This window comes from Syngnathus scovelli, chromosome 6 (genome assembly GCF_024217435.2).
Source record: "Syngnathus scovelli strain Florida chromosome 6, RoL_Ssco_1.2, whole genome shotgun sequence".
NCBI lineage: Eukaryota > Metazoa > Chordata > Actinopteri > Syngnathiformes > Syngnathidae > Syngnathus > Syngnathus scovelli.
In genome coordinates, this window is record NC_090852.1 from 11,248,507 (window position 1) to 11,480,285 (window position 231,779).

Consider the following 231,779-nt stretch of genomic DNA (forward strand, 5'->3'; position numbering starts at 1 on the left):
CACAAATAGTTTTAAGTACTGTCTGAAGTTATTTGTCACAACATGAACAACATGGAACAAATGTGTCACTGTCTCAACATGAAAGAATCTCTGAGTTGTTTGACAGTAGGAAACACTCCCCAAAGTTGGGTTGAACCTGTTCTTTAAGGTTGCACTTAATGAAAGGAGACATTGCTTCTTCATTCTGCTAAATTGCGCATGACTTGACTTGTCAATATGTACTTGACTGTAAAATGTATTTATTATTTTGTCATCCAACACAGCTGATATTCTTGTACTGTATTTATTTCATGGCCTGGAACATTTTGAATGGAAATCAATTAGAAGCTGGTTGTTTCAGACGTTCTTGGTAAATAATTTTAAAGTGTGTTTGTGAGCGTGCGTGTATGTGTTTTAGTTTGTGCTTTTCTTCCTGCATTACATCATTAGTATTTGTGCACCGGTAAGTTGGCAAGAATGCTGAATAGGAGGAAATGGATATTTTCCCCATAGGCGGGACTAAAGTGACAACTTGAGATGAATGCTTGATAAGAGACTGCGTGACGCTACAAATCTCAGTCTGTGACAAGCACCGCTTGTGAAGCAACATGGGTCTCTTCGTTTTTCTCCAAATTTCACTTTTGTTCCTGCTTCATCAGGGGAACAGTGAGGAGTCAGAACCTACGATCAGAGCAGTCGGCGCCACCGTTGAGTTGGGCTATTGTTTTGGAGTAGACTATATCGTCGTTTATAGACGTGGTCCGGAAGGAGACCAGCTGCTTGCCAACTCTTCAGATGACAGTGAGCCCTTCGCCCCTCCTGCTCACCTCCGGGGTCGCATCCACATCAACGATCATCATAACCTGCTCGGACTGCAGATCCGTCAGCTCACGCACTTGGACTCTGGGATTTATAGAAGGGAGTGCTGGGAGAACCGAACGCGGGTCAGCCACCACTTCCAGCTGCTGGTCGTCTGTGATGATGAGATTGAAGCTGAAAAGGTCATCGCGGATGAAAGAGGTGGCCAGACTGAGCTGCTGTGCAACGGTACTTCCAGAGTCACGGAGGGAATGTCTGTGCGCTGGTATTATGACATACAGCATCCGTACAGACTCCAGCTCTTCTTAGACACAAGTATGTCACTAGACCCACTGGTGAGTGAGCTGCGGGATACTGTGACGGTCAGAGACAATGGGACATTGCTCCTCCTGGACAAGACCTTGATGAAGGAAAAACAGCAATTTTACTGCGTGGTGAGCGATGGAACTCAATGTCGCAATTTTCAGAATATGTACCAACCTGTCCACAGTGAGAGGAGAACAATCTTTGCCTCAGTGGGGGACAAAGTGGAACTGACGTGCCCCTTTGAAAGTAGCAGCCAGTTATGGGAGACACCACTGGGGAACATAAACGTTAGCGGCGTGAGGAGCAATCAAATGTACATATCAGATAAATTGAAAGACTACTCACTGGTGATTCCCATCGTTTCACACCAGCACAGCGGCGAGTATTCATGCGTCGCAGCTACACTTGACCTGCAGTACTCGCTATCTCTTTGTCCTCAAAGGCAAGCCAAAGAAAAACTGTGTACTGAAGGTACTAACATCTTGCTGGAATGTGAAGTTGACCAAGAGGATCCCAAGAGGGTGCTCTGGTTCCGCCAAGACTCAGCAGGTGACCATAAGCTGATACTCGACTCCAATGACAAGACTATAGAAGTCCCGGAAGATCTGAGAGGCAGGATGTCTCTGTCAGAAGGCAAATTTTCACTGAAGCTGTCTAATGTTCGTGTGACAGATGGAATTTTTTACTGGTGTGTTGCATTAGGCGAAACGAACTCTATGGCCTATGATTACATAGATGAATATGATGACGAAAACATTGACTATGGCGATGGACAATACTGGTATGAAACACCTCGATGTATCTTCAAACAGGAAAACAAATTGATTTTGTCAGGAAAACAATCCGGCACTTCTGAGCTTGTTATTGTTGCAGTAGCAATGGGGCTCGTGGTGGTTGGATTGGTTGCTGCTGTGATTGTAATGAAGAGGGCAAAAAACATACGGAGGAGAAAGCAAGTACCTTCACGCTCCAGACAGAAAACAAACAAGGAGGTCAAATTGAACGTCGATTCTGAGTGTACTGAAAAGTTGAATCCTGCTTAAAGTCCTCTTTTGTATGATATTTTTTATTTAAGTAAACACTTGATTTTGAAATGGAACACCAGCAAATGCTCAGTTTTTTTTATTCCACGTAATTGCTCGCATTTTTCCTTTTTACTTTGGGAGAGGGGATATTGAGCTTATGACTCGGCAGCATGACTCTGGTAGAGTGGTCATCTCCTGGCCTCACAAGTTGGGGGTTACATGTCAAAGTGTCCTTGAGCAAGATACCGAACCCTCATCAGTTGGTATATGAGGTGGGAGTGTGAAGCACTTGAAATAACCAAGGTAGAAAAACACTGTGGAAGTGACAGCCCATTTACCGAAATATTTTTTTTCCTTTCTTTCATCATATAGGCCCATCACCACGATTACATACAACATATTCAAATTTTCAAAACGAAAAATTGGAATAAAAACATTTAAAGGTCATACTGCACTCTACTATGCTAAAAAAGGTATGTGCCGTAAACACCTAACAGTATAATGATACTTATCCAAGGCCTAATGACTTGTAAGAAACCGGTTAGACTTCTTTTTGTCGATGGGTTCAGTGTGATTAAATATAACCTTTTCAGAAAGAAGGCACTTACACACCACAAAGAGAGAAAAGGGACACTACGTATTATAGCGTCTGAAAAGCTTTTTGGGTACACTTGATTTCAAAGTGTCATCAATTAGCTAGGCATGTTTGCACCATTTAGTATTCATCACTACATATGTATTAGTGGAATACTTAATCTGTCTGGAGAATATATGCACATGAAATTTGACATTAAAGTTAATATTGCTCAATGATGTGTGTGAGTATTTTCACATTTCTGATGATGCAGTGATCATGCCTGGTGAGGCGCTAATATTCAAATTTACAACATTATGAGCCAAACATAGTGGTGTATTCACAATTAAATTGGCAGTCAGACAAAAATTTTATTTTGTATATATAAAATAAAATTTTATATACATATATATATATATATATATATATATATATATATATATACGTATATATACTACACGTAAAGTCCTAGGAAATAATATCAATAAAAGAGAAGGAATCCTGCTTCTGTTTTTTAATCTTTCAAATTTGTTTGTCTTCAAATGTTGTATTATAAATGTTATTCTGAACCTATGTGAAGCACATTGGGTTACCTTGTGCTTCACCACAGTTAATTCCTGAATGTAATGTGCCGTATAATTATTGCCTTGCCTTGCCTTGCCTTGATGTGTCGGGGCAACAAAAAACCCTTCAATTGCTTGGCAGCCTTGAGTTAAAAAAGAGCCTGTGGCGGTTATCTAGGGAGTCAGATAGCTGCTATAAAGATTTTTGTGTGTAGTACATAAATCTGTGTTGGTTGGCGAGACATATATTAAGGTAATATACGACATACTAATCTGTGTTTTTCATAAAGAGCATTTACAGCCGAATTTACAATTTCTGTAAAAGTGTAATGGCTACCTATAGCTAGATGGATGACTTTGTGAAAGAGATCAACATTTGGGATTTGACTGAGAATGGAACCCTTATTTCGAAGCTATATACCGTAATTTCCGGACTATAAGTCGCGCTTTTTTTCATAGTTTGGGTGGGGGGGCGACTTATAGTCAGGAGCGACTTATATATGTTTTATTTCACAAATTTTTACTTGAGCATTAAGACATCACTTACTTACAAGTATAGTTGACCACTTCCCATGTTATTTTTAGTATAGTTGATCACTTCACATGCTTTTATATCTTTATCTTGAACATATTCAAAACATAAAAAATAGAGAAAACATCAAATAAAGCAATTAACACTTTAAAGCACCATATCCAAGTCCACTGTCTGCTGTATGTACACTTGCTCTATTTTTGCTCCTCTTATATTTATTATTATTATTTATTATTATTTGGCCCGTTCTCAGCTCTTTGTTTGTGTTTGTCACGTTAGCATACCTATCGTTTAGCCTGTTGTTGCTATTTAATGAATTGGAGTGACACCGATGGTTTTATAAACATGTTATTCATGTAATAGTTGTCCTTAATCACTCTATATGTTACGTCAGGCCCGTTCTCAGCTCTTTGTTTGTATTTGTCACGTTAGCATACCTATCGTTTAGCCTGTTGTTGCTATTGTTTAGCCTGTTGTTGCTCGTTCATGACTGTTTTTGGTGTGGGATTTTGTCGAATAAATTGCCCCCCAAAATGCGACTTATACTCCGGAGCGACTTATATATGTTTTTTTCACTTTTTGGGGCATTTTATGGCTGGTGCGACTTATACTCCGGAGCGACTTATAGTCCGGAAAATACGGTAGTATATCATTGAACTCACAATCAAACTGACACAGATACACTGGTGAGTCAGTTGGCTACAACAGAGACCACGTTTATTTATTTATTTATTTATTTATTTATTTATTTATTTATTCATTCATTCATTCATTCATTCATTCATTCATTCATTCTGCCCATCCGCCAGCCAGCCAGCCAGCCAGCCAGCCAGCCAGTCCGTCCATTTATTTATTTATTTATTTATTTATTTATTTATTAGAGAGAAAAAAAGTTCTGTGTGTGTAGGGGGAGTGCGTGCGTGCGTGCATGTGTATGTGTGTGCGCGCGTGCGTGCGTGTATCTTCCTTTCTGTTTATTTTATGAAGCGGGGTTCATCCCATGAAGGAGTCATAAACCGGCAGCAGGTTATTTGAAAAGTGCCAGGGCAGGCCAGTGAAGTCCCACAAGACACTAAAGTGATTCTGCCAGGTACAGTAAGATGTCTTTAGACAATGAACACAATATGTTTATGGAATTTACTGAATATTTTTGACAAAGTTAATATGATTCTGCACATGAAGAATTGTATATGTTATACATTTGAACTTTGTATCAATTCTATGTGTGTGGCAGTGGTTCTCAAAAGTTTTGAACATCTGGATGCTCACTATATGCCAGGGTTGGACTCTTTCGATAATGGAGAGGGTCACTATATTTCCACACTCGTTCCAAGGGGCCTCATTGCATATAGTTGATGTATACTATAAACTTGGTTTTATAAATGAATGACCTCCTTTGTCCTAGTATGTCACACAAACACAGCCAGTCCATAAGCTTGAAATTTGTTGCATCGTGCTGCATTTGAACTTCACGGTTGTGTAATTTTTAAAATGATCAGATGTAGAAGCTGGCAGTGTGACGCAAATGCTAAATTACTGACTGATTTTTATTGCAACATTCAGTTACAGCTCTATATCTGCTTTTTCATTTATAACAAATGTTCAACGTACAAATGATCCAGACATAATTTTAACAGTCTGTATGGTATTTATTTTTTTCATTTTTTTTTTTCTTCAGCATGGAACAAACCTGGTGCAATTGCATTCTTCTGCTTGGCTGGCAGTCTTGGAAAACTAGCTTTTGGGTGCGGTCGATAGGTCTTTGAAGGCATTTTATGTCTTTCGTGTCAATTACAACTAAATTATTATTAACTTAATTATTAAGTGTGAACTCATATTTATTATTATTTTCACTTCAGGGGTAAAATTAAAGGCTTTATTTAATTAAGGATGGACAATTGTTTTAAGATGGTGATGATATGTATTTGAACGTTCATGCACACATGTCTTGTGAAGCAAGATATTTGCTTGTTGGTTTAATGATTTAACCAACATGTAATTTAATTTTATTTATTAATGCTCAATACAAAATACTTTTCCAGAAGAAGAAACAGTGTTGGCTTAATTGCTATGTTTAGACCAACATGACATCACAGAGGAGGGCAGAAAACATTGGTTTAATTGTGTTAAAGTAAAAATAATAAATTGTTATTAATGTCTTCCGCCTAAAGACTACTGGGATAGCCTCTAGCAGATCCACGACCCTCATGAGGATGTATACCCTGAACTGGCAGGGCACACACAAACAATCATTCATAATCACACCTACGGAAAATTTGAACTGTTCAATTGGCCTATCATGCATGTATTTGGAATGTGGGAGTAAACCGGAGCACAAGAAGGAAGCCCATGCAGCCTTTGGGAAAACATGCAAAGAAGGCCGAAGCTAACCAGTGTTCCACCCTTCCACCGGCTCATTCCCCTCCTATTAAAGATAACAAACAATTAATATAGTTAGAAAAAGCAAACAGAAATCAAACCAACATCAAAATAAATATATATATATTTAAAAATAGAAATATGTCATCAACATGGTTAATAAATGAAAGTGGTGTACATGTCTACAGACACATTCACATTTACTATCGGTGACCACGTCTTGACTCAAACACATGTGATTGAATGATTCCCTCCAGTAAATACAATAATTAACTGACAGTCATGGCCATCAATACGTGTCTGTGGGCAGCAGAACTACTTGTCAATGCCAGGTAGCTGAAGGTTGCTTAAAGCAATGATAATGCTTTTCACTTTTCCTTTCATTGGTATGCTAACAGCTTTTAAAAGGTTATTCATCAAAAAAGAATGGGGGAGTTATGTCAGAGGCACCTGGCTTATAAACAAATCCTAAGCATTAGTCACTGTGGTCGGAAAATATTACAGAAATACTGTCCTCACCTAATTTCTTTTTGTATTTGTTTCTGCGTACGGATTTACGGAAATGAGGTGCACATATGCAATAAGTGATAGCTTGGACATATACGAGCGAGTATGTCACAGTCACAATGGTAATGGCAGAAGGATGTTATCAATACTGATTTTGTTCAGCAAAGTGTGTACTTGCTTCACTGCCATAGCTAAAGGGTCTTTCACTTGTCAAGAGCTTTTCAAAGTACTCAGAGTGCTTTAACTCCGTCTCCTTGTTCATCTCCTGATGAGGCAGCATTAGTAACAACCAGGGGTTCAATGTCTTGCTTAAGGATACTTCAACATTGACCTCCAACCTCCTGGTTGAGAGGTGGCCTCTCTACCACCTGAACTATGCCACCACACTGCTCATTTGTAATCTTCATTCACAACATGTACCCAGATGATATAATCGAAAGAATAGTTGGTGTCATATTTTTTTAAAACTTTTATTCTATGTATATTACCTAATTTTCACAATTCAGGAGCTGCATGTACCTGCATAGAATGTCCCTATATGAATAACCAAAGAGTTAGAGATATTACAGGCCAACATAGTTTTAAAGGGTGACATTTGGAGATCATCCACTGCAGTCTTTCTCAAATAGGAGCCACCTCTGCCATCACCATGTTACTTGAGATCAAATCCGTTGAGTGTTTCTCGATGTTTCATAAAGAGAGCTGAGAGAGTCTAAATTTGCCCTAATTTGTGGGAACGATTCTTCCGTGATGTCCACAAACCTCAACACGTTGGTGTGAAAAACAACAAGAGGGAAGGAGGTGAGCGAATTGCTGTATCACCACAGAGAGAGCATATGCGTCAAGCTAATGGCACCACTTTTGCATCAAAGAGTTCGTCTGATGGACTGTTTTTTTACTGCAGAAGTGCAGAGGGGGTGGGGGAGCCATGGCAGAACGGAGACTTCAAGTCCCCCCAACAAACCCTACAATATACAGACAGGCAGAAGGGAGATGAGCCGCTCGGGGCTTTTCTTCCTTAATATCGGTTTGTTCACAAGCCAGACGTGTGAAGGTGTTTGGTTAGATTGTAGCAACACCAAAATTTATGGCTTTGATTTTCACAGGGCCAAACCAAGCGAGACCAGGACCAATCAAATGGGCTCAATAAAACTGACTTCCCCCGGAGGTTTCAAAGGCTTTACGAAGATTTGATTTACGGTCTGGAGGCCAGACACCAGTGAGGATGAGCTTGAGATGTTGTGATACACAGTCTCGTCAGATTGGATAACTCGTGCCCCCTTGTGCAATGAGACTATTTATGGGAAAACATCCTCCATTTTATCTTTGCATGTTGACAAGGATAAGCCGTAAAGCAAATATTAGCCGAGGCTTTAACTAGAAATATTCTCTCTCTTCTGGGTAGCAAAGCGAGCTTTCAACAGGTTCGGTGAGGAAGGTTGTGCTACCTAATTATCTCTTTCAAGTACTGTTTGGACTTTTGAACTTTGAATGAGGGAGGATTTAGCTACTGTTAAGTCATTTTAAACCGCATTGAGAAACCTGTACTGCATGAATACAGAAGGTCATTAAACTTAATTGCTAGCAGAAAGCTAACTCAAACTGTTTACTGCTTAGCCAATACAATTACTATTTGATAGAACTTTATGCAATTAGAGATGTGGCATGAGGACAGACTTAAATTAAATATAACAAAATATAAGAAAAAACATTTCTTAAAGTCAGTGCGAGGAAAAGTTGCAAATGTTTTAGGATTAGGACTGTTGAGGATTTTGTCCGGAACTAGGTAATGTTTTGACCCATCAGCACAATCATCAGTATGACAAGTTTAATGTGATTGCAACTAGAAGCCCTTTATTATGTGTTTAGTCAAAGCTTAAACCCTTCTGACATGCAGAATTTCAATACAGTGGAAATTCGAAGTGAGAAGATCGGTCATCCGTGAGGGACTCGGAGTCGAGCTGCTGAGGTGCCAGATGGGGACGACCCAGGACACGCTGAAGAGACTATGTCTTGGGAGGTCGAAGAAGTGGCTGGCGAGAGGGAAGTCTGGGCTTCCCTGCTAAAGCTGCTGCCTCCGCAACCCGAACCGCCAGAAGCGGTGGATAATGAATGGATGGATAGATGAATGGCAATAAATAAAAACATACTGCTATAAAGACATAAATACATTGAAAAAACACAATGATTTATTGATCATTAACTTCAGTTAAGGAAGGAAAACGGAAAGGGGGGCTACATTGAAAAATAATCTTCCATAATAACATGGGAAAATTCAGATTTAAGTTTTTTTTTTATGTCTGTTTTTTTCTTCAGTTCATTGGTTGATTTTGGGATACAAGGTCATTTAATTTTTTTTCTGGCAAATGCATGGGTAATTGTGCATACCTAAGAATATAGGGACTTAATTATACAATTTTATGATTTTGGCAGTCATAGTGACGCTCTGAAGGACACCATAACTATGATGCAGCCTGTGCTAAAACGAGTTAAACACCCCTGCCCTAGATGTTGCCAGGATACTTTTTGCAAATGATGCAAACGATTGCATTGGGGATATGAATAATTTATTCCTAACACAACTTCTTACATTCGATTGCCACTGTAGTGTGTCATTTTGTCACAGAAGATTGAACAAATTTAAAAAATATACAGGGTATAACTTCTACACGCTGTATAGATTTAGACATCTTCTTATTTAAAAGAAATCAGTCATTCTTACTCAATCACACAGATTGCTGGTGTGGACTTCCTGGTCGCCCACTCCATTCAAGTCTAGCAGATCAAGTTCTTCCACCCATATATCAAACTGTGAAACTCCCTTCTGCCAGGTGTGATGCAGTCAATTGCACCAAGTCCTGCCCAAATGTAATAAGAGAAGCTGAGCTAACCTTTCAGTCCTGGCTGACAAGGTGCCTGGGCAAATACTGGGTGAGAGCTAACTTGTGATGTTCCCTCTGATAATTGTCTTTGACACACAGTTGGAAACAACATCACTGTAGCCGTGTATAATAATTTGGGTGGAGCTTTTATTAGTACTCTTACATAAGTAGGCTTTTACAGGTAGTACAAACCTGTACCTGTTTCGTGGCTCTGTGACCCTTACATTGTTGCCCAATCGTCAATTAGTCTAATGCAAGACTTTACCTTGAGGAACAGACATGGTCCCTAGTTGTTTATCATATTCACAAAAGTTGGCAGATAGAAATAAATTATGTGGATAGACTTCCAAAAACATAACTCCCTCAACAGGACGGGCTCTTGGGATTTCAGTGGATCGCTTGATACCACTTGTTGAATTTTGTCAAACATTACTGAACTGAAATTTTTGTAGCACACACCAGCTTTGGTTGTTAGCAGACTGGTGCTCAGGTGGTGAGCAAGTGTGCCTCCGTTTGAATAGCTGTTTATCTATATTTGCCCTATATTTGTCCAGCTAATCACAGAGCACAAATAGACAAACCACTCACAATCAAACCAACGGGCAATTTGGAGTGTTCAATAGGTCTAGCATGCATGTTTTTGGAACGTGGGAGGAGACTGGAGTACCCGTAGAAAACCCATGCAGGCACGGGGAGAACATGCAAACTCCACACAGGGAGGGCCAGAGGTGGAATCAAAATCACACCCTCTGAACTGTGAGGCAAACATGCTAACCAGTGCTCCACCGCGTCGCCTTATTTCAGTTATAATAATACTCATTTCAAATTTGAGTTTCTCGCGAAGCGCAAGAAGAATACTCATGGGCAGCAACAGGAGTCAATAATAGAGTAATAGAATCTAGTTATGCACTGTGCAGTTTGTTTGCTGAAATAAATTTAGCTGTCTCAGCCGGCACACAAGGTGGGTGGAATGAGATTTTCTTTTCACTTGCTTATTGCATTTATAGTGAGGGAGCTCTTGAATAAAGGGACTGTTTTGGAGACCTGATTGTCCTCTTGACACGCAGGCTGAGTAATAATCAGTCTAAATTGCAAAAGTAAAAAAAAGCGCAAGAGAGAGAGAAAGGGAGAGAGACAAAAAGAAATAGAGAGAGACGACGACAAAGGTATGCAGACCTAGAGAGATAGAAAGGCACAGACAGATAGACAGAGACCGAGAAAACAGACAGACAGGCAGAGGGAGAGAAACAGTGAGAGAGAGAGAGAGAGAGAGAGAGAGAGAGAGAGAGAGAGAGAGAGAGAGAGAGAGAGAGAGAGAGAGAGAGAGAGAGATGCCAATCAAGCACGGATGTAGAGGTCAGGTCAGATTATTCTTGGTGAAGGTTTAAAGGCACAAAAAGAGACAGTCCAAACAAAATGTATGTTTCCCGGAAATATGGGGAACATGTTGAATGATTCTGTTTGTTCACTACAGGGAGAAAAATACTTTAGCCTATACAAATGCTACCCAGAAGATGAGGGGGCGTTCAGTTTCTCAGAACTGGGGATTTGAAGCTAGTAAAGCAATGGATCAACACTGAGAGGCGTCGAGCACAGGAGGCTCTTGTATCACTTGTTATGTGGTCTTGGCAGCTTTCTGTCCTTTGTGCATGCTGGAATAGTTTAACCTTTTAGCTGCCCGTCTGGCTAAAGAAATGCATACATACATGGCAATGGAACTTCTGTTGGAAGGGCATGCATTTTTTCTTTTTTGGGGGTGTGTTGTTTTTTTATGGCTGTGTTTCAAAGCCATTGGAGGCATACTGTATGTAAAAAAAACACTTCTGCAGAAACAGGAGAAAGTTAACATAAAAAAATATATCCCTCTACTCGAAGATAATAGTGGCACTTGGTAAGTTTAATTATAATTTACTCTAAACCAGGGCTCACCAATATTTTTAAAACTAAGGCTTTCAATTTGGTACTTCTGAAATCACAGATTTTGCTGAAATTACATTTAATTATATTGGCCCTTGAACTGATGTGCAAGGTCGAAAAGTTCCAACTAGACAAATACAACCTCTGGCAAAAATGATAGAATCACCAGTCACAGAGGATCTTCATTCGGTTGTTTAATTAAAAAAGAAAAAAAAAAAACACTTGACATGACATGAGACAAAACTGAAGTCGTTTCAAACGGCAACTGCCTGGCTTTAAGAGACACTGAAAGAAAAAAAATCAAGGAAAAAATGTGGTAGTTATAGTTGTTGAACCCAAGGAGACGAGAAAACTATGCAATCGCTCAATTCTGAGGAAATGTGAAAAAACAAAACAACAGACCAAGTCAACACATACTTTGCTGCACCACCTCTGGCTTGCCTGCTCAATCTGCTGCCTCCACAAACATCTTTCTCTCTTATTCTGTTCCATTTTCAAGTAACACAAAGTGTCAAACTGCTAATATGGAGTAAAACAATTCCGGACTGACAAATTCATTCAAACGTTCTCGTGAGTATTTCCAATTGAACGTACTTGCGAGTATATTTGAACGTATTCAAATAAAATTAAACATACGACAAATAAAACACATTGTCATAGAGCTGTGAAGCGAGTCCAAACCTGAGTAGACGTCATAGGACACCTCAAATATTGATCTATGCAAATAATAATCTATCAATCCATTTTCTATTGTGATAGTCCTTATTGGGGTCATGGGTGAGCTTTGGCCTATATTGAAATTGACTTTTGGTGAAAGACATGGTCCACCTTGGAGTCTAAAACACCTCCTTTCTGCCGAGAAGTAAATGAACACCCATGGCCACTATTGGATAGAAAAACCATATTTATTCCCTAAAATAATTGATCAAGAACAGAATCCAAAGACATCTATTATTCAAAACAAGTTTTGTTCAGTGAAGACGTTTAGTGAGACTGAATCGCAGCAGGATATCCGTCTGTAAAGACAAGCAGACTTCCTCCCATTCGCAAATTCACCTTCAAGGACCGATGAAGCTGTCACTGGCTGAATTTGAACCCACAATGACCCCCAGGAGCCACAATATTGCACATAGTGCTTTTTACACTGAAGTCGGCATCACACGTGATGATAGCAACCATGCTCACTGGAATGAGAGATGACAAAGGTGTCAGTCAGTGTGTGTGTGTGTGTGTGTGTGTTTGTTTGTTCGTTTATTTGTTTGGGTGTTAGCTTTATTTGCTTTTCGATGTGAATCCCCGCCAAGACCATTTACAGTGACAGATTGATGCATTGATGATGCAAATTTTCATAGTACAAAGTGACGACGACGATGATGATGATGAAAACGGATGGTGAAAGCTACTTCCAGGATATGAGCAATGTCTTACACTTAGAGAAAAGCACACATTTGAAGTTTACCATTGTGGTAAAAACAAATCTAAATCAATTCGGACTTATCCGGCCAGCATGTAGCTATTACAGCACCATTCACAGTATGAAAGGTGCAGGATGAAGCTCGACAATATAATCTTGCATCCAATCTGGAAACTCTGGTTGAAGCCTGTGTACTCACTTGCCCCCACCTCCCTCCTCCTCTTCTTCCTCCTCCTCCTCCTCCTCTTTCTCACTCAGCCTTCCGCTGTCGCTATCCATGGCGCATCTCCATCCTTAACTCCTGCACCCGCTCCTCAGGATCACACATAAAACCAAAAGAAAAGCAGTGTTCAGCACCAGTGCACAACAAAGCAGGCTCGCGGTAAGGAAACAATTTGTGTTTTTTTCTTTTTACGGCTTTCACGCGCGTTAAGCTGTGGAATGAACGATTACTAGAGGGGCTGTGATCGGACTTTTTGCACATGGCAGTGACGAGGTTATACTATTTTCCTGTTCATTCTAGCACTCACTAACACACCACGGCGTGTTGTAATTTTGATGTGTTTCTTCTTCTAGAAATCATTTCAGCCCGTGTAAAAGGCTCACAAGAAGTTCAACGTTCCGTCCATGCAGACTCTTAACGTCGCGTCATTTACCAGGGGTATATATTTATACTATTTTAAAATGCAAAATTATATTTTTAATAGTGTTTTCAGTTTTTGTGTATTTTATTAGTGCAAGATCACGTGGTTCAACCTCTCTAAATGCGAAAAATGGGATGACTATAATCCGATTAAGTTTTCGTGAGCTGTTTGTATTTTCTTCGTGTGCGCGTGTGTGTGTTTACAAGCGTAATAAGTGTTGGACACGCTGCATCCTTTGTCTCTCATCTCTAGAACCTATCCCGTGGTAATTTACTTTTGAACAATTTTGGATGCTATCCTTAAAGATTGTCGTACATAAGAAAAAATAATAGTCCGGATAGTTTTATTTTTTAGATGTTTTACAGTATATTTTGTGCTGCTGCTGGATGATCATCATTATTATTATTATTATTATTATTTTTATCCAGTGCATTCATATGTGTGTGTGTGCACGTGTGCGTTTGTGTACATGTGAATTTTGGAAAAACCAAAGAAAAAACTGAAGATTGGTCTTGATATGTAATAATAAAAAGCTTTGCCTTGAACCTTATTAAAGTCGAGCAATTCCGTACCAGAAAAATCCTAAGCACCTCATGTTTCCTCATCACTTGCATCCTAAATCCCTCAGTCCCTCCCTCATCATCTACCTCTGACCTCATTTGTTGCCTTGTGGTGTTCCACATAGTGTGTATCTTGCACAAATGCCATTACGTTCAACATGTTTGCTGCTATGTTATCTAAGCAACAGCACCTGTGTTTCGTCACTACTGGCACTTGGTTGGTTTGGCTTGCTGTTGCTTTAATGGTGCTCTACAAATACTGTTCTGGTATGTATATGTATGCACGTTGGAGGCATACAAAAGACGAAACCATTGTCCCCTTCCAGCTGTTGATACACGGCATGGTCTACGCTGTGGCATTTATAAACAAGAAGACTTGCATATCAATATGCTCGGAATCACTGAAGCATCTGTCTTCCTTCTTTGGAGAGCAGCAGGGTGTGAGGAGTTGGCAGTTTGATCATGACTGGAAAGAAGAAAAAAAAAAACTGTGGCTGTGGAATCACACAGGTCAGCCAGCCACTTATGCAACACGTGTAGGCAAGAAAAAGCGCAAACATTTTGCTTTTTTAGGAGACAAAGATGACAACAGTAGCAAATCTACATTAAGGCCAGTAATGCAATGTTACACAAGATATATAAATATCCATCCATCCATCCATCCATCCATCCATCCATCCATCCATCCATCCATCCATCCATCCATCCATCCATCCATCCATCCATCCATCCATCCATCCATCCATCCATCCATCCATCCATCCATCCATCCATCCATCCATCCATCCATCCATCCATCCATCCATCCATCCATCCATCCATCCATCTATTTTATAGGGTGAAGAGTCACATCAGCTTGGGTGTTTTATTTACTAAATTAGGTATCGTAGGTATGTTGTTTTGTCCTTTCAAGAAAGTATTAATTTGTACAAATGCTTTCATCAGGGTGGACGTACTTCTTGTTTTGTTGTTGGAGGATTGGAATTTCCACGTTGCAATGGGAATCTAATGGGTAACTTGCTCACATTAGCACTTTCTATTCCCATGTTCTATTGTTTGTTCCTATTAATATTGCAGTGCAGTAAGTGGCAGAAGTAAATATTTCCTACTTGTTTTCTAGCCAATCAACTACAATACATCAGTGTTAGAAACAATAATCAAATAAATGTGTTGTAGACACTGTGCCCACATTAACAGTTTAACATTTGTGGAAAAGTTGACCAAATGAAATCTACATTTTTCTCCAATGAATACAAAAAAATAGGAAAGCTCACATAATACAAAATGCATGTATAAACATTTCTGTCACTGTGCAAAATGTATGAAGAAAACATTTTCCCCTTAGGACTTGATTTTATAATTACTGCGGGTTTCTCTAACTCTACTCAGAGTTGCTTATGTTGTCAGGTCTGTATTTTTCTCAAACCTTCAGAGTAATTGTCTTTGGTATGGTACTGTTTCTGATTAATGAAAGAACAAAAGATGACCTCAGCTCAATGTGACCACTTCCCACAGAAATGAATTTGCAACAGGGACACATACATAAACGAACAAGGAGCAGACTTGAAAAACAGAGCTACATTAAAAAAAAGCAATAATATTGGTGATATGATGCATCGTTTACCAGTGGTTTTCATTGCGGTTGCCTGGGCACCGTCACTTTGGGTGATGGAGAGTCAGGACTCTCGGATGAATATCCACTATTGATTTTGTGCACTGGGAGTGGGACAAAAGGATGGTTGCCGATTTTAAAGATCGTTTTTGAAAAATACTTTTACTCCCTTATGTCAAAGTGTGAGAGAACATTTAGCATTTCCATCCATAAAGACGAGCTACAGTTCAACTGGACTTTTATCTGAGCTGCTATTTTAGGCTAAATTACCAATGGGAGAGCAAAATGTATCATAAAAATGCTGCTTTGTGCCTCGTATACTGATCTTGTTGTTTGGAGCGGTGTCTTTCTTTCGGGAAAAAAAACTTTGGGACAACACTTTTCAAAGGGACGGAAGATGAATGAACAAGCAAAAATGATTTTTTTTTAAAAAGTAAAAGATCGATCTATTTTTAAACCTGATTTACTATTTTGTAAGTAGATCATAGACCGACGCAAGCAGCTAACTGTACTGATGACAGAAAAAAAGATTGTTGCATAATAAAGATTCATTTTTGATTGACGTGTGTGTGCGTGTGTGTGTGTTTGTGTGTGCGTGTGCGTGTGTGTGTGTGTGTGTGTGTGAGACCAGTGAGAAGGATGTAGCACCAACGGGGTGGGGGAAGAGGATGGAGTGTTCCTGGAAGACAGTGCTGCTGCTGGTGTGTGCCTCATTGGGGGTCCAGTACACAGCCATTCGCACCCTGAGGGACTCGCTGTCTGGACCCTGTCAGGGTGTTTACCAGTGTCAGAACAGACATCACAGAGGTACCACAAACATTAATAATACAGATAAGTTCATGTCTGTGGTAGTGACAGAGGAAAATCTTAACACTGTTGATATAAAAGAAAGTGATTTTAAGACCACAGTGGCACGGTTAGTCGTCCGCCTCACAGTTAGGAGGGTGCAAGTTCAATTCCACCTCCCTGTGTGGAGTTTGCGTGTTCTCCCCGTGCCTACGTGGGTTTTCTCCCACATCCCAAAAACATGGTAGGACTCCAAATTGCCCGTACAGGTGTGGGTACGAGTGCGGTTGGTTGTTTTTGTCTGTGTGCCCTGTGATTGGCTGGCAACCAGTTCAGGGTGTCCCCCGCCTACTGCCCGATGACTGCTTGGATGGGCTCCAGCCCGCCCGCGACCCCAGCCGGGACAAGCAGTATAGAAAATGGATGGATGAATGAATGGATGATTTTAAGACCTTTTTGTAACCTGAAAGATATGAACATTGATAGCGCTCATCCAAATTTGACAACATCTAATTCTGATTTACTAGTCGCACACTACAATAATGAATTAACGAGCATCTCTCAACTCCTTGGCCTTTGTGAAAATCAGTTCTGTTCCTCTTACTGTACTGTGCCTGTGACTGGCACCCCCATTTGCAATCAACTCCTCATCAGTAGAAATTACATGTTAGCCGTTTGTGCTATAAATAGACGTTCAGCATTTCAAGTCCCCCTATAACCTCAAGAAGACAAGCTTCTTTCAAATGATTTGTGCTTTACTGCCTAGTTTCTGTGATTTAACTTTTACTCACTAACAATAACAAAAAAAATCTTACAATTTAAAATAATTGTTTTAAAATGAACCAAATTGTTTCCTCAAGAGATTAGGCATCAGGAACCTCACCAGCGGCTCATTTTTCACTTAATAAAAGCTCATAATATCATGTAATTATTTTTTATAGAACTGTCACTTAAACTAGCCAATCCCAGTTCATTAATTAGCAGTCTATAGTGCCGAATTAAGTGCAAGTAGTAAAGTGCTTTCAATTAGTCATTTCTAAAGAATTAATTAGGGAAGCCTGTCTGCCTCACAGTTCAGAGGTGCAAGAATCCACACAGTATTAAAATGTATCATTGATGAAAACAAATATTCAACTTGGAAAAAAAGAGTAATTTTGCTTTAGCATGCATATGGCCTGAAACACATTGTTTTCTTTCCTTCTCAAAGAATCCAATTGGAGAACCTTGTGTGATGACAGTTGGATGTCCATGGAATCCCCTCAGAAGCACATCCTGCTATTTGCCACCACACGCAGCGGCTCATCCTTCACTGGTCAGCTGCTCAACCAGCACCCTGAGATCTTTTACATGTTTGAACCTCTCTACCACATCCAGCAAGCATTCACAAATTCCAGCGGGAGGATTCGTCGTACTTTGGACCGCCGGGCCCTGCTGGGCGCGTACAGAGACCTTCTGCTCAATTTGTACAAATGTGACCTTCACTTTATCGAGAGTTACATCCGCCCTGAGCCTCAGGACCACGTTACTAATTCCTTCTTTCGTAGAAGCTCTAGTCATGCCCTTTGTTCTCCTCCTGTGTGTCTGGAAGGAGGGAACGGAGCAGCACTCGAGCCTCCTGAGGAAAGTTGGTGTACCAAGAAATGCGGAAACTTGAACCTCACCTTGGCATCAAGGGCGTGCCTGTCAAAAGGCCACGTAGCCATAAAGACAGTTCGGATCCCCAAGGTGAGCGACCTGCGAACTTTGGTTGAAGATCCACGTCTGGACCTAAAGATCATCCACTTGGTGAGGGACCCTAGAGCAATTCTAGCCTCACGCATCACAGCATTTTCAGATCAGTTTCGGGCTTGGAAAATATGGAACGCTACGGGGCGGCAACCGCGATATGTGGACCTATCGCAGATCACAAGCACCTGCCAGGACATGGTGGCATCCGCAGAAGCAGGATTGGCAAGACCAGCTTGGCTGCAGGGCCGTTATCTTTTAGTGAGGTATGAAGATTTAGCATTTAACCCAAAAGACATGGCTGACAAGATCTATCAGTTTATTGGCCTAGAGTTGGAGGACAGGGTGCAGACATGGATTACAAGAAACACCAACAGTAATGTGTTTGCTCCATTTGATTGGAATTACAAGTACTCCACCACCAGAGACTCCAGAATGACGGCTGAGAGTTGGAGGCTTCGTTTGGACCATGATATTGTCAGAACTGTGCAAAATTTGTGCAACGACACTTTGGCCCTGCTCGGATACAAACTTGTTCATTCGACAGTCCAACTAAGGAACTTGTCCCATAGTCTAGTTGAACCCAACCCATTTCAACCCAATCTTTCTCAAAATTGGGTAACGACCAAAAATGGTCAGGGCGGTACATAATTTATCCATAAAGATATTTGTATTTATTTGTTACCTGTGGGGTTATTTTCATCTTTTTAAATCATTGATTTCTAAGTAAAAATGTAGGTCTTGGACCAAAAAGGTTTAAGAAACCCTCCAACCAGGAATGATAATGATAATAATAATGATAATAATAATAATAATAATAATAATACATGTAACAAAGTATAAGGATGTATTAATAGATTCTTCTTTTTACTGGTGATTCAATGCTGTGAAGATGCTAAAATAAAGAAACAAAATACATAGTCTGTTAATATTTTACCATTTCAATACAGATGTGCCAGATATCAAAAGGTGTGACATGCACAGATTTTGATTAAACTACTCAGTATATTGCTGTGTGTTGCAGTTATGTGGGAATTAATATTTATTAATTATTCTATATGTAATATCACAATGTCACATTATTGCTGTAAATCAAACAAGCAAATTATGTGCATACCGGGAGGGCATTGGCCATTGTAATTTGAAGTATAGTTTTAATTATGCCTTTGGAAATAAATGTCAATAAATGAGTGAAATCCAACAGTGATTTTAGGCAAATGTAAATTTGTGGTCTGGTTTTGTTGGAATGGAATCAAGTAGATTATCGTGCAAATCTTTCCCCTAATAAGTGCACGTTAAATTGGAATTCTGTCCAGTTCGCCTAAACGATCGGTAGTCTTTGGTCGCAAAGTGCAAATTCCTACAACTGGTTTAATTTGGAACTCAAAGTATTCATGCACAAGATAGCAGATAATTTAGAAGTCCCTGCTCTTTGTAGAGAGGCACAGCCACAGATCAGAGTCGCTCCCAATTTTAGACATCCACACACGATACCATTTTTGTAGAATTTTCAGGGTAATCATAATGAGTCATGATGTCGCCACTAACTCTGATTTTGCATCATGTTTCTGTGGCAACTGTAATGGTGCATGGCTGAGAGTGATGATAATACTCAAGCTACAAAATAAAACCAATGCTGGCTTCAGTTAATAAATGTAATTTTAGCTAAACTGTCAGGTTTCTATCTTGGGACCATTATGGTAAATCTGAGGTGAAATTGGCCTTTCATTGATGTAGTCTGTTCATCAATTTTCTATCTTTCAGCTACTCACACAATTGCTGACACCACAAATATCTCCCTATACATCTAAAGATCCTGGGCAGGGCAAACAGGATTTAAAATGCATGGTCAAAAGAATATAATCTGCAGGCCTAAACTGTTCATAAACTAAACTTTTAGCCCAGTCAAGGAAATGTACATCATCATTTTTTTGCTATTCCCTCTCTGTCATGCAAGCTGCAATTGGACTGAGTCAGCTGTAAGATAATTATTCATTTCTTTGCACACAATAACAGAAGTTTCTTCCAATCTCCTTGACTGTGCTGACAAAATTGTATCAATATTGCTAAAATTATGAGGCACATGCTTGGGAGAAAAATTCACAAGATCCATCCTTACCTGGTTAGTGTCTAAGTAGATGACCCAAATACAATACATGGTATCATTTAGGTTTGTATTCATTGGTTCATTGGCTAGTGCACAGCAGGAGAAAGCACTATGTTTAGCAAGATCTAATTTCCTGTAAGACACTGTGGAGAATACAAATTTAATGGTTAATGCGCATTTGTTAACATACTGATTCAAATTCTCTTTTGAGAGTGTCAGCAGAAACAGCCCCACTCAACCACAACATGTAGCTAGTCATGCGCGCTGGATTGCTTGAATGGCAAATTAGGGCTGATGAAGCGATGCCGCTGGACAGAGAGCCGGTAGGAGATGCTGGACGTCAGGTAGACCTACAAAATTGAAATCATTGCATAAACAACCATGAATCTTTCCACAAAGCATTTGTATTTTACATGATTAAATAGGACGTAAAGACTTGATTTTAGAAATAAAGGCAAACCTTTCCACCAAAGATCACATTGTGTCTTCATATCTCATCATTATTTGTGCACAGCACACAACTCATCAGTCTGATCCATTGGATCTTTATAGCATAATAGACATTTGTAAGGGGTGAAGGTATTGCATTGTGGTATAGCTCCAGGGTGCTCCATTGGTGTGTTTTTTTTTTTTTTTTTTTATAAACACTCTTGACCAAAATGTCATGATCCTCCATCTTCAGGCCACAGTCCTGGCAGTGTGAACCAGCTGCCACGTAGTTTTTCTTGACCTTCTAGTCTTTCTGTTGTGTTACTGTTGATGGAATTAGCTCTGTTGCATAATTTCCCCTTGGTGTTTTCTTAACACCCTACTGTAATCACTGGGTTTAACCACTGGCTGCTTATAATGAGATGAGGGGAGGATATCCTTTGGGGTCGGATCTACGAGTTGCAGGTAGGCTATGTGGTTCATGCAGGCTTTAATTTCACACTGTCTTTATGGCTCTTAAAGGACCTCATATGGGCAAGCAGCCCAGAAATGTGCAAATTAGGACCTGCCACTTGTTTCAGTCATTGTATGTTGTTGACACATGCATACAATGATGCACTTGCCTCTTTGTTCCTGTGCTGTAATGGAGTTGTGCTTTAATGGCTTTGGCACATTTGCAGTCTGAGGAGTGACCACACCACATTGTGCACTCTTTTAGGATGGTATTGATTTAGGAAAAGTCCGAGGCTGGCGAGAGCGCAGCAAACAGCATATTGACAAACCACTTAAAAGGGCTTGTGAAAAGTACTGTTGACGACTGGAGAAAACTCACTGAGAGATGACCACTCCGGCTTGAATCAGCACCTTAAGAAAGCTCACAGTGTTTATGCTGCCGTTTAATGGCACCTTGAAGCGACTGTGTGTAGCATATGGTAACAAAATGTTTTAAACATGATACTAAAGATGGTGAGAAAATACTTTAAGCTCATCAGACTCTGAAGCAACACAGCCGTTTCCTTAGTCACACAAGCACCACAATCCCACAGGCACTGGCTCAGACATATTGCATTTTTCACACTTCTCACTGGAAAGCAAAGATGTCATTTATGGCGAGATTAAGGAGCATTTAGAAAACACTTTGAGCCGCTGGGGCCTCGAGCAGACATCAGCCGCAATCCCAGCCTCACTCACGTCTTGCTATTTTCCCTCATGTGCGAGGTTCAGACGTGCACAGACAACACTCTGCCTGCAACCCTGCTGTTTATTTGATGTCGACGCTCCTCTGCGCTTACTTTTCAGCAGTTTGCGTCATTTTCTGTAGTTCACTTAACGTCATAAATGCCTGCTGTCTCAATTTTTCCTGTGCGGCAAATACAATTTCGTGATTTTTTATCGGTGATCTTAAGGTTGTTGTCAACATCTCATTGGTAATGTAATAAGTGCAGAGATAGAAAAGTAGAATAGAGTGTTTCAGGGTCTCATGCTTCATCACCTCACCAGGTGAGAGAATTCAGAGCTTCAAGAAGTTTTACAGTTTAAAAGAAAAAAAAATCAATCCTAAGGAGCATTCAGATTTCAATTTTGAGTATTAAGCAGGGTTTAAGACCAATGGTTCTCAAACGGAGTTATGCGTATCCCTGGGGGTACTTAAAGGTACTTCAAGGGACATGTGATATTTCAATTTATATTTAAAAAAATAGCATTCACACAAAAAAGATATATATATATATATATATCATCAGCTCGCACAACCCACTTTATCGTATTTCATTCCCAGCTCCACTTTCAAAAGGACGTAGGCATGAAAATATGTGTGGGATTTGGGTCTTCCATCCTCCCCGATATCAGTGTTGTACACCAGGAGGCAGAATAAAGTGCTGCATGAAGCCGAGGCTGCAACAATCGGGAGGGGTGTGAGATCCTGCGGGCTTAGATCAGAAGTTATCTTTTACAGAAGTCTGTGAGTTTGGATCCTGCAGTGATTTTTATTCTCTTTACCTAAATTACATTGCCTGAGGTGGATGTCCCTTGCACAAATCCCATAAGCATTTTTTGTGTCCAAAATAAACCAACATTTGATTGAATTTATTTTCTCACATGGCCCCAAAACAGTGCAACACCCGCCTGATGAAAATGACAAAACAACACATTGCCATAAACATGACAAGGTGCACCCTTACTATAAATCCATCCATCATGAACATTGCATTACCAACACAAGTAGACTTTAGGACATATAGTATTCAACTCTCGTCTGGAGATAGCATATTCTCTTCATGCTTGCGTGAGGGTTGAGCAATCCCCTATGCCAGCAGATCTAACCGTTTACCCATCCATCCATCCATCCATCCATCCATCCATCCATCCATCCATCCATCCATCCATCCATCCATCCATCCATCCATCCATCCATCCATCCATCCATCATTTTCTTTTTAACACAGGTGCAGCGTTGTCTTACCTCCAGCACAATTCTTTTTAGCAGATCGTGACTCCATTCTTTTTTTTACCTAGCATGCTTTAATTAGTATTTAAGTAAGCTTAGCTAATGAGTGGAGTCAAGGAGAACCAGCTTAGGACACGCCAGATTTAAAGACGAGCTAAGAATTTCAGGGAGGATTTTTTGAATGAATCCCCTGCACCCCAAGGCAGGAGTTAGTCTCCCGAGACCAACTTGCTTCAGCAAATCTGCAGGATGAAAGTATTGATTAATGCCTTTAAGTGGTTGAATTGGAAAAATAAAGCTTTCTGCCACCCATGTCATTTTCCATACTGCCTTTTGCAATAACAATATACACAAAACACAAACAACTGCATTATTCTTAATACCACCAACAATCAACAATTGCACTAAACACCTTTTAGCCTGAAAATGTGAACAATCCATTTTGACAGCAGAAGCCTGTGTACTAATTTGCATGTCAAACACTAACTCAATTTACTCAGCCTTTCAGTGTAATTGCTATCTCAGAAAGTTGAATCAACAACAAAGGAACATACGGATATGAAATCATCAGTTAGAAGCGAGAAGTCGAGATCAGTGGTGCTGTGCCTTTGAGTACCAAAGGTATTGAAGCACAGGGTGGTGGAAAAGCTGTCTTATATGACGAATAGTAGGAAATTGCTAGACAAAAAAAAATGTTAGTTGCATATACAGAACAGCAGGATTTCTTCAATCCACTCAAAAAGTGGATTGAAGAAAAACAAGTCACAAAAACACTGCAGGTTGATTTATGAATCCACATATGCATATGAAGACAGAAAAATTCATCAACATCAATAGTATAGTTGTAAGGAAGTCGAACAACCATGTTTGTGATGTTTATTCACAGTAAGCCGAATTAGTAATTAGTGGAAATTAATATAAAGAGAAAATGACATGAATAAAATATCTAATTTAAATATTTATTTATATAAAGCATTTTTTAAGACAAATAGATAAATATATAAATAAATGCTCAATTAAACAATCTAACAACAAAATATGAATCAATGCATTGGAAGAGAATTTACAAAATCTTGAACCATATAAACAGAAAATAATGAAAACAAGCAAGGGCTGTACTAATATTTGAACTATAAACCGCTACTTTTATGAATTTTTACAAATTTGCTCCATGCCGCCAGGAGATTTATATTATAATCTCATCATGTCTGACCAATGAAATTACTGAACACATCACAGTGGCCCAATGAAACTGTGCAAATCGGTGCTCACGCTGAACCTCAATGTCAGTTATTGTGTAATTTAATTTAATGTTTCTCAATTAGCGTTCTTGTCTGTTCTTCCGTCTTTGTGATCTTGTTAAACGTCATCAGTTATGGTTGTATGCAAGTATAACTGTGTTGCACAGAGAATTACTATTTCTTTGTTACATTAGGAATATATGGTCATCAGGGTTTTGATCCATATGCTGTGTTATTATAAATATCAGTAATACAGCTGTTGGAGCTTCATTTCCTCACAGTTACTTTTAATAGCTGTACTTCCATGCTTCATATAGCCTCGAGTTTTTATGTCGTTTGGGGACATTACATATTGGGACAAAATATTTGTGTTGTTTTCTTCTCCGATTTGAATTCACTCGTGAATCACATGCTGTTGTTTTACTTTGATCTCATGCAGGGATCTGCTATGCTGATCTGCCATAAGCTACACTCATGCTGCTAGCTTGCTACTGAAATGCGGCCACGTCAACTACACAATAAGGCTTGGTGGAAACTGCGGCAATCGCTATTTATGACTACCCAGTGGCATCACCTGCTATTTTCCCCTAAGACAAAACGGAGGAATTATCCATCTTCTCTCCAACATTGCTCTATGCCAGCCGACTCTTAAGATCCAATCACTGTGCACTCTTCTACTCTTTTCCATTCGTCCCTTTCTCTCCATTCCTTCTGATATTTCAAGCCACACATCAGTGCCTTGGGGCTGGCATGGCCACTGATGCTAACAAATGATGACTGTCCCCAATGACAGTAGGTCCATCTATCTGTGTCACCATAATTGAATTTCATAAATACAATCATAGGGATCTGTTATGTGGGGGCTTTGGTCTGGTGTCATCTGCATTGTGATTGTGTATAACCAAGACACGAATGAAAAGTGAGATTATCACATCAGAGAGGTACTCGGCCAACGAGGAATTTGCCAAGTCAAAACGGATTCACTTTTTGGGCCATATAGCAAGAAGAGGTTGCCAGAGATAGTTTAGAATTGTGTGATATGTTAAAGTGCCTGTTTCAAAATTAGGCTAAAATGTTTCCAAATGTGACTTTGCTAGCAATCTAGTAACGTTTAACGAAACAAATGAAGAAAACTCCTATTGGTTATTTGCAAAGCAGGGCTGCCTCAGTATGTACACACTCAGCAGAAAGCATATATTAAGATGGAACAGATGTTGTACAAGAACCATATGCTCAACAGAAAGCAACTAATTAGCTGTTAAATGAGCCAGGCACTGACATGAAAAGCTCCCTTAGAAATTGAGTTAATCCCTGTTGATGCACTCTGAGGAAGTATTGATCGGATGACACATCAAGCTTCGCTCCGAGGATGCGATCAACCAACTCACCCAGAGAGTCTTTACACTCTGCAAACTCGCTTCAGAGATTTATTTATTTTTTTGCTAACAGAGGCAACTGACAAGGCTTTTTGTAAGGCGCATCTGACTTGTGATAATAAATACCTTGAGAACTCTTTTGACAAGGCAGCCTCAAAGGAGATGATCCCTTTGGTGATGTAGCTAAACAAAAAGTGGTTATGATCACAACTTCACTGTAGCAAACCTCCGCACAGGCAAGACAAAAATCTATAATGCTATATAATCTATAATGCCATAATGAGCATGCACACGCAAACTAAGTTATGTCCAGGAACTGCAAGAGTCTCAATTGAAATGCCAAATGATGAACTACAATAATGAAGTGTAAACAGCACATCACAGCACATCATAATAATCCAGATATCACAAAAGTGGACCCAATCGGAGCACAAACAAGCCTGCAAGCTGCAGTATGTGTTTATGCTTGATTGGCTTTTGTGAAAGCAACAATTTAAGCACCACACCAGCCCTGAGCCTGTCAATGCTGTTAAAGCATGTTGAACCTGAAAATTCAGGGTCAAGCTTCGAATTGAGCGGACGAATTTTGAAGTTGCATTGTATTTGTTGGAGTCAGGTGCAATGCATGAAATGTTTCAAACGTAACAATCTGATGGTGAAGTGATGAGCGATTTCATGTCCAGACAGTGGGATAGTTTGTCACATCTGTTGTGCTGCGGGATGTGCTGTTGGGATGTGAAGAGCTTGCTACCATATGGTAGATTTAATGAATGTCAATTACTTCATCTGCGTCAGCCCAGGCACTTTAGGCCCTTAGCTGTTGCAGATTGTTGTTTTTCTGTGCTTTCTTGCATGCCAATTCAAAACCCTTATTAGTGAGGGGGTTATGTATGGGTGAAAGAAGTCATTGGAGAGATGGGGACTCACAATTCACATAGGCATTGAGCTGGCACTTGTGCTACATTGTGTCCATGTAGATCGTTTTTGTCCGTCATCCCATTATTAGACAAGTATGGGTTCTGAACTTCTCCATAGTATATACATGATAGTTACATTTCTGAAATCATATAGAAATATTTTACAAAACGATACCAAACTGATTTGAACAAGAGAAGGCAAAATGTAAAATCCACCAAGTATCGACTCGTATTGCTTCTTATTGACTCCTATTACAGCACCTTTTGGCTGGCTGTGGTTTCACTCAAGCAAGCAATAGATATTAGTAATGAAAATATAAATGATTACTATATGCCGAACCTTTCAAGCAGCAACTTTGAATTTGATTAGTCCTTTAACATTCAGCCAATGTCGTTTGGTGCAGGAGCTCATTTCTCACATCCCTGGGATCAATGAGTGTCTTTCCAGGCTCTGTTTGCACTTTGTCATTTTCACTCTCCTCTTGAGGAGAGTGCGACGCAAATGGATTTGAACACTAAACTGATGAAGGAACATTTATTGGCTTATCAAGACAAATCAGATTTTTTAGCAAGTTTCTATCAGTACTCATCTCAGGAACTCTCTAATGGGATAAACAAGGAGCCTTTGTGTGAGTGAGTGTCTGAATCGATCATTGTCCATACAAAATCAAGAATTGTATAAATGCTTTTTTTGAAAGCTTAATCACCAAGATTCACCACATTGCTGGGAAAGTAGGTCCTCTGCTGGATTATTAATATTTCACCATACCACGTTTAGCATCAAATGGCACAAAAATAGCTTAATTTTGTCTCTTATACTACAAACCAAAGCAGTGGAACATTTCTATAGAAATTCTTTGGTTATCGTCACATGAGCATCACCATCATCATCATGGTGTCATCCACCCATCCATATATAGACAAACAACCATTCAATCCATTCTGCTTGTCGCTTCTCTAGCCTGGAGGGTCTAGAAAACATTGTGTAATTCACGCAAATAATAAATACAAAGAATAACCTTTTTCATCATCAGAAGTGGGTGAATGTCATTTATGTCTTCACAATATATCTATACCTCTATATATCTCAGTCAAATACTATATATTCAATACACTACTTTTCATCAACAAAAGCTGCAATGAACAAGAGTAACAAATTAAATTCACAAGTAGAGGTTTCAATGAACAATAGCATACTGATTGCTAAATAATAGTAGTGTGACATTCATCTTCAGTCATGCATAATACAGGAGCATTTGTCCATTTTCATCACAGCATAATGAAATACTGCAGAACCTTTTTCAAAAGATCAATTGAATCACAACAAAATAAAAGTGAATTGACTGAAGTGTGAACCCCCGAAATGCCTGTCATGGAAACCATGAAAGATTTTTTTTATTTGGATAAACTGCTAATAACTCACCACAGTTTGCCTGCGTGCGTGTGTGAGTTTGAATGACATCTTTAAAGTATACACAATTCTGCCAGGCCCCTAATGCGTTTATAATAACTGGTGATGAAGTTGACTTATACTGCCCTCTGCTGGTATTTAGAGGAACCATTATCATTTGTTCATATTATGTATGACCAGGGATTATATTTTACTGGACAGTAATTTTGAATATTTTCAAAGAGTGTCAAAGACTCACTTTCATTAAGTAATCGTACATACAGACTACTAGTTTAATTCGACACTTCGATTTTGTAGTCTACTAACAGTAAAAACGGAACTGAAGTTTTTACCCCGTTTCCACACGACGGCAGAACACACATTGTCAAGTACTGTTCACTTGCAGTGGTGTCTCAAGAGGTTCAAATGTCACATTTTTATCTGTGTAATTTAGTCGTCGCCTTTTAAACGACCTGGAGCAGTTATGATTAGCCTTGAGATAGTGAGGCGTAATGTTAAAATTTTTAAGCGTGCTCAGGTTGTCTTATTTAAAATCTATTAAATGTACAGTGAGACCCAGGTATTTCTCTACCAAATGTATGGGTGATGCATCTATTAAGAGGTTCATTTCAGAGAACACGGAGATTGTTGAAGATCAAAACCTGACACCCGAGATCAAACTCAGACTTTTCACCCCAAACTGTAGGTTTTGGTTTGAAAGACCAGAACTTTGGCCTTTTGATGACCCGTACTGGGCCATATACTGGCCAGGAGGTCAAGCACTTGCAAGGCAAGTATTTTAATTAATACGTTTTGTATGTTATTTTTTCTTTTGCAAATACTATTGCTGTACACACATTTCCGAAACTTCCTAACTGCAGGTACCTCCTGGACAATCCTGGAGTATGTTTGGGAAAATCCGTCTTGGATCTAGGAAGTGGCTGTGGTGCTTCGATCATCGCTGCAAAACTGTGTGGTGCCAATCGAGTGGTTGCTAATGACATTGACTCGGGTGAGCACTGTCAGTAACATTCCTTTTCAGTCACAATTATTCTGTGTATAAAGTAAGTCAAGTAAATGTGGAATGATGCATCAATTGATTGATTACCAAAGCATGTTTAATCAGGAGGAAGTCTGCATCACATATTGTGATAGCTGCTGGCATGTGTGAAGACGTGCACTGACTCCTGTATTTTCATTCCATGCAAAAACTACATCAAGTCAACTTCTAGTGTTTTCAATTGTTCATTACTGTAATGTAAAAAACAAATATTGCTGAAACATTGTGCATGTTCTATTAGGGTTGGGCTATAGATTTCAGATCAAATCAGCTTGTGCATATTAAAGTCATTTTGTGTTTCTATCACAGTCGCCACACTTGCAACCTGCATGAACTTTGAGCTCAACGGTCTGGAGGCCCCGGTTTGTGTGACAGATAACCTGATTGGTTCAGATCCTGGCAGCTTTGACCTGATCCTCCTTGGGGATATGTTCTATGACGAGGCCCTCTGCTGCAACCTTCACACTTGGTTGGAAAACTGTGTCAAAACTGACAACAGCAAAGTTCTAATTGGAGATCCTGGCAGATCCCAGTTTGTGGAGTATGGCTTTCAAAAACACCTGCAGAAGTTGGCTGAGTTTGAGCTGCCCAAGACTGTTCGAGAAGAAAACTATGGTCTTACCTGCAGCAGTGTTTGGTGCTATTGATTAGGAACTGACATGAACATAAAGTTGTATTAAAAGACATAGCTTGTAAATATCTTACCTGTAAACAAGTACAAACAGAGAAATTAATTTAGTTTAGATTCAGGATGAGCAGCACAGTGTGTTATTTTATGGTACTCTGCGGCCCCCCTGAACTCGACCCTATTGATAACTGCCTATTGGAGGCAGTTCACATCCAAACAGCAGCTCTGGGAGGCTTTTCTGTTGTCCTGCAAAGCAAATCCAGCTAAAACTCCAAAAACGGTCAAATTCAATGGATGCAAGAATTGTGAAGCTCATTTTAAATAAAGGCTCCTATATTAAAATTGTCATTCTCACACTTGTCATTCCACTCACTGTTTTTCACTAAATGAAATGTATTCTGAAATCTCACAGCTACTTTGATCTTTAAAAGCATAGGAAGGGGAAAGAAGGAAAGAAGTTTGGGTAAAAATCCTTTTTAGGTGGGATGAGTGATCATGATCGTCTTAGGCGGCGGTAAAGGTAAAGTTGAATGCTTGGCTTCCTCTCGTTAAACCACAGTTGCTTCCCTTCACCTACCTTCTGACTAAGACCGATAGAAAGAACAAAATCCATCCTTGCACAAAAATCAAAAATGAGGAAAAATCCTGCCTTTCAGTCAAGACGTACTCGCTATCTGGGCGCATGTAGAGGAAGTGACCCGACTCTCCGTTCAAAGGGTTAAGACTCTTCCCGTCCTGCCACAGAAGCGCTTTCCCCTCACCTATTAAATTCAACAAAGTCCAATTGAAAGAAACTCAAACTTCATCTAATGGATTTTGGTCTAACACGAAAATCTCAAAGAGTGAAAAATCTCGTTCTTTGTCTAAAGCGTCCTCACTCACGGGCAGCACGTAGGGAAGAAGCCCTTCTTTGGGTCGGAATGACCCTTTCATAGGCCTCTCTATGTACGTAGGTCACATCCTGTTCTTCACATGACTGTTTAACGTAAGTGCTTGCTTCTATTTCCCAGAAGTGGTTGAAGCTGCATCCTGTTGTTCACACCATGCTTCCTGTTTTTCAGTAGCAACTCAGGTGTGTGGGTGCAGCTGCCTCCTGTTTCCGACTTCTATTTCCCAGAAGTGTGATTCCAGCTGGTTGCAGCTGCATCCTGTTGTTCAGTTTAGCGAGCAATCACAGCCATCCACCAATAGTTTTACAATTACCCCTTGTTGTCGTCTTTTTGTCCTTATCACATTAATACACTCTTGTATGGAAAAAACATCAATATTGAATACATCCATCCATCCATCTTCTTCCGCTTAACCGGGGTCGGGTCGCGGGGGCACCAGCTTTAGGAGGGACTTCCAGACTTCCCTCTCCCCAGCCACTTCATCCAGCTCATCCCGGGGGATCCCAAGGCGTTCCCAGGCCAGCTGAGAGACATAGTCTCTCCAGCGTGTCCTGGGTCGTCCCCGGGGTCTCCTACCGGTGGGATATGCCCGGAACACCTCCCCAGGGAGGCGTCCAGGAGGCATACTGATAAGATGCCCGAGCCACCTCATCTGGCTCCTCTCAACGTGGAGGAGTAGCGACTCTACTCCGAGTCTCTCCCGTATGACCGAACGTCTCACCCTATCTCTAAGGGAGAGCCCGGACATCCTGCGGAGAAAACTCATTTTGGCCGCTTGTATCCGGATCTCGTTCTTTCGGTCACGACCCATAGCTCGTGACCATAGGTGAGGGTAGGAGCGTAAATCGACCGGTAAATTGAGAGCTTTGCCTTTTGGCTCAGCTCTCTCTTCACCACAACGGACCGGTACAGGGTCCGCATTACTGCCGACGCTGCACCGATCCGCCTGTCGATCCCGCGCTCCATCCTCCCCTCACTCGTGAACGGGACGCCAAGATACTTGAACTCCTCCACTTGGGGCAGGATCTCATCCCCGATCCGGAGAGGGCATTCCACCCTTTTCCGATCGAGGACCATGGCCTCGGATTTGGAGGTGCTGACCCTCACCCCGACCGCTTCACACTCGGCTGCGAACCGTTCCAGCGAGAGCTGGAGATCACGGCCTGAAGAGGCCAACAGCACCACGTCATCTGCAAAAAGCAGAGACGCGGCGCTGAGGTCCCCAAACCGGACCCCCTCAACGCCTCGGCTGCGCCTAGAAATTGTGTCCATAAAAATTATGAACAGAATCGGTGACAAAGGGCAGTCTTGGCGGAGTCCAACCCTCACTGGGAACGAATCCGACTTACTGCCGGAAATGCGGACCAGACTCTAGCATTGGTGATACAGGGACCGAACCGCCCTTATCAGTTGGCTCGGCACCCCGTACTCCCAAAGCACCCTCCACAGAACCTCCCGAGGGACACGGTCGAACGCCTTCTCCGTGTCCACAAAACACATGTGGACTGGTTGGGCGAACTCCCATGCACCCTCGAGGATCCTGCCGAGGGTGTAGAGCTGGTCCACTGTTCCACGGCCAGGACGAAAGCCACACTGCTCCTCCTGAATCTGAGGTTCGACCTCCCGACGGACCCTCCTCTCCAGCACCCCTGAATAGACATTACCGGGGAGGCTGAGGAGTGTGATTCCCCTGTAATTGGAACACACCCTCCGGTCCCTCTTCTTAAAGAGGGGAACCACCACCCCAGTCTGCCAATCTAGAGGCACTGTCCCCGATGTCCACGCAATGTTGTAGAGGCGTGTCAGCCATGACAGCCCCACAACCTTTCCAGCCAGAGAGGTGACATTCCATGTCCCAAGAGCCAGCTTCTGCAGCCAGGGATCAGACCGCCAACGTCCCTGCCTTTGGCCGCCGCCCAGCTCACACTGCACCCGACCCCTTTGGCCCCTCCCACAGGTGGTGAGCCCATGGAAAGGGGGACCCACGTTTCCTTTTCGGGCTGTGCCCGGCCGGGCCCCATGGGCGAAGGCCCGGCCACCAGACGCTCGCCTTCGAGCCTCGCCTCCAGGCCTGGCTCCAGAGGGGGGCCCCGGTGACCCGCGTCTGGGCGAGGGAAAACTAAGTCCATTTATTTCACTCATCATAAGGGGCTTCTGTGAGCCGTGCTTTGTATGGCCCCTCACCTAGGACCCGTTTGCCATGGGTGACCCTACCAGGGGCATGAAGCCCCCGACAACATGGCTCCTAGGATCATAGGGGCACGCAAACCCCTCCACCACGATAAGGTGACGACTCACGTTGTTACTAATAACCCCTCTGATTAAACATCATGACAATAAAACATACATTTTGTCTAGCAATAGTTAACTTACCCCTACGTTAACATATGTGATTGTATTGCTTAAACTGTTACAGATTATATTATAGCAAAGCAAAATAATATACCTGTTGGAAATAATATACTTTTTATCATTGGATTCTATGTAACTACTTTTGTGTGCAAGATTCTCCGCAGTATGTGTGACCATCTGGCCTCGTGAATATGACTTGGGGGCATATGGCTGGCTAATGACTGGAGTCATTAGCCGCGCTATACAATAAGCCCCACACTTAGCTAGACATGTTCAGATCATGAGATTGTCATGGGATGGCTGAAGCAGACAAAGGTCTTATTTTAAGTTGAAGTCATGAGTACGGCACAGCGATGTATTCCCAGGGCCACTAAGACTACGTCTTTGTTAAGCTAATGGTCATGAGACGTCCATACTGCCCCGTCCATAAGAGTATCCCCTTTGTTCTGTGGTAATGAGATATAACTATGGAATGTACCTCCTGTCTGGGAACCTACTCGATCATGTACACTTGCCCAATTGTTTCTTTCTCAATAAAAGGCACGGCTAAACTCGAGAAGTATGGATAATTCATAACAGATCGTGTTTCTCTAGTTACTAACTTCTACCAATTTAACTAAGGGTTTATTTATTATGTCATGTCAAGATTTGGCACTATCTCTTGGTGAAATTCGCAACTTCAGTAGAGATTACTCTAGTTACTAACTTGATTAAATTTAAGTAAGGGCAGAGTTAACTTAGGGGTACTAACTTCTACTAGGTCCCATCAGGTCTCAAGATTTGGCACCATCTTACGGTGAAATTTGGAATTGCATTAGAGCCAATTTGCCTGGGAACAACCCAGCACACCCTCATGCCATCGCTCCAACACACATGGCTAAATGGTTCATCTCAGGTTACATGATCAACGAAGGCATACATTCATCACAACATTTGTCAAAATGTAACCACCTAGAAGGGTGTTTTTGATTGGAATAGCTTTCATTTTGGTAAATTTGACCTGCTTATGCTTCTAACTTAATAAGAAAAGTATTTCTGTTCTTAAAGACAATCAAATGTTTTGAAACTGTATTGTGCATAATTCATAACAGAAGATTCAGGGTTGTTGTTTTTTCTAGAAAAACAATTGTCATTGGGAGGTTTATTCAATAACATTCAACTTGCACTGTCATTGCGGATGACTTGAAAATTATGGCTCATTTACAATGATTTAGGAAAATCTGAGAACAATATAATTTGTATAAAAAATTGTAACAGTGTGTGTATGCATACAAAAAAAAACATTGGTTAAAAAAAACAACCACCACATATTGGTTGTTTCTATTGCATACCAAAGCATTCCCCACAAATAAATTACACCAAGGTTCTGGGAATATAAAAATATAAACCGAACTTTTACATAATGTTTTGGGGGGAAAAAACATTCAATGAATCAAACAAGTTGAAAAATATGGAACTAATACCTCTTGTTTCAAAAGTATCAATGCAGTGCTCATTTCCACAAACTTCAAGTAAAACAAAGCTTTGCGCTACCAACTGCATCACATTTTGAGTAAAATACTGTCAACATCATGCAAACAAAGTATTAACATGGCAAAATAGACGTGAAAAAAAATTCCTGTATACACATTCACAGATATAAATTGGGAAGCATGCCTCAAGGTCAAGTGTGCAAAATGCTTATGACCAATCAGTCTTGCACAGTGTAGTCTAGTGAGTGAGACTCTCATGATGACGCAAAGCCTGAACAGAATTGTTTGAAAGGACTTCAATCTACTAATGAACAGATAGATGACTTGGACCTCTCCACGTATTTCTTCTGATACTCTGCAAAGACACCAGAGCTACTGGAATCTGCACCATGCACGTTCTTTACGGGCAAAGGACTCCATGCACCCACTGCATATTGAAACACACCAAATGAATAACAAATAAATAAAACACTGTAGAAAAGAATGCTTTTAATTCACTTACATCTGCTCTTTTTATGGGGGTTTTCCGCTGTATATTCAGATGAAGGTTTATCTGGAAGAAATGAAAATTTGTCAGAATAGAGAGGTCAATGACTCCTTCCAACCACAACGCACCCTTTTAAAGCAAATATGTCTTATTTGTAGAAATTGTGACGAGCTGCAAAATGAAATGTTTCCCCATTAGATGTTGGAAGGTATAATAAATCTTCCTATGTTCCCATTCAAAAAGAGAAGTCGAGATTTTCCGCAATCAAACGGGTCGAGATTTCACACTGTGCAAGCAATTTGTGACTATAATGAGACGAGATCATTATTTCACTATTTATATATATATTTTTTCTTCCAACGTGTGCTGTGCGATGAGATTCCTTTAAGATTAAATGGTGTGTTAGGATATCATTCAAAGGTTGAGAAACTATTACAGTGGCCTACCTGAAGAATCCTCTGTGGTCGCTTTTGCGCCTGATGATTCATCCTCAAAGCTGAAGGTAGTGGGCAAAACGTTGAACTTCAAGACATTCTCCTGGATGGTCACATCAGCCTGATGTCCACTTTCATTCTTTCTTTTGTCCCGTTTAACAGATTGACTTTGTTGGGCAGCAAGATCCTTGTCATCTGTGCATTTTTTCTTTTCTTTAGTTGTACTTAGTGTCATATGGCTTCCCAGCTTGATTTGACTTTGAGATAAGGTGTTTCGTGAAGCGGAACCAAATGACTTAGGGCCACCTCTATTGAGTTTTTTCTTGGAGTCAACCGTTGCAAAAATAACTTCTGGTGGTTTTAGTAGTCCGCTGTCATGATTATTTGATGCATGCTTTTCTTGTTGTACAGATCCAAAGAGCACCAGTTTGACAATTTTCTTAATTGACACTAAAGGTTTATCATCGGACTCATCAATGTTATTTTTTGAAACATCGACTCCATGTGATTCCACGTTTTTGCTCATCAGCTTCTTCAGGTATGGAAAAATAGTGTTGGGGTTGCCAAGTCTCTTCCGTTTTCTTTCATCGGTTTCATGTGTCCCAGTTATACTGATATCGTTCTGACTTCCAGACTTTACACAGTATTGTATCTGTTGTTCAGTTTCCAAAGGTGACTTTGTCACACGTGAAGATGCTGTTGGAGCTTGTTCAACATGGTCATTGGGTGACATAGGGGACAGAATTGGATTTTCCGTCGAGGAATCATCGTCACTGGTGTGGCTTTCCCTTGACAGGCAACTTTCTGCAGGTTTGAGCCAGGCTTTGTAAGAATCCTCTTCACTGTCCGCAGTGTCACTGGTGTGGCTTTCAGTTGAAGGGCAACTTTCTGCAGGTTCGGGCTGAGTTTTGTTAAAATCCTCTTCATTCTCATCAATGCGGTTGAGTAGGTCACAAATAGAGAGACATCCTTTGCGGTCACTTATGATTGCGGCCTGGCTTCCTTTTGGCGGTGGCTCATGCTGCTCATTTGTTTCCTCGTCGTCATTTAATTCAAAAGTCTCGCTGATGTCATTGCATATTTCCAGCCAACTTATTGTCGGAAGGCTGAAGGACATTTTCTCCTGACTTTTAGATGCCATGTCTCCTTCCGGTGTCTCTTGCAGATCGGGTTCTATTGTAAACTGTGGACAGTTAATTTCTTTTCGTTTCTTAGTGAAATCGCACAGTTCTTCCTTACACTGGCACTTCTCATTCAAAGGTGTTTTGGAACCCAAAATGGTTTCTTTCCACTTTGCAACACAGCAGAAATGTTTCAAGGGATCAGCGATTTCTGATCTGCTGGTAACATGATCTTCAAGTGGCTCATCTACCACAGCGATATCAATTGCAACTACTTCTGGTTCACTCATAATTTCTGTGTTTTGTGACATTCCAACATGGCCTTGCTCATAGATAGCTTTTGCTTTTTTGGGTGACAAAACCTGGATTTCAAAGTGGAGAGGGTCATTACATTCTTTGTCGTCTATGTCACTGTCAGGTCTGGGAACGTTACTAACATTTTGTGATGAAATGCTGGCGACTCTTTTAACTGGATCCGGCTGGTTGAAATGTCTGTAAACATTGGGGCCAAACTCTTTGTCAATATCATCCAGCTGTTCGTTTAGATTCAACCATGATGACGTGTAGGGCTGTTCCGTGTAAACCTCGCCATCTTCCAAAGCATGGTAGTTTTTCAGTTGATCAACAGACGAGGGGGCCACCTGTGTCACCACAACAGTGTCGTCTCTTACATATTTGGCACAAAATGGAACAACACAACGCAGCACGGAAGGGAAACCCTTCACAGAACAAGAAAAATGGTTGATGTTCGCACCCCAAAACAGGATTAATAAATCTTTTCGTAAATCCTCTTTATGTGCACATTCCACCTCAAATCCTCCACTAATAGAAATTAATTCTTCCCGAGTCCACTGAATTGTTGGGAGAGAGGACAGTTCATCGGGACAAGCCTTCGGATCGAGTGACATCTCCTTGTTATTTGCCCCGGAGTCTTTTTCTTGAATTCCAAGTGTTACCGGCTGTGAAGCACATGCTCCGACAGAATGGTCGTTACGTAGCATGTTATTTGCTTGTTTGGTAGCTGTAGGATGGATCCTCTGCCCTTTACTTAGTGTGTCATCAATGTGCCTGGGAGCTGATGTATCCCTACTCTGACATTTGTTGAACTGTGGCTGAGTTTCACTTTCCGTGGGACCCCGACCATCCTCTTTAGTAGTCTTCTTCTGTGTGTCTACTGTGGGTAAATTAACATTGTGTGTTAAGGAACAGTTGATTGCAGACAATGGCTGCACCACTTTAGTAGTCTTCTTCTGTGTGTCTACTGTGGGTAAATTAACATTGTGTGTTAAGGAACAGTTGATTGCAGACAATGGCTGCACCACTTTAGTAGTCTTCTTCTGTGTGTCTACTGTGGGTAAATTAACATTGTGTGTTAAGGAACAGTTGATTGCAGACAATGGCTGCACCACAGCGATGACTTTAGAAGGAATGGAATTGTCATTCAGTCTATTAGTTGGTGATGACTGTGCACTATCACTCTCTGATCCTGCGCCCTGTAGCAACTGCACCAGTAGTGGATTTTTTTTAAAAGACCATGCCGTTGTGTCTGTTGTAACCTTCCCTTCATTTTGTTGTGTTGTAGTTTGTTGACAAGTGGATCCTTGGATAGCTGTCACAATTACACTATGCTGCGTCTCTGCTACTGGGAAGAACACTGTTTTACTACCAGCCACGACAGTGGATGAAAATTGCTCTGTCGGCCGATTCAAACCGGAAACTTGCAAATTCCGACAGGTAGATGGGGCACTTACAATGGATTGGTTGGGACTGCTGGAAACAACATTTCTATTCTGGGCAGAAAGATATGGTGCATTTTGGGTTCTGTTGACTGAAGCAACTGGAATGTTATGTGCAGTCCTTGAAACGTTGTGTCTGACTTGAGGTGGGGTTTTCGTACAAGTGACGAATTGAGATTGGGTGAAGACTTGGTTGAAAACTTGATTTAATCTCTCATTACTCATGGTATTTTCAAGAGCAGGTGCAATGTTGTTACTCCCCTGTCTGGTTGATATTGGATTGTAATGCCAGAAAAGGTGTCTCGTCCCATCTTGATAATGCACTGGTGACGTTTGGTTGGGCCCATACTGAACTGATGAATGAGAATGATTGACAGCAATTTGATGTCCATTTAGATGGGAAGGCTGTCTACCTTGCACATTAGAAGGTGGGTTCTGCGGATTGACAGTTGGCTCCTGGTAGGCGAACTGCGACCCACAAGCTGTTTGACGAGAGCCGTCAGTGTGCCGGTTAGATGGACCGCCGCCATGAGAAGAAAAGACATTCTGTTGTGGGTTTACTCCAGGATTTACTGCGTGACGGGCAAGTTGGGCTTGGCATTGTGACAGTGAGAGAGGTCCTTGGTATGGTCCACTTTGCCATGTCAGATACATTTTCCTGTGATTATCCTAGGGGTGAATCCAGGAGAAAAACAAGAATTCACAATATAAAGATGTTGAGAATATGTAAATTGTAGGGTTGATTTTACCGTCTCCTCATTGCCACATAAATTTTGAATTAGGCCGATTTATGACAAAATAATTCAATCAGCCTTGCGTTTCACACAAACATTAGAAGAGACAGGATCTGTCTTTCATCTTCACAAGCACCAGGAGTGCTTTACACCAGCAATCCCCCACATTTTTAGCACCACGGACGAGATTTTTGTCAGACAATATTTTAACGGACCGGTGTTTGACGACGTCACCATTTTTGCGAAGAAAACTTCTGAAAGCAATTTCAGAAAAAAACAAATCTAAATCAATGAATCAGATAATCACTGACTGCACGTTGTTTTTAGAAGTTTCTTGGCAAATATCTTTCATGTTTGAATTACAATTCTATCTCCGCAAAATAGACCAACTACAATCTTAAACATCACCGTATCGTCTTTTCAGCCAATCATATAACGTGACGTCTTCAAAAGCGTTACCGAGCCAATCTGAACACACACCGAGTGGATGTGGTGCTGACACCGGCTTTTAAGGTGTGGCGGTAAATACAACAAAATAGAATTAAACATAAAAACAATGATGTGGTGCCGAAGGAAACACAGGCGTCGCAAAAAAAACGTTACTAAACATGCTTGTATAACAAGGAATAGAAAGAACGCACATTACAGTCGCAACACCCTTCAATACTTAGTTCCATAGTAGAATTCTGTATGCAAACATCTGTGAAACTTTACTCACAGCGTTCTCCTAGCTTCACTCCAACAACATAACCTGAGTACTGTTATGTTATGTTTATGTCATGATATGTAGGAGAGAATGCGGTCAATTTTCTCAAAATAAGAGATTGTCCAGACTCAGGTAAATAAAACAGAAATAATGCAAGTTATTTATGCTTTCTTGTGCCGCCTGTAACCAAATGATCCACGGACCCGTACCTGTCCGCAGCCCGTGGGTTGGAGACCACTGCTTTATACAACTTTACACCCCACATTGGGCGCCACATGTCAAACCAGGCTTACTGCAGGACTTGTAGGGTCAGTCCTCACCAGCTTTCAAACTTTACTTGGTCCCTATTCACTGTAACGAGGCACTAAGGGAAAGGAACGTTTCCTAAGCCGGTGTAGACAGACTTGTCCAAAAACCTCAAGTTAGAGCACCAGGCCATCTTAGAACTGAACTAGACAGAATTCAGTTTTCATTAATAAAAGCGGCCCCGTACGGACAAAAGCGGTAGCGTTTTGCATGAAGCTCTAACCGGGAGAAGGGGACAAAGGACAAAATGGCTATTGAGTGGAATAGGTCGAGTGATCAGATCGCCTTGTTCCAAATTCCAAATTTGTTCAAAAAGATAGGTCAGCCGTCGAGGGAAAGGCGAACGCCGTAAGCTGGTGTGAAAGAAATGATGATGGCTGCATTTGCGAAAACAAATCTGCCCATACAGAAGCTAACTACAATAGCCACGGATGGAGCGCCAGCCATGATCGGATCTGTGAACAGACTTATGGGGCTGTGCAAAGCTAACCAAAGATTTTCAGAGTTTTGGAATTCTCACTGCATCATCCACAGGGAGCAACTCGTGTCTAAATCGTTGAATTTAAACAACGTCATGAAGCCTGTGATGGAAATCGTCAATCGTGTGTGCGTGTGCGTGCATGCAAGAGGAAAGGATGAGGTGATGTTCATGTGTGCTCATGTGTATGATGTGGCTCTTTGCAGTAACACAGTGAAAAATGTGGCTCTTAGGCTCTGACTGGTTGGCCACCCCTGAGCTGTACCATCTAGCCACCATGACACTTGACAAGGCACATGAGCCAAACAGCAGGATGAGAGCTGAGAAGTGACACAGCCATGCATGAAGGAAAAATGCAGCGGCGTGCAGAAAAGGTCGTGACAACGGCAATGAGCACTGATAGCGCGGGGCGTGCACTCACTGAGGAAAAGCGCCAGGTGCACGGCTGACTGCCGCTGCCGCGCACGTAGGAAAAAAAGTACTGCCATCCAGGATTTAGGACAGCGGCCGGCAATGAGGACTAGCACAGAGCGTGCCTCTGAGCAATGTGCGGATGCCCTTGTGCTGGGCTGCGGGGGCGCGTCAGCAATAGCAGAGCGGAGCCGTGACACGTTTACAGTTTAAAATGTTTAAATGTTTAAAAATACAATAAAGTATTGAAAAATAAAATTTGAAATGTCTTGTGCGAATGCAGGGACGTGTCAGCCGCTCAGCACAGCAAGAGCGGAGCAGAGCCTTGACACCTTTACACTTAAAAATGTTTAACACAGTTTTTAAAATACAATAAACATATTTAAAAGTACAATACAGAGTATAAAAATAAAATGATAAAAGTCTTGTGCAGATGACTGATGGCCCAGCGCGAGGGCGCGCCAGCCTGGCTGGCACGCAAAAGCAGAGGAGCAATTTATTGTATAATAATTGTAAAACAAATAAAGGTTACTACTTCACGGATTTCGCCTAGGTTACTACTTCACGGATTTCGCCTATCACGGGTTCTTTTTTTTAACGTAACCTCCGCGAAAAACGAGGGTTCACTGAGATCCTATGGATTTTATTTTTTTAATTTTTTTGTTTATTTCAGCTTGTACACAGACAAAGTCACACTTTCTTTACAAAGCTTAAAGTTCGTTTCGTACTTGCCGAAAACGGAACGGGTGGAAGCAGTCTTGCTTATCGAGTCCCGTCCCAAAACTTTCATCCAAAGATAATGACGAGAGAAATTGACGAGAGAAATTGACGAGAAAGATAAATATCAAATACAGAATGCAAAGAATATATGAAAGAGAAGGGAAAAAGGCGAGAAAAGGAGACAAAGAAAAAAAAGGAAAGAACAGCATGTGCAACTCGCGGCAAACACACGTATTAAGTGGGCTTCTGTTACGAACACACTATCATCACCTTTACAGGACGACTCGCAAGCTTTGTAATGTTAAATGCACAATACGTATTCCTTGTTCGTTGGAGCACGTTGATGCACGTTCATATTCATTCGTACAATGGGAGATTGCGCCGCTGTCCCAAACAACCACCAAACAAGTTCAACTGGATAAATCTCAGGCGACAAATCATGTTTTTCCGATTCGACAGTGATTGGAAAATAAATAAAAACCGCTTGACAATCACACGTCGTCTCTCATTCTATAGCGAAAAAGGACTTTGTCTACAGGGTTCCAAAGTTGCAAGTCCTTCCATACGCTAATTCGACCAGAATTGCGACAAACTTTTCGACCACATTTGTTTGGAAAAAGGGTGGGGGAAAATCAAGTAACATAAGCTTACCGTTTGCACAGATAAAACACTTATACAAATAATGATCGTCACTTTTGCAGCAAAAATACATCCAGGAAGCTTGAAAAAGAATTGGCATCAGCATCCACAGCTGCGATAGCGTCTTCTTCACTGGTCGCATGCAAGATTGTTCCGCTTTTCCTTCCGCTTCTGCAGTTTCTCTTACGACGAGCTGGCGTTTTGGCGACATTGATACGAATGTCGATACCCCCACCCCAAAGAGAGTCGATACCGGAATGATACTGCAACTGTTCTCAAGATTTATATTTGATAGGATTGATTGAAACAAATATATAGAGTATAATATGGATCGTTATTAGATAGATATCAACCCCCCCCCCTCTCCTTCCCCAGTAATTATCTTGACTCATGTTTTGCTTTTGTTATCACATTCTATGCCAAAGTTCTCTTTTCCATATTTTCTCACACTGTGGGTAGGACAAATCCAAATTCTGTTTCACTTGTGATTGTCTGCTGATACTTTTCTCTTAAACAGATATTCAGTCAGCGAAATAAACCTGACAATCTATCTGTCTGGCATCAAACTATACAACACACTGATTTATTTTGTCCTCTCATATTCAAACACACAAACACTTTTCAGTAATATCACATTCCTCCTTTGAGCTTATCCTCCACCAATGTCTCCACTCCACCAAAGCAATAGGAAGGCCAGGGAGAGAAGAGCTGTCCCCAAAAGATCACCAAGAGCTGTGAGATAGGGTATAGAGTAACTGTCTGGATCTTTCCCTCTCCTCCACAAACAGTGCACCATACAATCAGCTATACACAGCAAAGAAAAGACCTGCAAAGCAGAAAAGATGAGAACATGCATGAAAAAGGGACACTGTGTGCAAACTATGCAGGAACACACATCTGACTGACTCACCTGAATTAAAGAAGCGGTCAAGAACGCAAATGTGAAGAGAGCACTGGGCATGGTATAGGACCCTTTGATCAGGTGAATAGCGTATAAGAAAATCAGCTGACCAGGAATGACAATGAGAAGGAGCACCTTTGCAGATTTGTGATTTGGTTCTGAATCAAAATCAGTCATACAGTTGCATGTATCGTGAACATGAGACCCATTTATCAATTGTTGAACTCAATGATACTTACCTGAACCAAAGAAAGTGCTGCAGGGTTGGTGGCACCTTTTACGATCTTCAAGAACCTCTCCATGTGCAAAATTCATATGTAATTTTGTGGAAATGCGACTTGCTTGTATGGAGACAAGGTTACCTCCAATGCCTGCATGGTGAGAATAAAGAAAAACAAGTTATGAAGTTGCCAGCACAGTGTCATTGAATCAAGAGAGGCTGCCGACCGAGGTGGAAGAGAGGAGTGAATCTAATGTATGTGCTTGATCTTGTTGCATTTGTTCAAGATGTCTGTCGTTGAGCAAGGAAAACAAAGATGTGGGGTCATAGTTGGTGCTTTATTTGCAAGATCTTGCGTTGTTTTACGGCAGTCAGTACACAATGCACTTCAGCAGATGAAAACAACCACGTCAGACTCCAGATCAGAATGTTTTATACTGTCCGCAAGCAGGAATACGGAAGAGAAGAGAAGGGAGGGGAAAAGAAGGAAAAACATATCCTCATAAGGCAGACGTTTGTTCTGTTATCACCTGAATGTCTTGTTATCTACTGAATGTTTTATATCTATTTGTCATGACGTTAATGAGCTCGCCCTTATGTGTTATGGAAAAGTTACCAAGCTGTGTGTGCCGTGTCTGTGCTCTGATGGAGCAACTATGTTTGTATAAATTAACTAAGAGTATTAATATTTATATATATATATATATATATATATATATATATATATATATATATATATATATATATATATATATATATATATATATATATAATAAATTAGTTAAGAGTATGAACATGTTGCTGTTACTCCCTCTTCAATGTGGTAGCCATTATATTCATTAATTGGGATATAGTGGGAGCGGGAAAAAAAACAAAACGCTGCTATCTTAAGATCAGGAGAAGCTTTGAGAATAATTGTCAATTTGTTTTGTATATGTGAAGCCCTTTGAGACTGCTTGTGATTTAGGGCTATATAAATAAACTTGACTTGATTTGGCGATCTGCGTAATCCACCGAGATTACAGGGCAAATGAAAACAGTAAAAGTTGTGGTGAGCGCCCTTTTTACAATGAGGGTTTGAACTTCCAGGCTGTAAATTTAAAGGTTGCATATATTTGCTTATGTCTAGACTTCGTTTGATAAACTGCTCAGGTTCAGAGTTGTTTTTGTTTTTCATCTTTGCAGCCTCCTCCAGTCACATTATTTGTAACAATAAATACCTCAAGGTAATTTTACAAGATCCTGAAAAACAGTGTATAAAGTAAGCACGCAACTGCAAACATTATGCATTGTCCAAAATTTACTTTCAACAAATAATTTTACCCCAGTGGGTAAAGTTTATCCTATTCCAAATGATAGTTTTCCCCATTCTACCTTCTTTGCAAGCAGAGAAAGTCATTGTTGGAAAATATATCAAATATTATCATTAGATTCTAAGTATGGAGGCTGTTGTGACAGTTTTACTTTGTGCTCATGACTTTGGACCGTGTGACTGGAGTCTTGTGTTGTTTTAAACAATAACATCACCTTTTGAAACAATAACATCCTTGGTTGAACAATCACGTCAACTTTGTTTAACTAAAGTCGAATGCATTTGTGTAATACTCCCGGTTCTCCCTATGGTCAGTACGGGCGTGGCCAGACTGTATAGGAAAAGCTCGATTCGAGCCACACACATTCTGTGTGTGTCTGGTTCCACTTTTTTGCAAAAGTCGTTGGCCAATGAAGACAATTCTCTGCCTCTGGTAAAATTCTTTCTAATTGTTGATGAACCCAACCGTTATCATCACCCTTGATTCTTGATTCATCACCCAACCACACAAGAGTGTTTGAAAGCACTCTAACTTTCACCTTTCACCAATACATTTTATTGACAGGAAGCAGGGTGATGGTGAGGGTGAATAGGTCTCGGGGGTCGGCTCTACAAACTGGTTGATTAGTGGAGAAGGCCTTAGCGCTTGGTTTTACGAGGTTGTGGAAACAGATACTTCGTGGAGCATTTTTAGATAACTAACTAAGCAAGAATGTTTCCACATCTTTTGGAAGGTTTCAACAACTGAAGGGAATGTGGAAAGTTTCAATGAGTCAAGGGAAGGTGGAAAGTTTTAACAGAGTTAATGATTCACGTCAACATTTCAATATGATCAAAATAAATTGCCAACCCTAACACCAAATACTCTGTAGTGATCGATACATACAAAAGTATGAATAATATTGTAAAATACAACAATATGCATGAAGACTAGAGCAGTCTTGTCAGTGCAGACAAATACGCAACTCCACCAGGCCCTGAATCTTCTCACATTGTGTCAAGATGGAATTGAGTGGGAGTCAGGGGTTTGATTGAGGTAGGCGGGAGTGGGGTTTCAAAGTGTTCTATGTAAATCTTCTGAAGAATGTTTGCATTTAAATCATTAACCAGCCCCCAGTCTTTGCTTGGGCAGAAGGGGGGAGGGGGGGGGGGGGGGGGGGAGGAGCCTTTGATTTTTTAGTTTTTGAATAAATGTAGCCCTTTTTACACTGAGTAGGTGACGCTATACCAAAGTCAAATACGATTGATTAAAGTACATATGCACAAACTTGTTTATTGAAAAAAAAATGGGAAAAGGGAGTGGAAAGCTGGAATTCCTGTAGGACAGAGGCAGCAAAGAAGAGGAACCAAGGAAGCAGGACAGCAGACGCCAGGACACAGCTGGTGGCTCATGGGACAAGAGTATGCAGACGAGCAGAGAGACGAGAAGATGGGACAAAAGGCAGACGAGACGGCGCATAAGGAGAGGTGTCGTCGAGCCAAACGAGCTAGGTGGAGACGTGGTCATAAACAAAGTAAAAAAAAAAAGTCAAAGTCTGCTTTATTGTCAATTTCTTCACATGCCAAGACACACAAAGAGATCGAAATTACGTTCCCACTATCCCACGGTGACAAGACATAGTTCACAATGTACATACAAGTAAACAACACAAGAAAATAAAGCAAGAAGGCACAAACAATGAATAAATAAGAGTGATGAATATTTATTCATTGTTTGGCAATATGTCAGGCCGGGCGGCATGCAGGAATGTTCGGTCAGTCGGGTAGCAGAAAAGCAAGACTAGCTATTGACAGTCAACAAGAGCAGGAGCAGGAAGCATTGGTTTGTACAAACGTCCTTGCTTAGCTTGTTGTCCAAATATGCTTAACCAATAAGACAAAGGGATAAAGAGACTAAACCAGTTTGCTGAGGCGCCCCCAAAATCTGTTCACACTCAACCCCACCCTGCTTTCTTAGAATAAAAAGGCTCTTGCACGACAGAAAAGTCGGAGTAGCTTTGAGACACATATGTATGTGCTTCACAAGTTGTGATGGCTCTCCCCGTTTTGCAAATGTAAAACGGCCAAACTGTCTCTCGTGATTCTTGGGTAAGGTAGAAAGGCTTTTAAATCGAAATCATTAGGTTTTTAAAATTCCATATATGCGATTGGGTTACCACCTACTAATTTAGCATGCTCTTGTACCACTGTAGCACAGAAAGTACCTGCCACCAGATCTGTTGGAAATAATATACTTTTTATCATTGGATTCTATGTAACTACTTTTGTGTGCAAGATTCTCCGCAGTATATGACCATCTGGCCTCGTGAAAATGACTTGGGGGCATATGGCAGTCATTAGCCGCGCTATACAATATGCCCCACAGTTAGCTAGACATGTGCAGATCATGAGATTGTCATGGGACGGCTGAAGCGGACAAAGGTCTTATTTAAGTTAAAGTCATGAGTACGGCACAGCAATGTATTCCCAGAGGCACTAAAGACTACGTCTTTGTTGAGCTAATGGTCATGAGACGTCCATACTGCCCCGTTCATAAGTAATGGGATATAACTATGGAATGTTCTTCCTGTCTGGAAACCTATTCGACCATGTACACTTGCCCCTTTGTTTCTCTCTCAATAAAGGCACGGCTAAACTCAGAGCAGAGTGCGAATCTCAGCCACACTTTCTGCGTGTGTCTAGGGTGCGCCCTTCTGCGCAGGAGAAAACGCTAAGCCAAGAAAGACCTACCGTCTCCGAGATTGATTTCAGATAAATGTTGTCAACCCAACAAGATCTATTTAATACTTGCAATTAACAGCTGCCAATCAAACTTCTTTTGCATCAATCTACTTATCAGACCATCAATCAAATTGATATTCTCATGCTTTACTTACCATTGATAACTGGAGCATAAAGTATAATTCCAGCCAAGTTTGGATCCGACACAGTCTTATCCAGTATAAGCCCCCCCATACTAAAAAAACACAAAAACATGTAAAAGGACAAAATTTTAGTTGACAGATAGCAAAATCAATGCGTAAATCTCAATAAATTTGAATGTCATAATAATTTCAGCAACAAAAACTACAGATTCATTTCAGGCCAATTCCTACGTCGATAATATCTAATGTAAAATGATTCTGACTGTTTCCACTGCTCTATGCAGAGTATCTACCATAGCAAAGTCCATATGTGAGCTGCCGCCATCCTCAAAGACCCCAGTCACCCCCAGCACCATTCACACTGACATTTCTTCTCTCAGACTGGAGAACGGAAATGCAGGATGACCACAATGAAAAGTCCTACTGTCATTTAACTGCACGTTCTCCTGACTCAAGACTCGAGTCAGCAATCAGTATCCTGATTGTGCAGGCAAAAAAAAAATCCTCTACAGTTCTTATACGTAAGTGCTTTGAATCTTGAATATTATTTTGCAAAAGAAACCGTTTGTTAGATGTCAAATTTTGACTTTCCAGTATTCATCCAAGTTGACTAAAACCAAAGGCACTACCTGCTAATGACCATTGCTGTTATGATTGGTTCCCACCCAGTACGGAGGAGAAGCTGACTCGCAGGGTGTTTGGAGGAGATCACAATCCACAGAGGTATCAGGCACAACAAAAGCAGATCCAAGAGATACAGCACATATGAATACAAGTCTGTGAAGAGAAAGTGTGAAAACGTTGTTTAGGATTTACTCCACAGTTGCCCTGGAAAATGGTGGACCAGTGTGGTGTCTGTACATGTCCCTGGCCATGCATCAAGTAATATATCATTCATTCTTGTGGTTGCATTAAAAGAAAAAGAAAAAATATATATACATATATAGACCTCTTTTGTTGCTTTAGGTTCTTGACACATTTTATTAATGTTAAAATGGAAATTATATTTTATTTTAATTTATAAATTTGTTGTGCATGACTTTTGAGCTGATTGCGTTGGAGATTCCAGCCAAAGAGGAACAAAACACAAACTGTACCCCAACAGTCGGGGCGACAGCTGTCACACAGTTCCTGTCCTGCTTGAGCAACAATCTATTTTTGGTGTAAAGTTAGTTGAACAGCGTTGCTGCTGCTGCAGCTTCACCCACCCTTTAGTGCAGCAATGTCTCTGTTTCCATGTTTATTTAAAGTCTGATGGTGCTTAAACCTGACACTTACCTATGAAGGAGTAGAACCACTGACTGAAGCAAGCTAATAAGGCCAGGGTGATGAGGTCTCCAAAGCTGGCTGCCATGGGTGTGGCCACATTGTCAGGGTTGATCCCAGTCCGCTTTGAGACGATAATCACTCCCACCATTATAATACCTAGACACAGTTGTAAATGGACTATGTTTTCATTTTATGAATGGATGGACGGACAGTTGAACGGGAGGGAGGAAGGGAGGGAGAGAGAGAGAGGAAGGGAGGTAGAGAGAGAGAGAGAGAGGAGGGGATGCATGGATGGATGCATTAATGAATGCAAGGATGGGTGTATTGATGGAGCAATATTTGTAGATATTGGGGCTTTGCAGTTACACTATCTAGCTTACATTGAGGCTTGATATTTTAAAAACAATACATTGTAACATCTTCCAAGTTTAACATGAGATGGGGACTGTACACATAATCACACATACACACAAGTGGTGATTTTTTTTGGACAGAAAGGAGGGGAAAAGAGCATTTGTTCAATTTGAACAATGCATACTGTATTTAGATAAAAATGCCTAACACCAGTCAGACAGAAGACAATTTTGTAATCCAAAATTTACCTTGCAGCAGTGAGGCCACAAATGTGGTACAAACACTGGTTGAACATAGAAGGATAACATGATTGAATGGTAGCCTTCCATCCGCAATCCAGCCCAACACAATAGCCATCAGGGAGGCGAGAAGACCCAGGATAGTTGATTGTAGCTGTAGGATAAGTAGTATTAGTAAATAGTAACTATGGTGAAATACTACAATAGTTGGTTGTTAGTTTGCGGATGATGCACATCATTTTTAATAGGGTTTTATAATGAACCTGCTTGACTGCCAGGTTTCCAATGATCAGCATCCATTTTTCACTTGCAAGTTCCATTTTTCCTGCATTTACCTGAAATGCAAACATGTTTATATACTACATACATTAAATATTAAATGATGACTCGTGACAAAATGCTCCCAAGTCATTATCACGAGGTCAAACTGTCACATACCGTGGAAGATCTTGCACACATAAGTAGATACATAGAATCCAATGATAAAAAGGAGATTTTTCCCAACACCAGCGCTGTATTGTATTTTTTCTGAGAACACACATCAGACTAAACTTCCTTGGCACTGTAGGAATTTACATTTAAAGAATTTACTTGCATATTTGTCGTATATTTTTAGGCCGGGGTGATGTACCAGGGCAAGCACAGACCTGTTTGTGCAGGATAGTGAGGTTTAGTTTTAGTAATGTATAGCTAGCTACCAACGACCGAATATAGAACAGCCAGTTGTTGGTGACCAGAAAAGAACGAGAAGGTGACCATATAGGGGCCGCAGAACGAACAAGCAAACTTGGGGCTCGACCTGCAGCTGTGAAGCAAATTAATGAGGTCAACAGTCATAAAGCATGGTGACTGGAAGACTCAGGGCGGGCCACTCAATTATTTTTCTTCGCAAAGGTCGATCGATGGATTTAATGATTTGGAGTGACATAGATGGTTTGATAATATTGTTGTTTAGTAAATAGTTATTTGATATATAATTATATATTGTTATATGGGCCTGTGAAATAATTTGAACTGCAACTGACAACAGTTCGGCGGCGCACACGCGGCATTGTTTACATAAAGGACGATCGATGGATTTAAGGATTTAGAGTGACACAGCTGTTTTGATAAAGGTGTTATTTATGTTATAGTTATTTGAATAACGGTTAATGTTACGTCAGGCCCGTTCTCAGCTCCTCGTTTGTGTTTATGTCACGTTAGCATACCGTATCGTTTAGCCTGTTGTTGCACATTCATGTCTGTGTTGGATTTTGTCAAATAAATTTGGTCGAAAAGTGCGACTTGTACTCCAGTGCGACTTATATATGGGGTTTTTTCCCCCTTTATCGTGCATTTCATGGCTGGTGCGACTTATACTCCGGTGCGACTTATAGTTCGAAAAATACAGTAAGTTGTTATCATGTAGTATGTACATATGTTTGTGCATGTTTGTGTTCCCACACTCACCGCTGTTGACAGTCGAGAGGCGAGAGTCATTTCCAGGTTTCCTTTCATGCCCAATACAACAGGAAGCAAAATGAAGATCTCTGTGATTTCTTGGAATACATCCCAATTCTACCATAGAAATGCAAAAGAGGAAGAAAAGTGCTCATTCAAAAGCTAACTGTTGTAACCCATGATACTTTGTGAGACTATTTTGTTTGTTTTTTGTTTGTAATGGTTTCTTTGTCTGTCTGTCTGTCTGTCTGTCTGTCTGTCTGTCTGTCTGTCTGTCTGTCTGTCTGTCTGTCTGTATGTATGTATGTATGTATGTATGTATGTATGTATGTATGTATGTACGTACGTATGTATGTATGTATGTTTCTCCGTTTGTTTTGACAAATTGATCTCAGTGAAGGAAACTTATTACCCTGGCTATTCTTTCATCTGTAAGGTAAGACAAATGTCAGTCTCACTTAGGACATCACACAATCTTACAAGAAGAGAATTAGAATTATTCGCCTCATTTATCTATTTGTTTTATTTTCATGGTGTGTTAATAAACTGTTCAAGCTAGGTCAACATACTCAAATTGATTAAGAAACTCTTAATGTTCACTTGTAACACCAATTGAATTCACTTGTTTTGGGGAACATGAGCAAAGATGTGGAGTAAAAGTTGGTTCTTTATTTGCAAGATCTTGGGTTGTTTAAAGGAAAAAGTCTTGTTCCTCGTAGAAAGCATCTTCACTTCTTCGCTAGGGGAAGAGCCCCTCTAGCTGTCTGAATGGCCCTTTTATAGTCTCGTCTGCTCCCTCCTCTGGCATTACCTCATTGTGGAATGGGTGCATGACCTCAACCTACTTCCTCTATGCCTGCTGGGAACCAGATTGCCTTAGCAGCATTGGTCAAGACAGTTAACAGCTGTGTCTGGTCTCACTCTTTCCCACCAACCGTTTCCCACCAACCGTTTTCCACCAACAGTATAGCAACTAACCTCTGGTGTCCATTCCCAAGCACATTACATGAATAAAAACACTTTTCCATGTTGAGTACATACAACATACGTACGTGCAGGATATTGGGATTTGTTTCAAGAATGTATAGTTAGTTACCGGCGACAGAACATAGAATGGCCAGTTGGTTGTGACCAGAAAAGAATGAGAGGCTGACTGTATAGGGCTGCAGGACAAACAAGCGTTCATTATTGAAAATCCATGTCGAGCACAGAAGTCCAAAAGTAGAACACCGCTCGGGTTCAGATCGGGGGGGTTCCTCCCAATCACGCCCTTCCAGATCTCACTGTCATTGCCCACGTGAGCAGTGAAGTCACCCAGTAGAACGATGGCATCCCCAGAAGGAGCGCTCTCCAGCACTTCTTCTAAGGACCCAAAAAAGGGTGGGTACTCTGAGCTGCTGTTCAGTGCATAGGCACAAACAACAGTCAGGACCCATCCCCCCCACCCGAAGGAGGAAGGAAAGCTACCCTCTCATGAATCCCAATGTGCAGGCGCCCAGCCGGGGGGCAATATGTATACCCACAACTGCTGGACGCCTCTCACTTCCAACTCCAGAGCGGTAGAGAGTCCAGCGCCTCTCGAGAGGGCTTGTACCGGAACCCAAAGTCTAGTCGGATTTTTTCTGCCTCACAGACCGGCTCGGGCACCTTTCCAGCCAGAGAGGTGACATTCCATGTCCCAAGAGCCAGCTTCTGCAGCCAGGGATCGGACCACCAAGGTCCCCGCCCTTGGCTGCTGCCCAGCTCACTATGCACCCAACTCCTTTGGCCCCTCCTACAGGGGGTGACCCATGTTCTCCTTTCGGGCTGTGTAAACAACAAAGATGGCTGATTTGAATAAATTGTAGATGCAAGATTCACTTTTTGCATAATTTCACTCTTAATGATTGAAGCAAGCACTCTAGAATCTTTGGATTTTTTAAAATTGAACTGACCCGTGTTTGGGTCACAACCCGTCACTTGAGAACGATTTCTTTAAATGATTTGGCATTTTCTTTACCTGAACCATGTCGAGAAGCAGTCCAGCAGAGATAGTTCCCAGCCCAGCCAGCAGGAACGACACCAGTATCTGCAACACTAAGGAGCAGACTGACTCAGGGCGTACCTCTGTACTACCACGTGAGATCTTTGCCTCCTGAGACCCAATGAATCTTGTCCCACTGGGCAGTAGTGGGTCGGTCTCAGTGTAGTCCTGTGGTTCATAAGTGACATTGACGGGTGAAATAATCAATCTCGGGGTGAGATAGTTGGGTCCTGGAGAGTGTTGTGGTAGGACACGGTTCTGGGTGGATCTTTTCTCCTCAGACCCACTTGTCTGGACACCCTTTGACTCTGGGAATACCATATTGTCAAGTGGGACTCTGGCAGAAAAGAATCCTGCTCCACATGCCCTAAACAAACATAAACACATTAAGATACAGAACTCCATCCATCCAAAAATTGCAAAGCATTAGAAGCTAAGTTTTCTGGTCGGTTTGCATTTTCTTTGGCTCTGTTTTGGTTGCAGTGTCTGAAGAGACGGTGGTTGTTTAGCGTCATCTGATGCAAAGATTGCCTCGATTGTTACTCAACATCTCAACATACCAAAGTCTCATGAGCAACACTGAGGTTATCTTGTCTTACTGGGACATGCTATTAGTATTTAATTCCTAAGAGATGCCTGTGGGTGTGGGACAAGTTATGTCATAGGCAAATGATTTAGTGTTACAATTTTGAATTGAGTTTGCTAAAATAAAGTTCTTAAAACAGACTTTCTTTGTAAATAACTCGTGCACACGTGCGACTTATATTCCGGTGCGGCTTACATAAGTATAAAACTTAAAAAAAATCATGAATTTCAGCTGGTGCGGCTTATAGTCCGGTGCAGCTTATAGCCCGAAATTTACGGTATACATGAATGTATCAAGTTGAGGAAGGACAAAGAGGAGACAACAAGCATAGAAATGATATTCCATAATGATTTATTATGTTTTATTGTACATTTGTAATTGCTGTGGAAAGTGTGTTGTGAATAAGCCTCAGAGGCAGAGGAACTAAAACTTATTGCCTCTGCTTGGCCCCAGCTGATCTCCAGCCAGCGATATGAGGAAACCACCGGAGATGATCTTTCTGCTTGAAATGACGTGCAAAATAGCTAATCTGCTAATGCGTGCTTGAAATGACTCTGCAAGAAACATAAGTAAACAAATGCAGGGCAGATGCCTGTTTGCTGATTTCCCCACCCCTTTAGAGGGGCCCTTATGTAACCTAGGGACCTCAAAATGAATAAAAGTGAGATTTATGGGAGGGCTGAGTAGAATAGATGAGAGAACAGCGTACGGCTCTCCTATTCTCCTTGCAAGAAACTGGAAGTGACTTCTCTCCTCATTGTTTGTAAGTTATTTGGGGAAATAAACCTAACAACAAGGGATAATTGTAAAACTTAGTGGAAGGCTGCGATCCCACGCTAAATCGAGCAACAGAATGTAGCTGGAATTCGAAAACGAGATGAACTTGCAACCGCATGCCTAAGAAAATGTCACCCCGACCCAACAGGTTGGAGCTGCAGTCTGATTTTAGACAGTCATGTGAATACAGGATGTGGCCCAAGATTCAACTTTAAACGGAGAGTCGGGTCAATTACGTTCAATAAGTGCGGATTTGACACCACTAATAAATCATAACGTTAGTTTTTGACACATTGTTCTGTGATGCAAATATTTCAATTGCTAGAAATGTTTACTACAATAAATATTTGTACTTTTGGACAAATGTTGATTTGTACAGTGTGTATGTGCACTGGAGATGGTTAATGAAAAAAAAGAAAAAATTTAAAGTCTTTCTCCAACACAAATGAACATACATTGCAAGTTGTGTGTGTGTGTGTGTGTGTGTGTGTGTGTGTGTGTGTGTGTGTGTGTGTGTGTGTGTGTGTGTGTGTGTGTGTGTGTGTGTGCATGTGCGTGCGTGCGTGCGTGCGTGCGTGCGTGCGAGTGTGCGAGTGTGCATATATGTATGTATAGGCCTACACATTAATGTTCGCTCAAAATCAGAATATTAAAAAAAACTGTTACGATAGATGTAAATGTTTATTTAGACCTTACCTTCAATGTTTAGGAATTCCGCAGACAACAGCTTCTCATGCTGCACTGCAATCTCTGGCCTTACCTTGTCCCATCATCCTCTGAATGATGTATTGTGCCTCCACACTGAGTTAAGTGTGACATCGTCCCACCCCATGACCAGAACAAATCTTATAGCATGCATGCCCACCATTTTTGACGCATGATTGTTAGATGAGTGTGCTGTCTGTTGCAGATGCATTACTGAACTGCATAACCACCACAGATGAATAAATGTATTATTCACATATGCTAAAGTAATGCTGTTCAAGCATGGCTTGCATGCATTAACAGCATAACCTACAGCCAGTACAACCATTACTTGAATATAATTAACCATGGATATGATGAACCTTTCTGTGCCAGACAAATTGGGAGAAAAAAAAGTGCAAAACAAAAGCTGAGGACTTACGGGCCATGTTTATCCACTGTAACCTTACAGTTTGCGACAACAAACGCCCTGGTTGTTGCCCCTAATTGAATAAAGTAATAAGAATTGTCAAGGAAGTGCCTGCTATAGCTTCAGTAGCACTATAATCTAACATAGATTACATACATAAAATGATAAGATTTTTTTATGGCAAGTGGGGAAATATTATTGGGAATATATTGTTATTGGGAATTATATTCTTATATAAGCATGTTGATGTCCGCTTGTCTATGAACTTCCGGACTTCATTTCCCAAGAACGCTTGCGGCACTTTTCGAAATCACAAGACCCATCATGGCTTTTTGTAGCTCTATATTTTAAAAACAGTGTTTGGATTGCATATTTTCCTGCGAAATGGCTGTGGAAACTCTTGCACCTGATTGGGAATTTGACTGTTTTGACGACGGTTCACAGAGTGAGTTACTGCAATTCGATCGATTGTTTTTCAAGTGACTGCATCATCTGACAGCAGCTAGCAAGTTAGCCTTGAAAAGCTTCGTTTCTTTGATTATGGAATGCAATTGTGCCGAACAGTCCATCAAACTAAACCCACGTTGCTTTGATTTACTGTCATCTTTGCTTACTTATAACAGTCAACAATAATAGACTATAAGCTGACGCTCCGTGCAAACATCACAGCTGACAGATTGTTAAATACCTGAGGTAAAGAAAGTACTTCTGTGTTATGCATACCACCGAGCACAGCTTAAGATACACTTGCATCATTTAATGAGTCCCCATCACAAGTTCCGAATGGAATCGGGATCAAATTATAATGCTGCGTTGCGTGGCATTCATAAAACGACGAACTCTCGGACTTGCCTTGTCGAAGTACTGATGAAAGATCCCTCCCAACAGAAATACATACAGAAGTTCAACTCAAGAATTATGCCAAGTTTTTGGAAGAGTACACAGCTCAGCTGAGGGGCATTGAGGAGGCTCTCGATGACTCAATTGGAGATGTTTGGGACTTCACGCTGGACCCCATTGCCCTGAAAGTAAGGAAACCACAATCATTGTGAATATTAACAATTAGCTAAGCAAAAAGTGGCACAGAAGATAGCTTTAGCAAACTGAAGCAATTTATACCACTTGTTTATAAAATTTGAAATGTTACTGATTGAAAAAAAAGTACTGAAATGTCACTCCTATTTCCACCATTTGTGATGTTTAGCCATAGTAAGCATCTTTATGTTTGGAGGAAATGGGTGGAAGCATGCATGTCAGAGAATACGATCCCAACTATGTTTTGGAATTGTTTTGCAAGGCATGTGTGAGCAAGGTGGCCTTGCCCTGGCTTAAGTTACATCAGTTCTGTCAGGGTGAATCATCTACAATTCCTTCCAAATATTGTAATGAAACGTATGAAGAATTCTGCCATACAATAAAGTAATGGAAACTAAAAAAAAATAAAGTTTAAAAAAACTCACATTATTCTGTCATTTAGTTATTTCACCAATATTTTGTATTTCAGCTCATCCCACATGAGCAGTCTTCCTTGTTGGAGTTGATTAAAACAGACAATAAGGTAAAGATAAAAAAAAAAAAAAACACACACACATTGATCTATTTCAGTGATCATTAAAAGATCAGACCTGAAATGTTTTTCTTTTCATGTTGATTTGCAGGTCCTTAATAAAGTCATCACAGTATATGCTGCTCTGTGTAGTGAAGTGAAGAATCTCAAGTATGAGGTAAGCATGTAACTGCTCAGTTTCAAATCTGCTTATGTTCTGTGGCTGCCATAGTATCTCATTTCATTGGTCATTGTTTTCTGTGTGCCATTATGTATATAGTGTACTGCACATAATAAAACTAGAATCATTGCACTGGTCATGTTCCCTCACAGGCAGAAAACAAGTTCTACAATGGTTTATTGTACTATGGAGAGGGAGGTAATCTGCCATTCATCTACTCCTTTTTTTCCTTTTTCTTTACCAGTATAATATTGCTCATTGTTTCAGTATGGATTCATTAGACTCATGCATCCCCTTTTAACAGTGTCTGACCTTAGCGTTGTTGAAGGCGAGTGCCAAATTCAGATGGGCAGATTCATCTCCTTCTTACAGGTAGCGAATGAAAGAATTTGTTTAATATATAACAAAATAATAGTGTCTTATTTACAGTACAAAAATAATTGACTCATAATTGTCTATCAGGAACTGTCCTGTTTTGTATCAAGATGTTATGAAGTGGTTGTCAACATTGTTCATCAGCTGGGTGCCCTCTACAACAGCAACAAGTAAGTTCACAAAAGCCACGTGAAGAACAGATGAAAATGTTTATATATTCATGCTTTACTCGCACTCCCCATTAATTTTCTGTAGCATGTGGAATGTTAACTGTAAAACTGTGGTGCTCACTCGCAAGAACCACACGGGAGACAGTATGCCTGTTCGAACAAAGTCTGACTATGGATTCTTGCAAGAGCCTATTTATTGAGAGAAGCAGGGTGGGGGTGAGAGTGGACAGGTTTGGTGAACCCCTAGCCTCTGGTCAAGTCAGAGCAGGGGGTGTTTTACGATGTTGTGTAAAGAGAACGGCTTTAATTGCTTCCTCTGCATCAGTTCAAAGGATCTTAGCACTTTGTTCTACTCCTTTAAGACAGGACAAGTTTGGTTAATTATTACAGGTTACATTCCAACATAATCATAGGATCAACTAATCTATCAACCCTAACAAAAACTAAGCCGTTGACTGATAAATTCATATTGGAGCAGGAATGGAATTATCTTTGCACTGTCCAGCTCATTCATAAACCCTGACCTTTGTGCCCGTAAATAACTGACCAGTAATATAATATTTCTTCAGGGCTGCAACTAAAATTATTGATTCATCGGGTGTCCATTTCCAGGTAAGCCTTCACATATCACCAGTGGTATTTTTGGATGAATTTATTTTTGAACCCTCTGTATTCTTTTTCCGTCTGCAGATAGTTTATGAACACCTTGGTGATTTATTAGTGGTTCTACTTACCCTTGATGAAATCATGGAAAATCACGGGACACTCAAAGATCACTGGAAGATGTATAAGAGGTAAGCCACAGTAGTTTAATTTACAGAACAATTGATTCGTAATTCACATTTTGGGATACATTTATTGCAATTATTTGGTTGCAGGTTATTGAAGTCTGTGCACCACAATCCTGGGAAATTTTCAATTGCCGAAGAGAAACTGAAACCATTTGAGAAGCTCTTGCTCAAACTTGAAGGACAGTTGCTAGATGGCATGATACTGCAGGTAACTTCCTTTTAAATATCAAATAATCAAACCAAAAACCATTAACCAATTAAGCAAGCCTGACCAATGCTGTCTTGTCTCGCACAATGCAACAGGCATGCGTTGACCAGAGGTTTGACGATCCTGCCAAGGGAGTAACTATCACCAAAAATGCCACTTTTGCCGAGGAGTTTGCCTTCAATATACGGACCATCTTCTCCAATGTGGAGTCCAAGATTGGTCAGGTTTAATTCATGTGATATTTGTTCACCATACGTTGTTCTAACATAATTTTGAGTGATTTACGTCTGTGTGGTTTACAGGGGAACCATCAGAAATTGATCAGAGAGATAAATACGCTGGAGTGTGTGCTCTCTTTGTGCTTCACTTTTACATCTTTAGAACTGTAGACAAAAAGCTCTACAAATCACTCCTAGATGTCTGTAAAAAGGTATTCAGAAAAGTCCCGCTGGATTGATCACTGCTTATTCCCTTGACACAGCTTGTTGAAGCTTTTGTGTTTGTACTTCAGGTTCCAGCTGTCACGCTGACTGCCAACATCATCTGGTTCCCCGACACATTCCTGCTTAGCAAGGTTCCCGCTGCAGCTAAAATGATAGACAAGAGAAGTATTCAAGCCATCCGATCGCATCGAGACACCTTCCTTCAGCAAAGGGCCCAGACACTGTTGAAGTAAGTCATCTGTGGCCTTTTTTTTTTATTATTATTTTTTTTGGGAAGGTCAGCAACAATTGCAGGTTTGGTAACATGATGTTGGCCTGTCTTCAGGGATGTTCAGTCGTACTATGTGTTTGTAACGTCATGGATGATGAAGATGGAGTCCATTCTGTGCAAGGAGCAAAAGACTGACAAGATGGCTGAAGACCTTAACAGCAGGTGTAATGTATTTGTTCAGGTAAAACAAATCTAGATGACTTCATTTATCCGTCCAAATATTTTTTCTCTGTGACAACTTACTTGGTGTTTCCTTGCACACAAAGGGTGTCCTATTTGCATACAGCATCGGTACCATTATCAAGACCACCATGAACATGTACATGTCCATGCAGCGGCCCATGACCAAGACCTCTGTCAAGGCGCTGTGCCGATTGGTGGAATTGTTAAAGGTGCGTTACCATGGGGGCTGTCAGGACTTGGCAGACGTACTGATCTTGTGTCATGTCACTGCCCCTCAAGGCTGTGGAGCACACGTTTCATAGACGGTCGATGGTCGTCGCAGATTCTGTCTCTCATATCACTCAGCAATTGCAGTCGCAGGCCCTCAACGCTATCTGTGTTGCCAAGGTAACGCACACGCTATATGGGATCACATGACATTTCACCCACTGCATTAACTCCATAAAAAGCAGCCAGGCTGTAGGAAGAGCGCGATTCGAGCCACACTTTGTGTGTGTCTGGTTTCCGCCCTTTTTCAAAAGTCGTTGGCCATTGAAGACAACTCTCTGCCTCTGTGAAATTCTTGATAAATGTTGATGAACCCAACAGTCATGATAGACCAAGGATCAAGCATTACGCCACACTCTGCTTGCTTATTCTTGCCTCTTTTTGTTTGTCCCCAGAAACGAGTGATATCTGACAAGAAGTACAGCGAGCAGCGTCTGGATGTGCTGTCCTCCTTGGTGCTTGCCGAAAATGTCCTCAGTGGACCCAGCACAAAAGAGAGACGTCTTGTCGTGTCTTTGGCTCTCTGTGTTGGCACTCGGATGGTAAGTGCGCTCCATTCAGGACACTGAGCCATCATTTTTTCATATTTGAATTTTACACCGAACATTTCCATCAGTCATCAACAATACTAGAAACTGTGATGGACCTTTCGTCAGTCCGTCACAGACATACTACCCACCCTTAGGGTTAGTGACGATTCAGGCGACGGACAATAAAACACTTCCATTGTCGTAGTCTTTCGTCGTTTCCAAGTTTCTGTCATTTTCCAGCAAAACAGAAGTCTGCCAGCGCCTCCTTTTGGTGACGGAATGCCCACTTCTGATGATTTGCCGTCTCTTAGTTTGCATACTATTTACCTATCTTCAAGCTGCAGCTGCAACAAACTTCGTGTTATACAAAAAATCTCTCTGGCTGTTGTTTCTCGTAACCCGTTTATCTGCGGCTGCACGCCATCTGTCTCAGTTGATCAAATTACCGTGGGGTCGCATTCATTCTCCACCAAATTGTTTAACTATCACCCCTTGTTGTCTCCTCTTAATCCTCATCCACATCAATACATTGTGTATGAATAAACATAAAAAATAAAACATCAACCTTAAATACATGTAGGTTTCTGTTCAAATATCAATAACAATAAAACATATCATGTCCATCAATTACTTAATTTAACACACAATCAGGGCTAACTATGATCATGGGTGCTCCTGTTAACGTGTGTAAATGTATTGCTTAAGCGGTTACCGTTCATTATGGCAAAGCTAAATAATATAAAGCACAACTCAATCTAACAACGGTTAACATAACGCATAATCATACCGACTATGATTATGGGTGCCCCTACGTTAATATGTAAAATTGTAATGCTTAAACTGTTACAGATGATATTATAGCAAAGCAAGGTATCATAAAATAATTCTAAGTTGTGTGTCGTCAGGTCGCCTGTTACAGATGATATTATAGCAAAGCAAGGTATCGTAAAATAATTCAAAGTTGTGTCGTCGGGTCGCTCATGTCAAGCTTTGTCTCTACCATCTGGCGAAATTTGGATTTGCGTTTTGAGCCAATTCGCGCCTGGGCCAAATCCAATAACACATCCTACACACCATCTGCACCACCTAGCCACCATGTCACTTCACACAGCTCTAGAATCGAGTGATGGTGTCCTGCGCTTTGCATTGCACTTGGATGCAGCTGCTCGTCCATGGAAACCCTTTCCATGAAACGCTGTTTTGAAGGACACATGAAGTTTGCATTCCCATAGCAATTGACTCAGCAGAAAAAAGACCTGGCACTATACACCCCATCCACTTTTTTTTTTAAATTTTTATTTCAGATGGCTTTGTTTGGCAACTGCCCTCTTGACATGCACTTCAACAACTGAACTCCCCACAGCATCAACCCCCCTTAAAAAATAGATTAATGTCACAGCTAGCAGCCTATCATAATTCTGCTGAGTTCCTGAGAGCAACCCATTCTTTCACAAATGTTACACTGTAAAAACAGTCTGCATTCCTTGGTGCTTGACATACACCCTCGGCCTTGGATAAGAACACCCAGATGGGAGTGAATACTTTGGACAGTATTGTGTCTTTTTTTTTTTTTTTCTTAGACAAGAACCCAGGAGACAAAACCATCTTTTGTGCACATTAATTCAAAGAGGTCAGAGCAGCAGCACAAAGTAGCAAGCAGATAACGATGCCATCTGGAAAACACTTATACACAACCATTGGTGTGTATTTGTGCATCTGTATTTATATTCCTTCAAGGTTTCTTTCTTTGTTCGATTGTGCCTCCTTTACCTCATACCTTCCTGAAATGAAATACACTCTCTGTGGACCTAAACATTGCACCAGGGTTGGGCAATAAATTTTACAAAGACACCGCATAAACTGAAATGCTGGAAATTTAACTTGGTAACCTCAATTTATCTAAAATATTATTTTTAATGGATTGAGAAAAAGCAAGTTATCTGTTTTGGGCCCCAATCACCAACTCTTATTAACTGTTCAGGATTCAGACTCCCACATATGTAGAATTAGAAGTATTGTTGTTTTCTGTGTGTGCTACACTTTAACACAAAACAAAAAACTGTCAAAAGATATACAAAGAACTTGTGGCATTTTAATATAGCATACCTCCAAGTTATATATTGTCATGAACAATACCCGGTCAGCATTGTCATATTATATCACAATGTGATGAATATTTAAAATTCAAAGCATGATGTAAATAATATTTTACACGCTGTAGAAAACCTTCAGAGATGAGGAGTTGCTTCCACTGCAGCTTGTGTTGAAGAAGCTGGACCTGATTAGTGAGCTGAGTGAGAGGTGGGAGATGACAGGATCACACTCAACAACTTGGATATGACAGATGTGTGCTTAGTGTTTTTTGTTTTTGTTTTTTTTTAACTTCTAAGGGTCAAACTTCAGTGCGACTGCAGTTTTCTTTACTGGCACCGAGCAGTGTTCCCTATCTACTTGGATGATGTCTATGAAAATGCAGTGGATGCAGCACGGATGCACGTAAGAACCATAACCTTGTTATTGATCGCATTCATGTCAGTTTTACCTGCATTGGAACTTTGATTTTATGGTGGTTTATTCCAGAATTGGTTGTAATTCACAACAAGGCCAGTACACGGTGCTGTGTTGCTATGAAAAGACAGAGACTGGTTGGTCAAATGTTGCCAGGCTCTGCTCATAGCTAAAGAGAATTCAGACCACAAGAGACTTGAGCAGACTAAACCATGTCAATATGGCTGCCATGTTGGCAGTGGTAGTGTTCATATCATTTAGGGACATGCAATCCCCTCCAAAATTACTGGAACAGCAATGTCAATTCCTTCGATTTTGTTGTAGACATTTGGATTTCAAATCTAAAGATGGTTCAGGTTTCCAACTCTTATTCCATCGTATCTTTTTAAAATTTTCATTCAGTGTCGATAATGTTAGAGATTTGCTCACTCCAACTTATTTTGCAAGAACCATACGGGAGACAAGTAAGTCCTTTTGGACACCTGCAGGTGGAGAGTCCATTCGTCGCTGTCTGAACAGCGATGATCGAATGAATTCTGAAAAGTCTCCTTCCTGCAAGGGCATATTTATTAGGAGGAACAGAGTGGGGGTCAGAGTAGACAAATGGCCGAAGCCCCTGGCCTGTTGATCAAAGCACAGCAGGGGGTCTTTCACGATGTTGTGTAAACAAAACAACTTTGATTGCTTCCTCTGCAGCTAGTCAATCAGTTCAAAAGATCTTAGCACTTTGTTCTACTACTTTTGTTAAGACAGGACAGGCGAGGGTAATTATTACAGGTTACATTCCAACATAATCCTACGATAAAGATAACCTGGAAAACCCTAACAGATAAGATCCTATTTTGGCCGACAAGAAACCCTGTCACTAAATCTGTGCACAATATTAACTGTCACATGGTAAATAAATGAATTGGTAAGTGTGAAGCACCAGATAAAAGTATAATACTTACCACTGTTAGGCTCAACATGGTTCATTAGTTGAAGTTTTAATTTTTAGCATGTGATGACAGATATGTCTTTTTGAGGCGTTTTAACTGTGACCTCTTTTGCTGTGCTGCCTTGATTGGTTCCTGCAGTACATGTTTAGCGCCCTGAGGGACTGCGTGCCTTCAATGCTGCAAACTAAACACATGGAGTCATCTGACCAGCTACTGGAGAGCTACGACAAGGAGATCATGGATGTTTTCAATGAGGTGAGTCAATGGACAGCAATAGAAAGGAAGTACCAAAATGATAGAACCAAAATCAGACCATTTGCTCTTTTTGTGTTGAATTAAAGCACCTGCTGGACAAATTGTGTAAAGAAATCGAGAAGGACTTGCGGCTTTCTGTTCACATGCACCTGAAGCTGGACGACAGGAATCCATTCAAAGTTGGAATGAAGGACTTTGCGCACTTCTTCTACCTCAAACCCATCAGATTCTTCAACCGGTTCATTCATATCAAAGGTTCTGAAAAAGTCCAGCTCTTAATAAGACCTCCAATCGTATTTACAATCAGCCAAAACTGCAATTCTTAACTGGTGCAACACTTGACACTATCAAAAACAAAATATAAGCTGTGCACACACAAAAATGACATGTGCAAAATTAATCAGTATAAATGTCCTTCCAGAATACGTGACCCACTACCTGGATAAAACGTTCTACAACCTCACCACTGTGGCTCTCCACGACTGGGCCACTTACAGCGAGATGAGAAACCTTGCCACACAGCGTTACGGGCTGTCAATGACAGAAGCACACCTGCCGAGTCAGACCCTGGAGCAGGTCTGTCTGTTGCTTTGTAACATATCATGATGGCAATGCAATTAATATTTCTTTTAGATTGTGCCTCTCATGCAAATTGTGCAATAAAAAAAATCCCCATTTATGAACAGGTTCAGATTTAAATGAACCAACGTTGGAGCTGATGTCGATAGATGCAGCGGCCTTAAAAATGGCGTGTACTCGAACCTTTGCCATGTCTCTTCTTAACAGGGGCGGGCAACTTATTGCATTTGTAGGTCATGCTATCCTTTTGAGAAGGCAAATGGATCTGTTTTTATCTAATCAATCTTCCCTGAGGCTCCACCATTTGCCTTGTGTAGGAGCAGATGCACTGGTGCCGCTGGGGGGGGGTCACGGGGCTACTGCCTCCCCCCCTCTGAAATATATGATAATTGACATGGAACAAATTTGATAAGTGCTGATAATATTCTCCTAACACTGCGTATTTCTATCAAGGGCCTGGATGTGTTGGAGATCATGAGGAACATCCATGTTTTTGTCTCACGCTACCTTTATAACCTCAACAACCAGGTTAGAATTGTAGCCTTCTTGTTTATTTTCTTAGCAGCACTACCAATGCTACTGCTGCTGCATTGTGAAGTATTTTTTAAAGTAACAACTATTATTGTCTCACAGATCTTCATTGAGAAGGCAAGTAACAACAAGCACTTGAACACCATCAACATCCGACACATCGCCAACTCTATCCGCACCCACGGCACTGGAATTATGAACACCACGGTGAGTGTACATGGGGATGGAGATTATCATTGCTTGTATTAGCTCACAGGAGCAATTTATCTCCTTCAGGTGAACTTCACCTACCAGTTCTTGCGCAAGAAGTTTTACATCTTCAGTCAGTTCATGTACGATGAACACATCAAATCCAGGCTCATCAAGGACATTCGCTTCTTCAGAGAAACAAAGGACGAATCCGACCAAAAGGTGTGACAAGTAAATTTCAAGAAAACCAGAAATTTCTGAGGATGGAAGTATTTTTTCTTAACATTGTTTGATGATTGTTGTAGTATCCTTTTGAGCGTGCTGAGAAGTTTAATCGTGGCATCAGGAAGCTGGGCATCACTCCTGATGGACAGAGTTACCTGGACCAGTTCAGACAGCTCATCAGTCAGATTGGTAAGATCTGCACACAAATTGTAAATTACTGTGTGTGCATATGCTTGCCGGTATGTACTTTTTTTTTTTTTTTTTTTTTTTTTAGTTCTTTGCTTTATCTAAATTAACAATTGCCCATAACGTTCATCATTTCCTGTTTTTTTTTTAATTATTTTTCAAAATTTCATTTCTATGTATCCCATCTTGGATGATTTGTTTTCAGAAATTTGTTGTAGGAATGGAATGGAATGCTTCCAAAATATTTTGGTTTAAGTACTCTCACAAAACTAGATGAGTCTTTACATATAAAATTATTTTGCTTAATGTTTAATCTTTGTATAAGAAAATCATATTGTTTAAAGCTTTCAAATGTGTAACATTGTGTCAAGTAACTTAACGTGGAGTGCGCACTTGTCTTCAAGGTAACGCCATGGGTTACGTGCGCATGATCCGCTCAGGAGGACTCCATTGCTGTAGTAATGCAATAAGGTAAGCTGTCGAATGACAAGATACATTAGAAATTTTAATAGTGGCTTGGATGGATGCCACCAGTCAAATTAAAAACATATTAATGCTTACTTATGGGTCTTGAAGGTTTGTCCCAGACTTGGAGGATATTGTCAATTTTGAGGAGCTGGTAAAGGAGGAAGGACTGTCGGAGGAAACTCGGAGAGCTGCAAGGTAACACCTCGGACTACCATGCTGACATTCTGGCTTTTATGTGAATTAGGATGATGACACATCTAGATAAACGTAGTGGAAACGTCACCTCTCGATATTCAATTGTCGTATACAGCGTACTGGATTCCGTATTGGGAGATTTGACAAGCAACTCTGCTGAGGGGACGGAATACTTCAAGATGCTGGTGGAAGTATTTGCGCCTGAGTTTCGACGTGCAAAGAACATGCACCTGAGAAACTTCTACATGATTGTGCCCCCACTGGTTAGTACGGAGGCGTGCTAACTTCTGGTCTAACGTCGCTGATCTTCAAATAGCGATAGCATCCAATTTTTTAAATATAGTAGCAATCTGCTGAAATGGCATCACGTTACAATAAATGACATATTTTAGCTAAATGAAACCTTTTAAAGTATCCAAAATGAATATGCACAGCACCAAACAAGAATACAGCTTTTTTAATACATTTGACACCAGCATATCAATTTCTCCTTTAGACTGTGAACTTTGTGGAACATTCAATCAGCTGCAAAGAAAAGTTGAACAAGAAGAACAAGATGGGAGCTGCTTTTACAGATGATGGATTTGCTATGGGCAAGTAATCTTCATTGCTTGGGGAAAATCGTAAAACGCATGCATGAATGGCTCGTGATTCTGCTTTTCTATAATTTACCCAAGGTGTGGCATACATCCTGAAGCTGCTGGATCAATACTTGGAGTTCGACTCCCTGCACTGGTTCCAGTCAGTCAGAGATAAGTACAAGCAGGAGATGAATGCCATGGTGAAGGAGCAGCATCTTCAAATTGCCAGTCAGGATCAAAAGTTGCTCCAAACAATGAACCTCACCCAGAAAAGATTAGATCTCTACCTTCAGGTACCCACTTCATGTAACCTTGCCTCCCTCTCTCATGAGCTTTGCTACTTCTTCAATAGGCTCATTGTCTGATACGGAGTATTTTTGTTCTGTTTGATGTCCATCTGCAGGAGTTTGAGTTACTTCACTTTTCCTTAAGCAGCGCCCGCATATTCTTCAGAGCGGACAAGACAGCAGCTGAGGAGACTCAGGAAAAGAAGGATAAAGGTTTATTAATGAGTCATAAATTATTTTTTTAAATGTGCTTCTAGTAAATAAATTGTAAAGTTAATGGTTTTGGTCACCCACCCCCTATAGAAAACGCCTCTAAAACTGGAGGATCTTCCGATGGAGCCATCACTCCAGAACCTGGATCAAAGTGACCTTGTTGTGATTTCGGCATCAAGTGAACAAAGAATGAAAGACAATGTGTAATAGGTCAAGACTGTGCTTGTGCTGTAAGGAACATTTGGCTGACATCAAAAGACTACAAATTTGACAGATTTATCACAGAAGAATGTCTGGTAGATTTTGTGTATATGCTTTTATCAACGATTGTGTACTTATTAAGACTTACTGTGTGCTGTATTTTCTGTCTATCCATTTTATGTACAGCTTACCATCAATAGGGTCACGACCCAAGGTGAGCTGGAGCTTATACAAGCTGACTTTGGGCGAGAGGCTTGCACTGGTCGTTAACCAATAATAAAAATGATAACATCTAATAGGTTTTTGGTTGTACCCTAATCAGTGAGCTCAAAATTGGATTTTTCATTTGCAAAGTAGCCTTGAGAAATGCAGAACAAGCATGTACTTCTACACAAATGCCATGTTTTGCCATAGGTGGCATCATGATTGTTTATGGCCTTAAGTGGTAGCTTCGTTCTTAATGCCTCATTATGCATAGTAGCAAAATGTTTGTGTGCCATATTTGCATACAGCTCATTTATATGTCCTTTTACCACATTGTTAAAATGTAAATGTGCCTTTCTGAACTGTAGGTATAGTATATTTGATTTAAAGAACAATAGATTGATGTAGAAATAACTACACTGAATCTCTGCACAATGCAAGACTTTTTTGCAGCACTGATAATTGCATTTTACACATTTCTTAATTTTATATTCATTGTAATATTAGCCTAACATGACATTCCATCAATTTACCATCCTTGGGTACATATTTAAAAACTAATAAAACCTGCACTTTGGATTATTTTTGTTTAGCGCTTATACATAGTGTGTGTCATTTTTCCAGTGTTTTGGTTGATGAGCTCTTAACTACATACAGTACAAGAGACATTGTAATTCAGGAAAGCTTTTGTCTCCTTTAATACAAAGATGAAGCGGTTGCCTCAAGAAATACAAGACAGATCTGCACTGGTTTCTCCACAATTTTCCCTATGAAATTCTTCTGTTCAAACTGCTTCAACTCACTTTTCTACTTATGGTTTGTCCTGAAATCTATATTTTTTGTTGTTTTTGTGACCATGTTGGTTTTATTTTTTTTAAATTGAGAAACAATTCCTTGTGTGATACTTAATTTGATGCCCAAAGTGCTGTGTTCCAAGCTCCAGCAAATATCCTGTTCCTTCCACATATTGCATCCATGCTCACCTCAAAAACGAGGTACAAGGCAGGGCAAAATTTTTTCCAAAATAGATGTCATATATATATATACTGTATACACATAGATATTGCAATCATATATACACATTCAAAAGTACATGTTCTACTTTGTGTGATGTAAAGAAAAAAAATTTACACAATTCTTAGAAAATTGTAACAAAGACAGTTAAGTGTTTTGTTTGCTCTAAAGCAACATTTTGCCGGTGTCTGGTCTCTGAGAGTAATTTGTCCATATTGGTGGACACCAAGTAGCCCACACTTCACAAGCTAAACGATCGGAGACAGTCATCAGGAGAAACATGAAATAGGAAATAGCTGGTGGTGGAATAAAAGGAATAAAGGGTGAGAAATTGCAAATACTGGTACCTGAACCAAGGGAAGAATGGAAACAAAACAAATGCAGGAAGTGTCGGGACAATAAAAAAGCACAAACAAATGTTGTGTTCTTTTATTACTAAATATAGTGCAACAATAAACATTGCATTTCTTTCACCCTTTCACTTGAGTCTGAGGATTTTAAATTTGCCTTCCCCCTCGCTTTGTCTGCTGTTTACAAACGAGGGTCACTACTCCTTCCTGGGAGAATTCAGGCTTCAGACTCAGATGTAAACATAACACAGACCCTGCTCAAAACGAGACAAAAACAGGGGGAAACAAATAGAATAAAAACAAAAGTGTTGCTGTTTAGGGCAGCATGAAATTTTGGAACGGTAGGCAGTTCTGATGTCAGACTCGCCTCTCCTGCAGTCAAAGAGACAAATCATCGAGGAATAAAAACCAGGCTGTGAGAACCACAGCGCCCTCCCTGGACGACAGCATTATGTGCAGGAACAGCTGTAGCTTTGCGAACAGGTCGGCCTTAGAAGGCCTGCTGAGCTGGGTTGTAGTTGAATGTTGTTGGCACGTGAGGCCTCTCTTCCAGCTTGTCATACTCCAGATGGAATTCCTTCGATTTACAGACAATTTTGGACAACAACAAATGAGCGCTCTTGCTATTTTAAAAGACCGCTTGGAACTTAGCAGCAGAGCATTTTACCTTGGCCACTTTTCTCCAGTTAAGACAATCAAAAAAGTAGTAGGTGCCCCTCTCGTAGGTGTTGGTCTTCAGTGTTGGCTCCATACCAGGGGCTCTTGTGATCCAAAGTCGTTCCTCTTTGTGGTACCGCCAGTCCCGGTTAAAGCTGGGCAGATGAGTTGTAAAAAGAGGATGATTTAAAACCCCAGGGAGTACAAGACCCAGGTTGAATAATTCATTATCACTACTCACAGTTCTACTGCTGCCAGAAGCTGTAGCAAGTCGCCACCATTCATGTAGTACAAGTAGAACAACAAGTCTTCGCCGTATCGAGACAGTTTAATCGGAGCCAGCTGGATGCAGGACAGCAAAAAAAATAAGAAGAAGGACCAAAAGGCACCACTTTAACGCACTTTGAAGACTACAGCCATTTACAATGGAACCTCTTAAGTCAAATACGTTGAACTAAACTCCTGATCAAATACGCTTCTAAAGTCACATAAATGTCACTGCACATCTTGTGGGATTTCACTTCAGTGAGCATTTAGTGTTTCGCTTGTTCTTAAACTTTTTGGTGCCGTCTCTACAAAACACTAGACATGCCTGTTTTGACTGCTCAATAGAATTATATAATCCTAAATATAAATTAGACTACTGTATACAGATGATAAAAGATCACATTCAGTTTATCATAGACTAATATAAAGTGAGCTGTGTCTTTGCCTTCTTATGTATAGAATCACTTCCCATACACACAGTAAATATTTGCATTTCATCATCATACCACCTGTAACGGGGTCGTTGTTTTTGGGGTTTTTTTGTAAATAGTGCTTAACTTAACTAAATAGCGGTTAACTTAACACTTGTATGATGATCAACAATAGAGAAATGCTATTTAAAACACTGCCTGTAGGTTTTATGATGGCAACCGTTTGACCCAGGAGGAAATGTATTCAATGATTACTTTTTTGTGAGTAACGAGAAAGACGAATAAAGGAGAGAAAAAAATGTGGCTGACCGGCATCTCAAACCAAACTGCATTCAATTTAAGAGGTTTTACTGTACTTTATTTACCTTGTCCCTTATGTGGATATTTGTCAAGTACTCCGATGGAACATGGAAGTCTAAAATTGCAAAAATTGCAAATGTCAACTAAGTCTTTTAAGAGAAGAAACTTGTATCCATGTTAGTCTCTTACCAATATCTTGAGGTCGACAGGGTGCTGAGGCCCAGGGTGATGCAAACTTGGGATAAAGGTTTCTATCAAGAGAGGAAGCAGGGGTCAGTCACATTTTGAGGATGCGGTCCATCAAGAGTATTGCTTGCTGAGGCGGCTACACTCGTACTCTGGTGAATTTAAATTGAGACCCAGCGTTGTGAGGTCACTTCCAAGTGCCAGGTGGACCATCCCGGGGTCCGTTTCTGCTGCCCGGATGAACGTCAAAAGGCCAATCATACCAAATTGGTCCGTCACCATGCCTGAGGGAATGTTCGTCACCCGACCTGCGGCCACGAGACATGACGAGGGTTTAGAGCGCACTTCTTATCATCAATGCCTCATCAGCCGAGCCAGGCAACCTCTCCTCTAATCTCTTACGCCGTGAGCTTGTCAACCTTAAACTTCTCTCTCCATAAAATTGCAGCAGTCCACTGCGAGTGCTCACCATCAGGCAACACCTGGATCCCTTTCTTCTGGTTGTTGTTCTGCGCCGAGGCCGTCTTGTCCCCGGGGAACTTGGGCCCATCTGTGTTGGATGTGTTCTTGCTTGTTGAGTTCAAGTTCTAAACAAATCACAAGAACAGAGACAAAAAAAATGGTATGAGATCACAAAGGACTGTTTGGTATCCTGTGTTGTTGTGCACTTACAGTTTTATTGTCATCGCTGGTCAACGACGGATCCTTGTAATTTGGGCCGGGCAATGCGGGGAAGTCCTCATTATGGATTGAGAAATCCTGTGTCTGTTCCGTTGATGGTTTTGTCACCATGCCAACTTGTTAGTTAATCAGCAACACAACAATGGGACAGTTTTAGACAAAAAAGTAATTGCCATAAAACCGGTATAATTTGATATTCGGGTTTATCCAGGCTTCTTAATGACGCAAATTGTTTATGTGCTGATTACGTAGTGTTTGAAAGAAGCTTTCTGCAGCCTATTGGCCTACCATAGGGAGCCCTGCCAGCCAGCGGGTTAAGCACGGGTGTTGGGTTGCCGGTCCCTTCTCTCCGACTCCTGTCCGCTAACGCAGGGAAATCTGACAGATCCAGTCCCGCAAGATTTTCACTCCCATCTGCAGAAAGGGGACAAAAACATGCTATCTACTCAATTCACTAAAATGTGGTCTTCAGTGCACAACAAAAAGCCTTCACAATGCAATTTTAGAGCATTGTCTGTGCTGAGAAAAAAATAAATAAAAAATCTTTAAATAGTTAATTTTGGTTTAGTTAGTTATAATCTGTAATAATCAATATTAAAATAAATAAAAAAAACAATGAAGCATTGAGATACACCTTGTATTGTTGGTGTTGGAGGGGAAAAAAATCTTCTACTTCTGTAGACACATTGGTTTAACGCACTGACCTGTGCCATTGAAGATATTGCTTGATAACGAGTTGTTCATCCCAAAAGCCTGGTTGCGGTTCATTCCAAATCCGGACATGCTGCATATATTACAGATTAGACATACTTAAAAATGCTTAATAACACACCCGAAACTCTGGCAGAGAAAATCGGTATGTAGAAAAAAAAGCTTAAGACTAATCAAGCGCAGGTGTCCATGAAATGACAGTCTCATACCTGTTTACAGTGAAGGCTTGGCGTGCTGGTTGTTGTTTGGGCATACATATGATACTAGGAGAGCTGCGATTGGGGCTGCCGAGGCCTGAGCTGCTCATACTATTGGTCCTGCCGCTCATGCCAATGCCTTGACCGACCTGAGAGTGGTTCAGGATATTCCTCGTGTTCAGCGGTAAAGACCCCCTGTTGAAAGAAACAGGGAAACATTTATCAGTCCATATTTTTTTTCTCAAATCACATCAGGTCATTTAATTTCAGGTGAATTCAAGTGTCATGAGCCTGGCACCTGCTTGGTGATGGAGGGGTATGGAGGGACATGGTGGGGACACCAGTTGTCGGGGTGATGTGACTTTGTAGCTGCGTACTTTGTGTTAGATTTCGGTTTAACTGAGGCGTACTGTTGCCCATGCCTCTCACCGAAAAGCCGAGTGCACCTGCAAAGGAAAAATAATACTGTATTGGTAAAAACACAGAAAATACAGCCAGGTACTCCAATTAAAAGTCCATGCATTCAAAATGTCTACAAAATAACACTTTTAATACCCGTATGATGTTCAGGTTTGTGTTAAAATACACTTACGAGTCCTACACAATATATTTTTTAATCATTTAAAATATCCTCAGTGTGTCACTGTTTCCGCACTCACTTTGTGGACCGTACAAACTTGCACCAAGCTGAGATAGCTGCCCCGAGGATGAGGATGGTGAAGGTGACGACAGCATCTGGGGAGAAACATTCCATGAAGGGATAAGTCCTTGGATAGACAGTTAACCAAGCTAGGACTAAAGAAAGCTCACGTCTTTGTCCGAACGATGCGGGAACATCGACGGCTGGTTGTAATACATGCTTTCATCAGTGAAGTCGTTGTCCACTACCTCCACAAACTTTCTCGAACCAAACATGCCTTATGTCACCTGCAAAGAGAGTTAAAAAAATATAGGTATCTATGAAGGGAAGTGTGACTGGGAAGAAAAATACAATCAAAGTTCAGGTCAGCAATAGGATTTGAGTGAACTAAATCGGGATTGTGTGGCTCCACTTATTTACCTTTACTTATCCTGGACGAAACTACTGCAATTGCCACATGTTTGTACGCATTGTAAATAAGCGTCTTTGTTGACACTTTTTTGTTAGTTTTTCTCTTATTTATTAGTTTTAACTTTTGGGATTAAAGATGCACGCAGTGTCCTTTTGCTTGCGAGCTATAAAATATATCCAGACAAAAAAAGGCACCTTTGTAGTGTTTCTTGTATTTTACACAGATATAGATATTTAGACAAACGCTTCCACAGAGTGAACAGTTGGCGACACATACAACGCGAGGCGCCGATTACAAATATGACATTACGGAACAATACATAGTATGGAAGTGCAACGTTTCTGTTAACTTAATGTTTAACAGTTTGCCATAGTATATATTTTCTCACATTTTCGGTATCTGTTTGCGATGCTAACATGCTAGTTAGCTAGAGACATGACCATGTAGGCAGGTAGGCTATAAGCGGATGCCGTGCTTGTATATAGCATTAGCTTAGCTAATGCGGCTTCGCAAAGCAACCATTATGCTCGTAACAATTTTTATCTGTGCACTTTTCTACGCGTATTACGGAAATCTATGTGTTTAGGCATCCCGGCGTTGGTAGCAAGAAGAGGCTAGAATGCATATACCTCGAGACAGATGTCTCTTTCTCGTCTCAATTTACGCTCCGTTTGCCAAAGCAGCGACAGCAACAATCAGATGAAGCTAATAGCTAAATGAGCCGTTCCCCCGCGAAGAGGCACAGGAAAACACCGGGGCTAATTTCTCTCATTCATTTCAACGACCTGAGCTGCGCGTCGTGTTAGAAAGGCGATATACAATTTTAAAAAATCGGCTCACCGCATCAATTTCACTTGACTTCGTTAAATCCAAGATGGCTGTGTTCTCAACCGAAAAGAGAAATAGCCTTTACCCTTTGACCTTACAACCTGCAGACCACTTCCGTACACAAGCCCGAACGAGTCTGTAGTTCTCATGGGGTGATGCTCACCACCGAACAACAACGACGAAAACAACAATTGAGACTACAAAAATTTACATTGGAAATTTACACCACTAAAACTACTGCCACGCCCCCTCTATCATTATAATCTTTTGCATCTTAAACCCCGTAGCTCGCCTTCATATGCTTTCACTTCTCTTTTCTATTATGTTTCATTTAAGGGCTTCAATTTAATAATCATCTTTACTTTCTTTGCAATTTAACAAATTACAAAAGCAAACATTTGCGGAAATAATTACAAAATAAGGAGTCGCGGCAGCATTGTGGCGTCTGAGTGTCAATGGTTGTTTGTCCTTTTGTGCCGTGCAACTGTGTAACACTAAGTTTACCAGCACACTTGTGATCCTAATGAGGACACACAATCTTGAACGTGGATGATTAATGAGGATTTATTATTTCTTTGTATACTTGGTTGCTTGGTTTTTAATTTTCTCATCCACTCCCCATTTTATCTTTCACCGTACCCATAAATTACTTGTGGCAAGCACGGATGGAAAGAAGTGACAGTGGATTTATTCCATGCTTACTAATTTGATTTAGCTGAGGCTGCTGATCTGATTATATTTTAAAAAACACAATATATGCTATGCCATTGGGAGTACTAAATTTTAACTTAACAGAACTTATTACATCAAAGTTATAAATACATACATGTGATTGAACAAATGATACAGAAAAGGGTGGTTGGATGGAGCTAGATTGTGGTACCCCATAATGCCTGCATGGAAAACAAGTGAGACAAACATTGATGTCTTAAATGGTTCTTGTGGATAATTGTCAATGCTCCGAGTGTTCCATTGTATCGGTAGCCCACCAGAGAAGATAGTTATTTCATCTCTACTGGCCATCAGCTCACAGTAATTACACGTTCGCAATTTAGAGACATTCAATAAAGTCACCATGAGTAAAAATATAGCTTTCCAAATAAAAACAATTCTGCTTGATAATAATAACTTGTCATTTTATTATCAAAGGCAAAATGTGGATCATAGTTCTTATTAGACTGTGCAGATGGTACTGTGCATCTAGTAGTGTGATGCAAGATATCCAGAATACTCTTTGTCAAACTTGTCTCAGCTTACTGTAACATTTCTGACTTTGACTGTCCAAGTAATGGCATGACTGACACCTCACTGACTGGAAAGTTTCAGGACAAAACAAGTGCATTTTCAACAATGACGGATATTCCACATGTGCTGGTTTCCTGCCAGAGCAGCCCACTCTATAAGAGGGTGAAGAGGGAAGAGGACGTGCCAGTGAACAAAGACCAGGGCCTTCTCTGATAAGGAACATGACATTTCATCCAGTTGGATCCAGTTAAAAAATATCTTGTAGCTAAAGGTATGCAAGACGATGAAGTTTGGTGTTAACACTTCTGGAATTGCTAAAAAAAGAAAGTCAAATTGAAAGTAAATGTACATTTGATCATACACTTGACCTAATGTGCTTCTATAATAATTGCATTAAAATGTGAATGCTTTCAAGAGGAAACGATCCAAACAATCAAATTTTTGTCACGCCATTTTTTCTGCAGACGAAGAACTGTGTCCAGCCTTATCAAAACAGGATATGTGCGACTTTGGCAGAAAAAATAAAAGATTCCCATTATGCATATCCATGACATGCTGTGCCCCTCCCTGTCTTTCCCTTTGTCCCACCTCTGTCAGCACAGGGAACAAGAGGGGGGGAGTCATTTAGCACAAATGGGGAGGAGAGAACTGTTAGTGGTTGCCTTGAAAGTCAGGCCAAAGCTCAGAGGCACCGAGTTAGGCACTGGGGAACATCCACTCAGGGAATCTGATGTTTTTTCAGGTGATTATACTGGATAAATACATTGCTAACTGTTGGCGATGAAGATAGTTATGGATCAGATTTGTCGGAAAGTAGGTAGTTTTATTTTAATGGGTATTATTTATGTGATCAGTGCTATTGTATTTTACTCAACTGTGTAGTTTTTGACGACATGAAATGGTGTGCAGTGATTAGCATCCTAACAATCTGATTGTTACATCATTCATATTTGTAATCTAACAACTGCTGTTTTCTACACGTTTTCATGCACTTTGGAGCTGCAATTGGGGCGTTACAGTGGACTGAGATGAAAAATACATAAAGATGGCACCCGATTACCTCAAATTCCTGTGAAGGAGCAGCAAAATGGGAAATGCCATGCGAGGTGTCATCGCCTTCATTCCATCAAAACGCTGTCAGCGCTTCCTAGTGGGGGACCTGGAGGAGATGCCGCTTGATCGGACTCTGGACCTGAGTAGCCGTCAGTTGCGCCAGTTCCCTGTTGCTGCTTGTGTCTTTGATGAGCTGGTCAAGCTCTATCTGAGCGACAACAACCTTAGCAGTTTGCCTGATGAACTCGACCGCCTGAGGAAGCTTCAGCTTCTGGCTCTTGACTTTAACTGCTTTGAGGAGTTACCTGCAGCTGTCTGCAGACTGCCTCAGCTTAACATCCTTTACTTGGGTAACAACAAACTCTTCTACCTCCCTGAGGAACTCCAAGACCTGAAGGAACTTAACACCCTGTGGCTGGAGACAAATTGCTTTACAGTCTTCCCAAATGTGGTTTGTGAACTTCCCAATCTCAAGACCTTGCACCTTGGCTACAACCAAATACGCTGCTTACCCTATGAACTTAACAGGCTGGAAGAACTGAGAAGTATTTGGCTGGCTGGGAACGAGCTGATGGAGTTCCCGCCAGTGTTGTTGGAAATGCACTTCCTTGCTGTCATTGATGTGGATCGAAACAAAATCCAGCGCTTCCCCGCCCTCTCACATTTGCAGGGGCTAAAACTAGTCATCTATGACCACAATCCATGTGTCAATGCACCAATGGTGGCTGAAGGAGTCCGAAGGGTCGGGCGCTGGGCGGACTGCTCCGACGACGAGCAGGAAGATGAAGGTTCCAAAGCCAAGGTTTCAGAGATGGAGCCAGAGGAGGAGCCCAACGTTTAAGGTCACGTCACAAAGTGACATTCAGCTGTGAAGAGGCCTGAAAGGACAGGACGTCACTCAAGTGGATCACTTGAAGCACAGGGGTGTGCAGAGGCCTTCATACCATTGGTATTTGAGCCATATATGGGAAGGCAACATGTAACATGTTGGTCATAAGGAAAAAAAAGGGTTCCTAAATCAAAATGACTGCAGCTCGCTACAGGCCAAAGAACCATATTTAGTTATTACTGTATGTAGTACGTCAAAATAAATACCAATAGCATTTATTCATTTGATTGCATTTTAGTATTTCCAATGAAGGTCATAGATACGGTTATATAATGCGAGTTTATTTTAGTGGTTTGTTTTATGCCTTTTGTGTGTGTGTGTGCATGTGTGTGTGTTTGTGTGTGGAGGGGGGGGGGGTCACATGCAAAAAGTGAAATAACCGAAAAACTTAGTTGATCGAAACAGTGTACACCATGTGGGTCTTTGCAATGAAAAGCATGCAGTGTTGTTGTTTTTTTGTCACAATTACACTTATTTTACAGTTTGGCAATTTGGCTGAAAAGTTCAGCCCTTTTTCAGGTTCTCTGGGTTACAGCAGAAAGTGCATGATATATCAAAACCATGTGTATATTGTCAACTATTTTGTGTTGGTTTGGCACTTGGACAAAAAGATAAAACATCTTAAATTAGGATTGCAGAGCAGTGGTATATATCACTTCACTGAGGCTAAATGCAAGGATGGATATAAATCAAATGATGGACGGGGATTTCAGTCCATTAGGGCACTCCAGATCCGGAATAATGCATAATTCATCTGATAGATTGGAGATGTCGTTTGAATGAAGCCTGCTAATGGCTTTTATTGTCACCGCATTCCGACCCTATTATCAACGGTTTGCATTTGCAATATTATCAAATGCTCTGTAAACAGCTAACTTTAGGAGGGAAAAGTGAAGACTAAAATGTTTCCAATATGTATTCAGCTTGTTCTTTTGTACAGTCTAACTGATAACTGTTTTTTTCATTTCACAAACCCAATGTTTTATTTCTTTACTTACATATGTATAGTACTTTTATGTAATCATCTCTTACCATAAATAGCATTATCCAATGGACCTCATCTCAACAACAAGCGCGGCGGTCTTTAGAGAATAAAATCATTATAGACGAGCGGGAAACTTTTTTGACGTCTTTCAAGACATCTTAAAAACAGAGTATCATGTGAGTTCAACTTTCATTCGCACAGACTGAGACAGAAAATAAATGTACTATCATTTGTGTTCATGTTTTTATTTAGTGACAGTGCACAAGAAACATCTTTTCATTCTTTTTAGCAGAACAGAATAGATGAAAGTCTGTCAATATCTTTGGTACCTTAAATTACTCAAACATGAGCTTAAATACATAGCTGATGACCCTTTTACCTTCAATGAGATGAGAAACACATAAGTTGGAAACATCTCCTAATGCTGAACGCAGATGTGTTACATAAAGAAACACCAAAAACCATACATAACTTAAAACATTCATCTAAGACTAACTTTTTTTCATAACTTACTCAAACCTGAGCTTAAACACATAGCGGATGACCCTTTTACCTTGAGAAACACAAAAGTTGGAAACATCAAATGCTGAACATGCTGTGTTATATCAAGAGACACCAAGAAACATACATAACTTAAAACATCCATCTAAAACAAACATTTTTTCCTCTTCTGTGGAACAATAAATACAGTTTTCAACACTTGCGTTGTGCACATTGTAAATCTGACAAGCACTGGTGGGAAGAAGACCAGTTTTGTAAGTTCTTCAGTGCTACGATGGTGAAACGAGTCATTGCACTCGAAACGTTTTTGTGCGATATGAGAAGAATGATTCATGCGACAGATTCACAAAGCCCCTCAGGAACTATTAAAAACAAACATACTAGTTTTACATGTTAATCGCTTTGCGGAAAAAGTAATATTCCCAATTTGTAATTTGACTTAAGTGCGTGTGTTAGCTTATACTGTATATATAAATAAAACAAGTCCGTGTTATTAGATAATTGTAGCGAGAAGACAGATTATAGGAGTAAACCTCTTTAATTAAAACATTAAGCTCTATATGCTATTGACTTCTAATAGTAGGTGTTTGCTTTTGTTAAGCTCTGCAACTATATCCAACGGACTGCATACTGTATGCACTAAGTACTCTTAATGTCAACATGGCTTTTTGATGGACCAGATCTCTGTCGGAGTGTCGCCTCACTCTGGTCTATCGCTTCAGGCATTACGGAGTCAGGAGACACATCTTTTTCAGAATCCGGAACATCAGCTTCAGTGGCATTTACTTCCACAAACGATGTTTTTGATGACTGCGCCACCGCCGTGTCATCGGCCTGCTCATCAGGTGCATCATTCAAAGATCCAATCAGTCTTGGGGAATCCATCTCTTTCTGGGAATTCAGTTCTTTCTGGGAATTTTCCTTCTCCATGCGCTTCTTCACCTCCTCTCTTCTCTGCTGCATGCGTGTGCTGTCCCCAATCATGACTTTGACACGTACCTGATCCGGGGGCCAGATGCCACCCCATATAAATTGCAGGTAGCTGAAAAGCACAATCACGCTGAGGAAGGCGAAATTGGTGGCCACACCAATCACAGCAGATGTCAAGGGGAAGTTGTAGATGACGTAACGGACGCCGGTGAAATATGCATGAATGCGGAGCTGGGATGAGTAGATTTGCACACGTTTGGATTGGATCTCGATGACCGTGCCGATGGTTGGCTGATAACTATTGGTCTTGTAGGAAGAGAAGAGCTCGATTTCTATGAGCTGCTTCTGTTCAGCCATCCCGGTCAAGAGGAGAGGAGAAAAGAAGAAAGTGCTGAGAGTCTGCAAAAGGGTGGAGCGGTAATGCAGCATTGTTGAACGTCGAACAGACGACACCATCTTGCCACCTTTGGTGTAGCACGACATTTTGACCATAAACATGCCCAGATGTTCATTCACAGGAGACTCTGGTAACTCCAACTCCAAAGATATTCGATAAGGTTGGCCATAAGCCATCACCTGGTCCCTGTCGTTCCTCAAGAGGGAGATGTTGGCCGTCGGGAATGAGCAAAGCTCTGATTCCGATGCCTCACAATCGGAGCTGTAGTAGAAGTGCACGGGAGCCGAGAAGCTCACAGTGGGCATGTAGGAATAATAGAAACTACCGTACAGGAAGATGGACACCCAGAGCAGTAGTCCCAGAACACAGAAAAGTACAGCAGCTTGGAATAAAGTTCTCCGGGCCTTCAGGAGAGTCACGGCTGCCACATCGTGCAGCCAGTGCAGAAGCGGTCCCATCGTAGCCCCCATCGTGCTTTGTCCAGTCCCAGTAGCGATTCCTCTCGCTCTGAATCGGGCAGCGCTTCCTCTCTGTGGCTCTGTTGGCCGCTGCTCCGATAGTGCCTCTTTATATTCATACATTTAATGGGTGGCTCCAATGCGACACCGTGAAATTGCCAATTTTCACCTCAACATGACAAGACAGTTCTTGCAATCGTCAGGAGCCCTACTTCAAATGGGCGCCGCAAGATTTGTAACCTCACATAAAGAAAGCGATAGTGAGATTCCAATTATTAAGTCGCCACATCTCGCCGACGAACTAGGTAAGCTTGTTATCTTCCCAGCTAGCAAAACTAGTGACCCACGACCCGGAAGTGTTCGGACCACTTCCTTTCTTTGTGCTACTAGCTGCAACTCGACGATTTCGAAAACGAAGGCTTGCTGCCGCGCAGGCCAAAGAATCGGCGATGAAGAAAAAGACTCGCTCTGCGGGAGGAGCGGTTGGTCGGAGAACAATTCTACAACTCTCTCCTTCCGGGCTCCGCGGAGGAAATGCCGGGGAGAGGGAAGAAGGGCTCTCGGGATCCGATGGTATTTCCCAACGCGCTTGCTAGCGTCGGGCTTGCTAAATGCTACGTATTTCGAGTCTCGTACCATTTGAAACGTGTATTGCGTGTTTTAAGGTGACACAACTAAATAGCGTGAAAATGTAACGACTAAATTTTGAATTGTGTGTCATATATTTGTTTCGTTGCGAACCAGTTTGCCTTTCAAAATTTGAATGTTGGTCGCTTAATAAAATAGCTGTTAGCTTTAATCTGAGTTCATTTATCCTGGCTTTGATGGTTGTCGTAAAATCTTTTTTTTGTTTTGTTTTTACCCTGATGTTTTGGTAGCAGAAGAACAGGAAGGAGAAGGACAGCGTTTTTTGAGAGCGAGACTCAATATGAAGCCTCCCGCAGTGAAAGCCACCGGTACGTTTTTATATTAAAAACTGTAAAATAGACTCAACCAGGGTTCAACAACTATTTTGCAACTGAGAGCTACATCATGGGTACTGGCCAATGGAAAGGCCTGCCATTTTGACTCACTTATGTTTGCTCACATTACCCTTAATTATGTTAACAATTAATGACATTCATCTGTGAGGAGTCATTCAAGTTGATTTGACAGAATTACTCATGTAGTTATTGGTGGTTGGGTGAGGCCTGGTCCATACTTTACCCAGGGAAGATTATTTGACTGAACATGTCTGTGTCCACCTGCAGAGGGTCTGTCCTTGCTTGGGGCCTATGAAGACAGTGATGAAGAGGATGCTGCAGTGTCTCGATCAACTGCAACTTCTCAGCACAATCGCTCTGCTGATATTGACAGTACATTAGCAAACTTCATGGCGGTAAGTATAATTTTACTTGTAGTTGGGTTGGGCTATTAAATACTTTTCACCAAGATATGATTTCCAATTTAAGTAGTTTCCCCTTTTGCTCTTAGAACAAGCCAAGAATGATATTATTCAAGTTTTTGTTTTTTGCTTCCCCTCTGGGATTTGCTGCAGTTTTCCTTTTACTGCCCAGAATTAATGTCCATCAACTTCCACAGAAATTGTACAAGTTATGACTTAACATTTATTTCTTTGCCGTATTTGTGGCTGGAAAATGCATTTGTTGGATCAAGAGTTTCAGGCATGTTGATTAATCTTTGCTTTTGTAGCAGTGTTTTAAAAATATATACTTTGTAACATTGCTCAACAGGAAATTGATGCCATCACCACCCAGCCAAGTTCAGATGATGCAGCAGGTCAACCTTCCATCCCGACTGGTAGTGCACCCAAACCAGATGCTAATGCCCAGCAACCAGGTGCCAAACAGGACCAGTTGGAGTTTAATACTCAGTACTCACTAGCTGGAGGTAATTATGTGTCTGCTCAGATGTAATTTTAACAATTTAGATTGAGCGAAAATTAAATGAAAATGTTAAATTCCCAATGACTGTACCATGGAACTATAACATTCACCTCACAATTCTGAGGTTGGGGGGTTGAATCTTCTGTTGTTTGTATGTACTCGCACTTCATCTGTGACAGTCCAGCACAGGTTAATGTGTATTTGGGAAACACTGTTGCTGTAATGCTTTATTTCCCAGAGCCGATCAGCGACGTCATTGATCGATCAGGTTATTTGAGGCATTGCGGTTGATTGAAAATTTCATACAAAATACAAAATCTCATCCGATCCTATCTGTGTCCTAGTCACATGATGCGCATCCTTAACATCACCTTTTATATTGGTTTTCTTCCAGTGGATGTGGAAATGGGGGACTGGCAGGAGGTCTGGGATGATAACTCTGGCTGCTATTATTACTGGAACACTCAGAACAATGAGGTTTCTTGGGAGCTGCCTCACGATCTCGCTAATCAAGTGCAAAGACTGGCTCACTATACCAACAGGTTAGTGAGTGACTCCATCAAAAATATTTACGAGGCTCTCTCTTACATTCTTCACTTCGGCACGATGCAGATATTAGATTCTGACGGCATGATAACAGTGGATGAAAAACATTGCAGTATCACGGTATTAGAATTGCAACTCTGAAAGATCCTTAATTGAAATATTTAGGTGAATAAAAATAGCATTTTTTTTCCCCCACTGAACGACAAAATGTTTGGATAAGCGGTTCAGATAACTTGTACAGTGTTAAGTTTAAAAAAAAAAAAAAAAAGGTTAACATTCTGTTTGTTTTATTTCTTATTAATAAGTCACAGTGTTCCATTACTGGGGAATGGTGAGCATTGATGGTAAGATCCATGGATCGTGTATCCATGGGCTACGCACTACCATTTGGCATGCTATATTTTTCTTCCTATTAAAGGACAATGTACATTGATCAATTGAACAAAAGGGCATCCATGTAAACCTGCTAGAGTCTGCGGGGTGTATTAATTCTTTTTGGTCTCTACTTTGTGCACAACTGCTCACCCTTCCCAACCCTGCTTAGCCAGGGGGAAAAATAAGCAACTTGCTCATTTAGTCAACTCTGCAAATAGTGAATCACCCTACTTAGAAGTCCGCTAAAACATGAGCTCTTTACTGTGACAGACAATTTTAGCGATCATTGAAACCTTGACTTTTTGAAACCATGGTCAAACCAGTAATGGGGCCATGCCTAATTTTCAGTCATCAACACAGTCAGATGTGACATGCCTTACAATGTGTTGTTTTAGTGCCAATGGAAATGGTACATCAAGTGCAGATCACTACCCCGGTGAAACCACACCTGCTGCACCACCAACATCAGCTAAAGAAACTAAAGTGAAGGCAAGTATAAGTCCACGTGATTCCACTGAAAAATGTGTTCATGGTGCTATGACATCATTGTGTTTTATCACATAGGAGGTAATGGAGTGTGTGGTGGGTCTCACAAGTAAAGAGGAAGAGCGATGTGGAGTGGCGGCGTCTTTGCTTGGTCCCTTGATCCCTACAGAAGTGAAAGATGCTGAAGAGAAATGGCGAAAAAAACTCCTTAAAGTTTTGGATGAAAACGAGACCAGTGTGGACTCTGACGGAGAGGTTGTTCGCCCTGTGGCATCCCCGTCTACCCCTTCGCATGACTTAGCTGCTATCCAAACTGTGGAGAAAGATTCGGATGCAAAGAAGCTATCAGAGGAGAACTCGGAGATTGAAGGGGGACCTGAAGAAGACACAATGGAACTGGAGCTGGCTCTGGAGAGGAAGAAGGTTGGTGGTTGTTTTGTTTGACGTGTGCCTCCATATCACAGTGTCTCAGCAGCATAAAGTGGACCTCTCATTATTAGGCTGAGCTCCAGGCTCTGGAGGATGGCGATGGAAGTGCGGGAGGCTCCAGCCCTTGTTCCGAGACGAGCCAAGATGCTTCTGTATCTCGTGGCGCGCTCAGGAAAAAGCGATGGAAAACAGTCTTCCCGGGTGCTCCTAGTCCTGATTCCAACAGTCGAAGCTCAGAGCCTCAGGAGAACATACAGACAGGTGAGTTATTAATGCCCTAATGCCAATAAATGTGAGAAATGCCATTATCTAAGTATCATTTCCATTAGCATATACAAAAGTTCCGGAGAGTGTTACAGCAGAAGATGATGGGGAAACGGGTAACCCTGAGCAGAAACCGGAAGTGCCACCAAAGGAAGAAGTAGAAACACCTGAGCTCAGGGTAAGATGATGTTATAATAGTACTCCACTCTAACAAGTAAAGTGTGCTTAACCACAGTTGTTAACATGGAGTGACTTAGTTTCAGATTGGAGAACTGGCTAACACCTTAACAAGCAAGATGGAGTTCCTGGGCATACACAAGAAGGCCGTCTCGAATTTTCAGTTGCTTCTGCTGCAAACGGAGGTAACGTGAGTGTGTACCTAGGCAAAATTGTTCCAACTTCTGCTAGGAACTATGTCATTGCATAAAATATTCATTGGCTAATTTGCTTTAATGTCCTTGTGCGCATAACCATTTGCATATGCTTTAATATTTCAAACTCTCATTATAATCAGTCACAACTTGTCATTCCTGACCTAATTGCGGAACACTGTTCCTAAATTTGCTCATCAGCTTCCTAATAATGCCCCTCTTTCCCCCCCTATTTTTAGACACGGATAGCTGACTGGAGGGAGGGCGCTCTGAACGGGGCCTATCTTCGCAGCAGGCTTCAGGAAGCTGCCGAACACATAAAACATTATGAACTTAACGCCGCCCCTAAAGGCTGGTCCTGCCACTGGGACAGGTACGCACTGCTTACCTTTAACATCTCTACACCCCTTCGCCCCTCCCCCAATAAAGTGCAGTGTGACTACGCGCGCCTCAATCCCGTGGGGGCAGACTTTGTATCATGACATCATGACAAGCTTAACCAGTACGTGCGGATTGGTGCACAAGCCAGAAGTCAGACTCTGCAGGTTTTGGTGACAAAAAGGTCATTCTAGCATTGTGCCTTTGGTGTACTGATAAGGGAGCATCCACACAGGGCCAGCCTGCTGCTTCTCTAAAGGAATCCATGTCTTGATGAGAGACTCCAAAGCTCTCTGTTGCGAGGGCCTTTGTAAGACTGAATTTCAGTCAGTGGAGAATTTGGGTGGGGAGGTAGTAGAGCTGGGTGCCTGGGAGAGCTTTGGACTTTTCAGGACTACAGTCCCCCCAGAACGCAATGCAGACAGAGTGATGCCCTGGAAGCCACCAGTGTCACGCATCCAATTAAAGGTGAAGACGGAGCAATGACGGGAATCCAGCAGGTCAGACCAACTCTATTTCATGTCTTTCTGTTTATTATTTTTCATGACCGTAACAAATCATTGTGTGATTGTAAATGATGTATATTAGTGATTTCTTGTTGTTGATGATGGTGCCTGCATCCTGGCATCTTCCTCATCTGTCGTGAAGGGAATGATTGTCTTAAACCCAACGTTTATGACAACCATGATGTGGGCTTCTCAATACTGCCTTTGGGAGCCAGAGATGATTTGTTTTTCTTTAACTGTTTTTGAGAGCAAGGTGGGTTACCTATCCACATTCTTAGTCAATCTTCAATTGGACTCCCCTTTAGGATGGTGAAAGCTACCATCCATACCAAGCCCTACCACGTCTACTCCCTTGCCCTCTGTCCCAGGTCATCGTACTGGTCAACTCGTTGCAAGGCCACTCGTTGAAACTGTTGCCTTCTATCTCTGTTGTCCCACTCTTTAGAGAGCACAGGCGGTATTTTTATGTCAACGACCTGACGCATGCATCGCAGTGGGAATTCCCGACAGAAGAGGCAAAGGGGGATGCCCTGAAAGGCAACCAGGCTAGTCCGACCACCAGCCAAGGCGATGGCAAAACATCTTCAGGTGAGAACAAGAATGTGCCTGCTTGTTTAAAGGTTCAAATAAAATTGTCAAAATCTTTCTTTAGTAGTAACAGTTTTAGTTTTTTTGCTTTATACAGTCCCATCTGTCCGTGCCCCTGCTGTCCCACCAGCAGCGCCATCATCATCATGGTCTCCATCTCAACCACCACTTCCTGACAGCCCTCCTCCACCTCCTGACCTCCCACCACTTCCGCCTCTGCCCCCCGGCTCACCCCCTCCACCTCCTCCGCCCCCAGATAGTGATAGTGAGATAATGGAGGTTGAAATGGAGATGGACGATGACAATGATATGGAGCCTCCAGCCCCTGGAACTGAAGATGATGGCAGTGGGTGGCCCCCTTCAGCTGTTGCTGGTGTTAAGGTGTGCGCTTGTTCACTTTTTTGTTCACTCTTTAGCTTCGATTCATAAGATTTATACTTTGTTTCCTTGTGCAGGTCTTGGAGTCTTCAGATCCACTGGGTAAGGGTCAGAAACGAAAAGCTGGCCAGCTTAATAAAGCCATTATTGGAAGTAGTCCCATCCTGTACACGCAGCATGTTACCACTGCAGGTAAACTTTGGGCATCTGATAGTCACATTAGGAATCCTGCCGCCACCACCACCAACCTCATTGGTTTGCCTCTGTCTAGCACCTGTCATCACAACGCCAGTTTACTGGGGTGTGCCAGCTGTCACTGCACCTCTAGTACCCTCTGAACCTCCTCTTCCACCTGCTCCCGCGATGCCCCCGCAACCACCGCTGCCACCTCCCCAGCCAGCCTGTGAAACCTCATCGCCTAAAGTGTTACCTGTGGAAAAGATCAAGAAAACCAAGAAAGATAAGGTTCGTAATCAGTTCAGATTGTGGTCATTGTATTACTTTTTATTACATCAAAATAATTGCTTACATATGTTCTAAAGGACGATAATTTAATCTCAGGCATGTTCAAATTCAAAGAGGCAATTGTGTTGTATAATTTGATTTATTTAGGCAAAATGTGACAACACAGCATAATTTTAGGTTATTTTTATGGTATTCTCAATAACAACCTTTTATTTTTGCCCCTAGGACAGACTCCCAATAATTAACTATATGTAAGTGGGATTTGTTCACACTTAGGGTTTATGACTGAAGTTAGGCAGCTGTCAAATAGTTTACGAGCAGTTGCACAAGTCATTGGGTGTTTTCCTGAAAGTTATGTAAAACTTGGAGTAGGCCTGAGCATCAGATGCAGGTGGTAGTCACACCTAACTTCACAAATTTAGCTTAAGTTAATACTTGACATTTCCGGAAGGTTTGATGCACTTAGCATTTCCTAATTTACAGTGTAATTGTGCGAGCTGGACACTATTCTACTGTGCAGTTCTCACATGATGTCTCCTGCTGTCCATTTGTAATTGTAGAAGGGGAAGACCAAAATGCCATCCCTTGTAAAGAAGTGGCAAAGCATCCAGAAAGAACTTGAGGAGGAGGAAAAGAGCAGCTCCAGTGATGAAGATAGAGATCAGCTCAACAAGAAGAGTATAGAAGACTGGAAACACCAGCAGCTCCTCACGTATGTGACAATTAATTTTGTGCTCTTCTCCTGTTATTAATGTTTCTATTTTGTGATATAATGAATGCTACCAGTATCAGTTTCTTCTAATTCATTAATCCTTCAGCTTTATTTTTTTTAAAAAGTATCCTTTCTTTAACTTACAGAGGAAAAGCTTCAAAGAATGCCAACTTTGAGGCACTTCCTGACAATTGGAGGGATCGACTGAAGAAAAGGAAGCTGAACAGCACATAACGTCTGATTGAACAACTTAAAAAAAAAAAATACATACTGTATGTAGGTCATGTTATTGTTTCTTCCAAGATGTGTTTTTCGTTCAGTTGTCTATATTTTTCTATTCAAAATGAACACCTATATCAACCGAAAGGGTTTGAATGTCCGTTCCTCGTTTTTATAGGTACAAGTGTAAATGTGCCATCAATCTTCAGTTTATAATAAACAATGTATTCAGCTGGCCGCAGCAGTTTGCGTGAGATTCAGCATTTTTAATTAGCTTCTTTTTTTAAAAAAAATCATTGTACATAACATGTATATTAGGACGAGCTGTGTTCTCTGTGTAAATTTTTGTACATTTATTAAACAGTTTTTCCAATCTCTGTGTTTTAACCTATTTCTTATATATTCGCAGAACATAAGGTACATTTGTCTAGTTTTAACCAGTGTCGACCAGGCAGCCAACATGGCGCCTATGTGCCCACGGTAGCCCTTAAAACGGTAGGTATATCCACAGGATCTAAAAGTTGTGGGGCATTTTGATTTTCTATGAATTTGATTCGCATTACCTGTACTCTAAATATATTCGTATTTAGTAGAAGTGGTAGCGTTCTAGGGCGACCATTTTGGCTAGAAATTACGTCTACACCTTGTCCCGTAAGGTCTGGTTGAATTTTATTCATTTACCCAACTTCGTAAATTATCGTCACATACACGAATAATATTGGAACTAAACGAACTTTTGTCATTATATGAATTGCATCCGAGCGATTTTGTAGGTTGGAAACTGGCCTAGCCAAACAGAAAGAGGCTAAATTGTTGCGGTGCTTGCCAGGCTCATCGGTTGCTAGGCAACACCTTGTTGCTCGAACAAGATTGGGCTTTTTACAAACTTCTCTCAGACCCTGGTACTGAAATGCAGCGTTGAAGCGAGGTAAGTCGTCCTAAATTAATGGGGGAAAGGTACGTATAAATATTAATTTAACAGCCGCAAGTAATGGGCAGAAAAGCAAATTTATGAGCACTACATCGGTTTAACGAGTGGTCCTCGTGTTTTTTGGTTATCAGAACGTCAAAGATGGGATCCTACCGTCACGTGATGTGCGATTTCTTTGGCCATTTGTCTATAATCACCAGCCTCAGCTTTACACTTGAATATACTATTGACTATTCTGCTTTTAAAATAATGTGCAGTTCTTATGAACATCGTAGGAGAAGAAATAATTCAATAGTGTTGAGATCGGCTCCCGGTTAAGTATGATGCAGTGGAAATGAATGTCTTAAATTCAAGCAGCATAGGGAATGACATCAGCACAATCTGATTGGCTACCTTAGTAATACCTTTGAAATATTTTTATTTACAAAATCTAAATAGTGTGACATCATTGCTGCATCACTCCCTGTGTCAATCTCAATGTGTACCATCAATAAACTACAGCTATTCTTTTCTGTGCTTCAATTTTAACCGCACTGTGAATGTAGCCGTTTTGGTTAGTAGAGCACTGCAAGTATTTCATATTTTTTAGTCTGAATGTTATCTATTCAGAGACAGCAGAGAAAGAGGACAACAAAGATATGCTGTTACCAGGCTAAATGCCAAAGAAAGAAATTGCAACATATATCCATCCCCATATGTCATGCAAATATGCCACCAAGGGGCTGTGAGCATCATGGGGATGACATCTGCTGCAACATTTAGTAAGTGCTACAATCTAGTGGCAATACTGTCATGGTCACTTAAATGCGTATCTGTGTACATGATCGTATTAATCATTTTCTTCTATAAAAAGTCATTTTTAAAAAAATGTGTGAAAGTAATTGAATGCTTGACTTGCAATACAATCCTGTGCGCATGAAGCATTTTTGATGCAATTCTATGTATTTTTAACATTTTGTCTTTGTTAATTAGCCCTGTCTGATGCAGCTAATGAATATATCAAAACTTTGCCCAGTTGTGTAGGCCTGCAGGATTATTCTGCAGGCTCCTGCCCCCCCAAACTAATGCCACATTTTTAAACAAAAATAAACACCTCCTGGCAGTTTCTAACGCCTGGTCCTTATATACATGCTTTGCATTTTGACATTTAGGAAGGGACAACATCAGCCATGGCCGGTCCTGTGATAAGAAGTTGGTGGAACTCCTACCAATTGGACAAATCTGACACCAATGAGTCAAATAAAGAGGAGGACAAGGAGGACGTAGCAGAGAAAAAGCAACGTAAGTGTTTAATATCCCAAATGGAAAGAGATTTATTTTGAGAGTAGCCTGACTAGTTTAAATACACATTTCTAATGTAGCCCTCAAGGCTGCCATTTAAAAAAAAATAAAAAAAATTACGCTGCTTTGTCACTGAGACATACAAGCAATCCCACTCAATTTAACCTTGTTTTGTGAAGATGATATAATGGACATAATGGGAACATATTTTTCCACATGTACTGGAAGGAACAAGAGCTTTAAAGAATGATTAACTAAAGAAATTATTTCTGTCTCCTTAGTATCCATTAGTCAGACACTGCGAACCAGGCAGCTGCGTGTAGAGTTTGATGGTGGACGCCCAGTTTTTAGTCTTCGAGCACCACTGGACCTGGTTCAATTCCCATCTATCTCCTGCGCACGTTGGCCAGTAGAGTGTGAGGTCATCAGTAATGCAATCCATCACATAGGTAATGCGACAAATTTTATTATGACAATGGTGTTTTATTACCCCTTACCACCAGTCCAAAAGGAATCTGATGATCTGCAATTTGATCATACTGGATTCCTGTATCGCAGAGTGGGAGCCTCCAAACCATGAACCTTTCTACCAACCAAGTGGTAATGAGAAGACACCCATTTCAACTGGGGAGGAGAGCAGACAAGTTGTCTATTGCATTGACCGGGGTAACTTTATAACTATAAAATACTGCACAGTAGGGGTCACCAGCGTAGTGCCCGTGGACACCAGGTAGCCGCCAAGACCTCATGAGTAGCACAAGCCTGTCCTAAAAGTATCTTAACAGTCTTGGGACATTATGATTTTCTATCTTTGCAAATTATTGTGGGAAACCATTTAAATGACTAGTCACTTAATGAAAGATTATGATGATTTATTAATACCATAATAACATCATGACATTATTAATAACAAGTGGAACAAATGTACAAATGTGTTATTTAAGAAGTGTGTTTCCGAGTGATAGCCATTAATCAGTAACTAAGAAGTACTTTTTAGCTTTAAAAAGGTCGGTGACCCCTGCTGTACCCCTGACTATTCTATAGGAACTCATTGGCCAATGAAAACCAAAATGAGAGCTGCATGAATTATGCTTTTATAAAGGTCAAATTGTTTTCAAAAACATAGATATATTCATTTATAGAATTATTCATTTATCATGAGAGGAAATGTTCCCATTTTCCCAATTATAAGTACAAACTCGTAGATAAAAATGACTATTAAATAACAGGAAAAATACTTGAGTGCCATATATGTTATATTAATTTTATATAAAAAAATATTATTCAGAAATATTATTGAAAAGACCAATTCCTGATGTCTTTTGTTTGTCGTTCTTTTTAAGCTGACAAGTGTCCCTACTTCACATGCTCTCGTGTCGGAGGTTCTCGGCTGTCTGTAAATAGCACCTCCTCCTCTTTTAACGAAGCCAGCCAGACAGACCTCTCACTTGAGTTTGAATCACGATTTGAGAGTGGAAACCTTCAGAAGGCTGTGCAAGTGTGAGTCACTGAAAATATTTCATTTTTACATTGCGTTTAGGTTAACCTAATCTATGTGTCGTCTCCTGCACAGGGGTCCCTATGAGTATGAACTCACCCTGCGCACGGATTTATACACCAGCAAGCACACGCAGTGGTTTTACTTCAGAGTCCGGAACATGAAGGCTGGGGTGGACTACCGTCTTACTATAGTCAACTTGATGAAGCGCCGCAGCCTCTACTCCCAGGGCATGAAGCCTCTGCTCTACTCTGAGAGAGCCGCTACGGAGAACGCTGTTGGATGGATACGAACTGGCTCCAACATCATATACTACCGCAGTCAGGTTGGTGGATTGAAGTTCAATAATGGGCACAATTTTGAGCTTCCTCATATGGTTGCGCAAGCAGAGACACAGTTGAGCTATGGTAAAATGGGATATTTTATCTTTGGGAAACCAAATTATCATGAAAAAGAATTTTGTTCGTTTATTGCATTTATTCCTTTGAACATTTTTAATCACTGCAGTGGTCCCAAGTGCGATTTGGGATCTTGAAGTCAATGTTCATCAGCCATTATTGAAGAATTTGTTAGAATTTGTTAGAAAAAAGGTGGTGGGTAAATTAATCAAACATATAAAAACAGAGAAAACACACATAGTGAAAAAAAAAATAAAAAATACAGCACATTCTCCATTTAATTTGTCACTAATTTCATCAATGTGACATGTATTGTTAATACATATTTTCCAATGCTCACTCCCTATCCCCCTCAAATTGCGGTGGGTCAACTCGGAAATGTGACTTTTACCCATGGGAAAGGCTCCTGCTCACCCGCAAAATTCTTTACTAGTGTATGGATGGATGCAAGGTTGTATCGATGTATGAACAGATAACAAAGCTGTGCTTGACATGAACGGTATGTCTCATGTTTGTCCCAATTCAGAATGCAAAGGATACCAATGAGTCAAGGACCCTGTACTCACTCACATGGACTCTTCAGTTCCCGTATGAATCTGACACCTGCTATCTCGCCCATTGCTATCCCTATACCTATTCACACCTCCAGCGCTATCTCAGGCACATTTCATCCAACCCAGCAGTGGTGTCATACTGCAAAGTACGAGTCCTGTGTCACAGTCTAGCTGGAAACGCAGTCTATGTGCTAACAGTAACGTCACGGGCTGGCGAAAAAGAAGAAGAGGGAAAAATCAAAAGAGCTGTGGTGGTAACTGCCAGAGTACACCCAGGAGAAACCAATGCATCCTGGTTGATGGAGGGATTTCTGGACTTTCTGCTGGGGAACTCGGATGATGCACAACTTCTCCGAGACACTTTTGTTTTTAAGGTGAGTGAGTTCAAAAAAACCTGGTCAGAAATCTTTCAATATATGGGTGATCCGCATTTCTGGATTGAGCAGTTGGTGCTCTTTATTTTAGTTGTGTTTTTAGAAAAAGAAAATACTGAGTAGTGATGTAATTGCTGTCGAATGTTTTATGACTTGACCAGAAGGTCAACAAGTTATTTTATATGTGTTATATCAGTGCTTCATGCCAGGCATTTGAAATGACTTTTTATTTTCCCTCATCGTATGCTTCAGGTGGTGCCAATGCTAAATCCAGACGGTGTGGTGGTTGGCAATTATCGCTGCTCTTTAGCAGGCAGGGACCTCAACAGGAATTATAATAGTACGCTCAGGGATTCCTTTCCATGTGTCTGGCACACCCGGAACATGGTGGAAAAGTGAGCCGTTTTTATTGTGTATCTTCTCAGTATTTTTTTGTATGGTATCTTTTTATAAGTCACTGATGGTGTAGTGATTTACTCACAGGCAGCGTGGATTTGATTCCCACTCAGTGACAGTGCACATGTGCAAGTGTGAATGGTTGTTTTGTATGCCCTGTAATTGGCTCCGAAGATTAATGGCAGGATGATACATTTATTGATCTATTGTTTATTCTCAGAGAAGAATGTTTCCGGTCATTTTCATACCGGCTCCAAAAATTCAGTAATTGTACACTGTCTTTATTTACCATGCACTGTATTATTTTGATCGTCAAATTGGGTTTCTGAGGTCACTGTTGTTGTCTTTATTCCTCAGACTGTTGAAGCAGACAGATGTAGTTCTCTACTGTGACTTCCATGGCCACAATCGTAAAAACAACGTCTTCATGTACGGTTGTAACAACAGAGATGATGATTATCCGAAGCTTCGAGAGCGTGTTTTCCCTCTGATGCTGAGCAAGAACGTCAAAGACCAGGTATTATTTGTCAGAACAATGCTGTTCTTTTTATCTGTGTCCACTCTTAATTCCAGCCTCTGGATCCTCTTTGCGTAGTTCGCCTTCCAGAGCTGTAAATTCCAGGTTCAGAAAACCAAAGAGGGAACCGGGCGAGTGGCCATGTGGAGACTTGGCATCAAAAACAGCTACACCATGGAGGCCACTTTTGGAGGTTCCACACTGGGTTGGTGTGCACCTTCTGAATGTGTCGTTTTTTTGTGTATGCTTTTATTATACCCAACTCTAACATTTCATCAGGTGAGCGGAAGGGAACACATTTCACCACTCAAGACCTTAAGTCCCTGGGCTATTACTTTTTAGACACCTTACTTGACTTTTGTGATCCAGATCCAACAAAGGTAAGAGAACAGCACACAACTCATCGTGATTTAGTTGATCCAAAAACATGCATCTGATTTAATAGTCCACTTATGCTGCTTCAGGTGACCTATTGTACAAAAGAACTGACAACTCTATTGAGAGAGGGAGTCAGAGAACTGGGCAAAGAATTGGACACCGACTTCTCTGTCTACGATTTGGAATCTGGGTAATTTATCAATATACAAAGCAGTGCTCAACATAAATGTTTCCCAAGAATTTCTATGCATACTAAATCAATTATGTCCACTACTGTGAGTTGTTGAGCGTAAACGTGCACACACATAGACGTTTTAATTTTTGTTGCAAAAATGATCGTCCTATCAATAAGGTCTAGCAAAGCAAAATAATGTATTATTTTTAATTTAGAATTAATTATTTATTTATTAATAATAAATAGTTAATTTATTTATTGATTCCATGTATTTATTTGAGTGTATTATATCCATGTTGATTCTTTTTCAATTAAAAAAGATTTAAAATAAGCTAAAACACAAGCGAAAGTATTGAATTTAACGAATCAATGAATGAATCCCCCAAAGAGAATCAACTTGCACTTGTGTAGTATTGTTTTTCCTTGTTGAATTAATAGAAAATCTATTTTCATGGCTCACATTCATTGTGTAGATAAACCTGATGGATGGTGATTATTCTTAACAATTGGAAACTTGAGTAATGTGTTATTAAATTCTACTTGTAAGTAACCATTACTTCTTTTGCTTTTGCAGCACCAGTGGTTCCAATAGCTCAGATTCTGATGGACTTCCATTGCATTTGCTCACACAGTCACAAGGTGCACATGCAGAGGTAAGCGACATAAGGTGATGCTCTGCTCCCATGGAGAAATCTTTCTATATAAGCATTTCTTTTTTGTCAGATGATGATCACATTTGGATAACGTACAAAAAATATGCTGATCCTCTCGCCCATAGCAATCTTCTGTCAAGAACAAGAAGAAAATGACTCGCAAAGAAAGAGACAGGCTGAAAAATAGGATCCAACCTAAAGTTCTGCAAAGCATCACACATCATATTGTAAGACAACAGTACATTGATTTTTGAATCCTACAAACGATAAATCTCAAACATTTAACATTTGGCTCTTTGCAGGAGCCTGACTTTGACATTGAGAATGCACAAAAAGAGAGCTTCCTAGAAAGACCACCTAAAAGACACAGGAGAAAATGGCAGGTATGACATGAAATACTTTATTCTGCTGACCCATGATGGAGACATTTACCAAGAAGCTGAATCTTTGAGAGGCTTCTGGGTTAAAAGCGTTGATAGACAATCATAGGTTAAAGGAGGGTTGTTTGCTGCTTGCTGTATAAACAGTAAGACCTGAGATAAGAGATGGACCTAGCAGTGACCACAAGGGTGAGAAGCGGGTGGAAGAAATTCAGGGAACTCATGCCCTTCTTAACATCTAAGGCCCCATCCCTGAAGATGAGAGGCCAAGTGTACTCAGCTTGCGTCAGAAGTAGTATGACGTACGGAAGTGAGGCATGGGCCCTGAAAACAGAACATGAAGACAAACTAAACAGCAGAAATGAGGATGATCAGATGGATGTGTGGTGTGTCAATGAGGGAGGAAAAGACCAGTGCAGATCTAAAAAAGAAGATGGGAGTGGAGGCCATAGTGGATGTGGTGAGGAGAGGCAGACTGCGATGATACGGACATGTAGTGAGGAAGGATGAGAACGACTGGGTGAAGAAAGTTATGTCGTATAACGTAGAGGGAACAAGACCCAGTGGCCGACCTAAAAAGACCTGGCAGACGACCGTGGCAGCCGACATGAAGGCACTCGGCATCAACCATGAGATGGCCATGGACCGTTCGCGGTGGAAGAAAGCCATATTGAGAATCCAGTCCAACCCAGCGGCGATTGGAAAGCGGACTTTAAACTGTTGAGTAGTAGTAGTAGTAGTAGTACTGTACACTGCAACGGTCAAGTTTCGGCACATCATGGCCCAGTTTCAGATAAGGGGAATGACAAGGTGTTCGAAAATACTTCCATGTGGTGGCAGCGTGGAGACTAAAAGACACTTGCCTTTGTCTCCTTGTCTCGTCATTTACCATCTCCACAACTTGGTATGGAATATTGTATAGTGTAAGGTCTTGAATGGAACCCCCATTACTATTCCTGATGTTGCATTATATCAACACGTTTTCTGTCAAGGTAAAACTTCCTGGCCGGAAAAGTGTGATCCATGCAGGAAATACTGATTATCTGGGGATCAGTCAGGTAACCCTTTGGCAAGGCTTTGAACCTATCAAGGTAATGACTTCCTATTGTCTGAAACATTTCATACAATTTACCAACACATTTTAGCTGATAAATTTATGAATTTTAAACCTACATTCTATATCTCAATTTCAGTTTTGATTTGTCTTAAAACGTGTACCCCTTTTAATTCAATCTTCTGAAGATGCCTGAGGCTTTTTTTGAGGGGGGCTCGTATTCAAGGCAGTTAAATGCACATCTGTGCAAAGACTAAACAAAAGTGGAAAAAAAGCTTAACCACCTTATTTGACTTTGTACCTGCTTATTTGTTGTTGTTTATTAGTTAAACTGATGTTTTCCCCAATTATATCAGCATTTTTTACATTTAATAAAAGTATCACTGATATTATATAGATCCCACAAGCTACCTGTCCTACTATTTTACCCTTCAAATACGTATGTTCAAATGATTTTAATGGTAATTCAAAGAACTAGTGATGGCGTTTGACTTTCATTATATTTTTGCCCCAAAAAAAAGGGAGTGCATACCTGTTTAGTTTCGTTTCTCCTGTGACTGAGCTAGTCAGTCAATTTAATCTTAAATTGTGAGTGGGAGCTGGCATGCTGCACAGATATTATGCAATTCTCTGCAAATAGTGGCTTGTACAAAAGCACAAAGCAAAAAAAAAAATTGACCCAGTGATGACTTGAAACTTGAAAACCCCTGTGGTTGCGTCCAAAGGTTAAAGTACCACTGTACTAGCACTTGACAAGTAAAAGTTTGATATTTCTTTTCAAATGAAAGTTGGAAGTTATCCTCTGTGCTGTTTCAGAGTACTTCTCGAGAAGATAGGATGGTAGAAAAAGACACGCATCGCAAGAAGAGAGCTAGCTCAAACATCACTCCATATGCAGACATTTCAAATACAAAAGGTGCGTTTTCTATATTTCTTGTATTTAATGACCACTAACCGAGCACCACTTGCAGTTCGGACTCAGAAATAATCAAAGGAATGTAATCCATGATTATTTATTGGAATGTCTTATGTTACAATTGTGTTGGCGTGTGTTGATATTTGCTTAAAAGAGGAACAACAGAAAGACAACGCGCAGTGGAAATCAAAGCTACTGCACTTCAGTGCTCTACTTCGCCGCCCTCCAAGATTCTTGTACCCAGTCCAGCAACAGATGCAGCAGCTTCATCATCATCAGTATCATCAACATCTTCAGCAACATCATTATCAACAGCAGCAACATTACCAACATTATCATCATCAGCTGCAGCGGGAGCTACAGCAGGAGGAGGAGCCACAGCATCAGGAGGAGGAGCCACAGCAGCAGCAGGATTATTACCATTATCACCATCATAGTCATCATCATTATCCTCACGAGGAATTCCATAATCACCATCATCACCATCATCATCATCAGTATCCTCAACGTCATCATCATCATCATCATGAAATGCAGCAACAGCAGCATTGCTTCTCTGGTGAGTGGTGCATCCATAATGATTGTTTTTTTTTTGCACATGCAGAAGTTCTACGTGTTTGAATTTGTATCACTCTTTTAGGACTATCACCCGTCAATGCATCATCTCACAGGTAAAACTTGGACCATCAATTATTGTTTCTGCTGTCGGTTCAGTGAGCTTCACAAATGGTCTTTTTCTTTCCAGTCGCCATCGTGCCATGTTTGACATGGGTCCCGCAAGGCACCTGCCGCCAAGCCTCAGCAATGAGAATGATTATTGTAGAGATAGAAATCCCTCAATGACGCCAAATCGTTACCATGTCCAACAGGCTATGCCCACTGCACTTGAACACATATCTAGCACCAAATGGCAAGCTCTGAGAGATGAAGACGACTTTGCAGGTTGGTCTTGAATGTTGACATAGTTCGTTTGTACTCAAGTGAAAACACAAATTAATAACTTGTGAAATAATGTCTTTCTACTAAATCCAGTGTCTTCATCTGGTTTGTTTGATAAATCCGGTTTTGTAATTTATTTAGTTGGATTGCTGAAACATCTACCATTTCGAGAGATGAACCGTCGAGATCTCATGACCGAAATCAGTCAGAGAAAGCCTCTTTCCCACCCTAATTTGATAATGCCTGTACTACGGTACACAGACCTGCGAGGACACAGGTAAAAAAATAAATAAAATTGTGGAAAGATGAATGGTTCAAAGCTGAAGTTTAACAAGACATGCTGGTGTCTTGCACAATATCATGATGCTATGATTAAAAAAATAACAGTACAAACCTGTGTTTTTCCATTTTTCATCAGACTGAGCAATGCGACTTTAGAAGACAGAAGACCAAAGAGCATTTTACCCCCTGTAGCAAAGCCATCGACATCCACAGAATGGCACCATAGGTGAGTGTCACTGTCAGGCTGAAGATCACAGTCCCCAGTAACTCAGGAAGAGGTCACGAATGGCCTGTGGTACTGCTCCAGAGAGGCCATCCGAGTCTACTGCACTTTACAGTACGATGTTGGGATTACAGACATTCTGGCCAATCAATGGAACGTAAGGACTTAAAGGAACATGTGAAAGCATCTAGTGAACATGATCTCTCTGATGCTAATGTCATTTTATATGGTGTGTTTTAACCTATGCTAACATAGCTTGACAATTTGACTTGCATGTCTAAAATTGAAATTATGGAGTCATCATATGGGTCAGGAATCAGGATACCGTTCATTGATGGCTACATTTAATAAGCAATATAAAAATAATACATTATTTGCATGTTTTTTTTACAATCATACCAAAACCATGTACAAACGTATGTAATACATTGACAAAATATAAATATGCTTTCTCTTAATAAATTCATTATTTACATTTTATAAAAAAGCGTGCCAAGACGTTCTAATCAAACTGGCGGAGATGAAATTGACTTTCTGTGTGTTTGACCAAGTCCCGGAGAGCCACAAAACCAGCAACACCCTAGAAGATTCAAGAGAAGAAAGCATTTTACTTGTCTAACTTGAATCCAAATCACTCATGTACAAAAATGAAGCACTGATATCCTACAACGACACGAAGCCTCGCCTCATACCTGCGTGAGGATGAAAAGCGCTAAAACAATGTGAATGCCTCTCTCCAGCGGCTGTATAAGAATGGCTTCATTGAAAAGCTGAAAGAGGATTTGTGGCAACTGCAGCAAGATGCTCAGCAGCCAAAACCCAGCCAACTCTGCAACCTTTTGCAAACAAAATAGCAAATTATTTCTGGTTAGTGCTCATTGACATGTCCTCAATTTTATCCTCAAAATTCATTTTAGTGTTAATGTGCCACCTTTTCGTGCAGGTTTCCCACATAGCCAAGATAAAGTCTGATGGCCTCAATTACAGTCATCAGGATGAGGATAGTCATGAGGATGAACTTGTAGTAGTCAGGCAAAGCAGAATACTGGTAAAATAACAAAGAAATCATGTAGTTAACAGTTGCTCATCACACTTCCATGCAGTTCTTTTCCGTTTAGATGACCTCGCAGGACTGTGTCAGACTACGACTGGCAAACTTCTTCAAACTCACAGAAGAAAGCAGTTCGGTGTTTGTGTAAAACTACAAAGTACAACCCCTTTGATAAATTCCAATTATTATTATTATTATTATATATATATTCGTACTTTGAGGTGCAGCATGACAATCTCACTGATCCACCACAAGGGGAAGAACCACATGTTAAAGAACAGAGACATCTGGAGGGGAAGGCTGGACAGAACGCGCCTGTCTGGGGGGAAACAGACACAGAGTTGTTGCACATAATTGAAGCTGCATGGAAAGACGAGTTTGCTCCAAAAAAAAAAAACATTCCAGTTGTTAGTCATGCTAGCTCGCTGCTATGCTAGCTGCGTGTTGACTTTACCGTGTGTTGAGGACGTGTAGCGCTCTTTTGTGGGAAATTGACTCTGATCCACAAAGACATTACGAGAAAAATCCTCCAAACGTCTTCTAATAGTGTCTGGTATATCCATTGTTTGAAAATCGATGGTTAGCGTTCATATCAAAGAAAGAAAAGTGATCCTCCTCTTCCTGTTCACAGACGGCAAAGGCTGCTGCCGTCTCCATGGCAACCAAGCACCACTGGTGCTCCATTTTGGGGTAACATTCTCTCTGAAAACGCGTTAAAAAATTATTTTTTAAATACATTGATGAATTCAAATGCTTTTCTTTTGCTTTTCTCATCTTTTTTTTTATCACGCATACTGGGTCATCAAATTAGGTACACTAGATCAGGGATGGGGAAACTTCAGCTAAATTAATGACTTCCAATTTTTAAATTAGACAAGATCCAGGTAATATGCCGTAGGGACCGGCTCCAGCACCCGCAACACTGAACAGGTTAAGCGATGTTGAAAATAAATGGATAATATCTGTTTCACGAAATTATAAAAATGTACTATTTAATTTTGCAATGTTTCACTTTGCTGCAATGCACTTAATGTTAGTGTAATTTGTTTTGCATAGACAGACTTATACTGTAGCTGATTTCAAATTTCCTCACAAGGCCAGAGTGCTCGCCTTCAGTGTTGCCAGCATTTTTACGTCCTCAGAATGATTTATCAGAGTAAAACCTGATAGAATAAGTTCAACTACCCAAACATATTTGTTGCGATCTGCGCACATTAATTCATTTAACAATCATCATCTCATGTGAGTATCATGAATTTTATTGTTGAACTGTTTTATGTCGCTTTCTTGTTAATATACACAAATATTTCTACTTGTTGGGCTGAAATTGCGAGTATAAAATTAGCTGTAGTCACACGAAAATAAGGACTAGTTCTTGAAAAGCTAAAAATTGTCAAAATAATGTTTTTATGTTTTTTCTCAGCTGTTGTGTACACAGTATCATATTTTAACATACAAACGTAGTCTCAAAATGCAATTTGCAGCCCACGTGGCAAAATATTCACAATTTATCACAAATCACAACAAAACAACAAATATTCAATTTGACACAGCAGTAAGCAGCGCCAGCGCCACAAAGTATAGAGATGATTTTTAAACTCTTTCAGATGATAGATTCACAGGAGTTGTTTGTGTACGAGCGCTCCATAGTGTCATAGTATCGCAGGCAAGCTTTGTACCGAAGAAGCTTCTCTGTTAGTGGGCTGACTGTCAAAGCTTTACCCCGCACACTCAGATCCATGTACCTGAGGAAAGAATAAAAGTTGTAAAAGCAACTGGCAATATCTTACATGCAGATAATTATGACTGGCATAAGTTTGACTTCCCTACAACATGCCCATGTATCTCACAAAAACGAGAACTAGGAGGGGTTGAAAACATCCATCAACACATTTGCCTCTCATTCGGAATGCTGAGAGTAAAAATGGGACCTTTGGGCCTTTCCTCCTGGATCTCGAACAGCACGCTGGCCAGAAGGGGCAATAATATTTTTTCAGGGGGCCTTCATTTATTCATGCAGAATAAAGAATGCAACTAGCTGACCATTAGTCAGTGCATTAGTCTGCAATATGACTTATTGAAGGTCGAGCTGATTATATTAGTCATGATTCTGTAATTCTCAGTACCTGTTTGATATACTCCAATACACCAGAGTATTTATCATCATCAGTGTGGCCATGAAGAAAAAGAATCTCTCCAGATTCCCATCATGCAGGACGCTTGGATAAAAGGAACCTGCAGTCAAGCATCACTATGTATTAAACAACATGTAAGATTTAAAGTAAGCACTGTCCTTTATGAGTACTTGTTTACCTCCAGACATGAAGTAGACCAACTGAATGCAGATAGCTCCGAGGAAGCAGCCTCCCCCATAGGACAGTGTGAGAAAGTGCAGGGAGATTCCTCGAATGTGCCCTGGAGTCAACTGGAAAGAGATGAGAGAACCTGCCGTGGAAAGCAGAAACATTAATTGAATACGACATTACATTGTTGCTCAAGCAAGTCTGCCTTTTCACTCACATGCTGGAGTGACCAGAGCCTCAGCCAGTCCGAGTAGGATGTACTGCGGCGCCAGATGGAAACACGGCATAGAAGATACTTGTAGAACCTTCCCGGAGAGGGTTTGCTCCACCAGGGGGAAAGCCTTTCTGTGCAGCTCAGATAAACCTGCCACCAGGACGGACAGAGCTGCACATGCATGCCCCAGAACTGTAAGGGGAGGATTAGATAGGGTGGGGTGATGAGACAGGGGGCTGCAGAATGGGAGTTGCATGACAAGTCATTTTAAGAGAGAAGAGGGAGGACAACAGAGATAGAACAAAAAGAGGCATATTTAGATGAAGATGATAAAACACCGTGTTGTGTCACCAGTGGTGGGTAAAGGAGAATACTCACTAATTACTTTTGCCGGTGCCAGTGGAGTTTTGGCCATGGAGAGAGAGCAGCTGTTCACGCACTCGATCAGCGGAGCCAACATGAGAAGAGGTAAAATGCTGATCACGTTCATGGTGCCGATGGGCAACAGGGCATCACTCAGGTGAAGGTTGGAGTTCATTGCTTGTAAGTAGTATCCAGAGGGAATCTGCATGGAACCACAGTGAACAACAAAATAATGCATTTTTGTACTTTGCGCTTGAGACACTTTACAGCAGGGGTCACCAACCTTTTTGTAATTGAGAGCTACTTCTTGGTGAGTGATTGATGCGAAGGGCTACCAGTTTCATATACACAAATTTGCTAAGATGCCCTGACTCATTGTTTCCTTGGGGGCTATCTAGTGCCCCCCAGGCACCATGTTGATGACCCCTGCTTTAATTTGCGACTTGCCTGAGTAATACAGGCTCTGTATATCAGTTGGAGACCATAAAGAGGGAAGAGCTTGGCCAAGACTTTGATGTTCTCTACGTGAGTCTCACTGTACCGGCCGCCGTTATTCTCCTTGGCCCGGTCCAACCAGGACGGCACATCTCCACTAAGGTGGCGATAGTGAAGGCAGCACATCTTGAGGGAGTTCAAGAAAACTCCAAACGTGGTCAGTAAGGATCCGCCTTTGACAGAAACAAGAAGACAATGGTTTAAGGTGCCAAAAATAAAATTAAAAAATAAATGAACCTGTCTCACTTACCTAAAAAAAAAAAAAACTCTTATACGGCTTCACTTTTTAATGCTTGTGAGAGTTTTATGGCTGTGTGTGAAAATGTTCTAATGTGTGTGTGTGTTTGGGTACCAAAGCATTGTAGCTATTATGTTTGGTACAATAAACATTTTGGGTTAAATTTTTAATAATTAGATAAAAAGAGTTAAAAACGAAATCCTACATGACCAGAAATATTCTAATGACATAATATTGATGGTGCATGCGTCTTACCTTTCTTGGGTTTGTAGATGAGTTTGTTGCGCATCATGTGTATGGCAATAAGTGCCAGCAATGCAGATGTGAAGGGGATTAAAAAAGCCAGGTTTTTGGCCACAGATTGCTGGATGTAAGCAATACCCAAAAAAACAACAGTGGCATTTAGGTTAACCAACCAGTAGAACCTAAAAGAAAAAATGACACAAGTCTTATTGAATTGTTATGTTTTGCAGCATCCAGATAAAATTCCTTGCTCTTCGATAACATGGACACATCGCTTGCTTCAATTTGAGATACGTTGTGCACCTATTTATGCTGTATCTTCATCATATGTCTTCCCCCAGGTTAGTAAGAATACAATAGGTTAGCTGAAGGACAAGCTAAATGTCATCTTTGCACAACAATTACCCAATAAAGAAAGTAGAGAGTCCCGGTTACTGTAAATATTTATTCCAATATGTACTTGCCACCTAAATGGACATTCTGTAGATGCATCACATACCAGTTGAAGAAGCCCAAAAGCTGGTACTGATTGTAGCTCTGCAGGCTGTATGCACCCAAGGGACAGAGAATGGCCCGGATACCGCCAATGCCCAGGGCAGCAGCCAGTAGGCCGGTGTAGAACAGCGCCTGCTGCTCTTGAGCTTCCAACTTATGACTCATATGATGAATGTCAATGTAGAAATCTTCAAAAGGAAATGCTACTACGGGTAACATGGCCGTGCCTATGGAAAATACAATTGAGGAGTCACTGCGATTGCGGGTCAGAAGCTGAAGATATTACTGAACATATTAGCTCACACTGGACTGAAATATTGAATTGAACATGGGGTCAAAAGGTAAATAAAGGGATCCACACTATGTACTACAGTGAGACCTCTCGTGATTTTATTTGTCAGAATTTTTTGTGTAAGTTCTTTTTCGTGATCTGAGTTTCCATGGTACATAACTGTAGAAAACTAAAAACTGCTCAAAAATTCAGATGCTCTGCCAAAATCAAAATGTCAACCATGCCGTATAAAAATAAGAAAAATAAACACTGTGTCTTACCAAAGAAATGGAGAAAAGCGCACAAGTAGAGCACCTTGGTTCTTCCTAGGCAGGTGTCGGCGAACCAGCCGACTAGCACAGGGGTGAGTGTGCTGGCTCCTATGAAGCACAAGTTCACTGTTGCGGCCAGGTAGTTGTCGTAGCCGAGCTTTACAGTGCAAAAGAGAATCATGTTGCATACAATGCCGAAGAATGTGAATCTTTCACACAGCTCCACCAGCAGAACACATATGATGACTTGGAGCTTTTTGCGGCGTCCAGGCGATGCCCTCCGGTCTGGACGAGTTGTCTTGGAGAGCTGCCGCAGATGGCATTCTCCCTCAGGGAGTCTCTGAATGTCCCCTGCCACCATCCCGGTGGCTAACTGGTGACCAGACTCCCTCATGGAATGGATGTTGTCTGTGAAATTGCCGAGCTCTGAATGTGAAGTCTCTGCCTTCTAGGAGACGAGCAGCCGAGGCCAGGGGCTGGCCTGAGCGGACATACAAAACATCAGACACAACTGTGTTCGACACGTGCTTCTAGCTCACCATCATTCTCTATTATTACTTTACTGATTAAATGCGTCACACGTTTTCCTCGCAGTCAATTGACACATCATTAAAACACCGTATCCGTAGAAGTGATCGATGGAAACAATTTAGAGAGCAGCCCAGAAATAGTTCTGCGATGACCAACAAGATACATTTGGTTGTTTTGCCCTTCCGGACAAACAGCTTTCCTACAGTCTTAATACTTAATTTTAATTTACCTAACTACAACTGAAAGATTCCACCAAACATTTAGTATTAATATGCTCTTAAGAACTTACACAGATCAGCTCAGCACAAAAAAAAAATTCTTTTCACACATAAGAAGCACTCACTAAATACCACAACTCTTTGCGAAAACTGTCCAAACTCATTTTGGAACGCATGCTGTATTTAGGCTGATGATGTTAAGGCACACACGTAAACACCAAGCAGGGCTGAACTCCAGTGAAACAACAACACCCTGCTGCATGAATCGGTACATTGTACCTGGGGTCACGGTAAAGGTTAAACAAGGGAGCAGGTCGAAGTGACAGGTGTGAAATACAGCTGCCTCGCTGCCTCATTGCAAATATTGCGTCTCTTCTAGCTTTATAGAAAATAACACTGGAGCTGGAGTGTGCAGTGCTGTAAACCTGACAGTTGATACAAGTCTAAAGAATTACACACAAAAACCATTCTTGTGACCTGTATATATATATATTAAAAAAACACTCAATGACGCTTTTAGTCAGGAAGTAAAACTTTAATATTCACGGTATAATCAAGTTTTATTTTTTGATATTTCTGACATTCCAAATTCAAATAGTTTTAATATTCAATATGTGATCTTGTGTTTCCGGTAACAAAATAATTTGTGAAAGGTGTTTTGTAATTATATGTAAAATACTTTTATCACTTGCATGGTTTTCTTTTGGTTCACTATATTTTGCAGTAATATCCAAATTCTTATTTTAAATGCAAAGTAAAATTGATAAAGTACAGATCCGGAATGACGTCAGTCTCGTCATGCCTTAGGCGTGGTGCATCATGGGAAGACGATTGTTCGTGAAGTTTGTGAACATAGAAGGGAGGAAGTAAATGTCAGATGGCACCGCTAGATTAAGAGTAAGAAATTATTTGGGCAAACATTATTGTAAATTCCCCAATGACTAGCATAATGAGATGAAGTATGGTTAAACCGTAGTGCCAATAGTCTATGCGACATCTAGCCGAACTTAGCTTACTCTAATTCCGTATTTATGTGTGCGTTTGCATTAGCTTTTGGGTGCCACGATGAACGTAGACCTGTTGCAGTACAATTTATGTGATGTAATTACTTTACAGAAAAACAACAACAAATGTTAGTCCTAAAGTTGCTGTGATGTAAAGTAACTGTATTCCGCTGCAGGTGTCGATCTACTAGTCATGTCTGGTTGGTGCCTGCCGAGCTCCCCAGCGCTTGCGTCTGAGGACTTCAGCTCGACCCCGCTCAAGTCAGATGAGCGGAAACACGTCTGCGTACCGGAAAACCTGCTGGGCGCCGACATCCTACCTGAGGACGACGACACTTACTCCTTGTTATCCCCAATCTATCATGATAGTTATGAGAGCGATGAAGATGCGCTCAGTACTACTGAGCAACCGCCCAGTGCGACTGAGCAACCACCCAGGTATTACCTGCCTCTATAAGGTGAACAGAAATCTTTTTAAATGTACACAGTCCTTTCATCTCCGCTTACGTATTCTTATTTTTAAGATGTGAGCAACAGAAAAGCACCTCAAGTCAGACAGAACTTGAAGCCCTCGGTGCCTGGGAAATGTGGCTGGTAAACAAAGCAAAAGAAGACCAGCTTAAAATGAAAATGAAAACCGAGAAGGCAAGTTGACAAGTTGTTTTATCAGCGTATATTCTCCCACTCTTTTGGCGTGGCTACAAGTTCTGATTCAAACACGTCTTTAATCAGGCGCGCTTACTCAAGGAACAAAAAGAACACGAAGAAATGGAACTGAAACAGAAAAAGATCATGGAGGAAAAAAAGATCAGAGACTGGCAACAGCTGAAAAGAGAGCAGGTTGAAATATTCCCCATAAAGTTAGCCATTACAGCAAAACACTGGTCTGATATTGTTTTATTATTGTAATCCAAGGAAAGACATAATCACCTTCTGAAAATCAGCAAAGAAGAGGAGCTACGGCATCAACAGGGAAAACAAAGAGAGTTTCAACAGAAGGCTGAACAGAAGTACAAAGACTGGCTTCAGAAGAAGAAACAAGAGAGATTAGAAAAGGAAAAGAAGCAGAAAGTAAGACCCTTTTCAAAGTGTCTACGATTTAGCTACTGCTTGGCCTTATGTTTTGATCATTGGGGTCTGTCCCATTTCAATAAGGAGGAAGCAAGTCTGAGAGAGGAGCAGGAGAAAGAGCGGCGAAGGAAAGCAGAGGAGAACTTTAAGGAATGGCTGACAAAATCCAACGAGAAATGCAAACAAAGTCCAAAACCACCTCATTATTCAAGTGAGTGTGAACTGGCAATTATTAGCTTCATGGCAACTTTCTGGATAATACATTCATGTAGATATGTTACACTAACAGTGAGTCGTGGTCCATTCATCGCATGTGTGTAACCTGCAAGTGCTATCTTGCCTTCAGATCCCTGCATCTTCCACCCAGCACCCGGCTTTTACAACCCAATCCCATGGAAGCCCATCCATACGCCCCCTCCTGAAACATCCCCCGAAAACACACCAAGCAAACAGAATCAAAAACAAAAAAGAGGACATCAAAGCTCAGCATTTAGATTCACAAACAGGACATATAGATGACAAAGCTTTGTCCAACTCAACTGAGAATCACATTGGAACACTGACATTTCCTTCTTGAGCTTGTTGTAAAGGTAGGGTAAACCAATTGTGGTGCCTTTTTCACTAACTAGCCCAGTTTATGTATTTTTTTTATCAGAAAATTAAAGTTAGCATTTTCTATTTTATCAATTCATTTTTAAGAAATAATAAAACAACAAATGCCTCTAAAAACACCCTCTTTTAATGATGAAAACGACCACACACCCCTCCCCTCCATGTCTTGGTTGATGTCACAGAAGGAAGAGGTCACCATTTCCCCATTAGAAATTGTGCTGACAATCTTTGCAACAAGCCGACCTCCGGGTGTCGAGACACGGTCTGGGTCGGGCCCACTGTTTGAGTCAGGACCCGGTTGTGCTTGTAAATTTCCATTTTTAGTAACGAGGTTTCTTCTCTTCTCTCGTTTGCGTTCTGCAGTAGACCCGAGGTGCGTTCAAAGACCACGCACAGTCGGAAAACTCAGGAACTGCACCAAAAAGCAATGACGAGTATTTAAGCAAATTAGGGGAGTACATGGAAGCAAAAATAGACAATGCCTAATAATTAAATGCCGAAATTAAGGCAATGTAAAAAGTGGTCACACTTTTGCATTTGTTACATCAGCAAAGTTTTGTGATGAAATCATTAATAATGACTCGACATGCTCACCGTCAGTACAAAAGCTTTTATTTCAGCACGTTTCAGGGCCTCTACTGATCCCATCTGATCTGTAATTAATAAAAACACACACAAATAATGGTACAGCACTGAGTCAGGATATCTAGGCTAGACATTTGTAACAGCGTGGCAGTATTATTTCACCTAAGTCATGCATGTGACAATTCTTTATTGGGCAGTATTTCATTGTCAAAAAACAACACAGATGAATCCACACTTCCTCCATTCTTTGGTTTGAACATCTTAATCTCCATCATTTTTCCTCCTTTTAACAATACATACTTTGTTGAAGCCACCAGAGACTCCCCAAAACTTTCCCTTAATTTCCCGGAATATTGCAATCCAACTTCCTTCTCACTGTTTTTGATTGTTGCATCATACTCTGAGACATGCGTTATCAGAGAAGATGAAAAGGTGGCTTGATGTTCATTTAAGAGTTTTATGGTCTTTTGACTCCTTTTGCCTACCTCCATCACCTAACTATAGTCATGTCTACTCAAAATATCCAACTGATTTCAGAAATTGATTCACAGAGCAATTTGTGTGTGTGTTGTTTTAGTCTGAGTTGATATTGGGGCTGCAATTTGGAGATATGAATAGAACACAAAAATATAGAAAATGGATGAATGAACATGCACTAGGAGCAGGACCTATTTTATAGCCAACTTTGCATAATTACAGTGTGAAAACAACATTTTGTTGTTCTGATATAAAAACATGTTTTGTGGTAAAAATATATTAGAGGTGTCAGAGCCAGAAAGTAAAAACACAGCCACAGGTGCATCAATTCAACTGACAGGTAAACAATCTCATTTATGTGTGGCTAAAGCCAAACTGTGCCAGGGTTTTACTATCTGGACTGGGATTCTCCAAAATACACAATGTTTCACCCCTTTAATGGGCCACTTAATCCAGGGGCCATCCCTCCTTCTGGAACACTAACTCCACGGCATCATTGACATCCTGCACCACATAGGACGGCTGCATGAGGCTCGGGTCGAAGCCAAAGTCCCTGTGGCCGTGAAAGGTGCGCTGCTCGGTCACCGTGTGCCCCGTGTCCGACGGCAGCTCCTCCTCTTTGCTGTACACTCCTGTACACACCAGAATGGAGCGACATGCCTCGGGGAGATCCGAGCCTGGCCCGCCTAGATCAGTTGATGTCGTGTTAGGGATCTGGTAACCGGCTTGAGCATGTGCCCCACTTTGTTTAGCTCGGGTCTGGGCCTGAGGATGCTGCGCAGCCTGGAGGTAGCGGTTGTAGAGATTGGCACCATATATATCAGCCATAGGGTTATCGCTATCAAAGAGAGGATAAAGATGTCAATGAGTTTGGATGAACCAAAACTTTGTGTGCCAAAATGGAGGAATGGACTCACCCTATCGCATACAGCCTCTTTACGGGTGTGGCCCATCCAAGTCTCTCGGCCTGCTTTCTGACCAGCAGCTCTGCATAATTATAAGTCACTCTGCTGGGTTTACCAATCAGAGCTTCATACTTCAGGTCATGACCTGTCACCTTCTTGTAAAGGCTCTCCAAGCACACCAGGAACATACCATGACCAAACCTGTTAAGGAACCACAACATGAATGAAAATTCATGAGAAAAAAAAAATGCACCTTTGTTCCTCCCCCCCCAAACAACCGACCTGGGATTCTTGGCTTCAGTCATCCACATCAGATCCATGTTGCAGGCCAGTACAGGAATGTGAGGATACTGCATATTATTCCAATTCCTGTCCGGATTTCCGTTGGTTAGAAGGACGTCAAGAATGAGCTGGAGATTGGTCTCCCATCTAATTGGCTCACCAAATAAGATGACCGCTACAAGGATATAAGAGGAAACAAAACATGTACAGGTGCATCTCAATCAATTAGAATATCATATAAGGTGAAAAGTATTTCTTTAAATTTGACTTTTTAAAGTAAACTACTAGAATATTTCTTTCTATGATACTCTAACTTGCTGAGATGCACTTGTACACTACTAAATATATGCATGTCTAGAAACATACCATCTATTTGCTGTAAACCTTTAGTGGGAGGAATCTGTGAGACAAGATAGAAGAATGAAAAAAAAAAACTCTGTATACGATACATTGCACTCATTTAACCCAAAATTAGGTTCAATACATCCAGTAAAGAAGAGCTGTTCTCAGATTAGCTCATACTAGATTGTGATGGTGTTGTCAAGATGTTTGTGGTTAGTGTGGAGCTAAATAACTCACACTGCCTTTGGGTCTTCTGTTGTGATCCACTATATCGAGAAGTGGGTAACTCTCTCTGAGTTTATCGATGGTGACAGTATTCTGGAAGCCCAACCTGAAATTTAGTGGGTCAAGGTAATCACACGTGACCTTTAGTCTTTGTTACAATGACATAGTAAATCTACAGACAAACAGGCAGTATAGGGTCCGAAGAGCAAAATGGAAACACGCTAAATAAACAGAACATGCACACAGTGAGTTTAATCAATTGAGAGCATGAGTTGCAGATTTGAAACAGGATACATGTGAGCCACTTCTTCAACGGGACCCTGTCCTGACACCAGCACACACATTTGGTGAAATTGTGTGAACATTCGCAAAGGACTGTGTGACAGCATCACCTGCTCGGGCGACACCTGAGTGCAACGCGCACAGAGAAACAGATACAAATAAGACAAAGCAAGTTGGGACGACATTCAATAATAAAAGAAGGTTGCCTTCACCTCCACATCAAGCACATGTGAAAGATGCTCTGCTTTAGTCTGCCGTATGGAGTTTCCAGCATTGGTGACAAACACCACAGGCACTTTGTATTTGCCCTGGTGGTCCACAAGTTTCTTGAAACACTGCTTCGCCGCAGGGATGGGTGTTTGACCGCGCACCAGCACGCCATCAATGTCAAAGAGGAGACCGAATGAGCCCTGAGAACATGGCTTGAGAAAAGATGGGTGAATTAATCGTCTATTGTGCAGCATTATTTCTCCAATTCTCCGTAAAAATCAAAGAGGGCATGTGGAAAATGTACTTTGTATTGTTTCTGTACAATTTAAGGCTGAACATTTAATGGAAAACTAATCGTGATTTAGATTTTGGCTTCTCTCAAGTTTTAAAATGTTATAATAGTATATACAGTATTAATAATAGTATTTATTAAACAATTAAAAATTAAAAAACTCCAAACTATCATTATATCTTAATACCGATTCATCCCTGCATGTTGAACACTTTATTCTTGAAACCTTTTTCTTTTTGCTACATCTAAACCTTTGATGCCTTGCATATTTGCACTCTTTGAAGCTTTGCTTAACCATTACCCTGATCAATTTACCATTTTTATTTTATCATGCTCTTTTCACAAATTTTGGAATTTACTGGCCAATCAAAACGGGATCATCTGGGATTACATTTCCAGCCATGTCATGTGGAAAATTGGAAATGTGTATGACAAAAAAAAAAAAAAAAAAAAAACAATCAACAAAACAAGTTCTTGCATGTTTGGTATCTTTGAATTTTGAGGTAAGGAAAATTCCTTGAAAACTCAACTTTAAATGTAAATTAGTAAGGAAGAAAGTTGCAACTTAACTTTATTAATGTTACCTCTAAATTTTAAAGCTTAAACAGGCAAAAAACATTAGAAATGGTCAATTCAGTGCTAATATATAATTAAATTAATCTCTTTGGTGTAAACAGTGTGCACAAGCATGTTCAATTCATAATACAGCTCTTGCACTGGATCTTTTCTTTATAACGTACATGTAATGAGAGGATCAGTGTGTGCATTTGTATATCAATATTTTGCAAAACAAAAGGTTGTCAATACTTTGCTCCTAAAGGATTGTGACACAGTGATCCTGATAATATGACCGTAATACTAAACGTTTTGAAACGTTGCTAGCAGGAGGATCTTTCGATTTCTTCACTTTTATCCACTGACCTTCAGCAAAAAAAAAAAAAAAAGAAAAAAAAAGCAATCACTTACACGGCTGTAATGTCTTCTGGCTGCACCTTCACTGCCTGGTTGAAACAGTTTCCATGCACTCCTCAAACACCTTAATGTCTGCATTATTAGTCTGCTAGGGAAATGCTGCGTGAATAAGGACAAACGTATAGTCAAACGGGGCCAGTGCTTACGACACTGATGGCTTTTTTTTTTTTTTTAAATTAAGGTCGCAAAAAGTTAAACCTTGAATCAATACCCCGCTGACTCAATAGCGTTTCTGGTGGTCTTTGACTTATTCCGGGCCACGGAAAGCGCATGCGTAAAACTGCGTCACGCTTCCAGGAAACGCCCTTGAATTAAATTCAGAAGTGCGGTTCATTTTAGGGAAAACGAAACTATATGGTTCGTCTGGTGTGCTTATTAAATTGCGAAATATTTCCAAATGCTTATGTTGTGTTTAAAAATTACATTACCGATACATTGTTTTTTATTTTTACTTATGATACATAATTAATAATTTGAACTACGTCTAACACGTCACACACTTGCGCAACCACCCGGTGGTAGGTAGTTCTTAGAGCCTGATTAAAAATTGGAAGACAACAAAAATATTCAGTGTGTAGATTAGATAGTTATGAATGTTGTTAGTCACTTAAATGTTGTACAGAATCGGAGATCAACCGGAGTCAAATTCCTTATTTAGCATTTGGCCAATAAAGCTGATTTTGAAAAGTGGAACAGAAAATACACTTGATGGATGCTTTTCATAAAATGGCAAATGAATAGGTGTGAGGCAACATGTACTGTGTTTTGTCTAGAATTAAAAAGGGAATCAAATGTTATGAATTAAAAAACATTTATTGGCACAAAATAAGTTGTACTAATAAACAGTACAAAGCACATCACTTGCGTAAAACTCATAAAGTTGTTTAAGGTATCAATAAAAAAAACAATGTGAGCCACTCCTCAGCAAAATCTTAGCTCATTTTCTAGTCCATAAATCTTGGCCTTTAATTTCATCAGATCACTCTGGACCTTCTTGGTCCGCGTATTGCTCTCTCGGACCTCTTGCAGCATAGCTAAATCCTGGTTGGGCCCAGCATTAGACAATACCTGGAGAATATAAACAGATGTAAGCACTCAAATCAAACATACAACAAATTGACATAACACAAACTACTTCCCTATGTAGAACAAAGGACAATCCTTTTCTCATGTTTCCATTTCATACGTCTTTTTACCTGAACAAGCTGTTTTTCGACATCTTTGAGTTTTTGTCTAAGTTGTCTGAGGTCGGTCTTGAAGCCCTCTACCTCCAAGGTCCTCCTCTTCGCCAGTGCTTCATGACGCTGAGTCGTCAGTTTAAGACGTTCGGACAATTTTTCCGCACGATCCTGTGCAAATCAAACATTGCCCAAGTTAGATGGAGGTTGTCTGTAATATAAAGGAACCTTCCAAGTCAAATGCTAATATTATAATAATATTACTTCGATAATTCAGAAGTTGATGTTACTCGCTCTTGTATTTGTTTTTTTTTACATTTAGAGTGGTAAATATCTTTTGACACTGGGCTAGCACGAGACAAGAATTAAAGATAAAAATGAGAAACGAGATGCATTTGCAAAATCAAATATAATGTGTCATACACGTACATGCATGAATACGTATGCTTGTAAGTATGGGTGTATAGATATTGTGTGTGTGAACAGATAAGTATGAATTTTTTTTTGATAATGGGGAGAAAGCTAATAGGATATACTTCTCATTCCTTTCCGATGCGTCTTTTTTTCCCTCTGTGTCTCATTTATTTATTTTTTAAATCTACCAAATGACAAACTTGGAGACCATTCAACATTTGTACCTTAAAAATTTGTTGCCCAGCCTCGGTCTCCTCTCTGGCTTGGGCCAGTTCTGATTCCAGCTTGACACACTGTTCCCTGTACATCTCTGCCAAACGGTTGGCTTGCTTTACCTCCTCCTGCATTGCCTAAAAAGATTAAAAGCTAAAGACAAGTTTGTAGGGAGGCTCTTTAAAAATTATAAAACACCCACAAGACGTACCTTCATGTCCTCCTTATATTTCTGCCTGAAGTCAGTTTGAGTATTGTCGCCGCTAGCGGCTTGCCGTGACATACTAGTAGACATAGATTTTTTTGGACCGTTCAAATCCCAGAGGAGGCGGTCCCTCTCCATCATCCATTTTTTCTCTTGAGTCTTTGTTTCATATTTGAGTTTTAAATAATCTTTGGTGCTCTCGTAGAGCAGGTTCTGGGCTCGCTGTAGCCTGCAAAGTTACGCAAAAGAACACACTCACGGTGGGTCAAACATAAATGTATTTAAATGTCTAGACAATTCTAAAAGTCTCACTTTTCTGTCAAAGTTTTGATGTGGGACTCAAATCTCTGCCTTTCAGCCAGTGCCTCCTGTATTTTCATTTTACGGTCCTCCTGGAGTGAATCAACCTGTTCTCTGGCTAGTCGGGTTTGTTCCTCCATCTGGGCATGCAGCGCTTCCACCTAGGCCACATGATACAAACGCCGCGTGAATACAACTATGACAACATTTGAACGAGTACAAGCAGAAACCGTGGTGCTTACCTGTAGTATTAAAGTATGGTTGTGCGTCTTATATTTTTCTAAAATATGGCTAGTTTCCGAATCTGTGAGGTTTCCTTTCTTGAAGCCCCCTGCTCAGGAAAAACGAGTAGTATAAAAAAATTACAAGAACAAGAAATAACTTGAATGTAACATTAATCTGTTAGTATGACACGAGAAATAAACATTTTTACAAAAATGTTTTCAGACCTTTTCTGGTTACGTTGGGTTTTAACTTTGTTGGCCTGAGATTTAAATTTTCCCCCGACTGCTGCATCTTCTGTTTGATCACCACCTAGATAACATTTTACACAATTAGTATTTGTAAGTGGCATTGGAATTTCCTGTCACAATGCCATGCCAACTACTACCTAATAAAGTGAACACCTACTCCAGTAAGATAATAGAGAAGCCATTACCAGCCATTAATGTCACAAGAGAAGAAGAGTACCTTGTGAGGAGGCTCCCGCAGAAAATATGTTGTCTCTCCATCATCAGCACCCACCAGCGAAAGAAGGTGCTGGATTTTTTTTCTGTCCTCCAGCTCTCTGTGCAACACAAAACAATTTGCAAAGCTGACACAGAATGATTTTACCCGGATAGTCATGTTCTTAGCATTTTGAATCATGTTGGTGATTATTATCTGCAAAAACATGATCAAGCTGTGACCACGCTCTGCTCGTATTATATGGCACAGACAAAAAAGTGAAGCAGTCTAGCCTGGCCTATGTGTCTCGGATGCCTGCTTCTTTGGGACTCATTTGCGCTATTTTCCCACGGGTTATTTACATTTCAACAATCAATTATATTTCATTCCATCCCTTTTGTGAGTGATCTGGACAAGGGTGGATTAATATTATTACAATGTGATACCATTGGAACTATGAGACCCTCAGATTCATACGGCAGCTTCAGTCTGTCTCCCATTCTCCATGAGTTGCCTCAAAAATAGCATGCTAACTAAAAAAACGGAAGGACAAACAAACCCAAATGTCTAGTTCTCTGAACTGTGAGCACGTGTATCAATAAATCAGGCATGATGGAGGAAGGCCTATGCTCTAGTTGGACTGTAAATTTCACGTTAGATCTATGAAGTTGCTAAAACAACAAAAGTAATGTATCGATGGAAGTGTCCTAAAGGCCAACATAACTTTGATTTGTAGAGTTGCTGTCAAGGAACCCAAGGTGTTTTTTTTTTTTTTTTTGAAGAATGTTTGGTGTGCTTTTGCTCCCACCTGATTTTTAGTCTGTCATTTTCCGCATGAAGCCGCAGTGACTGTTCTTTTTCTTGGAAGAGGTACACCTCCATGTCACTCAACGCATTCTTAAGTTCTGCAATCTCTCCTTCACGCTGCTGCAAGTCACTCTGTAGCTTATGCTGTTAGACGGCATTAAAAACAGAGATATTAGGAGATATAGGAACTTATGTGTAACATTAAAATCAAACCCCAGCTCACCTGGTCCTCTATGATGCTCTTGTACTTCTCCAGTATCTTCAGCAGCTGCCCATGCTCTCCATCAAAATGGGCAATCTTCTTCTTGTAGCCCTCCAAATGTTCCTTGGAGGGACGGAGATGCCCCACCCGCTCATTGATGGGGGGAATTGGGGAGTTTGACTCCATACCAGAAGTTTGCCCACAGTAAAAGGATCTGCAAAAAGAGAGATGTGTCAGTCCTCAGTCTGGTGTGGAATATGGCTTGGTGCATTTGACTATGCCGTGTTAATGGTTGAACAAACGTGCTGTTTTGGGGGATTTTACTCGTACGAGGAACAACTTTCACTCAGCCCCAGCTGACTTGGACCAAGAGGCGAGGACGCTTTGGGCTGGTCGCCAGCCAATGGCAGGGCAGCAATCTTATATTAATACAGCACTATATCGTTTTTCATTTTATATACTAACCATAACATTATATATTATGATATTCGAATTAATAAGCAAAAATTAAAATGATTCCGAACGCATAAAATGAAACGTTCAATTGTATGAACAAAGAGGCGTTCATCGTTCAACGTTCACTGAGGAGGGCGGAGAAGAGTTACTTCTATGACCGGGGAGAGCGGGACTTTTGAAATGCTCTACTTTGACACAATATTATAGATACCATTTAGATGAAGAACACTACTCGTAATCACCTCACAGACATACTGATTTAGCAGAGTTGTTTTGACTTTAACGGTATGAATGTAAATAAGGAGTATGTCACTGTTTGCAGAGAGTGATCGTCTACACTGAGTACGTGTTCAACATAATAATTCTGTACTAAAAAGGCATCTTGATTATTAGGAGTCATAATAACACATTAGTCAACATTACACATACCACGCAGAATTTGTTGTGTTCGTTGCGATTGTAACTGTTTGAAACCCGGAACTTTACGCCTCTTCGTCTTCTTTGGGTTGAAAGGGGAAAGATGGAAACTACTTTGCCATCTAGTGGTAGATAAAAGAAATACTAACCCACAACAATGTAAACAAATGGAGTTATCGGACTAAATGGATGTTACAAAATAAAAAAAATAATTAAATTAAGTTAAATTAAATTAAATTAAATTAAATTAAATTAAATTAAATTAAATTAAATTAAATTAAATTAAATAATAATAATAAAATTGTTTTTCAGGACACTACTAGTAAATTTTTCATTTTGCAGGTACTATTTGATTCCTCCGTCATGCATTTGTTTATTTATTCATTCAGCATTTGTTTGTCTCGGAGTCTAAAACGTTTCGCTCAATTGAGATGAGTAGATGAAGGTTTTACTTTTGTTTAGCGGACTCCGGAGTCCCGACTACCGGTTCAAATGTTAAGGATGATGTCGTGCTTTATTTTACAGAGAAATAAAAATAGATTACTAAAATTGGAATGATACGGATTCGATTTTTTTATTCAAAAGAAAATATTTATTGTTGAGCTTTCTTGGATACATGCAACCATGCATATATATATGATTTATCTCAGATAATATAGGATATTTAACTAGAAAGGAATGACAAATTTCCTTTATTTTCTTTTACTTCCATGTCAATAAAGTTCTCGCTTTAATGGAGCCTTAATTGTGAAATCTTTGCCGGAAGTTAGTCTGCAGTAAAAGAACCTTTATATAATTGCCTGGGCTGACGGCTCAAACTTCACCTTCATAGGGATCTCACGTCACTGCGTAGGCTTAAATTTGCTCGTTTTTGTTTGCTTATAATGGAGCGCAAAGTTGCTCGTGAATTCAGGCACAAGGTAAGGCATGAAACATGTTTAATTGTGATCACGCGCTACAAGATATCATTCATCAAAAGTCTACCTGTCCTACCGAAAGTTGAAAAACTAATATCTGTTCAATGAATATGCAGATCATCTTTATTGGCATCTCAAACACGAAGCATCTTGGAGATTGTGGGGTTAGAAAATAGGCGTAAACATAGATATAATTGTGTTTTTTTGTGGATATTGTATCCATAATTCTCAGTATAATTTAAACCTAATTTCATTACTACCGTGATCTCATTTTATTCTGTATATCTAATTACTGCTCCCTTATGCTTTGCATGATGTTGTCGTACGTCTAAAATGTAAGCTTATTAGCAAGCTTTTTTTTTTTTTTCTCTGCATTACAGAAGTAGTTTTTCAAAAGGTAACTGGCAACAGAGGAAGGGAACGTGATACGGCCAGGGTGTTTTCAGGCTCAGTGTGATGGATATCTCCATACAACCATCTGGGCTGCACTCAGACACACAGAGGCTTCTGATAAAGGGCAAACCAGAATTGAATAAATGTAGATGTGCCAGAGATGAGCAGCTGATCCGGAATAAATGAGGAATTTCAGGGTTTAATTAGAGACTGAACAGGACACAATCAGGCTTTGTTCATTGCTGTGTTGGGCTGTCGGTGTTTTTCTGGGTTTCAGTTTAGTTGTCTGGCATGTGTATAATTGTCTGAGTATTAAATGCACATTTGTTTGGAAGGTTGAGATCTGTGGAACATGTCATAAATTATTATAGGAACCAACTAAGCACACATGACACTTTTCAAAATGGCTGTGTGGCTCACCAGAGATCCTTTATGTCATTGGTTTATGGTGTCAAAGTCTGTTCAGGCAGGAGTGGAGAAAGACATTTATGGCTGTCATAAATGCCATGTAGATCCAGTGACGCATAATTGTCACGATAGTGTCTGTCTAAGGCTAAGCTTTATTCCAATCATTAATTGAACTACAGCCACCTGATTGAGTTATTATACTATTTTTTTGCCCTTTTAAAGTTGTGTGTAAATGACTTCAGAGTGTGAATGTTTACCCTTGTGTCTGAGATGTAAGATGACACTCCAGACCTTCCTCCTGTAGCCTTCTGTACTGTACTGCTATTATTCACTTGCTGTGGTTTGAGGGGAAGGGACCGGCAGTCCGAAAAGCTTCCTTCAGTACAGAAGACTCACCTTGATCAAAACACTTTTTAGACAATGTGAGAATGTTAGCCGAATCTTGATCTTGCAAGAAAATTTAGGTTTAAGATCAGACTGAGTTGTAAACAAGGACAATGTGTTACATTTGTGAGTGGCCAAAGCGCTTCTTAAAAACCATCCTGCAACAGCTGAGTCGTCATAAGGTTTGTACAACTTTTGCAACATGGTTCACCCCATGCAGATGTTGGGAATGTTTTCACTGTCTTGCAGGTGGAGTTGCTGATTGAAAATGAAGCGGAGAAAGACTACTTGTATGATGTCCTACGCATGTATCACCAGTGAGTACTTTGGTCTTGGGGCTTTCCATTGTTTTTTCCCTAATTGATCAGTATCAATTGGATTATAAATGTTGGGTTTATTTAAATAGAGGGTATCCTTTGAAAGTAAACATTAATAAACAACCCCTATAGCCCATTTCCAGCATTTTAGTTGTTTTATTTCCAAAGATCTTTGTTGATTCTTTATTAATATTCCAAGTATTAAAGTGTATATGATGTCTTTTAGGGTTTCTGATAGCAACTTAGTTTCCGTGTGCTGTGGGGTGGGGTGGGGTGCAGGTCTAGGTTTCAATCATCTTTGTACCTGTGTTCCCTTGGCTTAAGCTGCTTATCAGTTTCCACTGTACCCTGACAAGCCTGGCCAGTTCTTCACAAAAGGCCCATGTTCACCTTCCAAGCAATTATAAAATGGCACCAATGAATGAATGAATAATTCAAAGGAGGACGATTTGTGTGTTTGTGTTTGTGTTTGCTTTGCTGCTTTAGTTAATGTTCTGGTGGGTTTTGTTATGAGGAGAGGAAAAACAAAAAAAACAATGTGCTATATTAATCCATTCTTATAGAAAAAAAATAAACAACAGTGCAATTGTTACTTTTGCATTTGTTATCGGAGGTTTATCAAAGAAAGACAACTTGTTTCTGTTAGGCCAGTGTACTCCTTCAGCGTGTTGGGGTGGATGTTCTGTTACATTTTTAAGTAAAAATGCTAAGTCAAAAAGGTTGTCTTTATTTATTTATTTATTTATTTATTTATTTATTTATTTATTTATTTTTCTAAAAACAAACTTAATTCTCAAGCGTCACTATTCCAAATGCACTTCCAATTAAGAAGCAAAACTGTATGTTAAGCAGGATGATCAATATCGGATGAAAGTAACCATTTAACTAAGTTGTAATCAAACTTTGTTATTTAAAAAAAAAGTAATCAGTCAAGTAAACAATTTTTGTTTAAAAGCAAGTAATCAAGAAAGTAACCTAGCAATAGTGCTACCCATGTCTCTCCTCATGTCTAATTAAATGAAGCAGAATGAGTTTTATTCAGAAGCTTTTCATTTTGCTGTGTTGCAGGTCCATGGATTTGCCAGTGCTTGTCGGGGACTTGAAATTAGTAATCAATGAACCAAAGCGTTTGCCCTTGTTTGACGTTATCCGACCGCTCATCCCACTCAAGCACCAGGTGGAGTACGACTTGCTAACCCCCAAAAGGTCTAGGTGTGTACAATTTCTCAGCTGCAGTTTAAATCATGTCAAGTCTATAACATTTCTTTTCATGACACATTCTTTCTGGTGTTGTCCCCCTATGCTGGGTTCAGGAAGCTGAAAGAGGTGCGGTTAGATCGGACAAATCGTGATGGACTTGGTCTGAGCGTCCGAGGAGGGCTCGAGTTTGGCTGTGGTCTCTACATATCACAAATTGTCAAAGATGGTCAGGCTGCTAACGTTGGTCTTCAGGTTTGTGTATACTACTAATCTTGCCTTATGTTTCCATAGTACAGTGCAAGGACTTACTGTACACATTTATTGTTTAAATTGTATTTAGAAATGCATACCATACAGTACTGGCAACATGTATTAGTTGTACCAGCCTTTGCACCTGTTGCATAAAGAAAATCAAGACAGTATTTATTTTTTATTTTTTTTAAATATGGTCTCATAATACTTTTGTCCACTAGAGGGTAGTAGGTCCTTTGATTATTGAGCAAACAACTTTGTTTTTGGAATTAAATACAGCGCAACAAAACATCACAAATTTTAGAGCACAATTGCGGTAAAAAAAAATTCTCACTAAGGAGTACCAAACAGCAATCCAATTGCTCATTTCTGATATTCAAATGAGTTTCTTCGTGTTAGTAATTGTGTTGAGTTGCGTCTTAGGAGATGATACTGTAAGAATGTAAATATCAGAAACAATTGAGCCATCCAATGTGTTCTGAAGCAATGAGCCACATTACTTACTTACTCATTAAATTCAGTGTGCAGTCTAACCTTATAATCATTTGGGGTGTCCAAATCATAGCTGTGGTTAAGCAAAATTATCACCAAGCTAGAGGGTGTTGATTTAATTTGAGTGAAGATGTAAGGTAGCGTATGAAGGCGTTATTAAATCTTATTATTTACAAAGACTGGAATCTGCATTTAAATTGCTTTGCTACTAACTATTTCAGGATATTTTGAATGTATTATTCATGCTATTCCATTCTTTATTGGTACTCGAGGTGGGTGACGAAATTGTTCGCATCAACGGGTACTCCATCTCTTCCTGTATCCATGAGGAAGTCATCAGTCTTATCAAGACCAAGAAGATTGTATCGCTCAAAGTCAGACGTGCGTAAATCATATACTACAGTACGGATTGAGATTAAAGTGTGTGGTGTCTGACAGCAGTGGCATCATTTATGTATTTTTTATTAAATATTTTGCAGATGTGGGGATGATTCCTGTAAAAAGGTACATTATCTGTTGTAATATTTCTTTTTTTGAGATTCTATTGCTCTGCAAGTGAGACGTGATCACTATCTTCTTTTTTTAGCTCATCAGATGAAGCAGTCAAGTGGCAGTTTGTTGATCAATTTGTGTCAGAATCTGGGGTGAGTGAAAATCAGCAAGGTGTCATAAAAGACTTTCATTTACTGGAGCTCTTTGTGTGTAGCTGGAGTATTATACTAGCCAACAAAGATATTACATAATATCAAACTCCAGTAATGATTCAATACATGGTAGAGTATTGTTTTTGCATGATGTCCAACCCAGGAGAAAAAAAGCAGTGTTGCTGGTTTGGCATCGATTGGAGGGAAGGAGATCAAGGAGAAGAAAGTCTTCCTAAGCCTCGTGGGTACCAAAGGTATGGGCATCAGCATCTCCAGTGGTCCGACACAGAAACCTGGCATCTACATCAGCAACGTCAAACCGGGCTCGCTATCTGCGGAGGTCGGACTTCAGGTGAGTTCTCAGCAAATCCAAAGGATCTGTGTGGCTTCCTGCTGTGAACTGCAAGTCTTCTTAAATTTATGCACAAACTATAGATTGGAGACCAGATCGTGGAGGTGAATGGGGTGGACTTCACCAATGTGGACCATAAAGAGGTAAACACATAAAACACTTCTCATAATGGCTTCTTGGGTTTGACCTTGCAGTCCTATCATTTCGCTTTTGATACAATTCATTGATTTTGTTCCTGAAGCACCAGTGTACATATTGATTTAGTCAAAATGGGTTACTATCACAGCATGTACTTATTGTATTCGACTGTACTCTGGGAGTGTGAATTGGTGACCCGAGGGAAGATACAGTCAGCACAACATTATTTGAGTCATGCGCATGTATTGTACCTGTAAAAGTGATGCCACTTATTTGTTTGTCATTCTGTATGTTTTTACCTTCCAAGGCCGTGAGAGTCCTCAAAAGCAGCAGGAGCCTGACTATTACTGTTCTGACAGGAGCTGTAAGTAAATTCTAATATTGTGTTATAGCATTTGGAATTTTTATTGTATGTAGATTCTTAAAGCACAGGCATACTGGAAATCACATGCTTGATTTATTTTAAGTGAATTTCCCTATAATGATGGATGTGGATACAGATAGTGCAAGTTTCTGATATACATCCCTGGGCTGGCTCAACATTCCTGCACTTTTATGGCTATATCATTTAGCCTTCCCTCGGTCTCTCAACGTTTACCATCAATCATGTCTTTTATGGTTTTGTTTACATCAGGGTTGTTGAAAACAAATGTGTAATAAACGACAAGCGACACTGTCTTATTTATAGTGCCTGTCTAATGCATTTGTGTCTGTATTTTCCCATTTTACATACCGTATGGAAAATGTTCTTATATGAATTATTAAAATTCATTCATCCATCATCCATTCGTCTGTCCCCCCGCCCACCCGTCCAAAATCTATCCATCCACCCACCTATCCATCCATCCATGCTTATCCTCATTAGGGTGAGCTGCATGTGAATAATTCACCTTGGACTGGTTGCTAATCAATCTCAGGGCACAATTAGACAAACAACAATTCTCACTCACAATCACAGCTAGTCTAAATTCCAAAATGAACTCATGAATCATGCCTTGTGGAAGTGGGACAATAATTACCTGGTATAATAGGCAAAAGCCATTCATGTGATATTCCACTCGAAATTCAAACCTTGTCTTTGAAGCAGATATGCAAACCATTTCCGAATATGTTTATTTTTCATTACTGTTTTTATAGATGTAGTATTTCCTGTCATGGGTTGTCAGTGAGGCTCTCAGATGAAATGTGAAATTGACTTCACAGTCCAGGAGGTTGACTGGCTCACACAATTTTTTTCTCTGGCTGTTGCCGATTTTTTAGGGCAGCGAGTTGTTTATGACGGACGAGGAGCGTTTGGCAGTGGAGGCACGCAGGGAACTGGAGAGGCAGGAACTCATGCATCAGAAGAAGGTAGCCCTGGAGACTAACAAGATCCTCAAAGAGCAGCAGGAGATGGAGAGACAGTGAGTTCTTGAAGGTTTAATGACTCTAATAGTGAGGCGGTTATTTGTTCTTTTCTAATGTTTGTTTTTGTACACAGAAATTTAGGTATAGCTAAAACAAACTCTGCTACAATTGTTGTCATATGATGGTTATAGATAGATTCTCGCTGGTTCGATTTACTTTAGATCAAATTTGAACGCCGCATAAATAAAAAGGACCAAAATTTAAAAAAAATTGAAAACTCTCAGATTAGGACTTTAAAATTTCTATCCACTATATTAGCTTCACTATATTATTACTCTGATGCTCCTCTCCATTGGATAAAGTGCTATTAAACAGTATAATTACCTCTGCGCTCAAGTATGTTGCGTAGCTAGTTAGACAATGAAGGCTTTAAACTTTTTCACCAGGAGGAAAATGGAGATCTCACAGAAGGCTGCAGAGGAAGAGCATCGCTACAAGCAGGAGATGGAGAGGTAATCAGTTGTATATCCGTAGTTTGAGACAACATGTAACATCTGTATATTTAATGATGCTCTCTTACATTGTCATCCTCTTCAGGATTGAAGCTGTGGAGAAGAAACAACACAGAGAGTGGGAAGAAGACTATGGTACCGAGCGGCCTCAGGCACCTCAGATTCAGAGGAGTGCATCACCCAACCCTCCCGAGATTCAAACCACTCCGTCTCCGAAGGCCAAAAGTTCTCGTAAGCCCCCTTGTTGGGTCAACATTTTCTGCTACTGCATGAAAATTTCACCCTCTTTTTTCACCTTGAGCATTCAGCATGTAGATGTCACTGTGTGGTCCTTTTCTATGACTGCTGTGTGCTGTGCTGCTTTTCATCAACTCCCCATAAGATGATGAAGCCAGCTCATTCACAGATGAGGCAAAGGAGGATGAGCAGGATGAACCAGTGAGTGTGGAGAAGTAGAATGTGGATGCCTACATGTATATATATTAAAAAAAAAAAGAAAACACCTTGCGCTAGATTTCCTCTGACAACCAAGTCTCAAATGCTACTCTGCATTTCTGCTGAATCTGACCAGAAAAAAAAAACATGACAACGTGCATGCTCAAAACCCGCATCTTGTCATGTCATTTTTTTAAAATAACGCACCTTGAGTAGTCCAAGCTTGTTAATCATTTTCACTATATTACTTATTATCCTGATAATCTTATACTTTGTACACTACATTCCTAATTGAGCACAACAAAGAAATAAGGAGCTAGCTAAGTAGATAGGTTGAAAGTAAATGTAGGTTAACTTTCACTTGTGTGAACTTATGTGTTTTGGTTGCTGTAAATCCATGGACACTTTCCATGGTTCTCTTTCCTTTCTGATTTTTGCAGAGTGAGAATGTGATTTATTAGTATTTGTATACAAGAAATCATTTGTTTTGACGCTTGCAATTAATTTTTACCAGTTAATCCCGAGCTATTGTTTCATCTCCATAGCATTTGGCTGGTTTTACCGATATGAGGGGAAGCTTCCTTCATTCCGCAAGGTATTGCTGACTTCCAGTTTTGGTTTTGATGCTATGTTGTGATAGAGTGCTTAAGATGATTTAAAGTGTGGGCATGTCTTGCCATAGAGTTTGCCGTGACAGACGTTTTTTTGCGGGTTTACATTTCTAAACATTTACAATGGCGCTGCAGAAAGGAGAAAAGAAGAAAAAGAAAAAAGTGTCCAACACAGACACGCTGCAGGAGCAGCGAAAAAACAAAAAGGAGATGGAGTTTGAGCTGAAATTGGCCAAGGAGAAAGAAGAGATGTATGAAAAAGAGAAACAGTTGAAGATAAATCGGCTGGTTCAGGAGGTATAAAACACAGCCAAATTGAATTTGCCATTCTTGCTCTCGTGCAGCAATGTATGTTTTTTTACTTTTTTTTTTATTCTTAAATAATTGAACTGTGAATTTGTGTCTGGCATTCATACTGTGGTATTGAATTACAATGTATGGCAGGTTTCAGAAACTGAGAGGGAAGACCTAGAGGAATCTGAGAAAGTCCAACACTGGGTAGAGTGTCTTTGTCAGACTCGCTTGGAACAAATTTCTTGTGTGGAGAACGAGTCACCAGAGGTACCAAGTGAAATGCTTTTTTTTTTTTTTCTCTCTGTGTGGATCTTTACTTCATAACAAATATTTTTAATATTTTCACATTCTCAAGGCAATAGCTTAGGCTCAAATTGTTTGAAGTGACGAATGAATGCATTTTTTTTTAAAATGACCACTAGTAAGTGAAAGTAATTTGGTTGGAGCAGGAAATGGGATTGAATTACACATGCGGTTCTTTCTCATTGTTAGACATAACTATGTCTGCCTAAACAGTATTATACAACAGAGTATTTCTGTTTTAACTCTTAAGCTGTCACCACCACTTTCACCTACTTCGGAGCCCAAGGTGAAGCTTTTCCCTGGCGGTCTGCACTTAGCCACCACTGACCTGGATGACATTAACTTGGATCACGTGGACAAGAGTCTGAAGGGGCCCCTAAAGAGACTAGCCCCCACCCCTCCAATTATTAGCCAGCCTCCCCCTCCTTTGCCTCTCCCACCGCCTTCACCCAAATTAAACCCCACCATCCCCAACTACGCATCTTCTAAAGTAGCTCCACAGCGCCGACCACCGTCTCCACCCAACGGTGGGCGCAGACCTCACCCGACTCAAGCCCCTCACCCAGCTTCCTCCAATTACCCCCCTCAATCAACCCGCCCGCCTTCATCACCTCAACCCTCTCCGACACCTACACCACCGCCACCCCCTCCTCCACCTCCACCCCCGCCCCCTCCACCTCCTCCGCCACCACAACAGTCTAAAGAAAGAGTAGGCGGCCTCAGTGGATACCGCCAGCATCACAAGCTGCCTCAGCCCTCAAGTCCACCCGAGCGTAGAAGTGAGTGGGAGACAGGTGGCTACCTCCCGAGAGGGGGCATCTACTCATCCAACACCAGTGAAGTGTCTTACCCTTCTAGTCCCAAGGTTAGAGGTTCTCACGTAAGCGTGTGTTCATGGATGCATGTTTTGCTCCTTAATTGGGTTGTCTGGCAACGGCATGACAGAATTTGTCTTGTTATAGATTTCCCTTTTGCCTCAGGAAAGTTCTGGAAGATGTTGTTAGCTGTTTTATTTGGTAGTGATTTTGTTATGATGTGCATGTAGTGTGCAGTGATTGGACATTGTTTTTGTCATTTTGTGGCCTGTTGCAAGACGTGAAAGAAAATTTGATTTTCGCAAAGAAGCATTTTTAATGCTATGGTTTGACTCCTTATCGATTTAAGAAGTGTGGGTGCAGACTCAGAGACGTTTCTATGTACGTACATAGTGTAGCAACGTTTCATTGCATTTTACTGTGGTTCAGGTTATGAGAAATACTTCGCATGCCAGTCGCATTTCCACGCCTTCCTTGGTGAGTTACTCTATTAAATGACACGTCTCATACTCATCAATGCCATAACTTGAAACACTATGAAATACATTGGCAATATTCTGATAGCAACTAGCACCTAGTCCTCCGAACCAGCGGCGTCCTACAGTCCCCGTCGTGTCGAAGCCCGTCATGCTGCCTCAGTCGCAGACCCACCGACCAGACCTGCTCAGACCCGCTGTTCGTTCCGATGGGCTGGTATGCTGTGACTCATGTGATTCACCTTACCAGGCTCATAAAGTATTCATTTGGCACATTAGAGTTCATTTTCTTATCTATAGTAAGTCTTTTGTCATCTGTTGTTATCAACAAGAGGCACCATTGCAGATTCTCAAAGCAGACACAAAAACTGAGATGTACCCAACTACTCCTACAACTACAAATACTTATAATGATCAAGTAGGAAAATAAACTGCTATAAGTAGCTTGACAATGGTAAAATGTCATTCTTGTGATTGACTTCTCTATCCTGCAACCAATTATCTGGCAAGGATAATAGGGCATAATCAAAGGAAATTGCCCAAGCATTTTTTTTTTTTAATTCTTTTTGTGTGATTTTGTGTTTCAGCCTGCAGAAATGTTGAAACGAATGGTGCCTTTCAACTCATCTTTTAAATCAAACAACAAACCACAAGTAATTTAAGCTTCGGTCATAAATAACCTTCTCTCTTTTCTGTTCCTCTATTGCTTCTAACCGGGCATTCAAGTCCGTAGATGATAAGATTGTATCTTTTTTCAATTCTCTTGTGGTCTGGCTACCTTTAATAGTTTTAAGAATTACTGGCAGCACTTTGGAGTCTGTCTGCATAAAAGGTTTCCCACAGTTAGATTACACTGGTTGTTAGAATGTGACTGTTAAATTTGCAGTGTTTAAAAACTCTCTAGTCATTAAGTAATTCTTGTACCCTATAGAACTCTGTTCTATTTCCGAGTGGTCACTTTAATGACTTCTCAACAGATGGGTCTCATTGCATTTCTATTTCCTCTTCGCCTTCCTCTGTTACTTGCCAAATTGTGAGAGTGCTTGTCATTCGGAAATAATGCGCCCTGGTAATTTTGTGCCACTCCGGTGACTACAGTGGTTGTAATCAGTCCAGAAGTGATTGCGCACTCTTTTCAGAATCCCAACAAGAGAGGACGGTTGTTTTTCTTTTCATTACTTACACTTTCATTACATCACTTTTCATTTCCTAATAGGTCTCCAAGAGCAGGGAAATAACCTTTATATAATTAATATGTAGGGTAATACTGCGCGGGAGTAGTCAAATGAATCATCCGTTCTATCTCTGAGAGTTTTGTTGGACTTGGAATAAAATTAAGATGGTTGTCAAAGGAAATGTGACCACAAGCATTCACATTTCTTGTTGCTTTGTAGCCTCTTAGTTAATTTTTTACTGACATATGCTGGATGTAATGCATATCAATGTTCTTCCAGGGCTTTCAGAAGTACGAGGAAGACTTCGATCCCCACTCTATGGTATTGTATGTCTTAGTGCGATCACGTTATATTTTAAGTGATAATTTATATAGTATGTAATGATAACGGCAAGCATGGTAGAATAATGGTTCGATTAATCGTCTGCCTCACAATTCTGAAGTTGTGGGTTTGAATGATCCGTGTGTATGGAATTTGTATGGTCTCCCTGTGCTTGCATGTTCCATCGATTAAAGACTAAGTTGGTATATCTATAGCGGTGGTTCTTAACCTGGGTTCGATCGAACCCGAGGGGTTCGGTAAGTTGATCTCAGGGGTTCAAAACTAGGGTTAGGGTTTCAAACTAGGGTTTCAAAGCTAGGGTTAGGGTTTCAAAGTAAGGTTTAAAACTAGATTTAGGGTTTCAAACGAGGGCTTCATACTTGGGTTAGGGTTTCAAACTAGGGTTTCAAATTAGGGTTAGGGTTTTAAAGTAATGTTAGGGTTAGGGTTTATTGTGTAAATTCGTGATGACGCACATTTAAACTGGTCTGACAAAGGCAACAGAATTCACACTCAATTGCAGGTAATTTGTTGTGAGTTCATGCATTGTGTTGGTTTTGTTCTTTGAACAAGGTGATTTCATCCACGGCTCCTTTTGTGCACCAGTAAAAAACATCTGTCTTGAATTTGAAAAAAAAAATATATTTCTCACTAAAGAGGGGTTCGGTGAATGCGCATCTGAAACTGATGGGGTTCAGTACCTCCAACAAGGTTAAGAACCACTGATCTATACTGTGTGTGCCCTTAGAAGGGCTTGCAATTAGCAAGGGTTGTAATATTATAATTTATGTTTAAAGCCTACGTAATTAACACTGAGTGTGGCCAAACAATGAGGACATAGTTCCTCTTGATCTTGGATATCTGTATTTGCTTATTATTGTACTTGTGTGTTTTGCTGTGCTTTTTCTTCCTCTTCAATTATCTTCCTCTCTGCAAAACAAGTTCTCATCGGACCAGATAGCAGGACGAGATGTGAGATTGCTGCGTATCAGAAAGGTATTTACTTCAGATAAATCCTTATAAAGTAAACAAATGAACCAACAAACAAATAATAAATAAGTAAATATATCCTTAATAAGATGGTGTTTGCTTTATGACTAAAATGAAGGGAGCATGACTGATGCTTCTGTTTCCTGCTTTTAAGGTGGGACAGCTTGATTTGGCCCTGGAGGGGGGCGCTGACTCACCTTTAGGGAAATTAGTGGTGTCGTCTGTGTATGAGGGAGGGGCTGCAGACAAGCACGGTTAGTACATTCACAGTGCTCAATACACACGTACACCCCCTTTTGAGTGCTATTTGCTTTTTATCTATTTCTAAACACTTTTCAGTATTTAATTTGACTCGTCCAGTTGAATTGCTGTGAATAATTCAAATGTAGATTGATGTATGTTTTGGCAACATACAATGAATTTGATAAAACATTGAGTGTTATGCAGTCGTGATGATCATTAAGAAATGTTATGTAAACAGTTTGACGTTTCATTGCATTTTATTGGTATACTGCAACACATTTGACCCCCAATGTGCATGCACAATTACTGTGAACTGATATTCGGTGGCTAAAATGTCTGTCGCGTGCATTTGTAGGTGGCATTGTACCAGGTGATGAACTTATGGCTGTTAATGGGAAGATCCTACTAGATGCCCCACTGAGTGAAGGACAAAACTCTCTGGCACGAGCCTGGAATAGTGGAGGGGTACTGTATCGTTTGCTTCAATGTCTTACTGTGTTCCTCCTCCTCCAATACTTGGCAAGCAGATATCCCAACAACATTATTGTTACAAACTTAACACAAACATGGGATAATGGAATATGGGTCAAAGTGGAAGCCATTACATTTACAGTTTGTGCAGATCCAGCACATTGGAATGTGTTTTTTCCTTTACTTGCATTAGGGCCAGGTTAGGACCAATGTGACACCACTAAATAAACTTTCCTTAGCAGTCAGCTCCTACTTTGTATTACGGAACACATTACTACCACCTATTCAACTAGACACAGGGAAATCATGGCAATACGTAAAACAAAATTAAAACTAATACACATAAAGCCAAGAAACAAAACACAGATCATCACAGCCATCTTATCACTTTCAGGACTGGATCGATGTTGTGATTGCAGTATCGCCCCCAAAACATTACGAAGATGAAGTGTAAGTATTCCCTTTTTACATCCCTTCTAACTGTGTAGTATTGTCGTATTGGAATACGCACATGCAGTATCTGTATTATACTGTAGTATCAATAATCTAACGTGCATAGATCGAACATAGAATATGATGATGCGGTCTATGTCTGTGTGTTTGCACATGTTTGTGCAGCCCAAAAGCAGCATCAGTCAGTCCCAGTGTGAACAGAAAGGTGTTTGAAGGCAGTGCAACACTGTACAGGCACGGCTACCTGCTTCAGCCCTAACCCGCAACCCGGTAACTCCATCTGCTTTCAAACATCCTCTTCTGCACAGCAGAGTGGATGTTGATGTTGTCTGTGGCATTACCCCGCCCCAATTACGCTCATGTGACTGTCAATCAGGAGGAACAAAACTACTCTTTTAGTTTGCTCTCTTGCCGCATTGGTAAAACTGCCAGCAGTGAGAATGCACAATCGAATTTTTCTTTTTCAGTCAAAGAACGAAAGAAAGGAGGCTCAAGGCGATATCTCTTTATTCATTGTGCTCTAGATAGCAATATGGTGAAGACACAACTAATGTGATCATGGACCCATCCTATTGTATATCTGCAGACCCTGCGTGCTTTATATAAACATGTGTGGCCTGTGTGGTATTGTCCTGAGCCCTGAGGTCATGGACATTCATAAAGCAGACCAAGACTTCTTGTTCAGATTGATGTTGTTCCTCGGGACTGACATGTTCTAGCATGCCTTGTCACTTAAGTGACTGAGTGGGGGAGTTCTGCACTTGCACACACTGGTTTCGTTTTCAAAAGTTTAGTTGCACTTAATATTAAACATACAAAGAAAGGTTTTGGGCTGCAATTTCAAGTGGATTATTATTTGCTTGTACAACTCAGCTGCATGTGTGTTAGATTGATGTGTTGCAGAGCGTCTACGAGACAAAATATTTTCTCAAAGTGCTCGTATTCCCTTTAAGTAAACAGTACATTTATTTTGTCTTCTCCAACAGAACATTCTTCTAGACTCTGCCCAGAAAACCAATCTTAAGAAGAAGTAGCATTTCATCCTTGAGGATTCCTTTGGGATTGAGTTAGTTTTTCCATCACAACAGATGAATGCACTTTCCTGCAGCCTCCTGCTTCTTTGGCTCTTAGTGTTTGCATTGAAAGTATGCGATGAACGATCCTGCTGTGATAGTGAATTGCCTTTTTCTTGAGTTGTAAAGGATGCTCATAATCAATAATTAATATGATGCTGTAATCTTACTGACCCTCCCCCCCCAAAGTCCATGCTTTCTACATGCTTTTATCTAATTGATTGAATAGATGTGTGGCGTGTTTCAGGCAATGTCAGATAGAGTCAACTCATCTGCCCTTTCCAGAAATGACAAAATAATTGATGATAGATACCTACTGTACATCTTTGCTCCTCCCTTAATGATACTAGTAATCATCAATCCATCCATGGGAGGAAGAATCTGGATCAAATCCACGCATGCACAGGGAGAAAGGTAAACTCCACGCAGAAAAAGGTCTGAATATTTGGACCCAGAATCTTTCGAGTGTGAGGCAAACATGCTGATGAGTGTGCAGCAGAAACTAGCTAATATTGAAATAGGACCTTTGTCCTCATGACATCAAGCTATTTTCTTGTGTAAATTCCTGCTCAAAGATGGCCATTAAATTCTTTTTTCATTTATTTATTTGTTTCAAATAAATTTGAATTGTGTTTGTTTAAAACCTGTTTATTACTCACGTAGTTGTATTCTATAATGACATATAGGCGTGTTGCATCAGTATTGTACTGACGATAGGGTATTTTAGCATAATATTTTTAGATTTTCTTTTTAGATGCATGGCAGACAATATTAAAGTCAGCACAGAATTGCGCAGATGAGCTCAGTTCTACGCATTTAAAACTTCTAACAGTAGTCACTCACCATATCATTATAGTGACATCTCTAATAGCGTCAATCTGCTTAACAACATATTGCTTCATATGCCTATTTCATGAGTGATTTTGGCTTAGTTTGAGTCGAATGAACAGTTTATTTTACAAAATATCAACTACATACATACTCTATTGAAGGATGAGGCGCAACATAAAATACATCCTGTAGTCATGTAAAATGGGTGTCCACAGGAGGCAATAGTGTTTAAATTTCTAGTTTCATTTAGCTATGCTTTTTGCATGCATCTTGATTATATTTGGTTTGCTGCGACATTAAGTGAATTTGCTGTACTAAGTTCATCTTGTTTTTCCTTTTTAATCACTTCACTGGTTCTTTTATATCAAACAAATTATTTTAGGTGCATTACCTGACATGTTTCGGCGGTTTCTTCCGCCTTCATCAGAGTGTCACCGATGTGGTTGTGACGCGTCTTTATCAGCTGATGGATGAAGGCGTGGCTCACCTGTCAGATTTGACAGGTGAGTCACGCCCTCTGCTGTCCATTCACCTCTCCAGAATGCTGTTCCAGGTTGGAGAGAGCATGTAGGCTCGCTCCCTCATCCCTGTTGATGGTCCTCGGGTCCTCGGGTTTTGAAGAAAACAAGCATCAGCGTTGGATCAGGGAGGCCATTGAGATCCGCAAGCGGGGCCCGAGCAATAATTTGTTTGATATGAAGTGATTAAGTGAATTTGTCTTGATTTGTTTAAAAAGATCATTTTAATCCATCTTTTAAAAGTAGGTCAAACAATTCCCGTAACATTGCTCCGTATATTCCGTCCGTGTGTGTGTGGGCGAGCGCGAGCGTCATCCGTTTTCCCAGTTATATAATCACACTGTGCAGTCATCTCCACTCACATTGCATACGTGACTTCTAGTCCGGCTACCATTTGCAGAATTGCATCGACCCGCTTTTGCTTGAGCTACTCGCGGGTTCATGACGCGGGCCAAAGGGTGGCCCTGGGTCAACCTTATTTGGTCTCTGAGTTCTTTGGGCTTCACCAGACTTCAGCACCGAGAATAGCTCCACGCCTCCAAAACGTTCACCTCCACCTGTCAGAATTTTCGATTGCCTTCTGGGCTCATGACAGGAAGTACTTTGCTGGCTGCTTTTCTCCTTCTCAAGTGACGAACTTGACAATGCTGAAGCGCTAGCAATGATTCCACGATACAAACCGGTAAGAACGTGATCTCCTACCGCCACCGTTATTCATCCTGTTGTATTATTGTGCATTGTTGTGCCAGTTCAGTCTCGATTTTGATGCAGATTAATGCGGATTTAGTCATGCTTAAATGTCATTATGTGCTGCAATGACACGAATACATCTGCAGGATTTAAAGGCAGTGGCTGGAAAGCTTGCACTTACTTTTCACTCCCAAAAAACTGATCTCTGCTTCTCTGAGGTGACAAAGTGTTCTTCTGCAGAAATGAGCTCCTAAAAAAATTACCATTCACCTTTCCCCTCTTAATCTGGAGTACAACTTTATATTATCTGAGATGGTTGTGTGTATCACAATTTTTCTTCCTGTCTGATATTGGACTGCAAATATTTTTTTTCGAGACTGTGCTGTCCAGACTATGTTTATCTAAATTTGAGTGAATTTTATTTTTGTCCTGCTTTTTTCCTGCACACTCACCACATCCTCTGATGGAAGCTTTTTAAGAATATAGGTCACCACCAACGCTTGTGAGGCCTTGTTTATTCTGTCCGCAGATGTGGCGACAAAAAACAGATTAACTTGAGCTGAGGCAGAAAGGCACTATAATAAATACCGTGCAGTCAACTGCATGCAAGTGAACAATCTGTGTTACTGCTTACATCACATCCTTGTATCCATGGTGATATAAAACAGCAGCTATCAGCTCATGGCAACTGCTCATTATTTTTTACCCTGAATACCATTTTGAGCTGAATCGGAGGGGCATCGAGAATGTCCCTGTGTGGATTATTCAAATCTGGTCCCATGTGAATTTTCCTGATCCCACTGAACAAGTGTTCTGCTATTGGCTGCATGCACAGTCTTCCCCTGATTGGACTGGGCACACAACACATTCATCCCATGAAGCCATCCTTTAATATTTCATGCTTTTTCTAACATGTGCACCCTGCAAATTTACAGTTGTGTTATTTCTTGTGAAAGGAATTGGGTATGATTTACGTTCAATCAATGGATGAGAAAGAGAGATACGTAACTCATAACTGGGTCAACATTTAGATCGCATGCTTGCTCGTGCTGCCTACAAAATTTGTGTCTGCCCTCCTCATTGGGCAGACACCATCCCTCCTCTCTCTCTTCACCTCTCTGTTTTCTCCCTCCCCCTCTCATTTCCACCCTCCTATCTTTCTTTCCCAGCAAAGCCGTCCAGCCCGCCTGCACATTCAGCCCCTCCTGCTCTCGTCTCCCAAGGTCGCTCCAGTCTGAAAAGAGACAGGAACAGCAGGTGCACTGCAGAAAGCTACCACCGCTCTCCCTGCGTGCGCGCATATAGTGTGTGTGAGAGCCATGTGAGAGAGTGAACGCATTCCATTGGAGCTCTGCAGAGCTAGGCAAAAATTGAAGCTTCACTTTTAGAGGATGTGTGAAGTCGCAGGCAGACAGGATGCAGATGTTTGTCACCATCATGACCCCCACAGCTGCTTAGACTGCAGAGGAGGCGAGGGAGCTACCGTTGCACTGGACTGGGATTGTCTCTGACCCCCCCCCCCCACCCCTCGCCTTCCCTATTTCTCCTCTTTGTCACTGGATCTAAATACGGCAAGCTGCATTTAAGGGAAAACCGAAAGGTGGCCACACTGGAAATTTCGAAGATCTGCTGAAGAGGCTGTCAGTGTTTCCTTTATGATGACACCATTCTGATTTTTTTTGTTAAAAATATGTGGGTCCTTCTCATCTGTCTCTGATACTCCCCTGTCCTGGTCCGCCTCCTCCTCTCCCTCCTCCTTCTGCTCTCCTTTCTCATACTGACTCCATGCAGAGTCCCGGTTCCACCATGTCCTTGGCATTCTGTGGGAGTGAGAATAACTCGGCGGCCTACAATGTGGACGGGGGTGTTCTGAACAACGGGTGTTTCCTGGACGCACTCAACGTGGTGCCACACGTCTTCCTCCTCTTCATCACATTCCCCATCCTCTTCATCGGTGAGTTTTGCCCCAGACCTCCGCCAGTCACATCTATTCACATGATGAGGGAACCTGAGCAAGTCTGAGTGGGTCTCAAATTAGACACACAATAGCTTTTTAGAACCATTTTCCTTAATGATTATTATGTAATTAATTCACAAATACTAGTATCAATTTCTTCAACTCCATGGTTGTTTTGCCTTTTAGCACCGACAAACAAACAAGACCAACCGAAATGAGCATATTAGCATGTTTGACCTTTTGTTATCCAATGATTAAGTGCTTTAGATAAGGTTGAATATTTGCGCATATTTCTGGATCATGTTTTTTTCTGGGACAGTATTTCTTGCGATTCAATATAGGTTTAAAGAGGTGTTACTTTTTTTCCCCCTTAATCTTTGGTAGGCAATTCTTGAAGTGTAAAGTTCAGTGTGTAACTGCCGTCACTTATGCTTCTCTGTGTGTGTGCCCATTTGAGAAGGCATGAAACAGTAACAATTTGCCACTTTCCATAATAGGTGCCTCTGTGTTCCTGTTATATATCTGAATTGCAGTTCCTGTGGAACAGCCACCGTTGGTGCTTCTAACATCATACAATTGGAATACAATTAGATTATTATGATGATTATTTATGAGGGATAAGAATAATTGAAATAAATAAATGAATAATACTAATTAAACTAATTGCCACGACTGTGTTTGGAAATCCCTGAATGTAAAGAGACTCACCTGCCAAGTAAATCCATTAAGCTCCCTCTTCGCAGTTGCCTTAAGGTCCGTTGGCGTTAAGTATTGCATACATAATTAGCTGTTTAAGGTTTCCTTTAGAGCAGGCTGTTTATTTTTTAAACACGCTCCATCCTTACTGTGTGATTAATAACGCTTTTGAGAATTTGAGGGCAAAATCAAGAATTACAAATATAATTACTATTAATTGTAAAAACTTTTTATCACAGTATGGAACTGCAGCTTATGAGGTTTTGTTGTTAACACACATATTCATCACACGCCACTACTGCTATTCCTATTGTCTAAAACAATTAATAATCAAAGACTATACACATGTACGCATTTATTATCAAGGACTTTTCATGGTTCTCAAAGAAGCTTCACATAAAATTGAGGAAATATTTCAGCTGGAAGGTAGCGAAAAAAAATCAATGTACAAACTATTAAAAAATACAATATAGAGGGATGCTATGAAGGTGATTTGAAGGTCAAGCTACAAATGTGTTTGCACCAAAAATTCAATACATAGTGACACTGAGACAAAGCCTGTTGACATTGCTTCCACTGTCACCACATTTGCCTTTTGTACAATGACGTGAAGTTCAATATTTTACTCACCTGCACCTCTAAAACCACAACATACACGCACGACACAATTATGGCTAGAAGTTATTCTCAATTCAATTGGGCAACCTGCACTTAGTCTTGATTTAACCAGCAGCATGGCCTCTATTAACATGAAACATCGAGCCAATTTAAGCAAATGAGCACTCTGAAGGAAGTGCAAACCACTGACTACAAAATTGAAGTAAATTTGCTGTTAAAAGGAAAAGTACAGTTGAAAGCTACACTATATTGCCTATTCTTTTCGTATCCTTTTTTATTGTCCCTTGCAGACTTCGGGTATCATTACGTTTTCACGTTCACCTCGAGTAGAGCGAAAGAAACTTTTAAATAAGAGTTCTATTTGTGCGCTAGACACGGGCCACACGGCTCTCTATTTCACCCTGCAGCACAAGTGCAAATCTGAAGAGCTGGCTCGTGGGTTTATTACTGGCTATTTACATACTAAAAGGCCATCAGAGGTGCCGATTCGAATGGATATTCAACATCTACTCCTCCAACAATTATGTAGACATATTTAATGTCAGCACCTTCTATTCATTAAACTGATTGCACCCTTGCACCCTGACCACCTTGATACACAGTTATACAGTGTCGTTAGCTCACTTGTAATAAAGGACATGGATGTCAGAGGGGGATAATGGCCTCAAAGCTCAGCAAAGGTCAAAGGTTACCTTTCTGGGATCACTGTAATGATCAGAAAAGCTGTTCCCTGGATATTTATCATAAGGCAAATTGCCACAGGCAAACCTTTAAGCACTCACAATGCTCTTTTTAGAAGCAAAGTTGCTGAAAGACTCTTGAGATATCCTTTCTGAACCCCTTAACCTCACTTGAGTCGCGGCTGTGATAGAAATATATACGTACACGTAAAAGCTGTTTTTATTCCACTGGTTATTGAAGTCACACTGCCTAAACCTTCCTTGTCTTGTTTCCTGTTTGAGGCTGGGGAAGTCAGAGCTCAAAAGTCCACATCCACCACAGCATCTGGCTTCAATTCCCAGGTCACAACCTTCGTTGGCTGCTCACCTTTGTGCTGCTCTTCATCCTTGTCTGTGAGATTGCAGAAGGCATTGTCTCCGATGGGTACGTTTATCTCTGCGGTGTCTTGGTTCGATGAGATTCTATGCTAGGGGCAGTAAGCAAACAGGAGCTGGCTTGTAAAATGCTTTGTGAAGTGCACACAGATTGGAGGTTTCTTTTACTGAAGTAAACAGAGGAACTAGTTGGTTAATACACTAGTGTTTTTTCAAGATACCAGCTGTCATCTGGACAATTTTTTTCACCATGTGCTGTATGGTGGCAATGAACTTAATTCAACTCACTTCACAATAAGCAGCAATTTGGCAAACCGTGAAGAATTTTCTACACATTAGATAGCATTTTCAATCATGACCGCCTTTGCTGTAAACAAGTGAGTTTGTTGTATAAACAGTAGGACATCCCAGCAGTGTGGAATGACCATATGCACAATTTCTAATTAGAACCAAGTCAGAAGACATGGAAATAAGAGAGTAACTTCACTTATTGCTTGCTTGTTTTTAATTCTGTCTTCTTCCTCTGACCCCACTTATAGGTTCAGCCAGTCTCTCCATCTTCACCTGTACATGCCTGCAGGTCTTGCCTTTATGGCTGGCATCACCTCGATTGTCTACTATCATAACATTGAGACCTCCAACTTCCCCAAACTGCTATTAGGTAAAGCCATCATGCACTTTCAGTACACTTTAACCTTGCTTTGTCTCTGTGATACTATCATTCTATTGGATTCTATAAGTCAGTCATGACCTGATCAAGATTTTAAATGATCTAAGGTGTAACTTCAATTCACACAAAATAACGGTGCGGGTACTGCTGCTTTCTAAATGGTAGACACTACCATTCTTTTAAATCAACTACAATATCATTTTGGCATCTCTGGTGCCGTACACAAATGGTTTTTATCCTACCTCACTGATAGTAGATTTATTGTAAGCTGAGATACTTGCTCCTCGAATGTCTGTGAGGAAACATGTGCTGTGCCTCAAGGTTTTATTTTAGGTCTCGTACTGTTTAATATTCATATGCTACCCCTTGGCAGTGTCATCAGGAGACACAAAGTGACTTTTCACAGCTCTGCTGATGATACACACTCTGTGTCTACCGATAACACCAGTCCAATGAATGCTCTTTTTAACTGTATTCTTAACATCAAGAGCGTGTGTGTATGTGCGTGTGTAATGTGCGTGTGTGCATGTGCGTGTGTGTGTGTGTGTGTGTGTGTGTGTGTGTGTGTGCGTGTGTATTTCCACGTTCCCGCTATTGTTCGACTTGTTACAGCCAGTGATGGGGTGGGTGGGCTGGGGGTTTATTTTTAACTGATGTAAAGCACTTTGAGTTACACATTCTGTATGAAAATGCTTTTTATATAAATGTTGATTAATTGATTGACTGGTTGATTGGTTGGTTAATTGACCTGCAAGACAGGATTAAATAAATCATATGTTGCCATTTTGACCGTTTTATTGCGATGAACAATAACAGCTATGTAAGCTTGTACGTGCTTCATAAAAATGAGGTGACAGATTTAGTAATGTGTTTCCAGCTGAAAGGTTCATTGCACTGAGATGAGACAGCATCAGGATAATACGTAATATCATCAAGTGCACAGTGCTCCAAGCAGACATGAATTATCTTGCTTTCATTAAGCAAATGAACATTAGTTGGTTTTCTATTGTTTTTGTATTCCCAGTACAGATATCAATTTGTATGAGTCTGCTAATAGCCATGTAGAAAATATGCAAGATAACGTATATCGAGAGAAAAATAAAGAGCAAAATCAACTTGTGCATTATTAACTAAACGGTGTTAAGCTCTGCTTGTTGAGCCGCTTTGAGCAAGTTGGCCTTCATGTCGGAGTTGCTCTCTCTCTCAAGAGAGTAGCGCTTCAGTGGGGCAGCAGAATTAGATCTAATCGTTGCATGCTGCCTCTTGTGCTGTGGCATAGATGACATGAAGCAAGAAGCCCATAATAAGTCTGAACCACACTTAATAATTGCAATTCCCCATGACTGATAAGATGAAAATCACTTCAGCTACACTCAACCACTGTTGCAAATGACATCTAATCAATGGATGGCCACTTTCAAGGGATGCTATCTGCTTGTATGTTGTATAGTATTATTGACTATTACTACTAGAATATTTGTTTGTATGTTTTTTAAATTACCAGTCAACCTCAGAGCATGTCCAGAATTCCTGAAGAGTGACTTCAGTGACCAGTGTTGATTTGGCATTATGGAAGGGAAAGCGGTGCCCTTCCACTATTATTTTGCTTTCTATTACTGTATGATGTTATATTGAATACAGAGCGGTGATTCAAGGGAAACAATTAAAAAAATACAATTTTCTTAGTGTTACAAACAGGTTACAAATCTGAGAGCATCTTAGTTTGAAGGAAAATGTAATTTCTTAACTTTTGCCTTGTAATGCTCACTCACCTGCACATCTGACGTATGTCTTTATTTATATGTTCATGTGTATAGCGCATAAAGTTAATTATGTATTTCAATCCAATTTGGTAAACCCAAGGACAAATTGACCATTCAAGTCACTGCTCACGTAGAACGTTACATTTTCAATACTTGATCTCTCAAAGACATTCTTTTGCATCTTGTCTGACTTCTTATCCATGTTAAATCTCCTCAGCCCTCCTCATCTATTGGGTTCTTGCCTTCATCATGAAAACCATCAAGTTTGCCAAATACACAGAGCATGGGATCGGCCCCAGGCAGCTACGCTATTGCATCACGTGCCTGCTCGTGCTGCTCTATGGACTCCTGTTGGCTGTGGAGATCAATGTGATCCTGGACAGAGTGAGCGTGCATCCTCTTCCTGTGATAACGCATGTGTGCAGATATGTGTACCTGATTGATTTCAGTCTGTTGTTTTTTCTGGCTAGTAACTCACATCTGCTTTTTGTCTCGAGCAGGAGTGTCAAACTCATTTTTGTCACGGGCTGCATCGTAGTTGTAGTTTCCTCCGAAGGTCAACGACTTATATGTAGTGTAGGCTACTCAACAAACTGATGAATAACTAGTTCATAACTAGATGAGTAAAAACTGTTCCGATATTTAAAAAAAAGCTAGCAATCTCTATTTTTTAAAAGTGTAGACAATTAGACATTTTTGTTTTGACACATGAAGTCGATACACAATTTGCCTCATATAAAATGGTGTGGCAGGCCGTATCTGACCCCTGGGCCTTACGTTTGACACCAGTGGTCTAGACCCCCAATGGGCAGAGCAGTTAGCCAGTGACATGGTGCCGGACAGAATTGAATGTTTGACTAAGTGAGAGAGCAAACAGACATGATGTCTTTTTTGCTGACATTTTCTATTCAATAGTTCAACAACAATTTTATTTTTCACCTTATCTTCTAGTGAAACTTTAAAGTATATTTGTCTTTGCAAACCTATAAGCTGAGTGCACCTCATCTGCTGATTCTGTTTCCTCTGGGTAAACAGCTGTGAAAGGCAGAAATGCTCCCATCATGCTTTGCACAGGATGAAGCATAATGCCCTAAATACCACAGTGAGTCAGGCTTAAAAAGAGACACATTATGCAGGTAATGAACTAAAATGGCTCATAGAGAATAAAGTGCATTAGAGTTCAGACTTCCACCAAGTTTTAAAATGTAAAAAAAAAAAATGCAGTGGGCTGAATGTGCTACATTTTCATAATTTCTCAGGCAGGCTTGCCAATCACGGTTCACACCACCATTATACAATATCGTAAGCAGAAGCACGGCCCATCACACCGACGCTGTTCAGCGGAAATTTAATCAGGCACTTTGAATCTTTAAGCAGATTTTTGAGTCTCATAACACTGGGCTAACAAAGAACCGATTAAACTAACTGGCTGTGTCCTTGTCTTACAGCGATACATGTGTTTCGCCGACCCGACAGAAGTGAAGCCCCCTGAGGACCTTCAGGACCTGGGTGTTCGTTTTCTGCAGCCCTTTGTCAATCTACTGTCCAAAGCCACCTACTGGTGGATGAACACCTTCATAACCTCGGCTCACAGGCGACCCATTGACCTCAAAGTCATTGGAAAGCTCCCCATCGCAATGAGGGCTCTCACAAACTACATGAGGCTCCGCAAGGCCTTCGAAAATCAGAAGGTGAGTGTGCTGCTGTAGTTATTTGCTCACGCAATGCACATTGAATAGAAAACTACAGGAAGAGCATAACATGGAATTTCCTTCAGATTTATAATTGACAAGAGATGCGATATAGATCAGCCTTGCCAAGCCTCATGTGGGTGTCCTCCTGAAGGACCCTGGTGAGTTCTTTGGAGCTTGTACCCTGGCTGCTCACCCGATAGCCCATAATATCTTCTTGTCGGTGGAGCACTGGACATTACTCTGGATCATTCTGAGTCCTGTGCTCTGTTTATATTGTCTGTTTTGGTTGTATTCATACATTGAAGCCTAGTTGTTTGCAGTTCAAATTTTGTTTTGGCACTGTTACTGTTTGACTTATTTTTCTTTCTTCTTATTACTTGTCCCTTGCCAACTATCCATAACCAGAAAGTGTGTTCTGTCATCCATAAAAAAAAAAAAAAATAACATCCAGATGACTTGTAATAAAGTCTCCCTGCTAATATTGTATCAAATTAGTGTGCATCTGTCCGAAATCCATAAAAATAAGGTTTGGATCATGTGTAGCGATATTGCATTCATTTTTCTCCCAGTGCTTCAAACTTTAAACGGCTTCCTGTTCGCCTTAAGGAGCACGTCTCAGGGCTAATTGAAGGACTTCCTCGGCAAGGTCAGAACTTTCCAGTGTTTGAAAGGCCACAGACATTCGTCATGGCTCAAAGTGTGTCTGGTGTGAACGCAATCTCACTTCCTTCCGCGTGAGAAGAGAGATAAAACAATCCTCGTGGGGGGTTGGATGCTGGTTATTGAGAAGGCGCCGGGTCATCCGCATTCTACTGTGAACAAGGTGACACGGTGACCCCTGCAGGCCCAACATCGCTGCACTTAATGGAAAGCCAGATCGCTGTTTTAATATGCACTCAAACTGAAAGACAGAGACCTCTTTTTTCTCAGAGCGGCTTCTCGTACATGACACCACACATGAGCAGTACGTCGAAGATTTCCCGGGGGCGCTTACGCCAACAGTTTCGCAGTGACAGTCCAGATGTTTTCCTATGATCATTGCCGACTGACTCGTTCAGCCAAGCTTTTGTGTTGTTGGACGTCACGGAGTGCTCATAGAATAAACAAACTCACAAAGAATAGCACACAGTAGAGTGTGAACCTACACCAAGGCTGAGAAAAATCTAAACAAATATATGGAGAACTATATGTGCATCCTTATTTGATAAGCAAGTGTGCAATTTAAATGAGTTCTAAGACAGAATCAAACTAATATGCTACGCAAAGGCATCCATTTTTTTGCTTGTCCTTGTTGAGGTCACCATTGTTGAGTTGCCTTTGGGCGAGATGTGAGCTGTCACTGGCGCAATTTCTCGATAGTTTTGTGAAAATCAGTTATGCTGTTCTTGCTAATTGGCAAAGAAACACACAGTGATTGAAACATAACCCCACACCAGATGTAATACAGTAACTAACTAAATCATGTCATCCTTAGACCTAGAGTTCACTTCCTTCCCGATTCTTCCCTGCTGCATTGCTGTAATAGTTTGTCTCCTTGGGTGGTTTGTCCTCCAAGGCTATCATGCTTCACTGGTAAACCATTAATCAGTGTATCCCATGATGCAGAAGCAGCGTGATGACCATGACCTTTTTTCATTGGCTCACAGTTTTTTCTAATGATTCAGCATCTATGTTGAAGCGCATTTTTCTGTGGTAGCAGCAGTTTATGCTGCAAGCTTGTTTTTGCTCTCTGTATTGATGTCTTTCAACAGAGAAATAACTATTACCCCGATCCCTAATGATTTTCTTTTTGTCCATAATTGTCATCAGAGACCTCAGGGTACGGCGCTGCAGGGACCCAAATGGATCTGGCAGGCCTTGAGGAAAGCGTTCGGCAGACCTCTCATCCTTAGCATCACATTCCGCTTCATGGCTGACGTGCTCGGCTTCGCTGGGCCGCTCTGCATCTCTGGCATCGTTCACCACATCAGCAAGGACAACCGAACCATCCAGCAACCGGTGAGATATAAGGAAGTCAACCTTTGGCTAATTTTAAAGGTTCTTTTATATGGGAGAATTGATAGTTTAGCAGATTGATGTACAGCACATGTTGAACTACCTTTGTATGTTTTTAACAGTGTTTTAAAATTAAAGCCAAATTGTACAATGTTATTATAACCATTTTAGTTGGTTCCCTATAATCTTGATGGTAACGTTTTTGTGGCACACAATTTGTATGATTGATATAGAGTTAGGAAAATATAGAAATTGACAATAAGTGTACCACAAAATTCATATCTCTCTCAGTGACTGTCAACCCAAAATGTCAGTACACGTGCCCATGCCATGCCGTATGGCTTTATAAGGGTCCAACATTTGGGGCTGGCAATGATGCAGCTTTCTACCTGTCCAGTGTTTGTTCACTAATGAGGTCTGTACCTGGCTGACTGTTATGAGTAAAAATGATTAGATCTTTTGACATTATAAATCAATAGTTCACCTGTCACATTTTAGCAATAAACCCACACAAGCATGTACGCACATTGTGGCATTCGGATTCAACCTCTCAATCATTCCAGATGCACTTTCTCACCATCTGGCATGCCTGTTTGCGCATAGACCTAATTTAGGGCCTGTCAAATATTTATGAAACGTATTGCTCCAGGACCTGTCTCAATTTCAAGGATTTCACAAAAGGCAGACCATCACATCAGAGAGACTCTCTGGCATCCATCTCTGGGAGTATCTCACCGACAGTAATTATCAAGTCAGCAATTCATCCTCTGCTGCGCTGGAACATCAAATGCCAAAGTGAAAATAGTACAAACCGTTTGGACATCATTCCAAGATGTCGTTTTTGAAGAGGAAAAATAGACTGTTGTGTAATAGGTCTAATTGGAGCATATTTTTGAGGCAGAATTTTGTCGCAATGGTTAAGATGAATTGTAGTTGTTAGTCACAGTAGTTTGGATGATCTACATACCTTTTCATAGCGGCACAATTTTGCTATGCAAAAGAAGAGTTTCAAATACCCCAAATATTATTTGTATGGAGACTGGAGATGGATATTTATAGGAAATGCAGTTGAAAAAAAACACAAGTTTGATAGAAAAGAGTATTCTGTTTTCTGAACTAAATTGTTCCTTTTTTCTGTCCTCCAGATGAGGTTGCTTGGGATTTATTTTCTTTCCTCCAAGGAGTTTCTGGAGAATGCATATGTGCTGGCCGTCTTGCTCTTCTTTGCATTGCTCCTGCAAAGAACATTCCTTCAGGCGTCCTACTATGTGGCTATCGAGACTGGGATCAAGCTACGTGGGGCCATACAGGTACTTTCCTCTGCAGTTCACCGTCAAATTGAGTGACTTGCAAAAATGACCCATCAATCTTTTGGCTGTTATCTCCGCAGACCAAAATCTACAACAAGATCATGCGTTTGTGCACATCCAACATGTCCATGGGCGAGCTAACTGCCGCTCAGATTTGCAACCTGGTTGCCATAGATACCAACCAGCTCATGTGGTTCTTCTTCCTCTGTCCAAACTTGTGGGCTATGCCCGTTCAGGTAGGAAACATGAAGGTCAAGGTCAAGTGACGCATGTAATTTGTTGCTTTTCTTTTTACTATTTTTGTGTCATTTTTTTCAATGTATATTTTCAATATATAGCTGCAGTTTGTTGAAACCCAATGCTGTTTTGTTGTTGCTGCTTTCCGACACAATTTTTTATCTACACTGTGCAGTCTTTCTTCCGATAGTAGTCCACAACAGTCCCCATAAGAGGAAAAGCTACATTTTGCCCTTTCTAAGCTTAGAACATAGCAATTACTGTGCATTACTTCTCCTACGCAAGCTCTACAGCTGCGTTTTATGTACGTGGATGAATACCATGTTCCGACTCTCCCTCTGACCCTTAGTCTTCAATGTTCTATAATGGACTTAATTAACAAGGTTTACTGAGTAATTAATCTTTATAATTATGAAACATTCAAGTGACTTTAGCTATAAAGTTAATGATAATTATAAATACAACTCACAACCCTCACGTCATAATTTCAGTACAACTTTGTGAGGGGACCACTTTGTGGAAAATACAGGATATGTCAAAAACAAGTAAAGCATATTCTTAATAGTATTGCAGTGAAGCAAGAGGAATAAAAATCAGCAAATAAAAGTGAGCAAGTTCATGATATATATTATAGACCATTTAAAGATTTGAAAAGAAATAATGCTAACGAAGGGACCCCACAGTAGAAGTTATGTGCTCCCTCTTAAATGTTCCAGTCAAGAGGTGAGCAGCAATGTTTTGGACCAACTGGAGATGCTTGAGGGAGGACCGGCTGATTCCAAAACAAAGCACACGACAGTAATCCAGCCGAGATTTGACAAATGAGCACTCATAAAAGTATCTGGGATTTGAATTAGAATTGAGGAAAAATGCTGATAGCGTTAGTATATTATGAGCCAACCTCGTGTCTCGGGCAGTAATGATGCTCGCCTCCTGGTAAGCTGTTATGAAAGGTGCTGCTTCTAATGAGTCACATTTGTTGCAACTGCTTTTGCCTGACTGGTGGACATTTTCCTGTGAAGGAGAAGGTGTGACTGTAACATCTTTGTGGATGTGTGAAGCCAAAGACAGGAGGTAGCTGTAGTTCAACATGAAGGTGTTTGATTAGTGTCAAGTCAGTCTTCTCACATTCTAGCACACTTAACCCCCAAAAGATATCTTCACTGCAAAGAGGGAATGAAAAGGCACTTTTGTGAATTGCAGGACGAAAAATAGAGAATTACTGTGTTCAACTTAACCTGGTCCATTCTTTGATTTAAGAGGAGGACTTGAAGAGCAATCATTAATACAACATGTGAAGATGATAGTGTGTATTGGTCTGGTCTGATCTATAAGAATATTTTATTGGTAATGGTTTTATTTTGTCTCGATTCTGAACTATATTTTTAAATGTTTTATCATCCTCCCTCAAGGACAAATTCAACTCACTAACTGCTGGATATTTCTGTTGCACACTACACAGAATCAAATCACACAAACATGCAAGCGTGCAAGGAGAAATGTCAGAGTGAAAGCAGGCTCACATCTATCCAACCTTGCCAGCTTAGATTTCATCCGCAGTTGGACTTAACGTGATCCTGCAGTTCCAACTACTGTGGTATCAAAATTTTAACACAAGCATTGAGCATCTTTTTGATTTCCCACTTTGTCCTCCTTTGCTCACAGATTATCGTGGGAGTGATCCTCCTCTATTACCTCTTGGGAATCAGTGCCTTGATTGGAGCCACTGTCATTGCTGTGCTCGCGCCTGTTCAGTATTTTGTTGCCACAAAGCTGTCACAGACACAGAAGAGCACTCTGGTGAGTATTACAATTGGCAGGCTTCTATTTTCGTAGTCATGCAATAGAGATGGGCAAGTCAGAAGGTCGCTTGTGCTGTAAAATCGTTGACATATACATGATGTAGATCAACAGTTGTGCATTTGTCTGCCTTTCACAGCTATTTATATTTCATTCATTCATTGACCCGAGGTGTGTTTGACTTCACTCTTCCAGGTCATTACCCCCACTGCGTACTGCAGTTTTTCACTCGGTTAACGAGCTGTCACCCAGACAGTACCTGATAAATAGTGTTCGTCAACACTTTCTTGTAGTCTAGGTAACAAAGTGACATCTTACCAATTAATGACGTGGATGTAATGACGGCTGGTAAGCATACACACGTACAGTACTGAAAAAAAGTTGGGGGTATTTGGCTTTTGAGTGAAATTTCATGATGAGCCAAAAATGAAGTTTTACATTTACGGGTGAGTTGAATTTGCACTTTAAACTCTTCATGTCCAACTATTCAATGTTTCACTATATTTTTGCACAACTATCTGTTAGTTGAATGGAAAAATGCTTTTAAACAGTCCTACTCATCACGCTGTTCATATTTTGACAACATGAGACAAAGACACTTAACAACAACACTTTTCAAAGTTTCAATCAAAATGTTCTCAAAGGGAAGTAGACCCTAAAATCAGAATAACTGAGACTAGATGAGTCACAGAAATGCATAGATGCGAACGTCGTAAGAAATGTATTGCTTTGTGTTAGGTTTAGGATGAAAAAAAAATCTGCTGAAGCAATGAAAAATTGGATAATTCATTTTGGAAATTTCAACTGATAGAAAAATATCCATAACATTTAGTGAGTATATCTTGCTCACTTTGATATAAAACACGTTAATCTGTTCTCTCTGTGCCTTCTCAGGAATATTCTAGCGAGCGCCTCAAGAAGACCAATGAATTGCTTCGAGGCATCAAATTACTTAAGCTATATGCATGGGAACGCATCTTCTGTGACAGTGTGGAGGAGACCAGGGGCAAGGAATTGACTAGCCTGCGGGCCTTTGCGCTTTACACTTCCATATCCAGTAAGAAGACTTTAATACTGTCCTTTTAGAAATGGTCCCCAAATTGCCCCCCAAAAATACCTGTTATGGCTATCTGCAGTGATTGACTTTGAGAATGAACTAGTACATTCAGTACATTTCCATGATCACAAGACACTCCCCATGTTTGTTTTAGTCTAATCTAAAACGGCGGTGGTTGCGTTCTGCAAAATTTCAAGTCCTGTGACACACAGCTTGAATGATATCATTTTTATTTTTGTATTGGAACGGTGGGAGCGATAGAATGTGAAAGTGTGGCAACAATACATCCAACAAGGACCCAGACAAAACAACTCAGATAATGTGATTTCTTGTATGTGCATTAAAGTAGCAGCCCATTTAAACAAGCTGACCATACTGCACTACTCTATTTCTCTCTCTTTTTCTCTTGATTTTCAGTCTTCATGAATGCAGCTATTCCAATTGCAGCTGTCTTAACGGTGAGTCATGTGTCTTCTCCTTATTGTGTGTGTGCACCTTGCTCATGCTCAGCTTGTGTAAAGCAAATGATTGGTGCCAAAGACTCTTAACACATAATTCTGCCTATATTAATAGAACACCTTCATAGTTGTAGCGTGGTGACCATTTAAGACAGACAGGAGATAATAAGGGCATGTCGTTCAAGAAAAAATTTGGCCGTTCATTAAAATCCCTGTAAAGTGAGAATAAATGCCTTATAAATTTGCCACACTGCAGTGCAGAATGTTAGTAACAACACTGTAAAATCTGAATGATTAAAAAAAATCAGCAAGTGGTCTCTGCACAGTGTGAACTGGCTGTCACGGTTGACATTTTCTCCTATTGGCTGTCCTACCTTTGCTCCGTGCCATGTATGCACTCACGGCCGACAACGAGGCACTCTAAAACGACTATGACATCGGATTATCTGAAAAAATTGGGTGATTTTAGAGTGTAGGAATAGCTCGCTCATTAACAATATTTCACATTTGTGCTTAATAACCGCGGAAACAAAGGCTTTCAAGTTTTTATATAATAGGAGACAGTCTCTCTTGCAGCCACTGTAGAAATGTTTGCGAGTCGTTCTGAACACGCTGGCATTTTGCAGACATTTGTTGTTCACGTCCACATCTCGGAGGACACTGCCTTGTCTCCTGCCGTGGCCTTCGCCTCCCTCTCCCTCTTTCACATTCTTGTCACGCCACTCTTCCTGCTCTCCAGTGTCGTGCGGTCCACTGTCAAAGCTCTCGTCAGGTGAGGAACTGAGAAATACTTGCAAGATGCAGTTTAGAGCAGCAATATATGTTGTGTTGACTGAGCTCATGTGGGAACTAAGAAATTGTTGTTAAGAGTGCCGCATGTCAAAATGTCAGTCACTGAAGTGGAGGATTTATGTGATTGGAGCAAATAAGAAAATGTCATTGAGTTTATCTGATAGGATGTGACCGTAATCATAAATCAAAGTGTGAGACTAAGGTTTTACTATTTTCAAACATCCCTTCGGTTATTCTTTTTTTTTTTTTATTAGTTGCTAATAAAATATATTGCATCATTGGAACTTTATTATCCAAACAGAGAGTGGTGTTATTATGCAATGTGTGATAAGACTTTCCAGGCAATGGGGGCATAAATAATATCCCCACTGAATCCCTTAAAATGTCAATATTTACACTATCATATTAGTGTTTATAGTCTAGGGGCTGACATGAATAGTTAAAAACTAGATTTTATGTGTATTTATTTTGAGGTATTTTAGTTTTTAAATAGTGGAACCTCCGATATATTGGTAGCGACTGAATGTCTATATTTTTATAAAAATGTAAAAAAAAAAAAAAAAAACACACACACATTCTGACAACAGCCATTCTCTATACTTGTCATATATTGCGCAGAAAATAAAATCAGTATGTATGAATTCATCAACACTTTAATAAGAAAAAAGACAAATCATTACACAGTCACATTAAACTGGGAAATAACATCTATAGATGTATTTGTGTCTTTTTATTGCTTCATTGGTTTCATTGGAAGCAACTCAACATTTGCTTGTTCTCTTTATGACCTGCAGCGTTCAAAAGCTCAGTGAGTTTTTCTCAAGTGATGAGATTGGAGATGAGCTGGAGCCCAGAACGACTTTGACCTCGGGCTCCAACAACCATAACCAAAATAGGTACCAGGCTTTGGTAAGTGCATGTAATTCAAGCATCAAAATGTCTTATGATTAATTTAAAATTTTTGTAGAATATGTCCCTTGTGTTGATTGCAATCTTTCATATTATAGCAATGAAACTGTTAATTAAAGTAGATAAACCAACCAACCATTATCTGTACCTCTTGTACCACGGGGGTCGTGGGCATGCTGCAGCCTATCCCAGCAGTCATTGGGCAGTTGACGGGGGACACTCTGAATTGGTTGCCAGCCAATGGCAGGGCACACAAAGACAAACAACCACCCCCACTCGCACTCACACCTATACGGGCAATTTGGACTGCTCAATCAGCCTACCATGCATGTTTTTGGGATGTGGGAGGAAACCGGAGTACCCGGACAAAACCCACAGAGGCACGGGGAGAAAATGCAAACTCCACACAGGGAGGGCCGGAGGTAGAATCCAACCAGTAGAAACCAGTGCCTCACCGTGCTGCCTTAAATTAGATAAGCTGTCTTTCAAAATCATTTATGGTAAATTTGCCTAACCTATAAAAACACAACATTCATGTACAATAAATCTGATATATTGTTTATTGTAATACAGATTAATCTGTTGGTTGTGTTTGTCAGACACAGAGAGAGCCTGGAAAAAGAGCCTGGAAAAAAAACGAATTTCAATATTAAGTGGGAGTGGGGCTCAATTCAATTATTTACCGAATCAGCTCTAATTGCAAATTCAGTTAAAACCGCACTCTTTTGTATTTTCTTCATGATGGTATCAAGTGGGACATAGCTCTCCTTTTGCTGGATTCAACTGAACTTCCCATCTTTTCTTTTAAACCATGCCTATCAAAGCCCCCCTGTTGTCACCCTCTAAACCTTCATCTTCCATACCCTGTGTGTCTGACTTCCTGCAGCCCTTGAAAGTGGTGAACAGAAAGCATCCCCCAAGAGACGACTGGAACAACTACAGATCACAAGGGGACCATGAGGGTGACGGACCCTCCCCGGTTGTGGACCAAGACGTTTGTATCAAGGTTAGACTTGATGGAATGCAAGGCAGGTTGTTTATTTACTGCCCTCTCTGGAGATTGTATTGATTGGCCGACTCATTTAATTCTCCATTCGAACGTAGATTACAATGGATTGTGACAGCTCTCTCCATTTATACAGCAAGTTACATTTCCCAGTTACAGCTGACTACTGGACATTTGTATTTCACTATTGTATGTGTGCTGCTCTCTTCAGATTTGCAGCGGTTATTTTACGTGGACGGACGGACCACCTACGCTAGCCAATGTGGACATTGTAGTTCCCTTTGGTATGAATCAAGAAGCTTGACTGTTTGTAAACTTCCTTTCTTCTTATTGCCTGTGTTCATTGTTGTCCATTGCAGGCAAGCTGACCATGATTGTGGGCCAAGTGGGTTGTGGGAAATCATCCTTACTGCTGGCGGCGCTGGGTGAGATGCAGCGAGTCTCAGGAACAGTCACATGGAATAGGTCAGTTATACGCTATTTATTCTCTGTAACAGCCCAATTCTCATCATGTTTTAGAGTCCTGGCCAAAGGTGAATGATTGACTTTACTCTGGTCAATATATTCGTTTCTTCTTCACATAGAAATCGGACTTGTTAGGTAATTGAAGTGGAGGACACATAGTTTTCTTTGTGTGTCCTTGTGCAGCATGTAATTGAGTTTCCATGGGAGACTAATGTACTTTAAATTCAAATCAGATCCTGATGGTAAGGCATATAAAACATCAAGAAATATCAATAGAATTGACATGGCATATGCTGTGGAACCAACCCCCCCCCCCCCCCCCATTGAAGAGTCTGTTGCCATCCTGAAATCTTAATTTAATTAGCAAGTAGCAAGGTAAGGTGAGTTGCATCATAGACATGCATTCCACTTATTTATTTATTTATTTATTTATTTATTTATTCATTTATGCGCATTTGTTTCTATAATTCCTGGCTGACCACCATTCCAGGGCCTGAAGTCAGCGAGGATAAACTTCAGCTTTCCCTACCAGACCGTAATGAAGACAGAATGTTATGTATAGCAAATTGTTGGACATTATTCGAAAAGGTTCTTCTCACCAATTAAATATAATATTTTATAGAACATATTCGAAATGAAATCATTTACCATAGTGCTGCTTCTCCTAAAGTCTGGTAGAACTGTACCAACAATTAAGATACTATCCTGTCTGCCTTTGCAAGCTTGAACGGACAGTATGCCGATGTCATCATCAACCAGGGATAGCAACTCTCTGACGCTCTATTTGTCAACAGTGTCCTCTTCTTGATCGACATAATGTCCTCGAGCAAAGCCCCCTCAATCCTTTACCGCGACGTCAGTTCTGTATGTCCTGTTTTGCTTGTTGCCAAATTCATTAATCTTGTGCAGCTATTTATACTCCTGAGTGATTTAGACAAGACATTAAGAGCTGCTTGTCTGCCATTTTTTGTGTGCACTAGTTTTGTGTGCACTAGTTTTTACATGCATTTTTGGGTTGTGTATCTGATTACGCAGGGATCAAAATATACACATTAAGAATATATGAGAAACCAAAGGAGTTGCAATCTCCAAGTTTCTCAGATTTCTTTTCAAATGGTTATGGCAGCTGACACCCCCAACAGACCCCCACTCAAAACCCCGCACCACTCCATTCATTCCCATTTCTCTCGCCCCAAATTTGGCAAAGTGAGCTGAGTGTGTCCAGGCTATCTCATTCATTAAAGTGGGTGACTACCTCAGCATGCAGTTAAGAGACTCTAAAATGATATGAAGAGCAAGGCTGTGACTCTGAACTCTAGCTGCTGCTGTAATTAATTAACAGCAAGACACAAATAGTTGAACCCGCTATAAATAATCAAGAGTTTCACCTGAAGGTGTAAAATATTGAGATTACACTGAAAATTAAGAAAAAGTCTGAAATATTGAGATTAGACTGAAAATTAAGAGAAAGTCTGTATGAGAGTTCTTAGTGACACATCCTGAGCAAAATAGACCTAATATGTAAATGTGTTGAGTGGATTTAATCAGTGGATTAAGCGAGAGAGAAATAGTCCTAGAAGCTCGAGTCAAGGAAGAAAGCAAATTTACCATCCCCTCATCCTGATGTCAAGATGACGATAATCAGATGTGCATTTGGATATAAGTGTCCTCCAAGCACCATCATGTGATTAGGTCACCCTTGAGTCCTTTAGTACTTTCATTTTCGGTCACTTAAATAAATGTAGTATTTGGCATCCTAATTAACAAAAAAAAAAGAATGAATGAATAAAGAAATAAAGAAATACATGGCGCTTCTTCAACAATAACTTAATATTTATTGTTTTACATCTGTGTATGGGAGAGCCTTTAGAATCGACTTTGCAGGTTAAGGTTTAAAAAGTCTGTTCACATGTTCTCATATATCTGTGCGCCTGCCAGCTAATATTAATGGTGACAGTTAACGCTCTTTAGTGTAATGTATTCATGACTGGTTGACACATCAAATCAGAATGCATAGCACATTTTCTCTCATTTCTAGCCATGGCATCTAGTCAAATGACCTTTAGTGGAGAATGGAGATATTTACCCTTTCAAATCACGACTAGAACTAAAGTTTGTCATTACACACATTACACGTGTCTGTGTGTGTGTGTGTGTTCCACACCATTGGTTCTTAAATGGCCAAGCACATTTAACTTCCTCACAGCGAGGTATACTAGCTGCCATTTCACAACCTCCATAAATCAGCAAGCACTGTCAGGCAGCTCTCAGCTGTGATCAGTCACCTTCTCTGAGCAAGTGGCCATTGGCCTAAAAATACATGCAGGCTTCAACTGATCCTGTGCAAAGCCCTAAACAACCCAGAAAGTATTTCTAATGGACTCTAAATGTGTTTGTGTGTGTTTCTATGGTGACTTTCTACTATATTGTGTTCTCAGTGACTACAATATTTTCTCTGATTTTATTTGCAGTTTGCCCAATCTGGAGTCAGAGGGTGATGAAAGGTGAGTGCTGATAGGGAAAAAAAAAAAACGCTTCAAAAGTAAATGTCCAAACCTTGTTTCCCCTGTAGTAATACTTACATTCCCCCACTGCTATTGGCACGACACATCATTGTTTGACAGCAGGTGTCTGCCCAAGTCGTGGAGGCCAAGATGGAACGTGACAGCCTGTGCTCCGCAAATATATATATACGTATATATAGAGAGAGACTAACAATTTTGGATGTGCACATTTCTTCTGATACACTTCATAAATTCCCTACTTTAAGATTTACGATTATCAAACAGTGATGTTCCAAGTAAAAAATGCAGTTGTTAATGGTGATCTTATTTGTTGAGAAAAAAACTGTTGATACCAATGAATTCTGTTTTTTTCAAGATCAATACCAATAACTGATAAGTTTGTCTTTTTTAAATTTTATTTAGAATTTGTATGTCTGTGTGTGTATGTCAGTATAGAGTATTCTAGTGTGAAAACCTTTAGTACAGCGCTGTACAAATAACTGTACATATAAGATATCAAAATACATTTTCATTTAGACATTTTTCCTTATACAAATCACATTTACCCCATTCATCTGAGAAATATGACTGTGCACTTCCATGTTTAACTAAGATATCAATATTAGGCGATTTTTCATTATGAGATGAAAATAGAACGATTTGCAGATTTTTACACATTAGCGAAAATAGTCTGAGCATTCAAACTGAACACCTTTATAGCATTTTAATAGTACAGAATAATCCAAGGTGGACTTGTGTATTATAAATATACATGGATTTTTGAGATACAAACATTTCTTAATTAATTTCTAAGGATAATTAGGACCGTAGGGATGAAAACATGTATATATATATATATATATATATATATATATATATATATATATATATATATATATATATATATATATATATATATATATATATATATATATATATATATTTAAATCAATATAGGATTAAAGTATTCCATGAAGAATAATGCTCATCTGTGTTTTGATTAATCCATGTGCTTTGTCCATTCTCTGCAGTCCCACAGATAGAGACACAGCTGGTGATGGTGACATTAGGTGAGCTCTTGAAACACACAATGTCATTTCCAAAGCGGTCTCCTGGGAGACCTGTCATCATTATCAGCACAGTCAAACAGTCAATTTCGTGCTTATCTCAGGAGTAAAGATAATAGAATCCTGCCCGCCGAGTCCCTACACTTTGATCTGCACATCGACTTGACAAACACATCTCGTAATGGCCACTGGGTTTCCTTTTAATGGATATAAGTTCTGTTCTTGCACCTTTTAGAGCTAAGCAGTCCTCCACAGAGGGAAAATGTTCTAACCTTTACCATGATGTTGTGTTGCATTTGATACCTTTGGTAGGAAGAGATGTGCCGTGGCCTACGCTTCTCAGAAGCCCTGGTTGTTGAATGCTTCCCTCACAGAGAACATCACATTTGAAATGCCAATGATTAAAACCAGGTAAGCTGGGAAAACTGACTTTGAATGTGGATGTGATTGTGAGAAGTACCACTGCACACTTAATTTAAAAACTTCATGTTGCAACAGTGGTAGAGGTGTTAAGTGAAACAAGCTAATGAAGTTACATTCTAAGCAAACACAAAACCCGCTTTGAGACGTGTACTCCATATTAGGCCGCAGTACTAAGTGGGTGTTTTGATTGAAACGATCGACTGTAATCAGTACAGGAGGCCATTAAGAGGTTATAAAAGTGCTTGTTGTGGTCATAATGTTATGTTAATACAAGCAGATGCTTTTAGACCTGCATGGTAAACAACATTAATTATCGGTCTTGCTCATGGCCTTTGTAAAAGGCCAGAATGCTTTAAAAGTCTGATAATGACTTACTTTGCTTGGACGTAATGGTCCATTTTCAAAAGCTGCTTCTAATGGACTCATACGCGTGTTTGCTGGAGTGATTTGTGATGACATAGATAAACTCCAGTTTGCATTTGATCGCCACTTTTTCTCTTTTATGCTGTTTCATGGCCAAAGTTGGTTTATTTTTCTATAGCTATTGTAAATATCTTGATTTTGTTCCCCACCACGATTCGGTGTTGAATACAAGCAACTCTCTTGAGTTTCTAGTTCAGTATTGATGAATCGGTTCCTACCAATCGAAGGAAAGAGCAGGGCTATGATTTCACACATTCTGTGTATGGCACCTTATTTGGGTCCTTGTCAGTATTTTATTCATGTTGGTGTTCACTAGATACAATGCTGTCATCGACGCCTGCTCTCTTCAGCCTGACATCGACATCCTTCCACAGGGCGATCAGACCGAAATCGGAGAGAGGGTGAGTAACACACACCACAATTCATTTGAATTACTCTATGGGCCTTTTTATTGCCTCATCTGGCCATCGCTCATCTGACTGGGGCTTACCACACTGCACAGTGGCAACATTTGTCACCATTAGTGCACCGTTGGAATGTAATTCTGGTTTGAGCAGCAAGATGGATCGATGGTTTGTTGCTCGTGTTGTGTTTCTTCATGCATGGTATAGGATGGACTTACCCAAGAGATTGTACACATTGATGCATTTAATGGTGTTATTTGTTCCTGTCTGTGACTGAAGCTGATAGCATCTCATCTCTCGTTAACCCGCTTTCCTCTGTTGCAGGGCATCATCCTCTCGGGAGGGCAGAAGCAGCGTATCAGTGTGGCCAGAGCCTTGTATCAGCAGACTAATGTTGTCTTTCTGGTAAGTCTACCACTGATTCGAAAACTGGATGAGACAGAAATGATCCCCTCAGAGTAGAAGAAAAGTTTCACATTTGTGAATGATAAGGTCCAGGTTACAGGTCGTAGATATAATACGCTCTCCTTCCGAAATGTTTCCGTTAAACCGATCCTCAACTGTAAGACTTTAAAATGACGAATCAACTTTGATTTTTATAGATGACTTAGTTCTGGCAGGTCAATGCTGCCCACCAATGTAGGATATTCCTTGAATTTGTCATGCTTTGAAATGTCTTTTTACAGGACGACCCATTCTCTGCCTTAGACATTCACTTGAGTGACCATCTCATGCAAGACGGTATCCTCAAACTGCTGAGAGAGGAGAAGAGAACCGTGGTGCTGGTCACACACAAATTACAGTATCTGCTGCATGCCGACTGGGTGAGAGCTTTATCTATTGTATGTGCGTGATTTAACAGTTTTAGTTATACAATGATGCCTGCATTTTAGATTATTGCCATGAAAGATGGCACCATACAGACAGAAGGTACACTTAAGGACATCCAGAGGTCTGAACCTGAATTATTCGAGCAATGGAAGACGCTGATGCACAGACAGGACCAGGAGTTTGAGACGGTAATCAATGAGCAGCCATTTGTAGGACAATTTAATCCTTAATTGATTTGAACTGATGTTGCTATGCTTTGCTTGTGCTTATTTAAACTAATACTGCTACATTTATTGCTTTGTCTAATGAATTTTACATTGGCTGTGTTTGCATAATGGGCAAAAGCATTGGTGTCTTTTGTATTTTGGGGAGACCATGTTTTTTTTTCATCTCCTTGCTACAGGAGACAGTGGCATCAAGCATGACAGATATGGAGAGGAAAAACTTGCGGAGAGCAATGTACTCTAGAGAGGCTGCTAAGACTGAAGAGGATGAGGAAGGTGAGGGGTCAAAGCACGAATGCCAAATAGCAATTACATATGGACATAATTACGAAAAGGTCCTTAAGCTTAATTGCAGTTGTCTGTGTTTTTTTTCCTGCTGTTTTTTTCCCCCCTCGAGTGTTGGACTGTACTCTGAACCATGACTGCTTCACCTATTCTATTATGCTGTGGCTCCCCTCCTCTATTGTGCCCCACTCGCTGACTCAACCCTACTGTCCTCTACGCTAGATCACATGACCAGACTATCCTAATAGCCTTGAGACAAACCTGCTAGACACTGTTCGAGTCTTATTGACCCACGGCTGTACCCTACCCTAATCACCTTGACATTGACAAATCAGGGTGTCTATGTGATGATCGCTATGTGTTGTAGTGGCTGTGCTCTTTATCTGTCTTCTACGTTTTTTCCCGTGTGCTGGAGACACCCTTGGGGGGACTTGTGCCATGGCTCCAGCATCAGTTTGTGATCTCTTTTTCAATCCAACAGGTGTGGCCAGAAAGCATGATTCGCCAACGCTAACAAGTGAAAGCAAATTCTGCTTGAAAATCACAACTCTGTCCACTTTTTAGAGCCCAGTCCTCCATCTAGTGTTTTCATTCATACGATTACATCCTTCGAGCTTGCTTTCCAAAAGTCTGTGTGCATGGAGTGAGGCAATAATAGCAAATGTGAACCATTTTAGTCCCGCTTCTTGTCAACACTCACGAACAGCTTCATGCTCCTTGACCTGCTTCATGGTGTGTGCAAATGTAGACTTTCAGCAGGTGTTAATGTCAGTCACTCACCCCCAGTTGGTGTATGCTCTTTTGCTTCTGCAAAACATTGCATTCATGGGAATGAGCCTCTGCCTACGACTCCGACCTTTGCCAAGGTTTCAGTTTTCACAACTGTAACCGTTATGCACACCTTATTTACTATGTATTTTACACTTATGTTTATATTGATTTGGGGGTAGTTGCCACCTCCTGAAATTATGCGACTCTTATTGAGCCAGTTTGGTTGCAGGGTTGATGTCCTTCACATTATTGCCGTAGTTACCAACATTGTAACTAGGCATTTGTTAATATCCCTTCAAACCAAAAACAAAGAAAAAAATATACACTATATATTTTGTTGAATGCCTTTTAGAGAAAACCTATTCAAGAAACAGAAATTAAGATCTGAGGAATGTGTCCGATAGAGTTTAGGGAGTACAGTATCTGGACAATGATTTGCAGCAGCAGAGCCCAGCTAAATAAAGAGATTAGGTTCATTGGAGGTAAGAGAAATGTGGTGCTCTTTATCAGATGCATTACATAAGTAACAGCTTTTCAGTGAACTCGTCTCTTTCTTGTCTATAGAAGAATCTGTGGAGAGTGATGATGACGACAACCTGTCGCAGGTAATGCGTCAACGAGCCACCATACCCTGGCACTCCTGTGGCACCTACCTGTCCTCGGCCGGGATCCTCCTTCTTACCCTGCTCCTCCTGTCACAGCTCCTAAAACACACCCTTATGGTGTCCATTGACTACTGGCTGGCACACTGGACGTCACACGTCATCACGGCCAAGTCGGACGCCACAGCACGCAACTGTACACTTGTTCAGGTGGGGAAGACAAGTGTTTTTTGAAAAGATTTGTTTTCTTTCAATATTGTGAAAGTGAGAGATGTCAGTTGAATTCTTCCAGGTAGAGCACACAATAGCTGAGGAATGCCATTGCTGAATCAAAATCAAAATGCCTGAATGTGACACTGCTATGGAGGTATACTAAAGATATGCACGATGCATTATTGCAAAGCTTAATTTACCAATTGTAATAGAGGGCCCATACGTTGCTTTCCTATGGCAGTATTGAACCTAAATTTGTACGGAAGTCACAAACCGTAACCTATGATTTTGCAGGAGCTAAATCCTTTTGGATTACATATACGAAAACGTGAAAACAAATGCTTGACTGCTTGCTTTACATTCACGTTTGTCTTTGCTTTCACTGCCAACTGTCATTCTTATCAATGCCTTTTAAAAGTGTGGGCTGCAGCAAAATTACATAACCAAGTACGCACTAATCTGTGAATCGTGTTGAGCTGCACTGGCCTAAAGCTCTAGCACAACCACTAACTGCCAGCTCCAGCTGGAGTGTTTTTTAACAAGCCCTGAAACAACCACACGCCGGCCATTAGAACAGCAGAATGAACGCACTGATGAATAGCAACGTTTGGAGACATTTGAGTGAAAGATAAATGACCTGTGGGACTCATCATTCTTTCAAGTGAAAACCATTACAACTTACTGCAAGACTGAAAGAGATCGTTAGTTTTTCTTTTCAGTGTAACTTCTACCAGACAGACACACGTGCACCTATTTTCATAAAAACATAACACAACATAATGAATATTTGAACATGACGGTTGACCTGATACAGTGACGTTATCACATGACATTTGCTTTAGGTCAGCCAGATCGGATATCAGTATTTATTTAGAGGTGTAAATATATGCATACATCATGCGCAAGCGTGTTTTGTATGTGTATGCCAGATCAAATTTCCAAGGGTCATGTGGCAGCTAAGGACTCTGAAAGACACCTCACCCTATTCCCTTTAATATTTGTTCCACTCAAACATACTTCTTATTGACTCAAGTAGACGATAAACCGTGCGCTCGATGCCAAAGGATGCTTGAATGAACTTCAACGATCTCTGCCAAATTGATCTAATCTCAAACTTCGACACAGCCAAGTCTAGTTTCAGCAGTCAAATATAATTGCTTAGCTACTACTGTCTCCGTCTTTTCTTTGTGCTGTTGTACGGCTGCCAGACTGCTGTCGCACAACGCACACTTCGCATTGACAAAGTGACAATAAAGGAACTGTTTGGTGTTCCTAGTGTGATTCATGTAGTGAGCTTATTATCAATCTTGGAAACAAGTCAATCCAAAGTCAGTGCTGATTTATGCAGATTTGTCTATCAGGTGCTTTGGAAAAATCCATTGGAGAAGAGAATAATCTTTTTCAATTTAACAAGTTATAATGGCTTTAGCTAAATCTTTTCACGGTGATCAAAACATGATAAGATAGTGAGGTGTTTTTGTGTCTTCACTTTGGCTGTTTGCTCTGTTGTTGAGTTTTTGCTTAGAAGATTTTCTGCATTCAAATATGAATTTACTACATTGCTTGGCTCCAGTGTGCCACATTACTTATCGACTTCTAATTTGCATAGTGGTATGACCACTAACCTGGCGTGCAAACCACAATGACTTTGTTTACATGCAGTCAATCAATATTCATGTTAACTAATTCCCACCGAGATGGACTTCATTATACAATTTCTGCCACGAGCTGCTAATCAATTTCATATTGACACATTAATAAGTGTAAAATTGTATATCTTCATTAGACTGTGAATTAAATTGGGCCTATCTGAAAGTCTGAAAATGATCGAGTGCCACTCCGGCCCAGCTATTAGTATACTCTGTATGTGTGTAGTGTGTCAGGATGGCTCAAAGTTACTCTACTTCAGTGTTATGAAATCTAAAACTAAAAACAGTCTTTAATTGCTGTTACAGGATTGCGGCTTCAGTCACTCGTGGTATCTTTCGGTGTTCAGCGTGTTGTGCTGCCTCGGCATCATGTTGTGTTTGGCCTCCTCTGTGGCTGTGGAGTGGACCGGCCTAAATGTGGCCAAGAAGCTCCATCAGAACCTATTGAACAAGATCACCCTGGCCCCCATGAGGTACATACAATTCTCTATGTAGCAGTTTGATGCTGATGTGTTAAAGAGATTGACGATGTTTATGTTTGTTTTAAGAGCAGACAACACACTTAAGGGCACGCTTTTTTCGCCCCATTACTCCAAGCACCATCTGCTTTCCTTCCACAAAGCCCAGAGACATTTGTTACATTGACAGACTGTTGCACATGTCGTGTGTAGACACACGTACACAAGCACATTTGAAATACAATAACACGTGCTTGCATCTCACGTTAAACCTCAACTACTTAGCTGAGGTCCAAAGCTAAAGTAGCATTACAATAAGATCAAGGGGTTCTAGATTTGAATCTCAGTTTGGGCCCTCCTACATAGTTCGCACCCAAATTCCAAAAAGATGCAAATCACGCTCATTGAAGACTCCAAATTGCCCGTAAATGTGAATGTGACAAAATGGTTAGATGACTTTTTTTTTTTTTTTTATACAGGTTGTTTGAGACCACACCACTTGGCAACATCCTCAACCGCTTCTCCACAGACACAAACACGATCGACCAGCACATCCCCACCACCCTGGAGTGTCTTTCTCGCTCCACTTTGTTGTGTGTGTCCGCCCTGGGGGTCATTTCCTACGTCACGCCCGTGTTCCTCATCGCCCTCCTGCCGCTGGCTGTCACTTGCTACTTCATCCAGAAATACTTTCGTGTGGCTTCCAGGTGAGATTGACAGAGTGCAAGCGTGTGGGTCGGTGTTTATGCAAGATGCATGATGACACCAAAGTTCCTTGGACCCACATAGCATCCGTACCAATGTTTGAATTGAAAAAAAGAGGACTGGTTGCCTCATTAACCATTATGAGTGAAGTTTTTCATTGACTTCATTCTGGACAAATGTATTGGGACATTTTGAGTATCCCAATTAGCCTCATTTTGCCGAACTTTGCTTAGGAATCAGTTTTTTTCTACTCTTTTGCAAAGGGACCTGCAGCAGCTAGAGGACAGCACCCAACTGCCTCTGCTTTCCCACTTCTCTGAGACAGTGGAGGGTCTCACCACCATCAGGGCCCTCAGGTGAGCGCACGAGCTTCTTGAATGGGCTCATGCAATTATATCAGGACTATTCTGGTTTCATTGTACTTAGAAACATCCCTGCTGGTTAAATTACAACAAGAAACAAGTTTTCTTATCCTTCAGGTACGAGCCCAGGTTCAGACAGAGGTTACTTCAGTTCATAGACGCCAACAACATCGCCTCGCTTTTTCTCACAGCAGCCAATCGGTGGCTGGAGGTCCGCATGGTAATGACTTATTTATATTTGTCCTGGTCTTGTTGGCTCTCGCTGTTAGGATTACAAAAAGTATAGTTTTCGTCCAGCTCACATTTACGACATGCAGCCTGGCTATGATGTTTTAATTTGGAGTTGCTCCTAGTGGAAATTACTTAGTTTATGGATCCCTGGACAAATCAAGACCTTTTATTGGCGTGTGTTTGGCAGGGAAACAAGCAGCTCATCCCTTTTTATTTTTAATATGCGCTGCAGCACGACATTTCTCTAATGACTTTATCTGCCCGTAGGAATATGTCGGGACCTGTGTGGTGTTGGTAGCAGCTGTGTCTTCCATTACAAATTCGCTCAACGATGGGCTGCCTCCCGGACTAGTGGGGCTGGGCCTCACCTATGCGCTCATGGTGAGACTGTTGGCTAAAGTGTGACCATTAGATGGTAAACGTGTCGCAGCATGCCAAAGTGGGGCCGCAGATTCAATGCAAAAATGTAGTAGTCGATATCGGAGCAATCTTCTGAAATGAGTGGTATTTCATGCATGGATTATTGATTATTATGTAAATTAATTTTGTTGTGCTATTTAAATTAAAAAGATATTTGATTTTCAATGCACTACATGGTCATAGAAGCATCATCACCTTTTATGTATCAGGTGTCCAACTACCTGAACTGGATGGTGCGTAACCTGGCAGACATGGAAGTACAGCTTGGATCAGTCAAGAGAATTAATGGCCTCCTCAAAACGGAACCCGAGAATTACGAGGGTCTGCTCAGTGAGTTGTCCCTTTAATTAGAAAACATTTGCAGTTTTATACCACTGAAAACACTGAATCTGTCATTTAAACCTGTCTCTAATCCACATATAACAAACACAAACTGTCCACTTTGCAGTCACATGAATGTTCTTGTTGTGGTTGCCAGGCCTGTCTCAGGTCCCAGAAGGCTGGCCCCAACGTGGCGAGATCCAGATCCAGAATCTGAGCGTCCGTTATGATGCCACGCTCAAGCCTGTGCTCAAAAACGTCCACGCACACATCAACCCTGGACAGAAGGCAAGAAGGCTTTTGGCGAGAAGAAGAAAAAGCCTGAGTCAGCGTTAATGTTTACGTCGTTTTGCAGGTGGGGATCTGCGGCAGGACAGGCAGCGGCAAATCATCTTTCTCCCTGGCCTTCTTCCGCATGGTGGACATGTTTGAAGGTTGGCACTCTCAAACCACCACGTTTGATGCGGCGCTTTATAATACACTTAATATGACTCATTTCTTTACTTTGACAGGGAGAATTGTGATCGATGACATTGATATTGCTAAGCTGCCTCTGCAGACGCTGAGATCCCGTCTGTCCATCATCTTGCAAGACCCGATCCTCTTCAGCGGCACCATTCGGTATGAAGAACAACAAACGACTGTTTTACCTGCAAAAGTTTTTGTCAGGTCACATTAGATCCAGTGACACTTGAAATAGAGAGATGAGAACAAAGAGCCTGAGTATGTTATTTTTAGACAACCGCAAAGGTGCCTGTACCAGCTTTCAAGAATAGATTTTTTTTTTTTCCAAGTGGAACCTTTATGGTTGATCATGATCTGGACCGGGGAGTAGTTTAACTTCCTTGTATCGGTACAATGTTCACCTTGGAAGTCATTGTAATAGAACTCATCTGTTCCCAAGTTAGAAAGGCTCACATTTTAGAGGTCTTTGAATCTCAGATCAGGTTTGTGTATTCTCCTTTCTCCGGCTTCCTTCCACACTCCCAAAATAATGAAGTGTCCATATGTGGAAATGTGATTTATGTTCACATTGAATTTTTTTGTCGTGTTATGTTGATAAGCTACGAACATTCTTTTCGATCAAATGTAAATATTTTATAATCCAGTGTGCTTTTTGCGGGCGTTCATTTAATAATTCATGCACGGTGTGCGTTATGCTTTAGTTTCACCTATTGTGTATGTGTGTGATCGTGTATAGGCTCAACCTGGATCCAGAAATGAAGGCCACGGATGAGATGCTTTGGGAAGCTTTGGAGATAGCTCAGCTGAAGCCTGTTGTTAAGTCACTTCCAGGAGGGCTGGGTGAGTTTATACTTGGATCTATTTTAGTGTGTGTACAGACATAAATGCAACACTGTTGTGACCTTGTCATGCCATAAACAATAGAATCAAAGGTCAGTTTGTTCCCAGGTATCCTCCATTGCACATCTGCTGTATCATAATACATGAGCATCAATATTTCAAATAGCCTGCAGATACTTTTGATACAGTGCCTGCTCTCAGGTGGCACTCTCATATTCAGATCACATCTAATAGTAGACTTCACCTTCATCTGACTTCCTCGATGAACGTGATGAGTGCCTGGTATGCTTACGACTTTATTTAGCTGCTCCGGGCTTGCTGGTTATCGCTCTGTACTTAAATGTTCTCTTGTAAGTGTCTGTCATGACCAAGCGGTCAAGGTGATTTTTCAACATCATTTGATGCTCACCTCACTCACTCCACAATGCCAGCCTATCATTCGTCTGTCTGTAGGTGTGAAGGTTGTTTGTCTTCATGGAGCATTATTATTATTTTCATTTTGTGTTGGTCTTATGAGATTTTATTTGGAACGTGTTTCCAGATGCCAACGTGACAGAGGGGGGAGAGAACTTCAGTCAGGGTCAGCGTCAGCTCTTCTGCTTGGCAAGGGCTTTTGTGAGGAAGAGCAGCATCCTCATTATGGATGAAGCCACGGCATCCATCGACATGGCAACGGTCAGTTTGTGCTTATGGTGACAGTGTTTCTACAGAGAAGACGGTGACTGGGAGGTCACAGTGATATTCTAAAAAAGAAAACAAGGAAAAGGAGCTTGCGGCAACATCTTAGTAGGTGATTCGCATACTAAGAACATTTCTTCTGCAGGAGGACAGAATGGAAAGAGTGCAAATAAGAGCCTGAGGGCTGTTGCGGGCAGTCGGCTTTTGCTTAAGAGCATCTCCTGAATGCTGGTTGACAAAAAGTGACATTTGTGCTCACAATAACACAGTAGTGATGCCCTCGAGGAGACAACACTGATCTTTTAACTTAATTCACCCAGTTGGTCAATTCCATTGGAAGCAAAAGGGGAAAAAAAGCTTGGCACAGCGTGAGGTTTTATTTATTTATCTATTTATTTTAAATAATTACTGATTTTCTAAAAGCATTACATGGTGGCACTGTATAATCACAGTAAATTCAGCTAAACTCATTTGATGGCAAGCAGAAGTTTGGCAGATAGTGAACAATTCTTCAAAAAGATTTAAAATGCTCATTGGCATTCCAAGTTGAAGCTTACTGCAAAAGTAACATAAAACAAAGTGAATTATACGATGAACAGAACCACGTAGAAAAAAATTAGGAACGTCTCTTTCATTGAATGCTACTAAACAACGCAAAACATCATAGGTAGGCTAACAAATATAATGTGTGTTGCAGTTTATAATGTTTTCCAAACCAATGGTGAAATAATACATATGGAAAGATAAAATAACAGTGCTCACAGCCACATATTCTTTATAATTTTAAAAAAAAATTACCATTATGCCGGAGTCAGTTCTATGTCTGTGTCACACTGCTCCCATGTGGCCAGCGGGAACTCAAAGTTGCTCTGGAACAGATTAATAGCTTTTCCATTAAGTTCAGTGAGGAAAGATGATTCGAGATACATATATGTGTTTTGAGTTACAAGCACTATTTAAGAAAGCATTGACTGATGAATTTTAACTTCTTTTTTTCATGACTTATAGCCAAGTTTTTTTTCTGCCCCCATAGGAGAGCATCTTGCAGAAAGTGGTAATGACTGCCTTTGCTGACAGAACAGTGGTTATAATAGCAGTAAGTGCACACGCAGCAGTGTATAATTACTACTCCCCATACACACACACACACACACACACACACACGCACGGACTCACTCTCCCCATACACGTTTGTTTCTTAAGCGGTCCCTCTTCTCTGTGCCGCACAGCATCGCGTCCACACCATCTTGAATGCCGACCTGGTGATTGTGATGAAGCGGGGGATCATCCTGGAGTATGATGAACCCCAGGCCCTGCTGGGAAAGGAGGAGAGTGTCTTTGCCTCCTTCGTACAAGCAGACAAGTAGCACAAGAAGAGAACATGTCAAACAAAGGAAGACATTCAAAGTGCAATTGATCCATGGAATATTTACCTTTATTTTTTATTCATACTGTATTATATTTGTAAATAACAATGTGAAATGCTTGTTAATAAAATATATATTATCATTAAAATAAAATATATATTAAAATATATATTATCACTGAGGCTAATGAGGTGCTCTTGACTCTAGAGTGATCTACATTGACACTGCCTCATATTCATATTCTCATGGGTGTCACAAGATCCTGCAGGAGCCATGACTGACTTGAGAATGCTATAAGGTGCCTGAAATAGCCACGGCATGATGACCTGTGCCAGTCACAACTTACACCAACTCCTAAAACATTTGGTACATCAGCTTCCTTTATTCCTTCCCTTTGTTTAATTTTACTTTCTTCTTCCAAACTGCTCTTCATCCTTTCGTTTCCCTTAGTTTTTTTGCCCTTCCTTTATTTTTATTATGTTGTAGCTTCCTTCCTACCTTCATGTATTTGTCCATCCTCTCTTGATTATTTTACCCATTTTCATCCATTCATTCCTTTCTTTTTCCTTCCTTTCTGAAGACAGCTTTAATTAAATCCATACAGCAGTGATTATAACTTTTATACTGAGTTATGAATATTGCTCATGGTTGTCTTGTTTTTACTTCAGTTAAATTGATATTTTGGTGTCTCCTCTAGTTCGAGTAAGTTCTAAACTGAATAAATAACTATTACTTAAGTTCTAGTAAATAGCTGGATGCAAAACAATTTGAGGCTTTAAATACAAAACAATCAAATTAAAAGCTATAATTCCGGCAGTAACGGAGCTTGCCGTCTCTTAAACGAGAAATGTCGTATGCCTGTGACGTAATCAGAGGATCCCTTGTACTCTTCTAGACGTTTGCTACTGTCCATAACTGTCCCCCTTTGTGCATTCTCATTGAATTCCCAGGAAGGGCATGACAGATTGTGGAGGGAGGGTCTCCACCCTCACTTCATGCTATCGAGCAGGAGTGTCGGCACAAAAGGAAAGTGCATTAGGGAGATTGGCCGGCAACAATAAAAACTATTGGAGGCGCTTGCGTCTAATGCGTGTGAATGCGCACTGAATTTCTCTCAATGCCGTGTGCGCCTGCTGCGCTGGTGAGGTGCTGTTATTTATTTTGATGGTGGTGGTGCGCTCTGAGTGACGGTGGCAGCTGAGGACGAAGGACAGGAATCTCCACATGGCACGTCAAGCCACTGACTGGGGGGCAACGTGAAGAGAGCGCATAGCTGGGACGAACATGAAGGCTGTGGCCGAGCGAAAAAGCGGACAGAAAGCTGCAAAGCTATACTAAAAAAAACAACAACAACACGCTTTTATTTGTTCCTGCCTTTGGGGGCGTAATGCGTGAGAGCCATGTTGTCCAGAAAAGGCCTCATTCCGGAGGACTACTTGCTGACACGCTTGGCCGAGGATGTCCAGCAGCCCAAGTTCAAATCGAAAACGAGGAAAGCCCGCTTCGTGGCCAAGAACGGCACCTGCAATGTGGCGCACACCAACATCCGCGAGCAGGGCCGCTTCCTACAAGACGTCTTCACCACTTTGGTGGACATGAAATGGCTCCACACGCTCATCATCTTCACCATGTCGTTCCTGTGCAGCTGGCTTCTTTTCGGGATGGTCTGGTGGCTCATCGCCTTCGCGCACGGCGACCTGGACCGGCAGGCGGACGACTTCGTGCCGTGCGTCACGGAGATTCGCTCCTTTTCGTCCGCCTTCCTCTTCTCCATCGAGGTGCAGGTGACCATCGGCTTTGGTGCGAGGATGGTGACGGAGGAGTGCTTGTCTGCCATCGTCGTGCTTATTATGCAGAACATCGTGGGGCTGGTTATCAACGCCATCTTGCTCGGCTGCATCTTCATGAAGACCGCGCAGGCGCGCCGGCGAGCCGAGACGCTTATTTTCAGCAAGCACGCCGTCATCTCCGTGCGTAACAACAAACTTTGCTTCATGGTGCGCATCGGTGACCTGAGGAAGAGCATGATCATCAGCGCCACAGTGCGGATGCAGGTAGTAAAGAGAAGCACCACCGAGGAGGGCGAGGTGGTGCCCCTGGATCAGATCGACATCAACATGGATAACCCGGTGGGCACCAACGGGGTCTTCCTGGTGTCCCCGCTCATCATCAGCCACGTGATCGACAAGCACAGCCCGCTGTACGCCATGTCTGCGGCGGACCTGCTGCACGACGAACTGGAGATCATCGTGGTCCTGGAAGGCGTGGTGGAGACCACCGGCATCACTACGCAGGCCAGGACCTCGTACGTGTCCGAGGAGATCCTATGGGGGCAGCGATTCGTGCCCACCGTGTCTGAGGAGGACGGCATGTACGCGGTAGACTACTCCAAATTCGGCAATACGCAGAAGGTGCCCACGCCGTGCTGCAGCGCCAAGAAACTGGACGAGGTGGGAGGCATCGCGAGGTTTAAACTCACCGAGGGCGTCACCTTGCGGCCGTCGGTGAGAAGGCGGCGGGGAGCCACCATAGCCCGGCGCTCCAGGTTGGACAGTCGATGAAAACGTGCTTTCTTCGACCGAATACGTCAACGTGGACGACGAGAATGCACTCGTGTGCTATCGCTGCAATTCCAGACAATTCAACGTGATTTATAGAGCACAGATAGTATCCCCACTTTGGGAACCAGTCCTAATTTACTTGACGACAGAATAGGCCTTCGTGTCAGCCTTTTGAGATATTTTCATTTTTTGTCTGTTTTTAAGTTTGACCTACAAACGTTTGCGCAATATATAAAAACAAGGAATAAGACGCCAGACAAGTTTTAACGTAAATGTTTATTAAAAATAATAATATTAGAAGCAAATTTCAAACCAGCAATCTAATGTGAAATTGCAGTAGATATATTGGATAACAATATTTAGGCGTATACACGTTATTTAAAAACGACTATAAGTGTTATACTACGATACAAGTGTTTACCAGCTCAGTGGCCTAAGAGGAGAGTGTCCGCCCTGAGATTGGGAGGTTGTGGGTTCAAACCCCTGCCGAGTCATACCAGTGACTACAACAATGATACCCATTTCTTCCCTGCTTGGCACTCAGTGTAAGGGGTTGAAATGGGGCCCCCCCTGCTGCTCACAATCATTGGGACTTTTGGCACTCAGAGGAGTTCATGTCACCCAACTACACTTTGCAAGCTCAAGCCACAACATTACCACCATCATGCTTCACAGATGAGATGTGTTTTGGACCATAAGCAGATCAATTACTTTCCCCTTCCCATTAGGTAGAAGTTCATCTTGGCCTCCCCAGTCCATAAAACTTAGTTCCAAAACCTTTGTGGCTCATCTCTGTACTTTGCAAAAAAAAAAAAAAATAATAATAAAAATGGTGATGAGTGGTTTGCATCTTGCGGTCTGGCATGTAGGCTATATTTCTTCCTTCGAAGTCTTTATTCATGATGTAACTCTTGATGGTCGCAGCAGAATGAATTCTGAGGTCTACAAAACCATTTGTGTGTCAATTTACATTGAAATGCATCCAAACTAATTGGGAGAATCCGCCGTAGAAGTCTCCCCATGCAACAAGACAAGAACCAAAATAAACATTAAAAGTGGACGGTCTTAGACTGGCCAAGTCAATCACCACACCTTAACCTAATGGTGCATGTAATTCCCCTCCTGAAGATATAGTATGTATTGAAATTATTTCGAAAAGTGCTAAAGAAAAAACAAGGACAGATTTAGAATCATCTGAAAAAACATCTAGGAAAGTTAACATGATGAAATAAAAAAATACTTATGATACTATGATTTTGTAATGCAGTTGAATGAGTGTCATCATTTAAGTCTAGTAAATATATATTGCTCGTTTGTGGATGTCAACTGGGGTAAACGTCAATATTTTGAGCCGATCAAATCATGATGCAGACATTTTACAAACATCTCCAATAGACACATTACGGATTATAAACATAACATGACACTGAAATACAGAGACGAGACACTGGATCAGAATGGTATTTTTCTTTTATTAGATTATAATCAGCAGAGCTTGAAATATTAAATTGCTTTTAACTTAGTTAATAATTAAAATACATAAAAACAAGAGCCAGAATAAAGAACCCTGCAAATAAAGAAAACAAAAATAAATTAAAAAAGAGACAAATATAAACTCAATCCTCCTCCACATAGAAGCTGTCTGACAGAAGTCCAAGCAGAAGTTGTTTTTCTATGTGTCAGGATAACTATTGTTATTTCCAAACTATCTTTCCTTTCATAATCTTTAAAAACAAATCTTAAAAAGGGATGTGGGAAACTAAACAAGAACAACAGAAGAAGAAAAGAAGGGTTTGCAGCTCGCCACCAGCACGCTCTGCACCCCTTCTCACCACGTTGGCATGTGTGGGACTGCAGACGTGACATCACGTCTTGGTCATTCTGTGCTGCTGGGGCAGGTGTGTGTACGTTTGGGTGGAGGCGGGAGGAAGCGGCGGCGTGCTGCACAGAAACCAGCAATCCACTGCAATTCAGACACCAGTCTGGTAAAGTATCACCATTTCGCTGATCAGATTAAACATCTAATCTACAATCTTAAAATGTTCATCTGTGTCCACCTTTCTGTGCATGTTCATCTTTTCTGCCCTCTACAGGGAAGTAGGCTACACAACATGTTTGTAGGGGGGGGGGCCACATCATCAGTACGCAAGGGTCGCGTAGAAGAGTTTGACCAACTAAAGGGACAGAGATTGAAAAGAGAGAAAAGCCTCTCTGGCAGCAGTGACATACTCTCTCAGGTCCTGAGTAGGAGGTGCATGAAACTAAGCCCCGCATAAACAACCCATATCGGGACTGGCTAAGATTAGCCAGCGTGGTGCTTCGTGTTGTCGGAGGAGGCCAGCAGAAATGCCTCTTGTCCGGCCGACACAAACACCGGGCAAGAGCAGGTCCGAGCAAAGTCAACCCCCCCTCGTGTACACAGTGTGCTAGCCAGAGGATAGACAGGAGGGCCCATCACCACGCTTGCAAGACCCCCTACATAAACACACACACACACACACACGTTCAACCCAACCAAACAACAACCAAATTCGAACAAAATAACTCAACAAAAGTAAAAGTGAAGTGAAACCAAACATGAAACACAGCTGTGTTTTTTTTTTGTCCTACAGAAGATGAGAGGGATGGTGTTTTTTCTTTTAATCCCTGGGAGAAATGTTCTCGCCAATTCCTGCTGGCGTTACAAACCCCTGGCTACCACCCAGCCCCCCAAAGCACCCCCCTCCCTTCCCCTTGTCCTTTCGACTGGTTGGTTGGTGTTGCAGCGAAATACGCAAGTGTAGTGGAAGATCTGTCAAGTCCCGCTGGCACACCGCGGCAGGCAGCCAGGCCGTCTTTCCTTCTCTCCTGTCCTATCCTCTGTCGCCCCCGGGCCGGCATTTCGGCTGCGCCTCCGCTCATCTCTCCGTCACGTGGTTATGTGAGGACGGGGAGGGAGACGAGGTCGGTGAGGAGGGGGCCGGCGCGGTCGAGGGCGGCGGAGGGGCGGGGGCGCACAGGATTTCGGACAGGTCGTCCATAATACAGGTCTCCTTGGGATCGACTAGGTTGAATTCCCTTACGAAAACGATGAAATGTGCATAGAGAGTGTTCAAATGGCCCTGGAGCTCCAGTGCCACCGTCTCTTTAAAGTGCGCCCAGTAGAGGTGAGCCAGCACGTGGAACAGGTACCGGCAGATCTTCTTCACCAACATGTCAAAGGAGTTGGGGAATTCTTTGCCTGGGGGCAGAGTGAGACAATTAGGAAGTGGAAGGAACTTGCTTGAGCTTTCTTGCTATGTTTGAGTGGCTGACCACTACCCGAGGCAGCAGGGGGCAGCAGTGCAACATTTGGAGATACACTGTGCCCAATTGCACACAAAAGGGGGTTGGTTGTACAAAGGATTAACATCAGGATTGTATTTGATATAAAAGTATTAAAGATTGGATTTTACAAACTTTGGTTTTATATTATTCAGAAAAAACAAACTGAATGTATTAGATGCTAACTAACACATCATAGCAAGGGGTGCCAATAATTAGGGAGTGCAGTGTATGGGTCAACAAAAATTAATATCGTAATAATTTACAGTGCAACAAAAAAAAACTGTGAAATTATTGTTTGAATCAGCTTTAAAAATAATTTTAAGGGACACATAAAAGCGTGTCTTATAAGCTATGTACCTTTTTGGACCATTTAAGTTGTGAAATTAGGTTATTTCCCAATAGGCCTTATCTTCCTTTCTTGAGAAGTGCACTTACCATATTTTGTAGGAAAGACTTCCTCATCTGTGACCAGTTTCTGACAAAGACTCATAACAAGGTCAACATATTGTGGTGCAGTGCACTTTGTCTTCTTCCCCTTTTCATCCTGCCAGTAGTATGTTCTGGACAAAAAACAACAACAACAAAACATTAATGTGTGTTGCAAATTAACATTTGACAGTGGAGGAGCAGCGTGTAAATGAGGTCATCATGAATCATGTAAATGTTTTCCTTCAAATGTTTGAAGAAGGAGCAGCTGTGATGCGCAAATATTTCTTGCGACACAGTCTTTCATACAAACTCCAGAAGAAATAACTAGTAGGTGATCTTTCATCTGCTGCTCTCTGATCTCATTTTGGGAAAGCCACAATATGTGTCACCTCGTGGATGACATCAACGTCTTTTCAATGGACATAATGGTTTCTCTCACCTGAGGGAAACTTAGTAACAGCGAGTATTACATACATTCGGGTTTTTTTTCTTTCCGTTCCTCCTCGAATTTATACATAAGTCAGAACACACACACTAACTGATGCTAACACTACTCAAGTCACCATTCTATTGACTACTGGTAGGCAATAAAAAAAAATAAACAATCAAGCAATCTGCAGTTGATTGTATGGCGTTTTTGTGAGACCTGTTCCAAAACTGATGCCTCCTCAGCCTAAGGGGCTTAGAGATGAAGAATCCAAGTTATGCCACATAAATCTTAACTGAAATATCTTAACTGTTGTTGACTTTTTTTTTTTACACTTCTTAAGAATTACTTTGAAAATTGTCGATGCACGTAGTTTTAGCCTGGAACAAATGGTTTTCATTGTGATATAGATCAGGGAAATAGTGTGACTTTTTGTTTTTTCTTTAAACAACAAAGATCAAAACTCAAATATGAAGTTAAAGTTAATGTAGAGTTCAAGAACACTACAAGATATTGTCCCGTTTTTTTTCCTCTGTTCCACATAAAAATCGGTTCAAATGACACGCCATAGCTTATAGTAACATTTTCTTCCCCAAATAGTATTTGGGCAGGGGCACTGACACCACAGCCGCCAAAGACAAGCAGGAAAGGGCGGGCGGGTGATGAAGCTTACGTGACGAAATGGATGGAATGGGACGAACACAAAGTGTCATCACTAACAAATTGTGTTTTGCTACTTTAATAAGCAGCCTTATGAAAAGAAAGAAAAAAAAAGTGATGAATGTCCCCTCTTTTTGTCTTTTGTTCCTTTTATTGTGCAAGTCTTTGGCAGTTTGCAATGTGTGGTTGCAGGTGTCACAGTATTTACACAGATGTCACAGCTAGTCCAGACCAACTTTTCCACCCTGCTGCGAAAAGCAAAGCCCGACTGACGTTGCTGTACCTACACAAAACGTACTTGTTACTGTTCCTCCATCTTGCCTCCTCATCACAGTGCATTTGTCAGGGTGTGGGAGAGCAGAGGCTCAGCGGCGGCTTAAGGTGACAGCCGCCGCAAAATGACTGTTGACTGAGAGGTTAAGTCATGACAAGCTCTTCTTTCACAGGGAAGCGGGTCATGTGTGTATTGTGCCTCAACGGTTGCTTGTGTCACGTGTGCATGTGAGCAAGTAGGTAATCTGGTTTTTCTTGTGCGCAGAATACACAGGATGCACAAAGGGCTGCTTCTTAAGACAAGGCCACACACGTTAAGTCTGGAGTACACCACCCTGACTGGGTAAACTAGTTAGATAAATGCACTACTTATAATCAGTCACCTGCAAATTGTTATATTGGACAAACAGTCTGCCGGCGTACAACGACTTTTGAAAGGCGCCAACTGCCATACAGGTCTTCTCAACTGTTTTAACGGCACACACATTCTTCCTTGGTGGGAAATGTATGCACGTGAAAATTAGTTTGTTTAAAAAGGTCCTTCTATAACAGTGGTTTTATATTGGCGGAAGATGACAAGATGTTGGTCACCTTCACTTTGTTAACTGACTTAAGTTCACGTTCCAAGATGGACATTTGTGCAGCCTCCAGCTTGCTTGTGATGCTCAAAGTGGCTTAAAGGGGAAGTCAAGTCAAATCTTTCCTTTATAATAAAATGCTCGATGTGCCCCCTCTAGTCTAAATATCGTATACTGATTAATATAGTGCTTTTTGCAATATGAAATGAGTAGAATAATCCACCCGTACTGCAACTTGCTGTCTACTGAAAACAACCACACAGTACCACATGGCAGACGTCACATGACTAACGGCAAAAATCAGGTGAGGCAAATTTGGACTAGTGGGGGCACATTATGATACACATTTCTGACTTCTATTTTAAAACTTTGTTGTTGTTATTTTTTTACGGAGTGACATTTAAAGGTGTCACTATTCAGGCTAAAAGTGGCCCTTATTACTCACGTGTTGCATGCAGTCATAGCTTGACAGCTGTCCCCGGTGCAGAACTCTGAGATGGTGCTGTACTGCAAGTTGATAAGATTGAAGAATGTAGTTGCTGCAGGAACAAAAGAAAGAAAAAAAAAGTCGTAATTTGCTGCAAACAATTATGGTCTCTTAATAATGCTTATTGACGTCACGAGCTGCTTGTGGACTGCCAAACATGAGTCACAGTCACAAGTGGCACAATTAACCAGTAATTAAACAAACCCTCAAATGCAAGGCAAGGGATTTCAAAGAAAGGACAGAAAGATGTCAATTAATGTTCCCCAAACTCTGAAAATCAGGTGGAAGCCTGCATTCTTGTTGCCAGATAAAGAAATGTGTTTGCGTTTAAACACAACATTGATGATGAGGCACAGTACAAAAGAAATGCACGCTGTTTGCTTATTATAGCGGTAACATTTAGGTTAACCACTGGTGAGCTATTAAAGCATTTCATGCTAAGATGTACCTGCAGGGCTTCCACAGTTGAAGCGTTACTTTCATAAGCCCCCTCGTCTCACTCTAGCGTGGGAAAACTTGTCCAGAGTGTTCATGTGACTGCGGTGCAACGTGACTCACTCTTATCTCACCACAGAGTGTCGGTTGCCATTGCCGACAGATGGCTAGTGAAATTGTGGAAATATTGCTCAAGCTCAACACAAATACTGAGAATTCTTAATGATTTATTACAGAGTTTGTCAAAACATGAACAACTTGTGCTGAGGCTTAAAAACCAAATGAAATGCCAGCGTGTACAAGTCCAAGCACAACTTTTCTGACTTGCTGTAGATAGAACGTGTGAAACGTGTTTCAACACGTCTCGTTTCTTTCTTCCCTTCCCATCTTGTGCAGCCCTTTTTGAATACCAGAGAAAATCAGGTAACAGTGTACTTCCACGATTCCAGAAGTTCTGCTCATAAGGACTCGCGTAAATGTAGTAAAGAAGAACAAAGGACTGATAGCGAGGGATGGAGTTGTGGTGTGTTGTGTTTCTGGGAACGGGTTAATTTTGTGCCATGTCTGGATCCTGTTAAAGGTTTGGCTCTGTGGTTGCTACACCTCCAGCGGCTTCTCTTGGCTGACATTTTCACGTTGCACCTTTTTGCATTTCCAGAAAATCTCCTGCCTTGTTTTTCACCTGGCACTGCTCAGTCCCCTTATAGTGACAAAGGTGTTTTGGCACTTTGATATTACCGTGGACCGAGTCCAGCCGCGAATAGCTGATTGCTGCAAGTAATGAATATACCACAAATTATTATGCGCTCATGGCTGCTGACACTACAATGCAGTGAATATAAAAATAATGTTGGTATTTTGCTATGGAAATAAAATAATTTGATGTTTTTGTCACTTTTGAGTCACAAATTGTGAGTAGGTGAGTTTTCCCACAAATAACCAATAGGTGAATTTGCAAACAAACTGCCATTGCGGGGCTCAAATCCATTTCAACAGGAAGTTAAAAAGGTTATGCCCAGCGTAATACACCGTTTCTATTATGGGAAAGACCATTTGGAAGAATAAAACCAGGATTTTACCTTAAATTGAACAACATTTATTTATTTCCAAACAAAATATATCCAATTTCTTACAGAACAAATGTGCGCTATAAATAAAATGTTCTTCCGTTTTAAATTTTCTTAGCAAGTTATAGTGTCCCATCAACGGTGAGCTATTTTTAGAACAGACCCTTGGGCTACTCATGTTGTCCTTGTAGCTTAGGGGAAGCCACTGGCATAATGTTTTTAATGTATATCTTTTAGCATAATGCACATTCATCAGAGCTAAAAGGGGATCCATGTTTGCAGCCCATCTCCAGAACTGTATCTCTCCTGAGGCTAAGTGGGGCCTTGACTGATACATCAGGCTGCTGAGAAAGCGATTCATAAATATATTTTGGAACCTTATATAAAATGCTGGAGAGGCTTAACTAGGGCTATATGGTGTCACGCTATCTTTGCCCTCCTCCTCCTTAGTGCATTACTGGCTCTCTACTCTGAGGAAGCGGAAAAAGTTAATTGCAGGCAATTAACTTCAAAGAGCCAACTGGTTTACACAAATGGGCAAGCAGCCAGTCATATTGTGCCCTGCTTGCTACTACATCCCCTCCAAAAAGACAAGGGCAGATCGTTACCGCTGACAGCCAGTGTTGCAATCGTTTTACAAATGTTAGCCAGTATTAGAAGTTAGTGAAACCACGGTAAACCGGCAAACTGGGAATCAGCCATAACCAAAAAGGAATACGAAGGGTGTGAAGTGAAGGCTGTTGAGTTTTTCCACAAGAGCCTCACCCAAGCATACTTTATTGGACTTGGCTTGAACTGTTATTACAAAGGCTGAAAACACGTACAGTACGTGTCCCAAATGTCTAACGAGCCTTGTTCAACATGTAATCCATAAAGTAATTATTATTTAGGAAGTACATCTCAACACTTGTCCATGAAGTGCATAGGTGTCAAAGTCAAGGCCCGGGGGCCAGATATGGCCCGCCACATCATTTTATGTGGCCCCTGAAGACAAATTGTGCATCAACTTCATCTGTCAATACTAAAGTTACAAATTGTCTTCACTTTCAAAAAAATACAGAAATTGCAAGCAATTTTTGTTACCATTGATCTTTTAAATATATTTGAACAGTTTTTACTAGTCTCGGCCCGTGACACCCCTGATTGTAGTGCATTGTGTAAATGATATTACTTTCAAACATCAACCAGCATCACTTACTGTTGCTGGCGAGCCATTCGTGGAGGTCTATTTCTCGGGGCAGAACCACCAGCTCCTTTAGGTCAAAATCCACCACTCGGATCTTCGTGAACTCTGGCTCTAGGTATTGCTTCTTCTCTTCTGCTGGAGGCTTCTTTCCATTTGGTTTTGTCTTTGACTTCCTGTCAAACAGAAGAAGAAGAAAAGTCAAAATATTGCACTTTCATGTGGTTAGGCAAATTAAACCAAATTTTATTTACATAGCACTTTTCAGGCATCACATTGGCATCACAGAGATAAAATTGTATTTGACAGAATGTGGCATAAGTTAATTGCTTTTTGAATTGCTTACGGCAGTTGACAGCCAAATCATCCAAATGTTCAAAGTGAGGAATGACACTTTGCAACGGTGGATTGATTGGATTCACACCCAACATAGACTAAACAAAGAGCCTTGTGTGTATGTACATGACCCTTCACTCTAACCTCTAACCTAATGTCACCTCTGGAGCCGCAGACGGCCATCCGCGGTGCCTTGTACTTCCATTGCTAGTTTTAGCACAGGAATGTCACATCACACTTCCTGTAATTCGTGGGCTACAACAGACCCCGGTCCGACTCTCACCCTGTAGCAGTGTAGACGCTACAATCTAAGGGCAAAGGTTAAATGACTTAATGCGCGAGTGAGTGTAGCAAACAAACAGAAGCTAATGGGCTTCTACAAAAAGTAGAGGATGTAATTAGTGCACAGAATTTTTTTATCCTGAGAAAAGTAATATATCTTAATAATTTATAAAAAAAAATCTATAATTAGTTTTCTATTTGATGATAAAATATATAGTTTGTATAGTAAACACACATTTTACACACAGTACAACAGTATAACAAATATAATGAAATGAAACTAAAATCCAAATCTCCATTGGCCAAATACACATTTTTGTGCAACTCTTTTTCAGAAAAGTGAAAAGAATTCAGATGAATACAACAAAGCTTCAACTAGTAATGTTTAAGAATACTGGACTTCCCGCTGATCTGATTGGCTATATAATGGGAGTGGGTGATATTTTGCACAATTTTGCGGTCATTGGCCAATCCGATCAATGACGCAATTGGACTCTTGAATTGAGCCATCACAGTCGCGGTGTTTCCCCACATATACAATTTTGGCTGCAAACACCACCTCATCTCAATGCCTATGTACACTTTCATTGCATGACTAGCAATTAAATGAAGACATTATATTTTACTGTGAACTTATTGGGAGCTAATCAAAAGAAAGCTGGTTTCTATATCCGATTGAAGAGAACGGTGACTCATTTGGAGCAAAGATTATTTTTATATAGAATATTTTTTTAATCTGCTCACTCCACTCAGCAGGAATGAGGGGGAAAAAAATGGCATGAGACCTTTAACCAGTTTTTGTTTCTGCGACCATGTCACATGCTGAGTTCACCTGAGTCTCTATAGTTGGCAGATCCTGCTATAGAGTTCTTGATAACACTGGATTATTATTTTTTTCTTCCTCACAGCGCCTTCTATTTTCACTACTTATGGGCTGTACTGATGTACCACGGTGTTTACAGAAACAAGGAGAGAGGTCATTAGAACCAAAATAGAAATGATTCTTCTTCAATGTATTCTTTGAGTCAATGGACATAAATCTGATAATTTTCTGTGACAACAAGATATCAACATTGCTAGTTGGGCAATAATTGATCTTTAGGGATTAATGTTGACTTCAGACAGCGACCAATTAGGGATTAACATTTTCTATTTGTACTTTGCCCTTTGCTCTTAGTTTAATAAAAAAAAAAAAAAAAATTAATAAAGGTTTTCCGCTCTCCTCACCTGTCAAAACAGCGCGTCGTCAAGCAAAGACTAAGGCCCCATTCCTGCCCCCTCTTTTCATCTTTGCCTACCCTTTGCTTTCATCTCATGGCAACTAACTGACAATCCCACTCTTTCACTTCTGATCAGACTCATTTTGGTTTAAATAATAGCAATGCCTCTTTAGAGTGCATACCCTTTTTCTATTCCTGCTTTCTTTTTATTATTCCTAAATATACAAAGTAAGTGAAAGCTACACAGCGGTACTAACACATTTATAGAACCTTGCGTCGTCGGTCTTCATGTTGCATCTTGTGGCTTAAGCAGAGCACAGCGCTTCATCTCCAGATAAAGTCAGCCTCACATTACAAAGTTTTTGCAAATAGGTTCCTCAGAAATCTTCGTTTGCCCTCCCCCTCTCCACTCCTTTCCTTTAGAAAACATTATGTTCACCAAGCTATTTCCTGCCGCTTGTTTCATCATTTTCCACACAAACACCTCCTCTGCGTCTAGTGAGCATTTGTGTGGTGAGGGGAGGTGAATTTCTGGAGCTGTTAGTTTATTTTAGGATAAATAAAACCCCCTCAATGGCAGAATTCCTCCTCCCCTCATACGTGCATGTCTGCCCTCACTACACACACAGCTTTGCCTGTTCTTGGTAAGGCAAGTCTTTGCCATAAAAGGCAGCAGATGCCCGTTTCGTCTCACCAGATCTGGGCAGCCCACAAGACCAAAACCAGAACTCTGCATATGGAGAATGGACTGTCTGGCGCCAGAAGGGACCCATCAACTCTCACAAGTCAAGAAAACCTGGTGTGGAAACATACTAGGGTCATGTAAAGATTCTATGTGCAAAGTTTTTGCTGAGAAAAGATGGTGAAGGAAACAGACATGCTGGTGTTTATCGGCAATAAGGCCATCGGGTTTGCATAGTTGGGTGACATGTAGGTCGTTGCAGACAGAGCAATGGAATGTCTGACCTGGCAGCTGTTCAACTCCATCTGTTCGCCACTATCTTGCCCCCTTTCACTTTCGCTAGCAGCAGCGCGACCCCTTGCCAACCAGTCATCTTTAGTCACAAGTGCCCAGCTTACAGTATGTTCAAATTCAAATATTGGGTTTAACCGACTGAATATAATGTAATAGATATTCTATTACAATCGTGGGCAATTGCACGTTATGAAGAAACGCAATTTATGTTGCAAAACTGTTTGTTCTTTGTCGACATGTATCAGATGTACCGATTGAGATTTGTCTTCTTTTTAAAGGCAATAACTTTCATCAACTAATCAAGCAACCAATGGTAAGAATATTATTTCTTAAAACGTCTTAGAAACGAGATTTTTTGTGCATTTTCTGGATTCACATAGTTTAATCTGTTTCAGTCAAAAACAGGCTCAGAGGATGCTGTGAAAGAGAACAGATCAAGCTGAAATAAATAGTTGGATTTGAACGTACTGACTGGGAAGCAAATAGTCGCTTGTGGTTTCAAGTGGTGAAACAAGCACATCATTATTGCTGCAATTTCTCCTGCCCCCCCTTTTCACAACCCACCCAGCTGGTCACAACAGCTGTGTTCTGCACATGACAAGCTGCATCACAACAGACCTCAAGACATGTCCACGCCAACAGATCATATCATAAACATAGGTAATGTGTTTTGGGGGTGTCCTTACTGTGATCAAATCACATCATTCTTGAATCTTATAGGCCATGTATTGAGATATGAATCAAACTGTCTTTTATTGGAGATATGCACACCTTTAGAGATACAGCCTGTATACCAACAGTCACCAACTAACCCTGACTCAGCGCTTTAGTGTTGTAATGATGCAGGCAAAATATTTGCAGGTACTTGCTTCTTCATCTGTGTGGGCTTCAAAAAGTTTCATCACCCTTAACAGGACCTTTTCATGAGCGGAGAGCAGCATCTGTCAGGAGGATCCATTTACTCTAAACCAGACTCCTGGAAGTATTTCAGGACCCAAATTGAGCATACAAAACTGTTCTCTTCCCTGAAACAACCACATACCATTGAGACCAGCTTGGTCTCTGCAAAGCAAAACCACAGCAGCCATTACGGGGCTAAAAACAGCCCAAGCGAGCACGTTCAACAACTGTGCAAAGCTCTGTTGGTCTGTCAAAGCTTTTGCCAAACTTTATGTGAAGACTCAAAAGCATCTATTTCAAGATGACCTCATCAGTTTTAGTTCTGTTGGAATGAGATAAGCAGCACGGGCAAACATAGAAAGCACAGCAGCTGCCACTACTTAATCAGGAGCATCATTGGGGGGTGTCAGCCGCAACTGTAAATCACTACATAAGAATTGCAGCCAGGGAACAAGCCTAAATGTGCACACACTGTTCCAATTCAACAATTTCTACTGTCCCAACACCACTCAGCCAAATGCTGCTTCCCCTTGTCATCCTGTGCTAAATCCCATTCAGTGGCTCAAGTGGCGGCAAAGCATCCAAGGGCCCCCTTGCTATTACTATAATAGAACCTCATCAACATCACAACACTAGTGTGTGACAAGAAAGTGTGTGTTTGTGTGTGTCTGTGTGTGTGTGTGTGTGGGGGGGGGGGTAATCCATCACTGTGAGATTGGAATTGTTGTTAAACACCTGGCAAAAGCAAGGTGTTTGTGCAAAGCTTTGCTCAGACACACAAATTGGTTACGCTATCTGTCAGACTGCAAAAACTAAATCAAAGTCACACAAGGGTGTTGACAGAAATTAGTTTAGTAAGCAGCAAAACATAACGAACATGCTTCAGGAGTTCCCATTCCCCCCCCCCCCCCCCCCCCCCCAAAAAAAAAAGCAATCCACAAAGGAGGAAATGTGTTAACAGAGGAGCTGTAAAAAAAAAAACGATTCACATACAATCCTAAAACTATGCAACCTTGTAAACTGTGAGTGATTGAGTTTGGTCTGGAGATGTAATATGTTAAAAAGCCAACTAACCTCTAATTAGTTGTAATTTAATTGTGGCGTGAGCTCCTGGATCCTTACCAACTTTGTAAAACTCTTACTAGACTAGATGCCTGCAGAAAAGCCGTCCAGTGCCACATTAAGATCTGTTCGTTCCCATCGCTAAAAAGACCATTGTATTGCACTTTACATCTTCATAGTCAGCAGACTGAAAAGTATGGTCTGCTGCTGGTAGGTGTGTAAAATTGACCAAACAATTAGCAAAACAGGCTCTGTCATGGAGGAGCCCATTTATACAATTTGACATGGTTCACATAAAACACTACCAGGCTAAATAGAAAAGTGTAAAGTGGGTTAGCAGGGGGACTTTGCTTTACAGTAGGCGCGTGTCCCTTGAATGACATTAGAATACAGATTTGGGTCATATGTTTTTCCTGTGTCATTTCGATCCGATTTCTGCCTATGAAATTATTAATTTATCAATTGTTCCACAGGTCAGGTGGAGACATTTATAACACGCTGATCGAAACCGGGACATGCGCCTTAAGTTACCCCCAGGTCGCACCGAAAACAACGTTTGTCAGTTAAGTCATTTGCATGAGCAACTCCTGAAGCAGCGCTCTTGTAAGTTAAACGGTGACTCTTTAACTCACATATTCGTTCAATATTGCAACAATTCCGCTTCCATATCAATTGTTTTCTGCAGTTTATGCAGAGTTGAAGACTACCGAACCAATGTGAGTGAGCAGCTGGTTGATGCGCCGCGGAGTAACGCACTAATACACTTGTAGTTACACAAGTTGCAAATTCGACTATGCAAGAAAATACCCATGTGGTTAGTGAAGTACAGTGAATGCAGCAGATGAGAAGTATGAAGTAAACGAGAAGTAACAATCATCATTTTTTACCTCAGAACTTTTCCGACCGCTTGAAGCACCATTTTGCAACTTAGCCCGTTTTTAGAGTTTCTCTGGGAGTGCATGTCCGTTTTATCCCCAGATAAAGAGCAATATTCACCGACCATGGCTCATTTCGGGAAGCTGCTGTGTGGACGGGTCCGTAGTTCAGTGAAACTCAGACTGCATCTCCATAAACTCCAAAACGTTTGGGGCAAGGCCCGCCTCCTCGCATGACCTTGGTTCAATCAGAGAAGAGCAATGCGCTCGGTAGGCGTGCGCTGGTGACCTCAGAGCCTGCCCACGTGGACGTTGCTCAGGCTTCTTGCTCGATTAGTGTTGTTACAATACATCACAGGCGTCAAACCCAAGGCCCGGGGGCCAAATACGGCCCGCCACGTCATTTTATGTGGCCCGCGAAGACAAATTGTGCATCAAATTCGTGTGTCATTACTAGAATAGTAAATTATCTTCAGTTTTAATAATATCTTTTTTTAAATATTTGACCAGTTTTATTCATCTGATTTGAAAACGAGTTTGTTTTGTAGCTTTTACTGTATATAATATGATGTGCTCATGCATTTATTTGGGTTGACAGTCATAATGGCCCTCCGAAAGAAGCTATGACTACAATGCGGCCCGTGAAAAAAATGAGTTTGACACCCCAGTGAGACAGGATAGAACGATTGACACATGATGCTTAATTAAAAAGCTAAGGACATGAAGTAGTTTTGTTTTCGTTCTTTTTCAATAATTCAATACATCATCAAGTAGTAACGCTGTAAAAGAGGATCATAATCAAGCAAATAAACAAGTAAATGAATAAATAAATATATAAATAGTAGCGTTGCTGGATTTAATTCACAAGTGTTTACAAAAACTACAAGCCAAATGCAACGAGTTATGATTGCACATGGTGACTCCTAATTCCAGTGCCAGTGACATTGAAGGACTAATGTCCCACTAAGCTCCTAAAATAACACAGTAAAGCAACCTTGTCGTGAGCAAGGATATAAATAACATGTCTGAAAAAGCAATGCTCATGATAAGTGGTTTCAAATGTGTCACTATTGGTGGTGTGTGAACTAGAGCGAACTAACATACATGTGAGACTGCAGTGAAATTTCTCCTGTTTGTGAAGTTCACCTGGAGTCCCACAGTGACAGGATGATTACAAGTCAGGCATGTTCGAGCATGTCAACACTGAAAAACCAGAAAGCTAATCAAACAAAGCCGAAATGAGAGCAAATGGTGAATTACTTTGAATATTTTTAGTTTTCTGTGCATGTTTGAGAATGTATACAAAATTATTGAAGTATTTAATTTACAGACTTTTTTTTTAATTGACGTAACATGACAACTATTTCTTCATATGTTGCATCCATCCCTAACCCATTGATAAGTTCTAAAGAAGGGTTGGGAATTAGATAGTTATTTAATCATACTCCTTAATGTCTCATTAATTATCATTGGAACTTTGATTTAATGGACTTGGAACCAACGGACTGTGGATTTAATTGACAGAAAATAATGTGCAGTCCACTCAAAATACCTCTTTGGACAGTAGTTGTCAAAGTATGTTAGTTTCAGAATTGTCTGATGTTGTTTACTGGCGCTGTGGCGCAATTAACAGACAGAGGCTAGATATGCATATTTCCAGGTTGTGTCACTGTTTTTATGGATACACAGTGGAAGCAGGCTAACAGATGTGCCTACATGACATGATCTTGACTTCTTTCACCCTGTCAATTAATTAAATCTGTGATTGGATGAATGAGGATGCGGAGGCGGAATTTCCAACATGCAACAGCACGCGTGACGGCTATTCTGACGTTACAGCTACATCAATCATCTGTTCAAATAGCAAAATAATACATTTAACGTAGATAGTATTACTGCCTAATCACTTTCTTGACATCCCGTTCTCCTCGACCATTACTTCGTCTTATTGTTTTTGTCAACTTCTCGGACAAACTTTATGGGGAAATTTTGGCGTGAGTCAGGGAAAAGTGGACTCAAACAAAGACGCGCTAATCTTTGGGATCTTACAAGCCAGTATGTGCACTCCCAAGTATGTGGGTGGTACAGGAAGTTCAGGAGATAAAAGAGATCATGAGGGTGGATGCAGTATTTGCAAACATGTCAGTTGAGCATAATTACTGTCGGAATGTCTGAGGTGGTGCATGTTTGTATATACGGTAAAAGCCCCATGTGGGCCAATGACACTATCTAAAACAAAATCAAAGGGACAATGGGACTGACAGGTGCTTCGCTGCACCGTCATCCTGCATGACTGGCTCTCTTCCTGCTTACCAGATTGGGTAAGGGTAGGGTGGCATTGCTGAGTGGAGCTGCACAACTTATGAAGTGGTAGCTCCGAACAGTGGACTGACTCATTATTTTATTTTGTTCATAAATAATTCAATAATAATTTAATAATTTGTTTGACAGGGACTGTGTACATAAATGACCATTTCTGTAAGTGGACCTAAATTAGCCAGAGGGCTATTTTTCATCTGTAGTCTCTGAGGCAAGGTGTGTGAAGTGTCTTGGGCAGAGGTGGCTTCGAAAGACCCACTCTATTGCTTGAGCAGTATTATTCAGAAAATTCTTATTTTATTATATATAATATTATTCCAAAATGTCGGAACAAACTGCTCCAACACGCCTGCAACCTTCATGAGGATAAGCGGTTCAGAATATAAATGAATGAATTATTTGATCCGTGTTTACCAGCCTTTGTTGAGCCAAGGTATTTTTCTCTTAGAAAAATCTCACGGTCACCCACAAAAAAAAAAAATGTCATTAACAATATGAAAACTTTTTTCAGTTTAGTCACAAATGTGTGAAATTTGGAATTGTTTTTGCTTGAACAAAAAAGATGATATATTTACAGGGAGCCATGACTCATTCTGTTGCATGGCTGTTGGTTTTACCCTTTTTCCAGTGGAAAATCATTTATACATAGCTGGCTTGGATTCACAAATGTCTGATTACTGAAAATGATTTAAAGAAAGTTGGTATTCACTAACGGAGTAAACATCAGGCAAATAGAAGAGTCACTGGGGGGGAATGTGTGACTTCACGTTAAATGACCATGAGTAAATCATTCATAATGGTCTGTTTTCAAGGTTTTGCTTTAATTAAAAAAAAAAAAAAAAGGTAACACGGTATACAACCAGGCCTGTCCCATGTCAGGTTTTGTTGGCTGGAGGCTAAAAGTAGAAGTGCCGACATGAATGGTGCTATAGAACTACACATTTGAACCCCTCTGCAAAGTCTTACGCAACATCTGACGTGGATGGAAACTTACACCCACATTCCATTGTCAGGCAAACACTTTTTTTTTTTTTTGGCCCAAGTCACACAATTACCTTCCTTTCCTCAGTCCAGACGAGACATGGCATCACACATTCGCCACCCATTCTAGCCAGACCAGATGTTACTGCATATTATATGATGTATACCTGCTTCCTCACATGCATCCTGAAATAAAACAGCACACATGCTGAAAGGAATGACTGGACAAGGCAGACACTGACAAAACAGTCTAATCAGCTGGGAAAATTGAGACGGGATAAAAAAATTACATCATAAATAAAAATGAGTTAAATGACACAATGAAGGGAAAAGAGAACTTTTTTTTTAAACATTGGGTACTGGAAATTTACCAGAAAACCAGTGCACTGTCTTTAAAACGACAACAAGAACAAAATCAATTCATGCAAAGGACGAGATCCGACCTTTTGCAACAGATGATGGCATTGAGCTTCAAATACTGCATGCAAAACACCAAAAATGATTGCTCTGCCTAATGGACTACAGTACAAGGCAAACAGGCCGCAGTGGAAAACAATGTGAGCAATTCAAATCGTTGACGTCAAAACACCACAGTTAAGACGTGCGTGTTGAAATGAATACACCATCTTGGAATGTTAACTCTGGCAAAACTTTTGTCGATCCAGTGAGACAGGATAGAACGATTGACACATGACACTTAATTAAAAAGCTAAGGACATGAAATAGTTTTGTTTTCGTTCTTTTTTTAAATAACATCACCACTATACAGTAAATGCACTCCAACTTCTGTTAAGAAAGATGACTGGGTGGCTCAACAGGTTGGGTATGAAAGTGGTTAAACCACCTCATGGAAACAACCACACTGGACTCAGGCCATTTTTGCAACATATACGCCTTGTGACATAATGACATTTAAGCAGCTACCATGTCCAGCCAATCACAAACATCAGGAGCATTTATGAAGACCATTAAGGGGATATTTAAACTACATGAGTGAAACTTTTCATACATTCAAAGAAAAATACAGTATATGTAACACATTTCAAATTTCACTAAAAAGTATGGAGCAGATATTGTGAAATGTTGCTCAATAACAAATACACAAACAAACAATTTAAAATGCGACTTCTTATTCCAGCCAAAGCATGCATGCTTCCCCCATGGCTCCCTTGGGTCTGCATTTTGGGTGTGTGTAGTGTGTTTAGGCAAGGTCTTAGCCAGAGAAAACACTGCACACTGAAGGTCTTTAGAGCCCCTGGATTTTCTATGGGCCTCTCGAAAGGTCAGCAAGGGCATGAAATATGTTATATATACGTATATTTGCAGCGGTTTTTGGTTCCGTGCTAATCCAAGCGAAACCAGGTCATTTGCAAGAAGGGCTCTGTAATGTTCATATGCATGAGGATCAATGCTCAAAGTATTTTCCTGTTAACTACTTCTGGAGTAAAATGTGTGTGCTACTGCACTGTACTGTATTTCAAATTGAATATGGAGTATTGAATATGGAGCGTTTAGGTATCATTCTGAGGGTACGATTACAAGGAGCAGGAGAGTCATAATGTCTGAGAGTAAAAAAAGCACTGAGAAACGATCATACCAACACATTCACACCTCTGCTCCAGGCACTAAGCAGTACACAAAACAGCAGTGAACATTAATCAGGTATTAGGTGAGGGAAAAAAAAACATGACACTCCAATTTTCCTTTCAGCAAATCAAATCAGTCCTCCCCACCTTTGGGCCTCAGCGTCTGTGCACCGTTTCATCCCTGGCTTCATTTCTTTGCTCTGCATTCCTGTAGGTAGGGAAGGGCTGCATGCTGACACATGTCATGGCTCCCTCATCATAGAGACAAGGAGTAGCGAGCACCAAAAGCAAAATGTCTTACGGTATATGGCTTATCTTGTTTGACATCTAGCTAGGATAATCTTTGAAAAATATATAAATAAAATGATTTCCACTAGTTTTGAACAGCACCGCACCGGGCTCCCTCAACACTAGACCATGAACTGGGACATTTAGCAAAATGAAAAAACAGAAGATGAGAAATATAATATATAAGATGGATGAAAAATTTAATATAGGAAAGGAAAAGGGAAGAGAGAAAGAGGAAATTACTATCAACTCCAGTACCATAGTTGACTGAAGGGAGTGAAACATTGAGTGGACAAAGCTGGCAGTAAATGTAATGACAGATTGCAGGGGGATGAGGAGAAGCTCATTGTGGGAGTTGTCTCTGCATGCCCTGGACACACACCCGTTCTTCCTTTCCACATTCCTTAACCGGGCGAGTCTTGATGTATCCAACAATTGCCCACCTGGCCGGTCTAATTTATCTGTCGTCAAGTTGAAAAGATAAACACCGGCTGTCATGTAACAAACACAGATCGCGGTCAAGTTGGAGGAGAGGTGGTGACCTCGGGTTGGTGACCTCTGGTGCACTTCCCGGATGTTTACAGGGGAGCCAGTATATGGCTCTGCAAAAGGCCAAAAGCAAAGTAAATGGGTGGAAATGTCTGTCTATCTCCATCCTAATGTGTGTACCAGGTCTTTCCCACAACCCAATCTGGAAAAGCAGTACATAACTGGATGGACGAGCTCTACTCTGCTTTTGATTTAAAATTAAAAATCAAAGTCTTGTATTTTATTGTAATTAAAAAGGTTCCCCAGAACACAGACAATCCCTCAAAAAGTGGAAAGAATGCAGAATTTCATGGGAAGACTGCATGACCTTGGCACACAGAATCCTGACATATGCTAATCTGTCTTCATTGGCTGGTGCTGATAAAGTTCAGAACATTTCTTAACAAACGCAAAACATAGCCTTGAAATTTCACTTCCAGATGTTTACAAGGCAAATGTGGATTGCAATGGTGAGGAACAACCTTTTCTGGTGTGATCCAGTCACTGACAAATTAGGTGTGGGAGCAATGCTGACACCTGCTGTCGAAAAATGGGAGTGCGCACTGTTCTTTTGATTGGGAATAAACGAGCAAGAACAGCTTCTCAGTTCTCGGAGGCCCATAGGTAGGCAGGTGTCCCAAAAATACTTTTAAAATTACTACGGAGTCTATTTTGAGATTATTTTTTTCTCCAGAAATCATTTTTAAGTCTAGAACGATAAAATAAGTTCAGATGTTTGGACCACCCTTTAACTGCACGTTCTTAAGAAGAATCTGCTGCTGTGGAAGGACTATGGCAGAACTCTGAAAAGAGGGGAGCATAGGGAGCATTTTGCACTTTGAAGGAGAGTTCATGGCATCAATGGAAACTAAAAATGGCGGGCGGGCTGTCGTCAAACATGCCAGAGTTTGCACTGGGGCACAGCAGTTGGCACGAGTGCGCGCGGTGAAAGATCCTCATGAAATACAGGATGGAGTCAGGAAGCAAAGAGGAGGTGGTGGAGAAAAAGCATTTTGGGTGGCGCCCATGTTTGCACAGGAAGTGCGTGTGAGGTGGAGCACGATGGTACGAGGCATAAGGGCTCGGGAATGAACAGAGCTCTCTTTTCACAGGAACTGAGATTGACCAAAATTTACAAATGCATAAAGCAACGCCATTTTGGTTTAAACTCGCATCGAGTTGCTACTAAAAAAACAAGAGCGCTAATCAGAAAAGTTTGCGTAGAGTTGTGTTTACTCCAGTATGGCTGTACCCCCCTGGATGCAGCTCATTAACTCCCAAGTGAAGGCATTTAGGCATGGAGCAAGGCCAGAAGGGAATGTTAATACTTAACTCATTCCCAGACGCAACTAATACACAAAAGAGACGCCTCAGGATATGACAAAAATTTCCCTCCAACAATGGAAACGTGACTATTTAAGAGACATTTCACGCGAATGAGCATGTGATGCAAGTCAAGCCGATTCTTGCATGGACAATTAAAATAAGTAAAAATAGTCTGCATGACACGCAAGGGCGTGGAAGTCAGAAGACGCCATCAGGTCCGCAGACATGACAATGATTTGCAAAGCACTGACAAGATCCTTAGATGCACGAGTCACATCACATTAGTGTGCTCGTTGTGTTTCGAGGGATGTTACATAACTGGAGTCTGCACTCTCCCAGGCCCTCACATTCACACAGTAACAACACACGGGTGGTTAAGGATGAAAGGAGAGGTTTGGGGGACTCCCTTTTCCAAGAAACTGGTCTTAATTTCTCACTAAGGTACATACTCAACTTGGAATTTTTATTTCACCAGACAAGTCTGCTGAACCAGACAAGATGGAAGAAAGAAAATGTCTTTGGCTAAAGCTTATGATGAATACAATCAGATTTCTGATACCATTGCATTTTTTTAAAATGCATACACAACAGACTAAATAATACTAGTACAATGAAGGGACTGTGTTATTGAATGGAATTTTCCTTAAACTGTAACATATGTTAGGGTTAAGATTAGATGAGCTATTTGCCTTTATTTGTCCCACACAGGGAAATTCCAGAGTTACTTGCTGATGTTTCTGATATGGCTGAAATGGAAGAAATGCATCAACTGGTTTTATGATTTATGACTCATGGTTGGAAATTAGCGAGTGGAAGATGCTCATTGATATCTTTTTTCCATCAAGCTTTTCAGATATATGGTAATAGGAAAATTAAACGGTGCATGGTTGTTTTCAGATGTCAGCAACATAATTTCAGACTGAAGACACTCCAGCAAAAAAAAAAAAAAAATCCTCTTTGTACTACTTTTATCTCAGTGGTGCGAGTATCCTTTAGCCCAGCTCACAATGGAAAAATAAAGAAATAAACGACAGGGCCGCCTGAGCAAAGATGACTAGACGAGATCTAGCCATCTCCTGACTGGAGAGGAAACTGCGCCATTGTCTGGGTTTCACCAAGACTGGAACAGATTTGAGGGCTGGGAAGTGGTCACGCCCAAGAACGTTTGGACAAAGAAGTGAAGAGCAGGCATGTGACCAAAAGGTGGCCAATAGATCAGTAATCCAAAACACAAACTGGTAATGTAAATGTGCAGTTCTTGTGCACAGAATATATTCAGCACTATTTGAAGTGAGTTGAGGAGCTTTGTTTAGACAAAAGTGGTGCTTTCCTGCCATCTTGTGACATCTTTAGGCAATTACAAACTCTGCTAATTAATTGACGCCATTGTTTGATTTCAAATTGTTCATATCTCAGTCAGTAAAAGTTTGAAAGCAGATGGATTTCGAGACAAAGCAACAGCCATCGCATGACCCTGGGCTGTAATTGTGACAAAAGGAAAACAAATGTTTGGATAAAGAATATGGGTGTCAACTCTTGTAAACACAAAAACTGGGTAAAAACATCTCAGTTTCGGCTCGGGATAGTCACGACAGTGAAAGCTCCAGATGTCAATGGGGGCCTTTCAGCTATTATTGAGGAAACTTGAGAACGTGCCAGACACATTATACTCAAGGCTATGGGGAAAAAAATACATACAACTATAACATAAAAGCATGCAAACTCCTTTGGTAGCAGGTAAACATATGGAAAGGTCAAAACAGTACATCTCGAAATGACGAGAGCCCTTTATGCACTGGAATGTCTATTCGATTTAAGATTTGCCAACATTTTGAATCTAACTCTCGCTCTTTTTTAAGGTCATCTCATTTCCAACTCTGATGTTCTCTCCAAAGAATTCTTTGAAACATATCTGATTGGCTGACAGTATTGGATATGGATCGAGGTGTGGTAGTGCAGCGAGATCATTTAAAATCTTATCTAAAATAGAATTGGGATTGGGTCCAAGGCACTGGGGATCGGTACAATGGTCTATTATCACCTGATGTGGAAGAAGTGTTGAGAGTTGATGATGGATTCATGTATTACAGCAGCTGAGGCAAGATAGAGAGCACCAAATGGATGGAAGCAGGGGAGGCACCGTCGATGGACTCAACTACTTACCGAAAAAAAAAATAATGGGAGCATAAAGATGCTCATTATAGGAAAGTTGAGCTATTCATTAACAGACCTCCTGCGGGCGGTATAATTCTACACATTACATTGCTAGCAGGCATGGAAACACCAGTTCAAAACATCGAGACAGAGTCAATTAAGTGATTGTTAATTACTCTATGTAGGATAATTAGTCAAATGGCCATAAGTGCATAGGAATCGCTGGTTACGAACGATTGTGTTCACTAGGCTCAACACGAAAGGCAAGTAAGGTGCTGGAATGGATTCATTTGCATTTCGCTTCATTTCAACGGGAAACGTTTCCTCAGTTCATGAATGTTTCGGGTTACAAACACGATCACTGGTCATTGAATGAATTAAGTTCATAACCCAAGAATGCACTGCACTGAATGATTATTCAGTCCTAATAAAATATTACTACCCACTTATTCAATTATTTTTGCATTTTGTGAGGGGGTTGATGATCTTGGAGAGAACGAGTACGAAGCCAACATTATTCTGACAAATTTATGTTGTTACTTTTCAAAATATTTCATGGAAAGTCTCAAAGCAGACTGCGCGAGTAAATAAATGATCTAGTTGAGGAATGTGTTGCTGGAGAATTGTTACTGAAGTGTCTTGTCTCCAGAGTTAGCAAATTATCAGCCAGTGGCTGTGTTTGAAATTCCTCATCAGCATGTTATGTCATGCCGAAACACTGTGGGAGAAGAACTGAGTGGACAACAGGGTGCTGTGAAGTGAGTGTCCATGTTCAATGTATCTGCTCTGCCTGGAAGTACGTATGCTATTTTAATAAATACATACATCATCTGGAAGACGCCTGCGTCAGCAATGCACAACAATTGCTCCTCATACTGCAGCATCATCACAACTAGCAATGTTCGTGTTGCTCATTTGCCTAAAGATCACAGATCAAGGTTGAAATCTTTTTTTCTTGTTGTCTTCTTCAGTCTAGTATCCAGTTACAGTAGCATAATGGACGATTATGAAAACATATGAGGCTGTCACTGCAGCACAGAGGAAAATTACACCACTGTGCAAGAAATTGTGTGGTGGACACACCTACTCAACACCACCTTCTCCAGGCTGCTCGGCTGCACAACCACACCACCCTTTCCTTTCACTCTCCTGAGACAACCTCAATAAACACAAAGCGAGGCGCCTAAAGGCTTCCTGTCTCCCTTGAAAAGGCCCTCTTGTCCCGAGAGGGAGCAGAGAGGCTGCGGGCTGCTGCAGCAATTCCAACACCCACTTCACCTGACATTTTAGAGGCGCTTTCATGCTGAAAGGCCATATAAATGTCTGGTAGGCACAGGTATAACCTTTTTTTTTTTTTTCAAGCACAATAAGGCTTGTTACGATAATTTATTTAGGCCGATACATTTTCCAAGAAACGATGACGATGAATGCCAGTGATATTAGCGCAAATATAATTAAAGTATACATTGTTTGAAGAGCAACTTCAATTTAAGAATATTGAACATTTGCACTGGAGAACAATAACTATCTTAGATTAAAAACAACACCAATATAAATGCCAAAAGCTGTTGTTTGTATTTTTTTAATTATTAACTTTATGAATAAAGCTAGCGATAGATAGCTAATCGATGCCAATCAGTAACAGGCAAAACAAGGAAATCCTTTTCCACTCGATGACTCAAGGCACATAATGTAAACAAACACGCGTGTGAATGACAATGCCAGTCCAGACAAAAAAAAAGTATAATTTCCATTTTATTCATCGAACGATGAATATAGTAATTAACATGACAAACCTAATCACAACACATCACACGTTCTTTCGTTGTAAACAATGTGGATGAAAAATACAGCACTACACTGCGTTTACCTCCCGCTAAATAGAGAGTTGAGGTAAGTGCAAGGTCACCACTTTCAGCTTCTCATGAGCCAGCAAGATGAAGCTGCTGTTGAATGCAAGTAAACACTGTGCAAAGTGTTATGCAACTGTCCTTGTGTGAGGTCGGCACGCTGCAGTGACAAGACAACGGATGAAGGAAGAGGACAGTCAGTGAACATTGACAGACCTTCTTGATGCGCTCTATTCCATGAATGTCATTCTACTCGAGGTAAGGATGAGCGTATTGTGTAGCAAAGCAGCTGTCAAATAAATCCATTTGGGGTAGGTCACCGTGTGGAGATTTCATTCAGGTATGAGCCCAACAAAGACCTTTTACAAAATCTTGCAGATGTATAATTCCTTCAACTAATTCAACAAACAAACCTTGGCAGGTACCCCAACACAAGTTAACTGAAATATGCTCAGTGCAAGGGCGTTAAATTCAAGTTCGTTGATTGTGAGCCACATACCCCGATTGTTTGGGTGGAACATGATAAGAAGACAAGGAAATAGGCTAAACATAGAGCAAACAATCGACACATCCATTCAAAGCAAACTTGCTGATGTTATGTCAGGAACTCTGTCTCTCACGGGATTTCCAAAAACATCGATAAAACGGTTTTGTATAGAAACTATCCTCATAGAAAAATGTTGACGAGACTGTGACAAATAAGGGGGGAAAAAAAGAATACAGCTTCAACATACTGCACTAGACCAACTTGAAAAGCAACCTTGTGAGAGTGACAAGGGATTACTGGGATCCTATGATGAGCCTTACACATGATGTTGAACTAACCCAAAAAGGTCAAACTACACTGGCAGCCTCACTTAATTCATTAATCAGCAAAGAACATACCTTCAAACTTTTTTTAAGATCAGTGCTAGAAGCGACAACTACCATTGACAGAATAATAAATCAAAAGAATACACTTAGGTATCACAGGTCTTACTTTACTGAGAGAGTCGTTTTGTGAAGCACAGGTCAACATGACCATCGTCATGGGCAAAAGGTCACATCTGTCATTTTAAGCAGAGTGAGGCTTGCCATCGCTTACTTTTTAACACAGAGGGTGTCAAATTTATTTTTGTCATGGGCCATTTTATTGTAACGGTTTTCCTGTCGTCACACTACTTTAGGAGCTGACACAGCTCTTGCAACCGACACATCCTGCAGTGGTAATGCAAGCCAGAACAAGGTGTACCGTTCCAAACTTTCTTGGCAAGCAGAACCGAAGCTCATTATTGGATATGCATCTCAACAGAAATTGAGTCGATATCCAGCCAGCTGTTGAATTCATTGTCTCAGCAGTAAGCCTGTTTTAGTCCGAACCGGATTGCCCAAATCCTGAATGGACGCTGAAAATTTAAATGAAATGCATTTGTTATTTTACTTAATGTCACACTATGAGACTATGAGAGAGGTTTGCCGGAGTGCTGGCAGGCAGTGTGTAGTCCACACAATGCCTAGCCTTGCAAGCCGAATACTGGTTGGGAGGTCCATTCACCACGGAGCTGCTCGGCTCAAAACAGTACCGATAAATCAAATTTCTTTACTTGCCGTGACGTATCCTTCGGGCGCAACGTCACGCTTCGGCAGCGGAAGTCCATCCTCACATCAAGCGAGAGAGACGGTAGTGTGTTTAATTCAGCATTAAACTCAATTTTAAATAACAAAAATCACTGAGCGTCATTGAAATCCCAGCAGTCGACAGCATTTATTTCAAATGACGACATGGATTTTTTCCTCGACTTCGCGTCCGTGCTCCGGCTACACAATGCCACTGTTGAAAGTTTAAACACAAGGGATGAGTAGACGGATGTCTATGTCCTTGCGCTGAGGTCAATGAGGACAAAAAAAAAAACTGACAAATCATGCCACATATTGTTATGGTGACACTATTTGATTAACTAATGGAGGTGGAATAGAGAGGAAAATTTGCTAAAAAAAGACCTGCCAGCTCATTTTGGCTTAATGAGGCTTAGAGACATGAGCACATAGTCCAGGTTCCTCCCTCACCTTCATCACGGCGGAGGGAAAACACACTTCAGGAACAAACCCTCCCTTCACTAGACGTCTGTGTGTTTCTTTCATTAAGGGTTATACAGTACAGTGCACACGGGCAAACACACACAGGCGAACGCACTCCAAGAGTTGAACAAGGTGAAGTGAAACAAAGTTGCAAATCACTACGACACCTTATCTAATCCAGCTGTGGTGTGATATGTGCTACAATTTCACCATCGTCAAAAAGCTCCTCAGAGAACTAACACCTTATATTTGGACTTTTTACAGCAGTTATGTCCTGTAACTGGCTCAGCACACAACCACAAGAGATGCACTAACTGCCAACAAGCCCAACCAAAATCATCTCCCCTAACAAGTTAGTCCAGCGGTCCTCTGTCAGAGTACCAGCATGTACTTTAAGTCTGTAAACAGACGGGACTGGCAGTGGCAAGTACCTTCATCAAAACAGATTACAAAGTACAGTCAAATGGCTGGGGGGGATCTGACAATACACCGCAAAGAACTAACAGGGAGAGAGGAAACACATCCTTGCCCCTTCGTGACGGTACACTGTGTCCAAATCAAAACTGAATCGCAGCCAAGCGGCACACAGAGGGGCAAAGTTTGGAAAGCTTGGCATGGCCAGGACGTCATAAGCAAACAAATCTTTGCTTGTGAAAAAATAATATATACATACTCCGTGAGGCAAACTGTGTGCACCGCTACCCTCACAAGCTTTCCTCCTCCATGTACATGTCACGATAGCCTGGCTTGGCTCTGACTCCAGCAGAATCTCTGCCTGCTACAGCAGCACTGACCTCAAATGTCACCTCCAAACCACAGGACAATAACAGTGCGACATAGAAAGGGAGGGGGGATATAAATGGAATTTTCTGAAAACATCATCTCTACTACTTGCAACTTACTTCCAGATAGGGGAAAAAGTAGTCACATGGTTAATTACCTATAGAAGAAGCAGTTGCAGCACACCAAAACACCCATCAAGACGGCGGTGAAGCAGAACCGGGCCGGACACTTCTTGGTTCTCACCTCCCTGTCTGCACTCTTAGCTACAGGTGCAGGGCGAAAATGTCCAGGCTAGCACCTTGTTAAATTACGTGGTTGCACGTACAACCTTTGACTTGCGCACAGGACAGACGAATGCAGGACCAATCCGTGTCCCTGCAAAACGGAGTAGGAAGGCACGCACGCCGGCAAACTCCATTCGCAAAAATCGGATAATTTTTCATAGAGCTGGTTACTCATTCTCCCTGACGTCCAGCGTCCGCAACTGCCTGCCTCTTTCACACTCTTGCTCTCGCTCTCCTTAGCGAACAACTCTCTCTCTCACTCCCTCTCTCCCTCGCTCACTTGCACCTAAAAAAAAAAAAAAACGGGAAGATTATCTTGGCAAACATAGACCCGTAAACAAAGTGCAGACGGATGGGCAGCACAGGGTGGACTGCAGAAAGCGGGATAGAAAAAGGAGGGCGGTAGCAAGAGCTAGAGATAAATGTGCAGAGTAGGGGGTAAACTAAAGTCAGGTGACAGCGATTTTAGCAATCTGTTTACACACATACATGTGCCCCCATATTAAACCCAAAATATTCAACAATCGTTAGCGAAAATATTTTGAAAGTTGGCTTCCCTCTTCTGGTAAATATACAATCAGGGTGACTTTTCATTCTTACAAATGATGCAGTGGAACCAAATGGGAGGGGCTAGCGCTGTGGCGAGCCCCCGGGACGGGAGCCAATCGGTGCAGAGTACTCCAGAGAGAAATAAGATGAAGGGCATCATTCCTGCACATCATGCACTGCAATGCACTTCATTTACTTGTGTGTGTGTGTGTGTTTATGTGCGTTCAACGCACAAACGAATCCCCAAACACAACATCACTCAACGGTGCTCTTAAAACTGTAACCATGTGTCTGTAAACAAAAGGGTGACACTGACGCCAACACGGGATTAACACAGAGTGACGAAGGTGGCTGACGCCACTGAATGCTGTTGCTCAATGTCAGACGCCAGAAATAACTGCAGCTTGCCAAGAAAACAATAAGGGGCTGAAGCACCTTCATCTTAAAAAGACCCCTTTTGAACACAAGCAAAGAATTGCGCTCTGGGTGATGGAAACAACACACAAGAAAAACCGCAGCACATCAGCAGAGGACTTTACATCCAATGACGTTATCACTCCACCTCCTCCTTGGAGGCCTGTCGCCAGAAGCTGCGCTTAAAGAGACCTCCTCTTTTGCGGCGTAATTACATCATCACTCTAACCTGCAGACAAACAAAGATGTGTAGGCTTTTGTGTGATTGAACATGCATAATAGATTAGAGAAAGACAGATCATTCCAAAAATTCCAAATTAAAGTGTAAATATATTCTCATTTCAGATAAAATAATCAAGGGTAAACTGGGGAGGCATTGTCCTTGATTTTGATTGTGTGATTACGAGTGCACATGCGAGCTGATAGGGGTGCTTGGAATTCATTCCAAGAGTTTGTGGATCTAAAAAGCAGGATCAGGATGTGGGTTTTGTGTGTGTAATGCGCAGCGGAAGGCCATGTGCCCAATAACAAGGCAAGAGAGGAAAAGGAGTGCCTGAGAGCTAAGCGTGAAACTGCCATTAAACAAACTGTCACTTTCCCAAAAAATATGAGCAGGTTATTGTGTTTGTGTGCCTGTACTTCCCATAACTTTTGAACCCATTCATGTAATTCAATCAAACAATAAAAGAATGACATTATTCACCAGAGGCAAGAAAACAAAGAAATGCGGCTTCCTTTTCAATTGTAGGAGCATAAGACCAAAAAAATAAAATAAATAAATAACAAGGCTAAACCAAAACAACAGCTTTATACATGGAGGCGATTATTGTTATTGTGGCAGAGAAAAGTGGGATGAGATGGAGGGGAGGGGGTGTCACACCTCGCACATACAAAGTTGCTAGGTGATGTGTCCAAAGGAACGAGCATTTGCCTTAAGGGAAAAACAGGGGGAGAAGGAATAAAAAATGAAGATGGAAGTCAATGTGAGAAAGAAGACGCACAAAACAGACAAAGCAGTTCTGAAACCGCAACAAGTTTGTTCAAAACTGGAAAAACACGTGGGCAACCAGAAAAAATAAACAAACTTGTGTCATCGAAACACTAATCAGGCTGGGAAGCGTTAAACACCCTACAACATAAATAGCCATGTATTTTTTTTCCCCTAATCGTAACAGCCCCCACAAATAAGACATCACACGGCACTGTGTCCATATGGCCCACATTATAGAAGGCTGTATGGTGCAAAACAACAATGAGAGCATCGAGTAGCTCCATAGAAAAGTGATTTATGGCAGGAAGACATAACAAGCAGTTCCCTCCCACATCTTCCTCCCCATCTACGCGCGTCACATCAAGTTGCGTTGCGCACAGCAGCATCTTACTTCCATACCTATTCAGAGTGTACGAGCCGTTCCTTTTAAACCTCATCCTGGACGACAGAAAGCGGATAAAGAAATCCAGAATGGTGCGATGTCGGAGCGTTTAGGCGGCGCCTCGAAACAGCACAAATAGAGCCGCTGCTGATGCGGACGGCTGCTCGGCGCACACAATACGGAGTTGCTCGCTGCTCAACACCTTTCCGACTATTTCTCTCCAAACTGCTCCTTGCCCCCTCCTCCGTGCAGTTTCCGCGGGGCAGTCTGGATTCCAAACACAAAGAGTCCGTATCGGTGACAGGCGCGCACAGTCTGCTGCAGTGGAGTTCGGATCAAGACAAATGGGCCGGTGTTAAAAGCGACAGTGTGCTCGAGGGGCAGAGGCGCCTTTGTCCGCAGCCTCGCTCAACAGTCACACGATCATCATCTCAGCCTGCCATGAAAAACATCAACTCCTCAACAGTGTGCAAACTACACTGACACCATGACGTCACCACAATGTCTTTGTGGTGGAAAAAAAATACTTTCGATGCTACCCTATTCATTCAAGAGACTACTGCTGTCTCTTGACTATGTATATATTTACATGCATATAAAGCGCCTAGTGCCAAACATAGCTCTTGTCTAAACTAAAAGAGTGAAGCAGATCTAAGGCCAAGATTAGGACTCAGGAACCACTAATGCCATTTAAGAACTGGGCTGTACTCTTGGCAAACACGCGTGTGCAAATATATCTATCAGTGTGTGAGTTGTATTCCTAAATATTTGTTATTGTAGATAATCAGTAAGTTGCCAATCACAATTAGCAAAGACAGAAATCAAATAGCACCTATTCTACATGCATCCATCCATTGATCTTTTTAGTGCACGATGCAAAGTTTTACTATACAGATGCGATCTGGCGGACTTTATGCCATTTTACCCCATTCATATTTTTTGATACCCCTTCATCATTGAGGGGGATTAGGAGTTGTGATGGTAGGGTGCGCCACAGAGGTAATATTTCTCTTTGATGCGAGTCTCATGTACTCCACGGCAAAAAAAAGAAGAAAAAAAAAAGCTGCCCAATGTTAGAGATCCACTATCAGCACACACAACTGGAGACACATTTACCTGCCATATTGACTAAACTCCACCAAAACCTCTGGTATTTGTACAATGCAATATTGCCTCTTTTCTTCTTACATTAATGGTGAGAACTAGCTGTCCAGATACCAGCCCTGTTACATTGCATTCTCAGCACCCTCCCAAACAAACACAAAGAAATGACATTGACAGAGGTGCAGGAATGTTGAAATGTGCTGAAAGCAGGTGGTGGAATAATGTGAAGTGACTTTGTTAAACAAAGAAGTGACAGCAGAACAATGTTATAATGATCAAGTGCGAGTTGTGCTTCACTCTGTCTAATTGCCCTTGAGGAATAAAGCTCTTTCTAACAGCATTGCATACAGAAAAATATTTGATAATCAATGTCTTGGTTCATGTTGAGGACTGCGTGAGAGCAGTTCCTATACTTCCGCAAAGCACTCATTGCATCCAAGTTCATTTATTTCTATAAAAGCAGCTTGGAAACAGAACTGCTGATGCCTTCGTCAATCACTACAGTTAGACCGCAACCACTGGAAGGAGAAGACAAGGGGGAAGATGGGTAATTGACGATGAGAAGAGAGTACAGGACACACTTGTATGTGGCTTGGATTTTGCATAGAGGAAGGGAACTCACAGACCACAAAGGCTTGTTTTTAAGTGATGCCATTCTATACCCCCCCTTCGTCCTATTCATCTTTAATCCAATCCTCTTTCCAGGATGTATTCATAAACTTGGATTTTATTCCTCTCCTTGCAGCCCTTCCATGAAGATATTTGAAGCCATCCCATCAGCTCATCCCCACAACTTGAGCCCCCTTCATTTGCCTCCTGAAAAAAACATATTTCTTTAACCAAGCATGACTTTGTCTGAAGGTGTTTGATTAATGCGAATGAAAACATTTTCTTCTCCTGCTTACCCCTCAAAAAACAAAAATAAAAATCATGACAGACTGCTGTGCTGGGCCTCTAAACTCCCACCCAGGATTTCCAGGAATACTTTTCACAAACACACATGTGGAACTGTGGTCAAAGGTACTTGAGTGCAGACAAGAGCTGGCAGCTTTCACAGATGACCATGTTTCTGTGTGTGCCGAGTTCCCCAGTGCTTCAATTGACAGAAAACACACTGAATGTGTGCCTCATTCATCACACTGTGCTCTATTGCCCCCTAAAATAGATATATTTTTGAAAGCACAAACATAAGTTGCTTACGCAATTTTGTGTACGCAAGGGAGCACTGCCAAGTCACCAAGAAGCCACTGTACTGTACTGAGCACTGTGCACACACACTGGACACAGTTTGAGTAAAAATGAGTAAAATAAACAGACATATTTGGAAAGTTTTGGGGGAACAGGCCCAGTGAGGATTCAACACAAGAGCCTACTGTATGCCCCGAGAAGAAAAATGTGCATTTCACAGCGATAACTGCGCGTGGCGAGCTGCTTTCCAATGAGTCACTGACGCCTTTTTCAACAAATGTAAGCGTGTTATACAACTGAATCACTACGGCTAAAAACTACTTCAATATTGGTGAGAAAAACAAAAAACAAAGATATATTCAAATGCATTTTTATGTCATCATCTAAAAAAATTACTTAACCCACAAAATTAGGCATGACTAACGTTCTTGGGAGGACCTTGTAAAAAATGAAAAAGATCCTCCATGAGATGAAAAACTATACAAACACCATGCAACAGATTGTGAAGCAGGCAAGTTAAGACTTAAAAAAAAAAATCGGCAATTTCGGCAGCTTGTTATGTGCTGCAATTACTCCAAAATCAAATCTTAACAGGGGTACAGGCACTACATGAGTGAAGAGAAATTAAATACTCCATTGTTTGAAAATCTAAACTACAAACAAAGTCTCACAGGTTATTTAGTAAATGCAACCATTCTAGAAAGAAAGAAAGAAAGAAAGAAAGAAAGAAAGAAAGAAAGAAAGAAAGAAAGAAAGAAAGAAAGAAAGAGCAAGAAACTTGCAAGGACAGAGGTTTGAGTGCCACCTAGTGTTCAACAGAAATAATGCACAAAGTATGCAGAAATAACTAACACTAAACCTGACCAATGTCATCTATCTATCCGGTTATATAATATACAACAAACTAAACTGCTTTGGGGTGGGAGGAAATAAATTGTAAATGTTCGTGATACTTCATACACTGCTCATTATAATGAGGTTGACCGGGAATGCAAAAAGAGAGGCAGTATCATTGATCACTGTTTCTGTCTCTAGCCGCTGATGGACTGGTACCACCGGGTCAATACTGTAGCCTCTTGATATAGTCATGTGATCCATGACCGGAAAAACCCCACGTAGAGCCTGATGCACATTGGGAAGACCTGCGAGGCATAATTATGCAACAACGAGATCTAATTTCATGCTCACTGGATCATCCTATATGGGTGAAATGTGAAACAATGTGAAAAGCATAAAGTTTACCTGTAACTGCTGCCAGGTAGGCGTCAGTGTAGTAGAGAACATGTGAACTTGTGAAATTGTGCCCTCTTGTGGTAGAGGAATGCACTGCATTGTTTCTGTTGACAACAAGCTTGGCCTGTACTTACTGTTGGCCACGGATTTTGAGCATGAAATAAATACATGTATGGGAGCTTATTCCTCTTCTGTAAGGAGATGATCAATTGTGATCGACATTGCTCAAAAGCATAACTGCAGCTGCACATACCTTACATTCTGAAATAAAGACTCATTGAACTTTGAGACAAATTGATACGAATGGAGAGGAAGGCATACAATGAGCCAATTGCAGCACATCCATGGCTTCTGGTTTTGTGGATGATTCTGAACACCCATACAGAAAACACTTTGATTCCCACAAATACTGACGCATGCATGTGCAAGCGTTGTGTACCCATAGCTGAATTGCTAACTCGATTGGTTATGCAACAGTTGTGTGCGAGCGCACGTTCAAGCCTGAGTGCAGTGCAGAACTGTGAAGAACCAGTGACCTCTATGCAAAATTGACCCCAGCTCCCAAACTCTCAGCTGAGAATAATGCAATGCGCACAGACAGTTCCATAAGAGTTGCCTCAGTGATTTTGGAGAAGAGTAAAATGGATGCATTTCATTTTTTATTTCTGCAAAAGGCACAGCATCACAACATATGCCAGGCTGGCAGCATGACCACTGCGTGCTTGTATTTTGAGATACGCGTAGCGGACAAAACCTACAGTCTAGCAGCCAGACGAGTTGCACAAGTCAGGCGCCCACAGAGATACACGAGCACAGCGTGCAACAGACCAAGTCGCTTGTGGTTGGAGCCAAAAGCGCACACTGCCGCATTCTGATAAAGGCAGCTTCAGTGACAGACGGTTGGGGAGGGTAGGACGGCCGCGAGCGCTTCCTGCGTTTGCCTTCGGTGAGTGACAAAGACTTCCTGCGAACAATGAGGAGGGAAAAGAGCGTTTGCTACAGTGTGGGGCGACGAAGGAGGGAATCAACACGAGAGGTCGAATATGAGGTCATATGCAAACGGGAGGATGCAGGTGTACATGAAGAATACCAGCAGAAAAAAACCAGGCATTGCTTGCTTGCAGACAGATGACGTCAAAGTAGATCTCAAGCAGAGAATGAAAAGGGAAGAAGGCGGGTCTGAAATCAAAATTGTCGTCGCCAACATTCACGTGGAACACACACAGGATGCAAGAAGCGAAAACGAAGCTGAACATGTATAGCACACCTGACCAGCTGTTCCTTGTCGCAGACGTGGGAACGTAACTTTTTCGCTTCCTCACGTTGACAAGAAAGGAAGTGGACCAACATGCAATTCTCCGACTTGTTGAGTATTAACGGGAAGCCTTAAAAGGAAACTGAGGCAAGCGTTTCAACTGATAAAAGAATAAAACAGTTGTCGCTTTTAGAGTCGACTATGAAAGCTATCAAGACAAGTTTAACGCTACTGCGTCCATACATTTGTTTCGACATTTCAAACCATCTGCCACAAGTCACCAAATGGAACCGCAACATCCTTTGACAGTTGACCTTTGTCTTGCCGGTACTTCATGCAAGAAAATGAAGGCCACCCCAGGACAAATCCTTGTCAAAAAAGCTCAATAGAATGAGTGGTGGTTGTCCGTGGAATGATGCGCATCTACAGGAAGAAGGCCCGGAAGAATGAAAGGGCAGCTTAGCAGAGGAGTGTGAATCACTGAATAAAAACAGGAGGAGGTCAAGCGCCATTGCTCGCTTCCCAGAACTTCTCTCTCCACCGCTCTTTATGTAAGCTAATCTCTTCCATCTCACTTGGCCTCATTTAGCCAGCTCACAGACGATAATAAATCAGCAGCACACTCCCCAGTGTGTCGACGAGCCGGCCCAGCATGGCACGCTCACGTCCCACTCAAGTGAGCAAACACTACACCCAACGCATTTCCTCTGTATGTACAACTTTTTTTTTTTCCAATATGTCATTTCAGTAGGATCGTGAGGAGCTAAAAAAAACACGCACTCAAAGTTGAAAGGGCTACAGAGATGGCGACAAAAGCAGCCATTCACTTTGTGCCAGTTCGTGTTGTAGGTACACAAAATATAATAATACACGCATTCTCTAAGTGGTGATATTTCTGGTTCTGCAGCAAACTTTAGTCACTATTTAACAACATTAGCAGGAAACATTCCAGCTTATTCAACGTCTTGATGACTTTTGGGTTGCTGTTCAGCCGCTACGCTAGCCAGCTAGCTGCAAACCTGGTTTTGTACACAGGGAAGATGCAATGCTATCAACAAACTATCACAAATGGTTGGTACAGTCCAAATTGTCAGCCTCACAAGTCCTTCCAGACTGACTTGAAAACTCCAACTTACTCTACTGTGGATGTCTTTGCATCTTCCCCAGAAGGTTCTTCCTTGTAATAACGAAACAAGTGGTAACTGCCCGTAAGAAAATACGCCAAACCAGAACACATTTGGCATAACCTCCAGGCGGAGGGGGATTTTTGCTTGATCACAACATCCTGTTTTGGCTCGGTGACTATTTAGCATTTTCTGCCGAAAACCAAAAGTGCACTTTTGGACTATTTTTGGTGCATCTCTAATTATCACAACATACGGAGATGATACTCCCCAGTGTACAACTATGTAAGCTTCCAGTCAGTCAGATTTATCTGTGTTTACGCACACACACTTCCTTAAGTGGATATCAGAGGATTTACGGGGTCAAATATTTGGTTGGATGTTTTCTGGAGGGTCAAGTCCAGTTTTAAGCTTTTCCTCCCTCACTGCTGAGGAGCCAAGTCAGCAACTCCCATACAGTGACCCAGGCCCACCAGCGGAAATCAACTGAAACTTCTCCAGGAACTCTGTTAGCCTTGTGAAGGATGTTTTAGTTCCTTAAATCATGCTAGTGCTCCTCCTCCACGTGTTTAATATCTGAGGAAAAGTGGTTTACTGTTGTCCATGAGATACAGTGGTAGATTTTAAACAGAGGGTTGGTAGATGGGCTCAAGGTTGGAGAATCTCAGCCTGTCTGTATAACAGACTGCGTACGTTCAAAAATTGCAACAGCTTGTTATGATCCAAAAATCACTGCCATGACAGTGTGATGGCGGTAGGAAGCTCAGGCAATGTGCTGACCATATGGAAGGGTCAAATCAATAATGGTGAGCTTCTTGTTGGTAATGGTGTCTTGCCTCGACCACACCCGCCAGCACTTCTTGTGCATCGCTACTAAACAGGAAGCGCACAATCGGAAACAGGTCAAGAGTATGTTGCTCCATTACTCTCTTAAATAAAGTAGGAGGACTTAGATCATTAACGGCTGTCGTACATTCTCTCACTCACTTTTTTATGCTCTTCATTCTGCCATGTAATCCCATTTAAAGTAGGTAGCGGGGCTGTTTATGAACATGCATACAACCGCCAACATGTTCACGTGAACACGGGTCTCAACAGCCAAGGTAAGGGGGCGGCCAATGATGATTAGAGAAGGATCACTTATGCAAGGTTGTGGGTTGCACAGCTTATTAGCAAGTAAATGGGGTAAAAAAAAAAAAAAAGAACTTTCTGAGTCCCGAGTGAAGCGTGTGAGTATGAGTGTGTATGTCTTGGGCTGGCTTGCCCTGATGCAACACAGAGATCTCTAATCCAATTACACTTCAGACTAGCCTTGCGGCCTAGCCCCAACCATCAAGGGCAAATCTATTGTGAGCTTAGACTAGTGCTAACAGCACACACCCAGCAGATCCACCAAAGCCTAGTTATCAGAGTCGAACCATGGCTATGTGGAAAAAATTTAATTTGTTTCGAGATATCTTTATTTCATTTGAAAATATATAGTATGGCCAAGCAGGGTTGGTTTCTTTTCCTGCCTGGTATAGGGCTCATTTGTCTGTTTCTGGCAGCCTGGGCCCCTGCAGTTAAATCTCCCCCTCTGTCCTCTATTGCAGACCTCTGCTGTTTCCAATCTAACTCTTTGACCCATGCTGCCGCTTCCTCATCCATCTCCATATCTCACCTATCGCCTGAGCTGCACTATCATTTGCCTCTTCTTTCTCTCACCCTCTTTACCTTCATTCGCATTTTTTGTTTGCCATCTCATCGGCATCACGCTCTTTCTGTCTCGCTCCGATACTTCTTGTCTAAGAAACCAGCTATTAAATTTGTTCAAGGTGCTCCTCCTTCTCCTCTGACAGAGAAAAAGATTTTGCAGTTCAGAAATGATGATTATGAATGGATAGGCCATCAATGTAGGCAAATACTACACAGTCGACCCTCAAACATGCCAGCCTTGTAGGAAAACATCTGAGAGTTGAGACTGGGGCTGCCCTGAGCCAGTTCAACACATTCTGTCTTTCCACAACTGAGGAGCCCAGCTCAAGCTGTAGCAAAGCACGCACACGTCTCTGCACATCAGTGTCCTAAGAGAGAAACGGGACGGAATTAAAAAGCGGACAGAGACAAAATGAGATGGAATAATAGAGCTGTGTGCTTTCCCTTAAGAAAGGAGGAAACAAATTGGACAGTTCTCATCCAGCAAATCTGGTGCAAAAATGGCCCATTTTGGAAGTATAGCAATGACCAAAATTTTGCATAAAGATAATTTCCATCAGTAGTACGTCTCACATTAAGGTAGTCCTCATCACTACTAAGAGAATGCTGTAGCTTCTTTTCCTCTGTTAATCATGCTCTCGACCCTATCAAGATTTCTTTTTTCATTCATTTACAGCTCAGCACTCAGGGCCAACATGACATCCATCTATTACGGTGGTCTCAAACCTGCAGCCAGGGGCCCCATTTGTGGCCTGCAGGACGATCATTTGTGGCCCCGTATGTCACATCAAAGCTTCATGTTAGTGCGGCCTACTTCTTTTTGGTTGTGTTGTTGCCTGCTCCCCTCGCCCCGATGAATCAATGGAAGAACCAACGAGATAATGGATTCCAAAAAGATTAGTTTGGAGCATCCCCAATCAAAATACGCTCTGATTACTTCCCGGTATGTACGCGGTAGGACACAATTTTCTGAAAAAGTCCTTGTCATTTCAGCTGTAACTTTAACACAACCACATAACACGGAGTAAGAAAACCAGATTAGTGATGATCCAGAAATATGCTACAATGTCCAATTCCCTCGCTCTTAGTTCAGCATTAGCGAGCCATCACTCAAAATCACGGGAATTAAACATCTGTCAAAGCCTGCCCATTTCACCGGACAGAGAAAGACACATTTAGGCGTAACTCCCTGGTGATTCAATTCCTGTCTTAATATGAAACTCGACAAATGAGGTCATGCAGCTTGGAAATAATGCTCACTGTCTGGGTAGCGTCTGGCTTGCAAACAAATTAAGGCAAGTGCAAAAATAACAACAAGGGTGATTGAAGCACGCTTTCTTGCTGCTGCTCTTGCATGGAAACAAAGCTTTGTCACATATATCATGAGCCTCAACATCATCTCCTTTCTTTATCTCACCACCATTAGTTCTATTTGTTCCCCCTGGAGATTCCTGCTTTCTCGTAAACTATGCCACTCCTTCTCCCATCACCTAATGTCTCCATTGATTAGATACCTCATCAAATAGTCCATTGAAAACTTTTATACAACACATTTTTTTATATACGTACACCTCTCTTACTGTGTTCTTTGCACCACTATTCTTTATTCATTCTTACTTTGTATAGTACCTGCATAAGATTTGACAGCTTCTAAAACAGGCATAACATTTTGAGTTGTTGAAGACTTCTTTGATACCAACTATTTGATCCTGCATCATACTATTTCACCTAAACTAATTCAAATGGGAACATATTTGAAATGTCAATAAACTCGAGCAAGATAAGCATGTTAGAAAAAAAATGTTAGCCCTTCAAAGTTGCATTGTATACTGAAAACAAACCTACTCAAATTGGCTGAATCAGCAAGTACGTATTTGGGTCCGTCGACAACATACGTCTTCAACGTGTCGTCAAACACGAGCTGTCAAAACTTAAAAGATGCTATCAGGCTTTATCAGCTGACACGCGACATAACATGAATTCCCAACATACACAAGGTATGACTGTTTGAAGGTTTGAACGTCACACCAACTCTGGACTGAGAAGGCTATTGTGTCAGTGTCAAGTTCAGTCGCACACAGAGCAAAAATTCATAGTACACTTTAGATTGAACACTGTAAACTTAATCTATTAAATGAGATGTAAGTATAAAACGTTATTCTAAAATAAATCCCAGTTAAAATAATGGCTGTGTGAAAATATCTCAAAATTACAGTAATAAATTTGAAGATGCTGCAAACAAAAAATTGAAAGCAAGTGAATAAAAACTTGAGTTTCTTTGCTTTTATTTGATTTTAAGCTGAAATCTAGAAAGCGCACCACATCACAGTAAACTCCCTCATTTAATCATCCGACGGCTCTGTTCTATGGGGGAACAATCTGAAATCTTTTTCAACGGAATTGCACAGACAGCAGTTGACAATGTCTTTTAGGACTTATTGCATAGTTATTTTTCTTAAATGGAAGGCAACCAGCGAATCAACACAAGGAGTTACAACTGCCCGTCGAATAGTTCAACATGGCGCGCCCTAAAATTCAGTGAGTGACTGAAGGGGGCAGGTGGGAATCAAAATACATCAATTAATATTCCACTCAAGGTTGCCTTTTGTAACTTGACAGATGCAAAAATTGGAATCCCAAATAGCCTAAACAGGAAGCTAAGCTTGGTTAGATGCGTACAAATGACCTTGTGCTACCACACACACAAAAAAAAAACCCATTTGTGATGCTCAATATGCACAAAACTTGACTAAAACTGTAACTGATGTGAACTAGCTGATATTGTGGTTGCATGTGTTTTGCCTAATGTTATCTCTCAGACAAAATGTCACATGGTGGAGAAGCAGCCCAGACCGCAGTAGTCTGCCCTGCCCTGCCCTGCCTGCTATGTGATGCACGGAAGCACACACAAACAAAAATGTAAGCAGCCAGCAAAACAGTGCACTGAAAACTTACTTTTCAAAATCATTACAGCAATTACATTGAAATTATTTCATAATAGATGGAATCGCATAAAATAGAATGCCCTTATTGTCCATTGGTGCAGGATTGGAATTGTCGGACACTTGAGTTGCTTTGCATCTAGAAGTTATATTATATATTTTCTTAGTACTCAATATTGTAACAAATTCAGCACAGATACACCTTACCTTTGTCTCTCGTGACAAATGTGACGACATCTGAGACAATTGAAGAAGGCACAAGAAAAAAGTACTAAAAAAAACTAGGGCTGCACAATATTGAAAAAATATGGTTGTTGAATATCGCAACATCAATATTATTGCGATTGTATAACATGTACCATTTTTTTTACTATCCAATGAAAGGATTACATATTTCTTCAAGCTGAAAAATAAGCAAGCTCAATGTATTCTTAATTGTAGTTGACCTTGATAATAGTAGTCAACGACTGGATGGCGATGCACATTCGATCATTTCACTTAGTTCTATTGGATTGCTTTATACTTATACTATGGATGTGTTTTTCATTTAAATAGCTAAATGAATCGTATTAAATAGACTTCAATTGAATTTACTATAATTGTGACTTTTATGCTGTGCTAGCATAGCCCACCAATGTGGTGCCTGAGGACCGCACGAGTCCGCGGGCCTGTTCTAAAAAGTTGTAACGTAATGTTCTGAATATGTTGTAAAGGTGCTCATGACTGAAAAGAAAAATAATATAGCATGTTCAGACTTGTGCACAACTTTGGGATAGTCACTGCCATTGCAGTGGAAGAACTCTGAGGTAAACCATGGACTCAGCACATCTCATTGTACCACACAACATGTATTTTCCCACATAAAACATGTCAGGTTGAGGACTTTCCCAAAAAGAAGACATCAGTGTCAAGAAATCAGTGGCATTTTGTTAGTGTTGATTAAAAATGAGCTGCACTCATTTTTGGAGAAGCGGTTAGTTCATCTTCAGATTCTTGATGGCTCTTAAATTAAAAAAGTGAACATTTTTTTATGGGATTTTCTAAATCGATCATCTGTAAGTTCTAGATGAGATGGTTAATGCTTAGCAATTGCAGGTCATCGGGTGACAGCAATTGAGACAGCCTGAGAAGGAACACCTTGCACTCAGCTGGGCATAGCAGCCTTAGCGGGACGCTGCTAATGTTAGCCACTTTGTTGCGTTAATCATCGCTATAAATAAACACCTCGTGCAGCAATCTGTCCTCGACAATGACAGAATCTAATGTGGGTGCTGTCGTTATAGGACAGACTGCAAGACGCCGCAAATAGACGAAAGAAAAAAAACTCTCGATCCTGGGTTACGTCGCTTGATCATCGCAGGTGAAGCCTGCTGGCAGCTTAGCTATCGAACTAGCCTTGCCGGGCTAGGATGGAAGTGAAATCAACACAACATTCCACGGGAATCGTGACAAATAAAGCGGTGACAAGCCCAGTGTCAACAACAAAAATGTGAGCAGGTGACATGTTAAATGAGGGAACGTGGTGTGTACTCACCCCATTAACCAGTCCATGGTGCTGTTTGGAGCTAGCTTAGCTAAGGCTAGCTAGCAGGGGATAACGCCAGGAGTCGGAGGCGACCCCCTCTACTTGATCCGGTCGACTTCCTCGCAGCCCGGCTTGCCTTGCGTCGCCGAGCCCCGTCGCTCTCTCCGGGGGTCACTTGACTCCCCCCGACCCCCCCTCCCCTGGCCGTCCACACGGAAACCGGTGCTCACGCTCCGAGTGTCTGTCCTTGTGCTCCTCTGCTAGCCCGGAGCATGAGGATGCACTATCACAAGCAGCTGCTCAGCGGGGCAGCCTGGAAGTATTGAGCGACTTTGAGCCGGGAAACGCAGCACGCAGAGCGGGGTTGAAGCGCGCGAGGCGACGAGCGGGGTTATGACCGGACCGGTGTGCTGAATGAAGACGCGATCAGTCGGGAGGCCGCTGGGCCAAACCGGGCAACCTTTATCATGAAAGCTCGTATGAATGCCGCGGTGCTAACTGACAGCGTGAAAGTCCAGTGAGGCTGCCAGCCGCTGCTGCTTCTCTGACTGCGAGCCACTCTCACGTCTCGGTCCGGAAGTAAACACAGGGCTGAGCCACTCAGACTGCCGCTCCTGTGCGCGCGACGCGCGTACGTCTGTAGAAGCAATGAAACGTCTACATGGCATTTGATGCTTTGAAGCTTTTTCTGTGCTCATTCATTTATGCTTGTTTTATTACAAATACGTATAATGTTGTCATCATCTCGATTCATTGTACAGTATATTGATCGGGAATTTCCGCACTGCAAATTGCTCGCTTTTGAGAATACATTTAAATGCTGTCAGTGAGCTGAAATGACAAACACAATAAACTGCGGACGATAATAAGGGGTGGGGGGGGGGGGGGGTCATTGACAAACAATGCAAATATGCCCCCTAGCGACTGCGAGTATTTTGAGGATGACGTCAGAGAAGGTTGACCTTTGGGACGTCTGAGCCATGATTGTGCCATCATTTTTTTGTCCACGATCTCGCCGTTAAAATCTTACTGGGGGTGATATTTAAGGAACCCTGAATAATTTTTGGCACAATATGCTTTCCACTGTCTGCATAATCTTTATTTTCAGTATTTTTTTCCAAATACAAATCACTAACACTAATGCCTTTTATGCAGACGGCACGGTTTTCAATTCCTTGAATAAGTATTTTTTTTAAAAGGGCTTCTCGAATAAAGACTGTACCAGAAAAATCATGTGAATGACTCGCTGTCGCGGCCCCTGATGGGACAAACTGAAAGTCACAACTGCATTTTGCGCTAATTAGAATCCTCCATGGGGAATCTCAATTTTCCAATCTGTTGTACTGTTTATATTTGTGGTACACACCACACACAAGCAGGCACGGAAGCAAACATGGGACATGTGGATGGTATGTTGCTAAAATGCACTTCTTGTTCAAAAGCCCAATTCCTTACCGAAGCATTTATCAATCCAGCATTAAAAGTTCTTTTAAACCCCTGCTATACATTCGGGTTGTGAAACTTGAGGCGGGTTTTACTCTGGACTGGTTAGCAAGCAATTGGGTACATAAATACAACCATTCACACTAACATTCACAGCCATGGAAAATTTGTCTTCCATATACGTAAATTACATAATTTTAGAATGTGGGAGGTAGGAGGAGTCCCCTCCCAAAAAGAAAAGGCTTGAGTATTCAGTAGTTCCAATACTTGACTTGACCTTCACGCACATTTTGGATGCCCAGTATTTATGGATGCTGGCATTCACATGAGAATGTTTTGCAAGCAAAAATGCAAAAGCGTGGGTGCAGCAGTATTACAGAATGATTCTTTCTAAATCTCATCATTCAGCCAGTGTTGACATTCAAAGGCATTTGTTCGCAGCAGTAGCTGTAATGCCTGTTTTATGCTCGGTACTGTGGTTCGGTCCTAAGACCATGAATACAAAACGGTTTGATGACGGTGACCAATACAATGTACAGGGTGGTGCCTAAAACTGTGCGTGAAGACACCTATGCAAGCAATTCTATCCTCTCTCTCTCTCTCTCTTCTGCTGCATGATCTCATGACATCTGAAGAAAAACAAAATACCAAAGATGATTCACTAATGCCCTTGTCTTCAGTGAGCTTCCTGTGACATTTATCACAATCAGACAAGAAACTGCAAAATGTCACCCGAGGCCATATTTCTCCCCCGCAAGGCATCCATGTGCACTGACCTCTCGCAGGGAAGCGGTGGAGGTGGAAGGCACTTACAGTAACTTACAGGAAAATGATCATAAATGAGCTCACATACAGGCAGCCCTCCAAAAGAATAAACTGTGTTTTATGTATTTGTCATGAGTAACAGTGCATCCACCTGCTGGACTTCTCTCAGCCAGATGAACACCATCAATCCCTTGTGTAACACACCACACAAGTTTTTCATTTTGGGCAAGAAAATCAAATCTTTGTATGATTTTAGAATGTGGGGGAAAGAAGCAGTACCTGAAGAAAAACATGTGAGGACTGATTCACACCGGACCTCTTAAATGTGAGGCCTGCATGATGTTGTCAATTTTTATCATTTCATTTTATGTACATACAGTTCATCTGTATTTACTTTTGTGACTTTGAGCTACAATTTTTGCAAAGGTGTTGTATGAATGCATACTTTAAAAATAAATATCATTATCATGCTTTTTCTAATTGAAAATATTGACTTTATTATGTCTACATTCCTCTGCTCTGCAAAGGTGTGTTGCAAACAAAATGCCCCTTTGTAATTTTAGCACAAAAAGTACATCTGTGTCAAAGTGTCCATAAAAATACAAACCTAACAAAATTAATACATCCCAAAGAATAATGATATAACAATAACGAATTTGCACACATCTGGTTTGCTCTCTCCAAACTATCTCACAACAAGATTATCAGAATGAATCAGATGTATAGCAATCATTAGCAACCATCTTTATCCCCACAATACTAAAAATAACACCGAGGAGCAAAGGGGCCCTGTTGACAAGGGGCAGAGTTCCACGATTGGCCCTTTGAGTTTTGAGCGCCCGCCAATCAGATATAACAAGTGGGCGCGGTTTCAGATATGATCGGAAAATAATCTTATGCAGAGTTGTTCCATGTATTGCCGCATGATGGCAGTGTGGAGTAACGTGTGATATGCGCAACAAGCGCTCTCTTACACGCACTCAGGTAACGTTTCTTGGGTACGATTACGAATGACCAGAACCAGTACGTACTTACTGTTTTTACATTGGATGAATTTATATTAAAGGAAAATGTGCTTTCGGCAGTTTGCAAACATATGTTTTAAGGTTGTGTTAAACTTATAATCATATTAATATCTAGTATTAGAGTGCTCGTGTGGATTGGTGGGGGGCGAGGAATGTGCAGACAAACTGCATGAACTTGTTTTCTTCAAAGTGTTGTGGAATAGGCCCGGATAGGGAGTACCGGAGGAGACCATCTCAAGGTCGGTTAGGAACAAGAACAACAGCACGTCTATGAGACCGGCCTTCGAGGGAAAAACCCAACTGTCTGACCTCAGCGACACCTGGACCGGGGAGGAGATGGCCATCGACCAATCATCTCACAATATTTTGCATGCTTTAATATTCATATTGTGTTTCTTTAAAACTGGGCAACCCGGAAGAATGTGTCGTCTTTTGGTGGTCACAAAAACGCACGAGTTTTAGTGTGAGGGACCCGGGACCCAGGCCTGTATTAGTGCGCTCTGTCAGGAATAAATAATTGGTAAATTTGGTCTGATTGATCTACTGGTCTTCTCTTTGACAGAACGAACTCGCAAAATTGTTAGGTGCGCCAGTGTGTGGATTAGGACATAGCAATTTATGTGTTAAGTGTTGATCGCAATTTGGAGTCAGATCAATAACTAGAATCCGTAACCTAACAATTTCTTGGTGACCCTGACGTGATGTCAAGAGAAGGGTAATTGACAACTCGTGGTCTTTAGCCAAGACACCGGACAGTGTCAGGGACACTGTCTCCCGGTCGGCGAACCGTTTGGAATAAGCGCACAACGTTGAGCTGGTACGACGTCTCCTAAACCCTGAGCTCATCACCGATAAGGTAAGCAGAATACCTGTTACTATAAGTCAAAATGCTGCAAATTGAAAGAGGAAATTTAAGAGGAGACTGTCGTTCAGATCAAATAAGGTGTGCATGAAGTTAAGATACATACGGTGAATAAGTTTGGAACTTACGTGTGTAACGTGTACGGTAAAGTCAGGGACTTACGCGTACTACTGATAGGTCAGGGACCTAGTGCTTCGTCGTGGCGGACAAGGGTGCGGTGACGATCGTATTCAAATAGCTGGGGTTAATAAAGAGATCCCCGAGGGGAAGTGAGGCCTCCTCAAAAAATATCCGGTGGTAACAGTTCCTCCTGTGAGAGATCAGACCGCTAAAACATCCAAAATGAACCAAATTGGGGGGAGAGTGAGTGTGCGCGCAGAGGATCCTCATGAGTGGGTGTGTATATGAGTGTGTGTGAGTGATGTGTGTTCTATGGAAGAATGGTGTGTTTAAGTTAAGTTGGTTAGAGAAACTAAGATGAGCAAGGTGTGGCAGTAGAGAAAATAAGGTGTGTGACAGAAAGTTACTAGAACGGTGGCTTGATAGGATGAGAATAAGAGACAACAAATGTTGTGTAGAAGACATTGAAAGATGTCGAATGTGAACATGATGAAGGGCGCAACAGCAAAGTTGGCCTGCCCTTTGAGAGGTTGCGACTGATGAGCGTGCCTGCACTCGCGCGTAGTCGCGGGTCTGGGCTGTGCGCGTGGGCCTGTGCTATGCTCGTGCGGGCGGTGGGCCGGCATCATGATTGTTGCAGGAAATGGCCAGCCTGTAACCAGTCAACATTGATGCCACGACCCTCTCGCACGGGGGGTGCTATAGCCCGGGCGGGGCAGGGACAGTGTGAGTTTCTCAGTGAATGTTTGAAGCAGTGAGATTGAAGGAATGTATATGCTGATGTGGAAGCGCAAATTGTGAGTGGTATTGACCGATAGAAAGTGGCAAAGAAGCTACATGAGAGATGGATTGTGCGTGCGTGCGTGCGTGCGTATGCGTGTGTGTGTGTGTGTGTGTGTGTGTGTGTGTGTACGTGCGGTTGTGTGCGCGCTCGGTGTGTGCGTTTATGTGCACACCCTGTGTGCTGCATCCACACAGTGTGAGGAGGAAGACGGCATGGATCAGAGAATGTTCAAGAAAGGGGGGCTAACTCGTAAATAATGAGGAGCTATTGGGAGTAATCTGTTTGTCCTTTCTTTAAGGTTAGGTTAGGTTAGGTTAGCAACACGAGCGATTTAGAGGTTCAAAAGAAAGACAGTTAAAAGAAAAAAACATTTTTGATTTGGACAATGGCAGGCTAACAAGAGCATGAGAAAGAAGGGTAGAGAAAGCGGTGAAAATAGACAAGGAAAGAAATGAATACAAGGGCATTTATCCATCTTTGCATGATGTGACACACCCGAGTGCCCCGAAACTCGGAGTGAGCTATGTTGGACCGCCGCCGTACGGCGACCCCGGAGTAATGGATCCGGTGGTGACGTTGGGTGGTAGGATGGTAGTGGATGTCGAGGGCGAAGGCGAAAGGGCGGATCAGAGTATTGTACAGTTGATTGAACAAGCAGTAAATAAAGAGAGGCGACAGGCCCGGGAGGGGGACACATCCCGCGTGGACACATCCCGCGTGGACACCTCCACCCCCGGTCCGAGCCCTCAACCGTCCAATGTGACAAAAGGAGAAAGCTGGCATAGACTTACTGCCGAGAATGAGGAGCTAAAAAAGAAAATTGATCAAGCCGATGAGCAGCGTAGACAGGAAGCGCAGATGTTAAAATGGGCAACAGAGAGAGAGAAAGAGAGAGAGAGAGAGAGAGAGAGAGAGAGAGAGAGAGACACGGAGAAAATATAATTTGCGGAGTGGTCAGGGACAGATGACACAGGCCGAGGTGCAGAAAAATGAATTGATGTGTCCGCTGGTGACCACATCGGGCGGTCAGCACTACGAGCCCATGGTGCTCCGTGATGTGACCCCGATAATGGAAAATATGCCCCCACTTCACAGAGGAGGCAAGGTGTGGCTGAACAAATTTTTGGCTCTGATGAGTGGGCAGAGCTGTACACTCGGTGACATGCGCCAGATGTTGGCAGGAGCATGCTCCCCGGTGCAACTGCAGGCAATTGAGGAAGCAGCAGGCACAGCGAGACTGGGGAGGGAGGTGCCCTTGCCACAAGTAGCAGCGCCCCTGTTTGAAAACATTAAATTGACTTTCCCACAACCCACCGATCTGTTTCCTTATGATGTGAAAATGTCACCTGCACAACATTATGTAACATGTGTGGAGAGTTGGATTGAAACCACAGGTCGACATCCGGCTCTCACGCACGAGGCAGAGGTGCTCTTCCGAACGGCGCTGCTGGATGGACTTCCGCCAGATGTGAAGAAGCAGCTAATGTCAGATCCTGACATTCTGGTTTGTGCCGAAGAACGATTTAAACGTCATGTTTTGCATCACTGCAGAATGTTCACTGAGTCACAAGCTAAAGTTGAAAACGAGACAGACGCATTATCTAAACAGTTGTTGAAATTACAGTTGGCAAAAATGCATGGTGAAGCTAAACAGTCTAAATCACAGAAAAAGGAAATGCAAATGTCACAGGCTCTTCAGGTGGTGGGGCGCGGAAGGGGCCAGTTCCGGGGCGGATACAGAGGCCGGGGAGGGAGTGCACCTGCTTACCCGGGGAGGGCAGCATACAAACCCCATTCGCCCAACGCATGTTTCATCTGTGGCGAAACCGACCACTGGGCAAAAGAATGCCCACAGTATCGACCGCGCGGAGCCACCCGCCCACAAACGCACGGAGGTCAGTACTACCAACATGATGATCTCTGGTGTGGACAATTTGAATAGGGCTGCCCAGGGAGCCAGGAAAGCAGTGGCCCGGCGGAGCCAATGCTTCATGTGACAGTGGAAAGAAAAACCTGTGAAGATGCTGGTGGACACAGGAGCAACTTATTCATCAATAAACACTGCCCTTCCTGTATCCTCACTGTCAAAGAAAACAACAACTTTAGTCGGCTTCTCGGGACAACCACGTACTCTGCCTTTTACCAAACCACTTGAAACTGTGATCACCCGGACAGGGTGTAGACTGTGGTACAAATACATCCATTCCACAGACACTCCGATCAATTTGATGGGAAGGGACTTGCTGTCAGCCGTTCAAGCCAGAATTCTGTGTGGGCCAAAGGGAGTGATTATTCAATTTCCAGATGGCATCAGCATCCAGTGCTCACAGCAGCTACAACAACATGGTCAGTGGCTGATGGCGCCCCTACCGGCAGAAGCAGAAACTGCAACCATCTACTGGGCCAGGCTGGAGCCAGAGACCCCTGCTGGTGGCGGTGTGTTCTCGACCTACCTACTGTGGAAGCCTGGATCTGCTCACTGGCGCCATACCACCCACCTGTTGATCCTTTGCATTGCACTCTATTTTATGACCGAAAAAGTGATGATGTATATCGGGATTTGTTTGAAGAAATTGAAGGGCACATGTGGGATTTAACTTCATCGTGCATTTTGATTGGTAAAGAGGGAGTCGCAGCGGCAACTGAATTGACATATGAACAAATGCAGTGGTTCAAAATGACAGAGAAAGGGGTGCCACACATTTCGCTGGCTCTTGCCCCAGGACACGAGGCCAGACAATTGGGCTCAATGGTCAAGCAGTTGTTGCAACAGACCGATTGGCGGAAAACTCACATTCCTAATTTGTACTGGTCTGAGTCTCAGAATGCATACCAAATTAAACAACCCATGGCAGACACAGGATTGCTGGAGGAGATTATGGTGTCCCGCACACACGGTAGGGAGTTAACTGATCATGAGGATGCTGAAGTAATGCTGGCGGCCTTGCCCGACACACTGTGGTCCCAGGGTCCATTTGATGTCGGGTTTTGTCATTCGGTGGCCCCTATTGATCTCCAAATGGATGAGACGCAGCCTATCAAACGGCCTCAATATCGTTGGCCGAAAGAGGCGGACCAAGGCATGGAAGACACTCTGTGTGGCCTCTGGGACGCAGGGGTGTTGGAAGTGTCCGACGGCCAAATCGCACTCCTTGCTGTGGCGTTACCAAACTGGGTGGAGCTCGGGTCAAGGTGGACAGGAGCTTCATTGTGCACTGAGTTTGACAGAACTGAGGAGATTTGATAAAAATTGAATAATGCGTAGAGCTACAGAGAAAAGCATCATAGTCAGAGATTGAACAGATTTGGATAAAACAAATAGGCTAAAACGGTAAGAAACAAGAGCGAGATCTGATATTTTGGCTCGTCAGGCTTAAGAAGTAGAAGTCGAGTTAGATACATTTTAGAATAGGACATTTGGACTAAAGTGGATTCGGTCAAGAGGAACAGGGGCATTTTGGCATTTTAACAGGGATTGACAGCAAGGGAGATTGAGGATAGAAGATCTGGACAGCAATGACGTAAATTACATTAAAAACTGCCCATTCTAGGGAGAGGTGCTGGATGGTGTGACAGGCAGGATTTTTAGGAAGAGAAAAAGGGGCGAGTTAGACTCGCCAAGAGGGGCAATAAAGAGAAGCAGACTGAGAAACATATTTGAGCTAGACAACAGGAAAAAGGGGGAGAGCCAAATGATGATGTAAAAATCCAGAGGGAATAGTCGGACCCATCTTTATTGAATTTAATTAGGATAATTAATAGAGATCGAGTTTGTAGGAGCAATCTGAGGTTATGGAGGCTCCCCTGACACGCGGGTCCCACAGTCGTCTCCCCCCCAGATAGACATATATGACAATTTGCGATGAATCTGATGGGCGAGTTTATGGAAAATTGAATTGGAGATTTTACAATAGGTCATGTTGACAAGTATGTCCAAATGTGAAGAGTTACTATTAGGAGTCAATGTTTGCCTGCACACTAACATACTAACTTTGCTTAGTGTGGGAGGAGAGCTGAGTGATAGAGACGGATGTGTGTGTCTGCGAGTGTGTGGATGGGTGTGTGCGCATGTGATCATCTATGACTGTGTGTGCGCAGTATGATTGGCCAGAGAGGTCTGAAGTTGGGGTGATGTGTTTGCAATTGAGGATAAAATTCCTCTCACCTGAAGGCGTGGTACAGACTGGAGGGTCTGGAACTGGTAAATGATGAGTTCTGACCGGAACCATGGCTCAATGATCAAATCAGGGGCACCATCGACAACAAAACGATGTGATGGAGAAGGCCCATTTCAGTGATATGGTCAGACAAGACAGAACTAGTATCGAACAGCAAGACTTTGGACGATTTGACGTGTGACGACTTTGAGCTCACCCGACGGGGTGACGGACTAGGTGGACAGTGACCAATTGTTTGACGCTTGAACGTGTTTGCGACAATAGCACGCTCTGCTTTGTTTTTCTGTGTGACTTGATTTTTTTTTTTTTTTTTTTTTTTTTTGCAGCATCAGCCACCAGCCAAGGAGCGGATTGCGCGTTGCTTGCGTAACTTGTTTTCATTCTTGCAGGTTGTCGATTGCATTCGTGGAAAGTTTGTGTTGGATTTACAAGAATATGTTAACCCTTGCCCTTTTGGTTTTTATGATGAACTTGTTGATGACGTGGTTTTCAGGACATGATCCGCGGGCGCCAGGATTCATTTTATGACTGTTTTTAATTTTGATACTTGATGTCAGTTTTTGTGTGTACAAATGTCCACTGTCAGTCGGGCTATAAGCTCACTGACAGGAGTGCGATGATTTTTGTTTGTGTTGCCGAGTGTGTGTGGTGGACAGTCAAGTTTCAAGGACTTGGGGTGATGGTCCCGGGGCCCAGATGGTAACTAGAGGTTCCGCGGGCCTGGCTACAATGAGTGTGGTGATGAGAGGGGACGCTTTGCAGGTTCCTTTTGATACGTAATGACACATTGGGTGAATGTGTCAAAAGGGGGGAGTGGTAAAATAGAAATGGGTGAGTAGGTTTCAATTTGTAATTGTGATATACAAAGTTTTTTTTCCAAATTCACTTGCTTTCAAGCTTTAACAGGACATGCCAGAATTCACCCAGCAATGATGGAAGGAGCAGAGGAAGACCAGTGACATCTGGTTGTGGTGTGGAGATGACAAATTATAGGATCGCTTGCCGAAGAATGCATCAGGTATCTGTGCCCTCGTGTCGTTGATAATGCCTGTGGTGGTTGTCCCCATTGAAATACAGAATCTCAATTGGAACCTGGAGTCCCCACTGGCGGGGCTCCTGAAGCAAGCCAAAAGAGACATTTTGCCCCCGTGGTTGAGCGACGACCATCCAACATATATTGACACTATAGGAGTGCCCCGGGGTGTGCCAGATAAGTATAAACTCGTTAATCAAGTGTCCTCGGGATTCGAAAGTATCTTCCTATGGATCACCCCCAATAAAAATGTAGACCGTATTAATTACGTTCATTACAATGTCCAACGGCTGGGTAATTATACAGCTGAATCATTCGCCGCAGTTCATGAACAATTGGCTGCAACGTCGTTAATGGCGTTCCAAAATAGAATTGCGTTGGACATGCTATTAGCTAAGGAACATGGTGTGTGTGGAATGTTTGGTGATGCATGTTGTACTTTCATCCCAAACAACACGGCACCAGGAGGCCGACTGACCAGGGCGTTGGAAGGACTGAGGACACTGAACAAAAAGATGAAAGATCATTCAGGCGTACACACCGATATTTGGTCTGATTGGATGAAAACGTTCGGAAGCTGGAAAGGCCTCATCATGTCTGTGCTTGTTGCTGTAGCTATTTTTATTACAATTATGATTTTACGCGATTGTTGTTGTATTCCATGTATTAGGTCACTCACTGTCCGGTTGATCGAGAAAACCGTCGGCCCGTTGCCACCGATGGGCCAATATGCCCTGGTGACTCAACATGAGCAGCGGGGGGAAGGAAGGATCGACAGCGCGCTGGTAGCTGTTTGCTAAAGTAACGGGTGATGACCTCATAAATGAGGTCATGAGAGGGAATAAAGGAAAATGTGCTTTCGGCAGTTTGCAAACATATGTTTTAAGGTTGTGTTAAACTTATAATCATATTAATATCTAGTATTAGAGTGCTCGTGTGGATTGGTGGGGGGCGAGGAATGTGCAGACAAACTGCATGAACTTGTTTTCTTCAAAGTGTTGTGGAATAGGCCCGGATAGGGAGTACCGGAGGAGACCATCTCAAGGTCGGTTAGGAACAAGAACAACAGCACGTCTATGAGACCGGCCTTCGAGGGAAAAACCCAACTGTCTGACCTCAGCGACACCTGGACCGGGGAGGAGATGGCCATCGACCAATCATCTCACAATATTTTGCATGCTTTAATATTCATATTGTGTTTCTTTAAAACTGGGCAACCCGGAAGAATGTGTCGTCTTTTGGTGGTCACAAAAACGCACGAGTTTTAGTGTGAGGGACCCGGGACCCAGGCCTGTATTAGTGCGCTCTGTCAGGAATAAATAATTGGTAAATTTGGTCTGATTGATCTACTGGTCTTCTCTTTGACAGAACGAACTCGCAAAATTGTTAGGTGCGCCAGTGTGTGGATTAGGACATAGCAATTTATGTGTTAAGTGTTGATCGCAATTTGGAGTCAGATCAATAACTAGAATCCGTAACCTAACAATATTCATGGCCTAATGTTTCTTATAGAACTCCCCCATGAAATTAACATAGTGATGGATCAATTCCATCAAGCCGCCAGTTTCAATTATGTGCATATTTTGCTCCAACTACCAAAATATGAATGACCAATGTCCTTGATTAGGTATGAAGCTTCGACTGAGATTTGCTTACCAGCCATTATTTTGCTTCCAGAGGGCCGGGTGTCGCCAGATATGTGCCGACTGTGGGAAATGGAGCCGGCCTCTGGTCAGGTGCTCCTTTTAGCAAGTCAAGGTCACTTCCTGAAATCCACCCACTCGTCAATAATGCGTCGTGTTGAGGTCGATATTTCCCCATTCCACAACATCCAACTTGATGCAGCTGAAAAGAAACATTATTGAGTTCATATGGTCATTTATGTAGTATATTCGTATTCCAATGAGCATTGGTTTAATTAAAAATGTGCTTATCAGGTAAGTAGCAAGAACGGGAGAATCTCTGAATGTTCTGAGCTCATGGTCTATTACACAAATTCCATACAATTCTCAAAGGAATATTAAATCTTTTTTTTCATGCACATTCCTCATCCCCAATTGCAAAACATTCAATGGGGCAATGTTTCTTAGTTGGGGGGTATAATGATTATTCTAAATTGTGGCTTTATGGTTATTCTTTCCTCTTTGCAATTCTTCTGTTCACAAATCCAATGAAAAAGCCAAACAAACTTTATGGATTTAATCCAGTCATTTGCTTTGTAAGATCAAGTCTTGAGATTTTCTGAAGTCTAGCAAGATGACACAAAGTGATGAACCTACACACTGTTTGCTGTTGGAGGTGTATTATTATATTTTTTTTGTATTTTATTTTGGAGGGTTCACTCTGTGCTACAAATTCAAGTCTATAATTGTGAAAGTTTCAATACTAGGTATGGTGTGTAATTGGGAGAGGTAAACACTTTTAAATATAAAACATAAAATATGTAGTTCTTAGTTGTCATATTATAATTAAATAACAGTTTAAACTGCCCAAAGTTTTTTTTTGTGGCAGTCATTTTGCATGACTTCTTGTCATTCTGAATCAGACAGCATGGCACCCACATTTACACACTAATTTTGATGCCCCCCCCCCCTCCCTTCTCAAAGAGCTTCTTCTACATAGCCAGAGGGTTGTCTGAAAAACAACCAACGTGTGCACTCATTTGAACCTGTGTAACAATAGATCAGCTCTACAGCTGCAGGTATCGACTTTGGGGTGACTAATGTCATTTATTCATAGCAGGCAGCGGTGAATCAAATAGCCATCACTGGGCCATAAAACGGAGACACCCAACATAATTCTTGCATGAATAATACATGTCTTATGGCTCCAAACATTATGGGAATGTGATCGTTTTACTTTGCAAAAGTGTAAGGCCAACCCGAGCTTTGTTGTTTTGAGGTTTTTCACAGGCTTCGCAGGTTGAATAGGTTATTGTACAGATACAGTTTGTTGATTCTCTATCTGTGACTGATTGGTGATGTGTTCAGAGGCATGCATATGGTCCAAGATTTGCAGTCAGTACTGTCCATGTACACTAAACTGCATTGCTAAAACAACAAATCAAATAGTGGGACTGGACCCTTCCACAAAACAGCCATTTATATATTAAAGCAAACATAAGCATTGTTTTCCCAAAGTTAAATATCTGGAAACTGTCACATGGCTTCATCAAAATACCCGAAGGATCAAGACCAGTAAAGTGGGACAGAATCACAAAACATCTCGAGACACATTTTTAGAAACAGGCAGATATCAAAAGTTGGTTGTTTGATTTCACACTTGATGGGATTCTGGAGACCAAATTAGTTCTATTGAAGCCACTACAAACTGTCATTTACGCTACACTGGATGTTTTTGTTTTATTTCATTTTTGTTCTTGAGGCAGAAATTGCCAAAGACTCTTCCACCATGCAACAATTCTTTTGTTGGTCTTCAAGTACTGTCTGATGATTTAAATGGACATCATTTTCTTTATGTTCCAATCTAACATTTACTGTTAGCAGCCTGATCTCATCTAATGCATTAGACCTATCAATAATGATTACATGATACACAGTGACGATCGTAATGGCATTTTGCGTGACTGTGTTTGGCACCGCCATGTCTGCATCCATTCTTCGCAGTGTGCGTTGTGTTGTTGTGTGTTCCTGTGTCACCTTCGACTCCACACTGACGGCTGATGTGCGCGCATGAGTCAGCCTCAGCCACATTAGTCATGTCTGCAGACTATGCAGTACCTGGCTCCAGCACATTTCTTCCCAAGGAGAAGAGGTGGCTGGAAAGAGGTAATTTCTCGGTGCAATAAAGACAAACGTGTAGGCTTGAAGTAGACGGGATGGAAAAGGAAGCGAGCCGGTGGGGTACTGTAGACACCAACAACAACTACTGGGGCTTTTGAAAAAAGGGGGCACGGTAATCGTGCCTCCGGCCTTTTAAATGGCCAATAACAAGCAGAACAGTAAAAACATGCTGTTTTAATGCAGTAAATGTTCCATGAAGATACGCTCCCTCCCCCTGCTTTGTCTTTTAAGCAGATCAGACATGATTCACTTCCAGCCAGAAGCAACTTGACAGAAATAGCTTGCATGTGGCTGAAGGGTCACAAACGATAGGGGAACAAGCAGCCTATCAGCAGATAAGACTTGTACTATGTCATTTACAGGTCATCTACATGCATCATCTCAACTCATATTTTAGCAAGAAAAAAAAAACATCTAAAAAAAAAAATGTAGTTTTTGAAAGAAATATGGCTGCATGTGCACAAAAAACCCACAACTTCTATTTTGGGGTGGCCTAAACAGTATTTAATGTTGGAAGAACTTACAATAAAATATGAATCATTGACATTTATGGCAACAATGCTAGGACAACAAAGCAAGCTAGAGACATTCCACTTTTAAATGTTCTTAATTGTAAAATGAAGTTAAGCACTATTAACAGTAACATATAATGACAGCAAAATAGTTCACCTTAAAAAAAAGCGCTATCAAGTTTGTTTTTAAATGTGCATCCAGGCATAATAATTCCAGACAAGAAGGAAATGTCTGAGCTGGTGTCAGCACTGACAAATTCACCTGAGGGATGTGGTTTGGGAGGTGCAGACGCTGAGATATAGGATACACACTGCAGTGTGCACTCTTGCAGTGTATGCACACGTCCAGGTGTGTGTGCGCGCGTGTGTGTGTTTTGACCGGGGCACACAGTCCTGATGGAGCTGATTCAAGGAGATACAAAAGACAGAAAAGGCACTTTTAGAACTGTAATGCAGCATACTGAGAAGTGCTTCTAACATTTTCCATACTGGACTAACAAACCACTAATCCACTGTGCTGCCCCACTTCTGTCCAACTGTATATTAATAAATGAATACTTCTCTGACAATGTAATTCCTTATGACTGTTATTATCCTTGTTAAAGGTGGCCAACTGACAGATAAAATGGATGACTTTTATCTATCGGGACGATACGGAAGAAGATTTGGGCCAGTGACAGATTCAGATTTTTTTTCCTCAGAATTCTGACTCTAAAGTGAGAATTCTCTCTGACTTTAAAGTGAGAAAGACAGAATACTGAGAAAAAAAGTCAGAATTCTGACTTTAAAGTGGGAATTCCCACTTTTCACTTAAAATGCTTCTGACTTGTCAGAATTCAGACTTTAGAGTGGAAATTCACACTTTGAAGACAGAATTCTTAGGAAAAAAAGTCAGCATCCTGTCACCCCCCCCCCCTTTTTTTTCCTTCACTTCAGTGTTTTGTATGTCACGTGACAGACAGACCAATTAAATGTTCATCTACCAACACTACTACGACCACACATAATCATTATTTTATTGTGGCATTTCTGTTTGGTGTTACTGTGCTGTAACTTACTGTGCTGTCACTTACTGTGATGTTTCTTATGGAAAATATGTCCTTGGCTCAAGAAAAGTTGGGAAACAGTCTGCAAAGAGATGTACCTTTACATAAACAGAGGGTGGCAGTAATGCACATGAATTCAAATGACTACATTTTTGTTTCTGTAATTAATGAAAATGTCTGTTTGGATACTTTCTGTTAGCTCTTCAGTTCCAGACAGCAAGCTTGAGCCTTGAGGAGTGTCGTTCTTTGTTTTTCTCGTGATTTGCCAGTCGAGACATCCCATCCAAGTCTGCTTGGAAAAGACACACGCGCACTCGCACAAGTGGCCATGACAACACTAACTGCATTAAGATGGATTACCTGAGGTCTGCTGAACCGAGCCAAAAAAGGATTCTTCCTTGTGCAACACTAAACTGCTGCACACTAAGCTTCGTTTATTATGTATGCAATATTCAGTACACTTTCGGCATGTAATCAGATGGAATATAAGAATGCTTGAAATGCTTTTACAATGGTAGAAATGTTCATATTTTTTGATTGGCATCTCTGTAGTTTGTATTTGCTGGAGCAGTAATCTGAGTTAAATGAAATCAGATATCAGAAACAAGGCAGCACAGTGAAATAAAGGTTAACACGACTACCTTACAGTTAAGAGGTTTTAGGGTTCAAATATGACTCCAGCTTTCATGAGTGGAGTTTCATGTTCTCCTTATTTTATGTCACGTGTGGGGTATATGCGAAATAATTTCATTTTGGCCAATGGATGACATTTGGACTTGGCAATCGTGATGACGTAAGTGCATGCTGTGCACCTGCACCTTTCTGAACTGTGGATGACATGCAAACTCCACATAGAAAGGCCAGAGCCTGGATTCGAAAGCAGAACCTCAGAAATGTGAGGCGCAGTATATGCTAACCACTCTCCTCCATGCTGCCTTTCAAAAATATTTGCGTGGCAGTAATCTGGAGTGAGGGAAACCCCGACTGCTTCCACTTGCGTGAGAGGCTAATGGTAATGAAAGAGGAGGGACGGAGAGGAAGACCAGACAGGCACAGAAGTACTTCCAGGCTGCCTGACTCAGGTTTATATAAGGACAAGAGTCTTCCGTATATAAACAGTGCCAAAAATGTTATTTGGAGTCATCCCCTTGTGACGCATGGAAAAGCATGCATTTCAGCACTGACGCCACTTCAGAGGAGCACACATGAAAGACACAAGGAGGAGAAAGTGGGTGAAAATATGTTAAGTAAAGTGCACATGTGTGCAATGGAAAAGAGTGCTGGTGCCCCGCTGACGTAACACGCGCTAAGTGTTTCCATGCAGGAGGCCCGCGAGGAAGGCGTCAGGCCGACCCTCGGCATGGATGCGTCTGGTAGCCATCATCGGCT

The 231,779-nt window shown here is 41.2% G+C and overlaps 19 protein-coding genes and 1 long non-coding RNA gene across 35 annotated transcripts; 10 read left to right on the forward strand and 10 right to left on the reverse strand.

Annotated features, from left to right (window-relative positions):
- Nucleotides 1-11,706: 11,706 nt before the first annotated feature.
- Nucleotides 11,707-16,301, reverse strand: LOC125971260 (uncharacterized). Its single transcript, XR_007482375.2, has 3 exons — nucleotides 15,726-16,301; nucleotides 13,097-14,567; nucleotides 11,707-12,667 (listed from the first exon to the last, which is right to left on the reverse strand). It is a non-coding gene; the product is annotated as an uncharacterized lncRNA (long non-coding RNA).
- si:ch73-62b13.1 (Carbohydrate sulfotransferase 1-like) lies at nucleotides 13,157-19,425 on the forward strand. Of its 2 annotated transcripts, XM_049724339.2 has the most exons (4): nucleotides 13,226-13,279; nucleotides 13,474-13,558; nucleotides 16,345-16,520; nucleotides 17,707-19,425. In XM_049724339.2, the coding sequence occupies exons 3-4, from the start codon at nucleotides 16,382-16,384 to the stop codon at nucleotides 18,873-18,875; spliced, it is 1,308 nt and encodes a 435-aa protein (XP_049580296.1). In that variant the 5' UTR covers nucleotides 13,226-13,279; nucleotides 13,474-13,558; nucleotides 16,345-16,381; the 3' UTR covers nucleotides 18,876-19,425. The 2 variants fall into 2 exon arrangements, with proteins under 2 accessions (XP_049580298.1, XP_049580296.1); XM_049724341.1 differs by lacking the exon at nucleotides 13,474-13,558 and having other exon boundaries at nucleotides 13,157-13,279.
- Nucleotides 19,426-28,474: 9,049 nt separating this feature from the next.
- etfbkmt (electron transfer flavoprotein subunit beta lysine methyltransferase) lies at nucleotides 28,475-30,160 on the forward strand. The gene is made up of 3 exons (XM_049724347.2): nucleotides 28,475-28,920; nucleotides 29,012-29,142; nucleotides 29,500-30,160. Exons 1-3 carry the CDS (start codon nucleotides 28,643-28,645, stop codon nucleotides 29,835-29,837), a joined length of 747 nt encoding a protein of 248 aa, XP_049580304.1. The 5' UTR covers nucleotides 28,475-28,642; the 3' UTR covers nucleotides 29,838-30,160.
- Nucleotides 30,161-34,162: 4,002 nt separating this feature from the next.
- On the reverse strand, nucleotides 34,163-42,698 carry si:ch211-106e7.2 (uncharacterized). Its single transcript, XM_049724327.2, has 4 exons — nucleotides 42,317-42,698; nucleotides 35,466-38,979; nucleotides 35,035-35,085; nucleotides 34,163-34,959 (listed from the first exon to the last, which is right to left on the reverse strand). Exons 2-4 carry the CDS (start codon nucleotides 38,962-38,964, stop codon nucleotides 34,829-34,831), a joined length of 3,681 nt encoding a protein of 1,226 aa, XP_049580284.1. The 5' UTR covers nucleotides 38,965-38,979; nucleotides 42,317-42,698; the 3' UTR covers nucleotides 34,163-34,828.
- Nucleotides 42,699-42,854: 156 nt separating this feature from the next.
- Nucleotides 42,855-55,574, reverse strand: slc41a2a (solute carrier family 41 member 2a). 3 transcript variants are annotated; one of them, XM_068651179.1, is made up of 12 exons: nucleotides 54,986-55,574; nucleotides 52,903-53,293; nucleotides 50,913-51,020; nucleotides 49,902-49,991; nucleotides 49,727-49,798; nucleotides 49,473-49,617; nucleotides 48,880-49,026; nucleotides 48,231-48,378; nucleotides 47,614-47,693; nucleotides 43,445-43,576; nucleotides 43,215-43,363; nucleotides 42,855-43,130 (listed from the first exon to the last, which is right to left on the reverse strand). In XM_068651179.1, the coding sequence occupies exons 2-12, from the start codon at nucleotides 53,245-53,247 to the stop codon at nucleotides 42,954-42,956; spliced, it is 1,593 nt and encodes a 530-aa protein (XP_068507280.1). In that variant the 5' UTR covers nucleotides 53,248-53,293; nucleotides 54,986-55,574; the 3' UTR covers nucleotides 42,855-42,953. The 3 variants fall into 3 exon arrangements, with proteins under 3 accessions (XP_068507280.1, XP_049580293.1, XP_049580294.1); XM_049724336.2 differs by lacking the exon at nucleotides 49,902-49,991 and having other exon boundaries at nucleotides 48,880-49,047; XM_049724337.2 differs by lacking the exon at nucleotides 49,902-49,991 and having other exon boundaries at nucleotides 54,986-55,478.
- Nucleotides 55,575-55,682: 108 nt separating this feature from the next.
- On the forward strand, nucleotides 55,683-68,527 carry washc4 (WASH complex subunit 4). The gene is made up of 33 exons (XM_049724328.1): nucleotides 55,683-55,848; nucleotides 56,292-56,431; nucleotides 56,908-56,961; nucleotides 57,062-57,127; nucleotides 57,283-57,328; nucleotides 57,435-57,502; nucleotides 57,593-57,675; nucleotides 58,245-58,287; nucleotides 58,366-58,469; nucleotides 58,554-58,674; nucleotides 58,770-58,893; nucleotides 58,977-59,104; nucleotides 59,186-59,346; nucleotides 59,443-59,569; nucleotides 59,655-59,780; nucleotides 59,851-59,958; nucleotides 60,234-60,380; nucleotides 62,590-62,669; nucleotides 62,759-62,864; nucleotides 63,953-64,069; nucleotides 64,156-64,324; nucleotides 64,491-64,645; nucleotides 65,102-65,176; nucleotides 65,282-65,386; nucleotides 65,456-65,590; nucleotides 65,674-65,782; nucleotides 66,184-66,250; nucleotides 66,356-66,442; nucleotides 66,558-66,705; nucleotides 66,939-67,035; nucleotides 67,120-67,316; nucleotides 67,427-67,523; nucleotides 67,614-68,527. Exons 1-33 carry the CDS (start codon nucleotides 55,788-55,790, stop codon nucleotides 67,676-67,678), a joined length of 3,516 nt encoding a protein of 1,171 aa, XP_049580285.1. The 5' UTR covers nucleotides 55,683-55,787; the 3' UTR covers nucleotides 67,679-68,527.
- An 829-nt stretch (nucleotides 68,528-69,356) lies between these two features.
- Nucleotides 69,357-74,780, reverse strand: cnot2 (CCR4-NOT transcription complex, subunit 2). The gene is made up of 15 exons (XM_049724335.2): nucleotides 74,615-74,780; nucleotides 73,533-73,649; nucleotides 73,382-73,457; nucleotides 73,021-73,168; nucleotides 72,735-72,917; nucleotides 72,519-72,598; nucleotides 72,103-72,228; nucleotides 71,806-71,930; nucleotides 71,603-71,720; nucleotides 71,285-71,441; nucleotides 71,137-71,198; nucleotides 71,013-71,062; nucleotides 70,191-70,291; nucleotides 69,960-70,104; nucleotides 69,357-69,869 (listed from the first exon to the last, which is right to left on the reverse strand). The coding sequence occupies exons 2-15, from the start codon at nucleotides 73,635-73,637 to the stop codon at nucleotides 69,783-69,785; spliced, it is 1,563 nt and encodes a 520-aa protein (XP_049580292.1). The 5' UTR covers nucleotides 73,638-73,649; nucleotides 74,615-74,780; the 3' UTR covers nucleotides 69,357-69,782.
- A 1,447-nt stretch (nucleotides 74,781-76,227) lies between these two features.
- Nucleotides 76,228-79,600, forward strand: lrrc10 (leucine rich repeat containing 10). Of its 3 annotated transcripts, none has more exons than XM_049724343.2 (2): nucleotides 76,228-76,660; nucleotides 76,847-79,600. In XM_049724343.2, the coding sequence occupies exon 2, from the start codon at nucleotides 76,935-76,937 to the stop codon at nucleotides 77,739-77,741; it is 807 nt and encodes a 268-aa protein (XP_049580300.1). In that variant the 5' UTR covers nucleotides 76,228-76,660; nucleotides 76,847-76,934; the 3' UTR covers nucleotides 77,742-79,600. The 3 variants fall into 3 exon arrangements, with proteins under 3 accessions (XP_049580300.1, XP_049580301.1, XP_049580303.1); XM_049724344.2 differs by having other exon boundaries at nucleotides 76,228-76,589; XM_049724346.2 differs by having other exon boundaries at nucleotides 76,228-76,589; nucleotides 76,867-79,600.
- LOC125971256 (seipin) lies at nucleotides 79,004-81,403 on the reverse strand. Its single transcript, XM_049724342.2, has one exon. The coding sequence runs from the start codon at nucleotides 81,181-81,183 to the stop codon at nucleotides 79,915-79,917; it is 1,269 nt and encodes a 422-aa protein (XP_049580299.1). The 5' UTR covers nucleotides 81,184-81,403; the 3' UTR covers nucleotides 79,004-79,914.
- Nucleotides 81,404-81,423: 20 nt separating this feature from the next.
- fnbp4 (formin binding protein 4) lies at nucleotides 81,424-89,036 on the forward strand. 2 transcript variants are annotated; one of them, XM_049724333.2, is made up of 17 exons: nucleotides 81,424-81,633; nucleotides 81,939-82,016; nucleotides 82,311-82,438; nucleotides 82,794-82,950; nucleotides 83,341-83,488; nucleotides 84,263-84,356; nucleotides 84,432-84,776; nucleotides 84,854-85,043; nucleotides 85,112-85,224; nucleotides 85,304-85,408; nucleotides 85,657-85,790; nucleotides 86,747-86,889; nucleotides 86,987-87,270; nucleotides 87,345-87,459; nucleotides 87,539-87,732; nucleotides 88,293-88,444; nucleotides 88,591-89,036. In XM_049724333.2, exons 1-17 carry the CDS (start codon nucleotides 81,510-81,512, stop codon nucleotides 88,676-88,678), a joined length of 2,592 nt encoding a protein of 863 aa, XP_049580290.1. In that variant the 5' UTR covers nucleotides 81,424-81,509; the 3' UTR covers nucleotides 88,679-89,036. The 2 variants fall into 2 exon arrangements, with proteins under 2 accessions (XP_049580290.1, XP_049580291.1); XM_049724334.2 differs by having other exon boundaries at nucleotides 81,942-82,016.
- Nucleotides 89,037-89,150: 114 nt separating this feature from the next.
- Nucleotides 89,151-100,099, forward strand: agbl2 (AGBL carboxypeptidase 2). The gene is made up of 23 exons (XM_049724329.2): nucleotides 89,151-89,591; nucleotides 90,204-90,355; nucleotides 90,746-90,875; nucleotides 91,157-91,324; nucleotides 91,434-91,541; nucleotides 92,219-92,375; nucleotides 92,449-92,698; nucleotides 93,298-93,699; nucleotides 93,952-94,094; nucleotides 94,453-94,612; nucleotides 94,691-94,817; nucleotides 94,892-94,992; nucleotides 95,077-95,180; nucleotides 95,740-95,818; nucleotides 95,944-96,045; nucleotides 96,121-96,201; nucleotides 97,191-97,289; nucleotides 98,069-98,168; nucleotides 98,323-98,727; nucleotides 98,809-98,839; nucleotides 98,914-99,110; nucleotides 99,249-99,384; nucleotides 99,526-100,099. The coding sequence occupies exons 3-23, from the start codon at nucleotides 90,764-90,766 to the stop codon at nucleotides 99,617-99,619; spliced, it is 3,156 nt and encodes a 1,051-aa protein (XP_049580286.1). The 5' UTR covers nucleotides 89,151-89,591; nucleotides 90,204-90,355; nucleotides 90,746-90,763; the 3' UTR covers nucleotides 99,620-100,099.
- On the reverse strand, nucleotides 99,940-101,326 carry tmem17 (transmembrane protein 17). Its single transcript, XM_049724348.1, has 5 exons — nucleotides 101,118-101,326; nucleotides 100,879-100,982; nucleotides 100,544-100,657; nucleotides 100,305-100,448; nucleotides 99,940-100,192 (listed from the first exon to the last, which is right to left on the reverse strand). The coding sequence occupies exons 1-5, from the start codon at nucleotides 101,224-101,226 to the stop codon at nucleotides 100,115-100,117; spliced, it is 549 nt and encodes a 182-aa protein (XP_049580305.1). The 5' UTR covers nucleotides 101,227-101,326; the 3' UTR covers nucleotides 99,940-100,114.
- Nucleotides 101,327-102,136: 810 nt separating this feature from the next.
- Nucleotides 102,137-106,102, reverse strand: slc15a5 (solute carrier family 15 member 5). The gene is given in 10 exon segments (XM_049722917.2): nucleotides 102,137-102,408; nucleotides 102,790-102,898; nucleotides 102,977-103,108; nucleotides 103,184-103,372; nucleotides 103,559-103,745; nucleotides 103,991-104,211; nucleotides 104,532-104,701; nucleotides 105,019-105,241; nucleotides 105,567-106,038; nucleotides 106,097-106,102. Coding segments are annotated over 10 exon segments (1,851 nt in total). The 3' UTR covers nucleotides 102,137-102,266.
- A 979-nt stretch (nucleotides 106,103-107,081) lies between these two features.
- LOC125970542 (coiled-coil domain-containing protein 34) lies at nucleotides 107,082-109,110 on the forward strand. Its single transcript, XM_049722916.2, has 7 exons — nucleotides 107,082-107,203; nucleotides 107,487-107,748; nucleotides 107,835-107,955; nucleotides 108,043-108,150; nucleotides 108,226-108,381; nucleotides 108,466-108,592; nucleotides 108,728-109,110. The coding sequence occupies exons 2-7, from the start codon at nucleotides 107,504-107,506 to the stop codon at nucleotides 108,898-108,900; spliced, it is 930 nt and encodes a 309-aa protein (XP_049578873.1). The 5' UTR covers nucleotides 107,082-107,203; nucleotides 107,487-107,503; the 3' UTR covers nucleotides 108,901-109,110.
- Nucleotides 109,111-110,234: 1,124 nt separating this feature from the next.
- On the reverse strand, nucleotides 110,235-113,846 carry hdhd5 (haloacid dehalogenase like hydrolase domain containing 5). 2 transcript variants are annotated; one of them, XM_049722914.2, is made up of 9 exons: nucleotides 113,764-113,846; nucleotides 113,560-113,664; nucleotides 112,304-112,513; nucleotides 112,104-112,216; nucleotides 111,822-111,915; nucleotides 111,609-111,642; nucleotides 111,243-111,417; nucleotides 110,973-111,161; nucleotides 110,235-110,893 (listed from the first exon to the last, which is right to left on the reverse strand). In XM_049722914.2, the coding sequence occupies exons 2-9, from the start codon at nucleotides 113,641-113,643 to the stop codon at nucleotides 110,503-110,505; spliced, it is 1,290 nt and encodes a 429-aa protein (XP_049578871.1). In that variant the 5' UTR covers nucleotides 113,644-113,664; nucleotides 113,764-113,846; the 3' UTR covers nucleotides 110,235-110,502. The 2 variants fall into 2 exon arrangements, with proteins under 2 accessions (XP_049578871.1, XP_049578869.1); XM_049722912.2 differs by having other exon boundaries at nucleotides 113,560-113,831.
- Nucleotides 113,847-114,359: 513 nt separating this feature from the next.
- ccdc77 (coiled-coil domain containing 77) lies at nucleotides 114,360-117,793 on the reverse strand. The gene is made up of 10 exons (XM_049722911.2): nucleotides 117,572-117,793; nucleotides 117,350-117,492; nucleotides 116,566-116,662; nucleotides 116,325-116,409; nucleotides 116,118-116,206; nucleotides 115,888-116,036; nucleotides 115,582-115,804; nucleotides 115,382-115,507; nucleotides 114,762-114,914; nucleotides 114,360-114,633 (listed from the first exon to the last, which is right to left on the reverse strand). Exons 1-10 carry the CDS (start codon nucleotides 117,734-117,736, stop codon nucleotides 114,487-114,489), a joined length of 1,377 nt encoding a protein of 458 aa, XP_049578868.1. The 5' UTR covers nucleotides 117,737-117,793; the 3' UTR covers nucleotides 114,360-114,486.
- Nucleotides 117,794-119,194: 1,401 nt separating this feature from the next.
- Nucleotides 119,195-134,041, forward strand: ush1c (Usher syndrome 1C). 5 transcript variants are annotated; one of them, XM_049723345.1, is made up of 27 exons: nucleotides 119,195-119,343; nucleotides 120,775-120,842; nucleotides 121,911-122,054; nucleotides 122,156-122,294; nucleotides 123,059-123,167; nucleotides 123,266-123,290; nucleotides 123,373-123,430; nucleotides 123,594-123,782; nucleotides 123,866-123,925; nucleotides 124,228-124,284; nucleotides 125,181-125,323; nucleotides 125,714-125,779; nucleotides 125,865-126,010; nucleotides 126,760-126,809; nucleotides 126,961-127,122; nucleotides 127,270-127,386; nucleotides 127,673-128,287; nucleotides 128,667-128,714; nucleotides 128,802-128,930; nucleotides 129,301-129,366; nucleotides 130,168-130,209; nucleotides 131,152-131,205; nucleotides 131,354-131,453; nucleotides 131,798-131,907; nucleotides 132,308-132,363; nucleotides 132,532-132,636; nucleotides 133,353-134,041. In XM_049723345.1, exons 1-26 carry the CDS (start codon nucleotides 119,308-119,310, stop codon nucleotides 132,623-132,625), a joined length of 2,883 nt encoding a protein of 960 aa, XP_049579302.1. In that variant the 5' UTR covers nucleotides 119,195-119,307; the 3' UTR covers nucleotides 132,626-132,636; nucleotides 133,353-134,041. The 5 variants fall into 5 exon arrangements, with proteins under 5 accessions (XP_049579302.1, XP_049579305.1, XP_049579301.1 ...); XM_049723344.2 differs by lacking the exon at nucleotides 119,195-119,343 and adding an exon at nucleotides 119,721-120,707; XM_049723346.2 differs by lacking the exons at nucleotides 119,195-119,343; nucleotides 129,301-129,366 and adding an exon at nucleotides 120,166-120,707.
- A 1,086-nt stretch (nucleotides 134,042-135,127) lies between these two features.
- On the forward strand, nucleotides 135,128-169,384 carry abcc8 (ATP-binding cassette, sub-family C (CFTR/MRP), member 8). Of its 2 annotated transcripts, XM_049724168.2 has the most exons (40): nucleotides 135,128-135,470; nucleotides 137,270-137,432; nucleotides 139,712-139,853; nucleotides 140,344-140,465; nucleotides 142,455-142,621; nucleotides 143,686-143,928; nucleotides 145,741-145,929; nucleotides 147,072-147,236; nucleotides 147,317-147,472; nucleotides 149,139-149,273; nucleotides 150,168-150,330; nucleotides 150,748-150,788; nucleotides 151,415-151,560; nucleotides 152,375-152,489; nucleotides 153,376-153,495; nucleotides 153,707-153,779; nucleotides 153,855-153,960; nucleotides 156,432-156,464; nucleotides 157,496-157,534; nucleotides 157,844-157,942; nucleotides 158,694-158,778; nucleotides 159,106-159,186; nucleotides 159,468-159,605; nucleotides 159,675-159,800; nucleotides 160,016-160,112; nucleotides 160,537-160,602; nucleotides 161,457-161,704; nucleotides 163,663-163,829; nucleotides 164,294-164,521; nucleotides 164,783-164,875; nucleotides 164,999-165,101; nucleotides 165,380-165,493; nucleotides 165,742-165,862; nucleotides 166,011-166,141; nucleotides 166,209-166,287; nucleotides 166,366-166,474; nucleotides 167,055-167,158; nucleotides 167,700-167,833; nucleotides 168,870-168,932; nucleotides 169,066-169,384. In XM_049724168.2, the coding sequence occupies exons 1-40, from the start codon at nucleotides 135,450-135,452 to the stop codon at nucleotides 169,201-169,203; spliced, it is 4,863 nt and encodes a 1,620-aa protein (XP_049580125.1). In that variant the 5' UTR covers nucleotides 135,128-135,449; the 3' UTR covers nucleotides 169,204-169,384. The 2 variants fall into 2 exon arrangements, with proteins under 2 accessions (XP_049580125.1, XP_049580129.1); XM_049724172.2 differs by lacking the exon at nucleotides 160,537-160,602.
- A 145-nt stretch (nucleotides 169,385-169,529) lies between these two features.
- Nucleotides 169,530-173,018, forward strand: kcnj11 (potassium inwardly rectifying channel subfamily J member 11). The gene has a single exon (XM_049724182.2). It carries the CDS (start codon nucleotides 170,604-170,606, stop codon nucleotides 171,762-171,764), a length of 1,161 nt encoding a protein of 386 aa, XP_049580139.1. The 5' UTR covers nucleotides 169,530-170,603; the 3' UTR covers nucleotides 171,765-173,018.
- A 198-nt stretch (nucleotides 173,019-173,216) lies between these two features.
- On the reverse strand, nucleotides 173,217-215,391 carry mob2a (MOB kinase activator 2a). 4 transcript variants are annotated; one of them, XM_049724187.2, is made up of 5 exons: nucleotides 214,829-215,391; nucleotides 180,625-180,785; nucleotides 177,883-177,976; nucleotides 175,506-175,630; nucleotides 173,217-174,984 (listed from the first exon to the last, which is right to left on the reverse strand). In XM_049724187.2, the coding sequence occupies exons 1-5, from the start codon at nucleotides 214,843-214,845 to the stop codon at nucleotides 174,662-174,664; spliced, it is 720 nt and encodes a 239-aa protein (XP_049580144.1). In that variant the 5' UTR covers nucleotides 214,846-215,391; the 3' UTR covers nucleotides 173,217-174,661. The 4 variants fall into 4 exon arrangements, with proteins under 4 accessions (XP_049580144.1, XP_049580143.1, XP_049580142.1 ...); XM_049724186.2 differs by lacking the exon at nucleotides 214,829-215,391 and adding an exon at nucleotides 202,771-202,966; XM_049724185.2 differs by lacking the exon at nucleotides 214,829-215,391 and adding an exon at nucleotides 200,291-200,710.
- Nucleotides 215,392-231,779: the final 16,388 nt, after the last annotated feature.

Excerpts from the sequence above, each read along its gene's own strand:
- kcnj11 (XM_049724182.2), top strand. The coding sequence starts at position 170,604 with ATGTTGTCCAGAAAAGGCCTCATTCCGGAGGACTACTTGCTGACACGC.
- etfbkmt (XM_049724347.2), top strand. The coding sequence starts at position 28,643 with ATGTTAAAATTTTTAAGCGTGCTCAGGTTGTCTTATTTAAAATCTATT. Across the intron at positions 28,921-29,011 it reads GGAGGTCAAGCACTTGCAAG|GTACCTCCTGGACAATCCTG; the intron begins GCAAGTATTTTA and ends TCCTAACTGCAG. Across the intron at positions 29,143-29,499 it reads TGCTAATGACATTGACTCGG|TCGCCACACTTGCAACCTGC; the intron begins GTGAGCACTGTC and ends TTTCTATCACAG.
- LOC125970542 (XM_049722916.2), top strand. The coding sequence starts at position 107,504 with ATGTCTGGTTGGTGCCTGCCGAGCTCCCCAGCGCTTGCGTCTGAGGAC. Across the intron at positions 108,151-108,225 it reads AACAGCTGAAAAGAGAGCAG|GAAAGACATAATCACCTTCT; the intron begins GTTGAAATATTC and ends TTGTAATCCAAG. Across the intron at positions 108,593-108,727 it reads AAAACCACCTCATTATTCAA|ATCCCTGCATCTTCCACCCA; the intron begins GTGAGTGTGAAC and ends TCTTGCCTTCAG.
- mob2a (XM_049724184.2), bottom strand. The coding sequence starts at position 186,388 with ATGGTCGGTGAATATTGCTCTTTATCTGGGGATAAAACGGACATGCAC. Across the intron at positions 180,786-186,272 it reads GCGGTCGGAAAAGTTCTGAG|GAAGTCAAAGACAAAACCAA; the intron begins GTAAAAAATGAT and ends TCTGTTTGACAG. Across the intron at positions 174,985-175,505 it reads AGTCTTTCCTACAAAATATG|GCAAAGAATTCCCCAACTCC; the intron begins GTAAGTGCACTT and ends CTCTGCCCCCAG.
- si:ch211-106e7.2 (XM_049724327.2), bottom strand. The coding sequence starts at position 38,964 with ATGTATCTGACATGGCAAAGTGGACCATACCAAGGACCTCTCTCACTG. Across the intron at positions 35,086-35,465 it reads GACCACAGAGGATTCTTCAG|ATAAACCTTCATCTGAATAT; the intron begins GTAGGCCACTGT and ends CATTTCTTCCAG. Across the intron at positions 34,960-35,034 it reads CCCCCATAAAAAGAGCAGAT|TGGGTGCATGGAGTCCTTTG; the intron begins GTAAGTGAATTA and ends TTCAATATGCAG.
- cnot2 (XM_049724335.2), bottom strand. The coding sequence starts at position 73,637 with ATGTTTGGTTCGAGAAAGTTTGTGGAGGTAGTGGACAACGACTTCACT. Across the intron at positions 71,199-71,284 it reads CTCAATTTAAATTCACCAGA|AAACCTTTATCCCAAGTTTG; the intron begins GTACGAGTGTAG and ends CTCTCTTGATAG. Across the intron at positions 70,105-70,190 it reads CTTCTGGCAGCAGTAGAACT|CTTTAACCGGGACTGGCGGT; the intron begins GTGAGTAGTGAT and ends TCATCTGCCCAG.
- hdhd5 (XM_049722914.2), bottom strand. The coding sequence starts at position 113,643 with ATGCAGACATTAAGGTGTTTGAGGAGTGCATGGAAACTGTTTCAACCA. Across the intron at positions 112,514-113,559 it reads CCAGAAGACATTACAGCCGT|CCATGTTCTCAGGGCTCATT; the intron begins GTAAGTGATTGC and ends TCTTTTCTCAAG. Across the intron at positions 112,217-112,303 it reads CACATGTGCTTGATGTGGAG|GTGTCGCCCGAGCAGGTGAT; the intron begins GTGAAGGCAACC and ends CGTTGCACTCAG.
- LOC125971256 (XM_049724342.2), bottom strand. The coding sequence starts at position 81,183 with ATGTATGAATATAAAGAGGCACTATCGGAGCAGCGGCCAACAGAGCCA.
- abcc8 (XM_049724168.2), top strand. The coding sequence starts at position 135,450 with ATGATTCCACGATACAAACCG. Across the intron at positions 142,622-143,685 it reads TCAATGTGATCCTGGACAGA|CGATACATGTGTTTCGCCGA; the intron begins GTGAGCGTGCAT and ends CTTGTCTTACAG. Across the intron at positions 159,187-159,467 it reads AGACTAATGTTGTCTTTCTG|GACGACCCATTCTCTGCCTT; the intron begins GTAAGTCTACCA and ends GTCTTTTTACAG.
- ush1c (XM_049723344.2), top strand. The coding sequence starts at position 120,639 with ATGTGTTACATTTGTGAGTGGCCAAAGCGCTTCTTAAAAACCATCCTG. Across the intron at positions 123,783-123,865 it reads CTGCGGAGGTCGGACTTCAG|ATTGGAGACCAGATCGTGGA; the intron begins GTGAGTTCTCAG and ends CACAAACTATAG. Across the intron at positions 127,387-127,672 it reads TGGAGAACGAGTCACCAGAG|CTGTCACCACCACTTTCACC; the intron begins GTACCAAGTGAA and ends TTAACTCTTAAG.
- lrrc10 (XM_049724343.2), top strand. The coding sequence starts at position 76,935 with ATGGGAAATGCCATGCGAGGTGTCATCGCCTTCATTCCATCAAAACGC.
- washc4 (XM_049724328.1), top strand. The coding sequence starts at position 55,788 with ATGGCTGTGGAAACTCTTGCACCTGATTGGGAATTTGACTGTTTTGAC. Across the intron at positions 57,503-57,592 it reads GATTCATCTCCTTCTTACAG|GAACTGTCCTGTTTTGTATC; the intron begins GTAGCGAATGAA and ends ATTGTCTATCAG. Across the intron at positions 65,387-65,455 it reads CTGGAATTATGAACACCACG|GTGAACTTCACCTACCAGTT; the intron begins GTGAGTGTACAT and ends TATCTCCTTCAG.
- slc41a2a (XM_068651179.1), bottom strand. The coding sequence starts at position 53,247 with ATGGTATTCCCAGAGTCAAAGGGTGTCCAGACAAGTGGGTCTGAGGAG. Across the intron at positions 47,694-48,230 it reads ACAGCAATGGTCATTAGCAG|TATGGGGGGGCTTATACTGG; the intron begins GTAGTGCCTTTG and ends GTGTTTTTTTAG. Across the intron at positions 43,364-43,444 it reads CAGCACTTTCTTTGGTTCAG|AACCAAATCACAAATCTGCA; the intron begins GTAAGTATCATT and ends ATTTTGATTCAG.
- si:ch73-62b13.1 (XM_049724341.1), top strand. The coding sequence starts at position 16,382 with ATGGAGTGTTCCTGGAAGACAGTGCTGCTGCTGGTGTGTGCCTCATTG. Across the intron at positions 16,521-17,706 it reads TCAGAACAGACATCACAGAG|AATCCAATTGGAGAACCTTG; the intron begins GTACCACAAACA and ends TCCTTCTCAAAG.
- fnbp4 (XM_049724333.2), top strand. The coding sequence starts at position 81,510 with ATGAAGAAAAAGACTCGCTCTGCGGGAGGAGCGGTTGGTCGGAGAACA. Across the intron at positions 82,017-82,310 it reads TCCCGCAGTGAAAGCCACCG|AGGGTCTGTCCTTGCTTGGG; the intron begins GTACGTTTTTAT and ends GTCCACCTGCAG. Across the intron at positions 82,951-83,340 it reads TCAGTACTCACTAGCTGGAG|TGGATGTGGAAATGGGGGAC; the intron begins GTAATTATGTGT and ends GTTTTCTTCCAG.
- agbl2 (XM_049724329.2), top strand. The coding sequence starts at position 90,764 with ATGGCCGGTCCTGTGATAAGAAGTTGGTGGAACTCCTACCAATTGGAC. Across the intron at positions 90,876-91,156 it reads CGTAGCAGAGAAAAAGCAAC|TATCCATTAGTCAGACACTG; the intron begins GTAAGTGTTTAA and ends CTGTCTCCTTAG. Across the intron at positions 91,542-92,218 it reads TGTCTATTGCATTGACCGGG|CTGACAAGTGTCCCTACTTC; the intron begins GTAACTTTATAA and ends GTTCTTTTTAAG.
- ccdc77 (XM_049722911.2), bottom strand. The coding sequence starts at position 117,736 with ATGGAGTCAAACTCCCCAATTCCCCCCATCAATGAGCGGGTGGGGCAT. Across the intron at positions 116,207-116,324 it reads ACCCAACGTAACCAGAAAAG|GGGGCTTCAAGAAAGGAAAC; the intron begins GTCTGAAAACAT and ends TTTCCTGAGCAG. Across the intron at positions 116,037-116,117 it reads ACCATACTTTAATACTACAG|GTGGAAGCGCTGCATGCCCA; the intron begins GTAAGCACCACG and ends CATGTGGCCTAG.
- tmem17 (XM_049724348.1), bottom strand. The coding sequence starts at position 101,226 with ATGGATATACCAGACACTATTAGAAGACGTTTGGAGGATTTTTCTCGT. Across the intron at positions 100,658-100,878 it reads TTGTCATGCTGCACCTCAAA|TATTCTGCTTTGCCTGACTA; the intron begins GTACGAATATAT and ends TTATTTTACCAG. Across the intron at positions 100,193-100,304 it reads CGCTTTTCATCCTCACGCAG|GGTGTTGCTGGTTTTGTGGC; the intron begins GTATGAGGCGAG and ends TGAATCTTCTAG.